The sequence below is a fragment of the Lissotriton vulgaris genome, chromosome 10, assembly GCF_964263255.1.
Source record: "Lissotriton vulgaris chromosome 10, aLisVul1.2, whole genome shotgun sequence".
Classification (NCBI taxonomy): Eukaryota; Metazoa; Chordata; class Amphibia; order Caudata; family Salamandridae; genus Lissotriton; species Lissotriton vulgaris.
The window spans coordinates 621,368,002-621,656,359 of record NC_141698.1 but is presented as its reverse complement, the minus strand read 5'-3'; positions in this window follow the sequence as shown (position 1 = coordinate 621,656,359).

The window sequence follows — 288,358 nt, the reverse complement described above, 5'->3', positions numbered from 1 at the left end:
TCGTCCGCTACCTGTGCCCCACCTTTGATATGCTTTTCGGGTCCGGGGGCCAGGAGAATTGGTAGGATAATCGTTGGGCCGGTGGGAGCTCTAAGAAGCCACGTCCGCCATGATCGCCCGCTAAGCCACGCCCCACTGTACTTGATTTCTGAAGGAATATAAATCAATATAGTGCAATGTTGGCCTAATGTATCCAATATATTAAAATATTATCTTAGGAAAACCCCTTGTAAATACGCTCAAATTATGTATACATTCGGAATCGGGCTTAGACTGAACAAAAGCCATTTTGTTTTCCTCTCCCGTGACTCTTTCATTGGTTAGAGAAACACGTGACCTGATACTGTATAGAGAGAGCCAGAGAGGCTGGCCTGGGCTATGAACAGACCATTGATTCTAACTTAGGAAACTCAAGGTCACATCTGTCTTTCTGTGGGATGAGTGCATTCTTGCAGGTGCCGTGCCTGTACTCCCGTGCCTCAGAACGAAAGGGAGGCACCTTCACTGACCTATCCCCGGAATAGTTAGAGGCGAATTTCGAAGCAATCAATTGTGCCATATATGGGTTTTCCTGTTGGCTTCACGAGAAGTGGTACTTTTCCATGTAAGGGGTCTTTGTAATGTATGCTGAAAGTATATATGCACAGTCTTGACTGTAATCCAGCAGTCTCCTCAGCGCACCTTTGAGGATGAGGACGAGAGGGAGGCTCACCTATATAGGGCTCTTTTGCAAAATAAACGATTGAACCTTCTCCATTGCCGATTGACTCCTTCTTGGTAATAAGGTATATGGGCTATTGGTAAGTATAGCTCTATGGTAAATAATTTTAGTACTTCAGATGGCGACTCCGCCTGGACACCGCGATAGGGTTGTCCCCTCCTGTAAACAAGAGAAGAAGGACAGGGTTGGATTCTGGTCGAGGGGGTGGACTGCAAAAGGATCCTAATTTAGAAACCAGTTTTTGGTAGAAAAGGAAATTCCACTCTCGAGCCCAGTGACCTTCCCAGCTGCTAAATAACCCTTCTCCGGAGTCCTTCGGGCTTAACCTGGAACAGTTGACTGTGTAGGTCTATCGAGGAGCCGGCAGTGGAGAATGCGCGTTCAGACCTGAGTGCACCAGGTGAGTGAATTGTATTGTATATATACAGATGCTTTGGAACAAGCACTTTGAAGAAGTGGCTTAAGGAAACAGTTAACTGTATATGGAATTTGGGGGTTAGTGAACCACAGGGAATCTGGGGGTCTGACGTGGCAGTGGAGTAACTGCACGGGCGGATGCCCCACAGACTTGTTTGGTGATTATTTGAGACAACATCGGATGCCTTAGTGTTGCACGGGGGGTGCTCACTCGGCCGGATCCTCTTCGGAAAAGCCCTAGGAGCAGCTGGGTAAGCTTGGGTTCTGGAGCCACGTGCCCAGATACCCGGCTCAACCAGCTCAGGACTATGGGATGGTCTGTAAGAGGGTCCATGGTTCGCCTGTCTGATGATCTCAAGGCAGTCTCTGGACTGTCTCTTTTGTGAATTTAGTTGGTCAAGAATCCAGGGTGATCGGTTCCCCGAACAGGAGTCGACGGGCTCTGTTCGATTTGGAAGACATGTCATTTAGTATTTTGGAAAGAGTGGCCTTGTATTAAGAATAGGAACTGAACAGCGCTTATCGATCTAAAACGTATGAAAAATACGTATTAGAAACAAGTGAGGCTGTATGATTGAAGAACGAATGGGTAAGAAATAAGTAGAGTATCCATGCGAGTTAATTGAAACGGTATGAGTTATTGAAGTTCATAAACATGTCGTGTTTTAGTAAACTATGTTTTGGATGTTGCTGTCGCCTGAGTAGACTTCTGCAAGAAAGACAGCCTGCTCCTCCGGAAGGCAGTCCCAGTTTTGATATGTATGTAAAGCATGGTATCTCTCCCATTTTGTTTAATACATTGTGGAACAAGTATACCAAAGATAATTCGGTACTACAGTGGCCTTTAACAGGGTCTTTTGATGAAGAAAAAATTAATTACTTGCAAAACAAATTGTTTATGAAAAAATGCCATCAAAGCATGTTCGACTCCTTGAACTTATGATTAAAGGAGGCACAACGACGATGAATAAGAGAAGAACAATTGGAAAAAAATAAAGTAGGCCAAACTGTTACTCAAAAGGCAGTAGCATATGAAAAAGAAAAAGTAGAAAAAAGTATGGAACAGAAAGACAGACAATTTTGGCTACAAACAGACAAGAGTTATGTGACACAAACTGAGGCAGAATATGATATTGAGGAATTATTGAAGCCCGTCCACCACCACCATATGCCCCTCAAGGTTTAAATCCTGCAGTTACAATAGCTAGAACGGGAGAAACCGGGACACCGCCTCCCACAGCGGTGCCTTCGGTTGCTACTGCACCGGTAGCCGTGCACCCTTCAGCTCTGTTATTTCCCCCTCCTACCCTTCGTCCAACTTCCTCAGAATTACTTACTTTATTACCTGGGCCGGTTGCTGTTTCCACTTCACCCTCGTCCCAAGTCTTTTTAACACCCTCAGCCATGGTACCGCTGCTTCTTTAGAGGATACGCCACGACGCCCCATGGGAGTTTTGGAAAGCAGACGAGTTTTTACTCGATCAACCTTAGGAACTGAGGAAAGACAGATCATTGCAATTCCAGCATCCCAATAGATGCAGAATTCGATCTATACTTTTGAAGATATTTGGAGTACTATGAAAAATCTTGAACCAGTAGCTCAACTATGGGCACTAGAACATATGGCAATTCGATTAATTTCCTTATGGGAACAATATTTTGATGAAGGACTGGCTCCCCAAGTACTATTTGATATAAGGGATCAAGCTTTTAAGTTTGAATTACAAGTTGAAGAAGTATTCCGGAATGTTGAGACATTGGTACATTACCGGGAACGAATGCACAATAAACGCCCAGACTGAGGGACACAACATCCTATGAGGGAAGTGCACCCCCTTTTCCATCCTGAGATTTCCAAGGTAAAAGATGGTGGTGGAGCAGTAATTAGGAATCGTGTAGAGTCGCGATTTCAAGAACAATGGGTTTATACCTCTTGGAAGCAAAGTGAGATCCTTACATTGAAATCCCAACTTCCTGACTCACGTAAAAATCTGACAGCCTATTATAATGAATTAACTGAAGCTGCAAACTCGGCCGTCATGGCTTTAGCTGATATTGAGCTATTTTTTGGCCATTTAATTCCAGTTTACATATTGAGACAGATACATGACTCAGATCATACTCCAAAACTTGGAGGGACCTGGGACCATATTAAAGTATGGGATAAAGATCGGAAGCCAGGTGATAAACCAAAAGATGAGATTTTAGCTATACCGGCCCGTATCATAACATATATGCAAAACCTTTTTCCCCCACGAAAGGTGGATTGGGATAAATTACTGGCTTGTAAACAGAAAAAGGATGAAAGTGTGTTGGATTTCATCACACGGTTTGAAAAAGTATTTATTCATTTAAGTGGAAAAGATTTGTCCACAGAAGGGGGTATACGATTGTTTGTGAATAGGTTTGTTACTAATTTGTCCCCTGAAATAATAATGACACGATTACTGAAAGTACCTGGACCACTTTGGCCCCTTCAGTTATTCTTAGCATGGCCCAGTATTATGAACATAGGGAAAATGAGAGCAAGGACAAGTCTGATAAAAGGGTCAAAGAATTAAAAACTCGAGAACTGCTACAACAGGTTAGTAGAGGACACAATGCTGGAAAAGGAGGAAGAGGTTCATTTACAAGAAGGGCAATGACGGGACGTGGAGGAGGAACGGGTCCAGCTCCTAATATAGGGATAAATCAGTGCTCCAATTGTAGACAACAAGGACACTGGCGAGACAGTGTCCATTATTATATGGACGAGGCACTTTCAACGGAGGAAGGGGAAGAGGACGAGGTGGTGCTGATCGGAATATTATGAGACAAGGGTACATGTGCGGTGGTGAGTCTGAAGGACTGGGTTCTTTAAGACCCAGCGGTGCCAGGGCACAACACCTGAAACCTTCGTGGGTAACCTGCTCCGGCGTACGAATGACAGAGACACGGGACACTTCCTTCGGCGTCAAAGATTCAAGGTTTATTTACTGCAGGGAACACAGAAATCACGACAAGTACAACTCGTGCAACTTGGGGAGACTGCTTCAAATTGGTTCTGTGGATCGCTCCTTTTATACAGTTTTTACCCATAGGACAACATGGTACACAAAAGTTTACAACCCGGTTCCCACCATTATCCCCCAGAGGGGTCGCTTTTGTCACTTTGATACACATAAGGTCCGGAACATAAGTGCGGAAACATTTGGCGGTTCCCAACTGTAAAAACCCATCTTCCCAACATTAGCGCATTCCAATCGGCAGTAAAACAGATCGAAATAGAAACAAAGACAGGTGCAGAGGAAGACGGAGACAGTGGGGAGATCGGAAAGGGTGTAAAAGGGGAGGTATCGGGAAACACGAGATACAGGCATCAAAGGGACGTGCCTAATGAGATGCACGGCTGAGACAATAAGTCCGTGCGGCAAGATGAGCCTCGAGCGGCGCCATCTGCTTTACAGTAGCATCCCCCTCATCATAAAGACACTTACAAAGGACATGTGTCTTCCGCAAATATCTTGGGAGTCCCAGGGTCGCGAAGCGGACATCGTCCGTTCGCTGGCTACTTGAGGGCAAGAGACAAAATGGATGCCGTATCTAAGATGGAACCCGTGGGTACAGATGAAAAACCCACATAACAAACGAACGGTTTAAGTTAGCACAGCGAAACTGCGCACACTTACTAAACTCGTCATTTGCAGTTCATAGATACCAGACTCGACCATATTCGTGCGAGTCGAAAACACCACTTACAATTGTCACGGAACCTCAGACGCTCCTTTTGCCCTCATGTAGGCAAGCACTAGTCGGAATCATATTCGATATTCATCAGGCCATCTAGATGTTGCTGTAGCATAGCTCTGTCCAACCGAGTCCCCTTGGTAACAGGTGGCTGTCTCATACACGTTGTAGCACAGAGGCCACATAAGGCAGGACCGCACTGCACACAAAGGCAACACGTGAACAGGAACACCACAACGACTCCGATGATCATCAGAATCTTCCAACCCCAAGTCGACATCAGGCCCCAAAACCACCCAAGTAGCGTCCAATCCCCTACATCCACGTGTATGGATTCGGAGATCTTATGCAACTTCGAGATGGCTTGATAGACAGTCGGAGCGTTATCAGGAATGAAAATGCAGCAGCTCGAATGGATCACCTTACATACCCCACCTCGATCTGCTAAGATCACGTCTAAAACCATACGGTTTTGTAACGTCATAAGTCTATCCGCCTGAAGTTCAGTGGTGATATTACCAAGGGCACTGGCAGTAATATTAGCTGTCGATTCTACCACTCGAGTCAACTGTCTCAGGTTCCTACTATTAACCATAGGTCCCCAAAACGGGAGGAAACCCTTGAAAAAGTCTCCTGCCTCTTGACCGGCAGTATCCTCTTCGCTAATTACGCCTCGCACAACTCTAGTCTTGTGATAATCTGCATCTACAGTGAACGTCGGAGGCAACAAGTTTGCGATGAAGCATGAGCCCATGAAGTCAGAGGGCAACCATGCATATGCACGATCATGACAGATAAAGTATGTACCCTTGGCAGCCAGAAACACAGGGGACGAGACCATCGGCAGCATGTAATTTTCAGTGCAAGCACTCTCTCCAAGTCGGGCTTTCGATCTTCGGCCACGACCTTTGAGACAAAAATTACCAATGTGGGGTACGACCCATATCGGAGGCGAGCTTTTAAGCTGCTTTTCACTAGTGAACACACTATATTCGCCTCTACTCAGGACCCTATAAGCTTGTACCTCCTCTTCGGGAATAAGCGAGGGATCATATATATCGCTGTCTAAGTCCTCTATTGCTATCGACAAAAGTTTTTGATACGAGGTAGGACCAGAGTAGGGGGAACGTGGTTCTCGAATGGGGTGGAAACCCAGTGCGCTTCGAAACATTGTTTGAAATGCTCGAGCAGACCCTTGGGAACTATACGGTAACACCAGATATGGAATTCCCTTATCCGTAGTATGTGGCATCAACCCACACACCCAACAATTAGTAGTGTTAACCACTAACTCATGTTGGTGAAGGAGCTGGATAAAGGAATTATTGCGGAATTCTGCACGTCTAGCCTGTTCGTGTTCGGGTAAGATATGAAAAGAGTGAGGAGAAGCAGTGGAGGTAAGTTTAGGGTCAGGGGTAGTAGTAGGTGTAGCAGAAGGTAAGAAGTAAGACATCGTGTAATACACCCCACCCGCCAATAATGCAGAAGCAGTCAAAAACAATACGAATATTTGGAATATAAAACATTTGGTACGACTGAGTTGCTGCAGCTTGAATCTATGAGCCTGAGCTCCTTCCAAATCCTTCAACTTCGAAAATGCCATTCCCTATGACCGTCCGCAACGTTTCTTGACGCACTTCGTTCCGGGTAGCAGCAGTCAATCCCTAGGAGTTCCCAGGAACCGACGGTCTTTAACCTAGCGTCAAGACCTACTATCCAGAAGGAAGTACGCGCGCGGCCCTACGGCCTTTAATGCACAATTGTATATGCAAAAAACAATGTCTCTCAGCTGTGGAAACAAAAAGTGTAAGGAACGAAGCTCAATGAATATGTACAAAATAATCACAATGGTACGAATGTTCAAACTGATCGTGGAAAACGGGATAATGCAATTATCAAAGGACAGAACAGGATCTTTTATTAGTCTTTAGTGCTGGATCGCAAAAAGTATCGGGTTTTCCCAGGACGTGTCTGTTCGTCAAACAAAGGATCCGTTGAAGGGACAGCGTCCTGTTGATCAGCTGAATGTTTTGGTCTTGAGTCTTTTGCTGACAAATGTTCAACAGTGTCTCTCTGCTGCACTGAGGATTCTCCGACAGGTTGTGCGTCACTGAAAGGTACAAACGCCGGCAATCCTTCGGTTTCGGTTGATGCAATGCCTTTCCTCACCCACGAGTCTGCTGGCAACGGGATAGGGACTTTCTTCGTGTGGGTGGCGTGCACCCAATTCTTCCGCCCCTCAAGACGAACTGCAGTTCTCGTGGCAAGGAGGACCTGGTAGGGTCCAGTAAACCTCGGGTCCAAGTTGTTCTTGCGCGAAAAGTTCCGCGTCACCACCCAATCTCCGGGCTGGAGCTGGTGGCCTGGACCCTCCGTCTGCGTCGGCAATGCTTCGTGAACCTGTTGGTGAATTAACCTCAGTTTAGCAGTCAAGTCATGAAGATAATCGATCAACATTGGATACTCAAGATCACGAAAAATACCTGGCCTAGGAACCCCCCAAACATTCGCAGGACGACCGAACACTATTTCATAGGGACTAATCCCTACTCGGGAGTGTACCGTCGCCCTAGTTGACAGTAATGCTAAGGGTAAAGCGTCAGGCCACGGAAGACCAGTCGTAGCCTGAATCTTTGCTAGTTTTAGTTTAAGGGTGCCGTTATACCCTTCAACCAAACCAGCTGACTGGGGATGATTGGCACTGTGGAATTTCTGATTAATTCCAAGGCCCTTGCATACACTCTTCATCACACTCCCCACAAACTCACTTCCGTTATCTGACCACACGATTCTAGGCATTCCGTACCGAGGAAAGTATTCCTTCAGTAGGATTTTCGCAGTAGACAAAGCAGTATTGTCTTTGAGAGGATAGGCCTCGATCCATCGGGAGAATGCGCAAACCACAACTAAAACGTATTTCAGGTTATTGCATCTCTCCATATGGATGAAGTCCAATTGAATCACCTCAAAGGGACATGAAGGGGGAGCAAAACTGCCAGGAGGAGTTGGGGTTCCCTTGCCAGGATTGTACATCATACACACCATACAGTTCTTAACCAAGCGTTCAGCACATTTCGTAATACCATCATTCTTCCATACAGGAGACAGCAACTTGCAAATACCTTTCGCGCTAATATGTGCTAATCCATGCGCCATTGTCACAACGGCCAGCACATACGCATCCGGTAACATCCATCTTTTCTGTTCCGACAAATCAATCCAACAACCATTCGCATCCAACTTTCCCGTACTTTCTTTCCACTTCGTCTTTTCAGTCTCGGTGGCCTCATTCTGAATTGCCTTCACACTTTCGATAGTGTCTTCACACATGCTTGATTCTGTAGGTCGCCTAACCGAACTCGTCACATACATTCGAGTGCTAAGGTTCCGGGCAGTCTCCTTAGCAATCTCGTCCGCAAACGCATTACCACGACCAACATCATCCGTCACCTTACGATGCGCACTACATTTAACAATCGCAACTTGCTTAGGCAACGTAAGTGCATCCAAAAGATCATTCACAAGCTGGCCATGCTGAATCTTCGTACCATGCGATGTTAGAAAACCTCTCTCTCTCCACAAACGTCCAAAACTATGGGCGACGCCAAATGCATATTGGCTGTCGGTAAACACATTCACACGTTTCCCTTTCGCTAACACACACGCTCTAGTGAGAGCGATCAACTCTGCAGCTTGGGCAGAATTCTGATTTAATCTTGCAGTCTCAACAACAGTATTCAACGTTACAACAGCATAAGCAGTAGTCACATCACCATTCGGCAACTTGAAACATGAACCATCCACATACAGTGTACCATCTGGTTCTTCCAATGGGGTGTTTTTAAGGTCCACTCGACCTTTTGTTTCCTCCTCTGTCCTCAAATAACAGTCGTGTTCTGTTATTTCATCTGACTCTGAGCTAATTGGTAACAAAGTTGCCGGGTTCAGAATATTACAACGTTTTATTTGAATGTGGCTTGCCAACAGCGTCAATTCGTAACCAGACAACCTCGCACTCGTCAAGTGCTGAGTTTTCGTACGATTCAAAAGAGTATCGACTGCATGCGGAACCATCACCGTAAGCATATTATCCATGACCAATCCTGCTGATTGTCGGATGGAGACCGCAGCTGCCGCAGTTGCCCTCAAGCAACTCGGCAATGCTCTAGCTACTGGGTCCAAGGTCGAGGAAAAATATGCACATGGACGTTGCTTACCACCAAAAGGTTGCGTTAAGACACTCAACGCACAACCTTCTCTCTCGTGAACATATAATGTAAACGGCTTGCTATAGTCCGGAGTACCTAACACAGGAGCCGAACACAATGAACCACGTAATTCAGAAAAACTTTTCTGACATTCTTCCGTCCATGGTAAAGGAGTCGAAACATCCTTGCACGTAAGAGCCACTAATAGTTTCGCTAGCAATGAAAAATTAGGAATCCATTGCCTGCAGTACGACGTGATACCTAGAAAGGCACGCACATCTCTTTGGGTTTTTGGCACAGCCATTCGCGCAATTGCTGCAATCCTCTCTGGGGTCAACCTCCTTCCCTCCTTTGACAATAAGTGACCTAGATAGGTTACTTCTTGACAACAATATTGGAGTTTAGAAGGGGACACCTTATGATTCAACTCACAGAGATGTTGCAGCAACGACACCGTAGCAATTTTGCATATGTCCTGAGTATCAGCAGCCACCAATAAGTCGTCGACGTATTGGATTAAGGCCGCACCAGCCGGCAACCTAAACGCATCCAGTTGACCCTTCAAGGCTTGACTGTAAATCGATGGACTTTCACAGTAGCCCTGAGGAGCGCGTTTGAACCGGAAGCTGCGTCCACCGAGAGAGAAACCGAAAAGGTCTCTGCTCTCCTCGGCAATCGGGATGCTGAAAAACGCATTTTTCAAGTCAATCACCGAAAACCACGATGCAGAAGCTGGAATCAGAGTCAGTAGCGCCGTGATGTCAGGCACAACAGGAAATTGAGGAACCACAATTTTATTCACCTCCCGTAAATCGATAACAAAGCGATAAACAGGCGGTTTTGAAGGATCAGTACGTTTAAGAATGGGCAGTACAGGGCTGTTGCACACGTTTCCCCGCGTCTCTTCAATAACGTCTTTCTCGATCAGATCATAAATGATCGCTAACAGTGCTCGCTCACCATCAAGAGAGATACGGTACTGGGGAATACGTGGCAATCGCACATTAGATTTCAACTGAACAACATAAGGGGAGATGTCAAGCAGGCCCACGTCATTTGGACCCGTTGCCCACAAAGACGCAGGAAGAGAACTCAATTCCGGTGGAAGCTTATCGAGAGACAAATACATAGGAGAGACAACCCTCTCTCCTAACGTAAGCTTTACTCCCGCAGGAGAACAATACAAAGTTGCATACAAACGTTTAAGCAAATCCAGGCCCAAAAGATTTTCACCACAGCCAGTAGTCAAAATTAACGGAGCTTGAAGCTCACGTGGCCCAATCGTAAGGGGCAAAGGGCGTGAAACTGGATTGCTAACGGGGGCGCCAGAGAATCCAACGGAAACATTTGTTAAGCCAGACAAAGGTGCGCCAGGGAGTTTCGAATGCATGATAGAACTTTTCGCTGCACCAGTGTCCAACAGAAAAGGCTCAACGACGCCCGATGTAGCAACTGCGACGTAAGGCCCTCTCTGATCAACCGGAACTGATACCACTCCCTCTCCTTGTCTTTGGCTGTCCTAGTAATTACTGTCGTCAGTTCCCTGATCGACGTAATAATCGTCTACATTGTACTGCGCAGATGGTCCTTGCGATGATCCACGTTGATCGAAACAATTATTAGAATTAGAGGAGTTGTCAGAACGATCATTCTGAGCACCACGACCCCTACCACGTGATACCTGATGAGAACCACCACGACCTCCTTTGGACGAATTACCACTATTGCGGTCATTCAGAACAGGGCAATTGAATTTAATGTGTCCCTCCTGTCTACAATAAGCACATTGATTGTACCCTAACGAGGATCTTTGGGAGGAGGAATCATTACGCGGCTGCGATCGATTCGATTGTGATTGCGATCTATTCTGTTGGGATGCATTCTGGTTTGAACGAGGAGGATACGCTTGTTGCAACAACACTTTAGTTTTTAGTTCTTTCGTCTTTTTATCAGCACGGTCGTTCTCCTCTTTCTCTCTATTCTCATAATATTGTGCCGTAGCCAATATCTGAGCTGAGGTAGAAACGGCCCATGCACTTTCCGAATTCTTTAATTTATTACTCAAATCGGGCAGTAAGTTCGAAACAAATTTATCCACAAACAATCGCTGACCACCCTCGGTACCCATATCCTGTCCACTATGGTCAATGAATGCTTCCTCGAACCTCGTAAAGAAGTCGGAAACACTCTCGTCCTTCTTTTGCTTACAAGCTGACAATTTGTCCCAGTTCACCCTCATAGCTGGCATAAGAGTTTTCATTAATGTTATAATTCTTTGAGGAAGGTCAACAATCAGCTGGTCGGGTTTAGCAGCAGCCGTTTGTCCGGCATCTGCCGCTACAATGGCAGCCCAAGCACCACCCAATTCATTCGGATGGTTTTCATGGCGAATCTTAGCCCATACCGGTTGCGGTACGACATTGCCGAACAACATATCGATATCGGCAAGATTCATTACCGTAGCATCTACGAGCTGCGATAATTCTTTGTAATACCCTGTAGGATTCTTGTGTGGGTCAGGCAAAGATTGCTTCACCTGTAACACTTCCGAGCGTTTCCATGGGAGATGTATCCATACTCTCTGGAAATGCGCCAATACCGGGGGTTGAGCATTAGGATCAGCTGGTATCCAAACCGGTGGAACTTCTCGCATAGGAAATTGACCAGACTCGTCTGGCTGTTTTTCAATATCCTCAACAAACAATGCATGAGGTATCGGAGTGGGACGAAAAGATAGCAACCGCTCAACAGCACGTCGAACGTTGGTATCCACTATCAGCCCATTCGAGAACTGAAGCTGGAGATCAGACAGGGCGGTCAGCACCTCGTCAGGCGCATCGGCCGATATTTGATCGCGAAGGAACTTACACATTTCATCGAACACATATCTCTGGGTTGGTATATTGAATTGACAAAATGTTTCGAGTACAACACGGGGTGGACTTCTAAGAGGGTTTACCATCCAACCCATCGCCATATTATATAGCGCAACGCGTTCTCTGTTACCAGGAAGCTGACTACGTCTCTGAGGACCATCGGAACCAGCGGACCCATGAACAGGTCCGAGCGAATGAAAGAAGCTAGCCGCAAGAGGAGTAGTACGAGAACGAATAGAGGGAGAAGTATAGGACACAGGACTAACAAGCGAAGGAGTAGAAACAGTAGCAACAGCAGGAGTTAACAAAACAGGAGCAGTAGCGGGAGCAGGAGTATGTGGAAGCGGAGGAGCAGTAGGGATAGCGACAGGCAAAGGAGCAGGAACAGTCGGAAGAGCGGGTGCAGGTTGAGGAACAGGCGGAGGAAGAATAGGTGCAGGAACAGGTACAGGGGGAATCACAGGGGCTGTGGTACCCTGTACATACGGAGGTGGCGATTTCATAAGATAGGACATTAAAGAATCCTCAACTGCCTCTTCCTTCTTTTCTGACTCCGTAGGCAAAGCGGGATAACATTTATCTATGGTCATACGCTGTAGTCTGTCAAACACTTCCTTATCCTTAACCTCCTTGTCGCGCTGAAATTGCTCTGCTTTCTTCACTATGGTAGCAACATTATCTCGCTGATTACGTTTAGTCTGTCTGATTTCTTTCTGTCGGGCTTCTTTACGCCACAACCGAAAGGCATCAAACATGGCCGGCCTTGACTTTCTTTCGAACAATTTAATCTCTAAATTATCTAAGATCGGGGCCTCGAAGCTACCATGAGGTGGCCAATGAAGGTCACCGTCCTTCTTCGTGTATTTGATCCAGTAATCATTAAAAGTAATCGGGCCTAGCCCATGTTTACTGTAGTAATATTATCAACAATGGTCCTGTCGGGTGTGAACAAGATTGCTTCCAATACTGTACGTATCTCAAAACGTATTAATGACCAAATAGTGTTACTTATTACAATGTATAGATTAAATCATTGCATGCAAACCAAACAAGAGGAAGAGTCAGAACGTGTTTTTAATCAGTGAATTAATCTTCATTCATGTTTTCTCTTTTAGCATTCAACTGACTCCTTAATATATGCAAATAGATTATTTACAAATACGGCGCATCAATACAAAACAGTGAAAATTGTGACATAAAGTGAGTTATTGTGACTAAGTGATAACACAATTAGTGACCTATGTACATGTGAATGGGAGATAATGGAGGGGGAGAAATTCGAAAGCCAATTCTCTAATTTAATATTTCTCAAATCCAACACGCTATGTTAGTGAGCTATTTTATGCTGGACTTGGCTGATTGGTCCTTATGGTATATTGTCGACGTTTCGACCCTGTGGACGCCTTAGTAGAGGGTCTCGTGCGGGTCTTCTTCAGGACGGGGGAGGGTAATATTGCGCCTGTAGCTTAATTAGAATAGAACCATCAGGTTTGGATTTTGCACATGGTTGATTTAAAAAGGTAAAAACTTTGTTGAGGGGGTTAGAATCACAAATTACCAGATATTTGGTGACAGCCTGGGTCCCCTCTGTGGTTGGACACCTTGGAGATGTATTAGTTGGGACCTCCTCTTCTATACTGGTATATCTGTGTGACACGATAAATTTACAAGGGGTAAATGAATTGAAATCTAATTAAGAGATTTTAGTTTGCCCTGGGTGATATTGTTAACTCACCAAGTGAGGACAGAAATCTGTCTCTATAGTGATCAAATCCTGGTTGACTTGGGCGTATCCTTGTTATATTGGAGCGTCTGTCTATTATTTCCGACGATCTGTAGGTTAAGAATGTGATTCAGGTCAGATAACTAATAGTTTCAGTTTACAGACAAATTAGGGCTATTAGCGTGTGTGATTCGCTGGGCTCACCGTTACGTAGTCTCAAAGGTTCTCTGCCTTATCTTTGCGGTGACTCGATCCCTCGTTAATCATATGCCGCCATCTGGGGATTTTAAAGGAGGCGTGTTAATGCGAATAATAACGCATTAGTAAACCACCAGTTTTCTCGCTATACTGGCAATACTCACCGTGGTTATCACGTTTGTCTATGGAATAGGGAGAGCGGCCGCCATACGTTCTGCCTTCTCACTCGTATTTCAAATCTGACTGCGGTAGTCGCTGGGGCACTTGCTTCCGCATTAGTCTCGAGGACGTTGCCTCGTTGCTAGGCAACCAAACGTAACACGTAATGACGACATTGTGTTCGTGGTCGTTGCCTGGCAACCTGCCTTGCTAGGCATTTACGCTACTACGAGGTAGTGTATGCAAATAGAAGAGAATAAGGAAGGTCCTCGTATGCTTACAAAGGGTATTTTCGAATGTAGACCACTACTTAATTTTTAATTTTGATTTGCCGTACACGGAACCTATGTTTGATCAGGCGAACCAGCAATTATATGGGCAACATTGATTCAATACAATCGAAACATAAAACACTTGTGCATTAACAATGTTTAAAAATCACATAGATGATGTATAGGCATTAGTCATAAAAGCATCTCAGGAAGTTTCTCATAGGTAAAGTTGTAATGGTGTAGTGGGCAACAATGAATTACATCAAGTGATAAAATGTATGGTACCATATCAAATGCATAACGATTACCCATGTATATACAATGTAAGGAATACACAGTGTAAGGATAATGAAAAGATCTTATCTCCTACAGTTGTCCCATCTGTCTGGCTGTTTCCTCTCTCTCATTCAGGCCCTGTTGCACACTGTTAAGGGAGTGTATCCATCTGCATTCTTTGTAATTCATTGTCTTTGTTAGAGAACCTCCCCTAGCACCTATGGTTACTCTCTCCAAGACTCTCCAACCTAATTCTTCTGGTTTGTGTTTATTGGTGTTATAATGCTCTACCAGTGGGGCTCCAATTGTACTGCATCTAAGTCTACTCATGTGTTGTAGTATTCTTGTTTTAACTTTTTGCGTCGTTTGTCCCACATAAACCAGTCCACACGGACAAGTGATAGAATAGATCACCTGGGTGCTGTTGCAATTCGTGAAATGGGGCAGTTTGTATGTCTTTGAGTTATGCGTGAAGCTTGATCCTTCCTGACAAGAATCACAGGCTTTGCAACTACCACACTTGCGGTGGCCCACCACTGGTGGCAGATTCAACATGCTCCTTAGGTCTGGCTGTTTAGGAGGGTCTAGGAATGCTCTAATCACTGTGTCTTTGATGTTACGTCCTCTTTTGAAGGCAAACAGTGGTTGTTCTTCCATCTGTAGCTCCGCCGCCACGAGGTTCCAGTATCTTTTTATGGTTTTTTTAATAGCCGCACTCCTCATGTTGTATGTGGTTACACACACTATGTTCCTTGTCTCATCCGTTTTCTCCCTCGGTTCAAGCAGTTGTTCCCGTGGTTGATACCATGCACGTTTCTTCGCTCGTTTGAGCAAGCCTGCTGGATATCCACGTTTCTTTAAGCGCATTGATAAATCATCAGCCGCCCTGAAATAGTCGTTTCTCTTCTGGCAATTCCTTCTTATCCTCAAGTATTGCCCATAGGGCAAATTGTCCCTCAGGTTCCTCGGATGATGGGATCCATACATTAACAGCGTATTTCTTTCCATAGGTTTACGGAATAGATCTGTGTATAACAGTCCTTCTTCAGACTTAAATGTGAGGTCCAGGAAGTCGATAGAGACTGAGCTATATGTCATAGTGAACTGAATATCATTGCTCTTGCTGTTCAACCATGTGTGGAATTCTTTTAATTCAACTCCATCTCCAGAATTCCACACATGGTTGAACAGCAAGAGCAATGATATTCAGTTCACTATGACATATAGCTCAGTCTCTATCGACTTCCTGGACCTCACATTTAAGTCTGAAGAAGGACTGTTATACACAGATCTATTCCGTAAACCTATGGAAAGAAATACGCTGTTAATGTATGGATCCCATCATCCGAGGAACCTGAGGGACAATTTGCCCTATGGGCAATACTTGAGGATAAGAAGGAATTGCCAGAAGAGAAACGACTATTTCAGGGCGGCTGATGATTTATCAATGCGCTTAAAGAAACGTGGATATCCAGCAGGCTTGCTCAAACGAGCGAAGAAACGTGCATGGTATCAACCACGGGAACAACTGCTTGAACCGAGGGAGAAAACGGATGAGACAAGGAACATAGTGTGTGTAACCACATACAACACGAGGAGTGCGGCTATTAAAAAAACCATAAAAAGATACTGGAACCTCGTGGCGGCGGAGCTACAGATGGAAGAACAACCACTGTTTGCCTTCAAAAGAGGACGTAACATCAAAGACACAGTGATTAGAGCATTCCTAGACCCTCCTAAACAGCCAGACCTAAGGAGCATGTTGAATCTGCCACCAGTGGTGGGCCACCGCAAGTGTGGTAGTTGCAAAGCCTGTGATTCTTGTCAGGAAGGATCAAGCTTCACGCATAACTCAAAGACATACAAACTGCCCCATTTCACGAATTGCAACAGCACCCAGGTGATCTATTCTATCACTTGTCCGTGTGGACTGGTTTATGTGGGACAAACGACGCAAAAAGTTAAACAAGAATACTACAACACATGAGTAGACTTAGATGCAGTACAATTGGAGCCCCACTGGTAGAGCATTATAACACCAATAAACACAAACCAGAAGAATTAGGTTGGAGAGTCTTGGAGAGAGTAACCATAGGTGCTAGGGGAGGTTCTCTAACAAAGACAATGAATTACAAAGAATGCAGATGGATACACTCCCTTAACAGTGTGCAACAGGGCCTGAATGAGAGAGAGGAAACAGCCAGACAGATGGGACAACTGTAGGAGATAAGATCTTTTCATTATCCTTCCACTGTGTATTCCTTACATTGTATATACATGGGTAATCGTTATGCATTTGATATGGTACCATACATTTTATCACTTGATGTAATTCATTGTTGCCCACTACACCATTACAACTTTACCTATGAGAAACTTCCTGAGATGCTTTTATGACTAATGCCTATACATCATCTATGTGATTTTTAAACATTGTTAATGCACAAGTGTTTTATGTTTCGATTGTATTGAATCAATGTTGCCCATATAATTGCTGGTTCGCCTGATCAAACATAGGTTCCGTGTACGGCAAATCAAAATTAAAAATTAAGTAGTGGTCTACATTCGAAAATACCCTTTGTAAGCATACGAGGACCTTCCTTATTCTCTTCTATTTGCATACACTACCTCGTAGTAGCGTAAATGCCTAGCAAGGCAGGTTGCCAGGCAACGACCACGAACACAATGTCATCATTACGTGTTACGTTTGGTTGCCTAGCAACGAGGCAACGTCCTCGAGACTAATGCGGAAGCAAGTGCCCCAGCGACTACCGCAGTCAGATTTGAAATACGAGTGAGAAGGCAGAACGTATGGCGGCCGCTCTCCCTATTCCATAGACAAACGTGATAACCACGGTGAGTATTGCCAGTATAGCGAGAAAACTGGTGGTTTACTAATGCGTTATTATTCGCATTAACACGCCTCCTTTAAAATCCCCAGATGGCGGCATATGATTAACGAGGGATCGAGTCACCGCAAAGATAAGGCAGAGAACCTTTGAGACTACGTAACGGTGAGCCCAGCGAATCACACACGCTAATAGCCCTAATTTGTCTGTAAACTGAAACTATTAGTTATCTGACCTGAATCACATTCTTAACCTACAGATCGTCGGAAATAATAGACAGACGCTCCAATATAACAAGGATACGCCCAAGTCAACCAGGATTTGATCACTATAGAGACAGATTTCTGTCCTCACTTGGTGAGTTAACAATATCACCCAGGGCAAACTAAAATCTCTTAATTAGATTTCAATTCATTTACCCCTTGTAAATTTATCGTGTCACACAGATATACCAGTATAGAAGAGGAGGTCCCAACTAATACATCTCCAAGGTGTCCAACCACAGAGGGGACCCAGGCTGTCACCAAATATCTGGTAATTTGTGATTCTAACCCCCTCAACAAAGTTTTTACCTTTTTAAATCAACCATGTGCAAAATCCAAACCTGATGGTTCTATTCTAATTAACCTACAGGCGCAATATTACCCTCCCCCGTCCTGAAGAAGACCCGCACGAGACCCTCTACTAAGGCGTCCACAGGGTCGAAACGTCGACAATATACCATAAGGACCAATCAGCCAAGTCCAGCATAAAATAGCTCACTAACATAGCGTGTTGGATTTGAGAATTATTAAATTAGAGAATTGGCTTTCGAATTTCTCCCCCTCCATTATCTCCCATTCACATGTACATAGGTCACTAATTGTGTTATCACTCAGTCACAATAACTCACTTTATGTCACAATTTTCACTGTTTTGTATTGATGCGCCGTATTTGTAAATAATCTATTTGCATATATTAAGGAGTCAGTTGAATGCTAAAAGAGAAAACATGAATGAAGATTAATTCACTGATTAAAAACACGTTCTGACTCTTCCTCTTGTTTGGTTTGCACGCAATGATTTAATCTATACATTGTAATAAGTAACACTATTTGGTCATTAATACGTTTTGAGATACGTACAGTATTGGAAGCAATCTTGTTCACACCCGACAGGACCATTGTTGATAATATTACTGTATTGCCCAGGTTCTGAGGGATACTGGGTTACCCCATAAGAAGCTTACCATGTTTACTGTAGAGCTCATAAGTGGGAGTTCCAACCGGAGGTATCGGACACGAGTCCTCCAGTCGGGAATCCGTACCACAAGGTCTGAAACAACTAAACAAAGTACTGCGACCAGGCATCTTGCACACTAGCCGAGTTTCACAAACTTCAAGGGTTACGGGATTTACCAAGTCCCAGCAAAGAACAAAAACCCTCGGTTTTTGGCGGCTGCAGTCGTCAAATAACACAACAAAGTACGCTAGCAAAGTGTCACCGACAAAAACACTCACACAGCGTCAACAACAAAAACACTCGCTAAAGTGTCAACAACCAAGAACTCTGGGAGCGACCCACAAATACTTAACTCAAAGATCGATGGCGTCTCCAGGAAGGCCCGTCAATCGTCTCGCTATACCAAGGTCTACGCCAGGCGCCAAAACAGGTCTACAGTCAGGGCAGCAGTCCGTCGCAGCCGTCAGGAGGCGGGAATCTTCGCGGGAAAAGTCTTCGGGCCACTTATTTCGACAACAGGATCGATGAAGCGGAGTGCACCTTCCCTCGGAGATTTCACACGAAGTTCCTCACGATCGTCGGGCTTGGACCGGTACCACTGATGCAGCCCCACGTGGGCGCCAACTGAAGGACTGGGTTCTTTAAGACCCAGCGGTGCCAGGGCACAACACCTGAAACCTTCGTGGGTAGCCTGCTCCGGCGTACGAATGACAGAGACACGGGACACTTCCTTCGGCGTCAAAGATTCAAGGTTTATTTACTGCAGGGAACACAGAAATCACGACAAGTACAACTCGTGCAACTTGGGGAGACTGCTTCAAATTGGTTCTGTGGATCGCTCCTTTTATACAGTTTTTACCCATAGGACAACATGGTACACAAAAGTTTACAACCCGGTTCCCACCATTATCCCCCAGAGGGGTCGCTTTGGTCACTTTGATACACATAAGGTCCGGAACATAAGTGCGGAAACATTTGGCGGTTCCCAACTGTAAAAACCCATCTTCCCAACATTAGCGCATTCCAATCGGCAGTAAAACAGATCGAAATAGAAACAAAGACAGGTGCAGAGGAAGACGGAGACAGTGGGGAGATCGGAAAGGGTGTAAAAGGGGAGGTATCGGGAAACACGAGATACAGGCATCAAAGTGACGTGCCTAATGAGATGCACGGCTGAGACAATAAGTCCGTGCGGCAAGATGAGCCTCGAGCGGCGCCATCTGCTTTACAGTAGCATCCCCCTCATCATAAAGACACTTACAAAGGACATGTGTCTTCCGCAAATATCTTGGGAGTCCCAGGGTCGCGAAGCGGACATCGTCCGTTCGCTGGCTACTTGAGGGCAAGAGACAAAATGGATGCCGTATCTAAGATGGAACCCGTGGGTACAGATGAAAAACCCACATAACAAACGAACGGTTTAAGTTAGCACAGCGAAACTGCGCACACTTACTAAACTCGTCATTTGCGGTTCATAGATACCAGACTCGACCATATTCGTGCGAGTCGAAAACACCACTTACAATTGTCACGGAACCTCAAGTCAGGAAGGAATTATTTTGATGATCCTTAAGGAAGGCAATACTACCATGAGGATTATCCGGAGGATAGATATTATGGAGATGGCTACGCATGAGACAGCCACCGACAGAGCAGGGGCCACATATCAGTACCAGTCGACCAACAGGGGCCTTATATAAAGGGGCAATTGATGGGGACATCTGAGAAGGTTTTGGTGGATACTGGAGCAATGAATTGTTCTGTTGCTCATTCACTGGTCCCGGAGGCTGCTCTGTCTGGGCAAAATATTGTATCAGTGGGTTTCTCAGGAATCCCAGTAGTAAACCCCATTTCTAAGCCACTTCCATTTACTATCGGCCCGCTCAATGTGGACTCTCCATTTTTGCTCACTTCCAGTTGTGGCCAGAATCTTTTAGGATTGGATATATTGAAAAAATTGCATGCACGCATTTACTGTTCTCCTGATGGTGTCTATTTAACAATGCAACCTCCAACTAAATGCACGTCTCAATGTTTTGTTAAAGTTGAGCATCTTCCACCTGAATTTTCTAAAATTCTGCATACCCTTTGGGCAACAGGGGACACAGATGTGGGATTGTTAAATATAACCCCTGTATCAATTACTTTGAAACCAAATGCACATTTGCCACGCATACCACAATATCTAATTTCGCCAGAGGGCAAACAGGCCTTATTACACATCATTTGTGACTTGATTAAGAAAGGGGTAGTAGAAGAAACAGCTACTAATGTTTGTAATAGCCCCATTTTGCCGATTTTAAAGAAAGCTCCATTGGATGGTGACCCAGTTTTCAAAAATACATATCGTTTTGTGATTGACCTAAGAGAGGTTAATAAAATAGTGGTTCCCCAATATCCTGTGGTTCCGGATACCACTGCAATTCTCACTATGATTCCCCCTACTGCCAAATATTTCTCTGTGCTAGATCTGAAAAATGTTTTTTAGCATCCCAATTCACCCTGACAGCCGACATATTGTTGGATTTTCATTATCTGGCCGCAGGTTTAGAATTGTCGTGCTCCTCAAGGCTATACAGAAAGTCCTAGTATTTATAGCCAGGCACTAGAAGCGTACTAGATGAATTAGTCCGACCCCCTGGTAATGTTCTCATCCAGTATGTGGATGATATATTTGTGGCATCAGACACGGCAGAAGGTTGTAAGGAGGCCACAACTATTGACTCATCTAGCGGCTAACTGAAATAAAGTATCCCTGTACAAATTTCAGTATTGTCAACAGGAAGTGACCTACCTTGGTCATTTACTGTCGAAAGCGGGGAGAAGACTAACTCCAGAACGAATAACTGTTATTACTAACATGTCTGTGCCTCATACTCAACGTGATTTCTTTGCATAATCTCTTACTGTCCCCAATGGATTCCTAACTTTTCTCTTTTTGCTAAATCCTTGTTGCATTTGACGACCAAAGATGTGCATGAACCCTTGCCGTGGACGGATGAATGTGAGGATGCTTTTGATTCTTTAAAATCTGCTCTTTGATCTGCACCCGTCTTGGGTACTCCAGATTACCGAAAGCCTTTTGTACTTTACGTGCATGAGGTGGACGGTGGCTCACTTTCAGTGCTAACACAGGGTTTTGTCGAAAATCAACGATCTTGTGCATATTTTTCGGCAGTATTGGATAATGTTGCCAGAGCTCTTCCTAGCTATCTAAGGGCTACTGCTGCTGTGACGGTACCCATTTGACAGTCGTAGGGGATTGTTCTGAATACTGATCTCACAGTGAAGGTACCACATGCTGTGGATATATTATTGAATCGAACAAAAACTCAGCACCTTAAGAGTGCACGATTGACTGGTTATGAATTGACTCTATTTGCACCTCACATTACTATTAAATGATGTGCCACTCTGAATCCAGCCACGTTACTGCCCCTCCCTTCGAATGACCAAAAGGACGATGTCCATGATTGTATATTTCGAACTGAAGAAGAAACGAAGGGATGAGTCGACCTCACCGACACCCCCTAATCTGAACCCCAAGGGGAGTTATATGTGGATGGCTCATGTTTTAAATTACGAGATGGCACGACCACAGCTGCATATGCTATAACTACCCTCAGAACTGTAGTGGAGACCGCTCGGGTTTCCCATCACTCAGCGCAAGCAGCTGAACTAATAGCATTGTTAAGAGCATGTGAACTAAGCAAAGGTCTAAAAGTAAATATTTTCACAGACAGCCAGTACGCCTTCGGCGTGGCCCATAATTTTGGGCGGCTGTGGCGGGAATGAGGATTTCTTACCTCTCATGGTCAGAGAATACAACATGGCCGCTTGATTGAAAGATTGTTGAATGCATTAACCTTGCCAGAAAAGGTGGCCATTATCAAGTGTAGCGCCCACAAGAAAATTATTGATACCACACGAGAGGGAAATGCCTTTGCCGACCAAGTAGCAAAAGATACAGCACAAGCTAAAATGTCCGCTATGTTCCCCAGTGTATAAGCAAGGTGGGTGGCAGAGACAACAGTGTTTGATAATACTATGAAAGTGTTAAAGAACTGCAGAAAGAAGCAACCCCTGATGAAATGATGAAATGGGAACAGGTAACAGGAAAGTTGGATAAAAACAATTGTTGGATTGATTTGACTGAAAAACAGGGATGGCTTCTGCCCAATGCACTGGTATATGCAGTATTCGTAATGGCACATGGTCCCGCTAACATTGGTGCAAAAGACATTTGTGCATTATTAGACCCTGCATGGAATAACCCAAATATTTCAAAAACTGCTGCCCATGTGGTTAAATATTGCATGGTTTGTTTACAGTATAATCCTGGTGGGAGGGAAACAGTCTATAGCGGGAATTTTGTGCCTCCTACTTTACCGTTTGAAGTAATACAAATGGATTATATTCAGCTAGAGAGAGTAAACAACCTTAAGTATGCACTGGTTGTGGTATGTGCTTTTAGTAAATGGGTTGAAGCATATCCTACCAAAGACAACACCGCTATGGCCACAGCAAAAGCCCTGATAAAAGAATTCCTGCTTCCATTTGGTTTGCCTCGAGTCATTTGGACAGACAACGGGGTACACTTTAATGCAGACCTTGTCAAATATATTTGCAAAGGTTTACAGATAAAACAAAAATGTCATGTAGCACGACACCCGCAATTTGCAGGACTGGTTGAGAAATATAATGGTACACTGAAGTTAAAAATGGAAAAGATTCAAGAAAGCACACGCTTGAGCTTGCCTGATTCTTTGCCCCTAGCATTAATGTCATTAAGAGTAACCCCTCATTCACGAGCCAGACTGTCACCTTATGAGGTCGTTTTTGGTTGACCAGCTGATGTATGGGGTGTGCCAAGACCTAGATCTTTCCGTGATATTGATTACCCAATGATGACAGATTACCTGTACACTTTGACTAAAGATTTATGTTCCATTCATCAACAGGTGTCAGCTGTACTGCAGCCACTGCCGGAGGGTCCCGGAAACCGTTTGGAGCCAGGACAGTGGGTCCTAGTCCGAAATTACCAGCGAAAATCGAGTTTGGAACCAAGGTGGAGCTGTCCCTACCAGATCCTTTTGGCTTCACGTACAGCAGTAAAAGTGGACGCGTAGAAACATTGGATACATGTTTCTCGTCTAAAGAAATTGCCTCTTCCGCTTCCTTTTGACCAGCAGAACCGAGATGGAGTTCTAACACAAGAAGGAGAGCGGAGGTTGAGTTTTGTGCCTTTCTCGGATGCCCTTGAAATCAGGCAAGAGGAAGGATTGTTGATACCGCAAGGAAACAAATCAGCTCCAGTTCTTAAATCCCATGATAAAGCTGATTTCTCAGAGGCTTCTGAGAACCTCATCGCACCGAATGTCTCTGCGGCTGTGTTGTTTCATGACCAGGAGCAACCTGGCCATCTTCCATACAATTTACGGCCCAGAAAGCAACACGGTACCCCAGTTTTGGATTATAGGAGATAGGGAAAGACTTGAGTGGAAGGGTTAAAGTTAAGCTTTTTAATGGGGTACTGAGCGAGACACTGGACTGAACCCGTTGAGAACTTGAAACTATTGTATTGCTCTGTTCAGCAAGAAAGACTGTGATTCATTAAGGGCCTAAATTGCAACAGAGGAATAAGAACTTGAAGTTGTTTTTTTGTTTTGATGAACAATAGGAGCCTCCCTGTGAGGCTCTAGACGGACACAGGAAGAAGAAACCCTCTGGCAGTCAGCTTGCACCTTTTCCCGAGTTTAGTTTGGACTTTTAGTTAGAATTTATCCCTTTGCCCGGTTCGCCCTTGAAGATGAACGACCTCTTGCACCCGACCTTTCCTTGAAAATATCTCTATGTTTTCTGGTTGGGCTATCAGAGTGAAGATAGCCTTTGTGATAATTATTGCAGTAATCATGATAACATTAATGAGTGTGTTTATGTATTTAGAATTTCACTCTCCTATGCATAAGGTGTTAGGTACTACAACAGTTCCGCCATAACATCACTTCTATACTTTGCCTCCTCATAAGGAAAGACATCGAGAAACTTATGCTAAAAATGTGTTCATTGAAATGCTGCATCAAGCTCATAGTACTACTAATAGGACAAACTGTTGGGTATGTGGCCTTTTGCCATCAGTAATGCATCGTCATGATTTATTCATTTCTCTGCCATTATCGCACTTAGCAAGCTATGAGGCCTGGTTCCAGTTACTATCTCTTATGTATTTACAGTATGTAGCTGACCCCAAAAGATATACTGAAAAGGATTATGAAGGTATCTTAAAATATATAGAACGACATCAAGGATTTGACACTTTGGCAAACCAGGCAGAAGGGTCTTTCGATCCAGATGCTTGTATGAATATGTATACCACTTATGAGAATGGTACCTGGTTGAAGGAAGAAATGTTAGATTTTGAACATTTTAATTCTACGCAATATTTCCAGTATTTTCAAGATCGAAATGTTACCAACGATACAGCAAAGCCAGTTCCCATTTTAAAAAGTACTGCTTCATTCTGTATTAGAGGTAAAGGTCATGTTAGGGTTGGAAATAGTAGATGTAATTACACTTATTCTTTACATACGGATAGCACCCCCCCTTTAATAACTCTGCCTAATGTTTATTTTGTATGTGGTGAAAACGCCTACACTTGGCTTTCCCGAGGATGGTCTGGACAGTGCTACCTGTCTTTCCTTTACCCTCCAGTATATATAGCCCCATCTAACTATCATAAGAATCACCAGCTGACTAAACAAAATTCAGGTTCCATACGAATTAGTAGAAGTATTGATACTGATAGTACAGATCAGACTGACACCGCTTTACAGCAGTTTTTGAATGTGGCAAAGGGTCTTTTTCCTATGTGGGTCCTATTTTTAGAGATGTTAGACGCTTATCCAGAATAGTAGAAAATGTAGTTCAAACTACTGCTGGAATCTTGACTAACCTGACAGTAGAGCTTCACGCTACGAGGCTTTTTTCGCTTCAAAATCGGATGGTGCTTGACGTCATCCTAGCTGATCGAGGAGGATCATGCCACGTGATCGGCAGCTCCTGCTGCATGTATATACCTGATTCTGCTCCAACTATACATTTGGCCATTCAGAAATTGCATCGCTTGGCAGCGGAAGTTCATGCTGACACTGGTACCTTATCCTTAGCAGGGTGGTTCTGGAACCTCCTGTCTACCTGGGGATGGAAGATCTTCATGATCCTTGCAGGAGTAATTGGGGTGATATTTACCTGTTGCCTATGCCTGCATTGTGGGCCAGCCTGTTGCTCCTATTGTGCTGCCAGGCTTACCTCCTCATTGACAGTTTCCCGCCAGGCGAAAGTTGAGAAACAATTAGTGCAAAAGGAAGTTGCAAATATAATGCAAATAGATGAAGGTGTATTTTTGGATTAAAAAGTTTTGTTATTTTGTTATTATTATTTGGATTAAAAAGTTTTGTTATTTTGTTATTATCACGCCAAAAGGGCGGTCTGAAGGAATATAAATCAATATAGTGCAATGTTGGCCTAATGTATCCAATATATTAAAATTTTATCTTAGGAAAACCCCTTGTAAACACGCTCGAACTATGTATACATTCGGAATCGGGCTTAGACTGAACAAACTAGAGAGGCTGTCCTGGGCTATGAACAGACCATTGATTCTAACTTAGGAAACTCAAGGTCACATCTGTCTTTCTGTAGGATGAGCGCATTCTTGCAGGCGCCGTGCCTGTACTCCCGTGCCCCAGAACGAAAGGGAGGCACCTTCACTGACCTACCCCCGGACAATTTTGCCTTATATTGGTTTTCCTGTTGGCATCACGAGAAGTGGTACTTTTCCACATAAGGGGTCTTTGTAATGTATGCTGAAAGTATATATGCACTGTCTTGAATGTAATCCAGCAGTCTCCTCTGCGCACCTTTGAGGGTGAGGACGAGAGGGAGGCTCCCCTATATAGGGCACTTTTGCAAAATAAATGATTGAACCTTCTCAATTGCTGATTGTTTCCTTCTTGGTAATAAGGTATATGGGCTATTGGTAAGTATAGCTCTATGGTAAATAATTTTAGTACTTCAATTACAAAACTATCTTTACTAGTCTGTAGCTTCCTTTTTCTTTTGCTTCATTAGTAAGCTTTCCCTTTTGCCTTATAGACTGGTGGTATAGTAAGACTCAAAGAACTCATTTAGATCAGGCATTGTACTGTGAAGATTTCTTGCAGTTAAGGTATTCTAATCATGTTTGTTAAGAAGGCTTTCTTTTTCTTGTTCATGTTCAAACAGTACTGTAAAACAGGAGATCAACTGTGGTCATGTTGGACCCCCAAAAGGTGTGCAGGTATTATTGGTATACTATTATTATGTTATTATTATGTTTGCACTTGTAAAGCGCGCTGCTACCCGGAGGTTTCCTGGCGCTGTGCAAGGCTGGGGAACCCGTCCTGGCTTTCCCTGTGGGATGGTCCCTGCTGGGAGTCCCCAAGGTGGAGCCAGGCATCCCCGGTGTTGGGGGGGGGGCCGTTGTGGAGATTAGGCAAGCTAGTGCCCAGAGTTGCCGAGTGGGACCCCTGATTAGAGTAGGCACCGAAGCGAGAATTATCGAGTCCGCTGACCCAAGTCCAAGACCCTGCCGCGTCGGAAATCGAACCCTGGTCCCGGCCGACTTCTGCTCTAACCGGTGAGCCACACCACTCCACTAGCAGTTAATGACTATGCAGCATGGCTGGAACTTGCAAGTATGATGAGGAGGACCGCCCCATTGCATTTGCCAACTAAGACTATATGTTCTTCATTGACCAATTATTGAACCACTTCACTGCGCTTCAATAACTCATTCATTATAGCTCTGCACCTCCAATATTGCAAAAAAACTTTTGTTTGGCTTGACTGCCTAGCTTTTCCAACCCACAAAATACTCAATGTGATGTTTTGAATTTTGATAGAAGATTAGGATACTGTAACAAACTGTCAAAATATAAACCTGTAATGTTTTTTCTAGCCACACAGACCACTATTGCTGGGGATGGCAGCACCAGCAGAGTGGATGCGGTTGCAGCAGTCACAAGGGAGGGGGGAGAACCAGCAATAGCAGGGGCAGGCAGTGGTAAGTCACATTGCTTACTTATTGAAAAATAGTGATATACTCACTGCAAAGGCATTGGCTGACTCGTGAACAACACCCTGCTTTTGCAGATACAGTAGGAGTTGAATACTTATGTCCTCTTCTATCTGCAACTCAGAAGACAAAGGTTCATAAATAAACTCTAAGAATGATGGGTTGATGGGAAAGACAAAACAAGATGGAAGGAGAAAGGATGGGTGACATGTATGTAATATATGAGAGAAATAATACGTGTGTAAAAGGAATTATGCTAGGTGGGTGAGTTTGATGGGTATCAATCTGCACGGGTTGGGTGAAGGACGGTTGAAACTAGGGAATGCTTGGGTGGGTTAAGGCAAAGCAGGATGGATAAATGGAATGGGTGAAAGCAAGGATGCATGGGTGGCTAAAGGGATGTTGGTGAAAGGTTTGTATGGAGCAATGTTTAGATGGATGGATAGATTGGATAACGATGACTAGTTTTCTATTACAAAAGAGTGGATGAGAGAATGTAAAGCTTACATGTTGCATATCAAAGCCAAGGGTGAAGATTAGATTACTATAGGGATAATGCAATGCTGAATGGATAATGTAGTTTGATTAACTTCTGTGGATGGGATAGTCTGTGGCGAATGTGCCAAAGCTATATTCCAGTCCTTCATCCCTTCACTGACTGAGCTGCAGTACCTCACTTTTCCCACTGTCTTCTTCCTCAAAAGGATGTAGGTTATAGCTGAGGGAGTTAAAGCTTAAATTGGCCTAAGGTGATAACAAAATTAAGATGCACATAGCAACACAGGGATTCTTGTTTGGCAATCCCTGTTGACAGCGTGTATGACCAGATATTAAGATAAAATCTAAATACCTTGACCCAAGATCCAACAGGCTTCCAAAACCTCGCAAAGAGTGTGACAAAGGTCCGATCACTTTGGAAGGTTTGTAGTGGACTGATCCTCCATGAACAATATGCAAATAAGAAGGTCAGACCAGGGATGCTAAAAGAAAATGCAAGTTATCTGATCATAACAGAGTCATTATTGTAGCTAAAACTAGACCATTCATAAGTAAATGGGCCTAATTCATGAAGCCCCAAACCATCTAAGCACTTTACTAGGAAATCTTTCAAAAGAAAAATAAATAGCAGTTTTATCAAACTGTTGTGTTGCTGTATTTATTCTGCCTTAATTCCTTTCAGACAGTTAGAGCTTTGGCCTTTGCCTTTAGTTTTATGAGAGCGGCTAATGGTGGTTGTGACTCTAAACACCTCAAATCTAATGGAAAATGGGGATCATCAATATACTGCTAGATTGCCACTTACTACATCATTTTCAACCGATTTTTGGCACAGAGTAACAGTGCATTGTTTACAAGTTGCCTTTTTTTCTTTTTATTGACTCCTGGTCACAAGGGACCAGGGCACCAGGATGCATCAGCCTGGATGCAGCAGTAGAAGCTGGAGTAAATACAGGCCGAAATCCAGTGGCAGGTGTGGCTCAGGAGGAGGCAGCGGCCCACAGCTCCAGCACCTCCAGCTTCCCAATCCCAACATTGCCGCTGCAGTCTGCAGGCAGCTGTCAATCATCAAAGACCACACAGTGCTGCTCCCCCTCTCAATCTCAGACCACACTTTACTGCATAGCGTCTTGCATGAATGCCCATCAGAGAAGAATGAACTGGCACCTCAAGGAGATCCTGGCGATGTCTAGTTCCCTCTGCCCCTTTTTAACTTTTATTTAGGTGGGTGAGGCTTGTTTGTTGTTGTGAGTGGAAACTGTGGGGATGTGGTAGTTGGTATCAGGGTTTCTGGACGTTTTCATGGGCAATTGGTTGGGGACAAGGAAATTAGATTTGTTTTGGGATATGGGTAGCCAGTTGTTGTTGGAAGTGGGTGGAAGGGGTGTTTTTTTTGGTTGACTAGAAAAATAAATAGTTCTGTTTCTTTATTCATGCCTCTAATGTCTAATCAAGGTATTTGGGTGATTTTACTTTTCAAATCTGCCTTTTAGCACAATATATTTTTTTAATTTGCTTATAGTGTGTTACAACAATTAGGTATGTGCTATGCCTATGTGGCACTTTTGGCCTACTACTGTTCTAGTCTCTGCAGTCTGCAACTATATTGACCCCTAAAGAGAGTGGGGGTTTGTCATTGCCTTTCCTACAACAACTTAGTAGAACAATGAACTATAGTACTCTTACTGAATAGAAGAAGCGAGGGCTGCGAGGTTTCCCAAGGTGCAGTAGCAGTAGTAGCAGGCTAGTGCACTAACAACAGTGCAGAAATTAGAAGGCAGATTCTACTCCTTCCTTGGTGAACTCCAACTGTAGGATTTTAATCAGAAGTTGTATTCATTGCAGGCAACTAAATGGAAATAAAAAAACAGAGTTAATGTGTTATGTATTATTAACTATACAAACATTTGAGACCCGACTAGCACACAACAAAGAATACCTTATTCAGAATAGCAAACAAGAAAAATACTAAATTATTTTGAGCAATGGCTGGTACGTTAGTATTTCGAGGAAACAAAAGTGACTCTTAGACTCACATTGTGATTTGTTAGGAGGAAGACTAAGTCTGGAGTGGACATGGTTATTAGCTAAGTATTTAACGCAACATACAATGCCTCAATGATGATATTGATGAATGATGTTCTTCAATAAATAAAATATACATCCCTTTTATGCTTGGGTGGGTAAATGGGGCCAGTGCAGGCTATTGTTTCAGTAATTGGAGAAAAGCTGGAGATCCTGCACTGAGTTGGTGTTGCATTCATCACATCCGCCCCACCAAGTATGCGATCCATTGATGGTGCAAATTAAGCCACACCTCAATAAATCACACAGCCCGGGTGAAGAGGGTTAAGGGTCTGATGAACGGATGCGAAGGTAGATTTCGGGAAAGGTTTGACAATCACACACACTACACAGGGACAATATTTATCTGGGCAATGATCAGCCAACCATCATAAATATGTTATGGGAGGAAAAGGAAACAAAGGAATGACTTGGTACAGGTAACTTAAATGCAAGGCAAACCAAAATGCCTGTCTGCCCCCAGAGAGACCCACGTTACATTATATATAAATGTTCTGTTACCTAGCTTTGAATGATAGAAAATATATTACAAATTAGTTGGGAGTCAAGCGAACAACACAACACATAATGATTATTAAAATAAAAAATGATACGTATTGCCAGATTGAGAGTTGCATCTTCACTCTTATTGGACTGTCCGTCAACTTTGGGTGCCTGGCTGATGAGGTACGGTAAGGTAAGCGTTAGTGTTATGGGGCTTTTCTAGTTTGACGCAGGATAAGAGAAGGCCTGCTAATTATAAAACAAAATTATATTGTAGAATCAGGGAGAAGGAAAGAAGGTAAACTTCATAAGGAGTGCACAGAGAAGACTCTGAGTCAGCGCAATAGAGAAGAGAACAATAGTCCCTTTTGCACTCATTCATGTTATGACTGATGTGTGAACAATTAGGTGAGAGCAATTTTACAAAACCAACAATCACACAAAAGTGGCTGCATGTGGCTATAGGTATCAGGCTGATCAAACTCGCAACTGTCATGATCATCAATTCATCATTATAAATCATAACTAATATGTAGCCTAACAGCACATGCACAATGGGATGGTCATTCATGACCATATACTTGTCTCCAATTACCTACCACAACAGGCTTCTCCACTAGACAGCACTGGGCACATACACCCAGCAAGATTGCAGTTTCCAAATCAAGTAAAATCAATGCACTGCTGTCACCATCACTCAACAGCGTTGGGTAGGCCACCTTAAAGACATCATCAAAACAGTTTGTTTCAGTGAACTTGAAAACTTCCTACTTCTGGTGGCAGTTCCTGGAGCAGTTACACTCACACCCTGAGGACCATATTATCAAGAAAGGGCGATACATTATTGCCGCTTTTATTGGCAGGAAACTGCTGCTAAAGCAGTGATAATGGGCTTGATAATAGGCCCTTGTGAATTCCCATAGAATCCCAGGGTAATACCAGAACCTGGGCTTCTATGGGAATTCACAAGGGCATATAACCAAGCCCATTATCGCCGCTTTAGCAGGAGTTTCCTGCCGATAAAAGCAGCGATCATTTATTGCCCTTTCTTGATAATATGGCCCCTAGTCTCTCCATCATCCTTCTTACTCTGAGTAAGGTGTCTGACTCCTTACCGACTGAGTCCTAACTCAAATGCAAAAGATGTAGTACAATGCTGTTGATGCACAACAAGAGAAATGTTGAGTCCTTTTTTGTGTAGACTAGATTTGTGTCTGTGTTACCTGAAGGGACTGGTCAGGTCTTTAAGGAGTGTGAAGCAGAAAACAAAGAAGTGTGGATTGGACATGGGGAAAAAATCTCGCTAAGTCTCAAAGAGGAAGGAAAAAATCACCTTCAGGAAAAAAATGATCAGCAATTGTTACTTAGGCAACCAACATTGTAAATAATCATAAACACATTTAAATGTAATAGCTACAAATAAACAAACAACCAGTGTCACTGCCTGCTACCAAATGGATGATCTCACACTCACAAACAACAATCCCTCAGTGTGTAATGCATGGCATTTACCTGTTCTTCTAATTCAGACATGGTCACTGTGGTACATTGCTGATCCATTGTTCACGAAACAGATATTGGGCAGTATTAAGTTGTAAATCAAATAATGTGGGGCAGTATGGCAAGGGGAATAAACAAGGAAATTAAAGATAGGCGCTGGATGGAGGCAGGCACATATTTGTATCTCTAATCATGTAATTGAGGGAAATGGGTTGAGGGGGTTTATTCACTGCACACTGATGCAACTACAATCTGGCAATAAAATGTGTTTAAGATGGTGGAGCTGCATTAGTCGGTCAGACATAAACAAATAAAATAAAATAATGTTCCCCAATCTATATGTTTTTTTGGGTGTCAAAGCAGGTCAGCGATAAAGACAGACAGTTCTATGGTTGATGACTTAGGCATAGTAGTCTGGGAAGTAGAGTTTGTCTTCAAGCTCAGGTGGTTCACCCAGAAGTTGGTAAGCTAACACACTCCTTCTATGACCTGGCTCTAACCATCCACCCTCATCTTCCTCGTGTCGTACTTTAGTTATGGAGTAATTTTGTGGTATTAAGGTGTGATTAATTTTGATCATGGTTAATCTCTCCATGTTTTGGTGTGAGAGACTGGTCCTTCTCTAGGCGCCAACTGCACCAGCAGCACTGAAAACACGCTCAGTGGAAACACTAGCTACGGGGAAAGCCACTTAGTTTATTTCCAGCCTGCTGAGCAGTTACCATTGACTCCTCTTCCCATACCAATACAACAATGGGTTTTGATCAAGATAGACTTCTGTTGGGTCATCGAGATAGACCTGGACTATCCGCTCAATAGTCATTGGTGCTCTACCTTGCTCGACCTCTTTTGCCTTTGCCTCTGCACTGGACTTAAGCCCTGCCAGTATTTAACAATGATATGCAGATTTTGGGCTGATGCTCCTGTTCCTGTTGTTGCTGGTGTTCTTGTTGTTGGATTTGGCTGCTGTGAGCCAATAGCACTTCCCTCAGGCTCTGAAGTTGAAGGCTGCACCGTTGAACTTATGGCCTAGAGAAATGCACCTTGAATTCCCAGCTGTTCTTTTTGCTAGCTCACTGGCTTGCTCAGCAATTAACATTATGTAGTTTGCAACATCCCCAATTGAGAAAGGAGTGAGAGTGGCCAGTAGTGGTTTATATCTTGGATCAAGTATTGTGGCACAGATGTAATGTTTGGATGAAACAATGTCTCTTTGCACTCTCGCATTAACAGATAAGCACAGGGTTAAGCTCTCCACCAACTCATAAGCATCTTTTTTTCCTACACACCTGTAAAGATTTCAGACATCTCCTTGAGCTGATTCTGTAGCATGTGCAACAACAGGATAGCTAGGCCCATGATCCCAGTACTCCCTGCCTACTTTCCAGGTGAACACCTTAAAAGGAAGCAGAATCTCTGTCAGACATTTGACTAGGCCCCATTAGTCCACCTCAATGATCATGCCTTTCACAGTTGCATCCCCTCTTTGCATGACATATTCATTGATCAGTCTGTATTTCTTAAACAGATGTTGCAACATACAATACATTAAGTTCCAACATATTGGCACCTCCTGTACAAATGCTTTAACTGGTATTCTATTATCACGCAGAATGACCCTGAGCTGCTTTCAGGATTGATAAAAATGTCTGAAATGAGTGCAGATTCTTCTGCAGGTGGAGAGTAGGTTGCTGACTCAGTCTTCTTTTTTAAGAAAGTCCCGTGCAATGATGTTGATGCAGTGCTCCAAAACACAGGACCCTAAAAATATCCCCCATCTGCCATGGTCGTAACTATATTACTTCCATTGTCTTTGGAAACACATCCAATGCTAAGCCCTCTTTTTTTTCACAGCCATTCAAAGACCTTGTTGTTAAATTTTTCCAAGATGTTTGCAGCAGAATGGGATTTCGCCACAGTGAACATGGCTACTGTTGTATGCTTCCGAGTGCCATTAAAAATCTCAGCAGTGTTAACACCTGCATATATAATTTCACTAACTCTCACAAAAGAGTTCAAATGTGCTGTGACTTTACTTTTCCCTAGCTTCTCATGGTGTGTCTCACTATCAGACTGAGGTGGGATCCAGCTGGTGTCTAGATCATCAGAAAGGGGGCTTGAAGAAGAAGATAGTGTACTTACCCTCCTTTTTCTTGCTGGAGATCTGGAAAACAGTCGACCTTCTTAGCATGAAGCTCAATCTCCTGAACTACTCCTACTTCGGGAGTAACAACTATTGTGGGTTGTGGCTGTTGTTGTCCTCTTATCTCGAGTTTCCTGCAAAAATTGGGTACTACTTTGCAAAAGAGATAAGTTAATTTTAACGTCACTGCTCGTCGGCTTTGCGATGATAAGACTGGCTGCCTCTATGACAGACATGGAACTGGGCTTAGGTTGGGGTGGGTTCGCTGATGCAGGGTGCCGCTCCCAGCTTGCTTTATGGAAGCTGGCTTGGCCGGCACAGGCTTTATTTTCCCCAAAAAGGTATGGGTCAACATACCTTGGGTGGTAAGCTCCTTCTTATTATTGGCTACTTTCTTGGTAGCACCTTTCTTTGGAGCCATCTTGAAGCTGTCAATTTACATTGGAACTTAGTTTCACAAGTTTAAGAGATGTCCATGATGTGTGGTCAGGTCACATGTCATGTCATGCACAGGCCTTCTGCCTGGCAGTACTGTGGGTGATGTTGTCTCTTGTGTACCTAAAAGCAAAAAAGCGAGAAGAGCATCAGTGAAACATGGCATTGCTGCAGTTCAATTACTAGTACAAACAAACAATATAATTTAGTGTGGTCACCGGTTTCTTAAGTTAACATATAAATAATTAACAATACAGTGTATCCACTATCCAGTAGTAAAACCACACCTACATAAACTTTAATGGTGTGTACACTCTTCTTCTTCAAGCCCCCTTTCTGATGATCTAGACACCAGCTTATCTTATCTTATACATTTACTTATAAAGAGCACGGTCACCCCAGGGTTTCATGGTGCTGCTCCTGCTTAGATTGTTACATCAAACCCTATTAGTAAGCTAGTCCAAACAGCCATGTCTTGAGTGCCTTTCGAAAGCCCAGAAGATTGTCGCAGCATCTCATTGTTACCGGAAGAGAATTCCAGAAGGTGGGTGCCAAGTAAGACAATCTGCAACCTACGACCCGTTTGAGTTTTATAGTCGGAACAGATAGGGGATGAAGATAAGATGAGCGCAAATTGCGCCGAGAAACATGTTTGTTTATCATGGCCATGATGAATTTTGGGCTGTTGCCTTGCAGTGCCTTGAAAGCGAGGCACCCGATCTTAAATGCTGCATGTTGCTCCACGGGGAGCCAGTGGAGCTTGAGCATCAAAGACCTGGCAGAGTGCCATTTTTGCTGTTTATATATTAGTCTGGCTGCCTGGTTCTGCACCATTTGCTGCCGTTTCATCAAGTACTGAGGCAAGCCAATATAGAGGGAATTTGCAAAGTCCAGGCGTGAGAGAACTAATGCTATCACCACCTGGATCAGCGCCGAATAGGTCAGCAGATGAGCAATCTTCCTGATTTTGCGAAGCTGATAAAGACTGGAGGAGACTAATACAAAGCTGCCCCTGACCAAGGGGAAGACTCCTCCGTGCACCGCTTTAAAGACTAAAAAGTCTGATTGACTTGTGAACAATGTAATAAAGTTTCTTCAACAAGTATGGATTCAAAGTTTTATTGTGCTTTTTTTTCTTTGTTGCTTTTTGTTGTTTTAGTTTCAACTCATTTCTTTCATGGTTGTGATCAAAGCATATATCTCATCGTGATGCCAAGGATGCCAAAAGGTATTAATCGTTCATCTTTCCCAATGCATTTTGGGCTTTCTGGCAGCCCTTCATCAGGGGTTCTCTCTACGAGTAAAGAAAGTGAGTGCCGATCAGTGAAAATGTGTTAAATGATGGATAGTGCAATGCAAAGTTAATAAGTGAACTTGTGCTGTAATTTACATGCGACATTCAAACGTATTCCTTGCTTACAATGAAACAGGGGGAATCAAAAGATGTGGTCGTGCTATTAGTGCGTTTAACGTCCGCTGCCATTAATAGTGTCTAGTGCCCGGTTTTGGTAAAATAGTGATGAGGATCGTGATCACGCGTAAACCAGATGATTGGGTGATTAGTACTCATGAGTGAAGATCTATGTGAAATCGCGCCTGTAAAAAAAGCTCCATATCAGTGCTCTGATGCCTAACGGTACTACGAGATAAAGATATTAACAAGTCTACTGGGTCTAAGATCATTCCGCAACTGGTGCTGGCATCCGTGTAGCTCGCGAAGTGTGGTGGTGTGTCCGGGTGAAACGGACTGGATTAGTAGGTGTTTTGGTGATTAAACATGAACGAGGGACTAAAAGGTTACTGAAATGGTCGCCATCTTGGAATGGTGTGTTAAACCGGCGAAATTAATCAAGTGAGGTGAAACAAGTGTGAAAGTACGGGAAAACTGCTCTAACTGGGTGCAACCTGTAAAAGTAAAGCCATATTAAACACCATGTATCAATTTGCTACAAGTACAATAACAACATTGCGTTTGAAAATATATGTCAATTGTCTTTACAGGTAACATAGGAATTCCATCCTATCATTCTACCCGTTCTGTTGCATCGTGGCCATGTATCGGATCCAGAAGTTCTCACTTTTTAACAGGGTGTTTTTGTTATTTCTGGTTGGTTTGATCTGTTCTAAAATCAAGAATTTCAACTGTGCCACTGTGTGATGTTTCTCCAAAAAATGTGCAGCGACTGAGGACTTCATGTTGTTGGTCCGGATGTTGCTTTTATGTTCGAGTATACGTACTCAAATTTTTCTCTCAGTGTGTCCTATGTAGCAGGAACCACATGGGCATTTTAACATGTAAATAACATTAGCTGAGTTGCAGGTAGCGTTAACTTTGAGTCTGACTTTGTGACCTTTCATGGGGTGGTTGGTGTAGTTGCCTGGTATGATGTTGTGGCAATTGCTACAGTTGTGGCAAGGTAAAAGTCCTTTGTAGGTCTCTGGTTCTTGTTGTTGTCGTGGTCTCGTCAATATTTCTTTGATGTTGCGTCCCCTTGTATATGCGAATATAGGTGGCTGTGCAAATGCGCCTTGGAAATCAGGTTCAGTACTTAGGAGTGCCCAATGTTTGGTGATGATGCGCTTAAATTGGTTGCTGATGACGGTGTATTTAGATACCACCAACATGCGTGTGTTGTCTTTTTTAGGTTTGACCACAAGTAAATCTTTACGCGCCATCTTCTTGCAGCGAGAGGCCGCTTTGTCCAATGTTTCTTGGGGATATCCTCGTGTCTTAAATCTGTTTGACATGTTGTTGAGTTCTTGGTCACACTCATTCTCTGATGAAACTATGCGTTGGATCCTCAGCATTTGAGAGTATGGTAAATTGTATTTAAGGGCTGGCCGGTGAAAACTATTATAGTGCAAGATAGAATTGCGATCCGTAGGTTTTCGGAAGATTGATGTGTTGAATTGACCTTCTTGATTCTGTATTTCCACATCCAAGAAATGTATGCGATCTTTGTCATAACTCCATGTAAATTGGATTCTTTCATTGACTAGATTCCAATTGTTCAGAAATTCGATGGGATGAAAATATCGTCTATAATAATAATATTAATAATAAGGGAAATTTATAAAGCGCATGGTTACGCTAAGAAGCGTGTCCCGCGCTAACTGAAAAACTCAGGAGCGGAAGTGAGGAGTGGACCCTATCTTGAAAATAGGTGTGTTTTTAGTTTCCTCCGGAAGCTAAATTCAGAAGGATCCAGATGGAGATCAAGGGGTAGAGCATTCCAGCTCTTCGCCACCAGGTAGTGAAAGGATCTTCCTCCCATGCGGGCCCTTCTCACCCTAGGGACCTTTAATATGCCTCCATGCGAGGAGCGCAAAGCGCGAGATGGTACATACCTGGTGACTAGGTTCTGGAGTGGTGCAGGCGCCTTCTCAGCAGGGATACGGTGACAGGTACAGAGGGATTTAAATTCAACTCTGCTCCTTACTGGCAACCAGTGGAGGGTCTGAAGGGCAGCTTTGGAGTCCGATCTTTTAGGAAGTTTTAATATGAGGCGGGCTGCAGCATTCTGTAGCACCTGAAGGCGATTGATTGCCTTACAGGTTGCTCCCAGATAGAGCAGGTTGCCAAAGTCCAGACGCGATGAGACGAGGGCATGCACCAGCGTTCTACGGGCGGACGTGGGAAGGAGAACTAGGACCTTCCGTAGGCTTTTTAAAACGCTGAAACAGACGTCCCTCACCCTGTCTATCTGGGGCCCGAAAGACAGGTCTGCATCTAGCCAGACCCCAAGATTTCTGACTTCTTGCCGGGGTGTTGGAGCCTCACCTAGGCATGAGGGCCACCACGCCGACGACCAGACAGATGGGTTCCCCCCCACCACGAGCACCTCGGTCTTGTTGCCATTTAATTTCAGGCAATTTGTGGACATCCAGGTTGCAAGATCTTGCATGCAAGCCCTGAAGCTGTCCATAGCAAGGCCGGGTGCACGTGAGAGGGAGACAACCAGCTGCGTATCGTCGGCGTAGAATACAATTTGAAGTCCATGACCCACAGCAATCGGAGCCACTGGGGAGACATAAAGATTAAAAAGGGTTGGGCTCAGGGACGATCCCTGGGGAACGCCCTGACCCAATCCTATGTCTCTGGAGTAGTGATCACCTTGGCGGACCTGGAAACTTCTCCCAGTCAGGAAGGATTGGATCCATTGGAGTGCGGCTCCAGATATTCCTCCACTATTCAGACACTGTAGCAAGGTGGAATGAGCTACAGTGTCGAATGCAGCACTCAGGTCCAATAGGATGAGGGCCATAGTATGACCCTCATCCACCCCCTGCCATAGGGTCTCCACCGCCATCAGGAGCACAGATTCCGTTGAATGGCGAGGACGGAAGCCAAATTGGGTGTCGTGCAATAAGGCAGCTTTGTCCACGAAATCCATTAGTTGCAGATTAACCGTTTATTTGGCCACTTTGGCCAAGTAGGGTAGGAGAGAGATAGGCCGTAGGTTTTCTAATTTATCAAAACTGATAGTAGGTTTCTTCCTAAGAGGTAGGACCACCGCCTTTTTCCAGTCTTTGATTCAGAAAAGGGGCTTGCTCATTGCACCATCAGGATTCAAGCAAGCCGGGCCGAAGACGGCTGAAATGCCAGAAGCTTGTTTCCTTCCTAGTATAAGAATTGGCTTGGTAGTTTGGTCTGCCCTGTTCCCATGATGCACTGGGCCAGGGTAGGACTAATTTGCATGTAGCCAGGTTCGGAGCTGGGATGGTGCAGTGAGCTAAAAAACGGTGATGGATCAAGCCCTGATCTTTGGACTGGGTAAGAGTGGTTTGCTTAATTCAGACACTCTGTTCATCACCACCCCCTTTTCTGAATCGTTTTTGTCCACCATAAGCGTGGAAGGGTATACTCAGATGTGAGTCCCTTGCTCATTGCACCATCAGGATTCAAGCAAGCCGGGCCGAAGACGGCTGAAATGCCAGAAACCGGTCCCCGGAAGCTTGTTTCCTTCCCAGTATAAGAATTGGCTTGGTATTTTGGTCTGCCCTGTTCCCATGATGCACTGGGCCAGGGTCAGACTAATTTGCATGTAGCCAGGTTCTGAGCTGGGATGGTGCAGTGAGCTAAAAAAACGGTGATGGATCAAGCCCTGATCTTTGGACGGGCGCAGATGGGCGCAGACGGGCTTGCCTTAGGCGCGCCCGCTGCGCTCGTCCGCTGCGCTTACGTGTGAGGCGCATTTGTTGGTAGAAAAGAGTGGGCGTGGCCTCTAAAGTGGGCGTGTCCCAACGTTCGAGCCGCGATGGCGGCAGTGTAATCCTTCCCTGTCACAGCGCTGAGATCCGCTGTAGCAGGATTACTAACTGGCGTTTTTGCTGGGGTCAGTGCTCAGGGTAAGTGCACAAGGAAATTTAAAGCAACAAAATACACAATTCAATTTTTAAAATGTGCCTGAATTTTAGGTAGAGTTTACCCTGGGTCTGCCATCTGGGGTCACTGAGTATGTGTGTCTCCTCAAAAGATTTCATGAAAATGTTCGCATAGGAAGGAGCTGCACAATTTCCCATGGAAGTTCCACATAACTGCTGGAACCAGTTGTCGTTGACAGTAAAGTAGCTATGATACAATGTGAATATCAATAACTCCATGAGTAGAACTTTTAAATCTGGGTCCAAGGTCGATTCTGCTAGTACTTTCTCAACAGCTTCAATGCCCAGATCGTTGGGTATTGACGTGTATAAGGAACTCATGTCGACAGTGCATAACATTAGGTCTTGATTCATGAGTTGATTGGTGCAAGCCTCAAGTTTAACCAAAAAATCGGTGGTGTATCTGATGTATGATCCTGTGCTAAGTACAAACGGTTGCAAATATTTATCTAGGAATTTACCCGTGGCTTCGTGTATACTCCCTTTGGTAGAGACTATCGGTCGTAATGGTGGCCAGGTGGGATGTTTATGTACCTTGGGTACCATGTGCAAGACCGGGGCTGTTGGATTGTTGGGAGTGAGGTATCTTCTGGCTCTATCTGTGATCGTGCCGTTATCAAATGCCTGTTTGATGATTCCGTTAAGTATGTTAGTGTACTCATTGGTAGGATCAGTTGGGAGAAGAGCATAAGTGTTCTTGTCCGATGTATGAACATCTACTTGTTCTTGATGGTATGTCGCATCCATAATTACTAATGCTCCCCCTTTGTCGGCCGTTTGGCAAACAATGGATTTATTATTCGCCAAATTGTGTAGAATGTTTTGTTCCTTTTTCGTGAGGTTCCCACATTCGACAGATTGTTGAAAAGGAAGGGTGGCAATGTCATGTTTAATCAAGCTCTCAAAAGTGTCTATGATCTTGTGGCTATGAGGAGCCAAAAATGTGCTGTGGGGACGAAGTCCTCTCAAGATGTCTTCCTCTTGTGTGGGTGAAGACATCACATTTTGAAAGTAGTGGCGTAACGGAATGTTGCGTACCAATTTAAAGGCACTGACTTCCAATTCCAATGTGTTAGTCTTAGTTGTGGGTACAAAGGATTGGCCTCTTTGTAAGGTGCGTGTTTCCTCATTAGTGAGTTGGTATGAAGAGATGTTGATCACCAAGTTGTCATGCTCATTTATCTCTGGCGTGTGCCCTTCTTGTTTTTTGGTTTTATTGGTGTTTTTTCCACCTCTGCGGGTTTTTCCCCGCCTGGGTCGGTTGATTGTTCCAGGCCTGGCTCCAAAAAATGCACCACAACATTAGATGTGCCAGGTTGTTGGTTTTCCATGTTGGTGATCTGTCGTGCGGGTTTAGCTCTAGTGTCTCCGTCAGAGGATGAAGTTTCCTGTTCTGAGTATGGATTGTAAGACTGGTTAGGGTGTCAGCGGGCGTACACTTCTGCCCAAGTGTACACCTCGCCGAGCTTGTAGTCTATGGTGTCACGTTTGAATTTCCGGATCTTACGTTCCTGGGTTTCACAAATGTGCTTATCCAACTGAATGTTGATGTCTTACAACATTTTGGTTAATTCTGTGGCTTTCATGGTATTGGTCAGTTCTGTACGTGTGTTCTTGATTTCTGTGGCCAAATCTTCTAGTGTTTTAGAAAGTTCCTCTATAATAAGGAGGATTAAATCTAACGAGCATTTGTTGAGTATCGCGTACCAACGCTCAACAAACCTCATGTTGTTCTTAGATAGAAGGGGTTTTAGAGATACCCTGAGGCCTCTAGGGATACGTTGGAGGACTTGTTAATATCTTTATCTCGTAGTACCGTTAGGCATCAGAGCACTGATACAGAGCTTTTTTTACAGGCGCGATTTCACGTAGATCTTCACTCGTGAGTACTAAGCACCCAATCATCTGGTTTACGCGTGATCACGATCCTCATCACTATTTTACCAAAACCGGGCACTAGACACTATTAATGGCAGCGTGACATTAAATGCACTAATAGCACGACCACATCTTTTGATTCCCCCTGTTTTATTTTAAGCAAGGAATACGTTTGAATGTCGCATGTAAATTACAGCACAAGTTCACTTATTAACTTCGCATTGCACTCTATCCATCATTTAACACATTTTCACTGATCGGCACTCACTTTCTTTACTCGTAGAGATATCCCCTGGTGAAGGGCTGCCAGAAAGCCCGAAATGCATTGGGAAATATGAACGATTAATACCTTTTGGCATCATTGGCATCACAATGAGATATATGCTTTGGTCACAACCATGAAAGAAATGAGTTGAAACTAAAACAACAAAAAGCAACAAAGAAAAAAAAGCACAATAAAACTTTGAATACATACTTGTGGAAGAAACTTTATTACATTGTTCACAAGTCAATCAGACTTTTCCGTCTTTAAAGCGGTGCACGGAGGAGTCTTCCCCTTGGTCAGGGGCAGCGTTGTATTAGTCTCTTTATTCCCTACGCTGTGAGGTACAGACAGCGATTCCACTGGAGCATGCAAACCATTAACTGTTCAGGATAACTTGAGAATCCTAGCTGTGCAAGTCCCACCCATTCCTTGTCTACACACAAAGACTGGAGGAGACCACTGCACCCACCTGTCCTTTCAGTGAGAGGTCTGCATTGAAAATGACCCCTAGGCTTCTTACCGACAGGGATGGAACAGGAGGGGGACCCGGTTCACTAGGCCAAAAGTGTGGACCTCAACAGTCCTCACTGCTCCCTGGCAGCATCAATTCCGTCTTACCCGGATTGAGTTTCAATTGGTTGCTGTCCATCCAGTGTTGGATATGTAGCATGGTGGTTTGGAATTCCACAGCAGCATTAGGACCGTCTAGGGTGAAGATCAATTGAAGGTCATCAGCATAATTAAAAACGGCGACCTTCCGATTCTTTAAGGAATAGAGCAGAGGCCTCAGATAAAGATTAAACAATAATGGCAACAGGGATGAGCCCTGTGGTACCCCACAAGCGGTGGTCACTTTTGGGGCAGTAAGGGTGCCCAGTCGTACAGCTTGCGTTCTGCCAGCAGAACCTTGGATGCTTGCTTGTTCCACACAGTTCAACAAGATGTTATGGTCAACCGTGTCGAACGCTGCCGACAAATCCGAAAGCACTAAGGCCTGAGGAGTTCCCCTGTCCGAATTAGCTCTTAAAGTGTCCATAACGGCCAGAACTACTGCCTTTGTTGAGTGGGCCAGTCGGAAGCCCGCTTGATTTGGCTCCAGATATTCTGTTTGATCCGCAAAGCTAGATAAACATCTGGCTACATGTGCCTCCAGGATTTTAGACAGCCAGGGAAGAAGCAATATGGTGGGGAAGTTGGCAGGAGTAAGAGGATCTAACCCGGGTTTTTTCAGAAGGGGATCTATTGTGGCAGCCTTAAAAGCAGGCAGTACTACCCCCTGAATAAGAGATGCATTCAAAAAAGGAAGCTGGTGTCTAGATCATCAGAAAGGGGGCTTGAAGAAGAAGATGATGTACTTACCCTCCTTTTTCTTGCTGGAGATCTGGAAAACAGTGGACCTTCTTAGCATGAAGCTCAATCTCCTGAACTACTCCTACTTTGGGAGTAACAACTATTGTGGGTTGAGGCTGTTGTTGTCCTCTTTGAGTTTCCTGCAAAAATTGGATACTACTTTGTAAAAGAGATAAGTTAATTTTAACCTCACTGCTCGTCGCCATTGCAATGATAAGACTGGCTGCCTCTGTGGCAGACATGGAATTGGGCTTAGGTTGGGGTGGGTCCGCTGATGCAGGGGTGCCGCTCCCAGCTTGCTTTATGGAAGCTGGCTTGGCCGGCACAGGCTTTATTTTCCCAAAAAAGGTCTGGGTCAACATACCTGTGGTGGTAAGCTCCTTTTGATTACTGGCTACTTTCTTGGTAGCACCTTTCTTTGGAGCCTTCTTGAAGCTGTCAGTTTGCATTGGAACTTAGTTTCACAAGTTTAAGAGATGTCCATGATGTGTGGTCAGGTCACATGTCATGTCATGCACAGGCCTTCTGTCTGGCAGTACTGTGGGTGATGTTATCTCTTGTGTACCTAAAAGCAAATAAGCGAGAAGAGCATCAGTGAAACATGGCATTGCTGCAGTTAAATTACTAGTACAAACAAACAATATCATTTAGGGGGTCATTAGGATCGCGGACGGACTTGAGTCTGTCCGCGACCCCAGAGTATGAGGGAACGTCCGCATGGGCAGCGACGTTCCCTCTGTGCTGATTAGGATGTGACCGCCAGGGTGGCGGTCACATCCTATATCTTTAACATTGCGGCGGGTGCAGCTTCAAGCTGCACCCGCCTCAATGTTAAAAATGCATACAATGCATTTGTATGCAGAAAGCAGCAGGTACCGCGTGGTGCCTGCCGCTTTCTGCATACAAATGCAGGGGGGTACCATAGGTACCCTCCATGTGCACCCCCCACCCCCCCTTCACCTAGGGGGCCCGCAACGGGCCCCCTAGGTGAAGATACACATGCTTTTCCTCGGCGGAAAACCCGCCGCAAAAAAGCATCTTTGGAAGCCCATCCTAATATGGTGGACGGTGTCTGAGAGACACCGCCACCATATTAGAGCTTTTCCGCCGCGGTTGTAAGCCAACCGCGGCGGAAAAGCTGCAGACGGAAACCAGGACCCACCAGCCATCCTAATGTGGCGGTGGGTCTTTGGTGGGTCCGCTGCGGTTTTTCCGCATCTTCTGGGCCGGCGGTGGCTTCCGCCGGCCCAGAGGATGCGGAAATTCCACAATCATAATCGGCCCCTTAGTGTGGTCACTGGTTTCTTAAGTTAACATATAAATAACTAACAATATAGTGTATCCACTATCCAGTAGTAACACCACACCTACATAAACTTTAATGGTGCGTACACTCTGGAAGGATAAATAAAAGCAATAACATTCAGATGTAACTGTTTGCTTTATGTGCATCACATGGGATGTGGCAGTCAGGGAGGTGCAACTGACAAATGACAATGGAATAATCCCTAGAAATGAATGCTGTTGTACACCTATGGCAGACATGGTGTTGGTTTATTAATGCCAGATAATATGAAAATGGTTAAAAAAATTAAATAAAAAATGTAAAATACAAAAATTTCAATCTAAAAATAAAATACAAAAAACATTTAAAAAATATTTAAAAATTTAAAAAATGAAAATTAAAAAAATGAAACTTAAAAAATGTATAAAGAAATTAAACTATTCTCAAGCATACACAATTATAATTTTTTTAACTGCTAATCTAGTTTCTTAACCACCTATGCAAGCCTATGGCAAAGGGGCATAATGGCTGGATGCACAAAATGGCCACCGGCCACATGGTCAAAACAACAAATAGCAAGGAGGCATGGCCACAAATAAAGAACAAATGCAGGACTATGGCAAAAGCACACAAACTACCTAGGCAAAATGTCCCCCAGCCACATCAATCAATCAATCAATCAATGACACTTATAGAGCGCGCTACATACCCGTAGGGTCTCAAGGCGCTGGGGGGGGGGGGGGGGGGGGTGCCGCTACTGCTCGAACAGCCAGGTCTTCAGCTTCTTCCTGAAGGAGAGGTGGTCTTGGGTCAGGCGCAGGTCGGGAGGGAGGGAGTTCCAGGTCTTGGCGGCCAGGTAGGAGAAGGACCTTCCTCCTGTAGTCGCTCTTCGGATGCGGGGGACGACGGCGAGGGCGTGGTTGGCTGATCGGAGGTGGCGTTTGGGAGCGTAGAAGTTGATCCGGCTGTTGAGGTAGCTCGGGCCTTGGTCGTGTAGGGCTTTGTGTGCGTTAGTGAGGAGGCGGAAGGTGATTCTTTTGTTGACGGGGAGCCAGTGAAGGTCTCTCAGATGTCCGGAGATGTGGCTGGTTCGTGGGATGTCGAGGATGAGTCTGGCTGAGGCGTTCTGGATCCGCTGGAGTCTCTTCTGGAGCTTGGCGGTGGTACCGGCGTAGAGGGCGTTGCCGTAGTCCAGTCGGCTGGTGACGAGGGCCTGGGTGACGGTCTTCCTGGTCTCGGTGGGGATCCACCAGAAGATCTTCCGTAGCATGCGTAGGATGTTGAAGCACGCCGAGGAGACGTTGTTGACTTGCCTGGTCATGGAGAGGGAGGAGTCCAGGATGAAGCCCAGGTTGCGTGCATGGTCTGTCGGTTTGGGTGCGGTGCCCAGGGCGGGAGGCCACCAGGAGTCGTCCCAGGCGGGTCATTCACAAGAAGCAGGGGGCCTGCAAAACAAAGAACATGTGCAGGCCTATGGGGAAAGCACACTGACTGGCTACACAAAATGGCCACCAGCTACATGGTCACAACAACCAGCAAGAAGGCATGCAGGCCTATGTCAAAAGCATGCTGGGTGGCTACACAATACGGCTTCCAGCCACATGGTCACAACAGCAAGCAGGAGGCCTGGAAAACAAATAACATATGCAGGCCTATGGACATTGACTATACAAAATGGCCCCTGGTCACATGCCATGGGGAACAAAGACACATGGTGGCCTATGGCAAACACACTCACACACTGGCCAGACAAAGGAGGCATGGTAACAAAGAGAACACAGCATTGATTCAGCAATGCCAAAAATGAAAATTAACAGGGCTAAATTTGTTTACAACAACACGCATCCTCCAAAGGTGTTACCCCACCTATACACTGTTTGCAGGGAAATAAAAACATGAAATACAAAAAACACATTTTCTATTTTAATCCAATGCCATCCATGGCCTAAATAATGTTTCAACCCAACAGACACCAGAAACACAGTTGTTTCATCCACCCATGGCTAGTACTGGGCCTACTGGCAGGAAGGCCCATTGGCAGACTAGGCCACATAGTGAATTAAATCAATATTGCAAATGTATTAAAAAACATGGAGAAAATATACTAAACTGTGCAGCATTTTTCCATTTTAAAAGAAGAAAAATTACATGTAAAACAATAACTAGGCCCCTATTAACACTGCTGGCCACCCTCCACAATACATTCTAAAAAATAAATTAAAAGTACAAATACATCCAGGTGCATGCCCCCAATCAAACAAGCAACACCCCTATACACCATATTTTTCAATTTACTTGTGAAATCTCAAATACAAAGTCCTTAAATCCAATGGTATATATGCAGCTGACAAGGAGAGTGATCCTTCCAGCTCCAAATTTTAAGGAAAGGTGACCAGGAGAGGGACAAAGCACTGGGAGGGTCCATCTGGACAGGAAAAGAAGGTTGGAAACTCTGGAGAACTCCCTTCCTGTTGGAAAAAAAGTAAGAAAGAACTTCATTCCTTGCACGAAAAAAAAACCAATGCCAAACGTCAATTTCAGGAGAGTTTTGAATCCAAATCATCATTTCGGGAAGATTTTGAAGCTTCTCAAGGAGTGAATCTTCCCTATATTGCAGCTGCTGTAGATCCTGCGCGTTCGGGATCACGTACATCACAGAACATTCACAGGGATTTGCTGCCCCACCCGAAAGACATGTTGGTGATCGCAAAATCTCGTAGGAGCTTGCAGCTGGCTAACAAATCTTGTGGCCCTCGCGAACAGCTAGGAAATATAATCGGTGATTGCAAGTGCCTGGCAAGTGGCTTCCAAGATCGCGAAAGGACATATCAAGTACGCTAACAAAAAAAAACCTCTGCTCTGTGGAGGAGTGCAGAGTTTTCAATAACTCAGTAACTCCAAGTTCTACGTGGAACGCAGAGTTGATCAACTCTGCAAACTCCACAAGTGGAGCTGATTTTTACGCCTAGGCCTAATCTAAACAGAAAGAAAACAACAAACTAGAAGGAACAAGTCAAGCACTCAGATTTTGTGAATAGCCTAAATCATTACAGGTACCCCAAGATGAAACAATACACTTACACATATAAATTATTCACAAGAGTGAGCTACCTGTGTGAATAGAACCCTCAATGTCAGGTGGAAGTGCTTGAACTCAAATGCTAGAGCTTCCTTTTTCCACATCCGTTTTGCATAGCACTGCCACACATCCCTGATTCCATACAGTCTGTTCCACCATAGGATAATATAAATATCTAGAACTAGATGATATAAAATAGAATCTGTGGTCTCATTGAGCCATGTTTCTTCTATACAACCGATGTCAAGGTCAACTGTTTGTCTAGATCTATGATTTCTTGGTAGTTTTTCACTGCAGACACAGAGTTGCCCACAGCAGTGTCATGATGAGGAGCCCAAAATGAAGAGATTTTGGTTAATGTTAGACTGTGATGTAAATTTTCTTTCCTCAGAATTTGAATGAAAACTGTGGACATATGAAACATTGGACAGACCAAGGCATGTATAGTACAGATAGGATTGCTTTTAGCATTTAACATGCCCTCTGAACATATGTGTTGCATATTCTCAGCACAGCTCCAAATTAATAGTACCCAAATGTACTTTTTCCAAAGAGAAATCAATTTTCAAAGCAATTTTCTAAGCAACTACCTAAAAATAATGCAACAGAGTTGCATAGACTGAAGTATGTGTTTTGGTGTGTGGCCATGTTGCAGCTGGGATTAATTAGTCCCCAGCTGTCCTGCACACAGCCTTGAAGAAGAAGACTAAACCATGACTCTTCGAAGATGGTTTTTGAGAAATGGACCAATGGGCCTTACAGCCAATGTAGCACCATTGAATGGACATCGACGAAAAGCATTCCAATCTAAAAGCATACAGTCGGAGCAGGGAAAGGATGGATGAGACAATCCTGCGAAGATAGGGAGAGAGTGACTGCCTCCTTCCCCTGGTGCCGCCAGGTGCTGGCAGACAGCTGACCAGATCCGCTGCCCCTGCTTACCCTGGAGAAGGAGAGAATTCAAGCCAGAACTTACTGCAGGGGTTCATGGACGCTGTCTCCCCAGTCCCCTGGATGCCGCTACTTGCTGGAGCAGGGGAGGAGGAGATTGAGGTGGCCATGTCTGAGGCAATCTCTCTTGTCTATGTGGAAGATGGAAGTCAAGATCGAGAGTGGATGTCGAGTGGAATGAAGTGTGTCCAAGGGCAGAGCCACAGTCACCGAGAGAGTTGCAACCTGGCGTTTGTGCTGGAGGAGAGACCATGCCGGAATCAATTGCGAGATCACACAGATGCTACCTGTCCAGTCACTGAGATGCCTGCAACTTGCCAAAGCAGGGGATGGAAGGATTGATGCAGCCATGTTGAGGCTGAATGAGAACAAAGGGCTCCAGCATTGAAATAGCAAGAGCACAATAACAAAATGGCAATGCAGTGAACAATCATGACACAGGCACACATTAACCAGCAATCTGGTTTATTATAATATTGTCAATATCATAATGCTGTGCTGTATAATATTTTTATGCTATTTCTATATTCTTTGTGCTCACTTCCTACCAATATTGGCAGGTTACATATTACACTGTTATTTTAAATTGCACATCTCTTTCTTTTTGTGTTTAGACACATTTATCAGTTTTGTATCTGATATGTAATGCAGCAGAGGAGAGACAAAAATTTGTGTGTACCCTCTGTAAAGTTGACTTCATATGACAATAACTGAACTAATGGTACGATGCATGAAAATGAATCAGCAAAACTCATTTAGACATTTTACACATGGTAAACTAATTGCCATTTGCGAAAATTAATTGTTAGAACTGGCAATTTCTGGTAGGCTAAGGCTGACGCCAAAGCCAGGCAGAAACCACCATTCTAGTCAGGGCAAGGAAGTCACACGCCAAGATAACCCCTGCTCACCCCCTAGGTAGCTTGGCACAAGCAGTAAGGCTAAACTCGGAGGCAATGTGTAAAGCATTTGCGCCAGCGCACAACAGCAACAACATACTAGGCACACCACAAAAGAGACTCCACACAAGGTTATTATAAAAATAACTTTTGTATTGTAAAAAACACATCAGATAAAATCACACATATCAGTTCAGTTTTTAACGTCTTTATTTCGAAGTTTTCCTTCATAAAAGACAAGCATATAAAATACATTCACAAGACACATAACTAGTATATACAAATTTATACAAACAGTTAAAATTTTCAGGAATCTTGAAAGACGTTTATGCCCATGTTAATACAAATAAAAGAAAATCATTTCAGGAATGCTACCCAGCATTCAGCTAATTGGCTCTTAATGCAAGTTAGGAGAATCATATGACCAACCTGTAGGAGCCTATTCCTCATTTAGGAACATACCGCATAAAGCCCGCATTGCTGACTGATTTAAAATGTAAACTTCACTATTCAAACATTACAGTAATTATAAAATAAATCAAATCTGTGGTGGACTGGTAAGCTAATACCACCCCTTTGTAGCAGATCTGCTGTAGATCTGGGAAGAGGGAAATGTGGGGTACATGGATAAAAATCATACAGATCCCAAATGGAGATGGGGCCATCACCTTCGTGGGGCTGGTAGGATCGTAAATAGGGGACAATGTTCCTATTCCTAAATTTAACAAGGATTAGGTCCCCGGGAATGTCCTTTGGTAGTGACCCAAGCCAGCCCACCCTTCTGACACTCAGGATGCCTCCATCCTTATTGGGTGGCAGGGGTCTATTTTTAGCTAACCAGAAGGTGACCTTATGTAATAGGTCCTGGTAACTCTCGGGTTTCCTACGTGATGGAGCTGGTACTCCTGAGAGAACCAGCACAAAGGGGGCGGCTTCCGGAGGTAGATCTATACGTGCTGCTCTGTTTGGTTCTACTCTAGCAGCGGAGTGGTTCGTTACTATGGAATTAGGGACAATTTTAGTGACCAGTGGTGGTTGGCTCTTAGGAGGCTCTTTTGTAATCATGACATTTTTTCTTCTGTTATACAAAGGTTTGTGGGCAGTTCTAGTATCTATTGGAGGTAGCGTGCTGGAAAGTTGACTTTCAGCGGAAACAGTTTTTATAGTGTCCGTCAGCATAGGGCCTTCAGGTACATTTGGAGGAATCGAACAATTGGGTGTTGCCAACTTTGTAACGGGAAAGGAGTTAGCTTTAATAGCAATCTCTATGTTTGTCAGCCTATCCCCTAAAGAGGTAATTCGTTCTAGCAAGGGTGCTATAACAGAATTTAACAACTGTTCGAGTTGAGGCAGTAATTGCAAATGAGGCAAAGATACTTTATCATCCAAGCGTTCAGCGACCCCCCTGGATGTGATGGAGTTTATGGCAGGCATTGGGGGATCGATACACAGTTTTTGTATTTTAGGTTGAAGATCGTGATCATTTGTCCCATCATGTCTCCTTTTCACACTTTTGCCCGGCAACAGCGCAGTGGCCTGCATGTTATCCTCATTAGGTGGTAGGGGAGGTTCACCAGTTCTGTCAGAGGGAGTGTTAGTAATAAGGCCTTTTACGGTGGAGGGGGATGTTATTGGAATGAACTTGGTCCCGCACAGAGCATTTAGTTCCTCCCAATAGGGCAGGATTGGCAAACTAACGGGGGTGTGAGACGGGGATAACAATTGGCGACGGTCATCAGTGGTAGGTGATGCATAGCTCTGTAGAAGATGTTCCATTCTCTGGCAGTAATATGAGGATTTGATATGCCCCCTTGTATGTCACTAACAATAAAGTATATTCCGTAAAGAGTCTATGTTGAGGTACCCAAAAAAGTCCGTGAATAGTCTTGTAAATGGTATGTATGACTATACCTTCTGTGGCTGTAGGGCCAGGAAACGTGGCCCGTCCCGTCCTCCTCGAGCCTCTGAGGGCCACAGAGGGCCTGCCCTTTGCCCGGGCTTAGCCCGGCGCCGTCCCGCGCGCGTCCCGTGGGGCGGGAGGTGTTCCACGTTCTTGAGGCGCCTCCAGGCGCAGCGGGAGCGTCACGAGCGTGCCAGGTGCCGGGGCTGCTGGGAACTGTGGTTCCTGGCGCTCGGTTTGTGCAGGAGCGTCCCAGGAATCGTGTCGCGTTGGCCGTTTCCCTCACGGCTGGGCAGGCGAAGGGTCCTTCCTGGCTGCTCCCCCTACGGCTCCCTACCGCCTCAGGTAAGTTTGCTGGACTGCCCCCAGGCGCGCTCAGTGCTCCGCGTTCTTGAGGCGCCTCCAGGCGCAGCGGGAGCGTCACGAGCGCGCCAAGTGCCGGGGCTGCTGGGAACTGTGGTTCCTGGCGCTCGGTTTGTGCAGGGGCATCCCAGGAATCGTGTCGCGTTGGCCGTTTCCCTCACGGCTGGGCAGGCGAAGGGTCCTTCCTGGCTGCTCCCCCTACGGCTCCCTACCGCCTCAGGTAAGTTTGCTGGACTGCCCCCAGGCGCGCTCGGTGCTCCGCGTTCTTGAGGCGCCTCCAGGCACAGCGGGAGCGTCACGAGCGCGCCAGGTGCCGGGGCTGCTGGGAACTGTGGTTCCTGGCGCTCGGTTTGTGCAGGAGCGTCCCAGGAATCGTGTCGCGTTGGCCGTTTCCCTCACGGCTGGGCAGGCGAAGGGTCCTTCCTGGCTGCTCCCCCTACGGCTCCCTACCGCCTCAGGTAAGTTTGCTGGACTGCTCCCAGGCACGCTCGGTGCTCCGCGTTCTTGAGGCGCCTCCAGGCGCAGCGGGACCGTCACGAGCGCGCCAGGTGCCGGGGCTGCTGGGAACTGTGGTTCCTGGCACTCGGTTTGTGCAGGAGCGTCCCAGGAATCGTGTCGCGTTGGCCGTTTCCCTCACGGCTGGGCAGGCGAAGGGTCCTTCCTGGCTGCTCCCCCTACGGCTCCCTACCGCCTCAGGTAAGTTTGCTGGACTGCCCCCCACACATATACATTGTGCCAACTGGCACGGGCAATATTCACATGGGATTATTCACAAGACAGGGCCACATGGGCCACTGCTATAATCAGCACTTAGTAGAAATGAAATACTGTCAGAACTTAGAATAAAAGAATATAAAATCACTGTAGCACAAAGTAACAGTTATAAATCACATCCAGTAACTACTGGGAACAGGTAAGTACACACTACGCAACCCTAAACACCTTAGGAGCATGTCACGCAGGGAACCAGGACCTCACTAGGACCACATGTACTAAAAAGACCAACCACCTAAGTATCACACAGCATTTAGGGGTCTAGGAAAGAACACATTACCCATGATGCATAAATATACATTCAGAGGAGTAGTAAAGGGAAACACATGACGCATAAACCTACCCATTCAGCGGTGTTTAAGAACAGAGAAAATGATGCAATAAAATACATTCAGGGGTGCAGCGCAAGAAGACACATGATGCCTAAAACATTCAGAGGTGCAGCGCAGGAAAAGAAAGACACATAATGCATAAAAACATTCAGAGGTGCCAGAGCAATACAATAGCGCAAGAATCACATGATGTCTAAAAACATTCAGAGGTGCAGGAATAACACATGATGCAAGAGAACACATTCAGAGGTGCAGTAACCATATAATTGCGCAAAGACTCACATAAGCCTCTACCTGTGGCAGTCCCTAGGCCAACTGGCCTTGTGGGGCAAAGATGCCCTGCGTCCAAAGTCAGGGTGCGCTGCCATGCAGCGCCAGTCTCAAAGTACAAAAGCCTAAACGTAGCAGAGGCCAACAAAGTGCTGGGCAGCTGAGGACCAACAAAACTGCACCAGGGCCCTCACTGGCCCTTAGGCGCAAACCGCGCCGCTGCTGGAGCCACACAGGCTCTGGGTATATCGCACATGCCCCAGACGTTGGAGCAACACAGGCTCTGGCAAACACCACACCTAGTTAAATGCGGGAGCCACACAGGCTCTTGGACAAAGATGCGGTCTCACTAGGTGGTGGGGTCCCTCACGGGGGACCCGGGAGCACTTGGGGTGCCTTGAGCCTCTCCTGTATATATTTATAACAAGGGGTGGTATATTTATAACAAGGGGTGGTGAGGGACAGAGTCTCTGAATTAAACAGAATACTCTCACCCAGTCAAGAGATCAGGGCTAGATCCAACACCGTTTTTTAGCTCACTGCACCATCCCAGTTTCAGAACCTGGCTGTATGCAAATTAGTCTGTTCCTGTCCCAGTGCATGATGGGAACAGGGCAAACCAAACTACAAAAGCCAATTCTTACACTGGGAAGGAAACAAGCTACCGGGGACCGGTTTCTGGCATTTCAGCCTCTTCGGCCCGGCTTGCTTGAATCCTGATGGTGCAATGAGCAAGGGACTCACATCTGAGTATACCCTTCCACGCTTAGGGTGGACAAAAATATTTATAACAAGGGGTGGTGAGGGACAGAGTCTCTGAATTAAACAGAATACTCTCACCCAGTCAAGAGATCAGGGCTAGATCCAACACCGTTTTTTAGCTCACTGCACCATCCCAGTTTCAGAACCTGGCTGTATGCAAATTAGTCTGTTCCTGTCCCAGTGCATGATGGGAACAGGGCAAACCAAACTACAAAAGCCAATTCTTACACTGGGAAGGAAACAAGCTACCGGGGACCGGTTTCTGGCATTTCAGCCTCTTCGGCCCGGCTTGCTTGAATCCTGATGGTGCAATGAGCAAGGGACTCACATCTGAGTATACCTTTCCACGCTTAGGGTGGACAAAAATATTTATAACAAGGGGTGGTGAGGGACAGAGTCTCTGAATTAAACAGAATACTCTCACCCAGTCAAGAGATCAGGGCTAGATCCAACACCGTTTTTTAGCTCACTGCACCATCCCAGTTTCAGAACCTGGCTGTATGCAAATTAGTCTGTTCCTGTCCCAGTGCATGATGGGAACAGGGCAAACCAAACTACAAAAGCCAATTCTTACACTGGGAAGGAAACAAGCTACCGGGGACCGGTTTCTGGCATTTCAGCCTCTTCGGCCCGGCTTGCTTGAATCCTGATGGTGCAATGAGCAAGGGACTCACATCTGAGTATACCCTTCCACGCTTAGGGTGGACAAAAATATTTATAACAAGGGGTGGTGAGGGACAGAGTCTCTGAATTAAACAGAATACTCTCACCCAGTCAAGAGATCAGGGCTAGATCCAACACCGTTTTTTAGCTCACTGCACCATCCCAGTTTCAGAACCTGGCTGTATGCAAATTAGTCTGTTCCTGTCCCAGTGCATGATGGGAACAGGGCAAACCAAACTACAAAAGCCAATTCTTACACTGGGAAGGAAACAAGCTACCGGGGACCGGTTTCTGGCATTTCAGCCTCTTCGGCCCGGCTTGCTTGAATCCTGATGGTGCAATGAGCAAGGGACTCACATCTGAGTATACCCTTCCACGCTTAGGGTGGACAAAAATATTTATAACAAGGGGTGGTGAGGGACAGAGTCTCTGAATTAAACAGAATACTCTCACCCAGTCAAGAGATCAGGGCTAGATCCAACACCGTTTTTTAGCTCACTGCACCATCCCAGTTTCAGAACCTGGCTGTATGCAAATTAGTCTGTTCCTGTCCCAGTGCATGATGGGAACAGGGCAAACCAAACTACAAAAGCCAATTCTTACACTGGGAAGGAAACAAGCTACCGGGGACCGGTTTCTGGCATTTCAGCCTCTTCGGCCCGGCTTGCTTGAATCCTGATGGTGCAATGAGCAAGGGACTCACATCTGAGTATACCCTTCCACGCTTAGGGTGGACAAAAATATTTATAACAAGGGGTGGTGAGGGACAGAGTCTCTGAATTAAACAGAATACTCTCACCCAGTCAAGAGATCAGGGCTAGATCCAACACCGTTTTTTAGCTCACTGCACCATCCCAGTTTCAGAACCTGGCTGTATGCAAATTAGTCTGTTCCTGTCCCAGTGCATGATGGGAACAGGGCAAACCAAACTACAAAAGCCAATTCTTACACTGGGAAGGAAACAAGCTACCGGGGACCGGTTTCTGGCATTTCAGCCTCTTCGGCCCGGCTTGCTTGAATCCTGATGGTGCAATGAGCAAGGGACTCACATCTGAGTATACCCTTCCACGCTTAGGGTGGACAAAAATATTTATAACAAGGGGTGGTGAGGGACAGAGTCTCTGAATTAAACAGAATACTCTCACCCAGTCAAGAGATCAGGGCTAGATCCAACACCGTTTTTTAGCTCACTGCACCATCCCAGTTTCAGAACCTGGCTGTATGCAAATTAGTCTGTTCCTGTCCCAGTGCATGATGGGAACAGGGCAAACCAAACTACAAAAGCCAATTCTTACACTGGGAAGGAAACAAGCTACCGGGGACCGGTTTCTGGCATTTCAGCCTCTTCGGCCCGGCTTGCTTGAATCCTGATGGTGCAATGAGCAAGGGACTCACATCTGAGTATACCCTTCCACGCTTAGGGTGGACAAAAATATTTATAACAAGGGGTGGTGAGGGACAGAGTCTCTGAATTAAACAGAATACTCTCACCCAGTCAAGAGATCAGGGCTAGATCCAACACCGTTTTTTAGCTCACTGCACCATCCCAGTTTCAGAACCTGGCTGTATGCAAATTAGTCTGTTCCTGTCCCAGTGCATGATGGGAACAGGGCAAACCAAACTACAAAAGCCAATTCTTACACTGGGAAGGAAACAAGCTACCGGGGACCGGTTTCTGGCATTTCAGCCTCTTCGGCCCGGCTTGCTTGAATCCTGATGGTGCAATGAGCAAGGGACTCACATCTGAGTATACCCTTCCACGCTTAGGGTGGACAAAAATATTTATAACAAGGGGTGGTGAGGGACAGAGTCTCTGAATTAAACAGAATACTCTCACCCAGTCAAGAGATCAGGGCTAGATCCAACACCGTTTTTTAGCTCACTGCACCATCCCAGTTTCAGAACCTGGCTGTATGCAAATTAGTCTGTTCCTGTCCCAGTGCATGATGGGAACAGGGCAAACCAAACTACAAAAGCCAATTCTTACACTGGGAAGGAAACAAGCTACCGGGGACCGGTTTCTGGCATTTCAGCCTCTTCGGCCCGGCTTGCTTGAATCCTGATGGTGCAATGAGCAAGGGACTCACATCTGAGTATACCCTTCCACGCTTAGGGTGGACAAAAATATTTATAACAAGGGGTGGTGAGGGACAGAGTCTCTGAATTAAACAGAATACTCTCACCCAGTCAAGAGATCAGGGCTAGATCCAACACCGTTTTTTAGCTCACTGCACCATCCCAGTTTCAGAACCTGGCTGTATGCAAATTAGTCTGTTCCTGTCCCAGTGCATGATGGGAACAGGGCAAACCAAACTACAAAAGCCAATTCTTACACTGGGAAGGAAACAAGCTACCGGGGACCGGTTTCTGGCATTTCAGCCTCTTCGGCCCGGCTTGCTTGAATCCTGATGGTGCAATGAGCAAGGGACTCACATCTGAGTATACCCTTCCACGCTTAGGGTGGACAAAAATATTTATAACAAGGGGTGGTGAGGGACAGAGTCTCTGAATTAAACAGAATACTCTCACCCAGTCAAGAGATCAGGGCTAGATCCAACACCGTTTTTTAGCTCACTGCACCATCCCAGTTTCAGAACCTGGCTGTATGCAAATTAGTCTGTTCCTGTCCCAGTGCATGATGGGAACAGGGCAAACCAAACTACAAAAGCCAATTCTTACACTGGGAAGGAAACAAGCTACCGGGGACCGGTTTCTGGCATTTCAGCCTCTTCGGCCCGGCTTGCTTGAATCCTGATGGTGCAATGAGCAAGGGACTCACATCTGAGTATACCCTTCCACGCTTAGCCTCTCCTGGACTCCTGGAACCAAACCTCTCGCCGGCAGGAGGGGTGCGGGCACCGGCAATGTGCCTCGACGCCCCCCCTTTACCTAGAATGGCCCCCCTGAGCCTCCACACAGCTCTACAACGGTGGGGCGACCCACTGCCAACCGGGGCCGCCCTGCTTGCACCACACCAAAATGTGCCCATACGTGGGAGCCCTGCAGGGCTCAAAATGACCAATGTCCGCAAGAGCCTCGGGGCTTAGAGAACCACCTCGCGGAGGAGCGGCCCGCTGCCACGGGCCGCTCGAACACTGCCTCCACCAGGTACTGCCGCCCGCGGAGCTCCCCACCTAACCCCAGCCCTTTGACACTCACCGGGCTCGTCAGGGAACTCCGCCTCACTCGCGGCTTCTGCTCCTCTCGTTGCAGGGCTCCCTCAGCTCACGGGAGCCCTGTCGGCCGCTCACTTCCTCACTCGGGGCTCCCTCTGCACACGGGAGCCCCAGCAGCCGGCCACACTCCTCCTCTCGGGCAGCTCTACTGGCGGTGGGGGCGGGCACCGGCAATGTGCCCCGCGCCCCCTCCGCTCTCTCCTCACGGCGGCTTCACCGGCGGTGGGGGCGGGCACCGACAATGTCCCCCCCGCCCCCTCTGCTCTCTCTCCGCTCGTTGCAGGGCTCCCTCGACACACGGGAGCCCTGTTCACCGGCCATGTTTCTTCCTCGCCGCCACTCCGGTCTCTCCCCCACACGGCGCAGCAGCTCCATGCGTCCCCGGGTGGGGGCTGGACATAAAGCAGGGTGGCACCTGCAAAACCTCACGCAAAATGCGTGATAGCGACACGCTCGCTACGGTGCAAAATAAAGCGCTCTCAAACGCTACTGGCCAAGGTGCAGCGCTTCCAGGCACTGAAAGCCAGCAAAGTCCAGGCAAAGTTCTTCAGGAGATTCAGCAAAGTCCTGGGGGGATAAGAAGAAGGTCCCCAAGGATCCCAGGGCAAAGCAAAGTCCCCCCATCAGCCCAGGCAAGGCAGAGGGGTCCCCCAGAAGTCCTCCAGGCATCCAGGGGCTGGGCAGCGCCTGCCCCTGGTAGATTCAAGTCAGAAACAAGAACATTTTGGAAGGAGACACAGCCCCTTCTTATACACAGAAAAGTCTTTGAAGTCCTTTGAAGTCTTGGTGCAAGGGGGACCTGAGCACTGGAATGTTTCTGGTTTTCTTCTTCCTGAAGAACGGAGCCATTGTCGGCAGGGGAGTGTCGGTCCTGCGTCCGGCGGAGCCCACCCGACACCGGACGAGCACCGGAAGCCTCCCCACCGGAAGTAGTGCACCGTGGACCGGACCTACCCAGCATCGGAACCCCGAGGGAGAATGCAAGTAGTGTAGTCGGAAAGGGGAGCCACCGGGAGACGGAAGCCTCCCAGACAGTGTGGCGGAGAACTACGCCGAAAATGGTTGGTAACAAGACACACCGGAGGGCGGTGTGCCAGGATGGAACCACTAACCTTTGGATGCCTCACGACTGGGAGAGCGTGCCTAAGGGCAGAGGGTAAGGGTAAGATCACCTACCTTCAGATGCCTGAGTGAGGCGGCTTACCGAAGAAGGGGGGTAGCAAAAATGGAGACGGCACCCACAGCCCAGGCCCTGCCGGATGGCAGGACACAACCAGAACTGGACAAGGTAGCGAGTCTTGGCCTAACTCCCAGTACAGAAGCTACTCCTTTCCCCCCCCGCACAAGGGAAGCCCAAACCCAACTGACCGGAGGAAAACACCAAAAGAGACTAAACAGCGAAAATAAAAAAGCTTATGTATGTTATCACTGTATTTCTAATAAACTGTGGCCAACAAATGACCACCACAAGCCAGAAGCGTACGTTGGTTTATTTGCAGAGTGTGGGAATGCAGTTATTGGAAATGTACGGATGTGGAGGTGAGGGAGAGTGCAAGGGTTATCGCAGAGGCTGCTTATGAAGGGGGCTAAAGAGCCGGTGCTATAACAGTCGCCGTGCCCCCCCCCCCAGAACAAGCCAGTCGACACTAGTGTTTGGCGCGCGGAGGGCAAAGGGCGCGAAAGCAGCCTGGGATCAGAGACACCCCCCAAGCACGGCCAATGGGAGGGCAACGCCATTTTTAAAACCCCCCCTATGAGGGCTAGCCCGGCGGAGGAAAACAGGGATGAAACAGGAATGGGGGATATAAGGCTGCTCCCCGAGGTGAGCTCCATATTCACGGCTGGAGCGGGGGAGCAGCAACTCAAAATAATACTTTTTCTCACCCACCCACACCGTCTGAACAACAATGTTGCAGGCTGAAGTAGTTGCAGGCAGGGCGGAGAACTATGCAGAAAATGGTTGGTAACAAGGCACAATGGAGGGCAGTGTGCCAGGATGGGACCACTGACCTTGGGATGCCTCACGGCTGGCAGAGCGGGCCTAAGGGCAGAGGGTAAGACCACCCACCTTCAGATGCCTCACGGCTGGGTGAGGCGCCTTACCGAAGAAGGGGGAATAGCAGAAACGGAGACGGCGCTCGCAGCCCAGCCCCCGCCGGATAGCAGGGCACAATCAGAAGTGGACAAGGTAGCGAGTCGTGGCCTAACTCCCGGTACAGAAGCTACCCCTTTCCCCCCCGCACAAGGGAAGCCCAAACCCAACCGACCGGAGGAAAACACCAAAAGACACTAGACAGCGAAAGTAAAAAAGCTTATGTATGTTGTCACTGTATTACTAATAAACTGCAGCCAACAAATGACCACCATAAGCCAGAAGCGCACGTTGGTTTATTTGGGAATGCAGTTGTTGGAAATATACAGTTGTGGAGGTGGGGGAGAGTGTGAGTGTTATGTATTGAACAACCACAGTTTTAAAGACGTAATACAAGGAGTTTGCAGTGAGCAGGTACGGACTAGCCTATTGAGCCCTAAAGGCTGGTCTGGCTAATATCTGTATGGGCCGGATTTTTAGCAGTTTGTGGTCTTGTTTTATGGTCATGTAGTCTGGTTTTTACAGTTGGTTTCCACGATTTTACCAAAAACTTTGCTTGCAGCAAACACAGATGCATGCAGTCTCCATTACCTTGCAAAATACCCAAGCAGTGAGTCTTAACACGTTCAAAACGAGCCTGATTTACAAATGTGGCCATTTTCTTAGCTATCTGGTTGTCAAATTGGTCTATTTTTACTTTGGTGCTGGGCCTATTATTCTGTCCTAGTCCGACTCTGGCGGTGAGCTGGGCTAGCTGTTTGTAACTCTAATATAGCTATTAAATCTGTAAAGGCACTGGGCTGTTGCTAAATCATATTATGAAAGATATATAATGCAAAATAAAGTGACTTTTCAATAGGCTATGTAGGTTATATAGAGTGATTTGAAAAAGAAATAGCAAATGGAGAAAACGCAAGAATGCTCAAAATCTCCCAATGCATGTGAGTGTGTCCTCTTTCTCTCTCTCGGTTTCTAGAAAAATGCAGGGCAAGGATATGTGAGATGTTTAGAGATAGACTAACCTTGTGTAATTTTGTGTAGCGTAATCAAGTGGAATTACCTACGAATTCAGCAAAATTATGGTTGAATTATGTGAGATGAGCAATTTAGTGTTTAGCACCATTTTTTCTTTCACAAATGCCTCCTCTCAGCCAAAATGGATGTGAGGATGGATTTTGCACTAAGAATAGAGCTAAATTCAATAGAATGTCTTTTTGGGGTAAGATTGGTGTAGGCAAAATACGAATAGCGAATGGCTGCTCATAGTCGCTGGCGCTTGATGGTCCTCACTAAGGGGTCGATTACAATGGCGGGCAAATTGCCAGTGCCCACATGCCGGTCGCTATCCACCCACCATAATCCACTGTCCGCCAGCCAATTTCCCCCGCCATATTACTATGGCGGGGGGACCCCGGCGGAAGGAAGGATTGTCTGCCAGTTTTCCACCAGGTCGATGAGTCGACCGGGTGGGAAAGGTTTTATTAGTGGAGTGGAGAAGTGTGGCTCAATGATTAGAGCGGCAGACCCTGATGCAGAGGTCTAGCCCGGGACCAGGGTTCAATTCCCAGCTTCGGCAGGTCTTGGGCTAAAAATTCCACGGACCTGATAATTCTCGCATCGGTGCCTATTCCAATCATGGAGTCCCACTCTGCAACTCTGGGAAATAGCTTGCTTAATCTCCACAACGGCCCCCACAACGCTAAGGATGCCTGGCCTCCACCTTGGGGGTACCCAGGAGTGGACGCCTCACAGGGAAAGCCAGGATGGGTTCCACAGCGGTATTCGTACAAGCGCCTTGAGACCCTTGCGGGAGAGTAGTGCGCTATACAAGTATCAATTTACATTTTTTTACATTTTTAATATGGTGGTGGTGTCAGGTAGACAGAGATTTGCCTTTCAGCAGTTCCTGACATTGGGAGTCCATAGCGGGCACAGCGCGGTGCCTATCATGTTGTGCATTCAAATGCACAACTTGCATTTCTATCCTTGCCGTGTGTGCTGCTGGCAGCACCGCCCGCCGCAATGGTAAAAATGCGGGATGCGCCCGCCAGTGTGGTGGGCGCATCAAAATTGCAAATGCAAATCAGCCCCTTTATGTGCTCTTGCAGTAGGATTATTTCTCCCAAATTACTCTTAATTACGATAGGAGGAGTAATCAAGTAATTTTCAGCAATTCCATGTTAAAGAGTAATGTGGAATTACCAAAATTACTCTGATTACTTTAGCATAATCGAAATTCTTTCCAGGCCATAAAATATTGCAATTAACATGAGGTATTGGGTTCTTTGCTGCTCTAGCTTTTTCACGAAGACGTATTTCCATCAGCTCAGGGTGCTGAGTTCCAACACAATCATCTGTATTGACCAACTTATTTCTGGCTATTCAACAGTGAGTGAAGAAAATACATTTGCTCCACCTACTTGGTAAAGTCACAGACCCAACGAATTACATAAGCATATTGTCCACTTTGCCCTGTTTTTGAAAGCAATTCAAATCTGCCATTTAAAAAATCCATCTAAATGTTATTATTTTTAGAAAAGTAGGCGGAACCTTGACCTTTGCATTGCAAGTCTATACTTGTGCTACCCGGGTACTTTGGAACATGCGTTACTTTCTTCCTGAATACATACATTCTCTATAAGCCAATTTAAAAGCAAATGTTCAGCGTTCTAAATTAAAGGGGTGACTGAAATGCTTACTCCAATTATTTTGCCACTCAAGACACCTTGAGCGGGCATGCATTTTGCACAACACGCTGATGCTCAAGAGTTATTCAATAAGATATTCAATCCATTTATGAAATATTAATTGATATAATGCATCAATTAAATCACCCTTGACGCTCAGAATTAAATATTCTTCATTGGCAATATTACATCATCTTAATTAGTCTCACAGCACTCAGACTATCTCTTTTCAAGCATTCATTAGAGGACTGCTCCTTAGAGAAACTTAATAAGTATTTATTCTGTTTTGTATTTCTCTGCTCATTTTTGCCCATTACTTACTTAGATTGTTTACTTCCCTCCCACGCATATCAAACTAAAAAAGAAAATGGCATATTAACAAGGAACAGGGAAAATTATCGCAAAAGGCGCTTAGAGTTATTTTTGTTAACTCCCGCTATCGCTGGATAATATCGCCTGGTTATCGCGTTATTAACAACGCTAACCACTTAAGCAAAAATAAATCCAGCAATAGCGGCATTTTGGGAGGTTATCGCTGGTAATGCAGCGATAAAACTACAAGGATAGGGATATCCTTGTGGATAGCCCATAGTGGATTTAGCCATGTAATCCATCCTCCCATTGGATTACATGGCTAAGTCTGAAAATTAGCAGACGTAAAAAAGCAGTGTTAACATTGGCTAAACCTGCTTTTTTTTGTCTCTAACAGAGTTAGTGTGAAGCTTGATATTAGGAGAAATGTCGCTTAGCGACATATCTCCTATTCTTTTGCTCTGGAACGCCCACTTTGCATCTAATTAGAGATGCAAAGGGAAGCGTAGTAAAAAAGTGTGCTAACATGCGATTTTGCATGCTAGTACCCTGTTGTTGATAGGGCAATATTTTTATCTCCGGTTCTTTGGATTTTAAAGGCAAAAAAGCGGAGATAAGGCCCTTGTTAATATGCCCCAAAATGTGGTCAGGATTCAGCTCGTTGACGGCTATACACCACTATTCAGGTGTAGAGCAGTGACTTCACAACACCCATTGACCCGAATGGCATCACAGAGTTCAATCCTCAGGTCTCCCTTATGCCACCACATTCCCCTCTTTCTGAGGGGCTATATGAAGAGCAAGAATTACCAACTGCATTGAGTCCTCTCAAGTTCAGTTCCTGCCACTGTTTTTGCGACCTATGAAGCCAGAGGTCGAAATGTCAGTGCCATTTGTACCTAGGGATATCAGTGATAACCATGCAGTGATTTTTGCTAGTTTTTTTTTTATTGAGGTTTTCTAAAGAGTAAACAAAACCAAGGGTTAACAAATGAAGAAATATAAACTGAGGAAATAGATTAAGCTCCTTGAAATGTACTGGTTTGACCAGCGAGAATGTAGGAATATTGTAGCTTAAAAACAAGAGGGGGGGGGCTCACCAGTGTTTCAGATGGAATTTGACGCTATCCTAGTGAAGTAGCATAATTTTGGCTCTATCCATTTATATTTGGCTAGGCCATATATTTATATTTATATATATATTTTCATTTAGCCTTATGTACTCATGTGATGTAATAATACTAATTAGATATAGTGCATCAAAGATTTGGAAAGTGCATCTATTGTGTATTATGACATATGTGTGTGTGCATATTACCTTTTTTCTTTTTCAGAGACATTTATATTGCTCACATTGATTTCTTATAGGGTTAGATTGTAAGGCGGTGGGCCAGGGATTGGTGAGAATTATTTATATATGTGTTTAATGCTTCCTTTATAAATTTAAGCCAGTTGTTATTTTTGGTAATAAAATGTATTGATATATTGTGCCACATATAAGAGTACAGTATACAACAGTTGATTCCTTTATTAAAAGATTTCATTTATTGAATTATATGTAGGTTGTAAAACTAATATGAAGTTGAAGAGAAATGTTAAGTTAGCGTGGCTTTGGGCTTTGAGCTTATAGGCGAGACTTTTAATACTAAAGTGGAAGTTATTTTTTATCTCTGCTGGTGCAGATGAAAGGCATTTGTTAGTGAAAACACCCTGCATTTCGGAGAGAGAGAGGGGAGAAAGAACTGGCAACTTAAAATGACTTTAATGAAGAAGAAAGGGAGTGTTACCAGTTGGTACTATCAGACGAAGGAACAAATCCAAGGACGCCTTTGAAGCGGAGACTGAAATATGGGAGTAGTGTTCAAGGTGCCAACTTTTCTTGGGAACTGGAAATGTACTGTGATATGTATGAGGTCATATTTCTCGAATGTCCTTTGTGCATTTTAATTAGTGAACGCACTTTGGAGTTAGTCAGATTCTCTTTAAGACCTGGAGAGTTAAATACCTTTCTTGACATCTCTGATTGTGTGGTTTTATGACATACATGGCTCTTTACTTAAAGAATTTCTACAGATGTTCTGATGCTGACACCTTTCTTTCTTTCTTTCTTCCTGGATTCAATAGGGTTTGCCCTATCACTAGTTTAGAGTTAGGTTTAGTAGATTCTGCAAATCTTTTCCATGTATGGGGAGAAGGATTGAAACCAATCATCTAGTCATCAAAACCTTTTCTTTATTCTCTGTATCGCGGCAACTCAGATCCTTATATTTTCTTTGCTGTTGATGACCAATATTGTAAGATGCTTTGTTTTCCCTTTGGTTATTTTATACTTTTGTACTATGTTTTTGAGATTGATATATAGAGTCAGCAGTGTGCCCTTCAAAAGACAGGTGCAGCAAATGTGGAAGTGGGTCCACATAAAAATAAACGCTCCAGTTTCACCACAAGAAACACGCTGCACCCTCAGGAACCTCCAAGAAGATTACTTTATTTGCAAGGACGTGTTTCGGCGTAAGATGCCTTCATCAGCTTGCTAAAGATAGCGCCATCTGTTCTATAGATATTTTTGAACAGGTAAGCTGTTTTCCATTGGTTGTGGCCACTTGCCATGGAAAGGGGACTACAGAAGTCCACGGAACAGCGTCTTATCCCACTCAGGTGCATTGTGGCAATTGTGGTCTGTAAGTCATCTGGGGGATACAAATTTCTCCATAATCAGTTGCTATACCTCCTGTCATATACAGGCATTCCCCACAGACACGAGCACGCTTGCCCAGTACCTTCTTCTCACAGACCGAGTTCATATTCTTATCGAAGTGCCACAATTGGGAATGCCCTTCAGATGGAATCTTCTCCTGGGGTCTCCTCGTCCACTATCGGAGCCCCTCGGCCCTCACCACAGGAGTCGGTCGAATGGCCGTTGTTCCCCCAAGCAATGATGGCTGTCGACAATGTCAGTTGCGTTGTCTAGTTTCTCCGTAGGCGGTGCACACTGCAAATTAGCATACTGCTCAAAAGTCCACTTCTGCAGTGTGCACTTCAAAAGACGGGTGCAGCAAATGTGGAGGTGGGTCTACATAAAAAGTACACGCTCCAGTTTCAGCACAAGGAACACGCTGCACTCACAGGAACCTCCAAGAAGATTACTTTATTTGCTAGGACGCCCTTCGGCGTAAGATTCCTTCCTCTGCTTGCTAAAGATAGAGCCATCTGTTCTATAGATGTTTTTAAACAGGTAAGCTGTTTTCCATTGGTTATGGCCACTTGCCCTGGAAAGGGGACTACAGAATTCCATGGAACAGTGTCTTATCCCACTCAGGTTCATTGTTAAAATTGTGGTCTGTAAGTCATCTGTGGGATACGAATTTCTCCATAATCAGTTGTTATATACAGGTGTTCCCCACGGACACGAGCACGATTGCCCAGTCCCTTCTTCTCACAGACCGAATTCAGATTCTTATTGAAGTGCCACAATTGGGAATGCACTCAGGTGCATTGTGGCAATTGTGGTCTGTAAGTCATCTGGGGGATACAAATTTCTCCATAATCAGTTGCTATACCTCCTGTCATATACAGGCATTCCCCACAGACACGAGCACGCTTGCCCAGTACCTTCTTCTCACAGACCGAGTTCATATTCTTATCGAAGAACCACAATTGGGAATGCGCTTCAGATGGAATCTTCTCCTGGGGTCCCCTCGTCCACTATCGGAGCCCCTCGGCACTCACCACAGGAGTCGGTCGAATGGTCGTTTTCCCCCCAGCAATGATGGCTGTCGGCAATGTTGGTCACGTTGTCTACTTCCTCCGTAGGTGGTGCACACTGCAAATTAACATACTGTTCCAAAGTCCACTTCGGCAGTGTGCACTTCAAAAGACGGGTGCAGCAAATGTGGAAGTGGGTCCACATAAAAATACACGCTCTGATTTCAGCACAAGAAACACGCTGCACTCAAGGGAACCTCCAAAAAGATTACTTTATTTGCAAGGACGCGTTTCGGCGTAAGATGCCTTCCTCGGCTTGCTAAAGATAGCGCCATCTGTTCTATAGATGTTTATAAACAGGTAAGCTGTTTTCCATTGATTTTGGCCACTTGCCATGAAAAGGGGACTACAGAATTCCACTGAGCAGTGTCTTATCTCACTCAGGTGCATTATGGGAATTGTGGTCTGTAAGTCTTCTGTGGGATACCAATTTCTCCATAATCAGTTGTTATACATCCTGTCATATACAGGCATTCCCCACAGACACGAGCACGATTGCCCAGTCCCTTCTTCTCGCAAACCGAGTTTTAGATTCTTATTGAACTGACACAATTGGGAATGCGCTTAAGAGGGAATCTTCTCCGGGGGCCCCCTTGTCCACCATCGGAGCCCCACGGCGCTCACCACAGGAGTCGGTCGAATGGCCGTTGTTCCCCCAAGCAATGATGGCTGTCGACAATGTCAGTTGCGTTGTCTAGATTCTCCGTAGGCGGTGCACACTGCAAATTAACATACTGCTCAAAAGTCCACTTCGGCAGTGTGCACTTCAAAAGACGGGTGCAGCAAATGTGGAAGTGGGTCCACATAAAAATACACGCTCCAGTTTCAGCACAAGGAACACGCTGCACTCACGGGAACCTCCAAGAAGATTACTTTATTTGCTAGGACGCGTTTCGGCGTAAGATGCCTTCCTCTGCTTGCTAAAGATAGAGCCATCTGTTCTATAGATGTTTTTAAACAGGTAAGCTGTTTTCCATTGGTTGTGGCCACTTGCCCTAGAAAGGGGACTACAGAATTCCATGGAACAGTGTCTTATCCCACTCAGGTGCATTGTGGAAATTGTGGTCTGTAAGTCATCTGGGGGATACAAATTTCTCCATAATCAGTTGCTATACCTCCTGTCATATACAGGCATTCCCCATAGACACGAGCACGATTGCCCAGTCCCTTCTTCTCACAGACCGAATTCAGATTCTTATTGAAGTGCCACAATTAGGAATGCGCTTCAGATGGAATCTTCTCCGATGGCCCCCTCGTCCACCATCGGAGCCCCTCGGCACTCACCACAGGAGTCGGTCGAATGGTTGTTGTTCCCCCAGCAATGATGGCTGTCGACAATGTTGGTCACGTTGTCTACTTTCTCCGTAGGTGGTGCACACTGCAAATTAACATACTGTTTCAAAGTCCACTTCGGCAGTGTGCATTTCAAAAGATGGGTGCAGCAAATGTTGAAGTGGGTCCACATAAAAATACAGGCTCCGGTTTTAGCACAAGAAACACGCTGCACTCAAGGGAACCTCCAATAATATTACTTCAATTGCAAGGATGCGTTTCCGTGTAAGATGCCTTCCTAGGCTTGCTAAAGATAGCGCCATCTGTTCTGTAGAAGCCTTTTGAACAGGTAAGCTGTTTTCCATTGGTTGTGGCCACTTGCTCTGGAAAGGGGACTACAGAATTCCACGGAAGTGTCTTATTCCACTTAGGTGCATTGTGGGAATTGTGGTCTGTAAGTCATCAGTGGGATACCAATTTCTCTATAATCATTTGTTATACATCCTGTCATATACAGCATTCCCCACAGACATGAGCACAATTACCCAGTCCCTTCTTCTCACAGACCGAGTTCAGATTCTTATCAAAGTGCCACAATTGGGAATGCACTTCAGATGGAATCTTCTCGGGGAGCCCCCTCGTCCACCATCGGAGCCCCTTGGCATTCACCACAGGAGTCGGTCGAATGGCCGTGTTTTTTTTCCCCCAGCAATGATGGGTGTCGACAATGTTGGATGTGTTGTCTAGTTCTCCGTAGCCGGTGCACACTGCAAGTTAAGGTACTGCTCCAAAGTCCACTTCGGCAGTGAGCAATTCAAAAGACGGGTGCAGCAAATGTGGAAGTGGGTCCACATAAAAATACATGCTCCAGTTTCAGCACAAGGAAAAAGCTGCACTCACGGGAACCTACAAGAAGATTACTTTATTTGCAAGGACACGTTTCGGCGTAAGATGCCTTCCTCGGCTTGCTATAGATAGCGCTATCTGTTCTATAGATGTTTTTAAACAGGTAAGCTGTTTTCCATTGGTTGTGGCCACTTGCCCTGGAAAGGGGACCACAGAATTCCACGGAAGTGTCTTATCCCACTCAGGTGCATTGTGGGAATTGTGGTCTATAAGTCATCTGTGGGACACGAATTTCTCCATAATCAGTTGCAATACATCCTGTCATATACAGGCATTCCCCACAGACACGAGCACGATTGCCCAGTCCCTTCTTCTCGCAGACCAAGTTTTAGATTCTTATCGAATTGACACAATTGGGAATGCGCTTAAGATGGAATCTTCTCCTGGGGCCCCCTCGTCCACTATCAGAGCCCCTAGGCACTCACTAACGGAGTCGGTCGAATGGCCGATCTTCCCTAAAGCAATGATGGCTGTCGACAATGTCGGTCGCGTTGTCTAGTTTCTCAGTAGGCTGTGCACACTGCAAATTAACATACTGCTCCAAAGTCCACTTCGGCAGTGTGCAATTCAAAAGACGGGTGCAGCAAATGTGGAAGTGGGTCCACATAAAAATACACACTCCAGTTTCAGCACAAGAAACACGCTGCACTCACGGGAACCTCCAAGAAGATTACTTCAATTGCAAGGACGTGTTTTGGCGTAAGATGCCTTCCTAGGCTTGCTAAAGATAGCGCCATCTGTTCTATAGATGCCTTTTGAACAGGTAAGCTGTTTTCCATTGGTTGTAGCCACTTGCCCTGGAAAGGGGACTACAGAATTCCACGGAAGTGTCTTATCCCACTCAGGTGCATTGTGGGAATTGTGATCTGTAAGTCATCTGTGGGGAACCAATTTCTCCATAATCAGTTGTTATACATCCTGTCATACACAGGCATTCCCCACAGACACGAGCACGATTGCCCAGTCCCTTCTTCTCACAGACCGAGTTCAAATTCTTATCGAAGTGCCACAATTCGGGATGCACTTCAGATAGAATCTACTCCAGGGGCTCCCTCGTCCACCATCGGAGCCCCTCGGCACTCACCAATGGAGTCGGCCCAATGGCCGTTGTTCTCCCAGCAATGATGGCTGTCGACAATGTCTGTGGCTGTGTCTAGTTTAAGCATGGGCGGAAAATCCGTTACGCTCGCGGATTTTGCGGATTTTCGGTAAATTCGCAATCCGCGAGATTCGTGAATTTCCCGCAAAATCCGCAAATCCGCGAGCAGCGGATTTTATGGCTTGCTCGCACTGTTCGCGTGAGTTCGCGGCTTCCCAGTTCAACTTCGCGCCCCGCGAATAAGCGCTAAATTGCAGAAATACGATCTTAGCAAAACTGAAACTACTTACCAGGTTCAAAAGTTCAAGCTCATCATTAGTAGCCATTTCCTGTAGTGCTTCCTGAGGGGCCCCTCCAGAGTTCAGTTGCCTACTTGCAACTATTATGTGACCCTGCTCTGACCCTCAGAATAGTTACACAAAGGTCCTGAATTACAGCTAAGGCAGACAAGCAGGAGCCAGGCTGGAAGTTCAAATCCAGTGACACATTCATTAATCAGCCCCTAATTCATTATTGTCAGTTGGGGCAGGGCAGGTGTTGTAACTAATTTTGCAACAATGAAAGCACTTAGCAAGTGCAAAAGATCACTAATCAGGAAGCACTAAGGAAGCAGGTGCCAGCTAAAAAAATATTCTGTGACACATTAATCAGCCCCAAATTAATTCAGGTCACTTGAGGCAGGGAAGGTGTGCTTTGCTTTGCCACAATAATGTACACCAGAGGGTGCTGTGATGAAACAGAGGGTGGCATGGGTGGGCCAGAGGGTGGCATGAGTAGTCAGAGAGTGGCAGTGGTGACAGAGAGTGGCAGTGATGAAGAAGAGTGTCCCAAACAGGCTGGACACGTAGAAACAACAAGTTCACAAATCTTGCGACCCAACAGGTAAGTTCGCGTTTGCGAAATTGTACAAAACCCTCGCGAACTGGCAGAAACCCGCGCGAACACAAAAAAAAAATCCGCAAATTCGCGAGAATTCGCGGATTTTGCGGATTGCGAGTTCGCAAATCCGCAAAATTCGCGAACGCGAGATTCGCAAAATTCGCCCATGCTTAGTCTAGTTCCTCCGTAGGCAGTGCACACTGCAGATAAACATACTGCTCCAAAGTCCACTACAAGCATTGTGCACTTCAAAAGACTGGTGCAGCAAATGTGGGAGTGGGTACACATAAAAATACACGCTCCAGTTTCAGCACAAGAAACACGCTGCACTCAAGGGAACCTCCAAAAAGATTTCTTTATTTGCAAGGACGCGTTTTGGCGTAAGATGCCTTCCTCCGCTTGCTAAAGATAGCGCCATCTGTTCTATAGATGTTTTGAAACAGGAAAGCTGTTTTCCATTGGTTGTGGCCACTTGCCCTGGAAAGGGGACTACAGAATTCCAATGAAGTGTCTTATCCCACTCAGGTGCATTGTGGGAATTGTGGTCTGTAGGTCATCTGTGGGATACCAATTTCTCCATAATCAGTTGTTATACATCCTGTCATATACAGGCATTCCCCACAGACACGAGCACGATTGCCCAGTCCCTTCTTCTTGCAGACCGGGTTTTAGATTCTTATCGAACTGACACAATTGGGAAAGCGCTTAAGATGGAATCTTCTCCGGGGGCCCCCTCGTCCACTATCGGAGCCCCTCGGCACTCACCAAAGGAGTCGGTCGAATGGCCGTTCTTCCCACAAGCAATGATGTTATGTTATGTTATGTTAGTAGTTTTTATAAGACGCGCAGTTGCCCCAGCCAAGGGGCGTCCCGGCGCCTGATCAGGTACCACAACACAACAAATCGATGCTGGGAAGGAGAGGAAGGAATCAGTCAGCGATTGGGAACAAAAAAGTTTTTATGGCGCGCCTAAAGGAAGTAAGGCTGTTCAAGGCTCGAATATGAACAGGGAGAGAATTCCATAATCCTGTTGCTAATACTCGAAAGGAGCGACCTCCCATCCTACTCAGTCTAAACCGTGTATTGACCGCCAGATGGAGAAATTCCGATCTAAGAGACCGCGTAGGAACATAGGAGGAAACAAGCTTAGCGAGGGCTGGAGGAGAGGAAAGCTTCAAGATTTTAAATGTCAGGCAGAGAGCCTTAAATTTAATTCTCTGTCTGACCGGCAGCCAGTGGAGAGAGGTCAAAACTGCAGAGACAGAGCACTGTCTAGGAAGGCCAACGATGGCTCGCGGAGCGGCATTCTGCACCCTTTGCAATCTAGTAGCCTCCGCCTGATTCACTCCGAGCAGCAGCGCACTCCCATAGTCCAGCCGAGAAAGAATGGAGGCTTGGACCACCAGTTGCCGAGTATGGGGTTCGAAGAATTTGAGGACCGGTCTCAGCCCTCGCAGAATACCATAACAGGTAGCTGCAACCTTCTTCGTGTGGCTGGTGAAGGAGAGTGTAGGATCCAGCCAGATCCCCAAGTTCTTAACTTCGGCAGCTGGGATGGGAGTCACCCCCAATTCTGGAGGCCACCACTGGTCTTCCCAGAGCTCCGCCTGCTTTCCTAAGATCAGGACCTCGGTTTTTTGGCATTTAACTGTAGACAGTTAGTTCGCATCCAATTTGCCACGGCTATGAGTCCTGCATGGAATCTGGGAGCGTTCACCTTGGGATCACCGCTGAGTGTCACCGCCAGCTGCGTGTCGTCGGCATACGATGTCATGGTTAGGCCACATTGTCTGACGACTGCAGCCAGCGGTTTCACATATAGGTTGAACAAAGTGGGGCTCAAAGCAGAGCCCTGCGGAACCCCCAGCCCCAGTGGATGGAAAGAGGACTGACAAGGTGGAATAGCCACTTTAAAGAACCGGTCCGAGAGGAAAGAGCGAAACCATTGGAGAGCAGTCCCCTCAATTCCCACTCCCTCCAAGCGCCGGATCAGAATGTCGTGAGACACCGTGTCAAACGCGGCGCTCAAATCTAACAGGAGGAGCGCCGCTGTCTGCCCAGCATCCAGCACCGTTCGCAAGTGCTCGGTCATAAAGAGCAGTGCAGTTTCGGTGCTGTGTTCTGCACGAAAACCATTCTGGCTCTGGTCTAGAATGTTATTTCGAGAAAGGTGGGCGGACAAGATGGAGTTCACGTGTGCCTCAGTGACCTTGGCGGTCCAGGGCAGGAGGGAGATGGGACGGTAGTTTTCTGGTAGTAGGGGGTCAAGGTTAGGCTTCTTTAAAATTGGGCTGACCACTGCCTGCTTCCAGGAAGAAGGGACCACACCCGATGTGAGCGATAGATTGATCAGATCCAGTATAGGCTCACGACATAGGGGAGGGAGAAGTCTGAATAACTCTCGCTTCAGCGGATCTAATGGAGAACCGGATTTAATTTTGAGGCTCAGAGTATCGAAGACCTCGTCAGACATTACTGGCAGGGAGGACAGAGTTTCATGAACCGTAGCTATCACACCAGTTTGCTCAGCATCGGGCACAGATGGCGTAAATTCTCGGTAGATCGCCTGCACTTTCTCCACGAAAAAGGATGCCAGACTTTCACAGTGAGAGTCCGTGCAGATTTCCACCGAGGTGGCCCGTTTCCCCATAAGGTCTTTGAGAACCTTAAAGATTAATTTAGACGGGTTGGGGCTATTCTGAAACTCGAAAGCATAGTGTGCGGCCCGTGTTTGACAGATTGCCCTGTGATAGATCTTAAGCTGGGCAAAATACAAATATTTCAAAGTGGGATCAAAGGATTTCCTCCACGCCCTCTCAGCTTGCCGGCACGTTCTCTTAAGCTCGGCAAGAGTATCATTATACCATGGGCTGGGAACTTTAGCATGGCATTTCGACCAGCGCATCGGTATAAGAGAGTCAAGGGCGGCTAGGACCCAGTTACGAAACTGCTTGTATCCTTGTTCCACATTCAGCAGATTGCCCAGGGGCTGCGCCTCCAAGATCTTATAAAACTCCTCCAGTTTGAGCTTATGCCAATTTCTTTTAAGGATCAGTCTGTCCACAGGTTTAAATTGTGGGTCATCTATAGGACATGAAACTTTAACCAGCAGATGATCAGTCCAGCCTACCACCATCGGGTCAGAGACCCTAGCCCGCTCCAGTGTGGTAAAGAAGGGGTCAAGAATATGACCTCCTGTGTGGGTAGGGGAGGTAACTAGTTGGACCATTTGCATGGCTTCAAGGTCCGCTAGCAAGGTATTAATAGGTGCTATTAATAGGTGCTAAAGACCCCTGATCAAAATGGATATTGAGATCGCCTACGATGTTAAAATTAGCACATCTCGGAGCTAAAGAGCTGACCACGTCAGCAAGAGCGGCCTTGAAGACAGTGTTGTTCCCTGGCGGGCGGTAGATAAGCATACCGCTAAGTGATGGCTGTCGACAATGTCGGTCGCGTTGTCTAGTTCCTCCGTAGCTGGTGCACACTGCAAATTAACATACTGCTCCAAAGTCCACTTCGGCAGTGTGCACTTCAAAAGACGGGTGCAGCAAATGTGGAAGTGCGTCCACATAAAAATACACGCTCCAGTTTCAGCACAAGGAACACGCTGCACTCACGGGAACCTCCAAGAAGATTACTTTATTTGCTAGGATGTACTTCGGCGTAAGATGCCTTCCTCTGCTTGCTAAAGATAGCGCCATCTGTACTATAGATGTTTTTAAACAGGTAAGCTGTTTTCCATTGGTTGTGGCCACTTGCCCTAGAAAGGGGACTACAGAATGCCATGGAACAGTGTCTTATCCCACTCAGGTGCATTGTGGAAATTGTGGTCTGTAAGTCATCTGTGGGATACGAATTTCTCCATAATCAGTTGTTATACATCTTGTCATACAGGCATTTCCCATAGACACGAGCACGATTGCCCAGTCCCTTCTTCTCACAGACCGAATTCAGATTCTTATTGAAGTGTCACAATTGGGAATGCGCTTCAGATGGAATCTTCTCCGACGGCCCCCTCGTCCACCATCGGAGCCCCTGGGCACTCACCACAGGAGTCGGTCGAATGGTCGTTGTTCCCCCAGCAATGATGGCTGTCGACAATGTTGTTCACGTTGTCTACTTCCTCCGTAGGTGGTGCACACTGCAAATTAACATACTGTTCCAAAGTCCACTTTGGCAGTGTGCATTTCAAAAGATGGGTGCAGCAAATGTTGAAGTGGGTCCACATAAAAATACAGGCTCCGGTTTTAGCACAAGAAACACGCTGCACTCAAGGGAACCTCCAATAATATTACTTCAATTGCAAGGACGCGTTTCCGTGTAAGATGCCTTCCTAGGCTTGATAAAGATAGCGCCATCTGTTCTATAGAAGCCTTTTGAACAGGTAAGCTGTTTTCCATTGGTTGTGGCCACTTGCTCTGGAAAGGGGACTACAGAATTCCACAGAAGTGTCTTATTCCACTTAGGTGCATTGTGGGAATTGTGGTCTGTAAGTCATCAGTGGGATACCAATTTCTCTATAATCATTTGTTATACATCCTGTCATATACAGCATTCCCCACAGACATGAGCACAATTACCCAGTCCCTTCTTCTCACAGACCGATTTCAGATTCTTATCGAAGTGCCACAATTGGGAATGCACTTCAGATGGAATCTTCTCGGGGAGCCCCCTCGTCCACCATCGGAGCCCCTCGGCACTCACCACAGGAGTCGGTCGAATGGCCGTGTTTTTTTTCCCCCAGCAATGATGGGTGTCGACAATGTCGGTTGTGTTGTCTAGTTCCTCCGTAGCCAGTGCACACTGCAAGTTAAGATACTGCTCTAAAGTCCACTTCGGCAGTGAGCAATTCAAAAGACGGGTGCAGCAAATGTGGAAGTGGGTCCACATAAAAATACATGCTCCAGTTTCAGCACAAGGAAAAATCTGCACTCACGGGAACCTACAAGAAGATTACTTTATTTGCAAGGACACGTTTCGGCGTAAGATGCCTTCCTCGGCTTGCTATAGATAGCGCTATCTGTTCTATAGATGTTTTTAAACAGGTAAGCTGTTTTCCATTGGTTGTGGCCACTCGCCCTGGAAAGGGGACCACAGAGTTCCACGGAAGTGTCTTATCCCACTCAGGTGCATTGTGGGAATTGTGGTCTATAAGTCATCTGTGGGACACGAATTTCTCCATAATCAGTTGCAATACATCCTGTCATATACAGGCATTCCCCACAGACACGAGCACGATTGCCCAGTCCCTTCTTCTCGCAGACCGAGTTTTAGATTCTTATCGAACTGACACAATTGGGAATGCGCTTAAGATGGAATCTTCTGAGGTTCCGTGACGGTTCCGTGACGATTTGAACCCGTGTTTTCAAGTTTGTCGGAAATACATAATATTGGTATCAGTGAACCGCAAATGATCCATTTAGTATATCCTGGTGTTTTCGCTACGCTACGAGCAAGAGCACTCCTTTTATAAACACATTTCTGATCTACCCACGGCATCCATCTTAGATCATGGCCGCCATTTTGTGTTTCTTGCCCTCACATACGCAATAGCCTCTGATCACTTCATTCACTTCATTTCGATTAAGGACACGTAACCTTAGCCGGAGATTCACCTCTTTCATAACACGTGCACCTTAAACCAGATCACGCTGTAGCTGCATGACTCAACAAAGGCTACCTCCTCTGCCCGAGGCCAGTCCTGCCAAACTGGTCCTCGTGTCCATTGTACCTGATCATGATTAGGCGGCCGAAGCCGGTAGCCTTGCCCATTTACAACCCACAAACATCCCTTATCCTGCTTTTCTATCTTCTACACCTGACTCTGCTTCTTTCCTTCTGGGCCTTTATTAGGGGGAGGTAACGAACTTTACGATGAGGCGGTCCGGGTCCTGAATGCAATATTGACAGGGAATTGTGACAAACTAGTGGGAACCCCTCTCTTCGCAATGTTTGGCCTCAGATATTATCGACGGTTCCTGTGTAACACCAAATATTTATTGTTTTAGACACAAAGGTTTTGGGAATGTATTACATGTAAAGAATTCGCCCCCAGCTTAAAATTTAGTATATAAGGAGCAACCCGCTTTGTACAAATTGAACAGGCTCCTGATTACTGCCCGTGTGTAGTATCTGTGACTTCTGTGTCCCTGCAGTAATAAACCTTTGGTCTTTGACGCCACCATCGAGAAGCCCGTGTTTCTGTTCATTTGTGCACCAAGGCAGGTTGGAACTCTGGGGTCTTTGGGTGTTGTACCCTGACACCTCTGGACGGAACCAAAAAGTCCAGAACTCCAATTGGCGCCCAACGTGGGGCGACGTCATTCGGTACCGGTCCAAAAGCCTGAAGAGTTCGAGAAGCTTCGTGAGAAGATTCCTGAGGGAGGCGCCCCACTTCATCGATCCCGGCATATCGCAAAAGTGGCCCGAAGTTCTCTTCCACGAGGGTTTCCCGTTCAGGACGGCTGCAGTGGGCCGTTGCCTTGACCGTCGCCCTGTCTTGGACCCGAGGTGCAGTCCTTAGTACGGCGAAACGTGACGGGTTTCTCCTTGGTGACGTCTTCAGTGACTCAGTTAAGTATTTAGTGATAGCTAGCTGGTTACTTTGTGAGGATTGTTAAAAATCCTTGATCGGTTCTTGGTTTGGTTTGGTTTTGTCAGATTATCACTGGTTGTTCTAGTTACGATAATCTATTTGGTTTAGTTTGGGTATCGATACATCAGTTCGTTTTGGTAGGCCTAAGTTCTTGGTTCGAGTGCACATATTTGTTCCGTGTTTGTTTGTTTTGTGTTCCGGACTGAAAATGGTAAGTCGGAAAATGTTGTCTTGTTTTAGTTGCAACAGTGACTCACGATTGGAGGACTCTTGTCTGGTTCCTCCGATTGGGACTCCCCTATATGATTTATATTGTAAACATGGCGTGGGTCCTATATCTTATAATGAGGTATGGGTCCGTTATTGTAAGAAGGATGGTGTCCTTAGTTGGCCACTGCATGGTAGTTTTGAACCAGAGATCCTCGACAACTTAGAAGCGAAATTGTTCAGGAAGAAAGCCCGGCCGGCAATGTTTGATTCTTTCCGTTACTGGCGAAAAGAATCCAAACAGAGAGAAATGAAAAGGTTGAAGAAAGAACAGAAAGAACAAGAAGAGTTAACTCTAGAGCAAGCGGCTAAACAGTTGCAGGCTAACGAGTGTGAGAAGGCCATAGATGTAGCTATTCGAGAACATAATTTAGCGATTGACAAGTGCTATCCTGCCTTGCCATCGAAAATGGCTAAGATACTGGAGGAGTCTGAAAACGATCCTCTGCTATCTTATCTGTTAAGGTCACCTCCACCGTATGCACAAGGTGCTACGGCTCCGCCTGTCCCGAATGTTCAATTGCCGGTTGCTGGACAACCTGGTGTTCCTGCTCCTATCCCTCAGAATCAAGTTCCCGTACCTCCTGTGATGAATGTGAATGTTCCTACAGCTCCTTCTCTTCCTGCACTGCCAGCTTCCATACCTACCTCTGTACCTACTGCTCCAGAAACTATTTTCCTCGATACTCCTACTGTTCCGTTATCTATTCCTACCTCTACTGCATTCTCTATGTCTGCGAGTGTGCTAACTCCGCTTTCTGTTCGTCGAAGAATCACTGATTCTGTTACTAATATGCTGTCTCCTTTATATAAAACTTTAATTAAGACTCCTACTCCTGATTCTGTTCAGAGACGGAGTCAGCTTCCAAGTATTGAGGAACGAGGAATTTTAGATTCTACGGCTCTCAGATGGATTTCGAAGGGTAGAAGATATAGTACGAGAGATGTGCTAGACACATTTATGCAATGGAAGGAACCAACGCAACGGTACGTCTTTGATGAGATGTGCTCGTTGTTACGTGAGGAAATAGAAGAAGATGATGTCGAATCAGATTTGGAAGATTTAATTAGGGTTCAAAAAGAGTTCGCTGCTGGAATGATAGTGGGTGAGAATATAAAGGAAGCGATGGAACTTATTTTAAGTTTTAGGAGTGATCCATCTCTTCGTTCACCGAGAGATTTAGAAAAAGGTAAAGTGAAGCCAAGTCGCCAATATCCTATGAGGGAGGTTCCTCCAATCTGGCGCGAAGCAATACAACGTGATGATAATGCAGGAATTGCAGCTGCTCCAGCACAGTTTCAACGAGTGTGGATACACATTCCATGGAAGCGAGCTGAAGTGTTAGCGGTGAAACAGGCCTTGCCAGATCCACGTAAGAATCCAGCTGGATATTACAAGGAATTAACACAGACAGTTGAGGCTTGTATAATGAACCTAGCCGACATCGATATGTTGTTTGGTAACGTAGTTCCGCAACCAGTGTGGGCAAAAATTCGTAGAGAGGATCATCAAGCTGCCTTAGGTGGTGATTGGGCAGCTATCACTGCAGCAGATGGTCAACAAATAGGTGGTGCAAAACCCGAACCTCTAATTGCTGATCTTCCAGGTAGAATAATTGATCTAATGAAGACTCTGATGCCCGCATTGCGTGTAAATTGGGACAAGTTGTCAGCATGCAAGCAGAAGAAAGACGAAAGTGTCTCCGACTTCTTCACGAGGTTCGAAGAGACTTTTGTAGATCATAGTGGTCAGGACATGAGTACAGAAGGAGGGCAAAGACTGTTTGTAGATAAATTTGTGCATAATTTGTTACCTGAATTATGCAATAAATTAAAGGATTCAGAAAGTGCATGGGCTGTATCTACGACAGCGCAAATACTTGCGACTGCACAGTACTACGAAAATAGGGATAAAGAGGAAAAGGAGAAATCAGAGAAGAAAACGAAAGATTTAAAAACTAAAGTTCTTTTGCAGCAGGCGTATCCGCCTCGCACGAATCAGACTAATACGCAGCAAGGTTCATACCAAAGGACAGATTATGGTTCATCAAGACCTCAATACCAGTGGAATCAGTGTGCGTACTGCAAGAAAGAGGGTCACTATAAAAATGAATGTCCAATCTTAGCGCAAAATAATGCAGCAGCAGCTCAGAGAGGTTGTGGTGGTTTTGTGCAGAATTCTAGAGGCCGAGGACGAGGTGCTATGCCTCCACAAACGAATGATCGTCCCTCCAATCACTTTGATCAGCGAAATGGACAATCTGCTCAGCAAAATAGATCTCAACAGTATCTTGTTGAGGACTATAATGAAGTAGATGAGGGTTTTCAGCACAATGGGTACTAGGACAGCCATGGACAGAGAGAGGGAGTAGTATCAGTTCCAGTGGATCAGAGTGGGCCTTATGTCGCAGTAGCAACATCAGGTGTAGTCGAACCGTTTCTGTTGGATACTGGTGCCGCAAAAAGTTCTATCATTCATGCGAAACTCCCTGGCGCACCTTTGTCCGGCTCAACAAATGTTTCCGTAGGTTTTTCAGGCGCCCCTGTTTACAACCCGATATCTGGTCCTTTGTCTATTTCTGTTGGACCGTGCCAATTGAAAGCACCCCTGATTTTGACGACAGGTTGTAATGAAAATCTGCTTGGTTTAGATTTGTTAAAACGACTATATGCGACATTGTACTGTTCTCCGGAAGGAGTACAACTTACGTTGGGTAAAAATATCACCTCTCTGATGTACTTGTCAATGGATGCACTCCCGCCGGAGCTACATTCACTCCCTGATTCTCTTTGGGCGACTGGTCCTAATGATGTAGGTCTCCTAGAAATTCCACCGTATGTGGTAACTTTGAAAGCAAATATGAAATTTCCAAGAATTCCCCAATATAAAATATCGAGTGAAGGTGAGCGTGCACTTTTATTGATTGTGCAAGACTTGATTAAGAAAGGTGTGGTTGAAGAAACTAGAGGAAATGTCTGTAACAGTCCTGTATTACCGATTCTGAAACGAACTGATCCTACAAAACCTCCAGTATACAGGTTTGTCATAGACCTTAGAGAAGTTAATAAGATTGTAGTCCCGCAGTTTCCTGTAGTGCCAGACATTACTGCCTTGTTAACATTGATTCCTGCCACAGCTACATGGTTCTCAGTTATTGACTTAAAGAATGCCTTTTTCAGCATTCCAATAGCCGAAGAAAGTAGGGATATTTTCGGCTTCTGTCTAGGAGGTCGCAGTTTCAGATTTAAACGCGCACCACAAGGCTATTGTGAAAGTCCATCCATTTACAGTCAAGCATTAAAAAGTCAGTTAGATTCTTTTGTCCTTCCTCCAGGTTCTGCCCTAGTACAGTACGTAGACGATCTTCTAGTGGCTGCAGATGACAAGGAAACTTGCAAAACAGCTACAATTTCCCTATTGCATCATTTGTCTAATTTGAATCACAAGGTGTCTCCTTCCAAAATGCAATACTGCTGTCAAGAAGTGACCTACCTAGGTCATCTCTTGTCAAAGGAGGGAAGGAAGTTGACCCCAGAAAGAATAAAAGCAATTACGCAGATGAGTGTTCCACGCACACAGAGAGAAGTACGTGCCTTCCTAGGTATTACCTCTTACTGTAGGCAGTGGATTCCAAATTTTTCTCTTTTAGAGAAACCATTGGTAGCTTTGACTGGGAAAAATGTTCCGAGTCCGGTGCCATGGTCTGATGAATGCCAAGAGAGTTTTACTGAATTACGAAAAGCATTGTGTTCAGCTCCTGTATTGGGTACACCTGATTACAGTAAACCATTCACGCTCTACGTTCACGAAAGAGAAGGTTGCGCGTTGAGTGTTCTGACACAGAAGTTCGGTGATAAACAACGCCCTTGTGCGTATTTTTCATCAACATTAGATCCGGTAGCTAGAGCGTTACCTAGTTGTTTGAAAGCTACAGCGGCAGCTGCAGCTTCCATTCGACAATCTGCTGGTTTGGTGATGAATAACATGCTAGTGGTCATGGTTCCTCATGCAGTGGATACACTCATGAACCGAACAAAGACTCAACACCTTACTAGTGCGAGATTATCTGGTTACGAGCTGACATTACTAGCGAGTCATATTCAGATCAAAAGATGCAATGTATTGAATCCAGCAACATTGTTGCCGACTGATCAAGAGTCGAGTGATTCCGAGCCACATGATTGCTATTTCAAAACGGAGGAAGAGACAAAAGGACGCATCGATTTGAAAGATACTCCCCTATCAGATCCGGATGGTACGCTGTATGTGGACGGGTCATGTTTTAAATTGGAGAATGGTGATGTGACTGCTGCTTACGCAGTAACGACTTTGAAGACGATTGTGGAGACTGCAAAAGTAAGTCAGAATTCTGCCCAAGCTGCAGAATTAATAGCTCTAACGAGAGCGTGTGTTTTAGCTGAGGGAAAGAGAGTGAATGTGTTTACAGATAGTCAGTACGCATTTGGCGTGGCCCATAGTTTTGGCCGGTTGTGGAGAGAAAGAGGTTTCATTACGTCCCATGGGACTAAGATCCAGCATGGTCAGCTAGTTAACGACTTGTTGGAATCTCTAACCTTGCCGACTGAAGTTGCGATTGTGAAGTGCAGTGCTCATAAAGCAATCACGGATGATGTTGGTCGTGGGAATGCTTTTTCTGACGAAATCGCTAAACAGACAGCTAGAGACATGATGAGTAGAATGTATGTTGCTACGTCTGCAAGATGGATTGCTGAGTCTGGAATGTGTGAGGATACTATGGAAAGTGTAAAAGAGATTCAGAAAGAAGCGACTGAGGAAGAGAAACGTGTATGGAGAGAAAGTACGGGCAAGTTGGACTCGAATGGATGTTGGATTGATTTGACAGAACAGCAGCGTTGGATGTTGCCCGATGCGTATGTGCTTGCAGTAGTGACGATGGCGCATGGAGTAGCGCATATAAGTTCTAAAGGGATATGTAAGATGTTAGCTCCGGTCTGGAAGAATGAGGGAATCAGTAAGTGTGCAGAGAGAGTGGTGAAAAATTGTATGGTGTGCTTGATGCATAATCCTGGCAAGGGAACTCCAACTCCAGCTGGTCATTTCGCTCCTCCTTCCTGCCCCTTTGAAGTAATTCAGTTAGACTTCATTCACATGGAACGCTGCAACAATTTGAAATATGTCCTGGTGGTAGTTTGTGCTTTTTCCAGGTGGATAGAAGCATACCCACTAAAGGACAACACTGCCCTATCTACTGCCAAAATCCTTCTCAAGGAATTTTTCCCTAGATACGGAATGCCACGGATTGTATGGTCAGATAACGGAAGTGAGTTTATAGGGAAAGTTATGCAGAGTGTGTGTGCCGGCCTAGGATTGAAACAGAAATTTCACAGTGCAAACCATCCCCAGTCTGCTGGTTTAGTTGAGGGTTACAATGGCACCCTCAAGCTGAAAATAGCCAAAATACAAGCATCCACAGGTTTAGCCTGGCCAGACGCACTTCCTTTGGCCTTGTTATCAACGAGAGCAACAGTACATTCTAGAATAGGGCTTAGTCCGTACGAGATAGTCTTTGGTCGCCCGGCAAATGTCTGGGGTGTGCCAAGGCCTAAACAATTTTGCTCCATTGAATATCCTATGTTGATAGACTACCTTTACGACTTGACTGCTAAATTGAGTCTTATTCATCAACAGGTTTTCGATGCTTTGCCAAAACCTCCGGAGAGTCCAGGGCACCAGCTGAAACCGGGTGACTTCATTGTAATCAAGAACTTCGCGAGGACGAAGAACCTTCAGCCAAGATTTGTGGGGCCTTTTCAGATCTTACTGGCAACGAGGACAGCAGTTCGTGTAGCTGGCCGCAAGCACTGGATACACGCCTCTCATGTTAAGCGTGTTCCTTTGCCGCTCCCTTACGACGACTGGGTGAAAAAGGGAATTGGTGCCTCCGAATCTGAAATCACACCGAAGTTCATCTCTTTCAGCGATGCCGAATTGATTACTGACACTTCAAAACCTGACTCTCCTCCAGAAAGGACTCCTTTGAACATTGAACATTTGTCTCCAGCATCAGAAGAAACTTTGTTATCTGCGAACTTAAACTCTGCAACAGCTGCTAGTGATACGCTATTTTCCGATCAGACAGTACCAGCGAAGCAGAGATACAACCTAAGAAGCCATAAAATGGACAAATAAAGCAGGCAACTGCATATTGTGATTTTGATATATTGAACTTTTGCCTTCAGCCAGGAAGTTTGCTATTGTTTATTGTTTTTAAAATTGCCTTGCCGTCTGGGTAGCCGTAGGGTCGTGGCTGTGTGCCTAGTTTGAATTTGCAGGGGTCTGACACAAGGTCGATCTTTCTGTTGGTTCTGGGAACTCCCAGGGCTGATAGAGGCATTTTCATCTACGTACACATCATCAGTGGTCGCGAGCGGATTGTAGAAGATGGAGCTTCCTGCGCTGCAACGAGAAAATGTGATTTATGTTCGCAGAAACAGACTTAATAGAATTCTTCATAGCAAATGCTTTTTGATGCAATGTGCCATTACATTTTTGATTGTTTTAGCAACATTGGTGGGTGGAATCGTCTTTAGTGTAAATTTGATTTTTGTGTCAGTTACTACAGTACCTCCCCTTGAACCTGCTATTTCTACTGTTTCTTCTATACACTCTTTTCACTCATTTCCGGAACATGAGCAAGCCAGACGCTCAGAGTTCACCAACAACACATTTGTACAGCTCTTGCACCAACACCAACTGGTAGTTAACACTACAGACTGCTGGGTGTGTGGGTTGATACCCCACACTATGGATAAAGGTATTCCCTATCTGGTTTTGCCTTACAGCTATAATGGATCATTTCAGGCCTTCCAAACCATCTTTGCTTATGCCCTTGAAACCTATCCTCCACGTCCACCGCGTTCCACTAAATATAACTCTGCCAACAAAGCCTTAGTCCAGGGAATTATTGACTTGGTCAAGGACGTCAATAATACTCCATCTTACCCTAGAGACGAATTGCGAGTATATTTAAGTTGGAATACTTCAGAGTATCGCCTTAGTTTAGGAGAAAGCAAGCGTAAAAGCTCAACTCCAATCTGGGTCGTACCTCACCGAGGTCAGGTCTGTTTGCAAGGTAACGGGAGAAATCCGAGAGCTCAGCTAGGGAGGAGTGAGTGCGTAGAGACTTATGTGTTTCCGGCTAACTCTTCCCCTGCCTTTCTTACTGCTAGGGGTACCTACTTCATTTGTCGAGACAGAGCTTATACATGGTTGCCTGCCGACTTTTCAGGATCATGTTACATTGCTCGATTGTTGCCTCCGACATACACTGCTTCATCTGATTACCACAGAACCAGAATAGCGAGAGGTGTCTTCAGCAAGGAAGATACCGCTGGTCAGAAAGCTGGAGACTTCTTCAAAGGCTTCCTTCCGTTCTGGGGACCTATGGCCAATAGTAGAAACATACGTCAGCTAACACGGGTAGTTGAATCTACTATTACCGAAACTGCTGGTGCCCTTAGCAATCTGACAGCTGAGCTTCAGGCGGATAGGCTCATGACGTTGCAGAACCGTATGGTTCTAGACGTTATACTTGCAGATCGAGGTGGGGTATGTAGAATGATCCAATCGAGCTGCTGTGTCTTTATTCCTAATAATGCTCCAACAGTCTATGAGGCGATCTCTAAGTTGCACAAGATTTCAGATTCCATACATGTAGACAAGGGAAACTGGTCCTTCATGGAGTGGTTTTGGACTCTGATATCAGCGTGGGGATGGAAGGTTCTGATGGTCATTGGTGTCATCTTAGTATTCCTATTCTCATGTTGTCTGATTATCCAGTGTGGTCCTGCTCTGTGTAGTCTTTGTGCTGCAACTTGTCTCAGAAAACCACCTGCGTTTGGAGAAAAGACACGAGAAAGGATGATGATACAACAGCATGTCACTGACCTGATGAGCATAGAACTAGATTCTGACATAGACTGAGTAATTGCCTATGTAAGGGCAAAAGGAGGGTCTGAGGTTCCGTGACGGTTCCGTGACGATTTGAACCCGTGTTTTCAAGTTTGTCGGAAATACATAATATTGGTATCAGTGAACCGCAAATGATCCATTTAGTATATCCTGGTGTTTTCGCTACGCTACGAGCAAGAGCACTCCTTTTATAAACACATTTCTGATCTACCCACGGCATCCATCTTAGATCATGGCCGCCATTTTGTGTTTCTTGCCCTCACATACGCAATAGCCTCTGATCACTTCATTCACTTCATTTCGATTAAGGACACGTAACCTTAGCCGGAGATTCACCTCTTTCATAACACGTGCACCTTAAACCAGATCACGCTGTAGCTGCACGACTCAACAAAGGCTACCTCCTCTGCCCGAGGCCAGTCCTGCCAAACTGGTCCTCGTGTCCATTGTACCTGATCATGATTAGGCGGCCGAAGCCGGTAGCCTTGCCCATTTACAACCCACAAACATCCCTTATCCTGCTTTTCTATCTTCTACACCTGACTCTGCTTCTTTCCTTCTGGGCCTTTATTAGGGGGAGGTAACGAACTTTACGATGAGGCGGTCCGGGTCCTGAATGCAATATTGACAGGGAATTGTGACAAACTAGTGGGAACCCCTCTCTTCGCAATGCTTGGCCTCAGATATTATCGACGGTTCCTGTGTAACACCAAATATTTATTGTTTTAGACACAAAGGTTTTGGGAATGTATTACATGTAAAGAATTCGCCCCCAGCTTAAAATTTAGTATATAAGGAGCAACCCGCTTTGTACAAATTGAACAGGCTCCTGATTACTGCCCGTGTGTAGTATCTGTGACTTCTGTGTCCCTGCAGTAATAAACCTTTGGTCTTTGACGCCACCATCGAGAAGCCCGTGTTTCTGTTCATTTGTGCACCAAGGCAGGTTGGAACTCCGGGGTCTTTGGGTGTTGTACCCTGACACCTCTGGACGGAACCAAAAAGTCCAGAACTCCACTTCTCCTGGGGCCCCCTCGTCCACTATTGGAGCCCCTCGGCACTCACCAAAGGAGTCGGTCGAATGGCCGATCTTCCCCAAAGCAATGATGGCTGTCGACAATGTCAGTCGCGTTGTCTAGTTTCTCAGTAGTCTGTGCACACTGCAAATCAACATACTGCTCCAAAGTCCTCTTCGGCAGTGTGCAATTCAAAAGACGGGTGCAGCAAACGTGGAAGTGGGTCCACATAAAAATACACGCTCCAGTTTCAGCACAAGAAACACGCTGCACTCAAGGGAACCTCCAAAAAGATTTCTTTATTTGCAAGGACGCGTTTCGGCGTAAGATGCCTTCCTAGGCTTGCTAAAGATAGCGCCATCTGTTCTATAGAAGCCTTTTGAACAGGTAAGCTATTTTCCATTGGTTGTAGCCACTTGCCCTGGAAAGGGGACTACAGAATTCCACGGAAGTGTCTTATCCCACTTAGGTGCATTGTGGGAATTGTGGTCTGTAAGTCATCTGTGGGGAACCAATTTTTCCATAATCAGTTGTTATACATCCTGTCATACACAGGCATTCCCCACAGACACGAGCACGATTGCCCAGTCCCTTCTTCTCACAGACCGAGTTCAAATTCTTATCGAAGTGCCACAATTCGGAATGCACTTCAGATAGAATCTACTCCAGGGGCTCCCTCGTCCACCATCGGAGCCCCTCGGCACTCACCAATGGAGTCGGACGAATGGCAGTTGTTCCCCCAGCAATGATGGCTGTCGACAATGTCTGTGGCGGTGTCTAGTTCCTCCGTAGGCAGTGCACACTGCAGATAAACATACTGCTCCAAAGTCCACTACAAGCAGTGTGCACTTCAAAAGACGGGTGCAGCAAATGCGGAAGTGGGTACACATAAAAATACACGCTCCGGTTTCAGCACAAGAAACACGCTGCACTCAAGGGAACCTCCAAAAAGATTTCTTTATTTGCAAGGATGCGTTTCGGCGTAAGATGCCTTCCTCCGCTTGCTAAAGATAGCGCCATCTGTTCTATAGATGTTTTTAAACAGGAAAGCTGTTTTCCATTGGTTGTGGCCACTTGCCCTGGAAAGGGGACTACAGAATTCCAATGAAGTGTCTTATCCCACTCAGGTGCATTGTGGGAATTGTGGTCTGTAGGTCATCTGTGGGATACCAATTTCTCCATAATCAGTTGTTATACATCCTGTCATATACAGGCATTCCCCACAGACATGACCACGATTTCCCAGTACCTTCTTCTCACAGACCGAGTTCAGATTCTTATCGAAGTTTCACAATTGGGAATGCGCTTCAGATGGAATCTTCTACGGGGGCCCCCTCATCCACTATCGGAGCCCCTCGGCACTCACCACAGAAGTCGGTCAAATGGCCGTTGTTCCCCCAGCAATGATGGCTGTCGACGATGTCGGTGGCGGTATCTAGTTCCTACGTAGGCTGTGCACACTGCAAATTAACATACTGCTCCAAAGTCCACTTCGGCAGTGTGCACTTCAAAAGACGGATGCAGCAAATGTGGAAGTGGGTCCACATAAAAATACACGCTACTGTTTCAGCACAAGAAACACGCTGCACTCACGGGAACCTCCAAGAAGATTACTTTATTTGCAAAGAAGCGTTTCAGCGTAAGATGCCTTCCTCGGCTTGCTAAAGATAGCGCCATTTGTTCTTTCGATGTTTTTAAACAGGTAAGCTGTTTTCCATTGATTATGGCCACTTGCCATGGAAAGGGGGCTACAGAAATCCACTGAACAGTGTCTTATCCCACTCAAGTGCATTATGGGATTTGTGGTCTGTACTCTGTAAGTCATCTGTGGGATACGAATTTCTCCATAATCAGTTGTTATACATCCTGTCATATACAGGCAATCCCCACAGACACGAGCACGATTGCCCAGTCCCTTCTTCTCGCAGACCGGGTTTTAGATTCTTATCGAACTGACACAATTGGGAATGCGCTTCAGATGGAATCTTCTCCTGGGGTCCCCTCGTCCACTATCGGAGCCCCTCGGCACTCACCAAAGGAGTCGGTCAAATGGCCGTTCTTCCTACAAGCAATGATGGCTGTCGACAATGTCGGTCGCGTTGTCTAGTTCCTCCGTAGCTGGTGCACACTGCAAATTAACATACTGCTCCAAAGTCCACTTTGGCAGTGTGCACTTCAAAAGACGGGTGCAGCAAATGTGGAAGTGAGTCCACATAAAAATACACGCTCCAGTTTCAGCACAAGGAACACGCTGCACTCACGGGAACCTCCAAGAAGATTACTTTATTTGCTAGGATGTACTTCGGCGTAAGATGCCTTCCTCTGCTTGCTAAAGATAGCGCCATCTGTACTATAGATGTTTTTAAACAGGTAAGATGTTTTCTATTCGTTGTGGCCACTTGCCATGGAAAGGGGACTACAGAATTCCACAGAACAGTGGGCCAGATGCATCAAGCATCCATTTTGCGATTCCTTATTAGCGAAAAATAAGGAATCGCTAATAAGGAATAGCAAACTGGAATGCATCAAGCAATCACTATAAAAATAGCGATTCCTTAGAATTCCTTAATTGCGACTCGCAAATTGCGAGTCGCAATTAATGAATACCTCCCCATTAATTCCTATGGGCCTAGAGGCCCATAGGAATGAATGGGAAGACAATCTCAATTTGCGAATCGCAATTAGCGATTCGCAAATTGAGATTGCGAGTTCAAGGGTGCAGGGGTGTCCAAAGGACACCCTGTTACACCCCTGAATGTGATCTGTACACATATGTTGCGCACACACATGCCCTTAGGGCATGTGTGTGCACAACGTGAAACTTTGAAAAATGCACAAAAGTGCATTTTTCAAAGTTTTTGCAAATTACCATGAAGTTGTACTTCGTGGTAATTTGCGTGCCCTATTAGCAAATTCGCTATTTTTGATACTTTCATGCATTGCATTTAAGGAATCTCAATTTGAGATTCCTTAAATGCAAACAATCGCAATTTAGCGAATTCTCTATTTGCGATTTTTGCATTTGGGATGATGCATCCCAAATGCAAAAATTGCACTCGCAAAGGGCCAGATTCTGAGAATCTGGCCCTTTTGCGAACGCATTTCGCTTGATACATCTGGCCCAGTGTCTTATCCAACTCAGGTGCATTGTGGAAATTGTGGTCTGTAAGTCATCTGTGGGATACGAATTTCTCCATAATCAGTTGCTATACATCCTGTCTTGTACAGGCATTACCCACAGACACGAGCACTATTGCCCAGTACCTTCTTCTCACCGACCGAGTTCAGATTCCTATCGAAGTGCCACAATTGGGAATGCGCTTCATGTGGAATCTTCTCCAGGGGCCCCCTCGTCCACCAGCGGAGCCCCTTGCACTAACCACAGGAGTCGGTCGAATGGCTGTTGTTTCCCCAGTAATGATGGCTGTCGACAATGTGGGTGGCGGTGTCTAGATCCTCCGTAGGCGGTGTACACTGCAAATTAACATACTGCTCCAAAGTCCACTTTGGCAGTGTGCACTTGAAACCATGTCCATGTCATGAGTGATGTAATATGTGATGTCATCAGCAGTGCATTGCAGGCGCGCAAGTTATAGTGAGTCCAACTAACTATAACGTGGGAATTTCAATATTTTATGTCAGTAAAAATTCCAGCTAACTATAACTGGTGTCAAACCTATGGTTTTTTCAGTGAATTTAATAGGTTTTTTAAATGCTAATTCCTAACTGTAACTGGTGTGAAACCTATGTTTTTTTCAGTGAATTTCAAAGGTTTTTTAAAAGCTAATTCCTTTGTATATCGAGTTTGTAACCTACGATTTTTAAACTGATTTTTTTAAATATTATTATTTTTTTTCACAAGAATATTTTTTTCAATGTATTTTTCATTTTTTTTATCATATTTTTATCATATTGTCTTGGGGCGCTCAGGGTGGGCGCACAGGTAAGCTCACCCGAGAGCGCAGCGTGAGCGCCATTTCTTCGTGCGGAAAAAAAAGTATGTATTTAAATAAATAAGAATCAGTAGCATACTTATAAAAGTAGTATTTTTGATTGTTAATACCCGTATTACAACTTTTAACATATTTTCGTAATGTTAGCAAAACGTCATTGAGACGCGCCGCGTCAGCGCCCGCGTTAGCGCCCCCGGAAGTGCCTACGTACGTGCTGCGTAAGCGCCCCCGGAAGCGCTTACGTTCGTGCCTCGTAAACACCCCCGAAAGCGCTCCGGTGCATGCAGCGTAAGCGCGTCAAGTTTTGTGACCTTAAAATAACTCTTTTCATTGGTTGTTAACAGTTTTTTTAACAACTAATAAAAACCCCACCCATTTCCTTCATTTCTTCTTTCACTTTGGAGACAGCAAGACCTGTTTTTTTCTGTCCTACCATTTTGTGAAAAGAATGGCAGCAAGACCATCCAGCAGTAGTGAGGACTCATTGAGGAAGAGCCTTCTCAGCCCAATATCAAGGAGCATTTTATTTGAAAGTTTTTTTCAATACCTGAAGGATTAAAAAAGGTGAATGCTCCCAAAGTTGAATGCAAAATCTGCCAAACTGTGCTTTCCCAAGGAGAACCAAGAAGGAAGTACAGTTTTGGCAATTCGACAATGATTCGCCATGTCCAACGCAGGCACCCCAGAACTATGCCCGGGAGAGTGTCTGAGACCTGGCACGTAATCCCCCAAGGAATGGTGCGTCTACATCTACAGGAGGAGCCACAACATCAGGGAGAGGACATGCAGCGGAATTGGAGATGATTCTGAACATTCAACCTGTTTTTAGTGACATTACTATAAAGTGCAAGCAATGCAATGAAATGCTTTGCTATGGTGAGCAGAGCATCAAGCTCATTGCACGCAAGAGGCAAGAACACCGCTGCCTTCCCCAGCCCTAATTTTTCCCCTTTTTTTTGCTCCTGTTGAGCAGTTTTGCATTCCCTGTTTTTGTTTTTGTTCTGAAAAAAACATAAAAAAAGAAGAAAAAAACTGTTCTTTTCAGAACTACCTCCAGTTCTCAAAAAAGAGCTATATTCTTAAAAAATTCAAAAGGAGTAACTGAAGTGGAGTGCAGTGAGAGGAGAGGAAAGGAAAATGAGTGAGAAAGCAAAGAAAGGGACGAGAGGGGAAGGGAAGTGAAGTAGGGGGACTGAAAGAAGGTGAGTGTTGGGAACGAGAGTGAGGAGAAGGAGAGTGAACATGGGGAATGTGGATAAGTGAAGAAAATGTTGTAAAAGAACGGTGGTGTGGAAGGGTAAGAAAAGACTGACGCAGCCCTTTCACATTATACCTGCTTCAGGTGTAATGTATGCAAAGGGGGCGTATTTACGCAAGAAAGGGTCATAGAAGTGACGCAGTGAAATCTATGAGATTTCACTGCGTCACTTTTTGGACAACGTTGCGTCAAAATCTTGCGCCTGCCTCACAGCAGGCGTAAGACTGACGCAGGCCCTTTCACATGGGGCTGGTCCCTTGTGAAAGGATGCATTGCTGGAGTTGCATCACTTTTTGTAACACACTCCAGCAATGCATCACTACCTCTAAGCACTTTAAATTATTATTTTACTGTTTCACTGGGTTTTCACCATGGTACGCTCCCTGGTACGCTCCCCAGTGCGCGTACCGGGCGCTCCCCCAGCGAAAATCTAAAAAAAAAAAAAAAAATGCTTGCCCCGCTGGGCCCTTTTATGGCCCCCACATCAAACCTAGGTGGTCAGGGGGGGTCTATCCTGCCCCCTTTTGGACATTTCCCCCTTTATTTTTGCCACCTCTTGTGTCTCGATCCTACCGAGACACAAGATGGCGGCCGCTCCGGACTGTTTGGAATGTTGACAGACACCCGAGAGCCAATCAACTTTTCGCGCAAGAACTCGCGTAGAGCGCCCAGTGCGCCCCCCGGTACGCGTACTGGGGCGCGCCTATAGATATACATATTTTTTTAACCTAAATTACTCAAAATCCACTGGAGCACATATCTTGAGACATAGCAAAGGCACATCGGGCTACCAGTCCCTACAATTCCTCAACCGGCGCCAGAGTTATTCCCAATAGAATGTTGCGAATTCCCTATACAAAATATTCCTAACTATAACTACCTACTGGCGACCGCCAGTAGGTAATATATATATATCAGTCTGACTTTGAGTTTGTAATAAGCCTTTTAACTTCAAGTTACTGATTCAGACTTTTATCGCATGGTCCTCATGATCACACTCTACTTTCAGATCTAAATTGTTGTTAACCCCTTTTCCTCTCAGGCTATTAAAAAGTCTATTGACCAGAATCGAATTGGAAGGACTGGCCCACAGGGTTCTCACTAGGAACACTTAACAAAAATGTGATGCCAGCACATATTACAGTAAAAGATGGCAACATGATGGTCTAAAGCTTTTCCCTGACTTGATAGAGCTTGGAGACTTTTTTAATTTAAGGAAGATGACCCTCATTTACGAAGATGATCTTAAACACCATTTTCTAGCTTAAGTAATACATGAACCAGGGAATATTTTCAGTATGTCTTATGCCAAGATCTATGTACCAGAAATTAGGAATAAGAGGGTGGCACTACATTTGATTGGCTTAGGGCAGATTATGCTACTCACAAGCTAAACTGACCTGTCATTGTCGCAGACTTCTGTTGCGTACCTTACTTGATAAATCATACCCACTTTGCACCCAGTTTGCAGTATAGATCCAAGCTCTATGAGCAAGAGACTTGTGATCGAGCTTAGTGGGAATACCACTCCTCCACCTTGTAATAGGTCTCTTGGTGTAAACAGGACAATGAAATGATTAATTCCATCTTTAATGTCTATTGTGGACATTAAGTTGGTCACTTTCAGTGCTGCCTTGAGGATTTAGACAATACGCTATTTCTGTAGCTAAGCTGAAGCAGGTTTGAGTGCTTTAATTTGGGCTCATGAGCAGCCAGTTTGTTTTTTTGTCTTGAATTTGTCTACAGTAAAGAAGAGGTGTGTTAGGTGTTGATGGTAGTTTGTACGTTCCTTTCCTTGGTGGCAGTTGCTAAATTACTTCTTTTTTAGCACATTCATGTTCAGAAAGCAGCCTCACCCGCATTGCAGATCTGGTGTAAATATAATCTCAGAGATTCCTCACCACTTCAACAACGATAGTGCCTTGGCTCCTTGCTGGTAAGGTGGCAGAGGAGGCTGGGATATAACAAGCAAAGTCAAAAATATACAAAAATACAGAAACTGGAATACCAGATCTGCACCCTTACAAACTTTCTCACATGCACACAAATACAGCAGGTGCTAACAGTTAAGGCTCCCACAGGGTGAAAGCCATGTTATGAGATGGACCAGAGCATAACTTTTCCTTAGTTGTTGCACTAATATCATTAAAAGTGCTTGATCTAAACATGGTTGCAACAGTAGACATATACTTTTTAAACATGTCACAACCAATCTAAGAAAAGACTATTCAGCAGAATTACCTAATGCATGATGTTCTCTTTCTGAAGCAAGCACCACTATAAAAAGAAGACTGGCCTATACATACTAACATATTTTGCAATAGAAACAGAATAAGAAAGCCCCTTTTCTACATCAGGCCCAATATATTTTATGTGTGTCTTTTCTCATTGATACACATTTTCACATTCTACAGCCAACTGAAAACTGTGTTGCAGTTCCTTTTAGCACCCCCTTCCTTATTCTATTAGTTCTGTATCACTTAAAGCCATCAATCAGATACGAGAGATATTTCTGTATTACTGTGGGCATTTGCAGTGTGTACCTAAAATGTAATTTTCATCCTATAATATTGGGATATTCAAAAAAAAGGCTATGCTCTTCCCCTACTGTAATATTTTGAAGGAACTTAAAGGTCATTTTGACCATAGGGTTTTCCTGCCCTTGCAATCAAGAGAGGCCCTTTTAAGGACATCTCTCCATGCATAATGGTCCCCTCCTGCCTACTAGGGATCTCTACTGAAAGTGCATCTATCCATGTGGAGCATTTATGTTCATTACTGTTGAATTCCTTGTGAGTTGCTCTTTTGAAGCGCTCTACTACGCTTTCTCTTTTGATTTTCTGCAAAGCAAAACACAAATGATCCTGATTCTTGTAAGGGGCATTTGAACATTTTCTATCAAAGGATAAACTATTATGTTATTGTACTTCCAGGAATGGAAAAATAATAATAGAAATTCACCATAAGAAGGGTAGGTTGTCCATCATTGCGGTCCGGCAGTTCAGTGGTGATATTACTGGTGGGTCAAGTTTTTCCAGTGCTGGAGACAGCTAAGAATCTACCAACAGAAACCCAACTGTTTTCCCACCTCTACATGGTGTGGGAGAACAGTGAGATTGGCCAGGTTGCAAATTTATGATGGTGGTTCCATTCTGCCAAACTCTAAACATACTGCTAGAGGCAAAATTCTCCAGCTAAGGCACATGCATTGACAGCCACAAACAAAATGAAGGCAGTAAAAGTATTCTGCACAGAGTCAATACATTAAGACAATTATTTAAGCACATAAATTGCCTATTTACTTACTCAATTAATTACAATATGCCAACTGATATGTAGGGCAGCAACAATGTACCTCCACTTCCATCGAGCTTGGGCAAGATCCTGCGCTGTGCCTAGCCTGTGTTTCATGGTCTTCATTTCTGTTTCAACAGCTCAACCCCAGATGTTCTTGGGCCTACCTCTCTTTTGTTCTTGTGATGGAGTCTTGTGCTCTTTTGATGGTCTTTTCTATCCATCTCTATATTTTTCTCATAATGATGATGTCCACTTTCTCTTGCTTGCATCTGGTGAGCAGTTCCTTTGTTTTTTTGTTTTTTATTCTTTTTTTTTGGTCCTCATCCTGCCATTTATTCCTGTTGGCAATACTCACTTTCCCCTGTGAAAGCGAAATGAGAATAGAGTCTATCCAGCCAAGAAATCTTGCTGTATCCATTCCAACCCCGCTTACGCTTAACACGCAAGAATACCATAGAGGGGGACTAGGACTGAGAGCTATTTGTTGGCTTAATCATTGGACTGTGTTCCTCTGGCACCACTCAAACCAACATAGCCCAAGTCTTTCCTCAACTTCTAGGATCGCACTACATATCTTGTTGGCTTATATTTATGATGCTGTTTTTACAGTCAGAGAAAAGGGGTGAGACAGCCAATTTCCACGCTTTACAGATCTCTCTTTTTCCCAATAAAATAACATACAATAGTAACCTTGCCGCAGGCTTATTTGAGACCAAAGTACTATCCTGGCCTAATCCAAAATATATAAGCGTAGGGGTTGCTTCTATTCGGATTCCTGTTACATCTGTCAAAAATTCACATCCATCCATCCAATATTTTGTAATTACAGGGCAAGTTAAAAACATATGACTATCATTTCCTAAGGGATCCTGACATCTTGAACAAATATGCTGAGTTCCTGTAAATTTTGTCGATTTTGCCGGGGATCACTAAACCCGATAAAGAGTAAAAAGATGGTTTTGCTTAAGGTAAACTGGTTTAACTGTCTCACAAAGCAATGTGAACAAATTCAACCAAACATCTCTCAAATTGAAAGTATCCACAACATTGCCCCTGGTGAGCAGTTCCTGATTGAAGATGGTGTGTGGCCAGATCATGTGCAAGATTCTTCCCAGGTCACTGAAGTTTGATTATGTCACTTTTTGTTATCTACAACCATTCGAACCCATACTAGTGGGAACAGAATGCAGCTCTGCTAAATCTTCAGTTTGGCGTTGGCACTGTAGTGTTCTGAGATTACCTCCAAACATTTTTCAGCATTCTGAAGGTATTCATGACCTTTCCAGTCTGCTCTTGATGTTTATTCCTGCCCCACCATCATGTCTGATAGTACTGCCTAGTTAGATGAACTCTTTAATCATGACAAGGTCTTCTCCATCCATCTTGATTGATGAAGGGTTTGGGATTGCCTATTTAGTAATAAGATTTACCCCGACTTTCCTGCAACTTTTCCTATTCATTATAATCCATGGTTTTCAATCATTTTTCTTTTTTCGCCGAGGACATCTTGATATACAAAATTGCAAGGTATATATTTACATTTAGCTTCCATTATTGTCAAGTGTCCTCTGGTCATATTGGAACCCGTCCTCCAGGACAGAGTTTTAAGTAAACATCACCAGGCATTCAGACACTTATTGCAGTTACTACACTTTAATAAATAGGGAAACTGTGGACCTACCGTAATTGTAAGCTAAATTAAAAAGAGAGCCCGCTGCCCTTCCAAGTTTTTGCCCATCTGTACTTACCTGTCCCTGCCATAAGTTATTATAGTCAAACATCAGGCCCGGATAACAGAAATGACCAACTGAGTTAAGATTTTTTTCATTCAGTGTCAAAACTGTTGTGACTTTCCAACGAGGTCACCTGCCATACGTGCTTTCGCAAAATGTGTTTTTATGTCTAAGGTTCTCATAAATTATACAAATGATTCCACCACACTACACAACGCATTGGGAGTTCTGGCCAATAAGACAGCATCATCGGCATATAATAATGCAGGAAGGGCAGAGTTGGCAATTTTTGGCATTTCCCTAGTTGAATTAATTAAAAAGGCATTCAGATCATTGATATACAGTATAAGAAGCAGGGGTGCTAGCTAGTGGGGAGACATCTGAAAGTTGACCAAGCTTGCCAGATCGTCCCATGGCACCTAGATTTTCACGAGGACCATGCAAAAAGTTGACTAATGAGACATCTACCCCTGATTTATTTAACACCAGCTACAGTGTATTTCTATTAACATAATCAAGGGTGGTGACAAATCCATGGAGGCCAGGTACAGAGGGCAGTGCTTGGTCACAGTGTCAATATCAGAAGTAAATTCAGAAACTGCTCCACTGTTTCCAGCCTAGGGCATAAACCATACTGACAAGGCGATAATACTTTGTTGCCAGTAGCCCATGCCTGCAAATGATTAAAAATAGTCCTCCTCAACATCTAAACAGAGCTATCCACAAAAGACATTGGTAATATTATTTAGGAGTCCCCCATCACCTTTTTTAAAAATAGGCACAAACATAGAAAGACTCTTGGATCTTATTATTTATTTATTTATTTATTTACGGATTTTGTAAAGCGCGCGGCTACCCCCAACGGGGGTGTACCGGCGCTAAAACTGTCAGCAGGAGGAGAAGGAGCAATCTAAATAGATGAAAATAGCCACGTTTTCAGGCGTCTGCGGAACAGAGCTTCGGATGGGGCAAATCTGAGGCCGATCGGTAAGCTGTTCCAATGTTTGGCAGCAAGAACGGCAAAGGCTCTACCACCCATTCTTGTGCGACGGAATCTTGGCACAAGCATGAGACGCAGGTTGTTAGAGCGAAGGTCTCTGACTGAGTGGGACAGTCTCAATCTCTTTCTTAAATAATCTGGGCCGGTTCCGTTCAGAGCTCAAAAAGCAAGAATAAGCGTTTTAAACTTAATACGGTTGGCTATAGGGAGCCAATGGAGTTCTTTGCGAAACGCTGAGATAGGGTGTCTGTATGGGATATTGCCAATCAGTCTTGCTGCAGCATTTTGAACTACTTGCAGGCGTTCAATTTGATATAGAGGGGCCCCCGCATATAGACTGTTGGCATAATCCAGGTGGGAGGTAATTAAGGCCTGAGTGACTGTTCTGCGTGCCTCCATTGGCAAAAATGGAAAGATCTTTCTCATCATTTTTAATTTACCAAAGCAGGCAGCAGTAACCTTGTTGATTTGAGGGCTGCAGGAGAGCGTATCATCGAATATGAACCCCAAATTGTGGGCAGAGTGAACCGGGATTGGGGGGGGTTGAGTACCGTCGGCCACCATAATGAGGGTGGAATGGTCATTTTTTGATTAAAGAACAAAACCTCCGTCTTGTCGGTGTTAAGCCGCAGGTGGTTCGAGGACATCCAAGAACAGATTTCGCCAAGACAATGGCGGAAACTAGAGAGGCTGGAGTCAGAGTGATCTCTAAAAGAAAATATCAGCTGTGTATCATCAGCATAAGAGATCACTCTGACTCCGCATGCCTCCACTACCTTGGCCAGCGGGGCCAGGTAGACATTGAAGAACAAAGGACTCAACGCTGAGCCTTGTGGGACTCCACGTATAAGAGGTTTGCATCCTGATTTAAACGGTCTGAGAAGAACCCTCTGTAAACGTCCTTGGAGAAAGGAGCTGATCCACGCCAGGGCAGTGCCGCTCAGTCCAATCTGCTCCAGTCGGTCTAGAAGAATTTTGTGGGACACCGTATCGAAAGCGGCGGATAGGTCGAGGAGGACCAACATGGCCTCCTCGCCCTTATCCACACATTCTCGCACAGTCTCCGATACCTCTAGCAGTGCGGTCTCCGTACTGAATCCAGTACGGAAGCCGGATTGGGAGTCATGTAGAAGGGAGTTGGTCTCTAGGTATTCTGCAAGTTGTAATTGGACTGCCTTCTCCAAGACCTTCGCGGGTTTAGGAAGGAGGGAAATGGGCCGATAATTACTGAATTGCGTGGGGTCAGCATCAGATTTCTTTAGGATAGGCACAAGCATGGCTTCCTTCCAGGCAGAGGGGAATTGGCCTAGTTGTAAAGAGGCGTTCCAAATGGAAGTAAGTGGCTCTAACAATAAGGTAGTCAGTTCACTCATGATTTTTGGGGGAACCGGGTCCAAAGGGGAGCCAGATTTGCACTGTAAGAGTAATTTAAGTGCAAGGTTAGGAGTGAGGTCCTTAAATGCCACTAGTGTAGGAGCAGTATCATGGTTGTTTGAGACCGGGGAAAGGGAAAGGTCAGGTGCTCCAACTGGAGGAAAGGAGGATGCAATTTTTTCAATTTTTTCTTGAAAGAAATCTGATAGTCCATTGCAAAGAGACTGGTTGGCTAGATTGTTAGGTGTCATAGCAGGGGGTTTTACAAAGTCTTTAACAATTTTAAACAGTGTCTTTGCCGAATTGTCTGCGTCTTTTATTTGTGAGGCAAAAAACTCTCTCATGGCAGATTTTTTTAGTTTAGTAAATTTCTTAAGGGCCGTTCTGTAGATAGTTTTTGCCTCAGTATCATATGTTAGTCTCCAGCTGCGTTCTAATTTTTTGCAGTGACTTTTTTCTTTACGCAGGGCAGCTGAAAACCAAGCAGCAGAGGGGCGAGATCTTGCAGATGAAACAGGTAGAAGTGGGGCAATTTCATCAACCGCAGCCGATAAGGTTGAATTAAACTTGGTAACACAGGCATCGATATTTTCTAATTGAGACTCCAAAGGGCAACTGAATATCGGCTCTAGGGCAGTACAAGTTATCTTGTGCCATTTTCTCCTGTAGTCTGTTCCCAGTTCCACCGGGGTAGGTGCCTGAGGAAGTGGAATGTCAACCGTGAGCAGGAAATGATCGGACCAAGTGAGGGGAAGGGAGGGATGAGTGATGGTCCCTGGGAGGTTGGAAAAAATAAGGTCCAATGTATGGCCAGCCACGTGCGTCGGACCGTGGATTAGTTGCGTCAGGCTCAGGCTCTGAAAAGAGTCGAGGAAACGAGTGGCTTGGGTGCAGGTGGGATCATCAACATGGAGGTTGAAATCTCCTAATACAATAAAGTGCGGGTGCTTGAGGGATAGGTCCGTGATGATGTGCACCAACTGTGATAAGGCGGAAGGAGATGCTTTAGGGGGGTTGTAGACTAAGATGCCGGTTAGGTAGACTGCCGCTGAGTCAGCAATAGAAAAATACATGGCTTCGATCAGTCCAATGTTAGTGATTTTTTTAATGGTAATATTAAGGTGGGATTTGAACAGGATGGCCAGTCCACCTCCCGTTTTTCCCTCTCGGTTAACACCCAAGAAGCGATAGTCCGGGGGGGGGTGGCTATGTAAATATCCGGGTCTGAGGTGTCTTTAGTCCACGATTCCGTAAGGAATAGGATGTCCCATCTGTAAGTGGTCAGAATCGACCAAATTTCATTAGCGTGACGGGGGAGGGATCTACAATTAATCAGTGCTAATTTTAAAATGCGTACAGACGGGGCGGGAGATAGAGGTAGGGTGCGTTCGCACCACGGGGGGAGGGATATGTTGCACTGAGGACAGTTAAAGGAGTGGCCAGCTAAGTTGTTAGGGGGGCAACGAGCAGATGTGGAACAAGAGCCCGATCCTATTTGTAGCAGCTGTTCTCTGGTCCAACTTACTCGGTTCTCGGTAATTGCCTGAGCTGGGGGACTGGCCCTAGGCCCGTGCCAGGCGTGGACGGGCGCAGACGGGCTTGCCTTAGGCGCGCCCGCTGCGCCCGCCCGCTGCGCGGACGTGACGAATGATTATGTTTATACATGACAGGAGGGTGGGAGTGGTCCAGAAGCTGGACCGCTACCCTGCCTGCCTTCCCAAGATGGCGGCGGAAATTCCGCGTCTACCGGCGTCAGCGCCTTAATTCGGCTGCGCCGGTAGGATCAGGCTTCAATTTCAAACCCAGGAGGTGAAGTAGATCTCTCCTTCTAGGTAGCGTTTTAACAGGGATTATAAAATAGCGCCCAGTAAAATATACACAATTTTTAAAAACAAGTCCTGATGATGTAAATACACACACCGTAATTAATCTACAAGTGAGGAAGAAAAGAGCGCCCCCGGCTTCCGCCTCAGGGGAAAGTTGCAAACAATTTTACAGGAGGACGAACAGACGGTCCTTAAGTAAGGCGGGAGGGCGGGAGTGGTCCAGAAGCTGGACCGCTACCCTGCCTGCCTTCCCAAGATGGCGGCGGAAATTCCGCGTCTACCGGCGTCAGCGCCTTAATTCGGCTGCGCCGGTAGGATCAGGCTTCAATTTCAAACCCAGGAAGTGAAGTAGATCTCTCCTTCTAGGTAGCGTTTTAACAGGGATTATAAAATAGCGCCCAGTAAAATATACACAATTTTTAAAAACAAGTCCTGATGATGTAAATACACACACCGTAATTAATCTTCAAGTGAGGAAGAAAAGAGCGCCCCCGGCTTCCGCCTCAGGGGAAAGTTGCAAGCAATTTTATAGGAGGACGAACAGACAGTCCTTAAGTAAGGCGGGAGGGCGGGAGTGGTCCAGAAGCTGGACCGCTACCCTGCCTGCCTTCCCAAGATGGCGGCGGAAATTCCGCGTCTACCGGCGTCAGTGCCTTAATTCGGCTGCGCCGGTAGGATCAGGCTTCAATTTCAAACCCAGGAGGTGAAGTAGATCTCTCCTTCTAGGTAGCGTTTTAACAGGGATTATAAAATAGCGCCCAGTAAAATATACACAATTTTTAAAAACAAGTCCTGATGATGTAAATACACACACCGTAATTAATCTACAAGTGAGGAAGAAAAGAGCGCCCCCGGCTTCCACCTCAGGGGAAAGTTGCAAACAATTTTACAGGAGGACGAACAGACGGTCCTTAAGTAAGGCGGGAGGGCGGGAGTGGTCCAGAAGCTGGACCGCTACCCTGCCTGCCTTCCCAAGATGGCGGCGGAAATTCCGCGTCTACCGGCGTCAGCGCCTTAATTCGGCTGCGCCGGTAGGATCAGGCTTCAATTTCAAACCCAGGAGGTGAAGTAGATCTCTCCTTCTAGGTAGCGTTTTAACAGGGATTATAAAATAGCGCCCAGTAAAATATACACAATTTTTAAAAACAAGTCCTGATGATGTAAATACACACACCGTAATTAATCTACAAGTGAGGAAGAAAAGAGCGCCCCCGGCTTCCACCTCAGGGGAAAGTTGCAAACAATTTTACAGGAGGACGAACAGACGGTCCTTAAGTAAGGCGGGAGGGTGGGAGTGGTCCAGAAGCTGGACCGCTACCCTGCCTGCCTTCCCAAGATGGCGGCGGAAATTCCGCGTCTACCGGCGTCAGCGCCTTAATTCGGCTGCGCCGGTAGGATCAGGCTTCAATTTCAAACCCAGGAGGTGAAGTAGATCTCTCCTTCTAGGTAGCGTTTTAACAGGGATTATAAAATAGCGCCCAGTAAAATATACACAATTTTTAAAAACAAGTCCTGATGATGTAAATACACACACCGTAATTAATCTACAAGTGAGGAAGAAAAGAGTGCCCCCGGCTTCCGCCTCAGGGGAAAGTTGCAAACAATTTTTTTATTACAAAGGGAGTTGTTCAATAGTTGAAAGTAGGGGACCCCATATATCTAAATTATATTTAAAAAGATTTATGGGGATCCTATCTGGACCCCGCACCCTACCACCAGCACTAGCTTGTATGACATCTTCACTCTCCTTTAAAATGACTTTTGAGGTTACGTGGTTTTCGACTTCGCTTCGTATATAGCCGCCATTTTGTGTTTAGCCGCCATTTTGTGTTGCCTCACTCAGGCAGCACGGCGGGCGTGGTGAACGCGATGTTTTTGCCTTTTCAGCTGCTACGTGTCTCTCCCGTTAAAGAGTAAATCCTGTCCATGTTTATGAAACCGATGTCAGGGTCTCCCGAGTTTTGTAAATCCATGTCTAGACTGATTAATCCATGTCTTACTCCATTGTTTGGGTCCCACCATTCTTCTTGTCTCTATCTTGTTTAACTGACCTTCGCTATTCTCTTCGTGTGTTCTCCTGTTACATAGACTGTCCTTTGAAGCATTCAAACATGTTCTACCACCTGCAAATTGAATTACGGGCACTAGTGTTGATTAACTTGAGGGGAGGAGAGCACACAGGGTCTGAAAGGAGGGTGAGTTTTAGACATTCGATAGCTTGTTTTCAAACTATTCCTATTTGTCAGTTTTGTATGTTTTGGGAGTTGGCATTGTAAACTTGTATAGTATAATAGACTGTGCACCACGGAATGAAGTGGCAGTCTCCTGATAACCTACCAGTTGGTGTACTTACAGGACCACTGTGTTTAGCTGCAGCCAATAAATCTGCTTTTCCCTAACAGAGTGTCACGTGTCTCTGTCTGCCAAAGCAGGTGAACCCGGAGATCTTAGGCATGCCCTGCGCCGCCTGGCCCGTAAGGTCAGGTTCTCCAATTGGCCGCCCAACGTCTGGGCGACTTGAGTGGTAGTAGTTCTGCCCGAGTGTCGTGAGGAGCTTCGCAAGAAAATTCCGGAGGATTTCGCGACCCCTGTATGTCGAAGTGGACCGAAGGTCTTTTGAAGCGCGGCTACTCCTTCCCGACGGCTGCTGATGACTGCTGCCCTGACTGTCGCCCTGCTTTGGCCCCTGGTAAAGATTAGTATCGCGAGACGTTAGACGGACATCTGTTGGCGTGAGAAAACATTTAGTTAAGTATTCGTGGGTAGCGCCCACTTTTTGTTTTTGTTTTTGTTATTCGATTAGTGCACTAACCGAAGCCAAGGGGTAAGTACGTTTGTGCTGTGACTATATTGTCTAAAATCCCTTGACGTTTGTAAGTAGTCCAGTCCGTTACAAAATGCCTGGATTTAGTAAGTTCAAGAAATATTGTTGCTTTGGTTGTATTAGGGATTCCCGGCTAGAGGATTCTTGTCCGATTCGTCCGGTTGGAACTCCCACTTATGAGCTATATTCAAAACATGGTTTAGGTCCTATTATCTTTAATGAAACATGGATTCTATACACTAAAAAGGATGGTGTTTTACGGTGGCCACAAAATGGCACCTTTGAGCCTGCTATATTAGATAATTTGGAAACGGTTCTATTTAAGAGAAAAGCCCGGCCGGTAATGTTTGACTCTTTCCGCCTCTGGCGTAAAGAATCCAAACAGAAAGAAATTAAGCAAATGAAGAAAGATAAGAAAGAGCAGAATATGACGATCTTGCAGGCTGCCCAACAGTTTAAAAATGATGAATCTGATCAGATGGATGAGGTTTCGGAAAGACAGCATCGTATGGCAATAGATAGATGTTATCCTGTGTTACCTACTGTCTCAAAGAGTAAGGGTTCTGACGATGATCCTTTCGTGTCCCATCTCTTGACGTTACCTCAACCTTATGTGTTAGGCGCTAATGCACCTCCATTACAACCTATTGTTAATCCAGCTGTTCTAGTTCCTGCGCAGTTGCCTCTTCCTGTAATTCCTCCTCCACCCCCTTTGCCACCGATTTCTGTACCCCAAACTCCTGTGCCTCAGTCTTCTTTACCTTCTTTTGCTACTGCTTCTTCTCCTGTTTTACAGAATACGTTGTCTCCTGTTTTAGTGTCAGATTCCCCTACAGCTCGACACCGTTTAGTTGAAACTGTTTCTGGCCTTTTGTCACCTTTTCTTGGATCTCTCTTCTTTTCTCCAGCTTTGTCTCGAAGACAATCTCATAGCCAGATACCAGATTTGGAAGAACGGACTAAGTTAGACTCTCTTGCTCGTAAATGGATCACGAGTAGTTTACAGTAAAGTGTGCATGATATTTTAGACACCTTTCTGCAATGGAACGCGCCTACGCAGAGGTATGTCTTTAATACTATGTGCAACACTCTTATCAAAGGGTGGGAAGATATGGATCTGGATTCACCTCCTCAAGGTTTATTTGAAATACGGGATCAATTTGATAAGGGACTTATTGTGGGTCCTGATGTAGAGCCTGCTGTTCAGAAGCTTGTTACTTTCCGATCTTCCTTCTTCTCTCAAACTTCTCTTGAGCCTGATCCTGCGGTTCGTCGTAAAATGGCACAATATCCTATGTGAGAAGTTCCTCCAATATGGAGAGATACAGACCCAAAAGCTAATCCAGCTGTCCCCGCTCATTTTCAGTGCATATGGGTACCTGATCCATGGAAAAGATTAGAAGTGTTGGCACTTAAGCAGTCCTTACCGGACCCTCGTACGAATCCTGCTAGGTATTATAAAGAATTGTCTCAGACTGTTAATGCATGTATTATGAATTTGACAGATATTGATTTACTTATGGGAAATGTAGTCCCACAAGCTTTATGGGCTAAAATTCGTAGACAAAACCATGATCAAGCTTTAGGTGGTACTTGGGCTGTTATTACGGCTGCAGATGCAGGACAAGTAGGTAGTGCCAAACCTGACGATCTGATTACGGAGTTGCCCGGTAGAATAATAGATCTTATGAAAATGATGATGCCTGCTGTACGCGTTAACTGGGATAAGTTAGCAGCATGCAAACAAAAGATTGATGAAAGTGTCTCCGATTTCTTTACTCGTTTTGAAGAGACTTTAATCGACCATAGTGGTCAAGATATGAGTACTGAAGGTGGACAGCGATTATTTGTAGATAAATTTGTTTTTAATGTACTTCCAGAATTATAGCATAAATTGAAACAATCTGAGAGTGCTTGGGCTGTTTCTTTAACTGCCCAGATATTAGCTATTGCTCAATATTATGAGAATAGGGATAAGGAAGATAAGGAGAAAGCGGAGAAGAAAACTAAAGAATTAAAAACGAAGGTTCTTCTGCAACAAGCTTATCCTCCTCGTTCTACTAAGCCACAATTTCAACAGCCCCCACAGTTTCAGAAGCTGTTGCAAAAACCTGAATCCCCAGCTCCGCGATTTCCGTTGGGTCCTAATCAATGCGCCTATTGTAAAGAGGAAGGTCATTTTAAGAATAGTTGTCTGATTCTATTTCAGCATTATGGAGGATCACAGCCACGGGGTCGTGGAGATTCTCGGTCGGTGTCCAGAGGTGGAGGGCGTGGTGCGTCGTCTCAGGACCGACATCCCTCTCCCCCTCAGGACTCTGCAAAATATTTTGACCAGCGGAATTCTCAGTCTGCACAATATTACAGTGATGATTATTGCACAGATGGTGAGAATGCTGACTTCCTCACTTGCTAGGACAGCCATAGACAGAGTAAGGGAGTCGTATCAGTTCCAGTGGATCAGGATGGACCTTATGTTAATGTTGTAGCATTGGGTGTTACAGAACTATTTCTTTTGGATACTGGTACAATGAGAAGTTCTATTATGCATTCTAAACTCCCTGGGGCACCTTTGTCTGGCTTAACAAATGTTTCTGTGGGATTCTCTGGCGCCCCAGTTCGCAACCCGTTTTTTTTCCTTTGCCTATCTCCATTGGTCCGTACGATTTGGAAGCTCCACTTCTTTTGACGACGGGTTTGCGAAGAGAATTTGTTGGGTTTGGATTTATTGAAATGTCTGCATGCCACGTTGTATTGCTCACTCTCCGATGTACATCTTACTTTAGGTGCTAAGTTGACTTCTCCGATGTAAGTATCTAAAGACCAACTGCCAATCGAACTGCGTTCGCTTTCTGCTATGCTTTGGGCTGCGGGTCCGAATGATGTTGGTTTGCTTCAAATTCCACCTTACGTGATTACTGTGAAGCCTGATGTTAAGTTACCACGCATTCCACAATACAAAATCACTAACGATGGTGAGAGAGCTCTGTTGGCTATTGTTCATGAATTGGTTCAGAAGAGTGTGGTCGAGGAGACCAGAGGAAATGTTTGTAATAGTCCTGTTCTGCCTGTTTTAAAGCGTACTGATCCTTCTCAGCCACCTATGTATCGTTTTGTGATAGATCTCCGAGATTTCAGCAAAATTGTTGTCCCTCAGTTTCCTGTTGTTCCAGACATTACTGCTTTGCTTACTATGATTCCTGCTTCGGCAGCTTGGTTTTCGGTCATTGATCTAAAAAATGCTTTCTTTAGCATTCCCATTTCTGAGGAAAGTAGAGATCTCTTGGGTTTCTCTCTTGGAGGCCGAAGTGTCCGATTTAAGCGTGCACCTCAAGGCTATTGTGAGAGTCCCTCCATCTATAGTCAAGCTTTGAAGTCTAAGCTTGACACTTTTTCACTGCCATCAGGTGCTACCCTTATCCAATATGTGGATGATTTGTTAATTGCTGCCGATTTGGAAGATGTCTGTAAGAATGCGACTGTGTCACTTCTGCAACATTTGTCTGATTTACACCACAAAGTATCGCTTTCTAAGTTACAATATTGCCGCCAAGAGGTTACCTATTTAGGTCATCTCTTGTAGAAGGAGGGAAGGCGATTAACCCCAGAACATATCCAAGCGATTGCGCAAATGTCTGTACCATCCACACAAAGAGAGGTGCATGCTTTCTTAGGCATTACCTCTTATTGTAGACAGTGGATTCCGAACTTTTCTTTACTAGCTAAACCCTTGTTGGCACTCACTCTGAAAGATACGCCCCAACCTTTTCCTTGGACTGATGAATGTCAAAAGAGTTTTTCTGATCTACGTACTGCTTTGTGTTCGGCTCCTGTGTTGGGTACTCCAGATTACAGTAAACATTTTACACTCTATGTACATGAAAGAGAAGGTTGTACACTATCAGTCTTGACACAGCAATTCGGAGGTAAACAAAGGCCATGTGCCTATTTCTCGGCTACATTAGATCCAGTTGCTAAAGCATTACCCAGTTGTCTTAGAGCAACAGCAGCAGCAGTGATTTCTATTCGTCAATCTGCTGTATTGGTGTTGGATCATACTCTTAATGTTATGGTGCCACACGCAGTAGATACTCTCTTGAAACAGGACAAAAACTCAGCACTTAACGAGTGGCCGTTTGTCTGGATATGAGTTAACACTTTTAGCTAGTCACATACATATCAGGAGATGTAATGTTCTGAATCCAGCAACATTGTTGCCTATTTTAGATGAGAAAAATGTACAAGATCAGCATGATTGTTTTCTTCGTACGGAAGAAGAAACTAAAGGTCGAGTTGATTTGAAAGATACACCACTTACAGATCCGGATGGGATCCTGTGGGTAGATGGGTCTTGTTTCAAGCTGCCTAATGGCGAGACAACAGCAGCTTATGGTGCTACAACTCCACATACGATAGTGGAAACTGCACGCATTTCACAGCATTCAGCGCAAGCTGCAGAATTGATTGCATTGACGAGAGCATGTGTGTTGGCGAAAGGAAAGAGAGTGACTGTTTACACAGATAGTCAATACACGTTTGGTGTTGCCCATAGCTTTGGCCGTTTGTGGAGAGAAAGAGGATTCTTTACCTCCCACGACACTAAAATACAGCATGGTCAGTTGGTGATTGACCTTCTTGAATCACTTGCTTTGCCTACTCAAATAGCGATTGTGAAGTGTAGTGCGCATAAAAAGATAACTAATGACGTGGGTGGAGGAAATGCATTTGCGCATGAAATAGCGAGGGAAACGGCACAAAATTTTGAAAGTCGCATGTATGTTGCAGAACCGGCAAGTTGGGTCCCAGATGCTGGTATGTGTGAAGACACAGTAGAAAGCATGAAAATGATTCAGAAGGAAGCAACTGAGAAAGAATTGAGTAAGTGGAAAGAAAGTACGGGAATGTTGGATACGATGGGATGCTGGACGGAATTGTCAGAGCATCAGCGATGGTTGTTACCAGATGCGTATGTATTACCTGTGTTCACTATGGCTCATGGACCAGCCCATATTAATGCAAGGGGTATATGTAAACTCCTAGCTCCAGTATGGTAGAACGAAAATATCCCTAAATGTGCAGAGAATGTAGTAAAGCATTGTATTGTTTGCTTGATGCATAATCCAGGAAAGGGAACTCCAACTCATGCAGGCCACTTTGCTCCCCCTACGTATCCTTTTGAGGTACTACAAATAGATTACATCGATATGGAATGTTTCAACAATCTTAAATATGTCCTGGTGGTGCTTTGCGCCTTTTCCAGATGGATAGAGGCTTACCCCCTAAAGGACAATACTGCTTTGTCTACTGCCAAAGTCCTTCTGAAGGAATCCTTCCCGAGGTTTGGTTTGCCGTGCATTGTCTGGAGTGACAATGGGAGTGAATTCGTAGGTCAGATTATGCAGAAAGTGTGTGTGGGTCTTGTAATTAGACAGAAATTTCATGCGGCAAACCATCCTCAGTCAGCGGGTTTGGTAGAGTGTTACAATGGCACTCTCAAACTTAAGTTAGCAAAGATTCAGACCAGTACAGGCCTTTCCTGGCCTGATGCCTTGCCTTTAGCACTTCTTTCAACAAGAACCACTGTCCATTCTCGTTTGGGACTTAGCCCATATGAGATTGTTTTCAGACGCCCAGCCAATGTCTGGGGAGTCCCTCGTCCCAAAAAGTATCCGGATATTCCGCATCCATAGTTGGTTGATTATTTGCACGACCTTACCACTAAATTGCGTGTTATTCATCAACAGGTCCAAAACGCTTTGCCGGAGTCCTCCTCAGATCCAGGACACTCCATCCAACCCGGAGACTGGGTGTGTCTGAAGAATTTCCAGAGGAAAAAGAATCTGGAACCTCGTTGGGGTCCGCCGAGACAAGTTCTTTTGACAACCCGTACAGCAGTGAAAGTCATCGGTAAAAGAAACTGGATTCACGGCGTGCACTGCAAAAGGGTACCCTTGCCTTTGCCTTATGACCAGTGGGTCCGAGAAGGCGTTGGTGATAGTGAATGTGAAAAGGTACCCAGATTTAAACCTTTCAGCAGTGCACGCCTGGATTGGACTAGTTCTGAGAAAGAGGACGACAATGTTTTGCAGGAAGCTGTACCTCCACACCTACGACTAAACAAGTCGGATCCAAAAACTTTGTTCAAGGACCAGACGATACTTGGCAAGACATGATAAAACCTGAGAGAAAGGTTGCCTAAAGACAATTAAACTCTGTGCTTTATAATTTTGCCTTTGTTAAAAAAAGAGAAACATTACTTTTCCATTATCCATCTAGTTGCAGGGTCACGAGGTCTTAGGCTGTGACCTGAATAGTGACTAGGACAACAGGACTTGCAGTGTCATAGGACGGCTAACAATCACAGCCAAGTGATTAAGGAAGATTCTCGTGAGCAACGCCTTTAGAGTTTTGGATAGCGCAGGAAAAGAGAATGATGTTAAGATAATGAAAAGAAACCATTATAAGAAATTATTATTCAGTCGCTGTGGCATAGCATTATGTATTTCAGTATGTTTATGCAGTTTATTAGCATGTGTAGGATGGATCGTACACAGTATGCAGCCGACACCTGTTCCTACTTCTACTTCTTTGATTTCCTCTACTACTATTTCTCCGCATAAATTTTACGCACTCCCAGACCATGAGCAGATGAGAAGAATGGAATATTTCAACAATTCATTTATACAATTGTTACATCAGCATCAATTGGTTGTTAATACTACTGATTGTTGGGTTTGTGGTCTCATACCACATAACACAGAGAGAGGGATGCCGTATTTAGTCCTTCCATTCACGTATGAAGGTTCTGCTTGGGCTTATCTGGCTATGCTTTCTAATGCATACCAGAACCTACTCCGATATCCTCCTGGTGGGTCCTATAATGGTGGAGTGGATTTCAGTCACAGCTCTTTGATAAAGGGAATAGTGACCATGGCAAAAATTGCTGATATTAATAAAATTCCCAAGGATGAGAAGAGAGCATATGATGGATGGAACGTGACTCGGTATGTCACTAGTCTTACTGACAAGGTTAAACAGAAGAGATTTGCACCAATTTAGTTTTACCCCAGAGAGGTAAATTGTGTTTACAAATAAATGGCCAGAATACCAAAATTAAGCAAGAAAGGCGTAATTGTTCTCACATATATGTCTATACACCCTTGACTCCTTCACTGTTAGTGCCCTCTCAAGGTACATATTTTATTTGTCACGACAAAGCTTATACACGGCTTCCCACACATTTCTCGGGAACATGTTATATAGCTTTTATTCTTCCTCCAACGTATACTGCTCCTGCAGATCACCATAGAAAGAGATTTGGTAGAGGGGTTATTGACGCGGAAGACACAGCCGGACAAGAGGTAGGAGATTTTCTGAAAGGGTTTCTTCCTTTTTGGGGTCCAATGGTAAATAGTAGAAACATCAGACGCCTAGTTCGTGTGATCGATGCTACCATAAATGTAACTTCTGGAGCATTGAATAATTTGACAGCTGAACTTCAGGCGGATCGCCTTATGACTTTGCAGAACCGAATGGTTCTAGACATTGTCCTTGCAGATAGCGGAGGAGTCTGTAAACTGATTGGGTCCAGTTGCTGCGTTTACGTTCCGGATAATGCCCCTACAGTATACCAAGCCATTTCTAAGCTACATGTCATCTCCGAGTCAATTCATCAGGACACTGGAGACTGGTCTGTGATGGGATGGTTTTGGGGACTACTGTCCACCTGGGGATGGAAAGTGTTAACTTTCCTTGGAGAGATTCTAGCAATTACCTTCTCTTGTTGTCTTTGTTTACAGTGTGGTCCAGCTATTTGCGGACTTTGTGCCACTGTGTGTGTTTTTAAGCCCGTAACACAGGAAACAGAGAACATTAGAATGATGTTGCAGCAACACCTCAATGACCACATGACCATCCATATTGACTCAGACTAACATGAGTCTTTTGTGCTTTGCCTGAGTATGGCAAAAGGAGGGTCTGAGGTTAGGTGGTTTTCGACTTCGCTTTGTATCTGGCCGCCATTTTGTGTTTAGCCGCCATTTTGTGTTGCCTCACTCAGGCAGCACGGCGGGCGTTGTGAACGCGATGTTTTTGCCTTTTCAGCTGCTACGTGTCTCTCCCGTTAAAGAGTAACTCCTGTCCATGTTTATGAAACCGATGTCAGGGTCTCCTTTGTTTTGTAAATCCATGTCTAGACTGATTAATCCATGTCTTACTCCACTGTTTGGGTCCCACTATTCTTCTTGTCTCTATCTTGTTTAACTGACCTTCGCTATTTTCTTCGTGTGTTGTCCTGTTACATAGACTGTCCTTTGAAGCATTTAAACATGTTCTACCACCTGCAAATTGAATTACGGGCACTAGTGTTGATTAACTTGAGGGGAGGAGAGCACACAGGGTCTGAAAGGAGGGTGTGTTTTAGACATTCGATAGCTTGTTTTTAAACTATTCCTATTTGTCAGTTTTGTATGTTTTGGGAGTTTGCATTGTAAACTTGTATAGTATAATAGACTGTGCGCCACGGAATGAAGTTACAGTCTCCTGATAACCTACCAGTTGGTGTACTTACAGGACCACTGTGTTTTTCTGCAGCTAATAAATCTGCTTTTCTACGCCTAACAGAGTAACACGTGTCTCTGTCTGCCAAAGCAGGTGAACCCGGAGATCTAAGGCATGCCCTGCACTGCCTGGCCCGTAAGGTCAGGTTCTCCACTTTGGGTGGACAAAGAACTGTTACAATGAATCCTCGAGCTCTCTATCTCTCTGTAGTTGGTATATATAAGTGAAATGGTGAACCCATTCCTGTCCGGAAATATTACTACTCTGAAGATGGTTCAAAGAGGTGTCTCAGTGATGAGGCCTGTTTACTGTTACCCAGAATATCTTACTCCTATTTTTTGCAGCAGCCAGTTCAAGTGTTTTCCGGCACTTGTAAAGCAATAAAAGCCTCCTTTCTTTAATTGTCAGTTGTTAGGCCTTCCTAGCCTCCTGAATCACGTTTACATCCCACGGGAACCCAACTAGTGCCTTCCTCAGGCCATGATTGGCAGCTGAGCAGTTTGTGTTAAACCAACATGGGAGGTCAGATACCAGTGTAAGGGGTTTCAATAAAAAATTCTTAATAATATCACACAGGTGCAGATAAGAAAAGAATAACTCATCCCTAGGTCCTTTGACTAAAATGCTCAAATATGCCGGGAGGTTCTTTTTAAGAAGACCGTTTGACACAGCTGAAGGGTCTTTAAGGTGCCTCCCTATCCATAAACCAGCCATGGTATGCTTGTTAATTCTATCAGATGCTGGTGGTCTTTTATCCCTATCAAACAGGAAAGCTCCTTCTACTAATAGAGCATTATGATCATTTTAGTTTATATTACAGCGCCATTTAGGCACCACTATAGGAACCTTATGGAAGGACATATGTAATCATTATTTGATGCTTGTCCCCTACCACTATAAGTTGGCTTAATCAGGCTGTGACCTTGAAAATAAGCAACTACATCCTCAAAGTCGAGTCAGCTGCCTGAATCCCTCAGTTCCAGTCCATTGGTGTCCCACAGTGCGAGGTCCAAACCGAGCTACAAGAGCCAAGTTCTATATTTCCACCACCCACCTTCGCATTTAAGTCCCCACAGATTAAAATTCAAAGCTGGGCGGGATAGCCCTTCCCTAAGGGTTTCAGGTCCGCAATAAAATCAAATAACTCATCAAACAAACTATAGGAGTTAAAAAATCATTATTGTAAAAATTAACTGAATAAAAACTAAAATAACTTTTACAATCATGAATAACCAAAGTAAGTGGAACTGCCCGTATTCATGGAAGACACTAATTCTAAGATTTAACTTGACCCAAATAGCGAGGCCTCCCTTGGCTCTCCCATGAGGGGAAGTAATAGCCGTGCAGGGATACCACAAAAAACTATTGCTTATAATTGGTGATATAGCCAAAGTGTCTTTGAAAATAACAAGGTCATAATTATTTATATGCAAAAGTCAGTAAGAGTCAGAGATCTTACGTTTGCGCCAGCCATGGTCCAACTAATCAAAGCAAAACAATTAAAGTCACTTGAGCCTTCAGCATCCTGCTCCTTCACTGAGTCGCTACCTTGAAAAATAGTGCAAGATGTTGGCCGCTGAGTATTAGCTGTGTAGATCTCATGAATAAGAGTGCAGTGGGTCGTGTCACTCTTTGCCTGCTGAACATCCATGGCAGGTAACCCCAGAAATTATTTACTGAATCTAGTGTTTAAAAGCAAATCAAGGGGACTCACAGACTGTTAGTGTTGGTCATCAAGATTCATTAGCATTGCACATCAATTATTAAACCAAATGGTAAAACCACCTAGGGTTGTATTGGCTGGGGGGACTATGTTGCAAAACTTAATGACGCTCAAGGGAAGGAGGTCTGTAAAAGAAACCTAGCAAAAGGCTACAAATGCTCGGAAAAATCGTCCTTTACAATCACTACCTCGGGAGTGCTGCCGTCGGCCGTTGGACGTTTCAGCTGCACCTGCGCAATGGATCGTTCAGCACTGGAGCTGGACGTTCCATAGCAGCTAAGGTGATAATTACATTAATAAATATATTTTTTAAACATTACATATCAAATGGTACATTTTACATAATCATAATTTAAAACAAAAAATAAATATATCATTTATTCTAAAAGTTTTTATAAAGTTTTGTCAAAACTAAAAATATAAATTAACAAATAACAATTTTAAACATAACAAAGTTAAAATAATAAAAACCTGAAATTACTCCCAACCCTATTATCCAAAAAGCTCAACCTGTCGTGCCTTAAAGTACTATACAAAACTGCTAACATTTGAAAAACTAATACAGTCAATTGAAACAAAAAATTATATAAATGACAACAACATTACACACTCCATTATTTTTAATAGGTGCAGGCTGAATTTTTTTTCTTCTCTGGCTTGATTGTGGAAAATGAGCAATTTTGCATTCCTGGGGAAATAATTAATTAATTTTGCTGTTCCCCCGGAGGAATTAAATAGGCACTGTATGGTACTTAAAAAGGGCTGAGAGGGGGCAGTTCCTCTATTTTTAAAAACCACTGCAGATTAAACTTTAATCTGCAGTTATTTTTAAACATAGAGGGACTCTTCTTTCTTTCAGGCCTGTTTAAGTACCACTGCAGTGCATATATCCCTCAGTGCCCCTACATAAGTCTGTAAGGGCACCAAGGGGTATGCACTAGAATAAATACCCTTCTGTGCCCTTACATACATATGTATGGGTACTGAGGGGTACGCACTGCACTGGAGTGCACTGCATACCCCTTGATGTCCTTGCATACTTATGGAAAGGCACCAACGGGTATGCACTGCACTACAGTTCAGCACATACCTCTAGTTGCCCATACAGAAGTATGTGAGGGAACTGAGGAGTATGCACTGCACTGGAGTGCATACTGAAACTCCAACTCCTCCCTCCCCTCATTTTTAAGAATGATAATATAAAATATTAAAAAACAATAATCGTACTTGCGATATTCTGTCCCACAATATTTTCGATATCATGATATTTAAGACACAATGTTAGTGCCTCACAATATTCTTTCCATGATATTTTGTCCCACACCATCAACCTGTGTTCTTGCCTTCATCATGTCTAGGCCATGTATGCCAGACCCCAAACAAGTGCTTGATTTAGCTTTATTGTTTTGGCACCAAGGAGGGTTGCAACCCAGTGTAGTACAGAAGACCAGTTGTGGGATTTCCGCTTCATTGCAATCCCCCCTACACCGTGGCTGTGTCTGGGAATGGTTGCTGGGTGAGCGTGGATACGTTTTTGCCGGATGAAAGAAGAATCGAAAGCATCTCAATCCAAAAATATCCCGTTTCTGCGAAAGGCACCACACAGCTTCAAATTGCACCGGATCGCCCTGACACACAGCCGTCTGAGACCGCTTAGCGGCAAAGACGGATATAAGAAACTTAAACAACTTTGAAAATAATAATATAACGGTTACTCGCCTTGGGTTATACGGAGAGATTGACTTCAAGCCTCAAATTTCCAACATTGTACCAACAAGATACTCAACCATGCAGGGGCTATAAAAATATTTGTTTGTATTCTGCAAGATAGGTCCTGAGGAAGGCGGTTTATTCTGCCGAAACGCGTCGACCTTGCGTATTTTGCACTTCCATCTGTGATCCCTCGGACGCAGAATCAAGAATGAATGTAGCATGAATGATAAGTAAGGAGTGTATGTACCTGTGTGAATGTTGATTGTTTTGTAATCTGTTTTTTCCCTGCATGAAATAGTCTCTTATTGAAGATGAGTTTTTATACTATGTGTTTTTTGATAAAATATATTAACTGATGTGATCAATTTATAAATGAAAGACATTTTTGTACTGAAAAATAACCAAAGATAAAATAATAAAAACCTAAAAAAAAGGCTTTAGCTGTTGTTTGCCCTGATGTATAAAAATACAGAAATGTAAAGTGTTGGATATATACCAGTAAAATAATATAGGTCAAGGGGGAATATTTCTTTGATAATGGTTGCTGGGTCACCTTGCTACTGTGTCTTGAGGTGAAAAGGACTTACCTGCCTGCTGAGAAAATTGACTCCACATGTCAGGTTGGGTGACCTGGTCCTTGAGAAGTCTTTCAGAAAGTTCAGTTCACTGGAGGACCTGGGTGAGGCAGAGTACCTGATCTGCAACTATCCAGGAACCATAGGACCACCACAGACCATCTTCCCAGGAAGAAGCAAGATAAATATCTGGATTGTGGAGCTGCTGTTTGCCAGTACAACGATGAATGACACTGCCTCTGGCCCATCAATGGCCTATGGACTATTAGTATTCCTGCCCTCTAACTCCAGATGGAGCAGGAGACCTGTCTTTTCAAGCACACCAAATCAGACTCCAAATATTCCTCTTTTGTTCATTGAAATGTGGTCTTCTTTATTTCGGTGTTCACAGGATACCTTGCTCTAGCCAACACTTTTTGACAAAAAAAATGATCACTATGTCTTGATCAGTGCTATAAAAATGTCCATGCAATCATACAGTAAGTTCAATTTTCACATTTTCTGAGTCATTAATAGTGATATTGTGTCCATCACCAGAGCACGGGAATATGAACTAGTCTCCATAGTTCCTAAGTTTGTGTTCCACAATTAAAATGCATCGACAATATAGAGACTATCTCTTGTCTTTTAAAATGGTATGTGCCATTGTATATAAGTCATATAGTCATGCAGTGAAAATACATAAAGAAAAGGGGTGCAAACATGTAACTATTAAAACCAACTTCACCTTCTCAATTATGCACAAGAGAACCAGTACACACATATCTAGAGAGGGTAATGCAGTCTAAGAGCACAGGCACCTGTGGAAATCAACCCAGCATGTGCCAACTACAGGTGAGATTAACACCATTTTTACGCGCCCCATTGTTGTACTTGGTAAGCATTGTAAAATCCCACCTTGTTATGACGTCAGGTAAATATGCTTCTTCATAAGGCTAAGTAATGCAGTTGTTGTATAAGGAAGTCATCATTTTTTAACCATATCTAGGGCGTAAAATGTATATCAGCAGGTTTTGGACTGATAAATAGCCTAGTGTTGATCGGTTTTACCATAAAGCTTAAGGATTAGCAGAGTTAGTCTAGACCAGGGTTCTCCACACCGGTCCTGGAGGGCCGGATCCATGCCAGATTTTTTGTGTATCCCCATTTAGACACATGTAGTTATTTTAAAAATCTGGCATGGATCCGGCCCTCCAGGACCGGTTTGGGGAACCCTGGTCTAGACAGTGCAGAATGTGATCCAAACTCGGGTCTGAGGAATAGTGTTGGGTTGTTAGTCAGATGGCATTGCATGTTGTAAACACTACGTTGCCATCTTCATTGACCAATGGTAGTAGTATGTTGTATAAACATATCTGTTGACAAGCGAATTACAAACTACTGGGTATGAGTATATGAAAGCTCTAAATTAGATAAAATCGACTTAATCTATATGTAGAAGAACGCACCGATGATTAGTAGTTTCCATTATTGTAAAGAGGCAGTGCGCTATGGAACATGCTGCAATGTGAATAGTTAGGGTAATTGAAGATTGCCTAATGTGCAACAAAATGGAAAATAATTGCGGTTGGAGTAAAACTTACTGTATAATTGCTTGTGACATTGCCATGTAACTTTTGCATGTACTTTGTAAGCATTATGATGAACCCCTTATAAAATGTAAAATTCTATGGCAGATGGACTAAACTTTATCCTGTATGAGAACAACTGTATGCAGTCGCCATCTTTGAACAGCATAACAATGGCGAAGCAGACCAAACAGTGTTAAAATTATAAACAAAAGGCAAAAATAAAGTAAATATACATCTAGTGATGTTATTGTAGTCTTGCAAAGACCCATTTAATAAACATACAATGCTTCAGGTGTATGAAGCAATAGTATGCTGATCAGTCTCATTCTTTTTAAGTAAAGCCCATTCGTATTTGGAGCATAATCCTTATGTTGAATCAGATGCAGTTGCATAGTACTATGTAACAAATACATTTGTGCATGTGCTGTTCCTATTGTTAGTTAGATTAAATAGAGGTTGCCATACAAAGGGGATCCAGTAGGTGTATTATGATATCTATGGCAGTTACGCAATGGTACTAGGAAGTCAAGTACATTTATGTGGTTGACTATTTCATTGATATGTATAGCCCACTGCCTTGTGTAATATTAGGTCATTCAGAGCCATGAGGGAGTATGCAGTGGAATACTACTATTTGAGAAATAGAGTTCTGTATTTAGCGCTCATATTGACAAATGAATTGGGTATTAAAGAATGGGTGCAAGATATCTTGGTCTCCATAAGAAGAGGATACCATACGTGTACAGTAATGTCAGTGGACATTATAGTATTAGTAGGAAAGCAGATATGATGACTTAATTATATCATTAAGACCTGTGGGACAGTTTCTAAGTGCAACAATAATAAACCGTTCAGAGCCAAGAGGGACCATCTATTGGATATAATCTAGGCTATGTATGACATCTATGGCAATATTAGTAAGATATAGTAGTGTTTCAAAATACAGGTTGTTCAGGTATCTTTTAAAGGGATTGGGGTTCTGTCCTAATTTGAAGTGCGGCACAGACAAATGGATTTATACAAGTCTCTGCGCAGGTTGAAACTCGAAAGATTCTTCATTTTCAAACCAATCGTTTCTCCCAAACAAGTGCACCAAGAACCAGTTAGAGTTCTTACTATCCAAGACTTTCATGATTCAAAGAATTCACTCACAATTACAGAACACATAGAGACCCTAGCATTGTCTGATCTACAAGAACTGGAAATTAGAGGAGACTACAGTATTGACAGCAGATTATGACTGAAATCTGAAATCTAGATGTACAGCACAATTAGTTAGAGGCAACAATTTGGAGTTATTTTTCTCAGGCTTAGATAAATGGTTGCATCAGTATAAAAAAAATCGCAGACAGCTTAAATAAAATCCCAACACCATAGTCAAAGAAGCGGCCAAAGGATGCAATATTGTCATGATGAATTGAACAGACTGGCACCCACCAATGTGCTGCACATTCTCCGCATCCCTGCAGCCAATCTGGTGCCTCAACTCATTGTACTTTACTGATGAATAGTGCGCCGACTACCTAGACACAGAGATCCTATCTTACTTTAACACTAACCAGGGTACAGGGCTCTTGTTCGTCATGCTGTGGGCCTCAGGCAAAACCACCATCAGGGCCGTACAATGCAAAGAACAGGACCAATTACACCAGATTTCTGAATTCAAGACCCAAATCTGCGAACTGGAATGGTGCCCCCTGAAGGAGGCCTCTGAGGATCTTCACTGCTTCTTACTACTCTCCAGAACCTCACTCCAGCAGCTTGCCCTAGACAAGGCCTGCCAATGTTGACAAGCATTGATCCGCAATGTCTATTAACACAGGCAAAGCAATGGGAAGATGCCCTAATGTCTGGTCACCAGAGACATGGCCTCAAGAATAGTCCAATGGATCTGAGACTCCTCAGGCCAAATGAAACATAGCTCCAAAGAAATCGGGCCTCTCTTTGCTGACTGCTACAGTCAACTTTATGCCCTACTGCAATGCTCCACATCTGAATGCTTCAGACCTCTTGTAGCGGACATCCCCTCTCTGGTGGCTGTTGACAACCTTGAGAGCAGTTTGAGACTCCCCCATTGCCATTAAAGAGATGGAAGAAGCAATACAAGGAATGCACACTGGGAAAATACCCGACTCAGATGGCTTTCCCTATGAATGCTACTACACATTCTGGAGCACCTTCACTTGCTTATATTATGTATATTAAGTGCCAAATCAGCTGGCAAGAGACCTTATTCCTGAAACAGGATACTGCAACTTTTGTGGTCATACCTAAATCCAACCCCCTCGCCTCCCACTGCATGGCATACAGACCCATTTCTCTTATCAACACAGAGATCAAATATTCATAAAAATCGTATCTAACAGGCTTCAGGTAGGCCTTGCCGCTTTAGTCCCCTCAGGCCAACGTACCTTTATGCCTGTCCGCAGGACCCACCACTGCATCTGGTACGTACACAGAGCCTTTGCTCGCTTACTGAAAATACACGACCCTTGTTCTCTCCTGTTACTTGATTTTGAAAAGGCATTTGATTCCACAGCAAAGAGTAAAGTTCTCGAATGCATGGGTTTTATACCCTGGTTCCATAGATGTGTTCAGTTCCTCTACTCTGAAGCCTTGGCAAACATCCTGGGGAATAGGGTGCTGTCTGCTGCATTTCCCATATGGCGAAGGATTAGACAAGGCTGCCCACTGTCCCCTCCTGTTTACGCTAGTGTTAGAAATGGGGTTTCTGGTTCGCTAGGGTCTGCACCTAAGCCAGGCAGAGCACACCACTCTAGTCAGGGCAAGGGAGTTACACACCTAAGATAACTCCTGCTCAACCCCTTTGTAGCTTGGCTGAGCAGTCAGGCTTATCCCAGAGGCAATGGTTAAAGTATTTGCACAACACACACACACCAGTGACACGCCAGGCCCACTACTAAAAGAGACTCCACACAAGGATATATACAAACATCCTACGTATTGCACATAAAACATTTTAGACCATAATCACATAAATCACTGCGCCACTAGTCATTTGTCATGATGTCACATACACCATAACTCACTTAGCCAATCAGGCAATTGTTATAACAGTATAGATCATACAATCAAATAGTTACTTATAAATTGCACATGTTCTAAACACCCCAGGAGAGACACCCTACTGCCTATGCCTGTGCATGTAAACTATTTCAACAATATGAATTATTATATTGGGGTCCAGCAGCAGTAATTGCATAATGCACACTAATTACTGATACTTGTTATAAGGCGCCCAGACCCCTAAACTTTTAATACAGGGAGTGCAATATTTTTCTGTCTCTGTATATGCAGCGGTAACCTCCACATGGAATTGGGGGAGGGAGGGGCCCCATCAAGGTTCCACCCTGTCCTACCAATCTTGCTTCCGTGCCCCTAGGCATCAAAGTCCCTATTGGGGGCCCATCCCTGGCTCACCCGTAAAGTCACCAGATAACCAGTGTACCCCAGTAGGTACACAGGGTGATACACCCACAACACAAAAAGCAATGATGCAGTGATACCTAACAGCGTCGCGCAGCAACCTTCGGGGTTCACCACGCGCTGCCCTCTGAAGAAGTGAGCTTGAGGGGTGAGTGCTTTTAAGTCCCTGAGCAGCGCTCCACACGCGCTTCAGAACAAAAGGGTGAAAAACACAGTGCTCACCACAATCTGTTTCAAATCACACATGGCAATTCACAAAGCCCTGGGAGATCAAAGTGGGCCCCAAGCAGGAGGCAGGCTCAGGCCAGCATACAGGATCCTTGAGGCAAAGAGGCAGTCCTTTCAGCAGGCCAGCACAACAAAGCACAGTGCAGATGGCGGTTCCCAGGCTGCACAGCAATTCTCTGGGGCAGCATACAGAATCAGCTGCGTCTGCTACAAGTCCACACAGAGTCTTGATTCAGTACTTATATTTCCGAAGTCTTTGATCTGGGGACACTTCAACTACACTGGGGCGGAGACAGCACTGTAGGAAGCTGGCACAGCCCTGTTCAGGTGCAACTCTTCCCACCACTCTAAATGCAGACCAGGCCTTTTCAGGTGCAAGGGAAGCTCCTCCCACCACTCTAAATGCAGCCAAGGGTTATTCAGCCTAGCGCTGAGTCACCCAGGAAAGGCAGCGCACACCTCAACCACCTTGTGACTGTTTAGAGTGAATGCACATCCCCTCTGTCCTGTCAGTCAAAACGAGATGGTTAATTCACCTCCAGGCAAGGCACAAAGACCCATAAGCATACAGAAATGCCCACTTCTAAAAGTGGCATTGCTAAAATAGTAATGACAAATCTGCTTTCACCAATAAGCAGGATTTATCACTACTATTCTAAACATACCAGACATGGCCACGCTACCCCTCTCATATCAGAAATGTCCACTGAAGCACATATCAGGGAATCCCCAATGTGAACCTATGAGATGGAAGCCTCACAGCAGTGAGAAACAAAATAGGCTGTTTGTCACTACCAGGACATGCCACACAGTTAACGCACATGTCCTACATTTTACCTACACAGCACCCTGCCCATAGGGCTAGCTAGGGCCTACCCTAGGGGTGACATATATGTAGTAAAAGGGGGGTTTCAGATGTGGCAACCACTTTGCATGCAACAACACTGTGGCAGTAAACCGTGTGTGCAGGCCCTGCAATGGCAGCGGCCTGAGACAGGTTTGAAAGGCTACTTCAGTGGGTGGAGCAAGCAGTGCTGCATATCCACTAGTAGCATTTAATTTTCAGGCCCTGGGTATATGGGATACCACTATACAAGGGACTTACAGGTAAATTAAATATGATTAACAGGAGTAGATCAATCGTAGCACTGATCAGCAGTCTTAAAGTGCCCAGAGCCATAAAACCAACAACAACAAGTCAGACAAAATACTGAAGGAAGGCAGAAAGTTCTGGGATGACCCTGCAAAATGAGCCAAGTCCAACGGCTAGCCATTGGACCTCTCGCCTGCCGGGTGGAATGCAATGCCCATCCATATGGCTGGAGTTAAGAGTGATGACCTGAGGAGAAGGTAGCCCTATTTTCAGATGATGTTCTCCTGTCCCTCGCCAAACCCCATCTCTTGGGGCACGCTGCCTATGACTCCTGGCCATCTATGAATAGACCTCTAGCCTCATGTTTAACACGAGTAAAACCCAGTTGATTCCACTCGGGGAGACCTCAAGATCACATCCTGGCAGATATCCATTTGTATAAGATGGCTCAGCTTCCGAAACCATTGGTATTATCATAGTACATGAACCTGCTCTGACCTGGAATCTAAACTTCTCTACCCTTGTGGCTAAGATGAAGGCAGACCTCTACAAATGGGCACAACTCCCACTTCACATGCTTGGTGGAGGTGTCCTCTTCAAGGGCCATGATTCCTGTATGTCCTCCAGAACTTCCTGCTGTTAATTCCCCCTAGCTGTTTAAGGACCTGGCATCTACAGTCCGCTCTTTCCTGTGGGTGGATCACACAGGAAAAATGCTCTCAATCAGTATATGATGGTGGCCTGGTGATAGTCGACCTACAACTCTACTATTGCACTGCTTAGACCCTAATCATTAAAGACTGGTTGAGCACGGAAAGGAGCAACCCAGGTTACCTAGTGGAGCTCTCCTGCCTCAGCTTAGACAAATCATGGGCATTCAGAATGGGAATGCTATCCCTGTCCCAGAAGTCACTGGAGTGGTCCTCACAAACTGGCGACTAGACCTACACTGAATGAGATGGGAACAGAAAATCACATCACAAACTCTCATATGTCAGGGATGACACCTCCACCATACGGTACAGCTCAAGGGTTTTTCTAAATGGGACAGAATGTAAATCATGACATTGTAAAATGTACTCCTTCATACCTTTTAAGACCTACAAACCCACTATCATTTATCACTTATTTGATTCAATAAATACATACAATTCAGACATGCTTTTTCTAAACATAAAACTGACATGACTGACCTACCTGAATTTAACGCACTCGAGGCTAAGAACTTAATCGGACACCTAGACAGGAAAGGGATCTCCCGAAGATACAGCACCCTGGTTATTAATGCCGAAGTCTGCTTTATGGCCCTGCAACACAAGTGGGAAGTAATGGTAGGCTCTCTTTTTGACGTAGACTGGTGCGAGGCCTGTATGGTCCCACAGAAATGAACAACATCCACTCGCCTTCTCCTAATTCAATGGAATTATCTCCACGCTACTTATTCCTCCCCTCACCATCTATAGCATGCAGGTAAAGCCTACGTCCAACTTGTTTTGTGTGCCTCTTGCCCGAATGCAGACTTCTTCTGCCTAGCATTAAAATGCCCTGTAATCACCAACTACTACAGCTGGATTGGGCAAACTATGAACCCTCTACTGGGACACCATATAGACCTCATGGCTGAAATAGTCTTGTTATGCATCTTGATGGATATGAGAGGGACCTGAAGTGACCACATTTTGGTGGGCATGGCCACAGGGGTGGAAAAGAGAGAAATGCCCAGGGATGTAAATTACCAACACCCCCTCACTTGTAACTTGACTCAAAGGTCTGAACTGGTGCACACAACAGAAAGAGCCTATCTACCATGCCAGGGGATGCCCCCACAAACATACCAGAATCTGAGGAAAATAGTTGAATTACTATGGATTGGACCATCTGGAATGAAGGGGTGTTACGGTCCTTGGACGGCTATTTGGCTATGTACCAACATGATCAGACAAAAATGTTGAACTATGTGGTTTTTTGGTCATTTATCATAATAAAATCAATAAAAGTGTTTACAAAATAAAACAATTGTGCTGCACTACAATTAGTCCCCGATTTGCTTCTTAGTATGCCAAACTTTTTAAGGACTTGTTGAAATGTAGGCATGTCAGGGGTCATTGATGTTCTGAGTGGATTAAAAAAATTCATTACTGGAAGAGGTCTATTGAAACTATTGTAATGATGTGGAGAAGCGCGAGTGTGGAATTGTCAGACTTTTTAACCATCTAAATGACACTAAAAATATTATGAAATTTACTCTCAGTACACACAAGACTGTATTTCTGGATGCTGAATTTTTTGTGAAACAGGACAGGATACAAAGCAATATGTTCTGAAAAGAAAGATCATGTAACAGTTTACTTCATGCTAGCAGATCACTTCCTAGGTTTTTCGAAGAAAGCAATACCCAATGGACAATCCGTAGGAGCCAGGAAAAACTGCAATCGCACACCAAAGTTACCATCAGAGGTTAATATAGAAAATGTATTACCACTGTGATTATAATAACACAAGATAGAAAAAGCACACTCAATCCTAACACCAACCACAAAAGAAAGCGACAGATAACCATAGATGTTACCATATTAATAATCTCACATGGAAACAACATATGTAAATTCATAAACATGCAGGAGAGCATAGTGATGAAACTACTGCTAAATTGGTCACAAGGTATCCTATTATAACATTAGGTAGAGGTCAAACTACCAGAAAGTTGGTTAATCCAAGCTACTCAGTGGGCAATACACCTGAAAATTGGTTTGCACAAGCAAATAATGGTTTCTGCAAACGTGGTAACTGCATTAGTTGCCGATTTTATATAGACAATGTAAAGAATCTCCAGTACAACATTAATTATTGATACTCAGCAGGCTTGAATATCATCTGTACTATTAAATATGATAACAATGTCCTAATCTGAATATGTGGGCCAAAATAATTGGTAGCTAACAATAAGAGCACTGAAGGATAGAATACCTGAACACATGAGATCACTTAAGTAAAATGCCATAAGTTGCCCTATTGAAACTAAGTACACCATTTACCCTGCGCGAGGTGCAGATCTGGTCATCAAATTTCATGGAATTCATCAGAAATTGATTGGGTCAAGAAACAGTAATAGAGAACTAACATTTTGCAAAGCAGATGTTTTTTGGATAATGAAACTTGGAGCATTAGAATAGGAATCAATATAAACCACAAGTTGCAATATTTTCTCGGGGACTAATTATCATTATGCCTTTTGAACAAGAGTACATAGATATTTGTAATGGGGAACAATTATGTTTGGAATGGTCATGGGCTTCGTTTTTAAAACTGTTTTAGAAGCATAAATTGTATTAAGGCTTAGACCACCTGACCTCTATCTAGACCTTTAGTGGACACCTAAACAGGTCACATTTCGAAACAATAATGCATATTTAACTAATAGTTGTTGAAATATTAACCACAGCTCAGATTATGTCCGTTAGATGCTTTCTCAGTGCTCTGAATGATTATTATTATAACACTTAAAAATTGGCCCACACCTCCTAATTATAAAGGTATGCCACATCCTTGACTTCCCAGTAACAAGAAACCATGTATTAAGACCACTCCACACACCTTGTATTTTGGCTCTGAGTGTGTAAATCTTTCTTTGGTGGTCATCTGAGCATTTGTTTTTTCAATCTGTTTCTAATGAAGAGCTATAGATTAATGCAGTTTGACAATAACATAGTATTGGCTTCCACGGTATGTAAAATCCAGCAAGAGTGAGCCCAGAGGAACCATTGTTTGTAGAACTGTATTGTTTACCCATGTTATGTGGAATATTGGGTAACCATGGAAGGTATTGTTGCTCTCCCCAACAGATCAGGCAGGGCTACCAACAGTAACATCAGGATAATCTTTATCATGATGAAACGTCCCAATAGAACTAATCAACAAAAAGGTTGTTGCAACAAATGACTATTTGCTCAGAGGACATGACCAAAACATTGTCAGCTGAAACACTTACAATCAGGTCTGGCAGTCCTACACTGACGTGACTCAACTGCTGCCATTCTAGTTTCTTGTCCCAGTGTTCTCCCCCATCTCTTTCTGTCTCTCCCTCCCATCTCTTACAAACACACCTACATACACATGCACACATACACACAGTGTGACTGACAAAGAGAGGCTTGCTACGAAACTGCTCTCAATATGACTTTGCTAAATTTAGAGCATAGTCAAGAGGCTGCGTTGGAAGTCCCATAGTCCAAGGCAGTGTGTGCCTGTGTGTTAGTTGGGGATCTGTCACTGCTCTGCTACTGCTACAAAAGGCTGGAAATGAGCAATGCCTCCCTCACTTCCAAGAGTTACTTTGTTGTGCTGGTCTGCTACAAGTAGTTTGGGAGCTACTCATTGGAGACCCCTCCTTTAGTCTACCGCACTATATCAGTGATTGGATAACCTCGAGATTCTTTCCTCAATAGGTTAGTAAGTGCTAAAAGTTAGGGACAAGTGGTACAGTTGGATTACTTTTACGTGTGATCTTTCTTGTGTTAGTCCTGTGCAATCAACGGGATGCTCTCGCAGACTCTCCCTGCACCTAGCCTGTTTGAGAACAGGAATCTCTTGCACTTTGCTTTTGGTTTCCGAGACGTATATAAGTCTTTAGACAGAACTAGTCTGTATCCTCCTATCATTAAGCCTTGGTAAGACTTGTTCAGGTATATTATTCTCTGTATCCTGCCACCTTTGCTGTACACTTCCAAGAGACTCTAACCCCATATTTGTCTGCACCTAGCTGGTATTTTAGATGCTGCTGGTATCTGAATGAATTTGAACTTCACCCTTCTGATGCCATTCCCCATTGTTACCATTTCATGCTGTATGCAGTAATGGCGGTCATGTAAGAGAGGTTCTAGGGCCATTCTTCAAAGGGCATAGCAAAGCACTATCAGAGAAGATATTCCTAATAGAGGTAAGTTTGCACAGATGTACTTTGTGCATACAGTAACTGTTCTCTTTGATAAGACTGCTGAAACCGTTCACTTTGTGTGAGGTAAGATTTCACTGCTGCTTTGCATATACTAAAATCTATACCTGTGTGTGTGTGTTTACTTGGGGGATAACCTTGTTCTACTGCTCTCTGTGCAGTACTTCTCCTATGAGTGAGGAAATCTGTGCTGCTGCTGGTCATTCTGTCCCTGTTCTGTCTGTGAGAGAGAAGATTTCAATAGCACTGCTATTAGTGTTGAACATTATCTATGTGCTGGGAAGTTGCTATGCTACTCTTGGCCTTTACAGTTCTTAATTTGCAAAAAAAACATAGGTGCAGAAGCCCAGAATATTTATTGAGATGCTGCCGACACAGCTGAAGGCCAGAGCAGCAGAAGGTCAAAGCTGCCAACCCTTGACTCCACCTCATGCCTCCTTCCATCATCCCACACTTCCTGTCTCCTTATCTCAATCTTTCAAGATCTTTTTCACCCCTGTTGTCACCCACTGTCACTGTTTTCCTATCTTTCTCTCCTTATTTCTCATTTTTCTTCATTTATTTGTCTTGCTCTTGGTCAAAGTCTGATGATGAAAAATTAGTCCATGACTCCCAAAATGAGTTTTGTTTTGTGTGTTGGGGGACATTACATTAGTGCTGGCAATACTATGTTAGTTCTGAGTGTGTTACTGAATGTCGAGAAAAAAAGCGCCGGCTACACAAAAGCCAAAAGGGATAGTTTTGTGAGTCCATTTTATGATACTTAGCGTTACCTTATAGCAGATATTCTGTGTTTAACACCTAACAACATGTAGCAGCTTTATTATTTCTTATTCCATACGTTCATGCAGACGCTTATTTACACAGTCTTCCACTGACATATGTTCTGTTGAAATTGTGACTAGCCACTGTATACTTATTTACCAGCAAATTGTGTTAAAGCTACTTTTCCACATTTGTGGTTACATTTAACTAAAATAAATGTATTCTCTTCGAACTGCTTGGTAATTACCTAAGTTTATTACACAATAAATATGAAGTTCATTCTTTATAAATACATATTTTAAAACGTTATACACCATATGTTAGATGTGATGGTATTCTAAAAATATACAGTAATATTTCCTGCTGCAGGTTGTTTGCAACCTTGTGAAAAATCCTGCAGTAGATCTTTACTCACTAGGGAATCTATTAGTTGTTGAGCAAGGTCTAGTTTCTCCCTTCTCTCCCTCTGCGTGAAAGGTAATGGCTGTTATTACTACATGCACAATCACAGGCTAACTAGCAAGTCAGAATGGTTTTCTGGCACATGGGATTGGATTGAATGGGTTGTGTTATCCAAAACGTCTGCCACAGATTGTGAGGCTTGAGAGTGGAGCAACTCAACTAAGAGTGAAGTTGGGACAGAGCTCTGAATACAGACTTTGATGTTGCGGAGTGAAGCTGCCACCGAAAAGTGCCTCACTTCCTCATTTTTATAATGACATAATGACATTTCCTCAGGGACATCTTAAGGATTTTGGGGGACCTGGGCCAGTCGTATTTTGGGGGGCCCTGTTTGGAACAGCTTTGAATGTATTATCCAATTTCAGCCATTTCAAGCTCTCTTTGGTCAGGCACAAAGGTGCACATTTTAAATTTAAAAAGAAAAGAATGCAAGAACAACTTTGGGATGCCAAGAATTCCACTTAACTTGAAGCTATTTCCATTGCCAAAGTTGTTGACGAATCAGACAAATGAATGCAAGAAATGCATTCTATGGAGTCAAAAAAAGAAGATACTGTGAATATCGTCACAAAGAAAGGCTCTTCACTTGACAATGATTATAAAAACAGTGATTCTAACAGCAAGCTATCTACATTCACTGATTCCAAACATAAGTGTAAGTTTCCTTATGACAACAAACCAAAATTTGTTGGTTGTTATTGTTGTGGCCGTATGGGTCATGCTGCCGACTTTGTCGGATGTATTGCCAGAGGTAAAATGTGTAAAAAATGTGGGAAGAGGGGCCCCTTCAGCAAAGTTTGTAAAAATCCAGCTAGAAATAGAGTTACTTTCATTGATGAGGAATGTGTTCCTCTTGATATTTCACTGTGTGGAAGACAATTGTTCTTGTTCCTTGCAGAGACCGAGCACGACTTTTATTTTGAATGATGTTCCCATCACACTTATGGTTGACCCCGGTTCCATGTTTACCATCATTCCTTTTCGCACTTTTATTGAATGTTGGTCTATCACCTCCCTTTCTAGTAGTGATATTACACCTAACGTTACAGCAGGGAAATCATTTCTATCAAGGGTGTTATGGAAACCAAATTTGGATTTAAAGGTAGATCAGCATTAGGAAAATTCTATATCTCAAGCAATGGGCCTGCTTTACTTGCTTGGGCACAACAGCATGATCTTCATTTTATTATGGATCCCAGATCTGATGAACAAGTTTTGGTTGTGGAAAATGTTTCAACTATTGATTCTGTCTTGTCAAAATACAATGATGTTTTCAGAACGGATTTAGGGAAATTAGTGGGATATGTCCACAAAATAAAACTTAAGGATGATGCCCATCCTCTTAAACATTCTCTTAGGAGAATTCCTATTTCCATTTGTCAGGAAGTCAAGGAAATTCTTGAGGACATGCAGAGGCAGGATGTTATCGAACTGGTGGAAGTCTCTGAATGGCTTTCTCCAGTGGTCGTTACTAAAAAGAAAGATGGCACACTCCCCTGCTGTGTGGACCTCAGGTCTCTAAATCAGAACATCACTGTTGATAGTTTTCCTCTTCCTAACATTGCAGACATGGTGCTCCTGGTGGATAAAGCGACATTTTTCTCCAATAATAATCTTAGGTCAGCCTATTATCAGGTAGCTTTACACCCTGATTCTCGTAAATTGACAGCTTTTTTGACTAGGGACGGAGTGTTTCAGTTTAAGAGGCCCCCTTTCAGGCTAGCCTTGGCCGCTAGCATTTTCCAACGCATGATGCACACCCTTATGAAAGGCTCAAAAAACATACATTATTTCCAGGACGATATTCTTGTTACTTCAAAGATGAAACTGAGCACAATCTTAATTTAGCTAAGGTGTTACAAATTTTACTAAGTGCAGGTCTTACTTTGAGAAAAGATAAATGCACCATTTCGGAGAGTGGCGTCAAACCCAAAGAAGATTTGTTCAAAGCCATTAGGTTGGCAGCTACTCCCACCACCAAGGATCAACTTAATCCTTCATGGGGTTAATCGAATATTATTCAAAATTTGTCAGTAACTTTGCTCACAAGACTGAAGCACTACACATATTACTTAGAAAGGGTGCTAAATTTTCTTGGGAGGTATCAATAGCCAATGTTTTTCAAAGTATCAATGATGAGATCAATAATGCTGGTATTCTCACCCCTTTTGAGCCTAGCAAAAATACCTTTATTACACTTGATGCCAGTGCTCATGGTATTGGTGCAGTGCTTTCGCAAATAAAATGGTATTGAAAAAACTGTTACCTTTGCTTCAAGCATGCTCAGTAGCTCTGAACGTAATTATGCGGTGATCGAACGTGAAGCATTGGCTGCTGCTTGGGGCATTCAGCATTTTTGCACCTATGTGTGGTGCACACTTTTTACTCTTAGGACGGATCGAAAGCCACTCATAAGGATGTTGTGTCCGGGTGGTGCCAACAATGGTTCTCTTTGTCTTATGAGATTTGCTGCCAGACTGCAGGAGTTTATTTATGACCTTGAATATATTTCAGGTTGGAACAATGTCCAAGAGAATTATTTATCTAGATTACCCTTTGAAAAGGACCAATGTGTGGAACCTAATGATGAGGTTTTTCGTGTTGTAGCAAGTGCGGAGGATGCATGTTCTGAGGAATTTAAGTCTATCTCCAAAGATCAGTGGCATCAAGCCGCCATAGATGACCCATATTTTTCTGAACCTGTCAGTTCTATCCGCTCTGGATGGAGGCGTGAAGGTGATGTCAAGTATTTACTACGCAGCTTTATCAAGTTGCAAGATGAACTCAGCAATGGGATCACTGATGACTTGGTTATGAGGGGTGAGATATTCATTCCTCCTAGGGCGCTCAGGAAAAAAACATTTCTTTTAGGTCTTGAAGGTCACCTAGGACAAACCATTATGGTGAAATGTCTTAAGAGCAATTTTTGTGGCCTAACCTTGATGATGTTAGAGGGTGAGTGGAAAACTGTGCATTAAGTAAGGACAGTGAGAAAAGACTAAAAGTTAACTCACAAGAACTGGACTCCATTTCAGCTGGTCAAGCTCGTTTGCCATGGGAAAAGGTTTGTATGGACTTTATTGGTCCTATGGGTTTTCTTTCCTGTGAAAATCGCTTTGCAATGGTTTTAGTGGATATTTCATTAAGGTGGTTTATTGTTGAATTTTTGAGAAACATCACCACCAGTATTGTTATTAAACACTTGAGGTCCATTTTTGTGAAGGAAGGCTTTCCTCGAATTTTAGTTACAGACAAAGGTACTCAACTTACCTCTCTTGCCATGCGCAGCTTTCTTTTGGGCAATGGCATCAGGCACATGTCTACCTCACTATAACCATCAAGGCAACGGCATGGTAGAACGCATGAATAGAGTTGTTAAAGGGACCATTCAATTAGATGTTCAGGATTTTCACAATATATTCAAAGATGTGTGGAGGACATGGTATGGTCTAATAAAACGACTGTGCATAGTGTCACAAATGAAGTTCCGTTTGTAAAAATTATAGGAAGAAAACCTAAAACCAAACTTACTCCCCATTGGATGCTTGAAGATTGCAAGTTGAATTCTTCTGTTAGTTATCCTAGCAGTTGTAGCAAAGTTGAAGTGGGTAATCTTGTTAAAGTGAAGCTAGGTAGAAGAGAGCAAGGTATGAATACATTTTCTGATTCTATGAAAGTCCAATAAGTGCATAGGTGGCATGTCATATTGGAGAATGGGCAGAAGTGGAATTTGAGGAGGATTGTTCTCTGATGGCAATTCAGTCCAGCAGCAACATGAGCTATCTGATGGCAATTCAGTCCAGCAGCAACAGTATGTTAAAAAAAAATGTTCTGTGTTTAGACAGTTACAGGAAGCTTGTGTTCCTAAAAAATGTAAGGATTTCGTATTCTTTTGAACATTATTCTGTTTTATTGTCTTTTAAAAAAGTATGAGGATACTGTATTGCATTGAATTTTATGCTGTTATATGGTCATTTTCTTTCTTTTCTTTTGATTCCATCCCCACCTTTCCTTTGTTTCTCATAAATGGTCCTCTTGTATTCTCTTGTTCTGTTGTAAGAGAAGAAGATGTGTTGTGATGATAATCTCCCCTTCTGCCCTCATATTGTTATGCTGCGCGAGGCTGGCATGTCACACTTGGAATACACTGAGAATTCCATGTGAGTCAGGCCATTCTCAGAGAGTCAGTTGCTGGAGGCAGCAGGTTGGGAGCACCGTTGTGTGGAGAGACTAAAATAAATCTTGCAACGTTGGATCTACATTGGTGTCTGCATCTTTACCTACTACTTGAACACTTACCTGCACTGGCAGCTGCTGGTGTCGCATTTTCCTTCATTGTGCTTAGCGCACCTTTTAAAAGGTGTGCCTAGAGCAATGAAGGAAAATGTACCGTATTATGATGACTGCACTGCCGTCAGGTCAGCTGTGAACTCACGCTGCCCTGGAGGCAGTGCATTCATGTGAAAGATGGAGCGGCTGCTTTGAAGCTGCTCCGTGTTTTCTCAGTGCAGGCTGCACCCCCTGATCTTTTAAAGGGGAGTAGAGATCCCCTTGCAGTCGAGTACAGTCACTAACTGCACCCGCCTGCAAGGGGATGTCTGGGGGGGTCCATAGGACCCACTATTCCCTGTCCAGAGGGCTGCTCTCAGGAGGCGCACTGACAGTTTGCCACCTTTGAGGTGGCGCACTGTCAGTGTGCCTCCTGAGAGCTTCTTTACCCCTGTGCCTGTGTCTGTAATACGGCGCAGGTGTTGTGGCAAAGGGATTCCCTCATTTGCATGGGGAAAGCTTCTCCGGCCTCTTCTGTAATACTAAATTTGCACGGGCAAGCAAAGTAGGTGCGAACGCCTGATGCGCAACTCGGGCACTTCTTGTAATACAGCACCAAATCGTTCACGCTAATTAGGGTGGATGGTTCAAGTACTTTTACCATTGGCTGAATGTCAGTCAGGCCGTTGATCAAAGGTTCTAATGGCAGAGCCCACCAGGCTACTGTCGGCAAAATATGGTGGTCTCCCTGACTTGAAATAGAGCTGGAGAAACATGAGTTAGGTGGACAAGGTACTCCATCACATTTGTGGTTGAGTAACCTGTCCACTTAAGGCCATACATCCCAGATCTCATCTAACAAATAACTTAAAGAGGGCTAGGCAAAGCTTGTTAATACTGGACATCAAACACTCAAACTAAATAGCTCCTCTGACATCTCCTTAAACTCCATTGCCTTCAGCATCAAATCATCCCGAAGGTTCCAAGGTATTTTTTGTGATAATGAATCACAATGAGATTAATCATAGATTAACCTCAGAGTATTTAACCGCGAGTCCTGATTTTATAAAAGCTCTTTCAATAATTGATGTCAAATTTTTCCTTCAAATTCAAGTTGTCATATTTTGCTTTCTTTTAATGTACTCCTTTGCTCCCATTTACACATGACCTAACCCTTCTCTGTAGCTCTGTGAGACAGTCCAACTTCTCTACTGGTTTGGGCTGAGTCTGACCACGCTTGGGCACAGTGGTACCTGTCCTGCATTGTTTAAGCAGTGGAGAAAACAGTATATGAAAGTGTTGGAAAGCACTTACTGAAGTGGATAGACAGTGATATCACCCTTCTGTTAGCCTTCATCGAGAGCCCTGAGGTATAGTGATATCTGGGACTCTGGGCCCTCCTCAAATGGTTGAGCGAGGAAGGGCTTGTGTTGCACCAGATTATGTGCAGAGCCAAATGAGTGGAACTGTGAAAGTCTGCATTTGTGTGCAGTGGTAAGGTGATGAGTACGCAGACACGGATAGTATAGTGTGGAAGGGCCAACATCTATGAGATATGGCAGCAGGACAGCACTATATTCTCTCTAACAGGGATCTACAGAACTCCTATTATTTCTTGTATCTCTAAGAAACACAGGTGTTCCCTTTGTGATTGAGGTATGTTTTCTATTTATTTCACTTCATAGTAACCGGCCATTGTAAGTCAATTCCACCTTCTCTGAGATACATCTCTGATCTTCTGGGCAATGGCAAAACCTGATTCATAATGGCAGAGAAAACTTGCAACTGCAGTGAGAATTGTGGAAGAGAAATTTAAGGGGTTAACCTCTTCAATGCTGAGAACTTACAGTTGTCAGTGCTAAAAATGGAGCAGACGACTAGGAAACCCTCAGATGAAGAATGAATGCTAGTGATTCAAGGCTAGGTGACCAAAATCATTTAGAAACATAAAGGTGTTGTACTACATATTTGAGAATCCCCAAGGGTATGTAGCATACTTGGAATGATCTGCTACAATCTATTATGTGCTGATGACAGGACAATGCAGCAAATGCTTTGACTAATAATAGATAAAGTGAGTTTTGAGACTACCATGCCATTAAGAACGCATGGGACTATTACCAATCTAAGCTAGTTCCAGGGCATGATTCATATTGGACAAAATGTACCTTGCATAAGTTGGAGATCTCTATACATGTTCTAGATTAAATGTCCTACATCTTGGGGATCATGCTGTGAATTGTTTAGGGACATGAGCCTCCTCTTGAACAATTATTTGCTCTGGTGATGTACTTCAAAGAAGAAAAAAGCAATTCCTTTCTATTCTCTCCCCTGCCTAGACAGACTAGGAGATCATCGTTATATTGTGTTTTCAAGAACCACAATATAAGAAACATCTCCGATGCCCATGAAATCTGGTTAAATAATGAAACAAGATTGTAATTCTTGCAGATATTAAATTAATTTAATGCATTTGACATGCTTGAAGAAGAGAGATATTCAAGGTTTTAACAAGACAGATACTCCTGAAAATAAAATCATTGAAGATAACAGGCCATATGTATCAACATCCTCATTTGTGATTCTCAAATAGCGATATTTTAGAAATCGCTATTTGAGAATTGCAAAACGGGATGTATTAAAGAAATCAAAATTTTATTGCGAATTCTTAGTATTCCTTAAATACGATTAGCAAATTGCGAAATCGTAATTAAGGAATACTTTCTCATTCATTTCTATGGGCCAGGAGGCCCATGGGAATGAATGGGAAGTCATTCTCAATTTGTGATTCACAATTTGAGAATCGCAAATTAATAATAATTTCAAGGGTGCAAGGGTGTCATAAGAAAACCCTGATGCACCCCTGAAATGAACATGTGTGTGCATATGGCACACACACATGTCCTAAGGGCATGTATATGTGCCACATAGCACCTTTACAAATGCAAAAAAGTGCATTTGTGAAAGAAATCGCAAATTACCACCAACTTGAAGTTGGTGGTAATTTGCGTTTCTTAATGGAAATCGCACAACTTGGGTGCTTTATACATAGCATTTAAGGAATCGCAATTTACTGTCCCTTAAATTATCACCCAAAATTAAGGAATCACAAATTTTGCGATTCCTTAATTTTGCGATGAGAAAACAGCGATTTTTCATTCACAAACGCTGTATTTTTGGCGAATTGCAGCGTTTGCGAATGAAAAATGATACATATGCCCCCGTAGTCACAAATAATAGCTATGTATTACATCTATTTGCGCTTTATTACCTGTTTAGTTGCAATGATGTAAATTTGTTTTATTTTTTAATTCTGATTTTATACATTCTAAATTGTTTATGTGTGTATGATTTTTTTCCCTGATTTATAGATAAATTTGATCTAAATAAAACGGATGTATGCTGTTACAACACGATCATTTAGATTGCTGTACGTTACATCGCTGTTTTTACAACGCAAGTCGTTACAACGACTTGCGCTGTAGAGTGCTGGATTTAGGAATAGTATGATTTACTATTCCAACTCCAGCCTACATACAGTAGGGAAGGTGTTGGAATAGTAAATCACACTATTCCTTAGTCTAGAGCGCCTTCCAGTGCAAGTCATTGTAAAAGCAGCAATGTAAATGTATTGCATGTTTTGACCATGTTGTTTCCCAAATAAAACAGATTATTTACTGACTAAATATTTTGCCAATCGTTCTACTTTCAGAGTCCATGTTTGCCAACAAAGGTATTAATCCGTGGTTTTAGCTAAAGTTTTAAGTTTGCATGGGCTTCTCAGTAAAGAAATGATATGAATTCCTCACAAGCCAGAACTCCCTGGGCTCCCTTGCTGACTAGTTTTCTGAAATGTCTGGGTTTCGGATGTTTATCTGGGTAGCTGCTGAGCTTCGGCCAGCTAACCATATTGTGAAAAAAAGTGTTAATTTTATTGGGTGAAATGTGATCACTCAAGGTCACATTTTGGGGCAATTTGCGTCACAGCCACTATGCCGAGCCACACAAGTTGGGTACATTTTTTATCGGGTGATGTTTGGGAACATAGAATAGTAGTGCATTTGATATTACTAATTGAATTTCTCTGCATTGCAAGTGTAAGCCAATGTGTAAGAAAGAAGAAGTTTTACAAAAGACTATCTTTATCACACGATAGAATGGGCCACCAAATTCAGAGGTGTACAGATAACCACTCTCCCTACACTCTATATCGTGTGAACATTTTAGAAATACATAGATTTCCTTCATATACTTTTAACATTCATTAATTTTTACCATGTGAATTGCTGTATGGTCAGTTTTTGGCTTTCGGTATTGAGTGATTTTAGAGAACCAATCAACCACATATAGCTCCAAGACCAGAAAGGCTTTTGGACATAACAGTATATTCCTTATGTAAATTGGACCTAGTGACAAAAAAATTACAGCTCACAAAGTTGTCGCCAATGGCCATTTTTTCCAGGTTATTTTCATGTTTTATATTTCAATGATAAGTTTCTTTTTGAGAAGTTTGAGGCATCTACACAAGTGAACCCTTGCTGAATTCAGAATTATGTCTGCATTTCAGACATCTATAACTTTCTGGGATCACCCATAAGTTTTCCATATGTTTCCATCACAAGCTGCAATTGATTTGAAGGAACAAAAATTAGGAAAATTAGGCTTCCTCTTAGAAAAATGCAAACACAGCAGTAAACAGTGTGTGTTTGATACAACTCTGCTTGTTCTGAAAGTTGATTTACAAAAGGGGGGGTGGTGATGAACAGAGTGTCTGAATTGAGCAGACCACTCTTACCCAGTCCAAAGATCAGGGCTTGATCCATCACCGTTATTTATCTCACTGCCCCATCCCAGCTCAGAACCTGGCTATATGCAAATCAGTCTGTCCCTGGCCCAGTGCATCATGGGAACAGGGCAGACTAAACTACCAAGCCAATTCTTTACCAGAAAGGAGACAAGCTACCGGGGACCGGTTTCTGGCATTTCAGCCTCTTCGGCCCGGCTTGCTTGAATCCTGATGGAGCAGTGAGAAAGGGACTCATGTCTGAGTATACCCTGCCACACCTATAGTGGCCAAAATCGATTTACAAAAGGGGGTGGTGATGAACAGAGTGTCTGAATTGAGCAGACCACTCTTACCCAGTCCAAAGATCAGGGCTTGATCCATCACCGTTATTTATCTCACTGCCCCATCCCAGCTCAGAACCTGGCTATATGCAAAACAGTCTGTCCCTGGCCCAGTGCATCATGGGAACAGGGCAGACTAAAATACCAAGCCAATTCTTTACCAGAAAGGAGACAAGCTACCGGGGACCGGTTTCTGGCATTTCAGCCTCTTCGGCCCGGCTTGCTTGAATCCTGATGGAGCAGTGAGAAAGGGACTCATGTCTGAGTATACCCTGCCACACCTATAGTGGCCAAAATCGATTTACAAAAGGGGGTGGTGATGAACAGAGTGTCTGAATTGAGCAGACCACTCTTACCCAGTCCAAAGATCAGGGCTTGATCCATCACCGTTATTTATCTCACTGCCCCATCCCAGCTCAGAACCTGGCTATATGCAAATCAGTCTGTCCCTGGCCCAGTGCATCATGGGAACAGGGCAGACTAAACTACCAAGCCAATTCTTTACCAGAAAGGAGACAAGCTACCGGGGACCGGTTTCTGGCATTTCAGCCTCTTCGGCCCGGCTTGCTTGAATCCTGATGGAGCAGTGAGAAAGGGACTCATGTCTGAGTATACCCTGCCACACCTATAGTGGCCAAAATCGATTTACAAAAGGGGGTGGTGATGAACAGAGTGTCTGAATTGAGCAGACCACTCTTACCCAGTCCAAAGAGCAGGGCTTGATCCATCACCGTTATTTATCTCACTGCCCCATCCCAGCTCAGAACCTGGCTATATGCAAATCAGTCTGTCCCTGGCCCAGTGCATCATGGGAACAGGGCAGACTAAACTACCAAGCCAATTCTTTACCAGAAAGGAGACAAGCTACCGGGGACCGGTTTCTGGCATTTCAGCCTCTTCGGCCCGGCTTGCTTGAATCCTGATGGAGCAGTGAGAAAGGGACTCATGTCTGAGTATACCCTGCCACACCTATAGTGGCCAAAATCGATTTACAAAAGGGGGTGGTGATGAACAGAGTGTCTGAATTGAGCAGACCACTCTTACCCAGTCCAAAGATCAGGGCTTGATCCATCACCGTTATTTATCTCACTGCCCCATCCCAGCTCAGAACCTGGCTATATGCAAATCAGTCTGTCCCTGGCCCAGTGCATCATGGGAACAGGGCAGACTAAACTACCAAGGATTCATCAGGAATTCAAGCAAACCGGGCCGAAGACGGCTGTAATGCCAGAAACCGGTCCCCGGGAGCTTGTTTCCTTCCCAGTGTAAGAATTGGCTTTTGTAGTTTGGTTTGCCCTGTTCCCATCATGCACTGGGACAGGAACAGACTAATTTGCATACAGCCAGGTTCTGAAACTGGGATGGTGCAGTGAGCTAAAAAACGGTGTTGGATCTAGCCCTGATCTCTTGACTGGGTGAGAGCTTTCTGCTTAATTCAGAGACTCTGTCCCTCACCACCCCTTGTTGTAAATATTTTTGTCCACCCTAAGCGTGGAAGGGTATTCTCAGATGTGAGACCCTTGCTCATTGCACCATCAGGATTCAAGCAAACCGGGCCGAAGACGGCTGTAATGCCAGAAACCGGTCCCCGGGAGCTTGTTTCCTTCCCAGTGTAAGAATTGGCTTTTGTAGTTTGGTTTGCCCTGTTCCCATCATGCACTGGGACAGGAACAGACTAATTTGCATACAGCCAGGTTCTGAAACTGGGATGGTGCAGTGAGCTAAAAAACGGTGTTGGATCTAGCCCTGATCTCTTGACTGGGTGAGAGCTTTCTGCTTAATTCAGAGACTCTGTCCCTCACCACCCCTTGTTGTAAATATTTTTGTCCACCCTAAGCGTGGAAGGGTATTCTCAGATGTGAGACCCTTGCTCATTGCACCATCAGGATTCAAGCAAACCGGGCCGAAGACGGCTGTAATGCCAGAAACCGGTCCCCGGGAGCTTGTTTCCTTCCCAGTGTAAGAATTGGCTTTTGTAGTTTGGTTTGCCCTGTTCCCATCATGCACTGGGACAGGAACAGACTAATTTGCATACAGCCAGGTTCTGAAACTGGGATGGTGCAGTGAGCTAAAAAACGGTGTTGGATCTAGCCCTGATCTCTTGACTGGGTGAGAGCTTTCTGCTTAATTCAGAGACTCTGTCCCTCACCACCCCTTGTTGTAAATATTTTTGTCCACCCTAAGCGTGGAAGGGTATTCTCAGATGTGAGACCCTTGCTCATTGCACCATCAGGATTCAAGCAAACCGGGCCGAAGACGGCTGTAATGCCAGAAACCGGTCCCCGGGAGCTTGTTTCCTTCCCAGTGTAAGAATTGGCTTTTGTAGTTTGGTTTGCCCTGTTCCCATCATGCACTGGGACAGGAACAGACTAATTTGCATACAGCCAGGTTCTGAAACTGGGATGGTGCAGTGAGCTAAAAAACGGTGTTGGATCTAGCCCTGATCTCTCGACTGGGTGAGAGCTTTCTGCTTAATTCAGAGACTCTGTCCCTCACCACCCCTTGTTGTAAATATTTTTGTCCACCCTAAGCGTGGAAGGGTATTCTCAGATGTGAGACCCTTGCTCATTGCACCATCAGGATTCAAGCAAACCGGGCCGAAGACGGCTGTAATGCCAGAAACCGGTCCCCGGGAGCTTGTTTCCTTCCCAGTGTAAGAATTGGCTTTTGTAGTTTGGTTTGCCCTGTTCCCATCATGCACTGGGACAGGAACAGACTAATTTGCATACAGCCAGGTTCTGAAACTGGGATGGTGCAGTGAGCTAAAAAACGGTGTTGGATCTAGCCCTGATCTCTTGACTGGGTGAGAGCTTTCTGCTTAATTCAGAGACTCTGTCCCTCACCACCCCTTGTTGTAAATATTTTTGTCCACCCTAAGCGTGGAAGGGTATTCTCAGATGTGAGACCCTTGCTCATTGCACCATCAGGATTCAAGCAAACCGGGCCGAAAACGGCTGTAATGCCAGAAACCGGTCCCCGGGAGCTTGTTTCCTTCCCAGTGTAAGAATTGGCTTTTGTAGTTTGGTTTGCCCTGTTCCCATCATGCACTGGGACAGGAACAGACTGATTTGCATACAGCCAGGTTCTGAAACTGGGATGGTGCAGTGAGCTAAAAAACGGTGTTGGATCTAGCCCTGATCTCTTGACTGGGTGAGAGCTTTCTGCTTAATTCAGAGACTCTGTCCCTCACCACCCCTTGTTGTAAATATTTTTGTCCACCCTAAGCGTGGAAGGGTATTCTCAGATGTGAGACCCTTGCTCATTGCACCATCAGGATTCAAGCAAACCGGGCCGAAGACGGCTGTAATGCCAGAAACCGGTCCCCGGGAGCTTGTTTCCTTCCCAGTGTAAGAATTGGCTTTTGTAGTTTGGTTTGCCCTGTTCCCATCATGCACTGGGACAGGAACAGACTAATTTGCATACAGCCAGGTTCTGAAACTGGGATGGTGCAGTGAGCTAAAAAACGGTGTTGGATCTAGCCCTGATCTCTTGACTGGGTGAGAGCTTTCTGCTTAATTCAGAGACTCTGTCCCTCACCACCCCTTGTTGTAAATATTTTTGTCCACCCTAAGTGTGGAAGGGTATTCTCAGATGTGAGACCCTTGCTCATTGCACCATCAGGATTCAAGCAAACCGGGCCGAAGACGGCTGTAATGCCAGAAACCGGTCCCCGGGAGCTTGTTTCCTTCCCAGTGTAAGAATTGGCTTTTGTAGTTTGGTTTGCCCTGTTCCCATCATGCACTGGGACAGGAACAGACTAATTTGCATACAGCCAGGTTCTGAAACTGGGATGGTGCAGTGAGCTAAAAAACGGTGTTGGATCTAGCCCTGATCTCTTGACTGGGTGAGAGCTTTCTGCTTAATTCAGAGACTCTGTCCCTCACCACCCCTTGTTGTAAATATTTTTGTCCACCCTAAGCGTGGAAGGGTATTCTCAGATGTGAGACCCTTGCTCATTGCACCATCAGGATTCAAGCAAACCGGGCCGAAGACGGCTGTAATGCCAGAAACCGGTCCCCGGGAGCTTGTTTCCTTCCCAGTGTAAGAATTGGCTTTTGTAGTTTGGTTTGCCCTGTTCCCATCATGCACTGGGACAGGAACAGACTAATTTGCATACAGCCAGGTTCTGAAACTGGGATGGTGCAGTGAGCTAAAAAACGGTGTTGGATCTAGCCCTGATCTCTTGACTGGGTGAGAGCTTTCTGCTTAATTCAGAGACTCTGTCCCTCACCACCCCTTGTTGTAAATATTTTTGTCCACCCTAAGCGTGGAAGGGTATTCTCAGATGTGAGACCCTTGCTCATTGCACCATCAGGATTCAAGCAAACCGGGCCGAAGACGGCTGTAATGCCAGAAACCGGTCCCCGGGAGCTTGTTTCCTTCCCAGTGTAAGAATTGGCTTTTGTAGTTTGGTTTGCCCTGTTCCCATCATGCACTGGGACAGGAACAGACTAATTTGCATACAGCCAGGTTCTGAAACTGGGATGGTGCAGTGAGCTAAAAAACGGTGTTGGATCTAGCCCTGATCTCTTGACTGGGTGAGAGCTTTCTGCTTAATTCAGAGACTCTGTCCCTCACCACCCCTTGTTGTAAATATTTTTGTCCACCCTAAGCGTGGAAGGGTATTCTCAGATGTGAGACCCTTGCTCATTGCACCATCAGGATTCAAGCAAACCGGGCCGAAGACGGCTGTAATGCCAGAAACCGGTCCCCGGGAGCTTGTTTCCTTCCCAGTGTAAGAATTGGCTTTTGTAGTTTGGTTTGCCCTGTTCCCATCATGCACTGGGACAGGAACAGACTAATTTGCATACAGCCAGGTTCTGAAACTGGGATGGTGCAGTGAGCTAAAAAACGGTGTTGGATCTAGCCCTGATCTCTTGACTGGGTGAGAGCTTTCTGCTTAATTCAGAGACTCTGTCCCTCACCACCCCTTGTTGTAAATATTTTTGTCCACCCTAAGCGTGGAAGGGTATTCTCAGATGTGAGACCCTTGCTCATTGCACCATCAGGATTCAAGCAAACCGGGCCGAAGATGGCTGTAATGCCAGAAACCGGTCCCCGGGAGCTTGTTTCCTTCCCAGTGTAAGAATTGGCTTTTGTAGTTTGGTTTGCCCTGTTCCCATCATGCACTGGGACAGGAACAGACTAATTTGCATACAGCCAGGTTCTGAAACTGGGATGGTGCAGTGAGCTAAAAAACGGTGTTGGATCTAGCCCCGATCTCTTGACTGGGTGAGAGCTTTCTGCTTAATTCAGAGACTCTGTCCCTCACCACCCCTTGTTGTAAATATTTTTGTCCACCCTAAGCGTGGAAGGGTATTCTCAGATGTGAGACCCTTGCTCATTGCACCATCAGGATTCAAGCAAACCGGGCCGAAGACGGCTGTAATGCCAGAAACCGGTCCCCGGGAGCTTGTTTCCTTCCCAGTGTAAGAATTGGCTTTTGTAGTTTGGTTTGCCCTGTTCCCATCATGCACTGGGACAGGAACAGACTAATTTGCATACAGCCAGGTTCTGAAACTGGGATGGTGCAGTGAGCTAAAAAACGGTGTTGGATCTAGCCCTGATCTCTTGACTGGGTGAGAGCTTTCTGCTTAATTCAGAGACTCTGTCCCTCACCACCCCTTGTTGTAAATATTTTTGTCCACCCTAAGCGTGGAAGGGTATTCTCAGATGTGAGACCCTTGCTCATTGCCCCATCAGGATTCAAGCAAACCGGGCCGAAGACGGCTGTAATGCCAGAAACCGGTCCCCGGGAGCTTGTTTCCTTCCCAGTGTAAGAATTGGCTTTTGTAGTTTGGTTTGCCCTGTTCCCATCATGCACTGGGACAGGAACAGACTAATTTGCATACAGCCAGGTTCTGAAACTGGGATGGTGCAGTGAGCTAAAAAACGGTGTTGGATCTAGCCCTGATCTCTTGACTGGGTGAGAGCTTTCTGCTTAATTCAGAGACTCTGTCCCTCACCACCCCTTGTTGTAAATATTTTTGTCCACCCTAAGCGTGGAAGGGTATTCTCAGATGTGAGACCCTTGCTCATTGCACCATCAGGATTCAAGCAAACCGGGCCGAAGACGGCTGTAATGCCAGAAACCGGTCCCCGGGAGCTTGTTTCCTTCCCAGTGTAAGAATTGGCTTTTGTAGTTTGGTTTGCCCTGTTCCCATCATGCACTGGGACAGGAACAGACTAATTTGCATACAGCCAGGTTCTGAAACTGGGATGGTGCAGTGAGCTAAAAAACGGTGTCGGATCTAGCCCTGATCTCTTGACTGGGTGAGAGCTTTCTGCATAATTCAGAGACTCTGTCCCTCACCACCCCTTGTTGTAAATATTTTTGTCCACCCTAAGCGTGGAAGGGTATTCTCAGATGTGAGACCCTTGCTCATTGCACCATCAGGATTCAAGCAAACCGGGCCGAAGACGGCTGTAATGCCAGAAACCGGTCCCCGGGAGCTTGTTTCCTTCCCAGTGTAAGAATTGGCTTTTGTAGTTTGGTTTGCCCTGTTCCCATCATGCACTGGGACAGGAACAGACTAATTTGCATACAGCCAGGTTCTGAAACTGGGATGGTGCAGTGAGCTAAAAAACGGTGTTGGATCTAGCCCTGATCTCTTGACTGGGTGAGAGCTTTCTGCTTAATTCAGAGACTCTGTCCCTCACCACCCCTTGTTGTAAATATTTTTGTCCACCCTAAGCGTGGAAGGGTATTCTCAGATGTGAGACCCTTGCTCATTGCACCATCAGGATTCAAGCAAACCGGGCCGAAGACGGCTGTAATGCCAGAAACCGGTCCCCGGGAGCTTGTTTCCTTCCCAGTGTAAGAATTGGCTTTTGTAGTTTGGTTTGCCCTGTTCCCATCATGCACTGGGACAGGAACAGACTAATTTGCATACAGCCAGGTTCTGAAACTGGGATGGTGCAGTGAGCTAAAAAACGGTGTTGGATCTAGCCCTGATCTCTTGACTGGGTGAGAGCTTTCTGCTTAATTCAGAGACTCTGTCCCTCACCACCCCTTGTTGTAAATATTTTTGTCCACCCTAAGCGTGGAAGGGTATTCTCAGATGTGAGACCCTTGCTCATTGCACCATCAGGATTCAAGCAAACCGGGCCGAAGACGGCTGTAATGCCAGAAACCGGTCCCCGGGAGCTTGTTTCCTTCCCAGTGTAAGAATTGGCTTTTGTAGTTTGGTTTGCCCTGTTCCCATCATGCACTGGGACAGGAACAGACTAATTTGCATACAGCCAGGTTCTGAAACTGGGATGGTGCAGTGAGCTAAAAAACGGTGTTGGATCTAGCCCTGATCTCTTGACTGGGTGAGAGCTTTCTGCTTAATTCAGAGACTCTGTCCCTCACCACCCCTTGTTGTAAATATTTTTGTCCACCCTAAGCGTGGAAGGGTATTCTCAGATGTGAGACCCTTGCTCATTGCACCATCAGGATTCAAGCAAACCGGGCCGAAGATGGCTGTAATGCCAGAAACCGGTCCCCGGGAGCTTGTTTCCTTCCCAGTGTAAGAATTGGCTTTTGTAGTTTGGTTTGCCCTGTTCCCATCATGCACTGGGACAGGAACAGACTAATTTGCATACAGCCAGGTTCTGAAACTGGGATGGTGCAGTGAGCTAAAAAACGGTGTTGGATCTAGCCCTGATCTCTTGACTGGGTGAGAGCTTTCTGCTTAATTCAGAGACTCTGTCCCTCACCACCCCTTGTTGTAAATATTTTTGTCCACCCTAAGCGTGGAAGGGTATTCTCAGATGTGAGACCCTTGCTCATTGCACCATCAGGATTCAAGCAAACCGGGCCGAAGACGGCTGTAATGCCAGAAACCGGTCCCCGGGAGCTTGTTTCCTTCCCAGTGTAAGAATTGGCTTTTGTAGTTTGGTTTGCCCTGTTCCCATCATGCACTGGGACAGGAACAGACTAATTTGCATACAGCCAGGTTCTGAAACTGGGATGGTGCAGTGAGCTAAAAAACGGTGTTGGATCTAGCCCTGATCTCTTGACTGGGTGAGAGCTTTCTGCTTAATTCAGAGACTCTGTCCCTCACCACCCCTTGTTGTAAATATTTTTGTCCACCCTAAGCGTGGAAGGGTATTCTCAGATGTGAGACCCTTGCTCATTGCCCCATCAGGATTCAAGCAAACCGGGCCGAAGACGGCTGTAATGCCAGAAACCGGTCCCCGGGAGCTTGTTTCCTTCCCAGTGTAAGAATTGGCTTTTGTAGTTTGGTTTGCCCTGTTCCCATCATGCACTGGGACAGGAACAGACTAATTTGCATACAGCCAGGTTCTGAAACTGGGATGGTGCAGTGAGCTAAAAAACGGTGTTGGATCTAGCCCTGATCTCTTGACTGGGTGAGAGCTTTCTGCTTAATTCAGAGACTCTGTCCCTCACCACCCCTTGTTGTAAATATTTTTGTCCACCCTAAGCGTGGAAGGGTATTCTCAGATGTGAGACCCTTGCTCATTGCACCATCAGGATTCAAGCAAACCGGGCCGAAGACGGCTGTAATGCCAGAAACCGGTCCCCGGGAGCTTGTTTCCTTCCCAGTGTAAGAATTGGCTTTTGTAGTTTGGTTTGCCCTGTTCCCATCATGCACTGGGACAGGAACAGACTAATTTGCATACAGCCAGGTTCTGAAACTGGGATGGTGCAGTGAGCTAAAAAACGGTGTTGGATCTAGCCCTGATCTCTTGACTGGGTGAGAGCTTTCTGCATAATTCAGAGACTCTGTCCCTCAGCACCCCTTGTTGTAAATATTTTTGTCCACCCTAAGCGTGGAAGGGTATTCTCAGATGTGAGACCCTTGCTCATTGCACCATCAGGATTCAAGCAAACCGGGCCGAAGACGGCTGTAATGCCAGAAACCGGTCCCCGGGAGCTTGTTTCCTTCCCAGTGTAAGAATTGGCGTTTGTAGTTTGGTTTGCCCTGTTCCCATCATGCACTGGGACAGGAACAGACTAATTTGCATACAGCCAGGTTCTGAAACTGGGATGGTGCAGTGAGCTAAAAAACGGTGTTGGATCTAGCCCTGATCTCTTGACTGGGTGAGAGCTTTCTGCTTAATTCAGAGACTCTGTCCCTCACCACCCCTTGTTGTAAATATTTTTGTCCACCCTAAGCGTGGAAGGGTATTCTCAGATGTGAGACCCTTGCTCATTGCACCATCAGGATTCAAGCAAACCGGGCCGAAGACGGCTGTAATGCCAGAAACCGGTCCCCGGGAGCTTGTTTCCTTCCCAGTGTAAGAATTGGCTTTTGTAGTTTGGTTTGCCCTGTTCCCATCATGCACTGGGACAGGAACAGACTAATTTGCATACAGCCAGGTTCTGAAACTGGGATGGTGCAGTGAGCTAAAAAACGGTGTTGGATCTAGCCCTGATCTCTTGACTGGGTGAGAGCTTTCTGCTTAATTCAGAGACTCTGTCCCTCACCACCCCTTGTTGTAAATATGTTCTGAAAGTTGGGCTGATGCTGATCCTAGCACATCAAACTTGTTGTTATTGGAACCTTAGTAGAAAAATATTTGTTTTTTTCCACACCACTTTTTCACCAAAATGACAAAAATTTGCTATATTGTGGCTATTTCCTTGCCCTCCCCCAGCAGGATATACAAACCCTGGGTAGTTTTAGAATCCCCAGGATGTTTGGAAAAAAATTACTCAAATTTGACATGGATGTGGAAAAAAAATTATCACAATTTTAAAAAGGCTTCAGCACTGGAGGTAGTAAAGCTACAGCAGTTAAGGGGTTAATTCAGAAGTGTTTATTATGCCTCGATGTTGCTACATTTGTCTGCTGCCTGCCAGCAGGAATTCTTCTGTAATCTGTTACTTCTTTGCAATGATGCCTCCGCTGCATAGAGGAGAGCCTGTGGTGCTCCTGCTCTCTACATACTCTGGTCTGCAGAGTCTTCCAGTGAGAATTCCTTTGAAATGTAAAAGGGTCAACATGACGCCAAGTGTTTACCTTTCTACAGTGGTTGGCCTGCACAACCACTAGTAAAGTAACTGCTGTGAAAGTCAACTACTTCTCCGTCTAGGGAACTGGAGTGCTGTTTTTGTTTGGTTATTGAAACTCTTCTTGTTATCAAATGCTTGACAGAAATGTACGTGATTGACAACCAAATGCACTTTAGGGAATGTTTAAAAATCCTGATGTTTACCTACCACAGTTGCTTGTTGTACGGTATTATTTTTTAAGCTTCAGTATGTGCTTTGAAAGGGCTCAGCCTCCCTGCTAGCACCATATAAATATTGCACTCGCCCTATTCTTGTGCCTAGCAATCAGTGGGATAGGCAGCAGCTCATATATATATACCCATTGATCTAATTCTTGCTTTTTGAGAATAGAGACAGCTCCTCTCCGGGAGGTATTGCAAGAAAATTCAGAAGTAGCAAGGTGGGGTCTTAAATATTTCAGTTAAGTCTTAGAGTTTCAGCATTTTAGACACAGAAGAATATTTGCTTGTAGAAAAAGAAAGGAACCTAAAACAAAATAACTAGTTATTGCTTTTAGGTTTATTTGGAATATGGCAAAAAAATGGTGAAGCATGCAAAAAATGTTAGTAATTTAAAATGATTTCTTAATTGGTTTTGGAGTATCCTGATTCTTTTCATATTGACAGGCATGTTTATATAGTTTTAAGCAGATTTGCAGGCTGTAATACACAATTTAATACCATTGTGGATCCTGAAGTGGGCCCATGACTCACAATGCCTTTGTGAGCGTCACACTACCACAATTTTTAGTGTGGTGATTTGCCTTTTAAAATGAAGGCACATACATGAAATTAATGCATTATTACTTTTTGTCTTTCGTTGGTGGATGAAAATATACAAATAAATATTTTTGTATTGAATGGAGTGCTACATGTGTTATAATGCTGAGTGACTTTCTGCGTAGGGATGCACCTCCTTCCTCTCTCCTTCCAGCTCTCAATCACGCCTTAATGTTCTCTTTATTCTTACTGCATGTTACCTATAAACCTTGCATATTCCAATAATCCTGTGATGATGTCAGATGTCTGGCTAGTCACCATGCCCAGAAGAGATCTAGAGAGTAGCTCTGTTTTTAGAGGACAAGAGGCACTTCCACTACCACACTACTGTAGAGTTGGCAAGCTACAGAATATCATTTCCTGTGAATCACAGGGTTCTTGGGTAGGTAGGTTATGCATGTCAGGTCTATGTATTTTAAATATGACACATTCAAAAGGAGGTCATCCAATTACCTGTAATGTCCTATTGTTTGTTGAGGGACAGTGTTTCTTGTAGTAAAACACAGGTAGTCAGACAATTCTCCAAACGCCTGTAGTAACTCAGCAACTATGAATCAAACACTCTAAGGATAGCTTCCTAGATGAGATGGCAAGCAAGAAAGAGCTGCAGAATTACCACAGCTTGGTGATGGTGATGGGGTGGATGATGAAGCACATTAAACTTTCAGGTGGTTCGGCTAAGGATTCCCTAAAAGAATGAGGGTTATCTACCTGCCTGTTGGGTACTTTTGCTACAGGTTATATTATTCACTACCAGCCAGATTATGTTGATTTTAGAATTGCAATGTTCCAACCTGTGCACTGGCCATGCCTCCATTGTTTCTCTGTTACAAGACTGAGTGCTCACTTAACACCATCAAACTGATTCTAGCCTGCACCTCATGATACACTATTCCACATTCACTGATTATTGATTAAGATATCACGCCACAGAACTGATCCCCACTACATCCCGACAGCATCTCATTCGGAACCATCCATGGTGGGTTTATCTCAAAAAATAATAGTGGGGTATGTGAGTAAGGATTAAAGAATGAGAAATTAGATCATTTAAAATAAAGGTAACATTGGGACAGGGAGACATGGGAACCAGGGACACAGGGCCAGGTATAATGTTCAGACTGTAGCAAAGATTTGAATACCCTAAGAAAGCTAGAAAAAGCATTAGACTGATACCTAAAAATAAATTCGGGTATACTATTAGTATGCAGGCTTAATGCTTAGACCACCTCTCCATCACCAGTATAACCACACAACAATACACAAGAAAAGCAGTAATCAGCCTGTGCAGTATTGGTTAGACTGAAACCCCATTGAAAGTCTAGCTGAATTAGGTTACATGGGCAAGCAAAACTGCAATGTATCCTGGAGTGCCAACCCAAGCCTATACCAGATTCACAGGGGTTTGACCAGCAGGCCACACAACCCATCCCCTATAGATTCATTTTGCAAGGAAAAAACCCTACTCTTAATTCCCCCTATACATCTGATTTAGAATTTGACAGAGAGGATGCGCAGTCACAACTGTGATAGAGTACTCTTTACACCAATCTGAATGTCCGCCCACCTCATTTAGAGTAAGGCAGACCTACAGTATGTCAGCAACAGAGACTACTTACTTGGCATTTCACTGTTATGTATCGTACCTCCCCCTCACACTACCTGTTGGGTAACAGAGGCTACTTCATCTCCATCACTGATATACTCCAGTGATGGCTTGATGGAGTTAGGGCCAATGGAGGTCTGGCCATTTGATCACCCCCCGGATTTAGAATGCCTGTGCAAATGGCCAGTTTTCACTGTCTATCACTGCCTGGTAAAACGTGGATGTAAAGGGCAGTGGAAACTGCAAAATGACCCCAACACCATGGGAGAAAACTCCCATGGTTTGCCGTTATTAGTTTTTCTATTTCAAAAACATTTTGCTTTGGAATTTAAAAATAAAAATGGAAAAAGCACATCAAATGTTTGACAGGCGGTACCGTCATGCTGACGGGCCATCTGTCAAATTTTTAATATATAGATAGGAAGGCATTTCTGCCAATGTAAGATGTCCACAGATGTCCACAGAGCTGGCAGACACTCTAAGTTCAGAGTGCAGTAACTCCATCAGGGTGACAGAGTATTTTGCTCCGTAATGCAAGCTCTAAATCAGGCCCATAGTTACTCATACATAATGTCCACAGATATCCCCATATGGAGCCTCATCTCAGTAGTCAATTACACTGTAGACAAAATTTGCATAAAAGCATTAATTGTGTTTTAAAAATAAAACTGTGTGACATGCCCAGCATATATACACATGATTTTTAGGTTGTTCTCAATTTAAAGAATATTAAGAGTGGTACCAGATTTGTTATCTGCTTTGCGATCTCATCAATTGAATGGAGGGTGTCAAACAGCACCCTTAAATTGAACTACATCTATTTGGACATTCCGTTGATATCAGCAGGCCCCCTTTAGAAGGTGCACTTTTTGGGCCTTATCTGTGGCAAATGTCCTGTACCACTACTATGATTAAAATGCATGCATCCTGAATGATTCTGACCTTACACTTGAGTTATACATGGGACAATGAACAAAGCCTATTTTTATCAAATAATTGTGGCTGGCACTAGTTCTTCCCTTTTGGCTATCAGCTATAAGGTATCAACCATCAATGCCTTAGGCCCCAATTTTAGTGTAAGCTAGCTGAAAAATCTATTCTATAATTCTGCAGGAGAAGCTAGGGGAAAATTGAACTCCCTACTTGAAATCCAAAAGTGTTAAAAGCTCGTAAACAAGCCTTCCCTTGCCGATCACCAACAATATGTAAACCCTAATATGAAGAACTTAATTCAAGTGTGCCTGCCTTTTGGAAAGATTTGAGAACTTGCCTTTTTAGAATATACCTAAAGGAGTAACACTGTTCTGAATCATCCTACCATAATTTGACATTGTTTTACTCTACAGTCTAGCTGATTGTCTGCTCATGTAACAAGTAAAGTTCTCCTCTACCCATATGCTAGGTCCACTTTAGGAAAAATCACATACAGATAACCAATGCCAATCAATGAGAACACAGAATAAACATATACCTTCTTCTATCAAGGTGCATATTTTTGTTTAAAGATCAATGCTAGAAAACAATAGAAAAACCATGTATATTATTTCCTTCCCTTGAACATTTAATGCCTATGTTGAACATTTTAGAAATGGAGCCAAAGAATGCGCAGTTATCATCTCAACAGGTATTAAATTAATAATGTTTTGCCTCTTTGGGTATATTATGGATTGGTGGTGTGTTTTTAAATGGGTTTACAATTGTATTCAATATTGTTATGTTATGTTATTTATTTTTGTATAGCGCTCGACTCGCCCGGGGGCATCTCGGCGCTGCCTAGCAATATTCCTGCAGCTGAAAGGGGAGCAAATGAAACTAGAATAGGAATGCTTTAAGCTGTTTCCTGAATGTGCTGTAGATGTTCATTTTGCGAAGGAAATCTGGTAACTCATTCCAGTACCTTGGAGCTAGGTACGAGAAGGATTTTCCTCCAGAGCGACACAGCCTTATGCGTGGAGTTAGTAGGAGATCTTGCGCCCGGCCTAGGGTTTCCATGAGGTACATATTTGTAAAGTCTCTTTTGGAGGTATTTGGGCCCTCTTCCTTTAAGTGCTTATAAGTAAGACAGCAGATCTTAAAGTGTGATCTTTTTCTCACGGTAACCAGTGGAGTTCGCGCAGTAATGGAGCCGATGCGTTGCTCGCTGGGCGATTCAATACCATTCTAGCTGCAGTGTTTTAAATCACCTGCAGTTTGTTCAGCAGGGTCTCTCCAACCCCTGCCAAAAGTGCATTGCCATAATCCAGTTGGCTGATGACCATAGCCTGGACCAGGTTTTTTCGCTGGGTTGTTGGCATAAAGGGGAGAATGTTGCGCAGCAGACGCAAGCTATAGTAGCATGAGCTAGTTGTTGCGGCAATGTGGTCTTTCATAGATAGAGACTGATCAAGTTTCAGCCCTAGGTTTTTAACACATTGGGTCGGGACTGGGGCTGCTCCCAATTGGGCAGGCCACCAGTCATCCGTCCATCTAGCTGCGGCTTTGCCCATTAGCATTACCTCGGTCTTGCCCGGATTTAGCTGGAGACAGTTCTTCGTCATCCAGTTGGAGAATACCAGCATACCTTTGGCAAACCGTGCTTTCTCAGCTACTGTATCAATGCCGATCAGGAACATGAGCTGAGTATCATCTGCATAAGAGATGATCTCAAAGCCCTGTTGTTCTGCAATCCCTGCCAGAAGAGACATATAAATGTTGAACAAGGTGGGGCTTAGGCAGGAGCCCTGCAGGACACCTCTGTACAGGCTAATTGGATTTGAAAGATAGGAACCATGCATGACTGTTTGTGTTCTGCCGGACATGAAGTTGCGTAACCATTTTAGGGCTGTTCCCTGGATTCCACAAGAAGCCAGTCTCTCCGCTAGCATTTTATGTGAGATGGTGTCAAATGCTGCGGTGAGATCGAGTAGTAACAGTATAGCCGATCCACCTTTATCTGTTTCTAATCTAAGCGAGTCAGTGAATGCTAAAATAGCGGTTTCTGTGCTAAAACCCAGTTGGAATCCTGATTGTGAGGGGTCTAAAATTTCGTTTTGCTCCAGGTATTGACTCAGCTGCTTGTTAATCATGCTCTCCAGCATCTTAGCCAGTAAAGGTAGGAGGGAGATCGGACAGTAATTGCCGAGTTCTCGTGGATCTGCTGTTGGTTTCTTCAGGATAGGACGCACAAAAGCTTACTTCCAAGTACTTGGGATAACCCCGATGAAATGGATTAATTGTAAAGTTGGAGAATAGCTGGCGCACAACTGGTGGTTAGAAGTGCCATAGTCTTAGATGGACAGAGATCGGTTGGTTAACCCGATTTAGCTGAAGCCAGTGCTATTAAGACATCCTCTAGGGTAATTAGGTCAAAGCAGCCCAAGGTGTGTCCTGTCCTTTTTTCCAGATCCCCAAGCCTGCTCGGGCTATCCAGTATGTGGGTACTTTTCCCTGGGAAGTTCTCATATATTCTAATAACTTTTTCTTGAAAGTAGCTAGCAAGCTGATCACAAAAGTCTTGAGTTTATAAAGGGGATTGCCTGCAAGCATGAGGAGACACAAAATCCTTTACAATTTTAAAAAGGGCCTTGTGGGCATTGTCACACCTTCAATTTGGTTGAGAATGAATTGACGTCTAGCCATTTTTAAGTTGGAGTGGTAGATGGTCAAGGCTTGTTTGAATTGCATCCTATCAGGTATTGCTTTACTGGTGCGCCAGACTCTCTCCAGTCTTTTGCATTTGGATTTCTTGGTCCTAAGTTCACTGGTATACCAGGGGGCCGAGGGACGGTTGTGTAACTGGACCATCTTTTTATTAGGAATCACAGCATCCAGTGCCGTTTTGACCGTTTTGTTAAAGCCCTCCAAAGTTAGCTCATTTTCCCTATCTTTTTCCCCACTTTTGATTGGAAGACCTCCTCAAAGGCTTCGACTGAGAGATTGCGCCAAGGTCTGTGCATGATTCGCTTCTTACCCGTATTTAATGTGGTGATCTTAGAACAGGGCAGTTTGATGGTAAAGCCGACCAGCGCATGGTCAGATCATGTAATAGGCTCTGGGGGTTGCAGGTCAGATGGTCAAAATTCGAGAAGATTAGGTCTAGCGTATGTTCCGCAGATTGGGTAGGACCATACCCTCTTTGGGACAAACCCAACAGGTCAAGAGTGGATATGAGTTTATTCACCTCCAAACTCATTGGATTTTCACCATGGAAGTTAAAATCCCCCAATAGGAGGAATTTGTTAGCAGCAAGCACATGCATAGCAATTAATTCTGTGAGTTTATCAACAAAATCTGTCTTCAACCCTAGAGGTCGATATAATAGAGCACCATTCCAGCTGTCTGTGGGTGAGGTTGTGATCTTGAAAATCCCTAACTCCATGCTATAATTTCTTAGTGTGGTAATCCAGTTTATAGAAATTTGATTCTTAAAGGATATTGCTATCCCCCGCCTGTCTTTCCCTCCCTATCCAGATGCAGAAAAGTATATTTGTTGGGATGGCCACTTCAATAAGTGGATAGTTGGTGCTGTTTAGCCAGGTTTCAGTGAGAAAGCAACTATCTGGGGAATGCGATGAAATCATGTCCCAGATTTCAAAAGGATGCTTAGCCAGACACCTCACATTACATAAAATGCATCTAAGGCCACCGACATTTTGCTCCCTTCCGTTGTTTTTAATCTGCGGGCTGACAGGCCTCTGGACACTTTGGAAGTGACAATGGCTACAGGCCACAGGTCCCTCCAGTATTCTAGGAAATTTCTGCAGGCAAGTCTGGTGGTTTTGGGGTTTGTCTGGTTCGCCCCTTCTAAGCCTCTGTAGGGCATTACCAGTGTATGAGATTCGAGGGGCAGGAGAAGAGTTTCTCTTAAAACGGGCAGGGTTTGTGGCCTCTAGGCTTGGTCGGGCACGGATGGGCGCAGACGAGCTTGCCTTTGGCGCGCCTTTGGAGTGCCCGCTGCACGCCCGCTGTGTGCGTCCGCTGCGCGTACGCCCTGACATGTGTTTTGTACCCTCCCCACTGCTCCACAACTAGCCCGCCACCCTTCTCTACTCCGAAGATGACAGCTCGCTCCACCAGACAGTGTAGCAATGTAATCACAGGTGACATTTTCATGCATCCACAAACGGGCACCAAACTAAAACTTCACCACACGTCTAATTGCAACACTGAAGAAGTGATATACGCAATTAAATGCCCATGTGGCCTCATGTACGTAGACAGAACAAGCAGAAAGATAAAAACTCGCATCATAGAGCATAAAAGCCGGATTCGGAACAAAAACACCACATCCCCATTGGCAACACACTGGGAGACAGCGGGTCATACTATACCCCAATTACGCTTTACCATCTTAGAAAGAGTCAAAAAGGTGTCAGGTACTGACATCAACATATCATTGGCCCGGAGGGAAACACATTGGATAAAAACACTGAGAACGCTAGCCCCAAATGGGCTCAATGACCATTATGAGATGCTGTGTTTTTTATAAAGTAGCCCTTATAGTTCCATATTGTACAGGATCTGCACCCATCTCTTATCTTGTTTTCCATTTTTTGTTGCCTCTCCACAAGCGTTTCACTTTTCTTTTTAAAAAAATTTTTTTTCGCTTAAAAAATGTTTTTCTCTTAAAGAATTTATATTCTTTTTTATTTATTTTCTTAAGCACCACATATTGCACGTTGTCTTTGTTTCACCTCTTACATTCCATTTCTAAAATCTTCATCTTTCCTATACTCGATTCCCCCTTTCCATTTCCTGATCATTGGGGACATTGTTCCATCCCGTTTTCCACATCGTTCTACCCATTCGGGTCTATTTTCACGCACCCTAGACCTCCCACTGCCTGTTTGAATAGAACCTCCCCGGCCGCGCATTGCACTCTGGATCTTTTTCCACACATCGCGTTAGAAGCAGTTTACGAGCTGAGAACCCTGGAAGCCTTGGGTACGTTTACTCCTTTCTTTACTCTTTTACTTAGACGCTTGTCTACAGTTAAATATCGGCAAAATGGGGGAGTCTAACTCTACTCCCCGTTATTTATCCTTTTAGCACCGAGATTTGCCGCTGAGCCACACGGAGGGACTTCCTTCTTTTGACTATCTCGGATTAGCAGCACACCGACAGGGCTTGCATGATTTAATTTCCGGTAAGCCAGCATAGCGAAGTTACGTTTTATTGACTGTCCCTGCCCTCTTACTGCTGCTACAGGACAGTTTCCTTTGCAGTACATTACTGTATCATTTTATTTTATTTACAGACATTAGTGCACAGCACTGAAATCTCTCAGTATCAGGCCATTTGTCCCGATCAGCACTTTTTGCAAGGTCCCAGCTAGGCGCTATCACTTTATTTTACTCTATGGTGATCGGACCTTTACCTTTTTTCACTTTGCTTACTCTGAAGCATATTTCTTTTAGCAGTTACATTGGCCTATCCCCAACACTCTTTATTTCAGTGCACAACTTGGGGTGCAAATCCTAATAGCCGAGCAGTATTTTTACTGCATGTTGTTGTGTTTTAATTTTCAGTGGCGACATTGAATGTGAAGACTCCACTCTCTAACGCTTTCCCCTGACGAAGGGTTCCACGTAACCCGAAATGCATTGGGATTGATGAAAAAAGAATGTTATGTATTTCTTAGCCGCTTTGTGATGGCTTAAACGCATTGTTGATTTGATATTATTTTGACAATTGATACGAACAGTTTGCATACATACATATGTTAATAATGTTTTTGAGTTGTGATTTGTATAATGCTATAACAGTAAAAAACATGTGATGAAACATATAATTGATGGCCTCAGAGCATTTTCTAAGAATCTTAAACTGTCATTGATAACCCTGATTTAGACACTTTTGTCTTTGAGCTGTGCATTCCCCTAACTGTGGGTTCTCCCACAGTCCGCTTTGAAGCTCGCTCCACCGGCCATCTCTGGGGTAGTCAGGTGTCTCTACTGCCCAGCACCTCAATCGGCTGAGTCAGGTAAGTGGGGGGAAATGAGGGAGCAACCTAGCGCTTTGTGCACAGAATTAAAACCAAAGTTAAGATTTACAATAGCAAGGCAACTTCAAAGTTCATGCAGCACTTCTCCCGGCTTCTGCCTCAGGAGATACTAGACCTGCACGTGCGCCCTGACATGTGTTTTGTACCCTCCGTGCCGCTCCACAACTAGCCTGCCACCCTTCTCTACTCCCAAGATGACAGCTCGCTCAACCGGCCGCCTCTGGGGTAGTCAGGTCTCTCTACTGCCCAGCATCTCAATCGGCTGAGTCAGGTAAGTGGAGGGAAATGAGGGAGCAACCTAGCGCTTCGTGCACAGAATTAAAACCAAAGTTAAGATTTACAATAGCAAGGCACCTTCAGAGTTCACGCAGCACTTCTCCAAGCTTCCGCCTCAGGTGATATTAGACCTGCGCGTGCGCCTTGACATGTGTTTTGTACCATCCGTGCTGCTCCACAACTAGCCCGCTACCCTTCTCTACTCCCTAGATGACAGCTCACTCCACCGGCCGCCTCTGGGGTAGTCAGGTGTCTCTACTGCCCAGCACCTCAATCGGCTGAGTCAGGTAAGTGGGGGGAAATGAGGGAGCAACCTAGCGCTTCGTGCACAGAATTATTAATAATAATAAAACTAAAAGTACTGAAGAGTGGCAAAATAGATCTAAAGATATGCAAATGAAGTTCTAGGGCAGGCAGGATGCCAATTTCTCAAGAATGAATGAAAATGTAAGTTATGTAAATATATTAATTGTTTAATATAATATTAAGACGTTTAGTAAATGAAAACATTTTAAGTGAATAAATGAATGTAATGCCTAATGTTATAAGTGGCTACTTTGGGGGTACAATCGAATGGGTAAAAGATTGGGACTTGATCCAATTTCTTAATGTCGACTTTTAGGATGAAAATCTGAGGTAAGAAAGAAAGACAAAATATTCATCAACCACCTCTAAAGCAGAGAAGGGAGTACACAGAGTAACACAGAATGGAGCCGTGTAATGCTACAACCCCGGATGAAGGAGCTGGGAGCAGGTTTTACTTAAACACCCTCGACTTAAAAATAATAATAATTGAGAACAACCCTTCTTTAATTGCCACTCTCCTGCTGCTGGCCAATAAAGGAGGGTTAGCAGCAGGCAGGAACGATGCTTACTTCCACTCTCACCTTTGTGACCTTATGATGTAACTACAAATGTCCTGTGGGACAGACCTCCTGGTCCAAACATGCAGCCCGCAGCCAAAACAAAATGAATGCCAGAAACCAGGATTGACCCATTTTTCAGCAACCTGAATACACTCTAAAACTTAACCCCATCTCTTGTGTCCCTGGACCTGCTGCTGATCTTCTGCTGCATGTCACCCCTTACCTGCCTTTACTCTTTTAGCCCTTTCTCTCCTCTACCTCTACCCCTCTCCTCCTCTGCTCTGGTTGCTCTGTGTCATCGCTGCCCCTTCCCATCCTCCTTTAGCACTGCTTCTCTTTTGACTCTGATCTGCCCTTGTTATCTCTGCCACCCACAGTGTTCCATGCCTCCTCTCAACCCCTCTGCCTTTTGTCCTATTTCTCCTATAGTTCCTCACCACATGTAACTCCTTGTCTGCTATACCTCCATCCCATCCATAGCCTCATAACTCCTCTGACCAACATGCCCCTTAGCACGTGTCTCCTGTGCACTCCTACCTCATTGAACTCATAATGAAAATGAAAGGTGATGTATAATGGATTTAGGGGAAAGTAACTTACTAACAAATTAACAAATGTGAATCTCACTTTCAACTGAAATGCATCGGCATGTATGATAATGAAAATGTACAAACTTTAAAATGAATAGGAATAGCAAAAGATTATGTGTATATATATATATATATATATATATATATATATATATATATATATATATATATATATATATATATATATATATTCACTGAAAAAAACATAGGTTTCAGGCCTTATATAGTTAGGAATTAGCTTTTAATTTTTTTTTGAAATTCACTCAAAAAACTATAAGTTTTAGGGGTGTTATAGTTAGCTGAACATTTCACTCATACAAAACCATTGAAATTGCTCCTATATAGTTAGTTGTACTAACTATATTTAGCGCACCCGCAATCCACTGCTGATGATGTCACATATTACATCAATGATGACATGATCAGTGACCTCACTGATGACATCTCAAATGACATCACTGGTGACATCATCCACAAAACCATTCACATACCCACCTACATCCCCATACAACATCTCATACACTCGCTCCCACACACCCACTGACATACCCATTCACAGACCCATACAAACACTCATACATCTACTCACTGATCCATAGAAGCACTCGCACAACAACTCACCCATACACCACCTAATGAACCACTAATTCACATATACAGCTACTCATGCACCTACTCACTGACCAATACAGCCCACTCACAAGTTTACCAGTGACCATTTATGGTTACTAGCCATGAGACTGCCTTCTGCTCTCTTGGCAGGAGGTGTGAATGACTCTCAGGAAGAAAAACAGAAGACCTGTCATTAGAAGAGGTGTTACCTCTCCCTCAAAGGAAGGCCGAACAGGGAGTGACCCAAAAAGGCAGGTTTTAAATGGGAAGCCACCTTTGAAGGGCAAATGGTGGACAAACAAAAGAGGGGCTGCTCTTTTGCTCTTGTGGACAGGTTAGCATCAGAGACAGAGAGGGGAAAAGAGTTTCCAAATCAGTTTTCCTGTGGGCGAGTAGACTAAGGTATCAACACCTCTAGGGTGTGCTACCAAACTCCACACTGAGAGAGGGGTTCTGCCATCTTGGGAATGGGCAGAATATTACAGTCTGGGATTACTAGGAGCCACACTTTGCAGGAAATGGTCAAGAGGCAGGAGGGGACCCAGTAGCCCACTGGCTAGTAGTCACTGCATTCCCCAAGGGCAAGTTGGAACCAGCAATGAGAGGTTGCATCAAAGACTGGACTGCACCTGTTGATTTTTCGTCTAGCAATGAGAGGACTGTGCATGTGGTGCCCTACTCAAGGAAAATTCATCCTTGAGCCCCAGAAAAGGAGTGACACCAAGACTCATTTGGCTGACTTCCTGTTACAGCTACGGGGCTCCAAAAGCCGTAGAAGCCTGCCTCAGTAGGTTTGTTGCCATAATCACTTGACTGCCATTGACTGCCTAAGCGCATCCTTGGAGACCGAGTCCCAATGCTCAAAAGTTGCACCCAAGTTTTCTGGACCCAGGAGAGTCGTTGGAGTGCACTATAGTCCTCCAAGACAGACATTAGCCTAAGTTAAAGGGAACCACTGGTTTTACTGTAACCCAACAGCAGTAGACTAGTGGCAACTGGCTGGACTTCAACCAGACTATGAGGGACATTGACCCCTGTAGCCAAAGTCACCCCACTGTGACAGTGGATCAACGAATAGCCCCTAGAAGACCCAGTCAACTGATCTGCATCCTACAGCATCTTAAGCAGTCCATATCCCTTGCATCACGACCACTCTATTAAAGTCTGTGGTGGTTCGGCCACCAAACGTGGAATTGGACTGGAGACTGCTTTGATTGCAAGGTAACTGTCCTGCCAAGCCTTATTAGCCTCCATGACTAGCTTCCTGACAGACTTAGTCATCCAAAGAAGGCCGGAGTAGCCAAACACAAGTTTTCATTTTTTTTCACAGTAACTGCTAACCACAGTAGTTGCCAATGCTTGTTTGCGATTTGAGTGAAAAGCAGTGATTAACTATATGCTTAATAGTTTATATCTCCGGAGCCATCTGGTGGATTTTGTTTATTTTGGTGTCTAAAAATCCATAAAATGAACATCTTTTTTCATAAATTGGTTTAGAATTTCCTTTGTGCTGGATTTATTTCTTTTTCAGCTGCTCTAGTACTTCTAAATGCTTTTCACGTGTTCCTCTGTTAAAGTGTGACTGCTCAAAGCCACAAACTACCCAGGGTTGACCTAAGATTTTACAAATGAGCCTGACAGGACCCAATATAGATTTGCCTGTTTATTACATGCTCAGGTTGCACCACTATCGGTTTACTGCCAGAATATCGGAAACAGAAATAATGTTTTGACATAAGATTATGTCAAAAATATTGAAAGTTAAAATAGCGGGAAGGTAAGTGCAAATGGGTAAGTATTAATTTACTATTCTTCCCTCCATATCTATGTACCTTGAAGATATTATATCATCAAGGTCCACGTATGTGGAGTTATTTATAGTAAACTTTGCTTGCCTATAGAAATTTATCTTCACAATATTTGTATCCTCAATATTCTTGACATGATATTTCGGTCCATGATATTTCTATTTCCTATATTCAGTCTAAATACCATCCAGAAGTTCTAGTGCTCTGTGGCTGAGTTCACAACACTCTGAGTCAGACATAGCCCCTCTTACTGAGTCTATTCATTTATGATTAGGACCTACTAGAGTCCAAGATGGCATCTTCATGGCAGTAACCCGGGGTGCGTTTGGAGTATAGAGTCATACGTAGTTGTTGCGAGACATCGCAGCTGTATGTTGAAGTTGATATATCCTCGCTCTCCAACTCTACCCTCAAAGAAGCATCTTGCCTGACTTATCCACTATAGTACAGTTAACTCAAAGGCGTTTTTATGCTACGAAAAGACAAGACTGCACTATTCAGTACCAACACCTTGTTAGGAGTAGGAAGCGCTATATAAAAATGCAATTACAATACAATGGGCATCTCACTTTTTCAATCACTACGAAATTAAATCAAAACGCCGATTTACGCAACATTCTGAAAATTAAGAATGTAATAGGTTGTGTACTTTAAAATGAAAATATCACAATGAAAAGACACCCTGTTTTTCCTATGATTGAAATATTGCAAGTAATACAAGGGCATATTACCAAGCAATAGCGATAATTATCGCTATTGCTTGGTTAGAGACAAAAATTTACAGCTGAGCTGCGGTGATTTTTATCGCAGATAAACCTTGGTATTACCAAGGTTTATCGCAAATGCGATAAAAATCAGCCGCAATGCATGAATATCGCTGAAAAGTCAGCGATATTCATGCATTACCGAGCTAATGCTCTTAGCCATGTTATCCACCTCCCATTGGATAACATGGCTAAGAACTGCTCAGGGCAGGTGTTAGCTTTTGGAGATATTCGCGCTTAGCGCGAATATCTCCAAAAGTTGGTAATAGGAGATAGCGATGTTAGCGACTGTTTCCAGTCGCTAACATCTTGGCACGCCCACTTTGCATGTCATTAGTGATAAATATCACTGACATGCAAAGTGGGGTCCAAGATGGTCGCTATCTCCTACTAGCTGTCGCTAACTGGTGTTAGCGACAGCTAGGTAATAGGGAGATAATTTTATCTCCGCTTTCTTGGCTTTTAAAGCCAAAAAAGCGGAGATAAACCCCCTTGATAATATGCCCCACAATATCTGAAGCTATTTAGCGCATGAATTAAATATCTTCATCACGAACCTATGGCTAAAATCCATCTATAGTATAATGAAACGCCTTGGGGCAGTGAAGGAACAGAGAGCAGAGAAGCGGGTCCCTGAAAACTCCGTATACTTACTATTCCAGAATGAGGATAAAAAAAATTAAAAAAACAATCAAATGAAACGCTTCGGAAAAGCTGAATTTGTCATAATGAAAAGCCACACATTTAAATGAACCATAATAAAAAAAAGTTACGTGAAGGAAAAATTTCCTTGTGAAGATTAAAATGGAGGAACTTTAGTACTTAACAAGAAAATGTTGCCTAGACTAGAGCGTCAATCAGTAAACTGGAAGTGCAGATCTTTTGACCAGCGCGCGCGTTTGCGTATTAATATCCAGTGTGTCGTCTTCGTTTTTTTGGAAAGCTGATTTCAGATGGGCTTCACTTGTGACAGATGCCTGGCAGTCCCTATTCCTTCTATCTCCTTTGTCATGCACGCTCCAAAAGAGCAGATGTCTTGACTTTTCAGCCCGGCTATTTTTAGATGTTTTTTTTTTCTATAAACACTGCTGAAGGCAATATGACATTCTGGAGGAGGAAGATTGATGTGCTTGGAAAATGCACACGATGGGGGCCGGGGTGGGGCAGATGGAGCCTGCTGTGTGCACTCTAAGACCCTCGAAGATACATTTGGGATGTTTAATCAATTCGGCCGCCCTGGATGGGGAGGTCAACAATAGCATTAGGGTTTGAACCCTGTAGCATTGTTACATATGAGATCCAGCCTGTGGCACTTGAGGACGTAACAAAAACCTTTCAAAGGGACATAAACACTCGGGAAAACAGACGGCAGAGTTGCTCTTCTTCTCACACACCCCAATGTAAACACTTGGGGGCAGATTTACAATAACTGGCGCATCCCTGTATATCAGCAGGGTTGCGCCAGTTATTGTGCGCCGCAGCTCCGCCACCCTGGATGCGCCTCATTTACAATGCGGCGCACCATGGGGCAAAAACGGCATAGATGTGTCACGCATCTGTGCCGTAAAAGCGGTGCATTGCCGGAGTTGGGTCGCAAGCGCGACGCAGCTCCAGCAATGCTCTGGGAGGCCCTATCTCCACAATGCTGCGTCAATCCTTACGCCTGCTTCAAGCAGGCGAAGGGTTTTGACGCAGCATGTGCCCAAAAGTGACTGAGTGAAATCTTGTAGATTTCACTCAGCCACTTTTAGGAGGCGTTCCTGCGCCGGAACGCCCTCCCCTGCGCAGGGACGCCTCCGTCTGGCGCAGGGCTTTACAACGTGACGCATCAGGGAGATGCGTGACGTTGTAAATACCCCGCACCATAGCGCATCTTTTGCGCCGTTGCTGCATCATGAAAGTGAAGCAACTGCGCCGTAAAAGAGGCACAAGGGGCTTATAAATCTGACTCTTGCTGTTTGCCTCTTGGTACCACTTGCATTTGTTTGGCTTGAATGCACTTTGTTTTTTCCACTGAGTTTCATATAGCGCACACTTGACACGCAGGTATCAGAGAGCTTTACATGAGGACCAGTTGCTTTAAGCAAGGACACAATTATTTTTGATAGGCACGGGGGGATTACGTGTTTTGCCCAGAATCACAGGATGTTGAACGTGGTTGTCGAGACTCGAACACGGTTCCCTTGATTTGAGGTAGACCGCTCCAGTCGTAAGGCACATCCTCTGCTCTTGAACAAGGTACAGTAATTACACGACACTTAAATATTAGACACCGATTTATGCATCGTGATTTCAAATTGTCATAGGAACCGAGGAAACTCGCCCTCTGTCTTAAATAAGATATCAGCTGCAAGGTATGTGTCCGTGCCACCTCCATTTCCCTGCCTTCTTTCACCACCATGACCCATAAACAGCTTTACCCATGCCACATATCTGTTGACGGCCCTCTTCTGTAAAACCATGTCTTGTTTTTGTCTCCGCTCTTCTGCTGGGCAAATGGTGAATTGATTCCTTAATTTTTCTTTGAAAACATATTGGCCCCACTTTGCAAACGGCCTGGGACGTAAAAAAAAGCACTTGCAATGCAATAGCTCTCGCATTTACGAGAGTTTGAGCTATTGGCATTGTAAATCACAATGCCTTTTATGTATGTGTTGTTTTTAAAACAGATAAATAAAAGGCATTGTCATTTACAATGCCAATAGCCTAAATTCTTGCAAATGCAAGACCTTTTGCATTTGCAAGAGAACGTGTCCTGCCTTTTCTTGTCTGCAAGAGTAGGTAGGACAAAGCTATTTGAGAAAATAGTGGTCGGGGGCTGTAATTAACGCCTACAGAGCAACAACACATGTAACAGAGATTGTCCTCATGGGAGGTTAAAAAATGGGAAAAGGCAGTACTAAGGAGGGACGATTAAGCCTATTAACCAAGGAAAAGCCACAGTTTAAAATGGACAATGACAAAAGCCAATGAAAAACACATTGGAGAGTGGGCGGAGCTTCACGTCTATACCTGCCTCGCATGCGCTGCCCAGGCTCGACCTATATAAGCTCCCAACTCATGAAACCCCTAATGACTCCTCACACGTCGCATAGAGCACTGAGATCAGAGGGTTACAAACTCTTAGTGGCCCCAAGGATCAAGAGAACAAGATGCAGAGGTAGTTCCTTTGCATTTAGGGCACCCACGCTCTGGGATGCCTCTCCCACCACACATCAGACTAGCCAAATCAGAAATCAGCATCAGAAACATGATGTTCGACATGGTAAGTACACATAATATCGAAAATTTAATATCGATGTGACATAATATCGATGTTTAAATATCAATGTTAAAAAATATCGAAAGTATAATTATCGACAGCAAAAATATCGAATTTAGTATGTGTGTTTAAATACCGGAAGTAAAAATATCGAAGTCAAAATATCGTTGTGTTTAAATATCAATAATGTGTTAAAATATCGATACATTTTTTATTGTAATATGTGTTGTTTTTTGTTTTATTGTTTTTTTTTTTTCTAATTTTGCAATAGTAATGTGTATCTATAATACATTTTGTTTATAATTTTTAAAAAAGTCATATATAATTTTAGGAGCGGGATGTTGGGTTTATAGGGGATAAGAGTGGGGAGTGTTTTAAAAATGTATATATTATAATTTTAAAATTTTTGAAAAAAAAAATAAGTTTCGAAAAATGTAATTTATATTATTACATTTTTGAATATTATTTTAAAAAATCATACATAATTTTAGGAGTGGGATGTTGGGTTTATAGGGGATAAGGGTGGGGAGTGTTTTAAAAATGTCTGTATTATTATATTAAAATTTTGGAAAAATAAAAAAATAAAATAATTTTCTAAAAATTTAAATTTTTGTATTAAATGTATAAATATTATTTAAAAAATAATTATATAATTTTAGGAGCGGGATGTTAGGTTTATAGGGGATAAGGGTGAGGAGTGTTAAAAAATGTATATTTAATTCAAATTAAATTTAAAAAATTCAATTATATTTTAAATTTCAAGAATATTTATACAATTTTTTTAAAAGAATTTATATTTAAAGATTAATTTGAAAATATTTTAAAATATTTTAAATAAATTATTCAAAATAATGTAACATTTTTAATTCTGATGAAAACATTTTAACATTGTAAAAGATTTAAAATATTTCTAAAATGTATTTGAGATTTAAAATAAATTATAATTGAGTTGAATTGTTTATAGAGTGTAAGGAGTGAGTTAGTTTGTAAACAATCTATAATGAAATACATTTTACACATTTTATACAATTTAAAATGTAAATTTTAAATGTAATAATTAAAAAAAATATTAGGATACAGTAGTATCTTATATAGTTGGGAAGAAACCAAGTTACAACAAGCACCCTCTGAGAAGTCAGATGTCAAAACAATTCAGTATAACACATTGGTTATTTTACAAATTTTTCATCAGTTTCAAACATAAGTTCATAAGAAGTAAAGGAGCTTCAAAGTATGGATCCAAAACCGTACGTAGTTCTTCAAAGATCTTTATTTTAAGCACATTAAAAATTCTCCAGCTTTGCACTGCCGACACGTGTTTCGCCCACACAGGGGCTTTTTCAAGGCTGGAAGCAATAAAAGTTGCAGTAAATAAATGGGCTAAATTTTACACTAAATATATACAGTTTCCCTACATATATACAATAGGTCTCATACGTTATTATCATTAAAAACAACAGTGAAAAAACTTTAAAAGGACATGGGTCCTAAGAAAAACCACAAAAAACAAGAGACATTACATGCTGTATACACATTCATGGTGGATATACTGACAGTACCTAACATTACACGTGACCAGAAAATCACATTTTAAACTTTATGCGCCATAGCTATTTACCAAAAGATTGCAGACATGTTACAGTTTTCTGATTTCAAAGCTCTACCAATATATCCAAGCGTTAAGGTGGCATGGGGATTTCAATGGTGATCCTTGTTGGTACTTACTACCCACCAATATAATAGGAGTGGCCTAAACTCCTACATCATGATTGACTATGTAATTAATCACTATGTAAGCTTAAACCTACCAATCTCAGTCAAGATGGACAGGTCTGATTGTCGGGATGATCTTATCGGTAAGGCGAAGCAGGTATGGTACGATAGTGTTAAGAATCCTAATGCAGTAGAGAAAGGTAGAGCGAAAACATGTATTCAGAAACTGGGATCACACGGATCAATATAGAATAAAGTACATAGGTGGTAACAGTACCTCTACCTATTGTTTAGAGTGCTGACGATTGCGATGTTCTGGGTGTGGGTTCCAACATAATAACTGCAAAAGATAGCAGTACTAGTTATGGTAACGCAAAGTACTAATGACACACTATATAAACTAAATTCCCAAAAGAAAGAGCGTCACAAAATAATCTAAATAACGAAGAAATAGGGGCAACGGGCATTTACTCACTTAGTAGGGATGCGCAAGTCACTATGTGGAGATCAGTTCTAGTAATCATATAATGTAGAGTCCTGGAGACCTTGATAAGTCTGTAAAGTAAAATAGATAATAAAAAGTATCTGATGTATTGGTAGAACGAATCATAGAAATGGTTTAGTCATTTGTTAATGGGGTCTCGAGTGGCATCAGATCTTAATCGGTAAGCCTAAGCATATGACCAATCGACTACACCAGGCGGGCTGCAGGAACACAAAGACCTCGCTCTGATTATTATGACCATTTATCAAAGAAATAGCATGGTGTAATGTATAAATGTATGCGTAGCAGCCCACCGGACAGAGTACCTGGTGGGTGGTCATTGAGCCATTCAATGTCATTACTCAGGTTCACTCTATCCCTTCTAACTAAATGTCCAAAGGCATAATGTAATGTAGTAAAGTCAAAAAATTACGCATAGCGGCCCACCGAACAGAGTACATGGTGAACAATCCCCAGTGATAATGGGTCACTCGGCGCTTAGCGTTAGCACCGCCCTCAGTCACAGAAAGTGGATTTAACATTTAATCCCAGGTGAAAAACACATTTAAGGAAAGATTAAAATTCATTCCTGCCACATAGTTGGAGAAGCTAGCGAGAGGCACCATATATGTACCGATAGGGAAAGCTTAGCAGGATTCAGAGTAAACAGGGGATGGCGAGAGTATAAGGGAAGGGGGAGTCCGCATTAATTACCCACAAGCGTAGATTCTCCCTGTCAGCAATCCCCATCTTACCTTTTTAGTTGTACGTATAAGGGCCGGATCTCCACTGCTGGGCACTACCAAATTGAAAGTCCCGTGTGGTGTTTAAATATACGCGCGATGGATGGTGAGCGCGGGAAATTGTGTCAGGAAGTGCCTCTAATGTAAACAGTGAGTCGAAAGCGACTGTGTCGGCCATCTTAGAGTGTACAGGAAGTGCACCGTGTATGCCTTAATACTATATTGTTAGACGAAAATATGAAGCCAGGTAACAGGGCGAGACAAAATACATCGTAGGCAATGTATGTCCAAGCCGACTTATGCCAGGGATCACAGTTGCAGAAATATATTAGAGAAAATTTATATTGAAGACATATATAGCCATCGTTTCATAAGGAGAAAAGTAACCATAGAGTATAACAGGTCTCGATATCTGGTCGCATGACTCCGATGCCCCCGATATTGATATATGTTGCTGTTGTAGCGTACGTGAGGAAAGTGTCAGGTTAAGATCGCCATCTTTAAGGGGGCACACGGGGCCTGTTAGCGATTATCCCTAACTTATGAGGACATCATCCTAATAGATTCTAGGCATTCTACATCTGGATTATGTCTCTATGGCGAAACTGATAAAATGCTATGATATTTGTGTTACTAGTGGATGTACCATTATCTCTGCACCCACAGCCGTATTCTCCTCTACTTGTTAACTAGGTAATGTTTGATTAGTGTGAAAATATATATGTGGACAACCTGCGCATAAACAATTTATGACTTATGCTTAAATTTATCATATCTTACTTTGCGCCCATCCAGATGTAGAATGCCTAGAATCTATTAGGATGATGTCCTCATAAGTTAGGGATGATCGCTAACAGGCCCCGTGTGCCCCCTTAAAGATGGCGATCTTAACCTGACACTTTCCTCACGTACGCTACAACAGCAACATATATCAATATCAGGGGCATCGGAGTCATGCGACCAGATATCGTGACCTGTTATACTCTATGGTTACTTTTCTCCTTATGAAACGATGGCTATATATGTCTTCAATATAAATTTTCTCTAATATATTTCTGCAACTGTGATCCCTGGCATAAGTCGGCTTGGACATACATTGCCTACGATGTATTTTGTCTCGCCCTGTTACCTGGCTTCATATTTTCGTCTAACAATATAGTATTAAGGCATACACGGTGCACTTCCTGTACACTCTAAGATGGCCGACACAGTCGCTTTCGACTCACTGTTTACATTAGAGGCACTTCCTGACACAATTTCCCGCGCTCACCATCCATCGCGCGTATATTTAAACACCACACTGGACTTTCAATTTGGTAGTGCCCAGCAGTGGAGATCCGGCCCTTATACGTACAACTAAAAAGGTAAGATGGGGATTGCTGACAGGAAGAATCTACGCTTGTGGGTAATTAATGCGGACTCCCCCTTCCCATATACTCTCGCCATCCCCTGTTTACTCTGAATCCCGCTAAGCTTTCCCTATCAGTACATATATGGTGCCTCTCGCTAGCTTCTCCAACTATGTGGCAGGAATGAATTTTAATCTTTCCTTAAATGTGTTTTTCACCTGGGATTAAATGTTAAATCCACTTTCTGTGACTGAGGGCGGTGCTAACGCTAAGCGCCGAGTGACCCATTATCACTGGGGATTGTTCACCATGTACTCTGTTCGGTGGGCCGCTATGCGTAATTTTTTGACTTTACTACATTACATTATGCCTTTGGACATTTAGTTAGAAGGGATAGAGTGAACCTGAGTAATGACATTGAATGGCTCAATGACCACCCACCAGGTACTCTGTCCGGTGGGCTGCCACGCATACGTTTATACATTACACCATGCTATTTCTTTGATAAATGGTCATAATAATCAGAGCGAGGTCTTTGTGTTCCTGCAGCCCGCCTGGTGTAGTCGATTGGTCATATGCTTAGGCTTACCGATTAAGATCTGATGCCACTCGAGACCCCATTAACAAATGACTAAACCATTTCTATGATTCGTTCTACCAATACATCAGATACTTTTTATTATCTATTTTACTTTACAGACTTATCAAGGTCTCCAGGACTCTACATTATATGATTACTAGAACTGATCTCCACATAGTGACTTGCGCATCCCTACTAAGTGAGTAAACGCCCGTTGCCCCTATTTCTTCGTTATTTAGATTATTTTGTGACGCTCTTTCTTTTGGGAATTTAGTTTATATAGTGTGTCATTAGTACTTTGCGTTACCATAACTAGTACTGCTATCTTTTGCAGTTATTATGTTGGAACCCACACCCAGAACATCGCAATCGTCAGCACTCTAAACAATAGGTAGAGGTACTGTTACCACCTATGTACTTTATTCTATATTGATCCGTGTGATCCCAGTTTCTGAATACATGTTTTCGCTCTACCTTTCTCTACTGCATTAGGATTCTTAACACTATCGTACCATACCTGCTTCGCCTTACCGATAAGATCATCCCGACAATCAGACCTGTCCATCTTGACTGAGATTGGCAGGTTTAAGCTTACATAGTGATTAATTACATAGTCAATCATGATGTAGGAGTTTAGGCCACTCCTATTATATTGGTGGGTAGTAAGTACCAACAAGGATCACCATTGAAATCCCCATGCCACCTTAACTCTTGGATATATTGGTAGAGCTTTGAAATCAGAAAACTGTAACATGTCTGCAATCTTTTGGTAAATAGCTATGGCGCATAAAGTTTAAAATGTAATTTTCTGGTCACGTGTAATGTTGGGTACTGTCAGTATATCCACCATGAATGTGTATACAGCATGTAATGTCTCTTGTTTTTTGTGGTTTTTCTTAGGACCCATGTCCTTTTAAAGTTTTTTCACTGTTGTTTTTAATGATAATAACGTATGAGACCTATTGTATATATGTAGGGAAACTGTATATATTTAGTGTAAAATTTAGCCCATTTATTTACTGCAACTTTTATTGCTTCCAGCCTTGAAAAAGCCCCTGTGTGGGCGAAACACGTGTCGGCAGTGCAAAGCTGGAGAATTTTTAATGTGCTTAAAATAAAGATCTTTGAAGAACTACGTACGGTTTTGGATCCATACTTTGAAGCTCCTTTACTTCTCATGAACTTATGTTTGAAACTGATGAAAAATTCGTAAAATAACCAATGTGTTATACTGAATTGTTTTGACATCTGACTTCTCAGAGGGTGCTTGTTGTAACTTGGTTTCTTCCCAAGTATTGACACTGGCATTAAGTTGCTTTGTTTCACACCCCCGGTGGTGGGTGTTATACCAGGTTCTCAGTGCACCTCTTTCCTTGATATTTCACACGTAACTTGATCAGTGAAAATAGTCGCTAACAGAAGGTGCGGACGTTTTCTCTCTTTGAGAAACGCTACCACCAACATTGTTGTACTACTGTGATAAGTGAGTCCTTGCACTTCTGTGATATTTTCTCTGTTGACGTGTAGCTGGCTGGTACTGTCCACTAGTTTAGAAAACTCTTGCTTCCATCCGTTATCATGGCAACGTTTGAAGACGACCGTGATAAAATGTTTAATGAAATTTTCCAAACACAGTGGATCCAAAACATACCCAAGGTCTCAGTAGAAGAAAAACCACAAAACATTAAACAACTGTTTCTCAAGCTTGAACGCCTACGTAAGGCAGAACTCTCCCGCTGGTGGGACTTAACAACGCTCAAAAAGTACATTGAGCTTAAACAAATCCCTAGAGGGTTGAGGGTTATTATTTTTCCAACCTTTGAGGATCTGGACCCCGACCTGCTTAAGGAATGGGAGATTCTAATTGCTGGATCCTCATTCGGAATGATGGACATTCTAATCCGCCATGCGAAACGAAAAAGAGAGAAACTGCTTAAAGAAATAGAGAAAGTGGAAGGAGAAATAAGTGCTCTTAACCAAGGTGATATTGTTGAACATAATTATAAAGTACTAAAAGATGTTCTCAGTTCCCATCAAAATTATATAAGGGATAAGAAAATCAGAAAATTGAAACGTGATGAACTTGACTATAAAAACGGTCGCGTTTTCACGTTTGCTAAGAAGTTTGACGAAACTAAACCCAGACTGGGAACATCTACATTAGCTGAACCCAGAGCAGACAACATCACCTCAATGAGTGAATCTGGGAGATCAAGCATTAACAGCGAGTTCACAGAAATCAGTGACAGACGTAGTGACTCATCCTTACTAGCAGGTGCATCTAAAAGCCCCATCCCAGGTTCATCTTTTTTAAATGAGCTAGAAAGATACCGGAAGGGAATACAGGCGGGCTTCAACCGCAAGCCACAACACGGAAAAGAACAAGGAGGGGGGGTAGGAAGAATAGAAGAAGACCCCACACAAAGAGTCACCAGGTCAGTCTCACGGCAACAGAGGAAGTAAATGCATTGGACAATACATATGATGATTTAATTATGTCATGTAATACCACTGTTTGTGACAATGTAATGAATTCTACAACTGTTGGTGATGATGTATCTGTGATTAACCTTTCCCAAACTGAATTGGGTGAGAGTGAACTTGGACTGTTAAGAAAAGGATTGAGTTTCGGTCCTATGAGTAAAGCTGATTTCATGTCTGTGCACATAGACCTCTATAAATTTGTAAGAAAATTTAAACTAAAAAAGTTCTTTGATCAAAATAAAAAACCAAAAGAAATCAAAGTGTTTGACATATGTGAGAGTGGGAGAAGTATACAAGACATCATGGAGGTACAAATGCTTCTAGAGATGGATGATGATTTGATAGACACTCCAACTGTTAGCTCAATCATGTCGGATTTGGGAATTGAGAGTAACATATATACGGACAGTGGCCTCAGAAATAAATCGACTTTCTCCCCCACCACTTCAGCTGATATCCTTATAGATTGTTTTTATAAAACAGTTACAGATGAACTGTATAAATTGGAAGATAAAATACGAGACCAGCATTTGGGCAAAAGAGACAATCTAAATAACAATGAGAGGAAGGCTCTCAAACAACTTAAGGATAGAAAGAACTTGGTAATTAAGGAAGCTGATAAGGGGGGGAACATAGTGATGCTTGATAAGGATGACTACATTGAAGAGATCAACCGCCAATTGGAGGACACTAGCTCATACATCAAACTAACAACTAATCCCATGAACTCCACATCAGACAGTCTAAATAAAATCTTGAAATACTGGCACAGTGCAGGTTTGTTATCAGACCTGGAACTCAAATACCTAACTGTTTCCAATCCCAAAGCCGCCTACATATATGTGTTACCTAAAATACATAAGAGCTTGGCTTCTCCCCCTGGAAGACCCATTATTTCGGGCATAGGGGAACCAATAGAGAAAATCTCTGAATATATTGACATCACCCTGCAGCCGATTGTAAGAAACATCCCCTCCTTTCTAGAGGATACGAAGGATCTTCTATGCAAATTGGAAGACCTGGAATGGGCTCCCACGTTCAAATTGGTAACACTAGACGTGTGTGCGCTTTATACGAGCATACCCTTGGAAAAAGGTATGGCCGCTCTCACGTATTTTCTATCAAAAAGAGATGCCACACTCTATGAACATACCACTATGATCTTAGACCTGACGATATTTGCTCTCAATAACAATTTCTTTAAACATCTAGATGCCTGGTACCAACAACATTCAGGGGTAGCCATGGGAGCAAAATTCTCACCCTCCTTCGCAAATATATATATGGGGTTCTATGAGGAACATCATCTCTGGAAAAAAGGCCCCCGACCCTGACTGATCATATTGTCTATTGGGGTCGTTTCATTGACGATGTGTTCATGATATGGGGAGGAGGGGACGATTTACTTAATGAATTCATAGCTTATTTGAATGACAATGAATACAATCTCAAGTTCACCTATGAATCCAATGACAATAGCATTCCCTTCCTAGATGTCACACTGTTCATTTCCAACAACAAAATTGAATCCAAACTATATAGGAAAAGCACCTCTTGTAATTCAATCCTGCACGCTAGTAGTGCTCACCCTGCTTCGCAGATTGGCGCCATCCCATATGGCGAAATGACTAGATTGAGACGGAATTGCAGTACAGATGACATATTTGCAGCGGAGATTGAAATCCTCAAGAAAAGGTTTTTGATAAGAGGATACGATAGCCAATTGCTTAACAATGCACATGAAAGGATAGACAACATTTCTAGGGAGTCGACTCTGAAAAGGAAACCTAAAAGACCCAAACACGGCACTGGGAATAAGCTGGCCATAATAACACAATACAATGCGAATAGCTCCAAAATCTTCAATGTGTTTAGGAAACACTGGCATTTATTACAACTGGACAAAGACTTGGAGAAACATGTAGGCAAGAAACCCCGCATTGTGTACAAGAAGGGCAAAACATTAAGAAATTGGCTTAGCCCTTCGATCATAAGGAACCCCGAACCTACCAATCATGTGCTAACCAGCACCAATAAATGGATGCCTGTCAAACCCTGTGGTTTTTACAGATGCACTATGTGCAATATTTGTCAATTTGCCCTAGACAAAAAGAAAACTTTTTCATATAACACCAAACAAACCCACCACATTAGACACTTCATCAACTGCAATTCCAAGCTGGTGGTATACTGTATTATATGTCACTGTGGGTTGATCTATGTAGGGAGCACCATCCGTCCCCTAAAGGAAAGAGTGCAAGAGCACATCAGAGCTATCCGCAACAACAATGCCAGATATCCACTAGCGGCACACTATAATAAGGAACACTTGGAATTAGAGCTACTGGGCATCCGTTTCCATGGCATTGGCATGATCAAACCAGATCCTAGAGGAGGTAACAATACTCTGGCACTCCGTAAACTTGAATCCCAATGGTTAATTAAACTCCGTGCAGTTGATCTAGGTCTTAATGTCGACAGAGAACTACATATTTTCCTGAAGGACTAGTCTGTCTCTGATGCGATTAATGGGTTTCAAGTGTCAAATTTCTGTCCATATGTCTGATGAGTACCATGTTATCCAGTACAATGTCTCTATGGTGAAACTGATACTATGTCCACATTTCTGATGAATACCTTGATGTCCCGTATTATGTCTCTATGGCGAAACTGATAAAATGCTATGATATTTGTGTTACTAGTGGATGTACCATTATCTCTGCACCCACAGCCGTATTCTCCTCTACTTGTTAACTAGGTAATGTTTGATTAGTGTGAAAATATATATGTGGACAACCTGCGCATAAACAATTTATGACTTATGCTTAAATTTATCATATCTTACTTTGCGCCCATCCAGATGTAGAATGCCTAGAATCTATTAGGATGATGTCCTCATAAGTTAGGGATAATCGCTAACAGGCCCCGTGTGCCCCTTTAAAGATGGCGATCTTAACCTGACACTTTCCTCACGTACGCTACAACAGCAACATATATCAATATCGGGGGCATCGGAGTCATGCGACCAGATATCGTGACCTGTTATACTCTATGGTTACTTTTCTCCTTATGAAACGATGGCTATATATGTCTTCAATATAAATTTTCTCTAATATATTTCGGCAACTGTGATCCCTGGCATAAGTCGGCTAGGACATACATTGCCTACGATGTATTTTGTCTCGCCCTGTTACCTGGCTTCATATTTTCGTCTAACAATATAGTATTAAGGCATACACGGTGCACTTCCTCTACACTCTAAGATGGCCGACACAGTCGCTTTCGACTCACTGTTTACATTAGAGGCACTTCCTGACACAATTTCCCGCGCTCACCATCCATCGCGCGTATATTTAAACACCACACGGGACGTTCAATTTGGTAGTGCCCAGCAGTGGAGATCCGGCCCTTATACGTACAACTAAAAAGGTAAGATGGGGATTGCTGACAGGGAGAATCTACGCTTGTGGGTAATTAATGCGGACTCCCCCTTCCCTTATACTCTCGCCATCCCCTGTTTACTCTGAATCCCGCTAAGCTTTCCCTATCGGTACATATATGGTGCCTCTCGCTAGCTTCTCCAACTATGTGGCAGGAATGAATTTTAATCTTTCCTTAAATGTGTTTTTCGCCTGGGATTAAATGTTAAATCCACTTTCTGTGACTGAGGGCGGTGCTAACGCTAAGCGCCGAGTGACCCATTATCACTGGGGATTGTTCACCATGTACTCTGTTCGGTGGGCCGCTATGCGTAATTTTTTGACTTTACTACATTACATTATGCCTTTGGACATTTAGTTAGAAGGGATAGAGTGAACCTGAGTAATGACATTGAATGGCTCAATGACCACCCACCAGGTACTCTGTCCGGTGGGCTGCCACGCATACGTTTATACATTACACCATGCTATTTCTTTGATAAATGGTCATAATAATCAGAGCGAGGTCTTTGTGTTCCTGCAGCCCGCCTGGTGTAGTCGATTTGTCATATGCTTAGGCTTACCGATTAAGATCTGATGCCACTCGAGACCCCATTAACAAATGACTAAACCATTTCTATGATTCGTTCTACCAATACATCAGATACTTTTTATTATCTATTTTACTTTACAGACTTATCAAGGTCTCCAGGACTCTACATTATATGATTACTAGAACTGATCTCCACATAGTGACTTGCGCATCCCTACTAAGTGAGTAAACGCCCGTTGCCCCTATTTCTTCGTTATTTAGATTATTTTGTGACGCTCTTTCTTTTGGGAATTTAGTTTATATAGTGTGTCATTAGTACTTTGCGTTACCATAACTAGTACTGCTATCTTTTGCAGTTATTATGTTGGAACCCACACCCAGAACATCGCAATCGTCAGCACTCTAAACAATAGGTAGAGGTACTGTTACCACCTATGTACTTTATTCTATATTGATCCGTGTGATCCCAGTTTCTGAATACATGTTTTCGCTCTACCTTTCTCTACTGCATTAGGATTCTTAACACTATCGTACCATACCTGCTTCGCCTTACCGATAAGATCATCCCGACAATCAGACCTGTCCATCTTGACTGAGATTGGCAGGTTTAAGCTTACATAGTGATTAATTACATAGTCAATCATGATGTAGGAGTTTAGGCCACTCCTATTATATTGGTGGGTAGTAAGTACCAACAAGGATCACCATTGAAATCCCCATGCCACCTTAACTCTTGGATATATTGGTAGAGCTTTGAAATCAGAAAACTGTAACATGTCTGCAATCTTTTGGTAAATAGCTATGGCGCATAAAGTTTAAAATGTAATTTTCTGGTCACGTGTAATGTTGGGTACTGTCAGTATATCCACCATGAATGTGTATACAGCATGTAATGTCTCTTGTTTTTTGTGGTTTTTCTTAGGACCCATGTCCTTTTAAAGTTTTTTCACTGTTGTTTTTAATGATAATAACGTATGAGACCTATTGTATATATGTAGGGAAACTGTATATATTTAGTGTAAAATTTAGCCCATTTATTTACTGCAACTTTTATTGCTTCCAGCCTTGAAAAAGCCCCTGTGTGGGCGAAACACGTGTCGGCAGTGCAAAGCTGGAGAATTTTTAATGTGCTTAAAATAAAGATCTTTGAAGAACTACGTACGGTTTTGGATCCATACTTTGAAGCTCCTTTACTTCTCATGAACTTATGTTTGAAACTGATGAAAAATTCGTAAAATAACCAATGTGTTATACTGAATTGTTTTGACATCTGACTTCTCAGAGGGTGCTTGTTGTAACTTGGTTTCTTCCCAAGTATTGACACTGGCATTAAGTTGCTTTGTTTCACACCCCCGGTGGTGGGTGTTATACCAGGTTCTCAGTGCACCTCTTTCCTTGATATTTCACACGTAACTTGATCAGTGAAAATAGTCGCTAACAGAAGGTGCGGACGTTTTCTCTCTTTGAGAAACGCTACCACCAACATTGTTGTACTACTGTGATAAGTGAGTCCTTGCACTTCTGTGATATTTTCTCTGTTGACGTGTAGCTGGCTGGTACTGTCCACTAGTTTAGAAAACTCTTGCTTCCATCCGTTATCATGGCAACGTTTGAAGACGACCGTGATAAAATGTTTAATGAAATTTTCCAAACACAGTGGATCCAAAACATACCCAAGGTCTCAGTAGAAGAAAAACCACAAAACATTAAACAACTGTTTCTCAAGCTTGAACGCCTACGTAAGGCAGAACTCTCCCGCTGGTGGGACTTAACAACGCTCAAAAAGTACATTGAGCTTAAACAAATCCCTAGAGGGTTGAGGGTTATTATTTTTCCAACCTTTGAGGATCTGGACCCCGACCTGCTTAAGGAATGGGAGATTCTAATTGCTGGATCCTCATTCGGAATGATGGACATTCTAATCCGCCATGCGAAACGAAAAAGAGAGAAACTGCTTAAAGAAATAGAGAAAGTGGAAGGAGAAATAAGTGCTCTTAACCAAGGTGATATTGTTGAACATAATTATAAAGTACTAAAAGATGTTCTCAGTTCCCATCAAAATTATATAAGGGATAAGAAAATCAGAAAATTGAAACGTGATGAACTTGACTATAAAAACGGTCGCGTTTTCACGTTTGCTAAGAAGTTTGACGAAACTAAACCCAGACTGGGAACATCTACATTAGCTGAACCCAGAGCAGACAACATCACCTCAATGAGTGAATCTGGGAGATCAAGCATTAACAGCGAGTTCACAGAAATCAGTGACAGACGTAGTGACTCATCCTTACTAGCAGGTGCATCTAAAAGCCCCATCCCAGGTTCATCTTTTTTAAATGAGCTAGAAAGATACCGGAAGGGAATACAGGCGGGCTTCAACCGCAAGCCACAACACGGAAAAGAACAAGGAGGGGGGGTAGGAAGAATAGAAGAAGACCCCACACAAAGAGTCACCAGGTCAGTCTCACGGCAACAGAGGAAGTAAATGCATTGGACAATACATATGATGATTTAATTATGTCATGTAATACCACTGTTTGTGACAATGTAATGAATTCTACAACTGTTGGTGATGATGTATCTGTGATTAACCTTTCCCAAACTGAATTGGGTGAGAGTGAACTTGGACTGTTAAGAAAAGGATTGAGTTTCGGTCCTATGAGTAAAGCTGATTTCATGTCTGTGCACATAGACCTCTATAAATTTGTAAGAAAATTTAAACTAAAAAAGTTCTTTGATCAAAATAAAAAACCAAAAGAAATCAAAGTGTTTGACATATGTGAGAGTGGGAGAAGTATACAAGACATCATGGAGGTACAAATGCTTCTAGAGATGGATGATGATTTGATAGACACTCCAACTGTTAGCTCAATCATGTCGGATTTGGGAATTGAGAGTAACATATATACGGACAGTGGCCTCAGAAATAAATCGACTTTCTCCCCCACCACTTCAGCTGATATCCTTATAGATTGTTTTTATAAAACAGTTACAGATGAACTGTATAAATTGGAAGATAAAATACGAGACCAGCATTTGGGCAAAAGAGACAATCTAAATAACAATGAGAGGAAGGCTCTCAAACAACTTAAGGATAGAAAGAACTTGGTAATTAAGGAAGCTGATAAGGGGGGGAACATAGTGATGCTTGATAAGGATGACTACATTGAAGAGATCAACCGCCAATTGGAGGACACTAGCTCATACATCAAACTAACAACTAATCCCATGAACTCCACATCAGACAGTCTAAATAAAATCTTGAAATACTGGCACAGTGCAGGTTTGTTATCAGACCTGGAACTCAAATACCTAACTGTTTCCAATCCCAAAGCCGCCTACATATATGTGTTACCTAAAATACATAAGAGCTTGGCTTCTCCCCCTGGAAGACCCATTATTTCGGGCATAGGGGAACCAATAGAGAAAATCTCTGAATATATTGACATCACCCTGCAGCCGATTGTAAGAAACATCCCCTCCTTTCTAGAGGATACGAAGGATCTTCTATGCAAATTGGAAGACCTGGAATGGGCTCCCACGTTCAAATTGGTAACACTAGACGTGTGTGCGCTTTATACGAGCATACCCTTGGAAAAAGGTATGGCCGCTCTCACGTATTTTCTATCAAAAAGAGATGCCACACTCTATGAACATACCACTATGATCTTAGACCTGACGATATTTGCTCTCAATAACAATTTCTTTAAACATCTAGATGCCTGGTACCAACAACATTCAGGGGTAGCCATGGGAGCAAAATTCTCACCCTCCTTCGCAAATATATATATGGGGTTCTATGAGGAACATCATCTCTGGAAAAAAGGCCCCCGACCCTGACTGATCATATTGTCTATTGGGGTCGTTTCATTGACGATGTGTTCATGATATGGGGAGGAGGGGACGATTTACTTAATGAATTCATAGCTTATTTGAATGACAATGAATACAATCTCAAGTTCACCTATGAATCCAATGACAATAGCATTCCCTTCCTAGATGTCACACTGTTCATTTCCAACAACAAAATTGAATCCAAACTATATAGGAAAAGCACCTCTTGTAATTCAATCCTGCACGCTAGTAGTGCTCACCCTGCTTCGCAGATTGGCGCCATCCCATATGGCGAAATGACTAGATTGAGACGGAATTGCAGTACAGATGACATATTTGCAGCGGAGATTGAAATCCTCAAGAAAAGGTTTTTGATAAGAGGATACGATAGCCAATTGCTTAACAATGCACATGAAAGGATAGACAACATTTCTAGGGAGTCGACTCTGAAAAGGAAACCTAAAAGACCCAAACACGGCACTGGGAATAAGCTGGCCATAATAACACAATACAATGCGAATAGCTCCAAAATCTTCAATGTGTTTAGGAAACACTGGCATTTATTACAACTGGACAAAGACTTGGAGAAACATGTAGGCAAGAAACCCCGCATTGTGTACAAGAAGGGCAAAACATTAAGAAATTGGCTTAGCCCTTCGATCATAAGGAACCCCGAACCTACCAATCATGTGCTAACCAGCACCAATAAATGGATGCCTGTCAAACCCTGTGGTTTTTACAGATGCACTATGTGCAATATTTGTCAATTTGCCCTAGACAAAAAGAAAACTTTTTCATATAACACCAAACAAACCCACCACATTAGACACTTCATCAACTGCAATTCCAAGCTGGTGGTATACTGTATTATATGTCACTGTGGGTTGATCTATGTAGGGAGCACCATCCGTCCCCTAAAGGAAAGAGTGCAAGAGCACATCAGAGCTATCCGCAACAACAATGCCAGATATCCACTAGCGGCACACTATAATAAGGAACACTTGGAATTAGAGCTACTGGGCATCCGTTTCCATGGCATTGGCATGATCAAACCAGATCCTAGAGGAGGTAACAATACTCTGGCACTCCGTAAACTTGAATCCCAATGGTTAATTAAACTCCGTGCAGTTGATCTAGGTCTTAATGTCGACAGAGAACTACATATTTTCCTGAAGGACTAGTCTGTCTCTGATGCGATTAATGGGTTTCAAGTGTCAAATTTCTGTCCATATGTCTGATGAGTACCATGTTATCCAGTACAATGTCTCTATGGTGAAACTGATACTATGTCCACATTTCTGATGAATACCTTGATGTCCCGTATTATGTCTCTATGGCGAAACTGATAAAATGCTATGATATTTGTGTTACTAGTGGATGTACCATTATCTCTGCACCCACAGCCGTATTCTCCTCTACTTGTTAACTAGGTAATGTTTGATTAGTGTGAAAATATATATGTGGACAACCTGCGCATAAACAATTTATGACTTATGCTTAAATTTATCATATCTTACTTTGCGCCCATCCAGATGTAGAATGCCTAGAATCTATTAGGATGATGTCCTCATAAGTTAGGGATAATCGCTAACAGGCCCCGTGTGCCCCTTTAAAGATGGCGATCTTAACCTGACACTTTCCTCACGTACGCTACAACAGCAACATATATCAATATCGGGGGCATCGGAGTCATGCGACCAGATATCGTGACCTGTTATACTCTATGGTTACTTTTCTCCTTATGAAACGATGGCTATATATGTCTTCAATATAAATTTTCTCTAATATATTTCTGCAACTGTGATCCCTGGCATAAGTCGGCTAGGACATACATTGCCTACGATGTATTTTGTCTCGCCCTGTTACCTGGCTTCATATTTTCGTCTAACAATATAGTATTAAGGCATACACGGTGCACTTCCTCTACACTCTAAGATGGCCGACACAGTCGCTTTCGACTCACTGTTTACATTAGAGGCACTTCCTGACACAATTTCCCGCGCTCACCATCCATCGCGCGTATATTTAAACACCACACGGGACGTTCAATTTGGTAGTGCCCAGCAGTGGAGATCCGGCCCTTATACGTACAACTAAAAAGGTAAGATGGGGATTGCTGACAGGGAGAATCTACGCTTGTGGGTAATTAATGCGGACTCCCCCTTCCCTTATACTCTCGCCATCCCCTGTTTACTCTGAATCCCGCTAAGCTTTCCCTATCGGTACATATATGGTGCCTCTCGCTAGCTTCTCCAACTATGTGGCAGGAATGAATTTTAATCTTTCCTTAAATGTGTTTTTCGCCTGGGATTAAATGTTAAATCCACTTTCTGTGACTGAGGGCGGTGCTAACGCTAAGCGCCGAGTGACCCATTATCACTGGGGATTGTTCACCATGTACTCTGTTCGGTGGGCCGCTATGCGTAATTTTTTGACTTTACTACATTACATTATGCCTTTGGACATTTAGTTAGAAGGGATAGAGTGAACCTGAGTAATGACATTGAATGGCTCAATGACCACCCACCAGGTACTCTGTCCGGTGGGCTGCCACGCATACGTTTATACATTACACCATGCTATTTCTTTGATAAATGGTCATAATAATCAGAGCGAGGTCTTTGTGTTCCTGCAGCCCGCCTGGTGTAGTCGATTGGTCATATGCTTAGGCTTACCGATTAAGATCTGATGCCACTCGAGACCCCATTAACAAATGACTAAACCATTTCTATGATTCGTTCTACCAATACATCAGATACTTTTTATTATCTATTTTACTTTACAGACTTATCAAGGTCTCCAGGACTCTACATTATATGATTACTAGAACTGATCTCCACATAGTGACTTGCGCATCCCTACTAAGTGAGTAAACGCCCGTTGCCCCTATTTCTTCGTTATTTAGATTATTTTGTGACGCTCTTTCTTTTGGGAATTTAGTTTATATAGTGTGTCATTAGTACTTTGCGTTACCATAACTAGTACTGCTATCTTTTGCAGTTATTATGTTGGAACCCACACCCAGAACATCGCAATCGTCAGCACTCTAAACAATAGGTAGAGGTACTGTTACCACCTATGTACTTTATTCTATATTGATCCGTGTGATCCCAGTTTCTGAATACATGTTTTCGCTCTACCTTTCTCTACTGCATTAGGATTCTTAACACTATCGTACCATACCTGCTTCGCCTTACCGATAAGATCATCCCGACAATCAGACCTGTCCATCTTGACTGAGATTGGCAGGTTTAAGCTTACATAGTGATTAATTACATAGTCAATCATGATGTAGGAGTTTAGGCCACTCCTATTATATTGGTGGGTAGTAAGTACCAACAAGGATCACCATTGAAATCCCCATGCCACCTTAACTCTTGGATATATTGGTAGAGCTTTGAAATCAGAAAACTGTAACATGTCTGCAATCTTTTGGTAAATAGCTATGGCGCATAAAGTTTAAAATGTAATTTTCTGGTCACGTGTAATGTTGGGTACTGTCAGTATATCCACCATGAATGTGTATACAGCATGTAATGTCTCTTGTTTTTTGTGGTTTTTCTTAGGACCCATGTCCTTTTAAAGTTTTTTCACTGTTGTTTTTAATGATAATAACGTATGAGACCTATTGTATATATGTAGGGAAACTGTATATATTTAGTGTAAAATTTAGCCCATTTATTTACTGCAACTTTTATTGCTTCCAGCCTTGAAAAAGCCCCTGTGTGGGCGAAACACGTGTCGGCAGTGCAAAGCTGGAGAATTTTTAATGTGCTTAAAATAAAGATCTTTGAAGAACTACGTACGGTTTTGGATCCATACTTTGAAGCTCCTTTACTTCTCATGAACTTATGTTTGAAACTGATGAAAAATTCGTAAAATAACCAATGTGTTATACTGAATTGTTTTGACATCTGACTTCTCAGAGGGTGCTTGTTGTAACTTGGTTTCTTCCCAAGTATTGACACTGGCATTAAGTTGCTTTGTTTCACACCCCCGGTGGTGGGTGTTATACCAGGTTCTCAGTGCACCTCTTTCCTTGATATTTCACACGTAACTTGATCAGTGAAAATAGTCGCTAACAGAAGGTGCGGACGTTTTCTCTCTTTGAGAAACACTACCACCAACATTGTTGTACTACTGTGATAAGTGAGTCCTTGCACTTCTGTGATATTTTCTCTGTTGACGTGTAGCTGGCTGGTACTGTCCACTAGTTTAGAAAACTCTTGCTTCCATCCGTTATCATGGCAACGTTTGAAGACGACCGTGATAAAATGTTTAATGAAATTTTCCAAACACAGTGGATCCAAAACATACCCAAGGTCTCAGTAGAAGAAAAACCACAAAACATTAAACAACTGTTTCTCAAGCTTGAACGCCTACGTAAGGCAGAACTCTCCCGCTGGTGGGACTTAACAACGCTCAAAAAGTACATTGAGCTTAAACAAATCCCTAGAGGGTTGAGGGTTATTATTTTTCCAACCTTTGAGGATCTGGACCCCGACCTGCTTAAGGAATGGGAGATTCTAATTGCTGGATCCTCATTCGGAATGATGGACATTCTAATCCGCCATGCGAAACGAAAAAGAGAGAAACTGCTTAAAGAAATAGAGAAAGTGGAAGGAGAAATAAGTGCTCTTAACCAAGGTGATATTGTTGAACATAATTATAAAGTACTAAAAGATGTTCTCAGTTCCCATCAAAATTATATAAGGGATAAGAAAATCAGAAAATTGAAACGTGATGAACTTGACTATAAAAACGGTCGCGTTTTCACGTTTGCTAAGAAGTTTGACGAAACTAAACCCAGACTGGGAACATCTACATTAGCTGAACCCAGAGCAGACAACATCACCTCAATGAGTGAATCTGGGAGATCAAGCATTAACAGCGAGTTCACAGAAATCAGTGACAGACGTAGTGACTCATCCTTACTAGCAGGTGCATCTAAAAGCCCCATCCCAGGTTCATCTTTTTTAAATGAGCTAGAAAGATACCGGAAGGGAATACAGGCGGGCTTCAACCGCAAGCCACAACACGGAAAAGAACAAGGAGGGGGGGTAGGAAGAATAGAAGAAGACCCCACACAAAGAGTCACCAGGTCAGTCTCACGGCAACAGAGGAAGTAAATGCATTGGACAATACATATGATGATTTAATTATGTCATGTAATACCACTGTTTGTGACAATGTAATGAATTCTACAACTGTTGGTGATGATGTATCTGTGATTAACCTTTCCCAAACTGAATTGGGTGAGAGTGAACTTGGACTGTTAAGAAAAGGATTGAGTTTCGGTCCTATGAGTAAAGCTGATTTCATGTCTGTGCACATAGACCTCTATAAATTTGTAAGAAAATTTAAACTAAAAAAGTTCTTTGATCAAAATAAAAAACCAAAAGAAATCAAAGTGTTTGACATATGTGAGAGTGGGAGAAGTATACAAGACATCATGGAGGTACAAATGCTTCTAGAGATGGATGATGATTTGATAGACACTCCAACTGTTAGCTCAATCATGTCGGATTTGGGAATTGAGAGTAACATATATACGGACAGTGGCCTCAGAAATAAATCGACTTTCTCCCCCACCACTTCAGCTGATATCCTTATAGATTGTTTTTATAAAACAGTTACAGATGAACTGTATAAATTGGAAGATAAAATACGAGACCAGCATTTGGGCAAAAGAGACAATCTAAATAACAATGAGAGGAAGGCTCTCAAACAACTTAAGGATAGAAAGAACTTGGTAATTAAGGAAGCTGATAAGGGGGGGAACATAGTGATGCTTGATAAGGATGACTACATTGAAGAGATCAACCGCCAATTGGAGGACACTAGCTCATACATCAAACTAACAACTAATCCCATGAACTCCACATCAGACAGTCTAAATAAAATCTTGAAATACTGGCACAGTGCAGGTTTGTTATCAGACCTGGAACTCAAATACCTAACTGTTTCCAATCCCAAAGCCGCCTACATATATGTGTTACCTAAAATACATAAGAGCTTGGCTTCTCCCCCTGGAAGACCCATTATTTCGGGCATAGGGGAACCAATAGAGAAAATCTCTGAATATATTGACATCACCCTGCAGCCGATTGTAAGAAACATCCCCTCCTTTCTAGAGGATACGAAGGATCTTCTATGCAAATTGGAAGACCTGGAATGGGCTCCCACGTTCAAATTGGTAACACTAGACGTGTGTGCGCTTTATACGAGCATACCCTTGGAAAAAGGTATGGCCGCTCTCACGTATTTTCTATCAAAAAGAGATGCCACACTCTATGAACATACCACTATGATCTTAGACCTGACGATATTTGCTCTCAATAACAATTTCTTTAAACATCTAGATGCCTGGTACCAACAACATTCAGGGGTAGCCATGGGAGCAAAATTCTCACCCTCCTTCGCAAATATATATATGGGGTTCTATGAGGAACATCATCTCTGGAAAAAAGGCCCCCGACCCTGACTGATCATATTGTCTATTGGGGTCGTTTCATTGACGATGTGTTCATGATATGGGGAGGAGGGGACGATTTACTTAATGAATTCATAGCTTATTTGAATGACAATGAATACAATCTCAAGTTCACCTATGAATCCAATGACAATAGCATTCCCTTCCTAGATGTCACACTGTTCATTTCCAACAACAAAATTGAATCCAAACTATATAGGAAAAGCACCTCTTGTAATTCAATCCTGCACGCTAGTAGTGCTCACCCTGCTTCGCAGATTGGCGCCATCCCATATGGCGAAATGACTAGATTGAGACGGAATTGCAGTACAGATGACATATTTGCAGCGGAGATTGAAATCCTCAAGAAAAGGTTTTTGATAAGAGGATACGATAGCCAATTGCTTAACAATGCACATGAAAGGATAGACAACATTTCTAGGGAGTCGACTCTGAAAAGGAAACCTAAAAGACCCAAACACGGCACTGGGAATAAGCTGGCCATAATAACACAATACAATGCGAATAGCTCCAAAATCTTCAATGTGTTTAGGAAACACTGGCATTTATTACAACTGGACAAAGACTTGGAGAAACATGTAGGCAAGAAACCCCGCATTGTGTACAAGAAGGGCAAAACATTAAGAAATTGGCTTAGCCCTTCGATCATAAGGAACCCCGAACCTACCAATCATGTGCTAACCAGCACCAATAAATGGATGCCTGTCAAACCCTGTGGTTTTTACAGATGCACTATGTGCAATATTTGTCAATTTGCCCTAGACAAAAAGAAAACTTTTTCATATAACACCAAACAAACCCACCACATTAGACACTTCATCAACTGCAATTCCAAGCTGGTGGTATACTGTATTATATGTCACTGTGGGTTGATCTATGTAGGGAGCACCATCCGTCCCCTAAAGGAAAGAGTGCAAGAGCACATCAGAGCTATCCGCAACAACAATGCCAGATATCCACTAGCGGCACACTATAATAAGGAACACTTGGAATTAGAGCTACTGGGCATCCGTTTCCATGGCATTGGCATGATCAAACCAGATCCTAGAGGAGGTAACAATACTCTGGCACTCCGTAAACTTGAATCCCAATGGTTAATTAAACTCCGTGCAGTTGATCTAGGTCTTAATGTCGACAGAGAACTACATATTTTCCTGAAGGACTAGTCTGTCTCTGATGCGATTAATGGGTTTCAAGTGTCAAATTTCTGTCCATATGTCTGATGAGTACCATGTTATCCAGTACAATGTCTCTATGGTGAAACTGATACTATGTCCACATTTCTGATGAATACCTTGATGTCCCGTATTATGTCTCTATGGCGAAACTGATAAAATGCTATGATATTTGTGTTACTAGTGGATGTACCATTATCTCTGCACCCACAGCCGTATTCTCCTCTACTTGTTAACTAGGTAATGTTTGATTAGTGTGAAAATATATATGTGGACAACCTGCGCATAAACAATTTATGACTTATGCTTAAATTTATCATATCTTACTTTGCGCCCATCCAGATGTAGAATGCCTAGAATCTATTAGGATGATGTCCTCATAAGTTAGGGATAATCGCTAACAGGCCCCGTGTGCCCCTTTAAAGATGGCGATCTTAACCTGACACTTTCCTCACGTACGCTACAACAGCAACATATATCAATATCGGGGGCATCGGAGTCATGCGACCAGATATCGTGACCTGTTATACTCTATGGTTACTTTTCTCCTTATGAAACGATGGCTATATATGTCTTCAATATAAATTTTCTCTAATATATTTCTGCAACTGTGATCCCTGGCATAAGTCGGCTAGGACATACATTGCCTACGATGTATTTTGTCTCGCCCTGTTACCTGGCTTCATATTTTCGTCTAACAATATAGTATTAAGGCATACACGGTGCACTTCCTCTACACTCTAAGATGGCCGACACAGTCGCTTTCGACTCACTGTTTACATTAGAGGCACTTCCTGACACAATTTCCCGCGCTCACCATCCATCGCGCGTATATTTAAACACCACACGGGACGTTCAATTTGGTAGTGCCCAGCAGTGGAGATCCGGCCCTTATACGTACAACTAAAAAGGTAAGATGGGGATTGCTGACAGGGAGAATCTACGCTTGTGGGTAATTAATGCGGACTCCCCCTTCCCTTATACTCTCGCCATCCCCTGTTTACTCTGAATCCCGCTAAGCTTTCCCTATCGGTACATATATGGTGCCTCTCGCTAGCTTCTCCAACTATGTGGCAGGAATGAATTTTAATCTTTCCTTAAATGTGTTTTTCGCCTGGGATTAAATGTTAAATCCACTTTCTGTGACTGAGGGCGGTGCTAACGCTAAGCGCCGAGTGACCCATTATCACTGGGGATTGTTCACCATGTACTCTGTTCGGTGGGCCGCTATGCGTAATTTTTTGACTTTACTACATTACATTATGCCTTTGGACATTTAGTTAGAAGGGATAGAGTGAACCTGAGTAATGACATTGAATGGCTCAATGACCACCCACCAGGTACTCTGTCCGGTGGGCTGCCACGCATACGTTTATACATTACACCATGCTATTTCTTTGATAAATGGTCATAATAATCAGAGCGAGGTCTTTGTGTTCCTGCAGCCCGCCTGGTGTAGTCGATTGGTCATATGCTTAGGCTTACCGATTAAGATCTGATGCCACTCGAGACCCCATTAACAAATGACTAAACCATTTCTATGATTCGTTCTACCAATACATCAGATACTTTTTATTATCTATTTTACTTTACAGACTTATCAAGGTCTCCAGGACTCTACATTATATGATTACTAGAACTGATCTCCACATAGTGACTTGCGCATCCCTACTAAGTGAGTAAACGCCCGTTGCCCCTATTTCTTCGTTATTTAGATTATTTTGTGACGCTCTTTCTTTTGGGAATTTAGTTTATATAGTGTGTCATTAGTACTTTGCGTTACCATAACTAGTACTGCTATCTTTTGCAGTTATTATGTTGGAACCCACACCCAGAACATCGCAATCGTCAGCACTCTAAACAATAGGTAGAGGTACTGTTACCACCTATGTACTTTATTCTATATTGATCCGTGTGATCCCAGTTTCTGAATACATGTTTTCGCTCTACCTTTCTCTACTGCATTAGGATTCTTAACACTATCGTACCATACCTGCTTCGCCTTACCGATAAGATCATCCCGACAATCAGACCTGTCCATCTTGACTGAGATTGGCAGGTTTAAGCTTACATAGTGATTAATTACATAGTCAATCATGATGTAGGAGTTTAGGCCACTCCTATTATATTGGTGGGTAGTAAGTACCAACAAGGATCACCATTGAAATCCCCATGCCACCTTAACTCTTGGATATATTGGTAGAGCTTTGAAATCAGAAAACTGTAACATGTCTGCAATCTTTTGGTAAATAGCTATGGCGCATAAAGTTTAAAATGTAATTTTCTGGTCACGTGTAATGTTGGGTACTGTCAGTATATCCACCATGAATGTGTATACAGCATGTAATGTCTCTTGTTTTTTGTGGTTTTTCTTAGGACCCATGTCCTTTTAAAGTTTTTTCACTGTTGTTTTTAATGATAATAACGTATGAGACCTATTGTATATATGTAGGGAAACTGTATATATTTAGTGTAAAATTTAGCCCATTTATTTACTGCAACTTTTATTGCTTCCAGCCTTGAAAAAGCCCCTGTGTGGGCGAAACACGTGTCGGCAGTGCAAAGCTGGAGAATTTTTAATGTGCTTAAAATAAAGATCTTTGAAGAACTACGTACGGTTTTGGATCCATACTTTGAAGCTCCTTTACTTCTCATGAACTTATGTTTGAAACTGATGAAAAATTCGTAAAATAACCAATGTGTTATACTGAATTGTTTTGACATCTGACTTCTCAGAGGGTGCTTGTTGTAACTTGGTTTCTTCCCAAGTATTGACACTGGCATTAAGTTGCTTTGTTTCACACCCCCGGTGGTGGGTGTTATACCAGGTTCTCAGTGCACCTCTTTCCTTGATATTTCACACGTAACTTGATCAGTGAAAATAGTCGCTAACAGAAGGTGCGGACGTTTTCTCTCTTTGAGAAACGCTACCACCAACATTGTTGTACTACTGTATCTTATATAGTGTTTAAGGGTTGTTTTTGTTTTATTAAAAAACATATATTATTGGCACATACGCCAAATAAATGTACATTGGTGCTCCCCTCTCTCCTCCTGGGTATCGTAGCGCTACTCCTACGCTGCTTGTGCTCTGTGCATTCTTCCAGCTGTATTCTCACTGCGCCGCATTGTGTCTTAAACGTGCTCTGACCTCAGCGCTGCTTTGCTGCTTTGTTATTCATTGCACTGTGCTCAATTTCATAGCGCCGCTTTATACTTTTAATGTGCTGTGTTCATAGCGCTACTTTGTGACCCCTCACTGCGTCCACCACTCAGCCATTTCATTAGTAAATTAACTGTTTTAGTAATAGCGCTCCACTGCTCGCCCCAACCTCTCCCTGCGTTAAGTTGTTGTTATTGTTGCAGCCATTTGCTTGTTGTGACGTCCAAGCCCGTCCCTCCAATCACGCTCCCGCCTCCCAGCTGAGCCTGCCTCCCACAGATAGATTAGGCCGACCCCTCCCCCTCCGAGAGCTGTGACCGTCCTGACTCGTGCAGATCCGGTTGCTCCCCTCTGTCCTCCTGGGTATCGTAGTGCTACTCCTACGCTGCTTGTGCTCTGTGCATTCTTCCAGCTGTATTCGCACTGCGCCGCATTGTGTCTTAAACGTGCTCTGACCTCAGCGCTGCTTTGCTGCTTTGTTATTCATTGCACTGTGCTCAATTTCATAGCGCCGCTTTATACTTTTAATGTGCTGTGTTCATAGCGCTACTTTGTGACCCCTCACAGCGTCCACCACTCAGCCATTTCATTAGTAAATTAACTGCTTTAGTAATAGCGCTCCACTGCTTGCCCCAACCTCTCCCTGCGTTAAGTTGTTGTTATTGTTGCAGCCATATGCTTGTTGTGACGTCCAAGCCCGTCCCTCCAATCACGCTCCCGCCTCCCAGCTGTGCCTGCCTCCCACAGATAGATTAGGCCGACCCCTCCCCCTCCGAGAGCTGTGACCGTCCTGACTCATGCAGATCCGGTTGCTCCCCTCTGTCCTCCTGGGTATCGTAGCGCTACTCCTACACTGCTTGTGCTCTGTGCATTCTTCCAGCTGTATTCTCACTGCGCCGCATTGTGTCTTAAACGTGCTCCGACCTCAGCGCTGCTTTGCTGCTTTGTTATTCATTGCACTGTGCTCAATTTCATAGCGCCGCTTTATACTTTTAATGTGCTGTGTTCATAGCGCTACTTTGTGACCCCTCACAGCGTCCACCACTCAGCCATTTCATTAGTAAATTGACTGTTTTAGTAATAGCGCTCCACTGCTCGCCCCAACCTCTCCCTGTGTTAAGTTGTTGTTATTGTTGCAGCCATTTGCTTGTTGTGACGTCCAAGCCCGTCCCTCCAATCACGCTCCCGCCTCCCAGCTGAGCCTGCCTCGCCCCTCCCCTCCCACTATCCACTTATGACAGAAGCATTTGCGCGCAGCGTTCACGCGCAGCGACCGCGCCCCAGTTGCGCCGAAGGTGCGCCAAAGGTAAGCCCGTCTACGCCCGTCCGCGCCTGGACTGCGCCCAGCGCCAGACCCCCTGGCCCTCGTTCCACCCACCCCACCCGCATTACATACGACGCCACCACCCTCCTAGCCCTTAACCCCGGCCGTCCCCCCAACTGCGTCCAAGCCGCTCCTGGACACACCCATGGACCCTTCTCCTGCAACTCCTGCAAGTTCGACGGCACCAAGACCAACTCCTCATCCACAAACACAAAACAGATATCTGACACCAACGACCTACAATGCATCCTGCTCAACACCCGCTCAGTCCACAGGCACGCTATCGACCTCTGGAATCTACTAGACACCATCTCACCGGACGTCGCCTTCCTAACAGAAACATGGATGAACGCCTCCTTAGCCCCAGACATCACCATTGCCATCCCGGAAGGCTACAAGATCATCCGTAAGGACCGCACCGACCAAACTGGAGGAGGCATCGCTATCGTCCATAAGAATTCCATCCGCATCTCAACCAGTTCAGACGTCAACCTTGCCAACACCGAACACCTTCACTTCCATATCCACACCGACCCCAAGACCACACTCAGAGGCACCCTCCTCTACCGACCTCCAGGACCCCGTGCACAATTCAGTGACCACATCACTGATTTTATCACCCCACACGCCCTCCCCTCCGAGGAATACATTCTACTGGGAGACCTCAACTTTCACCTGGAAAAGAGCAATGACAGCAACGCCGCCACCCTTCTGGACAACCTCGCTAACCTCGGAATCAGACAACTTGTCACTACCCCCACCCACATTGCAGCTCACACACTCGACCCTATCTTCACCTCCAGCAAACATGTCTCCTTCAGTCACACCACAGCTCTCCATTGGACGGACCACAGCTGCGTTCACTTTATCTACAATAAGACCACAACCCACAACCATCCTCAACCTACTCTGCGAAGAAACTGGAACAAAATCACCATCGACCAGATCTCCTCATTGCTTCTCCAAAACCCCCCTGCCCACTCCTCAAACCCCGACCAAGCAGCCATTAACCTCACCCAATGGCTATCCAACAGCGCCGACATCCTAGCACCGTTGAAAAAACGTCAAATGAAACTAGGCAGCAAAAACACCCCCTGGTTCAACGATGATCTTAAGAAATCTAAGAAACTCTGTCGTTCCCTCGAGAAGGCCTGAAAAAAAGACCCAAACACCAGCACCAAGGACGCCTTCAAAAACACCACCCGCATACACCACCAACTTATCCGGTCTGCCAAGAAAGCCGCATTCAAAGATCGTCTAGACAACAACGCCCACAACAGCAAGGAGTTATTCAACATCGTCAAAGAGTTTACCAACCCCACTGCCAACTCCAATGACATCACCCCTTCCCAAGCCCTCTGCGACTCCCTAGCTTCATTCTTCCACAACAAAATCGCAGACATCCATAACAGCTTCGACAACCAACCCGGAGACCAACCCACCCATCCTTCTGCCACACCTTCACCCCCCCGAACATCCTTAATGACTGGAACACAATCTCCACTGAGGACACCATCCGCCTGATGAACTCCATCCACTCAGGATCCCCCACAGACCCATGCCCTCACCACATCTTCAACAAAGCAGACTCCATCATAGCACCACACCTCCGAGACGTCATCAACTGCTCCCTCAACTCCGCCACCTTCCCGGAAAGCTGGAAACACGCAGAACTCAGCGCCCTTCTGAAAAAACCCACAGCTGACCCCACCGAACTCAAAAACTACCGCCCCATCTCGCTCCTTCCATTCCCGGCCAAAGTCATCGAGAAAGCTGTCAACAACCAGCTCGCCGCCTTCCTTGAAACCAACAAATCCCTCGACTCCTCACAGTCCGGCTTCCGAGCCAAACACAGCACTGAGACCGCCCTCATTGCAGCAACAGACGACATTCGAACTCTACTAGACAATGGAGACACAGTCGCCCTCATCCTCCTCGACCTCTCCGCAGCCTTCGACACAGTCTGCCATAGCATCCTATTACAGCGCCTCAATAACATCGGAATCCAAGGAAAAGCACTGGAATGGATCACATCGTTCCTCACCGGAAGAACCCAGAGAGTCCGCCTCCCACCATTCAAGTCAGAAGCCACTGAAGTCACCTGCGGCGTGCCACAAGGATCTTTACTCAGCCCCACCCTCTTCAACGTATACATGAGCCCCCTCGCAGCCATCGCACGTCAACACAACCTCAACATCATCTCCTACGCTGACGACACTCAACTGATCCTATCACTCACCAGAGACCCTAACACTGCCAAAACCAACCTACATGAAGGAATGAAAGAAGTAGCCAAGTGGATGAAGCACAGCCGTCTGAAACTGAACTCAGACAAAACAGAAGTCCTTATCCTGGGTACCTCCCCCTCCGCCTGGGATGACTCTTAGTGGCCAGAGGCCCTTGGAAAAGCACCCATCCCGACGGACCACGCACGTAACCTGGGCGTCATCCTGGACTCCTCAATCTCTATGAACAGACAAGTCAACGCCGTTTCATCATCCTGCTTCAACATTCTTCGCATGCTCAAAAAAACATTTTGCTGGATCCCCACCGAAACTAGAAAAACGGTCACCCACGCACTGGTCACGAGTCGCCTGGACTACGGAAACACCCTATACGCCGGTACCACCGCAAAACTCCAGAAAAAACTCCAACGCATCCAGAACGCTTCAGCCAGACTCATACTAGACATCCCGCGTAAAGACCACATCTCTGGCCACCTGAAAAACCTCCACTGGCTCCCCGTCAATAAGAGAATTACTTTCCGCCTCCTAACCCACGCGCACAAAGCACTTTACGAACTTGGACCCGAATGCCTCAACTCACGTCTTTCCTTCTACACCCCCCCCCGCCAGCTACGATCCTCCAACCAAGCCCTTGCCACTGTACCTCGCATCAACAAAACCACCATGGGAGGAAGATCCTTCTCCTACCTGGCAGCTAAAACCTGGAACTCACTTCCCACTCACCTTCGCCTCACTCAGAACCACCTAGCATTCAGAAAACAACGTAAAACTTGGATATTCGACAAGTAATTCCCCTCCTTTCTTCAAGCGTCTTGAGACCCTCTGGTAATGTAGCGCGCTATATAAATTATTTTGACTTTGACTTGACTTTGAAATTACATTTAATTAGAGTCCAGTACCTACCCCAAATTAATGTAGACTGGAGTGGGAATAGTAAATTATATTTAATTAGTGACCAGCAACTACCCCAAATTAATGTAGACTGGAGTGGGAATAGTAAAATATATATAATTAGAGTCCGGCACCTACCCATAATTAATGTAGACTGGAGTGTGAATATTAATTTATATGTAATTAGTGTCCAGCACCTACCTCAAATTAATGTAGAATGGAGTGGGAATAGTAATTTATATGTAATTAGTGTCCAGCACCTACCCCAAATTGATGTAGACTGGAGTGGGAATAGTAAATTATATGTAGTTAGTGTCCAGCACCTACCCCAAATTAATGTAGACTGAAGTGGGAATAGTTAATTATATGTAAATATTGTCCAGCACCTACCCCAAAATAATGTTGACTGGAGAGGGATTAGTAAATTATATCTAATTAGTGTCCAGCGCTTACCTATAAATAATGTAGACTGGAGTGAGAATATGAAATTACATGTAATTAGTGTCCAGCACCTACCTCAAATTAATGTAGACTGGAGTGGGAATAGTAATTTATATGTAATTAGTGTCCAGCACCTACCCCAAATTGATGTAGACTGGAGTGGGAATGGTAAATTATATGTAATTAGTGTCCAGCACCTACCTCAAATTGATGTAGACTGGAGTGGGAATAGTAAATTAGATTTAATTAGTGTCCAGCACCTACCCTAAATTAATGTAGACTGGAGTGGGAATAGTAAATTATATTTAATTGGTGTCCAGCACCTACACCAAATTAATGTAGACTGGAGTGGAAATAGTAAATTATATGTAATTAGTGTCCAGCACCTACCCATAATTAATGTAGACTGGAGTGTGAATATTAATGTATATGTAATTAGTGTCCAGCACCTTCCTCGAATTAATGTAGAATGGAGTGGGAATAGTAATTTATATGTAATTAGTGTCCAGCACCTACATCAAATTGATGTAGACTGGAGTGGGAATAGTAAATTATATGTAGTTAATGTCCAGCACCTACCCAAATTAATGTAGAGTGGAGTGGGAATAGTAAATTATATGCAATTAGTGTCCAGCACCTACCCCAAAATAATGTAGACTGGAGAGGGATTAGTAAATTATATGTAAATAGTGTCCAGCACCTACCTATAATTAATGTAGACTGGAGTGAGAATATGAAATTACATGTAATTAGTGCCAGCACCTACCTCAAATTAATGTAGACTGGAGTGGGAATAGTAATTTATATGTAATTAGTGTCCAGCACCTACCCCAAATTGATGTAGACTGGAGTGTGAATAGTAAATTATATGTAATTAGTGTCCAGCACCTACCTCAAATTGATGTAGACTGGAGTGGGAATAGTAAATTAGATTTAATTAGTGTCCAGCACCTACCCTAAATTAATGTAGACTGGAGTGGGAATAGTAAATTATATTTAATTGGTGTCCAGCACCTACACCAAATTAATGTAGACTGGAGTGGAAATAGTAAATTATATGTAATTAGTGTCCAGCACCTACCCATAATTAATGTAGACTGGAGTGTGAATATTAATGTATATGTAATTAGTGTCCAGCACCTTCCTCGAATTGATGTAGAATGGAGTGGGAATAGTAATTTATATGTAATTAGTGTCCAGCACCTACATCAAATTGATGTAGACTGGAGTGGGAATAGTAAATTATATGTAGTTAATGTCCAGCACCTACCCAAATTAATGTAGAGTGGAGTGGGAATAGTAAATTATATGCAATTAGTGTCCAGCACCTACCCCAAAATAATGTAGACTGGAGAGGGATTAGTAAATTATATGTAAATAGTGTCCAGCACCTACCTATAATTAATGTAGACTGGAGTGAGAATATGAAATTACATGTAATTAGTGCCAGCACCTACCTCAAATTAATGTAGACTGGAGTGGGAATAGTAATTTATATGTAATTAGTGTCCAGCACCTACCCCAAATTGATGTAGACTGGAGTGTGAATAGTAAATTATATGTAATTAGTGTCCAGCACCTACCTCAAATTGATGTAGACTGGAGTGGGAATAGTAAATTAGATTTAATTAGTGTCCAGCACCTACCCCAAATTAATGTAGACAGGAGTGGGAATAGTAAATTATATGTAATTAGTGTCCAGAACCTACCCATAATAATGTAGACTGGAGTGTGAATATTAATTTATATGTAATTAGTGTCCAGCACCTACCTCAAATTAATGTAGAGTGGAGTGGGAATAGTAAATTATATGTAATTAGTGTCCAGCACCTACCCCAAAATAATGTAGACTGGAGAGGGATTAGTAAATTATATGTAATTAGTGTCCATCACGTACCTATAATTAATGTAGACTGGAGTGAGAATATGAAATTACATGTAATTAGTGTCCAGCACCTACCTCAAATTAATGTAGACTGCAGTGGGAATAGTAATCTATATGTAATTAGTGTCCAGCACCTACCCCAAATTGATGTAGACTGGAGTGGGAATAGTAAATTACATGTAATTAGTGTCCAGCACCTACCTCAAATTGATGTAGACTGGAGTGGGAATAGTAAATTAGATTTAATTAGTGTCCAGCACCTACCCCAAATTAATGTAGACTGGAGTGGGAATAGTAAATTATATTTAATTAGTGTCCAGCACCTACCCCAAATTAATGTAGACTGGAGTGGAAATATTAAATTATATGTAATTAGTGTCCAGCACCTACCCCCAAAATAATGTAGACTGGAGTGGGAATAGTAAATTATATGTAATTAGTGTCCAGCACCTACCCATAATTAATGTGGACTGGAGTGTGAATATTAATTTATATGAAATTAGTGTCCAGCACCTACCTCAAATTAATGTAGAATGGAGTGGGAATAGTAATTTATATGTAATTAGTGTCCAGCACCTACCCCAAATTGATGTACACTGGAGTGGGAATAGTAAATTATATGTAGTTAGTGTCCAGCACCTACCCCAAATGAATGTAGAGTGGAGTGGGAATAGTAAATTATATGTAATTAGTGTCCAGCACCTACCCCACAATAATGTAGACTGGAGAGGAATTAGTAAATCATATGTAATTAGTGTCCAGCACCTACCCCCAAATTAATGTAGAATGGAGTGGAAATAGTAATTTATATGAAATGAGTGTCCAGCACCTACCCCAAATTGATGTAGACTGGAGTGGGAATAGTAATTTATATGTAATTAGTGTCCGGCACCTACCCCAAATTGATGTAGACTGGAGTGGAAATAGTAAATTAGATTTAATTAATGTCCAGCACCTACCCCAAATTAATGTAGACTGGAGTGGGAATAGTAAATTATATTTAATTAGTGTCCAGCACCTACCCCAAATTAATGTAGAGTGGAGTGGGAATAGTAAATTAGTTGTAATTAGTGTCCAGCACCTACCCCACAATAATGTAGACTGGAGAGGAATTAGTAAATCATATGTAATTAGTGTCCAGCACCTACCTATAATTAATGTAGACTGGAGTGAGAATATGAAATTACATGTAATTAGTGTCCAGCACCTACCTCAAATTAATGTAGACTGGAGTGGGAATAGTAATTTATATGTAATTAGTGTCCAGCACCTACCCCAAATTGATGTAGACTGGAGTGGGAATAGTAAATTATATGTAATTAGTCTCCAGCACCTACCTCAAATTGATGTAGACTGGAGTGGGAATAGTACATTAGATTTAATTAGTGTCCAGCACCTACCCCAAATTAATGTAGACTGGAGTTAGAATAGTAAATTATATTTAATTAGTGTCCAGCACCTACCCCAAATTAATGTAGACTGGAGTGGAAATAGTAAATTATATGTAATTAGTGTCCAGCACCTACCCCCAAAATAATGTAGACTGGAGTTGGAATAGTAAATTATATGTAATTAGTGTCCAGCACCTACCCATAATTAATGTAGACTGGAGTGTGAATATTAATTTATATGTAATTAGTGTCCAGCACCTACCTCAAATTAATGTAGAATGGAGTGGAAATAGTAATTTATATGTAATTAGTGTCCAGCACTTACCCCAAATTGATGTAGACTGGAGTGGGAATAGTAATTTATATGTCATTAGTGTCCAGCACCTACCCCAAAATAATGTAGAGTGGAGTGGGAATAGTACATTATGTGTAATTAGTGTCCAGCACCTATCTCAAAATAATGTAGACTGGAGTGGGAATAGTAAATTATATGTAATTAGTGTCCAGCACCTACCCATAATTAATGTAGACTGGAGTGGGAATATTAAATTATATGTCATTAGTGTCCAGCACCTACCTCAAATTAATGTAGACTGGAGTGGGAATAGTACATTTTATGTAATTAGTGCCCAGCACCTACCCCAAATTAATGTAGAGTGGAGTGGGAATAGTAATTTATATGTAATTAGTGCCCAGCACCTACCTCAAATTGATGTAGACTGGAGTGGGAATAGTACATTATATTTAATTAGTGTCCAGCACCTAACCTAAATTATTGTAGACTGCAGTGGGAATAGTCAATTATATTTAATTAGTGTCCAGCACCTACCCCAAATTAATGTGGACTGGAGTGGGAATAGTAAATTATATTTAATTAGTGTCCAACAGCTACCACAAATTAATGTAGATTGGAGTGGGAATAGTAAATTAGTGTAGATTGAAGTTTCATTAGAAAATTATTTATTTCAATTAAAACATTCAATACAGTTTGTGTGCTGTTGAAAAATTTAATTTTTTTATTAACATCACAAAAAATAACATTAAATATTAGTATGACATTTTTATTTTGTACAAATATATTTATTTATATATTTGTACAATTAAGTTATTTTTCATTTTACATTTCAAATTAGTTTTAAAATATTGCTTTTTACAAATAAACATATTTAATAGACATAAGTATTGTTAGAAGTAAAAAAAATACTGTTTGAAGAAAATATATACAATGGATATATTGAAATACATGTTGTTTGCATACAATAGTTTTCTATTATTATTAATATAAAAATATGAATATGAATTTTTTAAACAATCATTTTAAATGAAGAAAATATTGTATTACAGCTTTATTTATATACATTTTCCAAAACATTTTTATAACATTTTTAAACACCATTTCAAGATTTTACAATTATAATAATATTATGTATTTTATAATATTTAATTTTTATAATTTTACAAAATAAGTACATTTTGGTAAGTATTTTAATACAAATAAAAAAAAACATTTTTTTTTAATAGTATTCATTTGTTTATTAACTTAACTAATAATTTGTTTACATTAAATAATAAGTTTGTGATTTCTATCTTTTAATTTAGTTTTGGGTTGTTTATTTTGTAACCGCTTTAGGTCATTTTGTGTCATTTGGGAGAAGTTCAGCTCGCAGTTGGGAAACACTTCACGTCTCTGAAGGTAAGGTTTGTTTTATATGTTTTAAGTGTGTTTTAAATTAATTTTGAGAGTAGTTTGGTAGTATTTAGTGTTGTTAGAAGTCAGTTTGTTGTATTAGCCATTATGATATGTTGTATTTGCGGATGTTGACTTTTACGTACTTTTTAGTGTTAGATCGGCTTGTGTGTAGAGTTAGTGTTTCGATATTTAAATGTAATATTAGAAATATTATGTTAGTATTACTTTTGGTAGGACTTTATGCGTTATTTTATGTGGGTGGGAATGTTTGTTTTATGTATTTCTCTTGCAGGAGTTTGTGATGTCGGAAGGAAGCGTTTTTTTTTGAGAAGTGTTTGTTAGTTTTATTAGCTAATGGTTTTTAAACACTTCTTCGAATTTTTCGGTTTTCCTGGAGCGTTTATTCTATATTTTTAAATTTTTCGGTTTTTGTATGGTATTCTGAACGACCTTCGTGGAATGGATTTATCTGTTTTGCGACAGTTGTATTTTTTCATGTTTTTTGGGGTAACTTTTTTTTAAACTGGATTGTTTTGGTGGAAATGGATTCTACTGCATTTGGAATATGTTTGGTAAGTGTTTTAAATTTTACTTATTGTGGGTGGGTAATGTTATTATGAATATTGTTTTGTTTTATTTATTTCAAAGAATATTAATGTGTGTATATATATTTTAGAATATAATATATATTGCATACATTAATTATTTTCGAGATAAAATGTATGATTGTTATTATATTGTATTTTTAGAGTAGTTTAGAGTAGTGTTTTGGCTATTACATTGAGGTATTCTATGCCTGTTGTGCTAGGGTACAGCTTTACTTGTTGCTCTAGGTATTTGTGCATTTGCTTTGTTTGTTTGGATGTTTTTGGAGTTAGTTCAGTAATGGATTGCTCCATTCTGAATTCCTGATAACTTTGTTCTTTCTGGAGGCATTTAATACATTTTTCAAATGTTTGTTTAGTTCTGCCTGTTGATTGGAGGAAGGCATTGTGCCAACCTTCAACTGCGTTGTTGGTTTTTGATTCTCCATTTAAGGTGCTTCTGTAAACGTTCCACCAGGGTATTAAGAATTTTGAATTTCTCCTGTGGCCAGATCTATGGAGTCTACCTATCCAAGTATCCTCAAAGTAGTCTAAGAGAGGACTTCATTTTTCTTCATTTTGTTTGTAAAATGGGCTGTCTATCAAAAGGTTGTAGTGTTCGGCCACATCTGTTTCAGGAACGTAAGCTAGTGCTATCAGTTTTTTTATTTGATACGCTAAAGATGAGCTTGTTGCATATTCTATGCTTAGGGTTGTTTTTTGTAAATGCCTCCAAAGACACTGATTAAAATGATAATAGCAGCCTTGGATACAGGTATGTGGGTGTATTTTTAAAATACTTGAGAGCATTGCTTGTTCAAAATCCAGTATTATTTTTTCAGGGGAATAGTCATTTGTTTTTTGTTTGATAATGTTTAATATTTCCATATATGTGGAATTAGTTTTATTTGGAAGCAGTGCATACAGTAGAGGTATATTACAGTTTTGATATAAGCCATGTATTGTGTAAAGTTGGTAGAAAGGTCTGGGACAGATGTTAAAAGTACCGTCCATCATCCAATATTGGCATTGTTGGAGTTTTATTAGGTTTATGCCTGTACCAAAGATTATTAGTCTTTTCTCGTTGTTTTCATTGTCGTAAATAATAAAAGGTCTTTTGTTTAAAGTTATAGTTTGGTCAGGAGTTAAATTTATATCGCTATATGTTTTTGGAGGTGGAGTGGTAGTGGTAGTTGTTTTTTTGGTACGTGATATTGTTCTTTTGAGGGAAATTATATTAGGCATTTGGGTAGTGGCTGTTTTAGGGATTTGGGGAATTTGTTCTTTTAAGATTAGGCTAGTTGGTTTTTGGGAACCTGTACGTGCTTCTTTAATGTTTTCTAATGCTGTTCAGACTTCTATTTCTGTTACATTTGGTGGGTGGTTGTGTTCCCTGGTGTAAAGGACAGTTGCTTCTCTAGTTGTTGCTCTTCCATAACATTTGTTGGAGTTGGAGTAATATTTGCAACATTTACAATTAACTTTCATCCCAAATTGTTTCTCTTGGGTATAAGTGTAACCCATGTAGCAGAGTAATAGTTTCTTTTTTGGCTGGTAACAAATTCTGCTCCTTCTGTCATTTTGTTCTTTTTTAATCTAAAGAAATATATGTTATAGTTATTTTAATTATAGTTATATGTATTTTAAGTTGGAATTATAAAAATTTATATTGTGTATGCTTACCTTTGGTTGAAGTTTAGTCTGTGATTTTGATGTTCTTTACTCTTTTAGTTGTGGTCTGTATTTTCTGGTTTTTCTTTATCTGGAAAAAAAAACATTTATTTGTGTTAATTGTTCAGTTATATTTTTTGGGTTGCTTTTACAGGTTTAGCTATAGGTTTTAGCTTATTCTTATTTTAGCTTTTTGAAAAGTCTTTGGATATACTGACTTTGTTGGTTGTATCTTTGTTTGTTGAATTCAGTTCTTTGATGTTTGTTGGTAGAGTATGTTGTAGTGGTGCTACAAAATAAAAAAAGTATATATGCATTAAATAATGTTTGTAATTTTTATGTTTGTAGCAGTTAGTTTTAGTCGTATCATTTTATTGACTTACTTTTTATTAATTGCTTTTTATGTTGAGTTTTAATGTTCTTGTAGGTGTAGTGGAATCTATCCAATTTTCAGTTGAGGCCTGTATTTTCGTTGGTTTCTTTCTCTGTAAAAAAAAAGATTTATTTATGTTCAATGTTTAGAAAAATCTTTTAGGTTGCAGTCATATTTTATGCTTTAGGTTTTATGATTAACTTATTTAATGAAGTTAGAGAAATATATGAAAATGCTTACTTTGTTATATGTTTCTTAGTTTTTTTAGTGTTTTTTTTCTGTTCTTTAGTAGTGAAGTTTTCTGTAGTGGTAGGAGATAATATATAATACATATGTAATGAGTTATTTTTCCTTTTTAGTTCTTTATTTATTTTAGCAGTTACTTTACTAAAGTTTATTTTAGTTACTTTTACTCCTCTGATTTGTAGGTTGAATCTTGATTTTCTCGTAGGTGTTGTCGAATGAATCCACAGTATTCTCTCCTGTCTTTTATATTTGTCAGGTAGTTTGTTTGTCGGATTTAATTGTTTATATAGTGTTTTGGAGTTAGTAATTAGATTGCTATTGGTTAATTTATGTTAGTAGTGTTTTTATTGGTTCGTTTGTATTTTTGAAAAACAGTTTGTATAATTATTTACCATATAAGGTTAACGCTAATTAATGTTTTGCATACATAAATTTATATAATATGTTTACTAATAATTTTTCTAATTTCTAAATCATTTTATTTTAATTGTGAAATTAATTATATTTATAGTTTGTTGTGAAATGTTTATTTTAGTGTTTAAAATTTTTATTAATGTTAAAAAGTGTTATAGAATAATAATAAATATGTTCGATATTTCTAAAAATACAATATTATTGTTGGCGATAATTTTACTCTCCATATTTTTAACTTAGTTTTTATATTTTTTAGTATTCGATAATAAAATATTGCGATATATATGTTGTCGATATTAGTGATATCGATGTTTCTGTAGTGCGATATTTATTTTCCGATATTTGTGTATGTTTTAAATATGTATAGGATGTCGATAATTTTGATGTCGATATATTTGCGTCGATATTTTTGTACTACGATATTGTGTCTTTTGATATTATGTCATAGATTCGTTAGACATATTACAGTGCTGGTTAAAGGTTAATGGGCATGTCTCTAATGTTGATAGGCATGCAGTGACTATAAGTGTTTCCAGCATGGGGCGGTGTCATGTGATGTTAGACATGCCACTGTGCTGGTTAATGGGCGTGTCTTTGATGATGCTAGACACGCAGTGATTATAAGTGTTACCTCTGTGGGTGGAGTCTCATGGGATGTTAGACGCAGTGCTGCACTGTAGATGTATGGTGCTAGGCTCAAGGTGTCATCACATATTGTCAGAGCTGAATGTTAGCTGGTTACAAGATAATAGGTGCATGATGAGAAATTTCAATTATACAGCAAGCGGTGTCTGTGCGGTGGTTCTAAAGACTCCCTACACTGATGCTGTAATGGAAAAACAGGTAAGCGCTAGACTGGCTTAACTATGCTTCAAGAGGAAGCACAATATTTCGAATATTATACTGTTGGAAGTACATTATGCAGCACATTCTGTGACATCATCTCACTACCATAATCTTCTGAATACACAATTTGCTACAAAATGGGTCCCACGCCCATAGAGAATTCATAGGCTAAGTAAAACCTATGGATAGTCAGCAGATCCTACGGAAACTGGCAATCAATGTAAGTAATGGCTGAGTCTTCCATGGACGCAAAGGGAACGTCCTTACTTCAGCATTGCCCTTCATAACATCCAGAAGAAAAACAGTTTGTGTAAAGCATATACAATGCATTCAGCAGCAAGCCATGTACACCTGTCTGAAATAAAAGGGGTGTCTGTTTTATTCTGTGGCTCTTGGTAGGGTTTTAAAAATTGCTTTTAGTTTTAGATTAACTCTGAGTTCACACTTTGAAGTATTTTAGAAGCATAATCCTTGTTGGCTTATCTGAACACTGTTGCATACAACATTATCTTTAGGCCTCATTACAAGTCACTTTACGATACAAGAGCTCCGACCTTAAAATCAGGCACAGAGTATGTCCGGTTCTGCTAAACCTTTATTATGCCCCAATTCCTGTTGCCCTGAGAACACAGAATGAAAAGTGAAAGGTGAAAAGTTTCATCACGGAGCATGAATCATTCTTTTCACCTTGTTCAAGCTGCATTTTAATGTTTACATTTTCCTTTAGACACTATAGCTGAGGGCCCTTTCTCAGTCTGTCACACTAACATTAGCTGAGAATAGTGTGCGCACATCATGACACTCTCTCGCCCCACACCAGCACTTCATAACATCCATCACCGCCCGACCCTGTAATGCCCTATATAATAGCAAGCCCAAGGAATCAGCAAACCAATTATTGGTGTCCAAGGCGTATAATTTATTCACATCAAAATCCAAAATTCTCCCCCATCCACTAGGGGAGCACCATTATCCTACATGGATACACGCATATATTTATATATGATTATACATATCATCATACTCTGTATCCTACTTGGACATACATATGATTATTCATTGCATCTCACTCTCTCGTCAGTATCATGGTGAGGCAGTAATGGATTAAGAATCACTTTACAGTTCATCATTGTATCAAGTTGACCATAAACTTGAACGCTTAGCTGCGCACATTGCGCTGTCAGGCCCCAACGTGTTACAGCAACAATTACAAAATTTTAAATTCTATCAGAAATCTAGGGCACTGCACAGTGCAACGGCCCTCCGGGGGTACCTGAACACAGCCAGCCTCCCCAAGATTCACCTCAGTTCATAAGTGGCAGGTTAGGGCATTAGAGTTGAGAACCACCGTCAGGCCAGTCCCTCCACCCCACCAACCTCAGGCAGACTGCAATGTTACCCCCTATCCCCACAATCACTGAACAGAACAACCAATATTCTGTCTCCCTCTTTGTTGGTAACTGTCAGTGCTCCGCCACAGGGTGAGAAGCTCCCCGGCGTACTCACCCGCCCCCTGACGCTGACTGTACTCCAGAAAAGCCCCCAGTCTAGTAGTGAGAAAAAACTGCAACCCCTCATTTGTCAAATGCACCCCATCATTAAGAAATACCTTCGTTCGGCCCAGGTTGAGCAACCTGTGTCGAATTGTACCCATGGAAGAGGACCCACGCAATATTTTATGAATCAAACTGTTTAACTTAAGCACTGATTTGTTCAGGGCCCGCACCGAACCTGCTCCTACCCAAGCTGCCCGAGGTACCACCTCCGAACACAAAATTGACGAAGTTGGTAGGAAATTCCTAATTCTCACTAGGACCGGTAATAAGGCCTCCTGCACCCCCCGCCTACCCAGTGGCGGCACATCATTCCCGCCCGCATGAATAATAACAATACCTGGGCAAAATACAGTTTTAGAATCAATAGTTTGCTGAAGCTTGCTAAACACATCCTGTAATGCAAGGCCTGGCACCCCATCCAATGGTGTGTAAACCCGGCGGACCCATGCGCTGCCTCAAAACTGGACTCACCGAATTGCTGCTCTGCTCTGCAAATCAAGGCATGCCCACACCAACATACATGCACTGTGTCGCGCCAGAATGAACTGAAACAGTAAAAGAATCGATGTTAAGAGCAACACAAGTGAGCACCCTGGGCACCTTTCCGCCCCCTAAATAAGATTTGGCCGAACGTAACTTTCAAAACATGAGGACTGCCAGCACCCTACCCGCTTTATTGCCTCTGCTGAAAGCCCCATGGCCGCTGCAGTAGTGGCCGCCTCAATACGAAAAGAATGGGAGGTAAACTGCATTGATCCTTGCCCAGAAAGCCAAGCTCTTTTCTACACACTTGGGTGAACTGGTACCTTGTCATTGGTGTTCCGTCTAAGTGGATCAAAAGCCTTGAAGAGGCCGCCCCGGGGTGCCCCTTAAGGTACTGTTGTGCTAAAAGAAAAGGACAGCATACAGCATTATGCGCTGCATGCAATGTCACCAATGTGCCCTTACCAAGCGGGTACGTTTTTGACCGCCGGATCCTAGGATGGATAGCCTTACCTTCTAGAATGACATCCGCCAAACCTAATCCCCCCTCGACTTTTGTTGATGTGTCCACCAACTCAGGGATCTTGCAAGCCCCAAAGAAAGCCAGTACGTATGCTAGCCCAAACAGTTGCAATTCATATTGAGACCGGCACACATGCTTAAGGGCTTGTAACAGTCTAGCCAGTCTTTTCGGATTAATGGGTCGCCTTTTGTCTTGCACTTCCGGTAGCAACCGTTCCCAACCCTTAATTGCCTTTCGCACCTTAAAATCTTTAGTGGGATCTTTGACTCTACTTAACCCAGCAAAAAAGGCGATGGCAGATAAGTGCCTGAGCACTACCGATAGTGACTTCCCATTACATTTCTGTTCAACCAGAAAACACACAGCACTCCCTCAGGAGGAATCTTTTTTGCTCTGGGCCTAAATTAACATTGCGCTGTACACCCCCTAAGAGCTTTGGTACATACGTTTAGTCTGGGGTGTCAGTGCTCCTGAAATTAGGTCTGCTGCTATGGGGCACCAAGCCTCCATAGTTCCTCCGGAAACTCCACCATCGAGTCATCTGCTTGCGGCCATCGTGACCTGAACTCTGCCAACATAGATCGAGGCAAAGCATCAGCCACTGAATTTTCCACACCGGGAACATGTTTGGCAAAAAAATGAACGGTATGTGAGAGACATAGGTGAATTAAAGTCTTTAGTAACAGCCACAGCACCAAACCACATTTTGCACTCTGATTATTGATGGCTATGACCGCCGACATGCTGTCCGACCAAAAAAACACCCTGGTGCTGGCTAATGAAGGCCCCCAGATGAGCAGGGCAACAATAATGGGAAACAATTCCAGAAAGGTAACATTGCGTGTTAGCCCCGGCACCACCCATTCTTACTGCCAACGCTTCACGCACCATTTAGGATTGAACACCGCACTAAAGCCAATGCTGCCCGATGCATCAGTGTAAAGGGCAACTTCCCTATCACTACGCTCTGGTTGTTGCCATAAAAGCATCCCATTGAAATTGTCCAGGAACCCCCTCCATATTTCCAGGTCCTCTCTGACCTCTGCAGACAACTTTGTATGGTGGTGCTTCGCCCGGTTGTTGCCATAAAAGCATTCCATTGAAATTGTCCAGGAACCCCTTCCATTTTTCCAGGTCCTCTCTGACCTCTGCAGACAACCTTGTATGGTGGTGCTTCGCCCGAGGGCCAGACATTGCTCTCGCTATGTTCTTTGAAAAAACACGTCCCATTGGGATTACTCTTAATGCAAAGTTCAATTGGCCAACTAAAACCTGCAGCTGATGGAGGGTCTCCTTCTTGGCAGATATGCAGGAGCTAACTGCCTCTTTGAATGCTCTCACCTTCTCTTGCGGTAACCGACACTCCCCTGCTACGGAATCAATCTCAATACCTAGAAAACACAAACATGTTGTTGGGCCTTCTGTTTTTTCCTCTGCTAGTGGAATCCACAATGACTGGGCTAGGTGCCGGAAACTTTGCAGCACCCTCCCACAAGCCCAATCCCCTGGGGTACCCATGAAAAGGAAGTCGTCCAGGCAATGCACCACTTTGTCTGAGAGCACTAAATCTTTCACCGCCCATTCCAGGAATCTGCTGAATATCTCAAAAACGGAGCAGGCTATGGAACATCCCATGGGCATACACAATTCGACATAGTACAGGCCCTCAAACGTGAACTTAAACAAGCATGTATCCTCAGGGTGGACGGGGAGCAAGAGGAAGGCAGACTGTATGTCGGACTTGGCCATAAGGGTTCCTTTCCCTAATCCCTGCAATTTGGCAATAGCTTCATCAAATGTTGTGTACCGCACTGTGCACAATGCCTGCTCCAACCCATCATTCACTGATGACCCAGCAGGGTGAGATAAGTTGTTTAACAAACAGAATTTTCCTGTATTTTTTTGGGAACCAACCCCAGGGGCGAGCACACCAAGGACTGACATTGTGGAGCATTGAAAGCCCCGCTACTCTCCCTGCAGCAACCTCCTTCTGAATTTTTTCCCCGACTAACTGCCTTTGCTGCCAAACTGACTTTTGATTTGGGGGCAGGACTGTTGAAGGAGATGCCATGGAAGGGATGCAGAAATAGTCTTTGAAACCATGATACAACATGTAACCATCCTCATGATTAGTGTATTTACTGAGTAGGTGTGTGAGGACATAGATGCGAATTGGGGACGGACTCTTATCACTGTTGTTTTGGCAGTATGCTCTTAAAGGGAGTGTACTCTGTCTGCTTGCCTTGCTTTTTTAAACACTTGAACTTTGGATGTCATTGTCCTCTGCAAAAGGCGCAGATGTGTTTAAAATAACATGCTCCCCCTTTGCTTCATTCTTTTTTGTTGTACTGCCAACAAGCCATTTTCTTGTCAGGCAAGGTTTTGCCAAAATGAAAGGACTGAACAGCCTTCCCAAGTGCATTCGACATATTGAACTCTGCATGCCAAATATTTATTTCCCTCTAGTCCCAGGCTATTTCTGGCCTAACGGCTTTCATCTGCCTAAATTTGGTGTCATACTGCATCCATGACGACCCTTGGAATTCAGATGCCGCCCCATGAATCAGAGACATACAATCAAACAACTGTGGGGCCGACAATGGTGTTTTCTCAGTCAGGATAGCTATATATATGGCAAACCCTGGTACCCAGTTCTGCAGGGACCACTCCACCCACGCGGTTTTTGTCTTCACATCACCCTCCTTGGCCGTTCTCGGCTTACTAGGCACCATCCCTGCGTTGATTAACTCAAAAACATTTACAAATTCTCCTTCTGAATTTTGTCTTTGATGTCGGAAGGAACATGCCATGAAATGGATGCAGAGGGGGCCAGGGACAGAGATGTAGACCCAAATATAAGCGGGTCACCACTGGATGTGAATGGACTGGGCCATTCTCGGCTTACTAGGCACCACCCAGCCGTTGATTAACTCAAAAACATTTACAAACTCCCCCTTCTGAATTTTGTCTTTGATGTCGGAAGGAACATGCCATGAAATGGATGCAGAGGGGGCCAGGGCCAGAGATGTAGACCCAAATATAAGTGGGGTCACCACTGGATGTGAATGGACTGGGCCAACCTTCTCAGTTGTCAATGCAGTGGCCGGCCGCACTACCTCTTGCCCCACTGACCATGGTGTTCTTCCAGTATGTGCCTATATTTGAGCAGACACTGCCCCTTGCTGTTGTGGCACAGACTTTGCCCCCAGTTCATTTGAATGCAATCCCCCTTCCTCGCCAGGGGCGCTCTGTGCCCTTTTGTCGACTGTCCTGGCTGGGGGTGCGCAATGCTATCCGCTGCTGGTGTCAGAATGGGAGCTCCTGCCACCAGTGGGGACCCCACTGATGCTGTTGTTGTGGATATAGCCATAATGCTCTGCCCCATAGTCAGTACAGGCCCATGCACTGCTTGATCAGAGCTGCCAGTGACCATGCCCTGTGTAAGAGACTCATCCCCACCGTGGCTACTTCTTCGCACTGAGTGTGCAGTGTGTCCTGTTGGCCCTCCCTGAAATGAACGGGGACCGTCCTCTGCCGCTTTGATGCCCTCCCTTCAGGCTGTAGCACCCGCTCACCCGCCAGCTTCTGAAGTGCTGCATCCATGCCATGCTGCTGAGCCGCCTCCCAAAGATCGTTTAGGGCATGGAAATCCTCCTGTGTCGCTGACTTCTTGGCTTTGGGGTGTGGGCGCTTGGGCGCCATGCTTGAAACCTGCTAGCCAGAGACAATGGACACTATGTTAATGAACACCCCGCCTAAACACCTACAATGGCTGTCCTTAGCCGGGTGTCACGCCCTGCATCCACTTTCTCCCAAATTAAATTGACTGTGCCCCGGTTGCAAACCTATAACTTTCCGCCCATCAGGCCCTAGGTTAAATTTCAAATGCCAAGTGTTGTTTGTTGTAGGTGAAAAACAAAAAGGAAATGAAAAAATTAAAGAAGTAGCTGATTGGTACCAATGTGACTGCACACATAACAGCAGTAAACCTTGTACTAATACAACCCATACAACCCATGCTCCCTTCCAGAAAGAATATGATCTATATAAGAACACGTCCATTAGATAAAGCATATGATGTATAATCCACTAGGATCCAGGCAATGAGAAATCCTTCGCAGTACATAAAAGAGCATCACAATTTAAAGCAAAGTTCCCAAGCCGATCAAAGTTCTTCAGAAATTAAGAGGCAAGAGGCATGATGGCCACAGTATCACCCCCAGACGTTCCAATGCTACTGACCAATTACTCGGAAATCAAAGTTCTTTTTGGTCATCAGTCAGGTGTGTTAACCAATATGACTTTTCCATGGATGGTGAAATGCGATGACAAGTAACCGGGCTATTTTGAAAGAAAAGCATTGTAATAAACAGAAACAAAAATCATCATCAATAAAAACTGTGATGAGCCCAGCTGATTATCTCGCCCTTATGTCGGTGCGCCTGCCCATGTTTCTCATTGCATACCAAGTACAAATGATCAACAGGAGGTTTATATCAGATATGGACCCCTGTAGGCTTTGCCTTTGCTGACCAGGAAATAGATGAAAAAATGGAAATGGGCGTGCCCATTAGCCCAGTCATTCTGAATCAGACACCCCCCGCCGCCAGATCGAATGGGGACGTAGCTGCCTTGCCTGTAGGCTATGCCTCGGCTGACCCGGAAAGAGAATGCAAAAAAATGGAAATGGGTGTGCCCATTAGCCCTGACGTCCCTCCTGCGGCAAAAACGGAATGGGGACGGAGCCGACATGCTCCCCACGCCTCCACCCCCTCGCGATCAAGCGCCTGGCAAAGTGAAGGCACAGGTAGGCCGGGAGCCAAGTACATATTCACTCTTAGCAGTGAAAGGGGATGGAGCCGACATGCACCCCAACGCCCCCACCCCTTTGATCGAGCGCCGGAATTATGCGAAAGGAACAGGTACCGATTCATTTAGAATAATAATGTTTCCATGAGATTGCAAAAATATATCCTGCTGGCTTACCCTACAAACAATTCCATCTGAATTAGGCACCCATCAGAATACATTCATTTCAGGCACCGTGCACTCGCACGAAACCTTAAATACTGGGAACTAATGGACCTACTACTGACAGCTGTGGTTAAACGTGTACTCACCAACTGGAAAGACACCAACCAAACTAGCTACAAAGGTTGGATCAACTGGGCCACTCACCTCAGAGGTGCAGACCGCATGGCTCTGCTGAACTCCCCCTGGAAAGCGTCATCAAGGGGGCTGTGAGAAGCTCTGGACAGGTCCCTAGGCCCCTAAAACCGACCCGACAAGCTCAATAACCTCAAGTTGTGATATACGAAATGCAGTTGATATAACCGGCGCTAATGTTAAGCAAAGAATTCATACCTCTCTACTTGCCTGTCCTATCCTTTTTCTCTCTCATTTCTAACTTTTCTGTCCTTTCCTCCTTACATCTACTTCTCTACCAAAATCTAACCAGCAAGAGGGTAACCACATAAACAGCACTGTACTAATGTTCTAAGCCAGTTGTGGCTAACCCTGCAGAAGTATTTGTGATTGTATACAGTATATATATATTTTTTTCAAAAGGCACTAATAAGTGCAACATTTTTCTAAAGACGGTAAATCCAGAAGATCACTACGCCATCGGCCCCCTGCGACCTATCTCGCCACCAGATCTCCACACGTCAGGCTCAGTGCACTGTCGAGGCTCCAGCAGCTGACTCCGTGGTCCCAGGAGACAAAGAGGAGGAGACCCAGGACTTGGCTGCTTAAATAGCCCCTTAAAATTCAGTTTCAATTTTGTCACTGGGTCTATCCCTGTCTCCCAGCGTCACCGCCCAATCCCCCACCTAACCAGTCTCCAGAGAGTTCCGTCCCGTGGCGCAACTAAGGGCGCCCCTCCCCTAGTCATGGGGGGCGCCTGCTCATTCTCCCATCTTTAATGAGTGAAAACAGCGATCAACAGGCGAAAGGGCGCCATCATCTCTCATAATCTGCATTTGTCATGTTATATGACTTTGTAGAGCACTGCTATATACCCATGAATGTATCTAGGCACTGAAATACAATGTGCAGTGCTTAACAGGTTTGGATCCCTTTCTTTTTTTTTATTTCACAAATTTTTATTAAACAGAAGTTTATATACATACAGTACAGTTTCCGTGTTTCATTTCGGTACATCGAGGGTAATACAGCATACTGACCTGCAGTGATCCCGCTCCTGCGCGCTGGGCTGTGTGGTACAAATGATTATCATTTCTGTTCCCTCATTCGCAGATTTTTGTGTATAAATGAAGAGCAGAGAGAGAGAGAAAAGAGACCCTGGGGCGGTTGACGATTATATGGTGGGTGGGGTAGTTTGCTGGTTCCCGCTATTGGGGCCTGGGGGTTTACGGAGGTTTGAAGGTGATCAAGTGCTCGACCAGTGCATTCCACATTACCCCCCCCCCCCCCGGAGTGGTGGCATGGTGAGTGGTGTGAGGTTATGTTGTCTGCTCCTCTTAGGAAGGTGACCCAGTTTATCCAGCCTTTGAAGGTGGCTTTCCTGGTGTTCTTCCAGTTCGTGAGTATAATTTTCATGGCTGCTGTTAGGAGGAGGTCTGTCAGGTCTTTGTCGTTATTTGCTTTGGGGCTTGGGGCTATTGCTGACGCGATGATTTCATTGATGCTGCCTTGCAGTGGTTGGCCCGTCACGTCGGATATGAATTGCCTGATTCTACTCCAGAACACTCTGACTTTGGAGTAGTGTAGGATTAGGTGCTCTAGGTCACCTTTCTCCTTGTGGCAGTTCCAGCATCTGTCATCTTTCCTTATACCGGCAGCGGCGAGGCGAGCTGGAGTCCAGAACGCCTTGTGCAGCAACCAGTATTTTTGTCTGGGCAATCTGTGGGGTTATCTTATTTCTAGTTGCGGATTGCCATATGGTTGACTTCTTGGCTGTTTGGTGTCCTAGCTTGTTTAGATTTGACATGTATTCCAGGATGTATGGGGGCATTCTGCTGAGGTTTGCTCTGGTAATTGCAGCTTTTAGTTTTAGTAATTCGTAGAATTCTAGGCTGGGAGGTTGTATTGGTTTTTGAGTGAGTCGAAAGTGAGGGGTTGACCTTGTTTCATTAGTTGTTGTGGTGTTGAGACCCCTTGTTTATACCATTCCTTCATGTCTAGTGTTATGTCTCTGTGTTTGAGCTTCGTGTTATGCCATAGGGAGATCCATTCAGTGTTTCTGATGCTGTGTTCTAGCTTTTTATCTACCCTGAGTAGTGCTGTCTTAGTGTTCTTCAGGATCGTGTTATTGGCTTGGGGGTGTTTGTTCGCAGTCATCATTGCTATTGGGTCCAGGCCTCCTATCATTGCTCTCTCCACGGACAGCCATGCGGGCTGATATTCTTGGCTCGTGGATACCCTGTCTGGCTAGGCAAGCGGTGTGGAATATTTTAAAATTGGTGAGATTCAGGCCGCCCAAGTTCTTGCTTAGTCTAAGCTTCTGGAGGCTTATTCTAGGCTTTTTGCCCCTCCATATGAAGTTGTTGAGCAACTTGTCTAGTTGTTTGTGGAATTAGTTTGTCGATGTCAGTGGTAGCATGCTGAGCGTGCAGTTGACTATGGGTGTTAACATCATTTTCACCAATTCTATTCTTCCCCACCAGCTAATGAACTTGGGAGATCAAGTATCTATGCGGTCTTTCACCTTCTTAAGGAGTCTGCTTTCATTGTGGTCTAGGGTAGACTTTAGGTCCCTTCCGAAATACAGACCAAGGTATTTTAGAAATGTTGTTTGCCACGTCAGCCTTGAATTGCCTAGGGATGTTTTCGCGGTATGGATGTTCAATGGCTTGCATTCTGACTTGTCTTTGTTAAGCTTGTAACCTGAGACTTGTGCATATTCCTCAATGGTGGACATTAATGCTGCTATGGATGTGTCTGGCTCCTCCGTTATGCTCAATACGTCGTCTGAGTAGGCAGCCAGCTTGACCGCTGACTCATGTATTGGGATTCCCCTTATATGTGTGTTAGCCATAATCATGGCTAGTAGCGGTTCTATGGCCAAAAGGAAGAGGGCTGGTGAAAGTGGGCACCCTTGTCTTGTACCTCTACCGAGTGTGAGTGGGTTCGATGTGGTTCTGTTTACTACTACCCTGGCTTTCGGTTCATTGCATAGTGCCATTACCATCTTCCTATATTGATCGCCTAGGCCAAATTTCTTCATGCAATTATCTAGGAAGGGCCAGGATACTCTATCAAAAGCCTTCTCGGCGTCCAAGGCTATCATTACTGCCGGGTTGGTTGTTTTGGATGCCCTGTCAATTAGGTGGCATAGAAGTCTGGTGTTGTCATTGGATAACCTATTCTTTATGTATCCAACCTGTGAGGTGTGGATTAGGCTTGGTAGGTATGTGTTTAGTCTCATCGCTAGTAGGCATGGGCGGATTTCGCGGATCCACGATTCGGGAATTTGCGGATTTGCGGATCCGCAAAATCTGCGAATTTGCAGATTCGCGGATTTTGCAGATCATAGTGGGTAAAGGGCGGGAAAACGGTCACATCACTAGTGTGAGGAGCAGGGCCAAACGGGCGAGGCTTATCTGCGAGTTCACATGCCTCTTGTGTGCATAAAAGGACAGGCACGGATCAGAAAAGCTCGTGGTCACAGGAACTGCACAGGGATTGATATGGGGAAAACGCACACCTGCCCAGCCTCGACAAAACTCACATTTTTAGGGGGCTGATTAACTTTGCCATCACACCGAAGAGTACCGGGGTCCCTCGAGTGAGCTGTCCTTCATTGTGGGTAAAGGGTGGGAAAATGGTGCACATCGCTAGTGTGAGGGGCAGGGCCAAACGGGCGAGCCTTATATGCAAGTTCACATGCCTCTTGTGTGCATAAAAGGACAGGCACGGATCAGAGAAGCTCGTGAAAGTCAATAAAGCAAAGGCCTCCATCAAGCATCAAAGCTAATTTTCGACGATAGATATGGGGAGAATGCACACCTGCCCTGCCTCGACAAAACTCACATTTTTGGGGGGGCTGATTAACTTTGCCATCCCACCGAAGAGCGCAGGGGTCCCTTGAGTGAGCTGCCTGCCAGTGCCCATCATCCTGTAACTATTTTAGGATGGCGCCGGCAAGCTGCCAGCGCCATCCTAAAATAGTTACTAAATTAGCTTCATGAGGAAGCACTAATAGATCAAATAAAGCTGGTGTATCTATTAGTGCTTCCTGTTGAATCTACCTTAGTAACTATTTTAGGATGGCGCTGGCAGCTTGCCGGCACCATCCTAAAATAGTTACAAGTTCAACAGGCTTGAACTTTTGCCCCCCAAATCCCCCGCTCGCGGATTTCGTGGATTTTCAGTAAATTCGCGGGAGTTCGCGGATTGCGGATTTACCGAAAATCAGCGAAATCCGCGAGCGGAACGGATTTTGCGCTCACCCTTACTACCTTCGCGTAGATCTTACAGTCCACATTTATTAATGAAATGGGCCGGTAGTTTGCTGGGTATTGGGTGTCTTTGCCGTCTTTGGGAATCACTATTATATTTGCCCCAGACATTGACTGTGTCATGCGGCCGTTTTGGCTGCAGTGTGTGAAAACCTTAACCATCGTGGGTTTTAGGAGATGTAGGAAGCGCTTGTAGAAGGTGGTTGTGTAGCCGTCTGGACCTGGTGCTTTGTTTTCTTTAAGTGATGCTACTGCCTTCTCTATTTCTGGCACAGTGATTTTGCTTTCTAATGACATCCTGTGGTCTGCTGTGAGGCATGGCAACTCTAGTTTGTCTAGGAGGCTGGCCCCCCGTCTTGCCTGAGGTTGGTGTCAGTCTTGTAGAGTTCCTCGTAAAATTTCCTGAAGACCTCTAGGATCTCTTTGTTAGCGGTTTGTGATTTAGAGTTGTTGTCGGTTATCGCGGCTACTGCGTGCTGTCTCTGTTTGCTTTTGAGGTAGGCGGCTAGTGCCTTGCCTGCTGTGTTTGCCGCGCATAAGTTGATGGCTTTATATTTGTTGATCCATGCCCCTGCCCTTTCGCTAAGGATTCTATTCAGTTCGTACTTCTTTTTCGATAGCTCTGTCAGTGTGTTGTGGTCTTTGAGATTTGCTATGTGCCCTTTCTCAAGTTCAGTTATCTGCTTTTCGAGTTCAGCTATTTTTTTGTTTCTTTCTTTGTTCATTCTGGCCTTGATGCTTATGAACCTGACAAGCGCGAAGACATGAAGGTGAGAGCGAAACACAAGCAAGCTAAGCGCATGACCCGGCACCCACCCTCACCCCCTGATGTAATGTAATGTAATGTAATGTAAAAATTACTTCTTAAGTGCAACTAACACCTAGCGGTTTCTTGGCGCTCGAGCAGCAGGGAAAAGACAGTCCACAAGGCAAAAGTATTAGTGGTAAGCATTACAGAACAAGTGAGTTTTGAGAAGGGACCTGAAACGTGCATAGGGAGAGGCAGTTCTAAAACTTAGAGGAAGTGAATTTCAGAAGGAAGGGGCAAGAAATGAAAATCGTAGTCCTCCCTGTGTCTTGCGTTTAGAAACCGGGACCTTAAGTACGGCCAGGTGGGAGGAACGAAGATTACGAGAGGGAACATAAGAGTGTAAAAGTGAAGAAATAAAGCGGGGGCTCGTGCCGGCGAGAGACTTACAGATGGTACAGCCTAGCTTAAATTTACACCGCTGGGACACAGGGAGCCAATGGAGGGATTTTAACAGGTGACTCACATGTTGGTGCCTAGGTGGATGGTAGATAAGGCGTGCAGCCTGGTTCTGAACGAGTTGCAGCCTCTTCAATAAATAGGACGGGATACCTGCATATAAAGAGTTGGCATAATCAATCCTTGAAATGACTAAAGCTAGCAGGACCAGGGTGAGGGCCTCAGTGGTCAAAAAGCGGGCAATCTTCCGAATTTTGCGAAGCTGGAAGAAGCTCGACCAGACTACAGCATTGATCTGGGGCTTCATCGTGAGATCATTACTGACGATGACTCCCAGACTTTTTGCTGAGTCGACAGGGCTCGGGGGGAGACCTAGGCTCACAGGCCAAAAGGTAGATTTCCAATGGTTAGTAGCTCCTCCGACAAGCACCAATTCTGTCTTGTCGGGGTTGAGCTTGAGGTGATTAACCCCCATCCAGTCGCTGATGTGGCAGAGGGTAGACTGGAAGTTAAGAATGGACTCCGCCGAGCCATCAATGTTAAAAATCAACTGGATGTCATCCGCGTAATTAAACGCGGTGACATGATTGCCGCGTAAAGACCGAATAAGGGGAGTCAAATATAAATTAAAAAGAAGAGGGGATAGGTAGGAGCCCTGCGGGACGCCACATGTTAGGCCAACCCTGTCAGCAGTAACCTGAGAGAGCCGGACCGCCTGATGGCGGTTGGACAAGAAGGAGTGAACCCAGTCCAGAGCGGTACCCCGGATGCCAGCCTCCCTGACACGGTCGACCAAAATATCATGGTCGACCGTGTCAAAGGCGGCCGACAGATCCAGAAACACCAAAACCTGGCTGATGTTAGAGTCCGCCCCTCTCTGCAGTTCCTCCATAACTGAAAGTATAACTGACTCCGTAGAGTGGGCGGGTCTAAAACCGGCCTGTTGGGAGTCGAGATATTGGGAGTGTTCGATGAAAGAGCTCAAAGTATTAGTGACATGAGACTCTAGCACTTTACTGAGGTAAGGGAGAAGGGAAATAGGGCGGAAATTGCTCATAACCGTGGGGTCTGCCGTGGTTTTTTTAAAGATGGGCACGACCTCGGCAACCTTGAAAGAGAAGGGAACCAGGCCAGAGGACAGGGATGAGTTCAGAAGTCCCAAGGGAGGGAGCGGATAGGCTGTAAAATCCTCACGAAGAATCAAAGGAGGACAGCAGTCAGTGGGAGACCCAGAAGTGACCTTGCTCAAGAAGGCTAAAAATTCATCCTCCAAAATTGGGGGGATCAGGGTGATTTGCTGCGGATTAGGAGAGACCAAGGAGAGATCGGGCCTAGGAAGGGAAGAGGAGCCGGCGAGAGAAATGCTCTTTTTAATATTGACAATCTTGTCCACAAAGAACTGATTAAGGGAGTCACAGAGCGCTTGAGAAGGGAGAGGTTTAATGGTGACCCTATATGGATGTGACAGTTCCTCCACAATGGAGAAGATGTCTTTAGTTTTAGTGGCAGAGTTGACAATTTTTTGTGAAAAGTAGGAGGTTTTAGCAGATAAAATCGCTGTCTTGTATTCTTTAAGCAGAGACATATACCGCAACTTTGTGTACGCAGTATAGCCTCGTCGCCAACGGAGCTCAGCCTGCCTGAGTTCGAGCTTTAAGCCTTTAAGGTCTTCGGTGAACCACTTTTGTGCGTCATGAAGACGCTTAAGCTTGATGTCTTTAAGCGGGGCACAGTGTTACTGGCTGTTTCCAGCCAATGCGTAAGAGCTGAGGCTTGGGTGTCTATGGCATTAGCTGTAGGGGGAGGGGAAGTTTTAAGTAGATCAACAAATTTACCAAGGTCAGCCTTATTCCAATTCCGGGCTCGAAGGTTGCTCTCCAAGACTGTGCTAGGATAAGAAGTAACTATAAGGGAAAAGGAAATTATAAAATGATCTGAACAGAGGCAGGGGAGAGATAAGGGGAACAGAGATCTCCACGTTGGATGTCCAGACCCGGTCCAGGATATGGCCTTTAGAGTGGGTCGGAACATTTATATGTTGACAACAGTTCATATCGGATAGAAGATCCGAGAACATAGTGGAACAAGCACTCTCCTTCTCATCAAAAGGCCAATAGTTAAAATCTCCTAAGAATAAAATGTTGGAGTTATTGATGATTAGTTGAGAAAGCATATTGCCAAACAGCGTCGAGAAGTGAGGCATTGGTTGAGGGGGGCGGTACGCTAACACACAGATGAGGGGTGTGGCAGAAGAATCCATTCTTAGCACAAGGTAATCAACCAATGGGATACAGGCCATAGTTTGATGTCTTTAAGCGGGGCACAGTGTTACTGGCTGTTTCCAGCCAATGCGTAAGAGCTGAGGCTTGGGTGTCTATGGCATTAGCTGTAGGGGGAGGGGAAGTTTTAAGTAGATCAACAAATTTACCAAGGTCAGCCTTATTCCAATTCCGGGCTCGAAGGTTGCTCTCCAAGACTGTGCTAGGATAAGAAGTAACTATAAGGGAAAAGGAAATTATAAAATGATCTGAACAGAGGCAGGGGAGAGATAAGGGGAACAGAGATCTCCACGTTGGATGTCCAGACCCGGTCCAGGATATGGCCTTTAGAGTGGGTCGGAACATTTATATGTTGACAACAGTTCATATCGGATAGAAGATCCGAGAACATAGTGGAACAAGCACTCTCCTTCTCATCAAAAGGCCAATAGTTAAAATCTCCTAAGAATAAAATGTTGGAGTTATTGATGATTAGTTGAGAAAGCATATTGCCAAACAGCGTCGAGAAGTGAGGCATTGGTTGAGGGGGGCGGTACGCTAACACACAGATGAGGGGTGTGGCAGAAGAATCCATTCTTAGCACAAGGTAATCAACCAATGGGATACAGGCCATAGTTAGAAAAGAAAATCTGATGGAAGACGTAATAATTGCTGCCACTCCTCCGCCTGGCCTGCCAGAGGCACGATCCGCTTGAAGGATATAGTAGCCAGGGGGAATAGCGGCAAGAATGTCTGGAGAGGACTCTGCATTGAGCCAGGTCTCGGTTAACAGCAATATGTCGGGTTTCACATAATTTAAATAATTACAAATTTCCAACTGATGTCTTACCAGCGAGCGAGTGTTAAGGTAGCTCACTGTAAGCTTCGATGATGAGGGCCCTTTGGTGGAGGGGATGTTAGTACCTAAAAAGAGGGGTGAGAGAGGGGGAGCAGCATGGACTTGTGCGGGAAGCGACGGAATCTCAGGGAACGAGTCCCTCGCTCAGAATAGTCCCAGTGACTCAAGTTTTAGCCGAGTGGTTGTCGTAAGAGGCCAGGTAGCATGTAGTTGAGTGAGGTATGCGAATGAGTATCCAGAAGAACAGACAGGGGGACAAGCCCCTAGCCCCAGCCGGCCGCGGACTGGCACATGCGGGCTTACCTTAGGCGCACCTTCGTCACGCCGTCGTCGCGCCCGCTGCGCACGTCCGCTGCACTTCCGGGGGGCATTGCAATTTGAAGCTAAACCCCACCCCCAACTAGAAATGTGCACACGTCACCGCCGGGGTCCAGGTCCTCACCAAAGATGGCACCTGCCCTCCACAACAAGCGGCATGATACGAGTGGAATTCAGCCCACCAACAACAAGACTGGAAGCAATAAAAGGGGGGTGAGAGAGACAGAAACAGAAAGATAAACCGAGCGCTGGGGGCCGCCATATTCAGCCCGAGTTTGTGCCACACCCATACCATCGCAACACGCCACAAGAGACAACAACACGCACGGAAGGGGAAAACATACAGAGCCATAAGCAGCGGACGCACCGTGCAAATCTAGGCACAAGGACACATACGGCATAATCCCTCGTGAGCGCGCGACAGACCAAAACCTGTAAGCGGAAGCACCGCGCATCCACTGAGGGCGGCCATTTTGCGACCAGGGAAGGAAACAGAACAAAAATCCCCTGGCAGATACGCAAAAACAACCGAACAGCGAAGGCAAATAGTGCGTGAATCTGCTGTAAGGGCACAAGCCGGAGGTGCCTAAGAGAATAGTAGGGGGCTGCCAGCCTGCAGAGATAATCGAAACCGAAACACGCTAACAAAAAGGCACGGTCGGGCAGAACACAACGGCACAAGCACGATTGGAACAGCTGGGAAGCACTCAATAGAGGAGCACAGGCTAAGGCAACTAACCACATAGCCGAGACACTGCCTCAATCCAACCCCACTATCGCAAATCGACCTGGAACCACTCGCTGGAGTCACATGAACACGGCTGCACCTTACTGCCTGGCTACCCTCAAGGCTCAAACTGAGGGGGTGATCCCTACCCCTAAAACACCGCAAACCCAACATAGAGGCACATAAGTAGGAGGAGCTGGCCGGAGCAAAGACCAGAACCAGGTGCATTCGCGAGCCCAGCAGGTTTCGCCTTGAAGCTCTGGGCCCCACAGGGAAAAGAGCGGAAACATCCAACTTGCACAAAGAAAGCCGCCTATACGCCTATCTGGTCAGTAGAGGAGTCCAAGGTATGGCAAGCCAAAAAGGCAAAGCCAGCAATGAACCCAAGAAGAGGAAAGACTCGCCGGACTCACCTGCAAAAACCACGACAGGCCTCAAAAATGAAGTCACACTGGAGACGCTGCTAAAAAGGATAAATGAAGGAACGAGCTTGCCAAAGCGACTAAGCAAACCATAGACAACATGCAATTGGAACTAGCCCGGATCAGAGCAGGCCAAAGCAAGACAAACAGCAGGATTGATGCGGCGGAGAAAAGGATCAGTGACATTGAAGATGCTTGCTCCAAGGCCCACAGACACCTGGCGGGCGTCTCCAAAAAATCAACCATCATGGAAAAACAACTAGTGGAGCAGGAAGATCGCCTCAGAAGAAACAACATAAGACTCCTTGGAGTCCCGGAAGGGGCGGAAGACATACCCGGATCCTGCGCGGCACTAGTGGAGGAGCTGATACCTTAGATCACGGGTATCCAGTTCAACAGACAGTTCGAAGTGGACAAAGCCTACAGGGTGCCGGCTTTCAAACCTAAACAAGGCCAAGGACCTAGGCCCATCATACTCAAACCATTAAGAGCCAACCACACTGAGGGAATCTTCGCAACGGCAAGGAAAGGCCAGAACCTCACATGGAATGGGAATTAGCTTATAATAACACAAGACTACTCCAAACATACGGTGGACATCAGGAAAGGATTCCTAGCCCTCAGAGACAGGCTTCGCAAAAGCAACATATCATTCACCTTCGCGGGGCCTGCTAAATTGAGGATCACAGACATTTGGCGCACACAAACATTTGACGATCCGAACGACCTGAAGAAATACCTACAGGGACCACCGACTGAAGAAATGGACGCTCAAAACACCAGCCCGGGGAAGAGAAGAGCTTCTACAGGAAGCAATGAGGGAGCCAGCGGAACAAACAACTGCATAAAACAAGACCGAACTTTAAGCTCGCGAACTATGCAACCGATCTACCTCAAAAAGACCACAACTACCTCAAACACTTCTACCTCAACCACAGTGCGGTACTGAACTTGATGAGACTGCTAAAGCCCATATCCTTTTTAAAAATGCTTTTCTCTTTTGAGTTAGACAACATGGCTCAGTGCAATCGATGCAATCTCAGGACAGAGGGGGGAGGAACTTCGATGTCGCACGTTCGACAGATGGAACACGGAGGGCGGGGGGAGGAGTGGGAGGGGGGCAGGGCAGGGGGGGGCTCAAGGGAAGTACAGTTTCTCAATCTTTCTATCTTTCCTACTATCTCTTTTTCGGCCTCATTCTAAGAGGCATCACAATACACCCTAGGCAGAGAGGGCAGGGAACAAAGTCGGGAGGAGGGTTCGACCAGGCAGTCGCAAAATCAAACACAGCGAAGGCAAAACGCAAGACAGAAGACTGAGTCACACGACACCACAATCTATCGAAATATAGGAGCAGCAGACGGGTTAAGATGACAACATTAGGGCACACACAAGGCTCTGCAGAACTAAAAATCGTATCACTTAATGTCAAGGGACTGAACCACCCATTCAAATGCAGGAAAGTGATCGACTATCTTACAAAACTCAAAAGCGACATATGCGTCCTCCAAGATACGAAACTCACAGCGGAAGATGCATCACGACTGAGAGCGAACTGGATAGCGGACCAGGCATGCTCGCCCGCTATACACAAAAAGAGGGGAGTAATCACCCTAGTAAACAAGAAATCCAGACTAAAAATCCAAGAAACCTATACTGACGAGGATGGTAGACTACTGATAACCACCCTAAGGAGGGGAAATGAGACGATACACGTAGCGAACATCTATGGCCCCAACATGCATGACAAAGGATTCTGGGAGGGGGTTGGAGAAGAGACTAGAGAACGTCCCACAACATGAACTCATATTGGTCGCTGGGGAATTTAATCAGGTTATGGATGATACTATCGAAAGACCCTCACCCAAACCACGCCCAAGTAACCAAACACCGAACACGCTAAAAAATCTGTGCGGCAAACTTCAACTTAGAGACCCCTGGTTTGGATCCCTTTCAACTAGAAAAGTTTCTTTGCTGAAACCTGCACATTATGTAGGAGGTGGTGGGTTATGTGGTAAAGGTGGCATTTCACAATTATGTGAAAAAAGGGACAAGGTTGCAATCGTGGAACTCAAGAAGCCCTGATTATAAGTAAATACATGGATGGCCGGCCGCCTCTTAGGTATCCTATTTATAATAGATGAATCTCACTCTTTCACAGGTGTGATGTCACTTTGCTGTACATTAATACGTGCAGATACCCTAATAATGCACCACGCCTCTCTATAGCAAGTTCTCACGCCACACAGAGTACTGAATTGTGCCTCAATCAGTACATATAGCTCATAGCACTAACCCTCACTTGCTAAATTTATTTATTTGTTTTATTTTGCATTTTTATGCAGAACGGACATTACCCGAAGGTATTAGAGTGCTTTTTAATAACATATGTTTCATAACAAAAGAAGCAAAGTTATACAAGCAGTTGCTAGTTACTATCATTGCATATGGCACAAAGTGATGATAAAAACATAGGGATATTTACTCATTTCAATCTCTACAAAGGCCCGGTCCCACAGACCGTTAAAGGATGTAGGGGTATAAGTAGTGGCAGCAAGATTAGGTTAGGTGAAACACAGGTATTGCAGTTAGTCTCGGGGAGTTTACATTGCCAGGTGGGCGTTGGCTATGGGAATAACTGGTAACAAGGAGATGCTCCCCTCCACCTTCCACCCTCTTGGCATGTACCAGGCTTGCTTTCCATGGTGCAGGTGCTGGCTCGATTACGAAAGCCTGCAGATGGATCAGATATACTCCCCAGCTCTACCCTGAGCAGCTGCAGGAAGTACTGTTTGCAACTGCGGAAGTAGGTGCAGCCGCCATCAGTAGTAAAAACAGGAATTCCATGCTTGGGTAAAGATCACCCGCCATTGCCAATAAAAAATGAAGCGCTTGGGCCCCCTGACAGCACCGAACCATGGTACCACAGCATTCAGGTTCACTCACTGGGCAGTACCAGGGTAGCACGGCAGTCGGGACCAGGCCAATGGGCTGTAAGCGCAGGAGAGAAGCCAGTGATGGAAGAGCCGCATTCGCAGGCCCGACCTAAAGGCCGTAGCCATTCTTAAAGTAAAAGCACAGCATGGGGACTTTTAACAAAATAAATCATTTGATTGTGAAATTCAAAAGCAAATGTTATTTTGTAAAAGGTCCAATGCGGTGCTTACACTTTAGAGGTGGCCGCTCCCCTTTCTTTAGAAGCAGGTCGCTGTTAGCTGAATTGAAGAAAAAAAATCACTTACCCCCTCGCTGCTATGCCTCACGTCGTCTCTTCGCTGAACATGAAGCAGCCATGCTCCCCTGAGCAATCACAATACTGCAATACAGCTTTGTGAATGGCTCCCCTAAACCAATCACAACGCTGCAATGTGTTGTCATTGGTCTGAGCGCCTTGGTTCAACGCTCAGACGGGGGTTGGGGACCTGGGCATTTTCTCTATGCAGGCTGTAATGCCCCACCCTCATTCGGCCGCAGCTGGGAAAAATAAAATAATAACTTTGCGTTATTATCATTTTATTTTTCCTTTACTGCACAGCAGCAGTGGGGCGATGCTCCTCCGGCTTAGCAGATGAACTGCCACTGGTGCAGAATGCACAAAATAATTAATAAAGTTTGTGATGTAGTTTAAATCCCTAATTAGTGATCTCATGATTTGTATTTCAACAACCTGATGCACCAGGCCCGGCCCGTGCAGGGCGTTATACCGGGGCGGTGACGACAGGCGGGGGAGGTGCAGGGTAGGGGGTTTGAAAATGCGAGATGTGGACCATTACAGGTAAGTAACGAAAAAAAACAAAAAAACGAATTTCGTTGCCTATGCTGCATCTCATTTGGCGATGCAGAGCGGGCAACGAAATTCGTTTTATTCATTTTTTTCGTTACTTACCTGTAATGGTCCATATCCCGCATTTTCAAACCCCCCACCCTGCCCCTCCCCCGCCTGACATCACCGCCCCAGTATAACGCCCTGCACGGGCCGGGCCTGTGATGCTCTATAATAATTAGTAGGCACTTTACTGCGCCAGTACTGATGGCAGTTCACTGTCAGTTTATACAATAAAAAAATTATGTTAACCTTAAATCATAAGATAATATTGCCTTGTAGCCTGCTGTCAAGGGCTTAACCGGTTGTTAAAGGCCCTAAACTCGAGATAATGGCCTGAGCCACAGGTGAGGATCTACAAGAGCGAGAGAGCCTTTAACAAATGATATAGCCAGAGGCAGAAGGGCAATAAGGCTATTAGAACATTCCACCCACTAAGGTTAGAATGGTCTGAATTAGAAAAAGAGAAACAGAAAGACAAACATTAGAGTGTTGGGGCAGAAGGCTTATACCAGCCATAATAAGCCTATATTCTTTAATAGAGCTCTCAACAGTCCCAAGTTATATTATTATTTACATCTCCCTTGGTATCTTTGAGGTTGAAATGAATCAGATTCATAGATTGCATTAATTTTTAAAGGAGCCATAATAATTTTCAGGCATCAAGCCCATGGGCACCGGATAAACCACGCTTTCTTTCCGGAGTGAGACGTCAATACAGTTAATTCTGAAGAAAATAATAATATTGTTAAATCAATAAGACGGATGTGTTTTTTGCAAGTGAACCACGAGTGCTGTCGTTTAGGATGCTTTCAATACCTTCCAAACTTGCGGGCACAATAATTGCAAACATTGTGATGTATTTAAGCAGAAAACACTTTACAAAGCTAGCATGTGAGTTAATTGAAAAGTCATGCGGTGTTTATGTTGTTAGCTGCCATGACGCATTTTATCTCTATGAAGAATAGTGATGGTAATGGTGGAGAGTGTTTTCATTTGAATTGCCTAGTGCAGCCCACTTGCATTTTTCCAGCGTAATGCTCGGCTGATCGTTCTATGGTCGAGGGAGCAACACAATGAGCATGGGCAGGCCGTTCAAGTATCAGACTTTAGGTGCGTTTTTTTCATAAAGAAAGGTAGAATTATGTCACCACGAGACCTTGGTAGAAGATCTAGAACGCGCGGTTCTATGTCGGTAAACAGTTTGGGGAGAGAAAGACGACATTTAAAAAGCAGGTATCATGACAGACTGAAGCGCGGATGTAACTGTGGCTAAAAGTAAAGCTAAGTGAAGAGAGAGAGAGAGCGAGAGAGAGAGAGAGAGAGAGAGAGAGAGAGAGAGAGAGAGAGAAAGAGGAAGCAGATGCATGGAGACGCATTTTTTGTACATTGCTAATTGCGTTGAAATTTCAAAACTATGGCTAATTAGTTTAACTTGAAATGCAATGCTGTGGCGTGTAATTTGGGCACGTGTGGATGCAGCCGCAGAAAAAAAGCAGCCCTCAGTCTAAACGGACACCATGCACACATTTTATTTGCACCGATGATGCAGAAAGCCCTTGCAAGCAGCGTATTCCAGGCCATTTGCAAGCTTCATAGCGGCGACCCCTATTGGACCCTTGAGACTATCATACACCATCAGCACCCAATGAATATTGGGCTTCCTCTCTTTAACGGGGAATAGTAGCAAGGACCTGGACAAGAGTGGCCAGTTGAACCTGCTGCTGTTCACAGTGCTTTCTAGCTTAGGTCTGCAGTTCCAACAACAGCAGAATGCATAGTGCAGGGGCGGCTGGTGACATTTGAAAGTGGTGAGGGGTAAACAAATTTGCATATTGCACCGCAGCGAGCGAGCGCAGCTAGCGAGCCCGAACTACCTTGCATCCATCCATACATCATTCATGCATCCACCCATCCATCCACCCACCCCCATCCTGCATCCATACATCATTCATTCATGCATCCACCCATCCATCCATCATGCATCCACCCATCATGCATGCATCCATGCATCCATCCATACATCATTCATGCATCCACCCATCCATCCACCCACCCATCCTGCATCCATACATCATTCATTCATGCATCCACCCATCTATCCATCCTGCATCCATACATCATTCATTCATGCAACCACCCATCTATCCACCCACCCATCCTGCATCCATACATCATTCATTCATGCATCCACCCATCTATCCACCCACCCATCCTGCATCCATACATCATTCATTCATGCAACCACCCATCTATCCACCCACCCATCCTGCATCCATACATCATTCATTTATGCATCCACCCATCTATCCACCCACCCATCCTGCATCCATATATCATTCATTCATGCATTCATACATCATTCATTCATGCATCCACCCATCCATCCATCCACCCACCCATCCATCCTGCATTCATGCATCCATCCACCCATCATGCATGCATCCATCTATGCGCACATCCACCCACCCATCCACCCAACAATCAATAATGCACCCACCCTGCATCCATCCATCATTCATGTATTTTTATGACCATATAACTTGCGCACAGCTTGTCAGTGTTCAATACCAGTCTCGAACCTTGTACTCCAGCACCAATGATACATGATTAATATTAATTGTTTTTAAAACATGTATTTATTCGACACCAATTTCACACCTTAGTTGGAACATCATTTTTATTTGTTTTTTAAAACATCTATTTATTTAACACCAAAGTCATGTATACATTTTTATGTCTCGATAAGAGGCTCGAACCTGGTTTCACAGCACCAAAGTTGGCCGCGCTAACCATCAGAGCACATCCTCTCCCCTTTGGTGTGGCCCTGCAGTTTTGATGGTACATATTCACACGAAAGTCATGTATACATTTTTACAACTTCGTGCAGTGAAATAAACGGGTGACCTGGAATAGACGCACACATTTCTGCAGCAGATGCTTTAACACACTGAACTATCTCAAGTCATTTGAGCTTGCAGAGTTAATGTGTGTCTGAAAGGGTAAAGAGAACCGTGCCAAGGAAGTGCGTCTAGGTTCAAAATAACTGTCTATTCGCTACTGGTCAAATTTCTACGCAGACGACCTTTGACATATGTACATGGCTAAAAGCAATATATTAAATTGCATTTGCTTACAGATTAGACTATTGATTAAAGAAACAACTAATTCTGCGTCCAGCACTCCTTGCAGGACCCGGGCTATAGTATTGACCAGCCAATCCTGGTGCTGTATGCAGCGCCGGGATTGGCTGGGGGGGCACCATGACTGCTCGCCCAGTCTCCCTGTGCAACCCCGGGGGCTGCGGCCCGCCCCCTGGCCCTCTCTCTAAGGGGAACTGCACAGGGGAAACAATCTGCGCATGCGCGGGCTAGTTTCTGCCCAAAAATCCATTTGCGCAGCTGCAGCAGGCCCAGCACCCCTCCCCCCCCCCCCCCCCCCCCCCTGCGCACTCCGGAAAAGTCGGCTGTCTCCCGGATTCCCGGCCGGCGGGTAGCGCAATTATTTTAATAATTTCATTTGTATTTTAGTGACGACGCGGTGGGTCCATGGGGCTTAGTGGGGCTACGCCCCTACGCCCCAATGGACGCACCGCACCGCGCCTGGCATAGTGTGTTGGTGTCTATTTAGTAGAGTCCACCATCAGGCCTTGCGTCTGCACATGGCTTCTATGCAGACGCCTTCTCCTGAACCACCACTGATAACACTTGAACTGAAACAATGGACTGCAAACGGGGAACACATTATGTGAACTTAAAGGTGAAGAGACGTTTGGGGCGGCAGCAGGTTATTGGGTGTTTGTATGCATATATAATTGTATTTGTATGTACTGATAAACCAACTACGTTGCATGGACTTTCATACCTACCAGGATAAAATACACTCCGAAGTAGCAAGTTAGGCCAGCTGCTAGGGTGGCTTCTCCACAGCACAACATAGGGACACAGCACACAGCACACAGTCTATTGATCACCCAATCAGACACATATACAACCTTTACTACACATGACACTATGTGACTTCCCTCCATTAAACAGACGACCTTATGTTGATGACTTCCTCCCAGATATCAAGCTCCCCTGCCTCAACCCTCCTGGAGAGGGAAGAATTGAATGCCCCACAGACCATATAAGAGATCAGGGCAGCCATCAGAGGTGCCACTACCCACAACCCCCCAGCTTTGACGGGCTTCCTGTCGATTTCTACAAAGCTTAGGAACCTCTCCTGGCCCTGAAACTACTAGAGCTCTATAAGGCTGCTCTTGAGGAGGGCTGTCTCCCACCAACTTTTTGTGAATCTCTACTAGTGACCTTACCCAAGCCGAACAGGGACCCATTGGCGGTAACATTTTACCATCCGCTCTCAATGTTGGGGACAGGCTGCAAGATAGTCACTAAAATTGTAGCCCTAAGGTTAATGGAACATTTACCCCTGCTGGTGCACAGTGACCAAAATATCTGTGTATTTGGGAGATCCCCCGCTTACAACATTCAGTGGCTTCATATGGTGGTGGCAATTGCCTCTCATCTCTGGCCACATATGGCCTAGTTTGTGTTGGACCTCGATAAAGCATTCTAAACAGTGGGTAGGACATACCGATTTTCCATACTGGCCAGATTCTGCTTTAATGCCCAGTTTCTGAGGCTTACTCACCTTTTCTACACTGCCCCCGGTGAAACTGCACCTAATATCACAAACTTTCTCGGTGAGTCGGTAAGTCAGGGAGTCTGACAGGGATGCCCCCTTTCCCCACTCCTGTTCCCCCTGGCAATGGAGCCATTGGTCCATGCATTGCACCTACGGTGAGTGGATTGGGGATCCTGATGCCTGATGAACTGCATGTAGTGTCCCTATATGCAGATGATGTAGTTATGTGTGTATGTGACATCAGTGTAAGGATTACGGAAATTGCACAGATACTCTCAAACATTCGCATGGCCCCAGACCTTGCTGTTAATTGAGCTAAGGCATGTGTCTTTTTCTTGAGACGGTAATGGCTCCCCCCCCAATTCATACAGGTTGACTCCCACAATTTGCAATGAGAACCTCACTCCTTTCTTTATCTAGGCATCCATATTTATCACAACACCCAAGAGATATTATATATGACAACCTCACATGCGCCATCTCCTCTCTCCATCTCCAAATGCAGTTCTGGGGCACATTGACATTGTTGATTCTGGGGCAAGTAGCCCTTGCCAAAGTGGTGATGCAGCCTTGATTTCTATATTTTTTTCACAATCTCCCAATTCATATTCCAAGAACCACCTTCCATATCATGCATGCAGCTCTTTCTAGCAGGAGAAGATTAGCTCTGCCTTGATTGCAGCTTCCACTGGACAACGGAGGGCTGGGGTGCCAAATTTTGAAAATTATCTGGCAGCGCATCTGCATTGGCTGGCACCATGGCTAATATGGTGGTAGACAGAGGAAATGCACCTCATGTCAGTGACTAAGGAAAGAGCAATTATAGGCACAAAGTTGCTGACACAAACGCGACTCTCCACAGGGACAGTTACAAGCGGGGCTAATGACTTATGGCAGTCCTTACTACATACTCACCCAAAATATGACTAGACACTACTTTGACCTTTTGAATACACATAGGAAGGGAGGGTGTTAGGCCATGGGCTGATGCAGGAGTGGAAACCATTGGGGATCTTTTCCATGATGCTACACTACTTGCACAAGGAGCATAATTTCCAAGTGGGAAACTTCCTAGCATATTAGACTTTGGTGGACATAACGGACACAGAGTGGAAGCATCACCCAATGGTCTATACCCTCCACATTAGGGGCAGCAGCCATCGACTTGTCACATGGCCTGACAAGGCCTTAGCATAGAGCCCCCGCAACCTCATGTTAATGACACTTAGATGCTAGGATGGGGATTTAGGGCGTGAATTCATAGCAAATGGCATGGGATAAAGTCCTTCAATAACGACTCCTGAAACTCTAGATTCCAGTACATCCAACACCACATGTTGCACAGAGCGTACCTCAGCCCTGTCAGTTTGTACAAAATGTACACCTCCTCACCTCACTGGCCCAGATGTCGAGCACCACATGCTGGCATAGTCCACTTGTTCTGGGATTTTCCTGTAGTGGCCACTAGATGGAAGGAGATCACTGATGCTCTTTCAGAAATAACAGAGTGTTCCGACATACTAACCATGGAGGGAGTACTTTGTGTCTCTATAATAAGCATAAAACTCTAAAAGCCACCAATAGATTCATCGACATGGGACTTCTATAGTCAAACAGTCTATAGCAATGTATTGAAAAGTGAACACCATTCCACCCATACAGCATTCGTGTGCAAAAATGGAGCAGGGTAAAAGCTGTAGCGCTAAATTCCAAGGATCCCCTGGAAACGTCTTGTGACTACCTGCTGCAAGACTTGTGTGTCTACCAAGGCTATTTGGCCACTTGAAAAGCAGGTTTCCACTTTTCAACCTAGATTGCTGAGAATTGCCTGAACGGTGCTCCATCGTCACAGTAGTCCTGGCCCCTGATATAACTCTGGAAAAAAAAATTTCCAGAGATTTTCATATTTGATTTAAATTTTTGTATCATTAGAGAAGTAATTTAGCTTGAGTAGATATTGCTAATGCTGGCTGAATATTTCTGGAAGACATTTTTAAAAATGGCAGATGTGTTGCAGTGATGATTTAATATTTCAGGAACCATGAGCCCTATATACATCATTTTGGTGTCAAAACATAGGGTTTGAGGGTCAAGCAGTCTTACAGAGACAGCAAATAACTCCTCAGAGCAACTTCTCTGCCATTTTCCAAAATGGCGGTTGTAAAATGTTTTTAGCCATCATATTAGTAATTTATTTTAATACTGCTTTTGTTTCATGTTGTCAGTTGATTCAAATTCATAAATACGAGTGAAAGAGGTGGTAGCAGAGGATCTTTACCTCTTGACAGTGATGCTGACTACAAAAACGGAGGACTCCTCCAACAAAGTAAAATGTGTATTTCGCCATACTTATCTGAAAGAAAAGCTAACATCAACTGCAGCTGGACAGAAGAGAGGTCAAGATGCTGCAGAAATAAGGCAAGATGAAGTTCACAAAAGATTGAAACTGATTGGGTGTAGAGGATCAAATATTTTATCATTGTAATAACAAGTGTTACAAGTTATAAACAATGGAAAAAACCTAAAATAAATTGTCAATAAATATCAGAAGCCAATTAATCATCACAAGTATCTGAGTCTTCTGAGAAAGCAAAGACAACAAACCCAATGCCTATCCACTTAGAAGATTGAGGGCTACCCTTCGTCCATCTCCAACAACTGAACAGAAAGCAGAGGATCTTCAATGTGTTATCTATGGTTTAGCCAGAACAAGGTCCAAGGGGATTGATGAAAGTACTGAGTTTGTGAGTCTCAAAGGCAAACATCATTAAAAATCATTGTGCTGGCCATGGTACTATCCCGTATTGATTATGGCAACATAATCTACAATGGGGCCCCTGCCTAAGCGATCCACCGCCTGCAGCTGGTGCAGAACCAGGCCGCTCGCCTGATTCATGGCCTACCTAAATATCATCGGGCCACTCCACTGCTTAAAGCACTGCACTGGCTGCCGGTGAAAGAGCGCGCCCTCTTCAAACTTGGTTGCCTCACTTCCCAGGCAAGGTCGGGCACTGCCCCTGAGTTCATATGCTCTGCTATCAAGCCGTATCTTCCAAGCAGAGAGCTTCGCTCCTCCCACATGGCCCTCCTAACCATCTCCCGATTTAAAAAACAGAGGGCGGGTGGAGCAAAGTTCGCTGTCCTTGCTCCAGTTTTCTGGAACTCCCTTCCTGTTGCCCTTCGAACATCTTCCTCTTACCTGCAGTTCCGGAAGGACCTTAAAACCTTCCTATTTGCGCAGGCCTACACGGCTTAGACCTCTCCCATCTGCTATCGCCCACTGCATTACACATAGCGCCATGAAACCGCTGGGTAAAAGTGCGCTGAATAAATGGTTTTAAATTCAAATTCAAATTCAACATGTTTTTAGCTGCAGCTAGTTTCTTCAGAGATTAGCTGATCTAAACAGCGAGGCAAATTTATCTGCCGTGGATTTGTATGCCCACCAGAACTGCATGTGTGCATACATTCAAAAATATAAATGTACACTGAGCTCCCAGAAGCAGCGTAACTGAGAGCCTTCAATTAAGTTTGTACTCTTTGAAAAACAAGTAAATCTTCAATCCACTCTTGAGAGGTGCTGGCTGTGGGTTCACACTCAGTGAGATCACAGAAATAATTGTAAATGTTGAGGAAACTGTATTGATCCATAATAACAAAGTGATGATTTTTCTGGTGGAAATATACAATGATAGAACTCTTATGGTGTTCTCAGCTGATTTGACTCTTGAAGTTCTTGCTGCCAAAATAAGATCACAAAATGCAGTCAAATCAGCAGGAACCTTCTTAAGAAATGTCCTGAAAGATTTAGATTTTAAACTTAATAACAAATTGTGTGATGCCTCAGAGCTACACAAATCAATGGAGTCAACAAGAATGCCTGTTGCCATCTTAATATTTTTGACATCATTGTTAAATATCAGAAAAGCAACACTGTTACAAACTAAAGTTCTTGAGTTTTGAACATGAGCTGACAATATTGATTAAGGCCTTGGAGATATAAGTGAAAAAGTTGAAGACAATCCCATGAATCAACAGGCTTATGCTGTGCAAATGTAGGATCTGTTTCAAATAATCTTTTATGAATTACACCATGACAAAATTAAAACTCCGCTACACAGAATGACTGCCCATGCAATCTATGACAAGTGCAAAACTAGAGAGCTAATCACTTCAATTAATAGGATTGTTGTATCAACAAGTTATAATGACATAGTCAATCAATCAATCAGTGACACTTATAAAGCGCGCTACATACCCGTAGGGTCTCAAGGCGCTGGGGGGGGGGGGTGCCGCTACTGCTCGAACAGCCAGGTCTTCAGCTTCTTCCTGAAGGAGAGGTGGTCTTGGGTCAGGCGCAGGTCGGTCGGGAGGGAGGGACATAGTACTGAGCAGGAACTTATTAGCAGCTCATGCTGTAAAATCTTGTGAATCCGACAGCACAGCACTTCAAAGTCACTTTACCAGGAAAAGATTTTCAATTCTTGAGAATTTTGATTTTGACGACAGCTCTTTTTTGTCTGAAACATCCAGCACGCATGAACCTGTCATGTGCTTTTTCAAGACTGTACCAATGAAGTAGCTCTGGAAAACAAGTTGTGTCAGCTACAGGCATGAACAGTCAAAGCTGCAAACTTATAACACAACTATTCTGTCAACGTATGCAAAATCACTGCAAACCATCAACACATCCCATTCTTCCAGAAATCTGTTTCAAAGTGTCTGAGGACATGGATCTTCTACTACTTGATGATGGAGTCCGTAAAGCTGATTTAATGGAATTTATCATATCTCTTATTCGGTGCGGACTGAAGGATTAAGAAAAGCAAGTCCCTCCATGGTCTGGAGTTCATGCTCTAATCTCCCAGAGCGCCGTCCCACTATAGATGGTTGGGCTCTTACAAATAATACTATCTCCAGGCACAAACTACGCAATATGCACAGCTCTAAAACAAATTACAAAATGTGCATGCTCAGCTTGAAGACCAGCCTATCCAGCCAATTTTCTGTGATGAAGGTGTTCTGTATTGTAGCTGCCATTTGTATGAGCAATCCAGTAGATTTTGATGATCTTTATCCAATGATGGGTGTTTTCTGCATGACAAAAGTTGAGTTGTGATGTGCAGGGAGTTGTGGATGTGGCATGGATGATGCACGTATTGAGTCTGAAATCTTTGGAAGCAACACTGTACAGTCCATATTGAGCGGAACTCATTATGATTATTCATTACAAGGCATGCTCATCAGATCAAAGGCTATAGAAACATTGCATCGGAATGCTTCAGAAGTGAACAAGGCACAGGGTGCATGTCATTCAAAAGACATACAGATCCAGGCAATGTTCAATACACTCAGTTTCAAATCAGAAAACCTGAAAACCAAGTTCATAAGGTTTGTCAAAGAATGTGAAGAAAAATCTGAACTTTGCAAGTACTAAGGAAATATTCTACAACTGATAGTTCTTTTGAAAAATGTGCTACATGCTGATTGGGAAGGTGAATCCTGTGATTACTGTGTTTGGTGAATTCAATTGCATAAAATACCTTAGATATGGGTCTTGATATTTGAAAAGAGTGAAGCTAGAGGTGTAAAAAACAATACCTCTACTGAAAATTCATCCAAAGACATTTTGTGGTGACAGACAGAGAGGGAAGTTTCAATACTGTGGCTCCAGATATAAAACTGGAACAGAAAAGCCTAAGATCACAAAAAAGCTCCAAGGGAAGTGTTGGTCAAACACAAAAAAGTGATCATGTTGCTCAATGGCAGCTAGTTTACCATAACGTCCTTTCTATTTGCAATGTTTTCAGTGAGATGACAAATTCAAAATTAATGGACCATTGTGAAACTATTCCTCATCATGAACTTGTGGAAAGAGAGGGGAGCATGTCAATAAACATCTTGACAGCCTTCTTTCATGCAGCAGCAAGGAAACTCCTGTGAAATGACTAAGCCTGTGCGACTACACAACTTTGTGACCAAACAATATGTGAATAACAATATAAAGACACGTCTACTAGGTGTCCTGGAACATGGATCAAAACTATAAGCAGAACTGAAGCAGGAAAAATTAGTATTGAAAGGGAAATGCTGTTTGACATAATCACTAAAGCTAAACTTTCACGCTTTAATTGCCATAGTTAGAGTTTCGTCAAACAGGTTACAAAAATAAATTCACAATCACATCTAGAGATGGATATAGCAAAAGAGAGGGGTGAATTTATCAGGACATTCTGTTGCATGGTCTTCTTCCAACAAACGCATTATTTGATGGAGATGCAGCACCCAAACCAGTGAAGCACAAACTTGCACAAGAGCTTGGAAAAAAAACTTTCACCTGAAGAATTTCAACTTGAAAATGTGTCCTCAATGAAATCGGATGTTATTGAAGATTGCGAATAGTCAAGATTTCATCCACCCAAAATTTTGGAGAGGTCAATCAGACTGTCCTATAAATATCAAAGTCTGTGTGCGCCTTGCAAAAAATGTACTTTGTCTTTGACAGTTATCGTGAACTATCTGTCTAAGAATGTTAGTCAAGTGTCTACAAGTGGAACAATTGACATTGCCTGGATCAAAAATTGGACACCTTTACCTGTGCAACTTGATAAGGACGTTGCCACAGACCACTTACCCCTCACCTCTCCCTGTGTCCTCTCCTCCATTTGCAGACAGGGACCCCGGAACAGGAACTTAACTGTTCCATTAAGAAACTCGCATTCTGGAGCTACTTGCCTGATCACATGACGGGGTCATGTGGTCCGCCGGCCCTAAAAGCGGAAGAGATGGAGAGAAGCCGGCATTCGTGTTGAGGCAGAGGAACCCTAGGTGGGGATCAGGAGGAGGAAGAAAGAGGTGTCCAGACCTTCTTCGTGGTGCTGGGAAGCCGAGGAGGGACAGAAACCGAAGGCGAAAAAGAAGGAATGCCCGACCGGAGCCTCAAGAAGCCGCCGGTATTGAAGAACCCAAGAGGGAGCCGGACCCCATTTGGCATTGTGGAAAACCCAGCCGCGTCCCAGGAGGGCCGTGGCTAGACAAGGTACGGGGTTGGTTTGGGTCTGTGTGGGGCACGGAGCTTGGAGCTCCCAAGGGACGGACGGTGGAGGGAGTTAGAAGCCCACAAAGCGCTCCTTACGCACCTTATGCCTTAGCTTTCCTTCACAGTATAGAACCAACCACGGAAGCACTGGTGGTGGAATTGGGTGTCTTCTCCCTTCACTCCTCACCCACTCAGCACATTTAAGGAAATCAGAGCCACATCCTCATGTTCTTTTCTTTTTTTTTCTTTATTTCTTTGTTCTTTTGCCTTGGCTGCTGGGAATCCCGATGAACCCCGGACGACAACGGGACCAGAGAAAAACACTCGAAGTGCCCCTTCTACACTCTCCATTTCAGGAAACCCCAGAATTATTAAAGACTCCATCTATTCTTGTGTAGAGAATAAAGCTAATTGAATCACCTAAACAGTGTCCCAGTCTGCTTCTCCATTGCGCCACAGAATAAGAATGTGACTTTAAAGATGAAGACAAATACCTTGTGCATGTGTCACACAATTGACGATCTTCGGTACAGTGAGAGATTAGTCCGACTAAGTGACCTCCCACCGCTGTCATATTCTGTGCATGGACACATTGAAAGAGAGCTGTACTTGATCAGAAGATGTGTAAATGTTTTGGCTCATGCATATGTAGCAAAAGATCAGTATGAATTTGGTTGGGAAGATATTGATGGGGCATTAAAACCTGCAAAATTTCTAACGCCTCTACCCACAGAACTTAAACATACTTGCAAAATCTGTGCAACACAAAGATGTCCCTGTTGATATGCTCTTCTGAAATGTTCAACATTATTCAAATGTATCATGGGCGATTGCCGAAACAAATAAAGTGAAGTATGAAACTCTATCTAAAACAGGTGTGATGAACATAATATTTTTTCATATTCCGATCATAAACATTGCTTGGTGTATACATAAAAGGATTAAAAACCATTATTGTTTTTTTCCTCTTCCCCTAGTATAGACACCATTATGGAAAATGGAGGAAGTGTTGCTCTGAGGAGTTATTTTCTGTCACTATCAGAGTTCTTGACCCCCAAAACCTATGTTAAACTAACATAAAGTATACAGGTCTCATGGTTCCTAAAATATCACATAATCACTGCAACACATACGCCATTTTTAAAACTGTCAACTAGAAAAATGTGGCCTGGATCAGCAAGTTTTACCCGTGCCAAATTACTTCTCTATTGACCCAAAAACACAAATCAAAAATGAAAATCTCTGCACAACAAACTTTTTATGGAGGTATATCAGGGAGCCAGGATTATGAGCGGAGTGTGGGGCCTCCTCCCCCTCCTGCCTTCTCTCCACTCCCTACTGGCTGCCAACTCAATCATTATTTATGACGGGGGAAGGACTGAGCTAGTCAATAGGAGATGTACTATCTGGATAATTTGTGTTATTGTTCCTGTACTGTAAGCCCATAGCCAACACCTACCATGTCCTGCCACCTTTTTCTTTTCTGTATATCAATGAGTGATCTGTAGTTTGCCATCTGTTTTTTACAGAATGTTGTTATTGAACTATTGGCTCAAGCCACACAGCTAAATCTCTGTTTACTAGAGAATGAATGTACATGTCGATAATTGTTGCCAGAGGTAGGAGGATTTGAGGCAATGAACAGCCATGGACTATAACCGACCAGGAAAGACAGCTGCAATTGATCAAGACAAAAGAGCAACATTAAGAGGCAAAAAGTTGTTGCTCTTGAGTGGTGTGAAGAAATCTTGGGATTAATCTACAAGGAAATGTAATTCCTAGGTGGAAATTATTGCCTGAAGGAGGTAAGAGGCTCTGAGGTATCGAAGAGCCCAGTCATGAAGCACACTGGCAAAGATGGCCTGAATAGATGAGAGAAGACCCAAAATAAGAGCAAGTTCCTGCAGCAAAATTAAAGGGGTAATAAGAACCATGGTGAGCACTTCCCTGAACTCTTTAAGTTTGAGCAAAGCTTGACTTGGTTCTAGGTAAATATACAGTGGCTAAAAGATCTATACTTTACCTAACATTCGTGGATCTGACTTCGACATTCAACTGTGTAAACAGGGGGAAGTTATGGCACACTCATTTCTTGTGGGCTTGACATTGTTTTGGGTCACTTTTTGGCCCATTTACATGAGGGAACGAAGGCTATAGTCTGGATTAGTCAACAAGGAGAACTCACAGGAGAAATATAAATTCAGCATGGCGTCAGGCAGGGATATGTGTTAACACCACTTTTAATAATTTTGTTTATGAAAGATTTCCATCTCTCACTGTTAGATGCAACTCAGGATGTCCCAGTAATTATGGAGAACCCATTCCCAGCCCTCTTGCATGCGGATGATGCAGTGCTCATAGTGCGTACATCTAAGGAACTGCTTCTCCTAGTACACGCCTTCACCAACTTCATGGCCCCTTGACCTGTGAACCAATTTTGTCAAGTCCCACGTCATGTCTTGTGGCCCCAAGTGTAGAACTCTATCAACCCTGTCAATTGACCCCAACGCTCTGGCCAGTACAATCTCCTTCCCTTATCTGGGTATTTATTTCTCCACCCAAGGGTCTTGGTATTTCAACATCTCTCATTGCACAAAAAACATTTCTTCAGCCAACAGGTCTCTGTGCTCTCTTTCCCAACCCCTGGGAGACAGATTCCTAGACATATTAAAAAAAAATTATAAATCCCAGCGCCATCCAATTGCTATGTAAGATGCTGAGTTATGGGGTATTTCCAACTGCAAGGTAATCCAGTAAGAATCAAACTAATTTCTAAGGAGACTGCTTGCACTTCCCATCTCGGCTGCCAATTACATTGATCATAAAAAACTGGGGCTGCAAAATCTGAAAGATTTGATCCAGGGTCGGTAGGTCTTGCTCTGGTTATCAATATGGAAAAACCCAGTCTGTCCTAACAAGAGACATAATACTGGATTGCCTCTTTCTGGACAATGGCTTGCAAATACCCTGGATTAGTTATATTAAGACCATTTATAGTTATTTAGGGCTGGAATCCTTTTTCTGGGATCCATCTATAAGCGGTTTTTGCTTTAGGGCGTTGCCCAATTACAAAATTCACCCTCTCTGGCCCCCACTTTATTTGATAATGAGCTTCTTTCATCAATTTAATAGTCAGTGTGAGTCAGTGGCTGCTGGCTGTGCCTCTAAACTGAAGTGGGTGGGCGTGGCTTACATTTGATTGATACTGCTGCTGGCCTCAACCCGCACTTCTCTCTGCTGCCCAATAGTGAGTGGGGGTTGCTCAATACCACAGACCCCCAGTCACTTAATGAGTGGTGAGTTTGCACGCTCAAACCAATCCTGACGCTGCTCTCTGCAAGGGAGCAGCGTCTGAATTGGCTGAGTAAAGCTCAATCCTGGTGATGCTGTTTGCTAGTCAGTGTGTGTAGGCCTGGTGTGTAGGGCATGCACAGTTTGTGCATATGGCACCGCAGGGATGGGAGGGTCTGCCCACGGTAGGAGAATGGCCAATCACTGTAATGGCTGTGTGAAGCCATGCAGCGATTGTCCATTTCGGCAGTTGCTGGGCTGATGTCAAGTCTGTCTCTCCCGCCTCTGTGCGAGCAAGAGGAAGTCAGGCCAAACCCCTGACATCTCCCCGCCATGCCTCTACTGCAAGACAGAAAGATCGAGAATTGAGGCGCAGTGGTCGGACACTTTGTTCATCATGACAGAGTTAGACAGTTAATCAGAGCCACCCACTTCTGTGCAAAGAAAAGTAGGAGACCACCCAGCCAGTATGGCACTGGCACAATAATAATAATTTGTGATTTTTAGGAAATAGACAGTGCCAGTCAGGGCCTGGGAAATGAATACAGGAAGGCCGTTAAAGTATAGTGGAGGCCCGGGGGAGAAGCGGGATTCATGGAGCGATAAAGCGGTTTACTGATTTTTTGCACTAGACTAGTCTGTCTGTAGATTTATTTTTGGGCTTAGATTTGCTGGGTACCTCCAGTTTTGTTTGCAAGGCAGTACTTGAACAAAATTGAAGCGGGGGAGGGGGTGTTTTGGGCCAAGTTTTTATGGGCCAAGTTTTTCTGGCCCTATCGACGTGGTATTGTGTGTTTTGGGAACCGAAATTGTAGGTGTTCCCACTGGCTGGAAGTGGGTTCTAGGGGTCGGGACTCTGAATAAGGAAATAAACAAATGAGATGACCTATATTTTATTTATAGGGAACTATAGCTTTTGAATGCCAAGACTGTACTTATACAAATATGTGTATACACGTTCCATTAGTTAGTGAAAGAAAAACAAATGTGATTTTGTTTTGTGACCCTTTTACTAAGATTTACTCAAAATAATAATTTTCACTCTTCACAGACTCATTTTCAGCATTTGAGTAAAATATTTCTAATGTGAAGTCAGAAAGATACTCACATTTCCATTTTAGTGTAAGCATGGGCTGAAAATTCGTTCCGCTCGCGGAATTTACTGATTTTTTGCGATCCGCGAATTTCGCGAAATCGTGATAAAATCCGCGAATCAGCGGGGACGAATTTTCAGCCAAGCACTTACAGGGTTACAGCAGCAGGTGCAAAAGTTGAAGCTAATTTTTTGTAACCTTTTACAAAAGGGTTACAAAGAAATTAAATTCAACTTGGGCACCTGCTGCTGTAAGCCTGTAAGTGCTTCCTGACACCTCGTTGCCTACTTGCAACTATTCTCTGACCCTGCTCTGACCCTTGAAGCAGGGTCAGAGAATAGTTACAAATAGGCAATGAGGCGCCTGTCACGAAAATTAAACCTCAACAGGAAGCACTGACAGATATAAAAACAAGCATTTGCAATGCAAAAGGTCTCGCATTAGGAAAGTTTGAGCTATTCGTCTTGTAAATGACAATTTTTTTATTTATGTGTTGGTTTTGAAAATAGCTAAATTAATAGCTTTGTCATTTACAATGCCAATAGTTATAACTTTCGCAAATGTGACATCTATAGCATTTGTAATGCAACATGTTTTGTATTTACGTGACTTAGATGTATTGATATGACAAATTACAATGGCTTTTAATTTTTTTTAATAATTAATACTTAAATAAAAGTGATTTTAATTTATAATTGCAATAGCTTAGACTTTTGTAAATAACTTTTGTGAAGATTATGTTCAGTGTATTTTATTGTGACGAAAATCCAAGAACAGAAGTGAAATATTAACATCTTTTTGTGACATTTGTAATAAAGCTTGAAACATTGAGAGAACATATTTGAACCAGTTGTTGTTGAATGGTTACGCATATTAATACCAGGGTGGCGCTGAGTGGTGCTGTGGTGGTGCTGAGTGGTGTTGTGGTGATGTGAGTGGTGCTGAGTGATGCTGGGGTGGTGCTGAGTTGTGCTGTGGTGGTGCTAAGTGATGCTGTGGTGGTGCTGAGTGGTGCTGTGGTGGTGCTGAGTGGTGCTGTGGTGGTGCTGAGTGATAATGTGGTGGTGCTGAGTGATGCTGTGGTGGTACTGAGTTATGCTGTGGTGGCGCTGAGTGGTGCTGTGGTGGTGCTGATTGGTGCTGAGTGAAGCTGTGGTGGTGCTGAGTGATGCTGTGGTGGTGCTGAGTGGTGCTGTGGTGGTGCAGTGGTGGTGCTGAGTGATGCTGTGGTGGTGCTGAGTGATGCTGTGGTGGTGCTGAGTGGTGCAGTGGTGGTGCCGAGTGATAATGTGGTGGTGCTGAGTGATAATGTGGTGGTGTTGAGTGATGCTGGGGTAGCGCTGAGTGATGATGTGGTGATGCAGAGGGCAGAAAGGCACAAAAATCAGTCTAGCAAAGGGCAGAAGGGCAGAAAAACAAGGGCAAAACGAGTCTAACAGAGGGCAGAAGGGCACAAAAAACCAGTCTAACAGAGGACAGAAGGGCAGAAAAACAAGGGAAAAACGAGTCTAACAGAGGGCAGAAGGGCACAAAAAACGAGTCTAACAGGGGGCAGAAAGGCACAAAAATGAGTCTAACAGAGGGCAGAAGGGCACAAAAAACGAGTCTAACAGAGGGCAAAAGGGCACAAAAACAAGGGAATAACAGAGGGCAGAAGGGCACAAAAAACGAGTCTAACAGAGGGCAGAAAAACAAGGAAAAAATTAGTCTATCAGAGGGCAGAAGGGCACAAAAAACGAGTCTAACAGGGGGCAGAAGGGCAGAAAAACAAGGGAAAAACGAGTCTAACAGAGGGCCAAAGGGCATAAAAACAAGGGAAAAACGAGTCTAACAGAGGGCAGAAGGGCACAAAAAACGAGTCTAACAGGGGGCAGAATGAATCCCGCCCTGCTTGTTTGTCCACGAAGATGCCACCTTTTTGTGCCATACCTCTACTCAACTGGAGTACTTTCTACTGTCTAATCAGTAAGTGCTCCCTCGTTGGCTAAATTTATAGGGCAGATTTACAATAACTGGCGCATCCCCAGGGATGCGCCAGTTATTGTGCGCCGCAGCTCCGCCACCCATGGTGCACCACATTTCCAATGCGGTGCTCCATGTGACAAAAACGGCACAGATGCGTCACGCATCTGTGCCGTCAAAGCCGCGCATTGCTGGAGCTGCGTCGCAATGCTCCAGCAATGCTCTGGGGGGGGGCCCTATCTCCCCAATGACGCAGCATTGGCCTAAAAGTGACTGAGTGAAATCTTGTAGATTTCACTCAGCCACTTTTAGGAGGCGTACCTGCGCCGGAACGCCCTCCCCTGCGCCGGAACGCCTCCTGATGGTGCAGGGCTTTACAAAGTGACGCGTCTCTCAGATGCCTCACGTTGTTAATACCCAGCACCATGCCGCATCTTTTGTGCTGCCGCTGCGTCACAAAAGTGACGCAACTGTGGTGCAGAAGAGGCGCAAGCGGCTTGTAAATCTGCCCCACAGTGATTTTACTACACTGTAGCTGCGTAAAGGGCCAGAAGATGTGTCTCCAGTGACCATGTGTGCCTGTGCCTGTGTTACAGGTACACATGGTCACTGGAGACACATCTTCTGGCCCTTTACGCAGCTGCATTGTAGTAAAAGCATTATACATTTACCCAATGAGGGAGCACTTACTGGATTAGCCAGTAGAAAGTACTCCAGGGCAAATCGTAAAAAAATCCACGATTTCACCTGAAAATTCACGAATTCGCAGATTTTTTTGCGATTTCGCAGGAAAATCCTCAAATTCGCGGAAAGCGAATTCGCAAATTTTGCCCATACTTATTTTAATGCTTCTTTTACTAGTTTATATATATCTAATCTGCAATGGTTTTTTTGTATTTACAGCATATATTATTTCCTTTGTAACTTGTTCTAAAATAAGTCACAACGAGTCTCTTTGCAGCAGTGTCTATCTCGGGAGCTAAATTAAATACTGCAAACCAAAACACTCACATGTGTGTGCAAATATTATTTCAGCCCAAATCCACCACAAGATTTTTCTTTCATTCACTGTTATGTAATGTAAGAAAAATCTTCGACAGGATTTGGGCAAAATAATGTATGCACACACAACCAATTACCGCCACTTTTGTCGCCGTAATCCCTCGGCAGCAGGATGGAATTGGCGGGCATGACTGTCTGCTCAGCATGACTCTGTGCCAAAGCGGGAACTTCACTACACACATCAAAGTATCTCTCGTCCATGACCACCTCAAACACTGCTGCCCTCCAGTGCTGCTCTCTTCTGGGAGAGGAGATCCCACGTTTTTTCTTGTAACCGGATCGAAGCAGACCGACGAAGGGACGCCAGGATAGACTGCCAGGACTAAGGAGCAGGAAGGCCGATTGCTAATGAAAAGCCACGAACTCTGATATCCATAAAAGGGACTGAGAATCAGAACACTCAAGGGACTGCAACAAGCAGAAATACTTCTTTGGGTCATTGAAGAAACCCAAATCCGAAAAATACGGTGGCTCCTCCTGGTAGTCAAAGACCAAGCATACCAAGTGTAAATAGAAGGTGAAATACCAAACAGAAATTGTTAATAAGCCCATAAGTAAGACGGCAACAAGATCCTGAACAGAAAACGCTGTCCGGTGGGGGAATTTATTCCACTGGTCCTAAGAATCTGTCCTGAAGAAGGTACAAATCCAAGAAACCGAAACGCCGCGTCGACCTGTGATTCTTTGTTTTTAACTGTGTTTATTCAAATGTATTTAACGATGTGTTTTGAAAATTTGTATACTGTGTAATAATGAAATTTTAATAATGTATATATACAATAAATGTTTGACAGAGTAACTCATGGTGTGAAAAATTTTACTTTTACTTTTTCTTAGACATTGTTGACATTGTGTCTTGTTTATACTCTTTGTTTAAAAACCAAATATTGTGTTCATGGTGGGGAGTACTAAATAACTGCAGTTCTGAACAAGGGTATATAATAGTTATCTCTTTATGAATTCGGCATCTTTAGGGATATAAGCAAGTAGTTGGTCTCATCATACACGGATAGAAGTCGAGTACAAATCATTGTAACTTTATCTCTCCCGCCATATTAGTGGCATGCTTCATAAATATGTCCTTTTGAGAATGAAACATTCACCCTAGAACCCAAGAACCAGGTGTGAAATTCAGTCTTAGGCTGTTCTCTCGTGGGGACACCCCTGTCTTTTAAGATTTAGGAACTTCACTACACACATCAAAGTATCTCTCGTCCATGACCACCTCAAACACTGCTGCCCTCCAGTGCTGCTCTCTTCTGGGAGAGGAGATCCCACGTTTTTTTTTTTTTATTCTCAAAAACCTTCACTAACAAAGTTGCATAAACAAATTACATTCTTTCACTGAATCAAAGTGCCATGTACATGAGCACGATTGAAAGTTGCTAGAGGACCAAAAGCACAGTACATCATAACACGACAGCATAGCAAATATTAAGCAGGCCCATTTGGACAATAAGCAGTCATTGATATAAGGCTCACACACAAGTCTCGGGCGGAGGACGGGCCCCACTGAGAAGGAGAAGGGATAGGGAAGGGAGGCCGAGAACTATCCAACACTGGCACCAGCAGCGGGCAGAGTGCTGGCGGGGAGCGCGGGAGAGGGAGCTGGGCCCTGGGGGAGCGAGCAAGGAGGTATGACACAAGGGGTCCCCATATGTCAAGTGGGCGAGATCTAGCTGGCATAAGGTCCCAAAATTCAGATAATAGTGTGTGGCAGCACGATGCATCGTCGAGCCATTGAGCAAATGTGGGTGCAGGTTTGCAGCCCTAAGACATGGCAACCCTGGGCCGTGTGAAGACGAGCAGCATGGCAATTAGGTGGCGGTAGGCGTCCCATCAGAATTTAACAAAACCGACGAGGCAAAGTGGAGGATCGAGGAAGTGATCTCCAATATAGCGGAACAGACCTCCCGCTAGTAGGCGGAGACCCTGGGGCACAACCAGGCAAGGTGTGAGAAACCCGCCATAGGAGCAGAACAGAACAGACAACAGTCACTGGGGATAAGTCCCAGCTTGTGCAACTAAACAGGAGTGCGATAGAGTCTATGCAGGTATTTAAAATAAATAAGGTGCAGGCGATAATTAGGGGACAGGAGCCAGGTCTGGTTGCAACAGTAAATCCTGTCGGCTTGGGAGATCTCTATACCAAGGTCCATGCCCCATGCCACACGGGCACGATCATTGGAGATAGAGGTGGCTGCCAGCGTGAGGGCGTAAAGTTTGGTTACCAGTTTCCGCAGAGTGGAAGACGGATATAGGAACTCGAGAGCGATCCTCAAGGAAGGAGGCAAAGGAAATGTGGAATGTAGTTCCCTGCAGATTGCCCGCAGCTGATAAAAGAGCAGAGTATCCATGGGGCCGGAGTCATCAGCAGGAGAGTAGAATGTGTTTCCCCCAATAAAGATCCGCTACAGTGTTCAGCCCCAAACGGGTGGCCTGTTTAACCATACCGGAGGGTTGGAGAGGAGGGAAAGCCGGGTGGCGAACTATCGGCATTGAATTTGCGGAAAGCATAGGGGAACCTAAGAAGCAGCAAAGTCCCTCCCAGGCCCATCGCAAGGTCTTGACCATGTCTATTTCAGTACGTGGGAGCCAGGGAAAACAGGGCAGTAGTGAGCGGCCACGGGGCAGCAAGATCCTCTGCAATGGCTGGAATGGAGTGGGGTGAAGCCAAAAGTGCAAAAAGCTGGCCTGAGCACACATCGCATAGAGTTTGAAGTCAGGAGCACTGAGACCGCCACACAGCATCGGAAGAGTGAGAATGTCGTACATGATCCTGGGTTACTTACTGGCCCTTATGAGAGAGATGATCAACGAGTAGACCCTGTGAAAAAAATGGGCAGTGAGGGGAACAGGGATGTTCAGGAATAAATATAAGAATTATGGGAGGACCACCATCTTGGCGATTGCGATTTGACTGGCCAACGATAGGGCAATCAGCTCCAGAGTGGCTCCTGTGATTCGAGCCAGACCACTGCGCACCCAAAGTTGGCTCTCCAGAGTTCGTCCACGTCCCTGCTCAACCAGACTCCTAAATAGCGTTTGGGACCCGATGTCCACACGAAAGGGTAGTCTGAGGCGAAGGTAGTGGTGGCATCCATGAGAGGAAAGAGGATTGACTTGTTCCAGTTGACCTGTATGCCTGAGTAGCCACCAAACCGTATAATCTCACGTACCAAAGACTGAGAATTTCCTGAGGGTGGCAGACATATAAAGTGATGTAATCCACATACATGGGAAGACCAAAAGGGCACATGCCACGAACCCGATGCCCTTCTGAGTGTGGTGTTGCCAGAGGGAGCCATGGAGGATTACTAAACACCCTGCGGGGTCAGTGATTGTGCAGGTAGTTTGCCAAGGGAGTCCCCTACGTATAAGTATAGAGACCCCACGAGAATAGTTGGAATAAAAAGAGGAGTGAGATTCTCCCCGGAGCCAGGAGTGGAGTCTAGCAGCAGAGGCAGGGAGCGGGTGAGTTTCTGTAGTAGACAGATTTCCATCTTGTGCCAGAGGAGATGACCGTGAACTAGTCGAGCCGTACAGTGGTCGTTTAGACCACGGAAGTTCCATGTCCAGAATATAGTATCTGTTATATCGTCAAATTGTGAGGGGTAGTCATGCGGAGTGCAGTGAATCTGGCAAGGGCCCTTGTGCAGGTGCGTGAGTCTGTGGTAGCCACCCGTGAAGACAAATAGCAGTGCAACCTCAGAGTGGATAGGAAAAGGATAGCTAAATTAATAGCTTTGTCATTTACAATGCCAATAGTTATAACTTTCGCAAATGTGACATCTATAGCATTTGTAATGCAACATGTTTTGTATTTACGTGACTTAGATGTATTGATATGACAAATTACAATGGCTTTTAATTTTTTTTAATAATTAATACTTAAATAAAAGTGATTTTAATTTATAATTGCAATAGCTTAGACTTTTGTAAATAACTTTTGTGAAGATTATGTTCAGTGTATTTTATTGTGACGAAAATCCAAGAACAGAAGTGAAATATTAACATCTTTTTGTGACATTTGTAATAAAGCTTGAAACATTGAGAGAACATATTTGAACCAGTTGTTGTTGAATGGTTACGCATATTAATACCAGGGTGGCGCTGAGTGGTGCTGTGGTGGTGCTGAGTGGTGTTGTGGTGATGTGAGTGGTGCTGAGTGATGCTGGGGTGGTGCTGAGTTGTGCTGTGGTGGTGCTAAGTGATGCTGTGGTGGTGCTGAGTGGTGCTGTGGTGGTGCTGAGTGGTGCTGTGGTGGTGCTGAGTGATAATGTGGTGGTGCTGAGTGATGCTGTGGTGGTACTGAGTTATGCTGTGGTGGCGCTGAGTGGTGCTGTGGTGGTGCTGATTGGTGCTGAGTGAAGCTGTGGTGGTGCTGAGTGATGCTGTGGTGGTGCTGAGTGGTGCTGTGGTGGTGCAGTGGTGGTGCTGAGTGATGCTGTGGTGGTGCTGAGTGATGCTGTGGTGGTGCTGAGTGGTGCAGTGGTGGTGCCGAGTGATAATGTGGTGGTGCTGAGTGATAATGTGGTGGTGTTGAGTGATGCTGGGGTAGCGCTGAGTGATGATGTGGTGATGCAGAGGGCAGAAAGGCACAAAAATCAGTCTAGCAAAGGGCAGAAGGGCAGAAAAACAAGGGCAAAACGAGTCTAACAGAGGGCAGAAGGGCACAAAAAACCAGTCTAACAGAGGACAGAAGGGCAGAAAAACAAGGGAAAAACGAGTCTAACAGAGGGCAGAAGGGCACAAAAAACGAGTCTAACAGGGGGCAGAAAGGCACAAAAATGAGTCTAACAGAGGGCAGAAGGGCACAAAAAACGAGTCTAACAGAGGGCAAAAGGGCACAAAAACAAGGGAATAACAGAGGGCAGAAGGGCACAAAAAACGAGTCTAACAGAGGGCAGAAAAACAAGGAAAAAATTAGTCTATCAGAGGGCAGAAGGGCACAAAAAACGAGTCTAACAGGGGGCAGAAGGGCAGAAAAACAAGGGAAAAACGAGTCTAACAGAGGGCCAAAGGGCATAAAAACAAGGGAAAAACGAGTCTAACAGAGGGCAGAAGGGCACAAAAAACGAGTCTAACAGGGGGCAGAATGAATCCCGCCCTGCTTGTTTGTCCACGAAGATGCCACCTTTTTGTGCCATACCTCTACTCAACTGGAGTACTTTCTACTGTCTAATCAGTAAGTGCTCCCTCGTTGGCTAAATTTATAGGGCAGATTTACAATAACTGGCGCATCCCCAGGGATGCGCCAGTTATTGTGCGCCGCAGCTCCGCCACCCATGGTGCACCACATTTCCAATGCGGTGCTCCATGTGACAAAAACGGCACAGATGCGTCACGCATCTGTGCCGTCAAAGCCGCGCATTGCTGGAGCTGCGTCGCAATGCTCCAGCAATGCTCTGGGGGGGGGCCCTATCTCCCCAATGACGCAGCATTGGCCTAAAAGTGACTGAGTGAAATCTTGTAGATTTCACTCAGCCACTTTTAGGAGGCGTACCTGCGCCGGAACGCCCTCCCCTGCGCCGGAACGCCTCCTGATGGTGCAGGGCTTTACAAAGTGACGCGTCTCTCAGATGCCTCACGTTGTTAATACCCAGCACCATGCCGCATCTTTTGTGCTGCCGCTGCGTCACAAAAGTGACGCAACTGTGGTGCAGAAGAGGCGCAAGCGGCTTGTAAATCTGCCCCACAGTGATTTTACTACACTGTAGCTGCGTAAAGGGCCAGAAGATGTGTCTCCAGTGACCATGTGTGCCTGTGCCTGTGTTACAGGTACACATGGTCACTGGAGACACATCTTCTGGCCCTTTACGCAGCTGCATTGTAGTAAAAGCATTATACATTTACCCAATGAGGGAGCACTTACTGGATTAGCCAGTAGAAAGTACTCCAGGGCAAATCGTAAAAAAATCCACGATTTCACCTGAAAATTCACGAATTCGCAGATTTTTTTGCGATTTCGCAGGAAAATCCTCAAATTCGCGGAAAGCGAATTCGCAAATTTTGCCCATACTTATTTTAATGCTTCTTTTACTAGTTTATATATATCTAATCTGCAATGGTTTTTTTGTATTTACAGCATATATTATTTCCTTTGTAACTTGTTCTAAAATAAGTCACAACGAGTCTCTTTGCAGCAGTGTCTATCTCGGGAGCTAAATTAAATACTGCAAACCAAAACACTCACATGTGTGTGCAAATATTATTTCAGCCCAAATCCACCACAAGATTTTTCTTTCATTCACTGTTATGTAATGTAAGAAAAATCTTCGACAGGATTTGGGCAAAATAATGTATGCACACACAACCAATTACCGCCACTTTTGTCGCCGTAATCCCTCGGCAGCAGGATGGAATTGGCGGGCATGACTGTCTGCTCAGCATGACTCTGTGCCAAAGCGGGAACTTCACTACACACATCAAAGTATCTCTCGTCCATGACCACCTCAAACACTGCTGCCCTCCAGTGCTGCTCTCTTCTGGGAGAGGAGATCCCACGTTTTTTCTTGTAACCGGATCGAAGCAGACCGACGAAGGGACGCCAGGATAGACTGCCAGGACTAAGGAGCAGGAAGGCCGATTGCTAATGAAAAGCCACGAACTCTGATATCCATAAAAGGGACTGAGAATCAGAACACTCAAGGGACTGCAACAAGCAGAAATACTTCTTTGGGTCATTGAAGAAACCCAAATCCGAAAAATACGGTGGCTCCTCCTGGTAGTCAAAGACCAAGCATACCAAGTGTAAATAGAAGGTGAAATACCAAACAGAAATTGTTAATAAGCCCATAAGTAAGACGGCAACAAGATCCTGAACAGAAAACGCTGTCCGGTGGGGGAATTTATTCCACTGGTCCTAAGAATCTGTCCTGAAGAAGGTACAAATCCAAGAAACCGAAACGCCGCGTCGACCTGTGATTCTTTGTTTTTAACTGTGTTTATTCAAATGTATTTAACGATGTGTTTTGAAAATTTGTATACTGTGTAATAATGAAATTTTAATAATGTATATATACAATAAATGTTTGACAGAGTAACTCATGGTGTGAAAAATTTTACTTTTACTTTTTCTTAGACATTGTTGACATTGTGTCTTGTTTATACTCTTTGTTTAAAAAACAAATATTGTGTTCATGGTGGGGAGTACTAAATAACTGCAGTTCTGAACAAGGGTATATAATAGTTATCTCTTTATGAATTCGGCATCTTTAGGGATATAAGCAAGTAGTTGGTCTCATCATACACGGATAGAAGTCGAGTACAAATCATTGTAACTTTATCTCTCCCGCCATATTAGTGGCATGCTTCATAAATATGTCCTTTTGAGAATGAAACATTCACCCTAGAACCCAAGAACCAGGTGTGAAATTCAGTCTTAGGCTGTTCTCTCGTGGGGACACCCCTGTCTTTTAAGATTTAGGAACTTCACTACACACATCAAAGTATCTCTCGTCCATGACCACCTCAAACACTGCTGCCCTCCAGTGCTGCTCTCTTCTGGGAGAGGAGATCCCACGTTTTTTTTTTTTTATTCTCAAAAACCTTCACTAACAAAGTTGCATAAACAAATTACATTCTTTCACTGAATCAAAGTGCCATGTACATGAGCACGATTGAAAGTTGCTAGAGGACCAAAAGCACAGTACATCATAACACGACAGCATAGCAAATATTAAGCAGGCCCATTTGGACAATAAGCAGTCATTGATATAAGGCTCACACACAAGTCTCGGGCGGAGGACGGGCCCCACTGAGAAGGAGAAGGGATAGGGAAGGGAGGCCGAGAACTATCCAACACTGGCACCAGCAGCGGGCAGAGTGCTGGCGGGGAGCGCGGGAGAGGGAGCTGGGCCCTGGGGGAGCGAGCAAGGAGGTATGACACAAGGGGTCCCCATATGTCAAGTGGGCGAGATCTAGCTGGCATAAGGTCCCAAAATTCAGATAATAGTGTGTGGCAGCACGATGCATCGTCGAGCCATTGAGCAAATGTGGGTGCAGGTTTGCAGCCCTAAGACATGGCAACCCTGGGCCGTGTGAAGACGAGCAGCATGGCAATTAGGTGGCGGTAGGCGTCCCATCAGAATTTAACAAAACCGACGAGGCAAAGTGGAGGATCGAGGAAGTGATCTCCAATATAGCGGAACAGACCTCCCGCTAGTAGGCGGAGACCCTGGGGCACAACCAGGCAAGGTGTGAGAAACCCGCCATAGGAGCAGAACAGAACAGACAACAGTCACTGGGGATAAGTCCCAGCTTGTGCAACTAAACAGGAGTGCGATAGAGTCTATGCAGGTATTTAAAATAAATAAGGTGCAGGCGATAATTAGGGGACAGGAGCCAGGTCTGGTTGCAACAGTAAATCCTGTCGGCTTGGGAGATCTCTATACCAAGGTCCATGCCCCATGCCACACGGGCACGATCATTGGAGATAGAGGTGGCTGCCAGCGTGAGGGCGTAAAGTTTGGTTACCAGTTTCCGCAGAGTGGAAGACGGATATAGGAACTCGAGAGCGATCCTCAAGGAAGGAGGCAAAGGAAATGTGGAATGTAGTTCCCTGCAGATTGCCCGCAGCTGATAAAAGAGCAGAGTATCCATGGGGCCGGAGTCATCAGCAGGAGAGTAGAATGTGTTTCCCCCAATAAAGATCCGCTACAGTGTTCAGCCCCAAACGGGTGGCCTGTTTAACCATACCGGAGGGTTGGAGAGGAGGGAAAGCCGGGTGGCGAACTATCGGCATTGAATTTGCGGAAAGCATAGGGGAACCTAAGAAGCAGCAAAGTCCCTCCCAGGCCCATCGCAAGGTCTTGACCATGTCTATTTCAGTACGTGGGAGCCAGGGAAAACAGGGCAGTAGTGAGCGGCCACGGGGCAGCAAGATCCTCTGCAATGGCTGGAATGGAGTGGGGTGAAGCCAAAAGTGCAAAAAGCTGGCCTGAGCACACATCGCATAGAGTTTGAAGTCAGGAGCACTGAGACCGCCACACAGCATCGGAAGAGTGAGAATGTCGTACATGATCCTGGGTTACTTACTGGCCCTTATGAGAGAGATGATCAACGAGTAGACCCTGTGAAAAAAATGGGCAGTGAGGGGAACAGGGATGTTCAGGAATAAATATAAGAATTATGGGAGGACCACCATCTTGGCGATTGCGATTTGACTGGCCAACGATAGGGCAATCAGCTCCAGAGTGGCTCCTGTGATTCGAGCCAGACCACTGCGCACCCAAAGTTGGCTCTCCAGAGTTCGTCCACGTCCCTGCTCAACCAGACTCCTAAATAGCGTTTGGGACCCGATGTCCACACGAAAGGGTAGTCTGAGGCGAAGGTAGTGGTGGCATCCATGAGAGGAAAGAGGATTGACTTGTTCCAGTTGACCTGTATGCCTGAGTAGCCACCAAACCGTATAATCTCATGTACCAAAGACTGAGAATTTCCTGAGGGTGGCAGACATATAAAGTGATGTAATCCACATACATGGGAAGACCAAAAGGGCACATGCCACGAACCCGATGCCCTTCTGAGTGTGGTGTTGCCAGAGGGAGCCATGGAGGATTACTAAACACCCTGCGGGGTCAGTGATTGTGCAGGTAGTTTGCCAAGGGAGTCCCCTACGTATAAGTATAGAGACCCCACGAGAATAGTTGGAATAAAAAGAGGAGTGAGATTCTCCCCGGAGCCAGGAGTGGAGTCTAGCAGCAGAGGCAGGGAGCGGGTGAGTTTCTGTAGTAGACAGATTTCCATCTTGTGCCAGAGGAGATGACCGTGAACTAGTCGAGCCGTACAGTGGTCGTTTAGACCACGGAAGTTCCATGTCCAGAATATAGTATCTGTTATATCGTCAAATTGTGAGGGGTAGTCATGCGGAGTGCAGTGAATCTGGCAAGGGCCCTTGTGCAGGTGCGTGAGTCTGTGGTAGCCACCCGTGAAGACAAATAGCAGTGCAACCTCAGAGTGGATAGGAAAGGATGACCAAGAACTGGGCGCAGAAAGTAACAACAAAAGGAGGTAGAGTGGAGAGTTAGGATTCTTCCTCCAGGGGCACTGTTTACATAAACAAAAAGAATCCTACTCACAGTAGACCAGGGGGGAATGTCGACCACAGATGCGGGGACATTCAATGTTTTGTAAAATACCCCTCACACACCAACAGGCCCCTTGGTGTCATGCTTCATCATTGGGGTGGTTATGGAACATGCAGTCAAGAAAACATAGAGGGTATTGTTGTTGCTAAATTTGCAACAAACTCTGGATAGAAATTCCTCTGTGTTCCCCCAACGCTGCTCCGCTGTACCAGCGGAGCAGCGTTGGGGGAACACAGAGGAATTTCTATCCAGAGTTTGTTGCAAATTTAGCAACAACAATACCCTCTACGTTCACTTGATGCTCATGAAGCAAGAAAACCTAACACATTAGGTCATGCGACTGCATGTTCCATAACCGCTGTAGGCACACTGTAGCCTTAGTTATCTTTAATAACACTGTAAATAGTCCTTCACTTTTTGGTTTATTACACACCAAAGTAGAAAAACGTGAGTAAGGTGGGGAAGTTGTGCCCCCGTCCTGAAGAAGGAGCACCAGCTCCGAAACATGTCGACGCACACCGGAGGTACTGTCCATAATCACAACAGCTAATTACCTCAAACTGCACTTCTTTTACTAGTACCAGCCCGAGGTTGAATAAAAAAATTTTTCTTTAACACCTACGAGCCAGGTACTTTTTAACCTTCACCACACCCCACCACTCACTTTGTTTATAAAATAACCCTACCACTTCCACCACACGCACCACACATAGTCCTTACTATAAGTGCTCCCAAGCAGTCGTAGGTCGCAGCACGCCGCATCCCGTTAGAGGGGTGCGAAGGCCCCAATGATGAAGCATGACATCAAGGGGCCTGTTGGTGTGTGAGGGGTATTTTACAAAACATTGAATGTCCCCGCATCTGTGGTCGACATTCCCCCCTGGTCCACTGTGACAAGAACTGGGCGCGACAGATGACAGGGCTGCAAGGGGGAACCACAGGCATTAAGCCCAGAGGGTATGGTGCTGATGAGTGCGGTGCATAGGAACCAAATCTTGGGGATGTGCGCATAGTAGTATGGCATGACATAACAGAGCAAGTGCAGTTTGGTGTAATAATGCAAACTGAAGAAAAAAGCAATACATACTGAAAAAAAAACACGCCTTGGAAGGAAGCAGCAAATCCCAAAAAACCACCACCCACCCACACTAACCCCACAAACAGGTTGAGATACCGCCCACACCCACCCCAGAGACCCACAACTAGGAAGGGAAAAGTCAATGCCCTAAATGGGAATCATCCCATGGAGGCATGGCGTCGCCCAGGGTACACCCCTGCCGTAAAGGCAGGGTGGCCAAGTTTTTAGCAATAGCAGACAACTAAGGAAAGATTACATATGAACAGTAGCAGTAGGCCCAGAACACAGATTTGACATTGATAGGCACAGGGAGGCTGTAGAAATTCAAGGGGCTAACTAGGAGCCGGAGCAGTGGCCACATGGTGTACAATTAGCAAACATACAAGAGAGGGCAGCAATTCAGTCATTGTCACTGAGGTTATCGGCTGTGGCAGCCTGGGATCCAGCAGGCAATGAGGAGTGTGACCGATCCAACTTCTTGGTAAAGGCCAGAGCCCCCTTTGGTTCAGGGAAGATGTGTAGTTTGGAGCATTGCCGGACCCACAGTTTGGCAGGCTACACCAGAGAGTAGGGTACCTCATGTTTTTGCAGGATCCGCTTCACCGGAAGGAATTCACGGTGAGCCGCTGGGACCGTGGCGGTGTAGTCAGGGTAGAATGACAGGGAGTTTACCTGTTGTCGAATTTCACCACTCTCCCTGGCACCACAGAATATGGTGTTGCGATCCCTGCAGTTCAGGATTTTTGCGATGATTGGGCGAGCTAGTAGACCCGGGCCTGGATGGGGGCCGAGGGAACGGTGCGCCCGCTCGACAATAAAAACAGAAGACAGGATGTCGCTGAAAAAGTCACTGATGAGCTGCTCAACAAAGTACTCCATTCAAGCAATATTGGTGGATTCAGACACTCCAGTGATGCGAATATTGCTCCTCCGGGAGAACACCTCAAATCCTCATTTTTATTTCAGATAAGATCAAGCACCTTGTGCAACTGGAGTAGTTGTTGGCGGTCTTGAGTGGCAGCGTCCTCAGCATCAGAGACCCTGGACTCAACGTGTAGAAGACGGGCATCGTGGAAATCAACTCTGGCCTTAACTGTATCCAGTCGGGCTGTCACCTGGTCCAGTTGTGCCGCAATGCCTATGACCGTGGATTTGACATCCAACATATTTGCCTTGAGTTTATCCTCACGTGTTGGGGCCTCCTCTGGTAAGACACTTGGGTCCCCCACATAAGAGATTGCACCTTCCTGGCGCATGGGGCGGCGCTGGTCGAAGGCAATCTTTGGCTGTTTTGGGTTGGTTCTCCCAATGGCTAGCAGCAGCAGAGGTATGGCTCAGTCGAGCAATAGAGAGGAGGCAGCAGCACTTGAAGAAGACAGCCACTGCCCCAGGGGTGCCCAAGGTGGGCCGCAGTAGGAGAGTTCAAGGGTGGAGGCCAGTGACCAAAGGAGATGCCCCGTATGGAGAGCAGGCAGGAGGGGGCAAGGTCAGGCGCTAGTCAGGTCTGGCGGCGACCCCAGGGAAGACGGTCGAGGCAAATGAGCACCGGGCCCAGGAGACCAATGAGGGGGTGGCAAGATGAGGAGCGAGATAAGGCCTTCAACTTGGCGACATGGCAGGAATGTGGAGGCAGGCGCCACAGTTGCTGCAAAAGGTATTCCAAGGTTGCAGTGCCCACGCAGCCAGAGCAGGTGCCCAGCAAGCCCAGAGGCTCCAACTGAGGATGTTATGTTATGTTATGTTATTAACACTTATAGAGCGCACGATTACCCTTGAGTGTCCTGGCGCAAAGCATTGGCCTCCTGAAACTAACTGAGATATCATTGTGAAAAGAGCCACATCTTCAAACTCTTCCGAAACATAAGGAGATTTGGAGCATTTTTAAGAGCCAACGGAATCTCCTTCCAGGCTCTTGAGGCACAGTGGATAAAGCTCCTGCCTCCCCAGTTAAGTTTTTTTATCCTGGGAATATGTGTTAATTTGGCACTGGTAGAGCTCAGTGTCCTCCTGGGCACATACCATTGGAACTTATGCCTGAGGAATTCCGGACCATTACCTTTGATAGCCTTAAAAACTATACAAAGCACTTTAAAGCAAGATCTTTGTTTTATAGGAAGCCAATGTAGCTTCCTAAGCTCGCCTTTGACAGAGGCATACTTGGGGACGCCAGACAGCAGCCTGGCTACTGCATTCTGGACTAACTGAAGTCTATACAACTGACATGTGTGTAGATTCAGTTATAGGCTATTACAGTAGTCCAGCCGCAATGTTATAAGAGCCATGACCACTGTCTTCAAACTGTTCTCTGTCAAAAAGAACTTTATTTTCCTAATGATTCTGAGAATCATAACGTGGGCTGAGGTCACCTGGCTAATCTGGTCCCCCATAATAAGCCTATCATCCACCATTACCCCCAAGTTTTTTAGCCTTCTTAGTTCTCATAAAAATGGCCCTTGTTTAGTTAGACGTCCAACTGGTCCTCATACACCCCTGCATCAACTGGCAAAAAAATACCTAGTCCTCAGTGGCTGGGGTGGCAGATTGAGCCCTGTGACACCCTCTGGCTAATCCCCTGCTTTTCATTTTACATCTGATCTTCCCACCATCCTCTCCTAAAGTACTTTGACATTTCCTGGGAAAAGTAGAACATAAACATTTCCAGTCAATTTCAGACAGGCTCCATCCCTTCACATCCATAAATTAAGAAATGCCTAAGGAAGATTTTACTCACGATTATAAGAAAACCCCAGCGAATGGAGAACTGTTCACTGGAAGCATAACTTTCCGCAAAAAAAGTCTATAGCAATGCACCCATAATTGACCCCACTGTCTAAACGTCTACATTTAACAAAATCATAATTAGCAGTTACACGCTTAGAAAGGAACATATATTCCGGTAAGCCTCGGTGCAGCCTCAACATATACTGCTTTGTGATAAAAATGCACACCATGTTCAAATTGTATGTATTCGGGTAAAAGCGTCTATTATAAGATGCCCGGATAACTCCCAGTTCTAGTACTGTGATTCCAGAAACGATCTACAAATGAAATATTGAGAGCCTAGCATGCCTCTTTCTTGGTCAGTACACACTTTGCAGTATGCAGTGCACATACCACCGCCAAACATGTGAATGTACTAGGGAAGCGCTGGTGGGAATGTGGTTTGATGTCTCACATCTGTTTGTTTGTAGTTACACTGCCCAGTTGCCACTTAGCTGTCACAGCTGGGAGCACATCTGAAGTTCGGTAGCCTGAAAGAAAACTCTCCTGGGGTATTAACACGCTTTGCACGCTGAAAGATGTGGTTTTTGTTCTTTGGTCCTGCAGTAAATTATTAATCCCACAAACATTTGAAAGAATAGTGCATTTCCTGCAGCTCCTGGGCTCCATTTCGCAATGGCCGTAGCTGATCCGCGTAATTAGTTATCCTGCATTCGATTTAGCGACGTCACTGAGGCCAATGTGGAGAACAGGAAGACAGTGGCCACGAAGCAACAAAAAGTATATGAGATAAATTGTTCAAGGTACTGAGGAGAGGATGTGGCGTTACGACTAGAGCTGCCGACCTTGGAAGTAGGGAACCACATTCGATTCTCCACGTCCGCTCATTATTCTGTGTTTCTATGCTGAGCACTTAATCTATCCGGGCCTAAAAAAATGTGAACATCACTTTATGTAATGTAAATGGTGCTCATGTAAAGCGTTCCAAAATCTTCGGGTCTAGTTCGACTGTATAAAATTCTAAAAATAAAAATGTAGGGTCATATTTTTTTTTTTTTTTTTTAATAATATTTATTAAATTTTCAATTTTTTTTCCAAGTAATCCGACATATGTTCACAGCACATTCCATTTCCTCTAGTGGTTCTATATACATTTATCTATACATTCCAATACATTAAAACATAAAGAAAAACATAGAGAAAAATAGAAAAATAGAGCGGCCAAATTGGGGGGCCGAGCAAAGAGATCTGCTCTCTGGTTTAATGCTGATATGCGGGTGGCAAAAGCAGCGTGTAAAAGGGCTGAAAGGCAATGGAGAGTAGCATATTCCGTCACCACTAAAGCAGAGTATACTAACCGTAGGCGTAGTTACCATAAATTACTACGGAAGGGCAAATCGGCGTACTTCTGCACTAGGATTGAAGGAGCTGAGCAGTCCACCAAAGAACTCTTTTTAATCTACAAGTCCATCACCATAGGCAAGTCTGCGGCATGCCCCCCGAAACTCTGCACGGTGGAGGGCTGTGACCGTGTTGCAGAATTTTTCACTAACAAAGTCACTCACCTTTACAATTCCTTTCCTCGGCAGGCAACAAACGCTCCCATATGGGGGAAGGGTGTCAAAAAGACGGGAGTACGAAAGCTTACCTCCTTCCTCACCCCGCCCACAGAAGAGCTAATCCGCATCTGCGGGTCAATTAAATCTGGCTCTCCAAGAGACCCGACGACCCCTAGTCGGCTTAAGGGCAGCTTGCAGGTGATTGAACCTTATGTTCGCAATCTACTCGATTCCTCTTTTCTGTCCCAGAGTGTCCCCAAGGCTTGGAAGCGAGCAGTTGTACTCCCCCTGCAAAAAAAGGCCAATGTGAATTTCGAGAAATTCGACAATCTCCGCCCCATTTCCCTTCTGCCTTACATGGCCAAAATAGCGGAGAAAATTGCTAATACGCAACTGATGCAGTTCGTGGAGGAGGCATCGCTACTCCACGACTCACAATTTGGCTTCCGTCCCCGTCACTCAACGGAATCTGCACTTCTGGCGGCGGTGGAGGCACTCCGACAGGGTGTGGATGAGGGCCAGACTATGGCTCTGATCCTACTCGACTTAAGTGCGGCATTCGACACTGTAGCACATACCATCTTGCTACAGTGTCTGAGTGAAGGAGGGGTCACAGGTGCTGCGCTTGGTTGGATTAAGTCCTTCCTGTCTGATAGATGCTTCCAAGTCAGGATGGGAGAATGCTATTCGAGGGAGATCGAGTTGAGCCAGGGCGTACCACAGGGTTCGTCCCTGAGCCCGACTTTATTCAATATCTACGTCTCCCCGTTAGCAGCCATCGCGGAGGGCCACGGTCTCCACCTGGTGTCCTACGCCGACGACACGCAGTTGGTCGTCTCCCTATCTCGTTCCCCCGGCCTTGCGGCGGACATCTTCAGGAACTGCATGCAAGATCTTGCAGCCTGGATGTCCGCACACTGTTTAAAACTGAACGGCAGCAAGACCGAGGTGATCGTGGTGGGGGGCGGGCCTTCTGCGTGGTCGCCTGCGTGGTGGCCACCCTGCCTAGGTGAGGCCCCCACTCCCAGCCTGGAGGCCAAGAATCTTGGCATGTGGCTTGATAAGGACCTTGCCTTTGGCCCGCAGGTTGGCCGGGTGACAGGGGTGTGTTTCGGTGTCTTGAGAACTTTGAGGAAGGTTCTAGATCTGCTTCCCATCTCGGCTCGTAGGACGCTGGTGCACGCCCTGGTCACCTCGCGCCTAGACTATGGTAACATGCTTTATTTGGGGGCTTCAGGCAAGGTCATGGGGCGCCTTCAGGTGCTCCAAAATGCCGCAGCACGGCTCGTGCTAAGACTCCCGAGAAGGTCTCCCTCTAAACCCGCTCTCCAAGCTCTCCATTGGCTTCCGATGGAGAAGAGAGTTGAGTTTAAGGCCCTCTCAACGTGCCATCGCATTCTGAGCGGCAAAGCCCCTGTGCCACTTCAGAGTTTGGTGTCCCACTATGAGCCTACCCGCAATTTACGGTCCTCGCAGACGGGACTACTTGTGGTGCCCAGAGTTAGGAAGGCGCGGATGGGGGGGAGATCTTTCAGATACCTTGCTCCCAAGTGCTGGAATGTCTTGCCCCCAGACTTGCGTCTTGAGCCATCAGAGGCCCTGTTTAGGAAAAAATTAAAAACTTACCTTTTTAGCAGGTAGCTCCTGGGGGAGGGGGGGATGGCAACTGCTCACTTATCATAGCGCGGGGACACGCCTTCTGGCGTCACCAGGCGCTTTAAAAATGACCAAATAAATAAATAAATAAGTAAGTATACACAGCTTGTAAACTACATACTACCCAGCTCTAAACCATATTCAGAACATCAAAGAAAGGGAAAGAAAACATACACATGCAGAAATTAATTATATATCACACTTTCTTATGCTATACAAGGTTTGTCCTACTACTTTTCCACCTCGTAATAGGTTGCCATATTATATCGCCTAATGCTTTAGCCCTTCTGCCTTTCCTGGCATATATTGCTTTTTCTAAGTTGTATATAGTGAGAAGACTGGCTATCCAATCCGAAAATAGTGGTGGAGTCTTATTCAGCCAATTCCTTGCTATGCAAATACGAAAAACTGCAATTGAAACAAAAATAAACTCTACTGGCATAGCTTCTACCGTATCGGCCACCCCTAAAATAACTAATTTATCTTCGAGTTTAATTTTAATCCTCAGTGTTTTATCAAAAAATTCTTCGATGGCCGTTTTCAGAGTAAACAGTTGTGGACATTGCGAGAACATGTGTACAATGTCTGCCCCATTCGCGTTACACCGAGGACATGTTGTTCCCGTTGTCCCACCCCACTGGGCGATCCTAGCCGGGGTATGATAGAGTGAGAACACTGTTTTGAAATGCTGTGATTGAAGGGTTGCCGAGCATAACACTGTTCTACCCAGTTCTACCCAGATCCAGTGACTCCTGAAAAGTTTCTGAGCCTATCCCCAGTTTTTCCATCCATTTCTGCGAATATTTCGCCCTTTCATCTGATTTGTTTTCTTTCAATTCAGCATATAATTGTCTTATCGTGCATTTATTAGTTGTTCCTATATATTCCATGAACTTGCATTGTCCCATCCCTGCCGTGCCACCTTGCTTTTGTGTTAAGAAGATCCTGGTTTGAAGATATTTAAAAAAGCTATTTTGCTCTAAACCAAATTTCCTTTTAAGCAACCCAAACTGTATCATATTACCCTGACTATCCAGTAGGTTCCCTATCTTCACTATGCCTTTGTTATGCCAATCATACATATTGGCATCCTTAAAAATCTCGCTCGGTAGAGAACAGTTTGTATATAATCTTGTATAATTATTGTATCTGCCTAAGCCAAATTTTTTGGCCACTCCTTTCCACACCCTATATACTGCTTCCAAGGTCTTGAATCTCGTGTGTTTAAAATACGTGAAGTCAGTTGTATTTAAGAGCCCATTTTCAGCCTCCTCACCCAAAAGTATCATATAGACATTGGCTAATCCTACATTGATTCCCATTAAATGTTCTGACCCTCCCCCACCTAATAACACCCTACTATATTGTAGTACTGCTGCCCAATAATAAAGCCTGAAATCCGGTGTGCCCCAACCTCCTTTTTCCCTTCCTACAGTTAAGTGCCTATATGCTCTCCTTGTTTTCCCTTTAACCCAAATAAATTTATTCTGGATCGCTTCTAATTTGTTAAACCATAAAGTGTCAAAAAATAACGGTATGGATCTAAATAAATACAAAACTTTGGGGAATGTTACCATTTTAATAACGTTAATTCGGCCCATTAGGGTCAAGTGTAGATTATTCATTCTTTCCGTATTTGTTTTAATTTTTTCCAGTAGCGGGCGCATGTTGATTTCTACTAAACTGTCTAAATCAGCTGTAATCTTCACCCCTAAATATGTAACTTCAGTTGCTGTTCTTATATCCTGATAGTTTACCCAGTTGTTCTGTATTATTTGAGTTTTACCTTTGTTTAACGAGTACCCTGCGAACATACCAAAATGTGCAGCCTCTTGTTCAATTTCTATAATAGCTGTCCTTGGATCTGGTGTGACAACTGCCACATCATCTGCATATGCAAGCGTTTTATACTCATGTCCATGAAATCCAATCGGGAGAATATTTAGATTTCCCTCTAATCTTCTCAAAAGGGGGTCTAAATATAGGGCGAAGAGTAGTGGTGAAGCCGGGCAACCCTGTCTTGTTCCTCGCTTTATGCTTATGCTCTCCGTATATCCTCTTTAATAGCCTTTATGTAGCCTGTGCCTATCCCAAACCATCCCAAGACTTTCCACAGATAGCTCCAGGAGACCCTGTCAAAGGCCTTTTCTGCGTCCAAAAAGATAGCCGAGGCAGGGTCTCCTGCAGCACCCGCTGCGTCCAAAATGGTAACCATCCTCCTTGTGTGTTCTGTGGTCCCTTTACCTGGAATGAAGCCATGCTGTGTTGTGTATACCAGCCCCTCAATTACCCTGCTAAGCCTAAGTGAAAGGGCCTTAGAATATATTTTTGCATCCGCGTTCATGAGCGTGATTGGCCTATATGAGCCAGGGTCCAGATGTGATTTATTCTTTTTCAGGATAACTACAATACTTGCTCCAGCCCATGATTGTGGTATATTTTCCCCCATCTGTGCATGCCTTAGAATTTCTAACATATCAATCCCCAGCGCGTCCCAGAAAGTCTTATAAAATTCTGCCGGAATTTGGTCGGGCCCTGCGGCCTTCCCAGAAGGGAGTTTCATTACCGCATTATATATTTCGCCCAGTGTTAATGGTAGGTCCATAGCCTCTTTATCCTCTAACATCAGTTCTTTATGAGGGATTCCTGCCAAGTAATCCTCTATCACCGCCGCCCCAGTTCTCAAGTCTTGCTCATACAGTTCTGCGTAAAATTCCCTAAACACCTCCCTCACATCTTCCACCTTAGTTACAACATTCCCTCCTTTGTTCTTAATTTCTTTGATTTCCCCGGCTGCCAGATCTTGTCTGATACGAACTGCTAGCAAGTGTCCAACCCTTTCATTAAACTCGTAGCATTTTTCTTTTTTTGCTAAGTAATTGCTCGCTGCTTTGTTTGCCAATCTTTCACCAGTCTCTGCCTTTTTCAGCTCTATTTCTAATAAGATCTGCTCGAGGGGTTCACGATTTATGACCGCCTGAATAAGTTGTTTTTCTAACTTCATTAAATCTTGTAACCTATTAGTCAATTCCAGTTTCTCTTTCTTACTCCTATGTAGAGTGTAGGCCAGTGTTTCCCCCCTTATCCCTGCCTTGAATGCGTCCCAAACCATTCCTGTAGATGCCGTACCTCTATTTACCTCCCAGAATTGTCTAATCCATACCTTCATTCTACTGACATAATCGTGTTCCTTAAGTAGCCTCCTTTCGAATGTCCAGTTATATTCTTTATGACATACATTACAATTCCGGGATATAGAGAGCACCAATGGATTGTGGTCCGAGAAGACCCGGGGTACCATTTCAATCTTCACTTCTGATACTAAGGGACTCGAAACTAAGAAATAATCCAGTCTTGCTATACTCTTGTGGGGAGCTGAGTAGAAGGTACTACCTGACCCTGCAGGATTATATGCTGACCAGACATCTACCAGTGCGTTGTTATACATTAAATTAGCAATAGCCCTTCTTGTTCTTCTCTTCCGGTCTCCCAACATCCCCCCTCCCGTCATACCCAACCCTGTCAGACCATTGATATTAAAATCCCCGCAAAAGATTACTGGTTCTGGCCATAAAGCCAATTCCGTGTCTAAGAAATCAAATAATTCAGGTTCGTCTTCATTCGAGCCATAAACAGAAACAATTGTGTATCTACCTCCAGTTGTTATTTCTCCCTCTACCATTACCCATCTACCTTCAGCGTCTACCTTCTTCCTCTTTACTAGCACAAAACCCTTTTTTGCAAGAATAGCGACTCCCTTTGACTTAACATCTTGCTGTGTATATGCTAAAACTTCATATCCTAGCTGATCCATAAGATATTTATCTTTTCCTCTCACATGTGTCTCCTGAAGACAGATAACATCCAATTTTAATAATCTACACATGGCCGCTACTTTCTGCCTTTTCCCGCCACCGTTCAACCCGCAAATATTAATGGTAGCAAGTCTTATTGCCATTTGATTTTAAAATAGGTCCCACAATCGCTCTCCTCAAATCTTTTTATTGTTGCCACCTGGTTGTGCCTACAAACCTTCATACTTTGTGCTGTACATACCCTTACCTCCTGTCCGCCCCCTTCCCCAGCCCCCCCCTCCCTCAACCCCCCCTTTCCCCCCTCCCCTTGCTAACCCCCCCCCTGTTACAGGCAAATAGGTCAATCTTGACCTATGTGTGGCTGCTCTCTACTGTAGTGTCGCCTCCTTCTCCTGCCCAAGTTACTCACATTAAGATAGACCATACTCTTAAAGTTTTCATATACATCCTATGCTGGTTCCGATTCCCTACTTTTCCTACCTTTCTGATTCTCTGTAATCTCTGCGAGGTATTCGCCGGCCTTTACTTCCGAAAAAAAACATTCTGGTGCGTCCCCCTGTGATAACTTTTAGCTTAGATGGATACATCAGATATGCCTCAGAGCCCTGCCGTTGGAACGGGGTGATAAGCTGCCTAAGTTTCCACCTCCTTTCCACTGTTGTATGACAAAAGTCAGGTCTAGTAAAAAAGGTAATTCCTTCAACTGACTTTTTCCTATCTGGTCTTGCAGTCTCCATAATTTCCTGCCTGGCCAAAAAGTTACCAAAAAAAAACAACATTGCCCTAGGTAAACCATTCTGGTTAGCTCCTCTTCCTCCCTTCTGCATTAGCGGAAAGCTGTGCGCTCTCTGTACTTCCAGCTCCCATTGCCACTGCGCCCCTGGGTATGCGTCTTTTAATAGTTTAATCATAAACCCCCTTGGGTCCTTCCCTTCCAGCCCTTCCTCTAAGCCCAAAAAGCGTAAGTTGTTCTGCCTTTGGCGATTTTCAAAATCTTCCAGTTTCCACTGTAGGTCCTCGATCACTTTTCCTTGCTCTGTTCTTGCATTCTGCCAGTCCGTGACTTCATCCTCCAGTCTTCCAGTCCTCTCTTCTACTTGTTCCACCCTGCCTTCCACCTCCACATATTTCCTACTCAATTTCCTAATGCTTGCTTGAATTTTCTTGGTGTCTTGTCTCGCTCTTCTACTTTCTAGGCGAGCCTCTGGGTGCATTTGTTTCAGCATGGAAAACATTCCGTCCAGAGTCGCTTGAGGTGGGATATCAGATGCTTCTTGAGGTGTATTTAAAGGATAGTTCTCAGGTGCGTCGCCCGGGTCCTGTTCCTGATACATTTTGGCGGTGCTACCATAATCCCATAACAGCTTCCTATTTGTACTTGACGCAGCTCTATCTAAGTCTCTTTCTCGCCTTATCATAGTTCTTCTTCTCTTCTTTTGCGTTTCCTTACTTCTATGCTCACTAGAAGGAGATTCCTCTGATTCAGTTCCTGATGAGAGATCTGTAATACTGCCCTCCTCCTCTGACCCCAACAGAGAAGAGTCTGAGCCCTCAGTCACTGAGTAGAATTTTTCCGCCTCCGGGGAATGTACTCTCCTTCCTTTAGCCCCCTTTGTTGTGCGGCTCTCTAGGCTTCTCATACTTCCCCAATTAGACTGTGCCATGTCAATTTTATCTGTGGGTGTGAGTGCCATATTTACTTCCATAAGTGCTTCAAGCATTAGGGCATTATTGTTATTCACTGGAGCTGCCAGCTCCTCTAGCTGCCCCTTGCCAGGCTTACCGGTGTTACTTGATGCCATTGCCTCTGTAGCTGCATCCCCGCCTCTGTTCCTATCCTCGCCAGCCTTCACAGTGGTCTCCTCTACCTGCGCGGCTCCCGCGGCTCCCGCCTGATGCGTACCCGTCTGCAGCGCCGGTTGCCTAGCAACCGCCGTACTTGCGTCCTCGCGGTCGGCGAGGACGCCTTCCACGTTTACCTTTGTGGCCCACTCTGCGATGCTTCCCGTAACCACGATTGAGGGCTGATTTCTCCCCGCAAACGCCTCTGTAACGGTAGACTGTCGCAGATCTCTACTTGAAACAGGTACAGCGTTCATGTGTTTTTGTGCTCCGTTGTCCGATTGCGAGCGCCTCTGTTGTTGTGGTTGTTGCGACTGCCCTTTGGCTCCAGGAGTTCCCGCTCGCGTCTCTTGCAATGCCGCTTTGGAGTCGGCCTTGAAATCGATCTTTTCCTTTTCTTTAGTGGATTTCTCTCCTCTCTTAGCTTGCATCTTTTGGGCAGTAGATGTTGTAGATGTTGTAGATGCTACGGCTCGCTTGTTCAGAGTGGCCTTTGGGATCGCGCCAGTGCGTTGTGACATCCTCAAGCCTGCAGTGATACCATATACCAGCACTCTCCTGAAAGATTCGCCGTAATAGAATCTCAGGGTTGAGATCACCTTCCGCAATATCTTGGTACCAGTAGATTCCTTGATGCCTTCTTTACTGCAGGAAACTCCTCGGAAATTCAGCATATTTTACCCTTCCATCCAGCCTCGTAGTCCATGGGTCCAGGAGAAGGAGTAGGTGCGACTGCTCTCTACAGCAGCATAGCGGCCATCTTGCCCCCCTCTGGGCTTTTGTCCTCCTTCTGTAGGGTCATATTTATGACCAGGTTTGCGTCTCTCTTGCACAACGCAACGTGGTGCAAGAGTCATGCAAGCCTTAAGTCGTATTTTTTAAACCATGCAAAGCCAGTTTGCGTGGCTCTAAGTGGCTCCAAAAATATGGACTAACGCAATGCTGAGTAAATCGATGTGTTTATTACTCTGCCCTGGGTAGGCCTTCTATGGGTGTTACGCAGAGTTTTTTCTCACGCAACCCCCATGGTTTTTGATGCATTCCCAGATTTACAAGACCTTGTAAGCCTGAGAATACGCCCCCCAAAAAAAGATACTCCTCCCCAGAAGAGCCGTAACAGTGAGAAATATATTTACTTCTCCTTGTTTTTTCCTCTTTCTAGCAGCACACATCGAAAGAGGAAAACGTCTTTCAGGATTGTTTTTGTGCGGGAAGATGCCCCTTCATGCACAAAAACAATCCTGCCTACAACACAGGCACCCTTGCACCAGGGTGGAAGGATGCCTGCTTTGGTGGTAGGCTACTAAAATGGAGCTAGCGCAAGGGAAAATGACAGAAATGCACCGTAATAGATAAATACAGTGCATTCCTGGGCTTTCTCTGTGACGCAGTACAGCGCTGCAGGGTGACTGAGTCGTAAATATTGGACAAGAATCCAGAGCACACTTAGTTTATCATGGGCTCAAGGTTTTCTCCTTCTTTTGCCAACATATATATGGGTGCTCTGGAGGCTAACATGATCTGGAGCATTAAGGGCAGTAAATGGATTGATAATATTGTTTATTGGGGTCGCTACATAGACGATTGCCTCTTAATCTGGTCAGGATCTGACACGACACTTGAAGAATTCTGTGTATACTTAAATGACAATGATATGAACATGCGCTTCACCACACACATTAGCTCTACAAGTGTTTCCTTTTTGGATTTAGAATTATACATCAAGGATGGTATCCTACAAAGTAGATTATTCCGCAAAGAAACAGCATGTAACTCAATACTTCACAACAAGAGTTGTCATCCTGATCATCAAAAAAACGGAATCCCGTATGGAGAATTCATACGAGCAAGGCGGAACTGTAGTGAGGAACAGGAATTCGAAACTTGCTTACAAGACATGCAGTCCAGGTTCTTTAACAGAGGTTATAATCCTCAAATTATTTCCAAAGCTGGCCAAAAGATCATAAAAACCAGCAGAGAATCAACTTTGGCAGCCAGACGCCCAAGAACTGATAGTAGTAAACAACCAGTGAGACTTGTGACAGACTTTAATGAACTGAGTCATGTAATACGAAAAAGTTTCCAGAAACATTGGGGCATCCTTAGTGCTGACAGAACATTGACTGAGGCTATAGGCAATCATCCTCAAATTACTTTTCGTAAAGGGAGAAATCTCAAGAATAGACTAAGTCCTACTGTGCCCAAAGCTACAAGAACTTGTGACTGGCTGACTCAAAAGTCCAAAGGCTTTTTTAAATGCGGCATGTGTCCGATGTGCAGGTGGGCCAAACATGGAACTAAGACATTTCAGGATCACAGATCGAAACAGTATACAATCAACACCAACATTAACTGTAACACAAAATTCACTGTATATATCATTGAATGCGCTTGTAAAAGTAGATATGTGGGGAGTACGATCAGGGCACTTAAGGAACGCATCAGAGAACATGCTAGAGCTTATGCCACTAAGGACCCACGATATCCCATGGCCATACATATGGCCTCTTGTCCTGCACAAGGAGAGAATAAGTCATTCACGTTCTACGGCATTGATGTGATACAGCCCTCAGTAAGAGGTGGAAACAGGGAACTTCGCCTTAGAAGGCAGGAAGCACTATGGATCATGCGTCTGGATTCTACCAACAGAGGCCAAAACACAGATGATGAACTACATTTCTTCTTAGGCTAGGATTATTAAGATGCTATCACAAACAGTTATAAAGTATCACCACTGTATATGAGGATAATGTGCAGTGGTAAATGTAACAAGTAGTAATATACAATTTCTGTGTAGACTCGAATTCACGAAGAATACGTCCAGTTTATATGAATTTTTCTAACTGAGTTTTATAAATAACTATGTTGATAAAAATGTGGAATGAATTACCATGAATAATGTCACCAATTATACCCACTAGGGATTTGGCTATTATTTTCCCAAGACATTGAGGGTAATGTTTCCTTCTCCTCCCGATTGGGAGTTGCTTTCCAGTTTTTTCTGCCGATCACAGGGATAAGAAATATAAAATTTAAAAAATATAAAAATGGATTATTTTTTCCATTTTTATTTCTCGGGTCTCTTTATATACTCCAAACACCTCCATAATGGATCTACCTTCCTATGGAGCTTGTTCCATGCTAGCTGCAAAGGAGAGCCTTTTAACTCCGTTTCACCCTCTTTAGAACTACCCATAATACTTTTATGGTCGACGTTTCTCACCACGAGAAAGATTTTAGGGACTAGTAAAAATGTTGTGGTGCAACTGTTAAACAGGCACAATATTAACAAACACGCTGTATTAGTCTTTTACTCATTGGACAGGTTTTGGTCCTTACTAAACTCTGAACCACACCGATCAATTCGACTTCTACCTTTCTGTATGTAAATTCTCATCCCCTTGGTTAATTTTTTGGGGTTCGATTATTAGCCTTCTATTTTTCACCCGGTCCTGGAGTTCTGGACTTTTTGGTTCCGTCCAGAGGTGTCAGGGAACAACACCCAAAGACCCCGGAGTTCCACCTGCCTTGGTGCACAAATGAACAGAAACACGGGCTTCTCGATGGTGGCGTCAAAGACCAAAGGTTTATTACTGCAGGGACACAGAAGTCACAGAAACTACGCATGGGCAGTAACTAGGAGCCTGTTCGAATTGTACAAAGAGGGTTGCTCCTTATATACTTATTTTTGGCCTTTAGGCGAATTCTTTACATGTTAGTACATTCCCAAACCTTTGTGTCATGAACAATAAATATTTGGTGTACACAGGAATCGTCGACAATATCTGATGTCAAAACATTACGAACAAGGGGTTCCCACTTTTCCATCATAATCCCATGTCAACTTTTCATTCAAGACCCGGACCGCCTCATCGTAAATTTCGTTACCTCCCCCTAATAAAGGCCCAGAAGGAAAGGAGCAGAGCCAGGTGCAGAAGATAGAGAAGCAGGATAAGGGATGTTTGTGGGTTGTAAATGGGCAAGGCTACCGGCTTCGGCCGCCTAATCGTGATCTGGACAATGGACACAAAGACCAGTTTAGCAGGACTGGCCTCGGGCAGAGGAGGCAGCCTTTGTCGAGTCATGCAGCTACAGCGTGATCTGGTTTAAGGTGTACGTGTCATGAAAAAGGTGAATCTCCGGCTAAGGCTACGTGTCCTTAATCGAAATGAAGTGATCAGAGGTTATTGCGTATGTGAGGGCAAGAAACACAAAATGGCGGCCATGATCTAAGATGGATGCCGTGGGTAGATCAGAAATGTGTTTATAAAAGGAGTGCTCTTGCTCGTAGCGTAGCGAAAACACCAGGATATGCTAAATGGATCATTTGTGGTTCGCTGATACCAATATTATGTATTTCCGACAATATTGAAAACACGGGTTCAAATCGTCACGGAACCTCAGACCCTCCTTTTGCCCTTACATAGGCAATTACTCAGTCTATGTCAGAGTCTAATTCTATGTTCATCAGGTCAGTGACATGCTGTTGTATCATCATCCTTTCTCGTGCCTTTTCTCCAAACGCAGGTGGTTTCCTAAAACAAGTCGCAGTACACAGACTACACAGAGCAGGACCACACTGGATAATCAGGCAACATGAGAACAGGAATACTAAGATGACACCAATGACCATTAGAACCTTCCACCCCCACGTCGAGATCAGAGTCCAAAACCACTCCATGAAGGACCAGTTACCCTTATCTACGTGAATAGAGTCGGAAATCTTGTGTAGCTTCGAGATCGCCTCATAGACTGTTGGAGTATTATTAGGAATAAAGACACAGCAGCTCGATTGGATCATTCTGCATACCCCACCTCGATCTGCAAGTATAACGTCTAGAACCATACGGTTCTGCAACGTCATGAGTCTATCCGCCTGAAGCTCAGTTGTCAAATTGCTAAGGGCACCAGCAGTTTCGGTAATAGTAGATTCAACTACCCGTGTTAGCTGACGTATGTTTCTACTATTGGCCATAGGCCCCCAGAACGGAAGGAAGCCTTTGAAGAAGTCTCCAGCTTCCTGACCAGCAGTATCTTCCTTGCTGAAGACACCTCTCGCTACTCTGGTTCTGTGGTAATCAGATGAAGCAGTGTATGTCGGAGGCAACAATCGAGCAATATAGCATGATCCTGAAAAGTCGGCAGGCAACCATGTATAAGCTCTATCTCGACAGATGAAGTAGGTGCCCCTAGCAGTAAGAAAGGCAGGGGAAGAGTTAGCCGGAAACACATAAGTCTCTACGCACTCACTCCTCCCTAGCTGAGCTCTCGGATTCCTCCCATTCCCTTGCAAACAGACCTGACCTCGGTGAGGTACGACCCAGATTGGAGTTGAGCTTTTACGCTTGCTTTCTCCTAAACTAAGGCGATACTCTGAAGTATTCCAACTTAAATACACTCGCAATTCGTCTCTAGGGTATGATGGAGTATTATTGACGTCCTTGACCATGTCAACAATTCCCTGGACTAAAGCTTTGTTGGCAGAGTTATATTTAGTGGAACGTGGTGGACGCGGAGGATAGGTTTCAAGGGCATAAGCAAAGATGGTCTGAAAGGCCTGAAATGATCCATTGTAGCTGAAAGGCAAAACCAGATAGGGAATACCTTTATCCATAGTGTGGGGTATCAAGCCACACACCCAGCAGTCTGTAGTGTTAACTACCAGTTGGTGTTGGTGCAAGAGCTGTACAAAAGTGTTGTTAATGAACTCTGAGCGTCGGGCTTGCTCATGTTCGGGAAACAAATGAAAAGAATGTATAGAAGAAACAGTAGAAGTAGCAGGATCAAGGGGAGGTACTGTAGTAACTGGCACAAAAATCAAATTTATACTGAAGACGATTCCACCCACCAACGTTATCAAAATAATCAAGAATGTAATGGCACATTGCATCAAAAAGCATTTGCTATGAAGAATTCTATAAAGTCTGTTTCTGCGAACATAAATCATATTTTCTCGTTGCAGCGCAGGAAGCTCCATCTTCTACAATCCGCTCGCGACCACTGATGATGTGTACGTAGATGAAAATGCCTCTATCAGCCCCAGGAGTTCCCAGAACCAACAGAAAGATCGACCTTGTGTCAGACCCCTGCAAATTCAACTAGGCACACAGCCACGACCCTACGGCTACCCAGACGGCAAGGCAATTTAAAAATAATAAAACAAATAGCAAACTTCCTGGCTGAAGGCAAAAGTTCAAAATTTCAAAATATCACAATAGGCAGTTGCCTGCTTTATTTGTCCATTTTACGGTTTCGTAAGTTATATCTCTGCTTCGCAGGTACTGTCTGATCAGCAAATAGCGTTTCACTAGTAGTTGTTGCAGTGTTCAAGTTCGCAGATGACAGAGTTCTTTCTGATGCAGGGGACAAATGTTCAGTGTTTAAAAGAGTCTTTTCTGGAGGAGAGTCAGAGCTTGGAGTGTCAGTGATCAATTCGGCATCGATGAAACGGATGAATTTTGGCGTGCTTTCAAATTCGGAGGAACCAATTCCCTTCTTCACCCAGTCGTCGTAAGGAAGTGGCAAAGGCACACGCTTTACATGGGATGCATGCACCCAGTGCTTGCGTCCAGCCACACGAACCGCTGTCCTCGTTGCCAGTAGGATTTGGAAGGGGCCGACAAATCTCGGCTGAAGGTTCTTCGTCCTCGCAAAGTTTCTGATAACAACAAACTCGCCTGGTTTCAGCTGATGCCCTGGACTCTCCGGAGGCTTTGGCAAAGCATCGAAAACCTGTTGGTGAATAAGACTCAATTTAGCAGTCAAGTCGTAAAGGTAGTCTATCAACATAGGATATTCTAGAGAACAAAACTTTTTAGGCCTTGGCACACCCCAAATATTTGCCGGGCGGCCAAAAACGATTTCGTAAGGGCTAAGCCCCACTCTAGAATGTATCGTTGCTCTCGTGGATAACAAAGCCAAAGGAAGTGCGTCCGGCCAGGCTAAACCTGTGGATGCCTGTATTTTAGCCAGTTTTAGCTTAAGGGTGCCATTATAACCCTCCACTAAACCAGCAGACTGGGGATGGTTCGCACTTTGGAATTTTTGTTTCAGCCCTAGACCAGCACACACACTCTGCATAACTTTCCCTATAAACTCACTTCCGTTATCTGACCATACAATCCGTGGCATTCCATACCTAGGGAAATATTCTTTGAGAAGAATCTTGGCAGTTGATAGGGCAGTATTGTCCTTTAGTGGATATGCTTCGATCCACCTGGAGAAAGCACAAACTACCACTAGGACATATTTTAAATTATTACAGCGCTCCATGTGAATGAAATCTAACTGAATCACTTCAAAGGGACAGGAAGGAGGAGCGAAATGACCAGCTGGAGTTGGAGTTCCCTTGCCAGGATTATGCATCAGGCATACCATACAATTTTTCACCACTCGTTCTGCACACTTACTAATCCCATCATTCTTCCAGACCGGAGCCAACATCTTACAAATTCCTTTAGAACTTATATGCGCTACTCCATGCGCCATTGTCACCACTGCAAGCACATACGCGTCAGGCAACATCCACCGCTGCTGTTCTGTCAAATCAATCCAACATCCATTCGAATCCAACTTGCCCATACTTTCTCTCCATACACGTTTTTCCTCCTCAGTTGCTTCTTTCTGAATCTCTTTCACACTTTCCATAGTATCCTCACACATTCCAGAGTCAGCAATCCATCTTGCAGACGTAGCAACATACATTCTGCTCATCGTGTCTCTAGCTGTCTGTTTAGCGATTTCATCAGCAAAAGCATTCCCACGACCAACATCACCCGTGATTGCTTTATGAGCACTGCACTTTACAATCGCAACTTCAGTCGGCAAGGTTAGAGATTCCAACAAGTCGTTAACTAGCTGACCATGTTGGATCTTAGTCCCATGGGACGTAATGAAACCTCTTTCTCTCCACAAACGGCCAAAACTATGGGCCACGCCAAATGCGTACTGACTATCTGTAAAGACATTCACTCTCTTTCCCTTAGCTAAAACACACGCTCTTGTTAGAGCTATTAATTCTGCAGCTTGGGCAGAATTCTGACTCACTCTTGCAGTCTCCACAATCGTCTTCAAAGTCGTTACTGCATAAGCAGCAGTCACATCACCATTCTCCAATTTAAAACATGACCCGTCCACATACAGCGTACCATCTGGATCGGATAAAGGAGTATCCTTTAGGTCGATGCGTCCTTTTGTCTCTTCCTCCGTTTTAAAACAACAATCATGTGGCTCGGAATCACTCAACTCTTGATCAGTCGGCAACAGCGTTGCTGGATTCAATACATTACATCTTTTGATCTGAATATGACTCGCTAGTAATGTCAGCTCGTAACCAGATAGTCTCGCACTGGTAAGGTGTTGTGTCTTCGTTCGATTCATGAGTGTATCCACTGCATGAGGAACCATGACTACTAGCATGTTGTTCATCACCAAACCAGCAGATTGACGAATGGAAGCCGCAGCTGCCGCTGTAGCTCTCAAACAACTAGGCAACGCTCTAGCTACCGGATCTAATGTTGATGAAAAATACGCACAAGGGCGTTGTTTGTCACCAAACTTCTGTGTCAAAACACTCAACGCGCAACCTTCTCTCTCGTGAACATAGAGCGTGAATGGCTTACTGTAATCAGGTGTACCCAATACAGGAGCTGAACACAATGCTTTTCGTAACTCAGAAAAACTTTCTTGACATTCATCAGACCATGGCACCGGACTCGGAACATTTTTCCCAGTCAAAGCTACCAACGGTTTTGCTAAAAGAGAAAAATTTGGGATCCACTGTCTACAGTAAGAGGTAATACCTAAAAAGGCACGTACTTCTCTCTGCGTGCGAGGAACGCTCATCTGTGTAATTGCTTTTATTCTTTCTGGGGTCAACTTCCTTCCCTCCTTTGACAAGAGATGACCTAGGTAGGCCACTTCTTGGCAGCAGTACTGCATTTTGGAAGGTGATACCTTGTGATTCAAATTGGACAAATGATGTAATAACGAAATCGTAGCTGCTTTGCAAGTTTCCTTATCATCAGCAGCCACTAGAAGATCGTCTACATACTGTACTAGAGCGGAACCTGGAGGAAGGACAAAGGAATCTAACTGGCTTTTTAATGCTTGACTGTAAATAGATGGGCTCTCACAATAGCCTTGTGGAGCGCGTTTAAATCTGAAACTGCGACCTCCTAGACAGAAGCCGAAAATATCTCTGCTTTCCTCTGCTATTGGAATGCTGAAAAAGGCATTTTTCAAGTCAATGACTGAAAACCAAGTGGCTGTAGCAGGAATCAGTGTTAACAAGGCAGTAATGTCTGGGACTACAGGAAACTGCGGGACCACAATCTTATTAACTTCTCTAAGGCCAATGACAAACCTATAAACTGGAGGTTTTGTAGGATCAGTTCGTTTCAAAATCGGTAGTACAGGACTGTTACAGACATTTCCTCTCGTTTCTTCAATCACACCTTTCTTAATCAAATCTTGCACAATCAATAGAAGTGCACGTTCACCTTCACTAGATATTTTATATTGAGGAATTCTTGGAAATTTTACATTCGCTTTTAAAGTTACTACATACGGTGGTATTTCTAAAAGGCCTACATCGTTAGGACCAGTCGCCCAAAGAGAATCAGGGAGTGAACGTAGCTCTGGCGGGAGTGCATCCATTGACAAGTACATCGGAGAAGTGATATTTTTACCCAACGTGAGCTGTACTCCTTCCGGAGAACAGTACAATGTCGCATATAGTCGTTTTAACAAATCTAAACCAAGCAGATTTTCATTACAACCTGTCGTCAAAATCAGGGGTGCTTTCAATTGACACGGTCCAACTGAAATAGACAAAGGACCAGATATCGGGTTGTAAACAGGGGCGCCTGAAAAACCTACAGAAACATTTGTTGAGCCAGACAAAGGTGCGCCAGGGAGTTTCGCATGAATGATAGAACTTTTTGCGGCACCAGTATCCAACAGAAACGGTTCGACTACACCTGATGTTGCTACTGCGACATAAGGCCCACTCTGATCCACTGGAACTGATACTACTCCCTCTCTTTGTCTATGGCTGTCCTAGTACCCATTTTGCTGAAATCCCTCATCCACTTCACAATAATCTTCAACAAGATATTGTTGAGATCTATTTTGCTGAGTAGACTGTCCATTTCGTTGATCAAAGTGATTTGAAGGACGATCATTCGTTTGTGGAGGCATAGCACCTCGCCCTCGACCTCTAGAATTTTGCACAAGACCACCACGACCTCTCTGAGCTGCTGCTGCATTATTTTGCGCTAAGATCGGACATTCATTCTTGTAGTGACCCTCTTTCTTACAGTACGCACATTGGTTCCACTGATATTGAGGCCTCGATGTACTATAGTCTGTTCTTTGATACGAACCCTGTTGCGTATTAGTCTGATTCGTGCGAGGCGGATACGCCTGCTGTAAAAGAACTTTAGTTTTTAAATCCTTCGTTTTCTTCTCTGATTTCTCCTTTTCCTCTTTATCCCTGTTTTCGTAGTACTGTGCAGTCGCAAGTATTTGCGCTGTTGTGGACACAGCCCACGCACTCTCTGAATCTTTCAGTTTATTGCATAATTCAGGTAACAAATTATGCACAAATTTATCAACAAACAGTCTTTGCCCTCCTTCTGTACTCATGTCCTGACCACTATGATCTACAAAAGTCTCTTCAAACCTCGTGAAGAAGTCGGAGACACTTTCGTCTTTCTTCTGCCTGCATGCTGATAACTTGTCCCAATTAACACGCAATGCGGGCATCAGAGTCTTCATTAGATCAATTATTCTACCTGGAAGATTAGCAATTAGAGGTTCGGGTTTTGCACCACCTACTTGCTGACCATCCGCTGCAGTGATAGCTGCCCAATCACCACCTAAGGCAACTTGATGATCCTCTCTACGAATTTTAGCCCATACTGGTTGCGGAACTACGTTGCCAAATAACATATCGATGTCTGCTAAGTTCATTATACAAACCTCAACTGTCTGTGTTAATTCCTTGTAATATCCAGCAGGATTCTTACGCGGATCTGGCAAGGCCTGCTTCACTGCTAGCACTTCAGCTCGTTTCCACGGAATGTGTATCCACACCCTTTGGAATTGGGCCGGAGCGGCTGCAATATTATTCGGTGCGTCAGCTTGCACAGCTTCACGCCAAATTGGAGGAACCTCCCTCATTGGATATTGGCGACTTAGCTTCGTCTTGCTTTTCTCCAAATCTCTTGGTGAACGAAGTGATGGATCATTCCTATAACTTAAAATCAGTTCCATCGCTTCTTCTATATTATCACCCACTATCATTCCAGCAGCAAAGTCTTTCTGAACCTTAATTAAGTCTTCTAAATTTGATTCAACATCGTCTTCTTCTATTTCTTCACGTAACAACGAGCACATCTCGTCAAAGACGTACCATTGTGTTGGTTCTTTCCACTGCATAAACGTATCTAGCACATCTCTCGTACTATATCTTCTACTCTTCGAAATCCATCTGAGAGCCGTGGAATCTAGAATTCCCCGTTCCTCGGTACTCGGAAGCTGACTACGTCTCTAAACAGAGTCAGGAGTAGGAGTCTTGATTAAAGTTTTATAGAAAGGAGACAGAAGGTTAGATACAGAATCAGTGATTCTTCGACGAACAGAAAGTGGAGTCAACACACTCGCAGACGCAGAAAACACAGTAGAGGTAGGAACAGATAACGGAACAGTAGAAGTATCAAGGAAGATAGTTTGTGGAACAGTAGGTGTAAGCGAGACAGATACAGGTATAGAAGTCGGCAATCCAGGAGGAGGAGGAGGAGCCGTAGGAACATTTACATTGACCATAGGAGGTACAGGAGCCTGATTCTGAGGGACAGGAGCAGGAACACCAGGTTGTCCAGCAACCGGCAAATGAACATTCGGTAAAGGTGGAGCCGTAGCACCTTGTGCATACGGTGGAGGTGACCGTAACAAATAAGATAGCAGAGGATCGTTCTCGGAGTCCTCTAGTATCTTAGCTGTTTTCGATGGCAAGGCTGGATAGCACTTGTCGATCGCTAAATTGTGCTCTCTAATGGCCACCTCTATGGCTTTCTCACACTCGTTAGCCTGCAACTGCTTAGTCGCTTGCTCCAGAGTTAACTCTTCTTGCTCTTTTTGTTCTTTCTTTAACCTTTTCATTTCTCTCTGTTTGGATTCTTTTCGCCAGTAACGGAAAGAATCAAACATTGCCGGCCGGGCTTTCTTCCTAAACAATTTCGCTTCTAAATTATCAAGAATTTCGGGTTCAAAACTACCATGTAGTGGCCAACTAAGGACACCATCCTTTTTAGTGTAACGGACCCACACCTCATTATAAGATATAGGACCCACACCATATTTACAATACAAGTCATACAGGGGAGTCCCAATCGGAGGAACCAGACATGAGTCCTCCAATCGTGAGTCACTGTTGCAACTAAAACAAGACAACATACAGTTTTTCCGACTTACCATTTTCAGTCCGGAACACAAAACAAACAAAACACGAAACAAATATGTGCACTCGAACCAAGAACTTAGGCCTACCAAAACGAACTGATGTATCGATACCCAAACTAAACCAAATAGATTATCGTAACTAGAACAACCAGTGATAATGTTACAAAACCAAACCAAACCAAGAACCGATCAAGGATTTTAGCAACTCTCACAAAGTAACCAGCTAGCTATCACTAAATACTTAACTGAGGCACTGAAGACGTCACCAAGGAGAAACCCGTCACGTTTCGCTGTACTAAGGACTGCACCTCGGGTCCAAGACAGGGCGACGGTCAAGGCAACGGCCCACTGCAGCCGTCCTGAACGGGAACCCTCGTGGAAGAGAACGTCGGGCCACTTTTGCGATATGCCGGGATCGATGAAGTGGGGCGCCTCCCTCAGGAATCTTCACACGAAGCTTCTCGAACTCTTCAGGCTTTTGGACCAGTACCGAATGACGTCGCCCTACGTTGGGCGCCAATTGGAGTTCTGGACTTTTTGGTTCCGTCCAGAGGTGTCAGGGAACAACACCCAAAGACCCCGGAGTTCCACCTGCCTTGGTGCACAAATGAACAGAAACACGGGCTTCTCGATGGTGGCGTCAAAGACCAAAGGTTTATTACTGCAGGGACACAGAAGTCACAGAAACTACGCATGGGCAGTAACTAGGAGCCTGTTCGAATTGTACAAAGAGGGTTGCTCCTTATATACTTATTTTTGGCCTTTAGGCGAATTCTTTACATGTTAGTACATTCCCAAACCTTTGTGTCATGAACAATAAATATTTGGTGTACACAGGAATCGTCGACAATATCTGATGTCAAAACATTACGAACAAGGGGTTCCCACTTTTCCATCATAATCCCATGTCAACTTTTCATTCAAGACCCGGACCGCCTCATCGTAAATTTCGTTACCTCCCCCTAATAAAGGCCCAGAAGGAAAGGAGCAGAGCCAGGTGCAGAAGATAGAGAAGCAGGATAAGGGATGTTTGTGGGTTGTAAATGGGCAAGGCTACCGGCTTCGGCCGCCTAATCGTGATCTGGACAATGGACACAAAGACCAGTTTAGCAGGACTGGTCTCGGGCAGAGGAGGCAGCCTTTGTCGAGTCATGCAGCTACAGCGTGATCTGGTTTAAGGTGTACGTGTCATGAAAAAGGTGAATCTCCGGCTAAGGCTACGTGTCCTTAATCGAAATGAAGTGATCAGAGGTTATTGCGTATGTGAGGGCAAGAAACACAAAATGGCGGCCATGATCTAAGATGGATGCCGTGGGTAGATCAGAAATGTGTTTATAAAAGGAGTGCTCTTGCTCGTAGCGTAGCGAAAACACCAGGATATGCTAAATGGATCATTTGCGGTTTGCTGATACCAATATTATGTATTTCCGACAATATTGAAAACACGGGTTCAAATCGTCACGGAACCTTAGTCCTTTTTCACGTATTTGCGCGTCCCCTACTTGTACATATGCACTTAGTGCAAATGAAGGGGACTTTGATTATTCATTTGAGTAACTCTTCTATTTCTTGCCCACTATTATTCAACCTGAGCGGTCTAGTCTTTTTTGCAACTGCCCTATTTTATGGGCGTGAACCGCGTGGTGTTTGTTCCCGCATTCGGAAACAGGAGCTGCACTCGGCTCAACCCACGGGCAAACAGGTAAGCCATAGAAGCGGTCTCTTTGGAGATTTTCGCCTCTCGCTGCAACTTGTCACCGAACCACTTTACCATAATAATATTTTCCCTTCTTTTGGTTGTGTAGCCCGAATAGCACCGACGCTGTGTGAACTGTTACACACCATCCCCATTTTGACGAAACGGCAACCGATTACTTTCGGTACCGTTCTCCTACAAACATAAACATCCCGATTAGGACCGGGACGGAATTATCACCGGTCTCCCGGTGAGTCTTTCCTTAATTAATCCTGACTATTCCTTCGTAGTCTGTTTAACGCTTGTCTGACACCGGCTTTCATTTTTTGTGCTGATTATAATTTTTATCCTCATTCAACAGATAACGCGCCTTGATCATTCAGATCAGGTAATTCCCAAAACCCCCCCTTCTCCATTTTTGTATATTTTCTTCCGGATTTTTCGCCTTTCTTTTGCAGCTTAGTACTTTTAGCCCATGTTTTCACAATGCATAGAGTGCGTGCTAACTGGTCCAGAACTTATAGTCACTAATTTCTATTTAGACATTCTAACACTGTTGGGACAGTCACATACGCTTTGAATTCTTTAGGGTTCTGTCGTAGCGAGTGTTTGCATAAACTAATTACAAAAGAATATGTTAACTTATGTCCACTTTTTCATGAAGCATATAGATGGAAATAGTTATGATGAGAAATAGCATCAAGGGGTTTATTGGATACGTGGTGAAAGCTAACACGTTATGTACCCACTTTAAAGCAGAGAATACGTCTGGACAAATAGCATGTTTAGTTGGAGTACTGTTTAGATTTTGAGTAATGACAGACGTTTTCTTGATCTTTATTTATATACATTTACTTATTTATGGACACTTGTCCCATTTACTAACAAGAGTTGATTATGTCAAGACATGAGGGAACGATGTTCGGATCCCGTAAAAGTGATATACTCAGTTATATTATTTCGCTACTTTACACATTCATATGCCTAATTTGAGCGTTCAATTCCGTTTCATTAATGAATTAAGATATAGAACCCATTATTGAAATACTCATTTTCTACTTTATGAAACTGTATGCTTATTGGAGGCTTGGAACATTTTAATGAATGAAATATTATGGTTTAGACCACATAAAGGACAATACTTAACCATGAAAAGTCACTGCACGCCACAAATTATATGCTTATGGTAAACTTATGAATCTCTCACCTAGTATAAGATATACCAACCATTTTTGAAGGCCGTATGTCACTACACACAACCTATTACACGCGCCATTAATATAGACCCGATATATAAACTTCTCGTGAGTTATCTTACCCAAAGTCACCTTCTGTCTCTTTTTCCCATCCCTATCTTCTTTGGTTTCCACTTCACTGGTGTCCCCACCCTCCACACATATTATATGTATATTTTGATTTTTTTCCTTTTGTTTTTCTTTTTTCTTTTTTGTATACATCCTTTTTAGCCCTGAAGATTCACAGCCACATGCTGTGATGAAACACGTGTAGGCTAGAGTGATAAGCACAGTGATTCTGAGGAAAGAGCACTGTTGAACAATAAAACCTTTTTGAAATACTTATGCGTGTTTGATCTATCCCATCGCTTTAACCATTTGACCATTCGAAGATTGAAATTTGATTTGATAAACTAAGTGTGCTCTGGATTCTTGTCCAATTACATTAGAGAGAGGTCCCAGAACCTCTTCTCTTACAGAGGTTAAGGTTTTCCTCTGCCAAGAAGCACCTAACTCTATACCACGACACTTTAATACTTACCGTGACAAGCTGAGCGCCATATTTCTGAACACGCAAAAACCTGTTCTCTGACTCTATAAAAATGAGTCGTAAATATTGCTTTTAAGGTACAGCGTTAGAATGAATGCTGAAAATAGTGACGCACGTTATAGAAAGGCACTGGTGGAAACACATAACATTGCGCCTCATTCACAAATCTATTTGAACAGCTAGATATTGCCTGTTTGCACAATTGTAAGTATTTGCAAAGGTGCAAAATTCTACAGAGCGGTACAAAAGGGAGTGGTAATGGACGGAGCATCTGAACCAATCAAACACTCACACCCAGTCAAAAGATTTGGGTTTAATCCATCACCGTTCTTTAGCTCACTCTGCCACCACAGTTCAGACATGGCTATATGCAAATGGCTTGCTTGAATCCAGTGGCAAAGTGAGCAAGGGACTCACGTCTGAGCATACCCTGCCACACTTATGGCGGCCAAAAGCGGTACAAAAGGGGGTGGTAATGGACGGAGCATCTGAAACAATCAAACACTCACACCCAGTCAAAAGATCTGGGTTTAATCCATCACCGTTCTTTAGCCCACTCTGCCACCCCAGTTCAGACATGGCTATATGCAAATTGGCTTGCTTGAATCCAGTGGCAAAGTGAGCAAGGGACTTACGTCTGAGCATACCCTGCCAAGCTTATGGCGGCCAAAAGCGGTACAAAAGGGGGTGGTAATGGACGGAGCATCTGAACCAATCAAACACTCACACCCAGTCAAAAGACCTGGGTTTAATCCATCACCAGAGCAGCAGAAAAGGTAGTTTTTTGCTTTCGAAAAAGGATTCATGTGGTAATTCTAGCATGGTGGAATATACATGTGTGCCACACTGCTCTCCAAGAGTGGTTTGTGGGAGCTTGAAGTTGGTTCAACTTGTAAAAGTTGAACACTCACAAACTCAGAAGTGTGCCGGTATTTACCAAATGTTTGCACAAACGTTTCTGGCTGAATACACTGGTGAATGTAATGCTATCAAATGCAGGAATAAATGCTTTGTCAAGATGGGAATAGAAGAGCCTTTATGTATAAGTAAGCGTTGTGGTCTTTCCAAAGAATTTTTTTTTTTTCTGTGAAGCAAAAAAAAACGCCAAAAAAAAACTTTAAAGTGCAAATTCACTATTGCGTTATGTTTCTGCATGCTCACATACAACTGCTATATTGCTGTATGTTTATATAGTTACACATGTCCTTCTGAGAATCTACAACGTAACTCCTGGTTGTTTTCTAACTACTAAGAGGCAGAAATGTACTCCAATGTAAGACGTAAGCCTATGGGAATACATTTTTAACCTATAGAAATTGACCCTGTGTTTCTTTAAGGGTTGGCTTTATAAAGACAAACTAAAAAGGCAGAGGTGGAGAAAGAGAATATGGGAGAAGGGATGCATGTTGATGTGTGCCCGATGGTGTGTTTCCACGTGCGAACAATGAGTAACAGTTTGTCAAAATGGGAACAGATTTACAATCTGCAGAATATGGCACGTCTGAAAATGGACTTCACATGCCTGTCAAGTATCACACATCTGGTGTGACACTCACGCATTTCAGTGCGGTGTACCGCATCACCACACTGAAATGCATTGTCACGCATTTATGCCACTTTGAAATGTTGGCTCTGCAGGTTCCAGCGTGCGCCACCGGCGGCGCCTGTGTGCCGGCTTTGGTGCTCCAAGGCCTGCCAGCGCAGCTGCTTGCTGTGTTCAGTAATAGTTAAATATTGTTCCTCTCAGCTCTGGAGTGGCCGAGAGCGCAACAAAGAAACAAATCTGCGCAGCCTAGTGCCTGGCACCAGGCTGCATTTCCTGCGATGCCGCGCGGCGGTAGTACTGCCTTTGAAACGTCCGGTCCTGGAGGAAGGGGAAGTGATGCAGAAGGGCGCGGGATTCAATGTGAGTCCACGAGTCCTCTGGTCCAGTGCTGACTGTCTGCCGCGGTGCACAGCACCGCAATGACCCCCCCCTTTGCCAGACCGATGGGGGGCGCCGAGACCCAGAGTGACTGAATAATTCATCACTCACCGACAGGACACTCTGGCCGCCCGCCGTACATCACAGGCATCGGGGTGATTGGAGGCGCAAACTAGTGCGGCCGTGCGGGCCAGGGACGAGTCAGTGAGTCAGGCAGTGTCTGGGAGAAAGAGCCTGCTCTACTGCAGTGCATTATGGCAGTGTGCTGCAGCTATGCGGCTGAGGTTCCGTGACGATTTGAACCCGTGTTTTCAACATTGTCGTAAATACATAATTTTGGTATCAGTGAACCGCAAATGATCCATTTAGCATATCCTGGTGTTTTCGCTATGCTACGAGCAAGAGCACTCCTGTTATGAACACATTTCTGATCTACCCATGGCATCCATCTTAGATTACGGCAGCCATTTTGTATTTCTTGCCCTCACATAGTCAATGGACACGCAGTGACCTCTTTCACTTAAGGACACGTAAGCTTTAGCCGGAGATTCACCTTGCTAGTGACACGTGCTTCTTTGAACAGAACACGCCATGGCTGCATGACTCGACAGAAACTGCCTCCTCTGCCTGAGGCCAGTCCTGCTATACTGGTTCTCGTGTT